The sequence below is a fragment of the Podarcis erhardii genome (genome assembly GCF_964252035.2).
Source record: "Podarcis erhardii genome assembly, chromosome: 16".
NCBI classification, from domain to species: Eukaryota; Metazoa; Chordata; class Lepidosauria; order Squamata; family Lacertidae; genus Podarcis; species Podarcis erhardii.
Genome location: NC_138514.1, coordinates 18493848 through 18740582, shown reverse-complemented (window position 1 = coordinate 18740582; position 246735 = coordinate 18493848). Strand labels below are relative to the sequence as shown.

The 246735-nt window shown below is 46.7% G+C and overlaps 1 protein-coding gene and 1 long non-coding RNA gene across 8 annotated transcripts; one reads left to right on the top strand and one right to left on the bottom strand.

Annotated features, from left to right (window-relative positions):
• The first annotated feature begins 9780 nt into the window (after positions 1 to 9780).
• Positions 9781 to 205893, top strand: NECTIN1 (nectin cell adhesion molecule 1). Of its 6 annotated transcripts, XM_081843135.1 has the most exons (12): positions 9785 to 10988; positions 112723 to 113073; positions 116115 to 116417; positions 117205 to 117322; positions 122541 to 122570; positions 125176 to 125327; positions 176582 to 176729; positions 180884 to 180974; positions 181370 to 181483; positions 189376 to 189488; positions 193119 to 193163; positions 203279 to 203464. In XM_081843135.1, exons 1-12 carry the CDS (start codon positions 10907 to 10909, stop codon positions 203325 to 203327), a joined length of 1596 nt encoding a protein of 531 aa, XP_081699261.1. In that variant the 5' UTR covers positions 9785 to 10906; the 3' UTR covers positions 203328 to 203464. The 6 variants fall into 6 exon arrangements, with proteins under 6 accessions (XP_081699263.1, XP_081699261.1, XP_081699260.1 ...); XM_081843138.1 differs by lacking the exon at positions 193119 to 193163 and having other exon boundaries at positions 9786 to 10988; XM_081843139.1 differs by lacking the exon at positions 193119 to 193163 and having other exon boundaries at positions 9787 to 10988; positions 189376 to 189564; positions 203279 to 203391.
• Positions 205894 to 225838: 19945 nt separating this feature from the next.
• Positions 225839 to 240201, bottom strand: LOC309331167. Of its 2 annotated transcripts, XR_014151744.1 has the most exons (4): positions 240119 to 240167; positions 238766 to 238901; positions 226430 to 226659; positions 225839 to 226097 (listed from the first exon to the last, which is right to left on the bottom strand). It is a non-coding gene; the product is annotated as an uncharacterized lncRNA (long non-coding RNA). The 2 variants fall into 2 exon arrangements; XR_014151743.1 differs by lacking the exon at positions 238766 to 238901 and having other exon boundaries at positions 240119 to 240201.
• Positions 240202 to 246735: the final 6534 nt, after the last annotated feature.

The window sequence follows — 246735 nt, the reverse complement described above, 5'->3', positions numbered from 1 at the left end:
ACCAGATAAAGACTTACCTTCTTTCCTAGACTTTTTAATAGACTATGATGATCCTTCCTTACCAGCATTCTGCCAAACGTTCCTGTGATGGCAATTGTTTTGCTCTGTCTTTATGGTATACAATGTATTTATATGTACGTTTTAAATATGTTGCAGGTCACTTGGAGACCTTTGGGTATCAAGCCTAAATAAATAATAAAATAGTAAAACTAATAATATCCAGTGCTTTTTTCTGTGGGTGCGCAGGGGTACGCATACCCCTAAACATTTTGTGAATCTTTGTACTTTTGTGCATTTACTGTATTTATTTTCCATAATTTGAACTATAAAATGGTGATTTTTTTGAGTCAAAATGAGAGTACCCCTAAACATTTTTCTTTTTTTGGGGGGGGGGAGGACTGATAATATCAAATCTAAAATGAAATGATAACACATAAGCAAAGACTGCTTAAAAACATACATGTTCAAACAATGTGGTGTAGTGGTTAGCGTTGGACAAGGACTGGAGTGATCCTGGTTCCAGTCCCCCATTCAACTCTGGGTGATCTTAGACTCTCTTGGCCTCACCCACCTCAAAGGGTTGTTGGGAGCAGTGCTGCTTTTTTTAGAAAAAGAGGTGCCGGAACACACCATGAACACCTTCCTAGTTCTCTTATAATGGAAATGGCGTCCACCTGAGTGGTGCTGGAACTGAGTTCCAGTTGGGGAAAAAAAGCCCCGGTCATGAGGATGTGGAGATGGGAGAAGCATGTAAACCACCCTGAGATCTCTAGCTGAAGAATAGGATAAAAAACAACAACACAACACCTTATGAATACAGTGGATGCTCGGGTTGCGAACATGATCCGTGCGGGAGGCACGTTCGCAACCTGCAGCGTTCGCAACCCGCAGTGCCGCATCTGCGCATGCGCGGGTTGCGATTCTGCGCTTCTGCGCATGCACAAAGCATGATTTAGCGCTTCTGCACATGCGCGAGTGCTGAAACCCGGAAATAACCTGTTCCGGTACTTTCGGGTTTGGGGCAGTGCGCAACCCGAAAACACACAACCAGAAGCATCTGTAACCCGAGTGATAACTGTAGATTGGAACAGAGACTCATGCAGAAGCCTTCTCCAAGGGTTGATAAGTCTGTTGCACCTGAACTGGGAGTCGGTAAATGATGCATTTGCACCTGACACATAAATGAGGTTATCTACCGTATTTTTCCCTCTATAACATGCAGATTTTTTCTCCTAAAAAGGAAGGGGAAATGTCTGTGCGTGTTATAGAGCGAATGTGTGGTCCCTGGAGCCGAAAAATCAGGCAAAAATCAAATTGCGGCGCTTCACGGAGAAGGGAAAACTGAAAAGAGGAAGCGGCTGCTTTCCTGCATTCTGCCTCAGGGTCTTACTGCCCACCCTTTTCTGTTTCGTTGCTGTGTTTGCTGAAACGGAACAAAGAGCAGGGAAAGCCCCTCCCCTCCAGGCAAGCAGAGGGGAATTCCTCCAGGCAAGCAGAGGGGAGAGGGGGGGGAGGGAGAGAGGGAGGGGGGAGGGGGAGAGAGAGGGGGGAGGGAGAGAGGGAGGGAGAGAGAGAGGGAGGGAGGGAGGGAGGGAGAGAGAGAGAGAGAGAGAGAGAGAGAGAGAGAGAGAGATAGATAGCTGGCTTGGGTGGGGGGAAACTTTTGCCTTTCTTTCCTCCCTCCCGTTAAATCCCTCTCCTGCATTCTTAGCCAGCTGCTTCTCTGCACACCCCTCTCATGTCCCTTATTTGTTTTTCCTTCGCTCCCCACTTAAAATGTGGTTACAAAGCATAGATCCACATGGATCCTCAGGATCTTTGCATTGGGTCACCCCAAATTCACCATCAGATCACATAGCATGTCCATGGCTACAGCCTGCCCCCCCCCCAAAATCATGCACCCACTGTTGCCTGGGGCTGCAATGGTGCAAAAACGTGGTTAAAAAGCATGGATCCACATGGATCCTCAGGATCTTTGCATTGGGTTACCCCAAATTCACCATCAGATCACATGTCTGTGGCCACAGCATGAAGCCCAAAAATGATACATCCACTGTTTCATTCAGAATGTTTTTTCCCTTGTTTTCCTCCTCTAAAAACGATGTGCGTGTTATGGTCAGGTGCGTGTTATAGAGCGAAAAATACGGTAAGTGGAAGGAGGAAAGCCCAGAGACTTGATTATACATAATGGGGAGCCTCCTCTGAGGATGCTGCTGCATCTCTGTTTGGGAAGTGAAGGAATAATCCAATCACACATGGCACAGAGACAGAGAATTAACTCCCCACCATCAGCTGTGGAGGCCACGAGGAGGAGTCTGGAAGGACCATAGCTCAGTGCTGGAGCACCTGCCTTGGATCAGACAGAATCTCATCCAGAGACGTGACCTGGAGTCTCCCCTACAAACGGCTTCTTCAGGCTTATCAGAGGCCTTCCTCATTCCAATTCCTTTTCTTCCTCGCGGCAAGCCGGTTCCCAAGTTGCAGCCCGCCAGCGAGCGTGGCAATGTGCGCCTTTGGGGGAACAGCTACCCCAAGATCCTCTTTCCCTCCTCTCTCCCCCATATGCCTTAGTCAGCCTGACATTTGCAGAGACGGCTTCAAAAAGGCAGAGGGGGTAGGGGCTCGAGCTGCTGCCCACCCCCACCTCACCATCCCCCCTTACCATCCCCCAACCCCTACAAATCTGGAGCTGCTGTTGCTGCTGATTGGAGCTGCAGCCGTAGGCACTAAGCAGTGCAGCTTGACAATCAGGCCGCCATTGTGTGTTCTGTAGGAACAAGGCTCATTATTTATTTATTTTGATGAACAATAAGAGATGCCCTTTCAAGCGATGGGGGAGGGAGGGAAAGAGAAGAGCAAAAAAAGAGGGGGGGAAACACCCATAACCCAGCTCCAGGCGCCCTGATAATTAATTAGACTCACAGTTGCAAATGATAGTTTTCAGAGAGTCAATAAAATAAAAAAAATAGAGGTATGATCCGATAGGCAGCTGTTTCTATTCCAAATGGCATAAAAGGTTCTTGATTTACACACAAACACCCTCCTCCAAAATACCCTAAAATAAACCACCACTAGGAGCAGTGTCAGAACCATAAATATTATATCATTACTCATATCAGTTTAAATACACGCAGTCGCAGGTATTAAAAAAACCAAACAAACCACTCACAAAAACAATGTCCTTCCTACACAATTCTGAACTCCCACATGCAACTAATTAACAGGACAAGCTGACAGAAGGAAGAGTCAAAAGTGGTAGATGCATGCCTCACTGTTTGGTTATAGCAGTGGCGGCTGGTGCCCACCGGAACCGGTAGGGTGGAAGGCAGGGAGTCGAGCAGTAGGTGGCACTAGAGAGCCAGTAAGAGGCAGAGCCAATGAATAACAGTGGTACCTCGGGTTACATATGCTTCAGGTTACATACGCTTCAGGTTACAGACTCCGCTAACCCAGAAATAGTACGTTGGGTTAAGAATTTGCTACAGGATGAGAACAGAAATCGTGCTCTGGTGGCGCGACGGCAGCGGGAGGCCCCATTAGCTAAAGTGGTGCTTCAGGTTAAGAACTGTTTCAGGTTAAGAACGGACCTCCAGAACGAATTAAGTTCTTAACCTGAGGTACCACTGTACAGTTTTTTCCCCATCCTCTTCCTTCATGCTGAGTTTTATAAGGGGCAATGCTGAGAAAAAGGAGGAGAGAAAATTGATAGGAAGTGATTTATTTAGAGGGTAATGTCCCAGCTTGCCAACTCCACCCATCCCTTTGCCAACCACCCATCACCTACACCTGACCAAACCCTCCTCCCCTCACAGCTCACCTCAAGCCCCTCCCCTCATACCTCACGCCAGCCCCCAACCCTTTTTTAAGGAAAGATGGAGGGACTTCACAACAACAACTTGTTAAATCACTGTTTGAAGCACACACACACAAACCCTGTTTAACAGCTTGCCCAGGCCAACTGACTGCCATTCTACTTGCTTGCTTGCTCACCTGCTGCCTGCCATTGTCTTGCTAGAGTTGGTATGGCCACCTGTTGGTAGCCACATGAACTGCAGTGAGATGGCACCCTTACATTTCTATGTATATAGGAAGACTATACATACACACACACATTATTTTTTTAGTGTTGTTGTTTAGTCGTTTAGTCGTGTCCGACTCTTCGTGACCCCATGAACCAGAGCACGCCAGGCACTCCTGTCTTCCACTGTCTCCCGCAATTTGATCAGACTCATGTTTCGAGAACACTGTCCAACCATCTTGTCCTCTGCTGTCCCCTTCTCCTTGTGCCCTCCATCTTTCCCAACATCAGGGTCTTTTCCAGGGAGTCTTCTCTTCTCATGAGGTGGCCAAAGTATTGGAGCCTCAGCTTCACGATCTGTCCTTCCAGTGAGCACTCAGGGCTGATTTCCTTCAGAATGGATACGTTTGATCTTCTTGCAGTCCATGGGGCTCTCAAGAGTCTCCTCCAGCACCAGAATTCAAAAGCATCAATTCTTCAGCGATCAGCCTTCTTTATGGTCCAGCTCTCACTTCCATACATCACTACTGGGAAAACCATAGCTTTTACTATACAGACCTTAGTTGGCAAGGTGATTTTTTTTAGTATAGTAAGAGGAAATTCTAATAAAGCGCTAGTTAGCCTTGGTGGGCCCACTACTTTGCTGTGGTCTCCCTCCTGTCTTGATCAGCCCCTGGGTGGGACTATGGTTACATGCAGCAGGATCAGGTGGTAGAACGGGCAAGAACCACTGCAAATGGCAGACGAGTCAGCATTCAAAAACAGTCCCTTTCTGCAAGAAGAGAATTAGCTCAGCAAGGAGGGAAGTTGTGGACTTCAGTTCCTGATGAGCTAGCTTTCTACTTATGTAGAGTGTGTTGGGAAGGGGGACAACTTATTTTCAAGGGAACATTCAGTCATGGCAGGTCCTTCCTGCCCCCCAAAGTGGTGCAGTGACCCTCCTACCTCAGGAGTCTACTGCATCCATTTCGCTACGTGAGCAGATAGCCCCAGCACAATCTTCTGTCATTTCAGCCGCAAACTTCCTTTATCTCTGCGGAGATGAACCACTGGCAAGATAAACGAAGCAAAGGCTTGCAAGGACACAGGAAGGCATCTTTTTATAGCCTTTCCCCCTCTTCCACCTTCTCCATTTTCCATTTTCCATTGTGTGTGACACCCTCCCCATCTGATTGTCTCTTTTCTTGTTTGCCAGCCATTGATTTCTTTCTGGGCTGCTTCTAATGGTGCTTGAAATCAACATGACTTTCTAGCCGGCGTGGTGACGGCGGCTGTTCTTTACGTCTTTGTGCCTCACTGTCATTGCCCAAGTTGCTACAGATTGGAGATTGAGGCTTTGTTGGGCAAGAATAAGTAACAGGCACCTTTTTTTTTTTTTTGCATTCGCAAAAAATAAAAGCCCACTAACAACTCAAGAACGAATGTGGGTGCGCTACTTCTCCTAACTGGGAAACTTTTCACAAAAGGGGAATCAGATATTTTCGTATTCCAGCTCCCATCAGCCCCAGCCAGCATGACACAATGGATGATGGGAGTTGTAGTCCATAATGCATTCTGTGTGGGGCTTTCCTTGCACTTGACCCACAAGCTGCAGTTACTGAAGAATGATGCAGCTTGGTGAGGAGTGAGACCCTGTAAGTATATGGTATATCTGCTTGGAAAATTGCACAGCATGCTAATTTGTTACCAGTTGTTACTATTGGTATATAAAGTTCTTAGTGGCTTGGGACCAGTCTGCCTGCAGTACCCTCTTACCCTATATATGCCCAACCCACCACTTCAGTCAGCACAATAGGCACGGTTACAGGTGCTGCATAATACTCATTCTACACTTGTAAGAAATTGGTCTTTTAGTGTAATGGCCCCCAAACGTTGGAACTCCCTGCCTATTGACACCAGGCAATCTCCTTTGCTGCACTCTTTTTTTGGTTCCTGCTTAACACATTTCTGTTTGTGCAAGCTGTTTGTCCAGCCACGTAGGTGTCAACGTGTTTTAATCTTCCACTGCAGATTTTAATTAAATGTGAATGTTTTAATTGTTCTTAAGTGTCTTGTTTGATAACTTCAATTATTTCTTGCAAACTGCCTGGCAGTTTTTGCTACAATCAAATGTTATATACACTTCGTTAAATACATAAAAATAGGTTTAGAGTCCAATAACACCTGGAGAGCCACAGTTTCCCTGTTCCTGCATTGTAAGGTGATACAATGCGGGGATAGGGAAAAGAGGCTCTCAGGTGCTGGAGGTGCAAAAAAAAGCTTCCTTGAGCGCCCGGTATATGATGGGAACCAATGAGGGGAGATGCAGTTCCTCTGAACACTTCCTGAGCTGTGAAGGCAGGTGACACCAGACAGCCAATGCAGTGCCACAATCCTTGGCCAGCTGTCTTCCCCTAATATTGGGAGACTGATAGCCATTAACAGCTATCAGAGGGGAGTCGAGAGTTGAGCCACGCTCCAAAATACATCCTCAGATCCAGGAAAATCAATGGATAGCCTTAGTGTGGACAGACCAGAACTTGAGAAAACTTCACTGCCCAGTAAGATGCTCCAAACTGGAGTTCCATGGGGCACCACATGGGGCAGCTACACACAAATGCTTGGTTCCAGCAGCCCTGCGTGGTCCTGACACGTTTGTTTCAGCTTAGAGAACAGGGCTTCTATTACAGCATCCTGTTCTTGCAGTGGCCAACCAAATGCCTGTGGAAAAGTGGTAAACAGGACCTGAGTGCAAGAGCCCTCCCTTCCTGTGGCTTCCAGCAACTGTTATTCAGAAGCACCACTGCCTCTGACTGCAGAGCCTAGCCATTGTGGTTAGTAGCCATCCATAGCCTTCTCCTCCATGAATTTGCCCAATCCTCTTTTAAAGCCATCCAAGTTGGTGGCGCCTACTGCCACCAGTGGGAGTTCATTCCCTAGTTTAACTATGCTCTATTGCAGAGTTTCCCAAACTTGACTCTCCAACAATACCCATCCTCCCTGACCGCTGGTTCTGCTACTGCTGGAGACCCAAGTTTGGAAAACCCTGGTCTATAGGAAGCGCTTTCTCCTGAAATCTGTCCTGAAACTTCCAACATTCGGCTTCATAGGATGTTCCTGAGTTTTGGTGTTACAAGAGACGAGGCAAAACTTTTCCTTATCTACTTTCTCCACACTATTCATTGTTGTTGTTGTTTAGTTGTTTAGTCATGTCCGACCCCATGGACCAGAGCACGCCAGGCACTCCTATCTTCCACTGCCTCCCGCAGTTTGGTCAAACTCATGCTGGTAGCTTCGAGAACACTGTCCAACCATCTCGTTCTCTGTCGCCCCCTTCTCCTTGTGCCCTCCATCTTTCCCAACATCAGGGTCTTTTCCAGGGAGTCTTCTCTTCTCATGAGGTGGCCAAAGTATTGGAGCCTCAGCTTCAGGATTTGTCCTTCCAGTGAGCCCTCAGGGCTGATTTCCTTAAGAATGGATAGCTTTGATCTTCTTGCAGTCCATGGGGCTCTCCACGTCACACAACTCTTACTCACCTTTTCTCTAAACTAGAAAGCCCCCAAGGTCTTTCCTCGTAGGCGAGCTGCTGCTCTATGCTCTATCTATATCCCCTTGATTGTTTTGACTGCCCTTTTCTGAACCTTTTGCAACGGTGCCATTTTTGAGGGGAGGAGACCAGAACTGTACAGTGGTTCCTCGGGTTACAGACTCTGCTAACCCAGAAAATAGTACCTCGGGTTAAGAACTTTGCTTCAGGATGAGAACAGAAATCGTGCTCCGGCAGTGTGGCAGCAGCAGGAGGCCCCATTAGCTAAAGTGGTGCTTCAGGTTAAGAACGGATCTCCGGAACGAATTAAGTTCTTAACCAGAGGTACCACTGTACACAAATAAGGCAGCACCACAAATTTGTATAATGGCATTATAATGTTGGCAGTTTTATTTTCCATTCCACTGACCAAATGATGCTGTGGTTTAACTCTGTGTCCACTGGCGGAAGCTGTTGTTACGGCTCTGCCCCACCTGCCCCAGCCTCTACCTGCCTGCCTTCTTTTATACAGACAGCCCCTGGGTTAGGGCTGCCTCCCAGCTTCATCTTCCTTAAATCCCATTACTGTCCTGTGGAACTCAGCAGGGAGGAAGAAGATGGGATTAAACTAGAATTAGTTGGTTCTGCTTGCTATTGGCTCTGTTTCAGCCTATGATTAGGCTCCTTGCCTTCCACCCTATTACCACCACTGAGCCCCCTCTTCAGGAAATATCCATTCACACATCCCATCTCTAACAGAGGCCCCTGGGAAGCTCACAATCACAGCAGAGGACCATAGCGAGAGCTTAGCAGTAGAACTGAGGAAGGGGTAATCCTGCAAGGATCACGCACAGTTCTCTTCCTCCTTTAAACACACCCATTTGGATCCATTCCTTCCATTTTGAGCCACCGCTGTCCCCACTCCAATGAAAGAGATCCAGGAGGGTCTCAATACAGTGCCAGAAGGGCTTCAGTTCAAAGTGTTTCACTATGGCTGGATCAGACCCAGAAGGGCAGGGGAAGAGAGGAAAAGGTCAAGAAATATAGCGGGGAGTGGGGAATGAAAGCAAAGGAAGAAATTGATAAAGGAATAAAAAAGAATGGCCGTAGCTCCGTGGTGCAGCACGCGGTCCAAATGCAAAAGGTCCCAGGTTCAGCGGCGTAGCGTGGGTTGTCAGCACCCGGGGCAAGGCAAGTAATTTGCGCCCCTAACCCCTAACCTGCCGCCGCTGCCAGCTTCTTCTTGCTGCTGCCTGGGCTGGGGTATTTACGGTAAGGTAGCCACGGCGGTGGCGGGTCCGTATTAGGTGATCTGAGGCGAGTTGACGCTGGCGCTGGTGCCCAAATGACGCCGCTTGCCCGGAGGAGGAGGGCAGAGAGGCAAGGAAAATGCAACATGGCCCAGCCGCTGCAGCAGCAGTGGCGGCGGCAGGGCTGTGAGGAGGGGCTGCCTGGCGCGCCCTCTGCAGCCCTGACGCGGCGAGCGCTGAGAGCCGCTGCCTGCCGGACGCCTTCAGCCCGGACGCGCTCACAGCTCGTCGGTTCTGCGAGACATGGGGCTCTGCTACAGCCTGCGCCCGAGGCTCTTTGGCGACTCTGGAGGCGGCGAGCGCGCCCCCCCCGATGTTGTGCCCGGTGTGGCCGGCCCCCCTGCACCCCCCACGCTACGCCACTGCCCAGGTTCAATCCCTGGCCTCTCCAGACAGACACTGGTGATGAGCCTTGAGCTGTTGCTGGACTCCAACTCCCATCAGTCCCAGCTAGCACTGCCGGAGCTCAGGAGTGATGGGAGTTGTAGTCCTGGAGCGCCACAGCTTCCCCTACTACCCTGTCTCCTGGTGGGAAATGCCGAAGACTGATCTGAAACCCGGGACCGCCGCTCGCTGCCAGCCCGTGTCGACAACACTGGGCTAGTACCCATGGACCATGCAGCAACAGCAGCAGCAGCAGCTCCTGAGCTGCAAGAGGTAAAAGACGGAGGGGAGGACTGCAGGGGCAAGGAGGAAAAGACGAACCGCGTGGGGGGGGGGCAGGAGGGGGAGTGGCGGGAAGCGTGCAGCCACCCCACCGAGCCTCTCCGACCGAACCAGACGGACGCCGGAGGAACGCGCGGCACTGCGCACGCGCCCCTTTCGCGGAGAATTAACGCCGGCGCCCCGCCTGCTGTTTTGCATGCTGTGACATCACAGCCGCGGGGGGCGGGCCCGGGGATCCAGCGGCGGGGCTCGGGTGGGAGTTGTGTGTGTGAGAGAGCGCGCGCGCTCCGTTCCTCTCCCCCTTTTTCCCCGCTCTCTCTCGCTCGCGCGCGCTTGAGGGCGAGGGTGCACGCGCAGGCGCGCCCCCGCCGCGGCTCTCCGGCTGGCCACCCTGCTCCAGCTCAGAGCAAGCCGAGGCTGCCCAGAGAAAGGGAGGCGCCTCTCGCCGGTGCTGATGTTGCAGCGAGGAGCCGCTGCTCTCCTCCTCCTCCTCCTCGTCGTCGTCCTTCTCCGCCCTCTTCGCCGCTTCAGCCTCCTCGGAGTGCTCTCGCCAGTCCCAATCGCGGAGATCCGACGCCGCCGTTGCTGCCGCCGCCTCTCCTCCTCCTTCCCGCCTGCCGTGGGGTTCGTCGAAAGCTGGGATCTGCGAGACATGGAGCTTGTTTGGAGCACTTTGCTCCGCGCCGGGGCCCTCTGATCGCCGGGCGGCGGCAACAGCAGCAATAGGAGCAACAGCAACGTGCTGGCGGGATCCGACCGCGCTCGCTCTCTTTTTCAGTCCCAGAAAAGCCCCAAAGCCACGGGGGATCCGGCTCGGTGGCTGGCGAGAGAGGAGGGGGGAGGGAAGGAAGGAAGCGAGAGAAAGGAGGGAGAGAAAGCGGGGCAAAGCCGATCCCTGGTCGGAGGCTGTGCCGCCTCGCCGCACGAGGGGTGTCCGGAGCATCGGGAGATGACTTGTCGCCAGGATCCGGTCTAAGCAGCCCCGGAGGAGGCGGTCTTCTCCTTTCTCGCCCTCCGTGCTTGCCTCCTCGTTTCTGTGCCAGCTTTGGCCCCCGATCCCAGAGGAGACGACCGGACTGGGCTGGCCTTGGAGAGCGCAGGGGGCGATTGGCAAGCGGCTGGGTCGCCAAGGACCGCCCCAGGAAAGGAGAGCTTTGAAGGCGCGATCTCGGCAAGCAACTTGAGGGGCGTGTGTGGCTTGATTTCCTCTGGTGGATATTGTACTCCCCCTTTAGCCCTTTCCAGGACCCGTAATTTTATTTTTTAAAGGGCCGCCCCCTTTTTTTGGCAGCGGATCCGATTGATGCTACTAGCGTGGGGGGTTCTTCGCTTATCGATCCGCACCTTCGGCGTCGCTTCGTCTTTGTTTGAATCGCCAACCAGGCAACCTAAGGAACTCTCTCCCCGATGGCCGGGAAACTGCAGAAGGGCTGGTTTGGGGGCTGGTGGACTACCGGAGTTTGCTTAACTGCGCTTTCCTACGTCCCAGGTGAGCGATCGTCTGAACAAGACGCTCTCTTCTTTTTCGTGCCTCTCATAAGAACGATGGTTCTCCGGTGGAGCTACCTTGGAGCGTTTGGGTCTCTGTGTGTCTCGGGATCTCTGTATAGGAGACCGAGAAAGTTGAGCTGGGCAACTGGAGGAAAGGTTTGCCTCGGTCTGCAGCAGGTGATGGTGGTGGCACGAGTATGGCGAGAGGGTGGGCAGCTGTCCTGGTGGCATGGGGAAAGAAAGGGGTATTAAAGATGCTGGGCATTGGATGCCAGCAGGTGCCAGGCTGGCTCCTGCCAGCCAGTGCCTGTTTATTTTTTAAATAAAAACCCAGTCTTGGCCACCTGAGGTACTACCAGCTCCCTTCACCTGCTGGGTTTACAGGGCACGAGTGCTACCCTGGTTTGGCCAGAGCGCAGCAGTTGGGAAGGCTAGCTTGCTCCAGCATTGTGCCCTCCAACGCCCTAGGTGTGTTCTCCTCCGGGTCCAAAGCGTCAGGTAGAGAACGCCGCTCTTCTTCCATCGCCCACCCTTGACAGAATACGTCTTGGTTCTGATAGATGCCCAGCCAGCAGGGTACAGATGCCCTAATATACACCCTTTTCCTGCAACTCTCTCCTTTATGCCTGACTCTTGGTAGGAAGCAGAAAAGGGGAAGGTGCTGTCTCTTGGTACGATCTTGTCTTTTTTTCTTTTTAATTTCCTGCGCCCAGCTGGGTAGCTGACCCAGCTTGCCCACTCTTCCCCAACTGAAAAGAGAAAAAAAAACCTCTTTGTGCTTTTGTTTGCTTTGCACGCAGTGGGTTAATCCAGTTGTGGATTGGGGTGGGGGGACACACACATCCCAAGAAGACACAAGGTGGCTGTGCAGGATGATTCCTGGGGAGGCTGGAGACAGAGGCTTGGAGAAAAAAACGGTAAGTCCAAGCCGATTGTGTGTCAGCGCCCTTAATGGAAAACCGTCTTCCAGGAGGAAATCCAAGTGTGGTTTTTGGGGGAGGTCTTGTTGGGAGGTTTAACTCTTTGGGCTGTGGAGGCAACTGGCTGCCCTGCAAGGAAGATGTGCAAGTGTGTGTATCACTGCCCCCAGGTCTGCCATGCCCAGCTTGTCTTGCAGGGGTAGGAAGGGGCTATGTGTGTGTGCTGCAGTGGGAGGGGTTGCCTTTTGGAGAGGGAGCACTGCAGCGGGCAATAAAAGGGGAAAGATGCTCTGGGAGGATACAGCTGCTGCTGCTACCACTGAGTGTTCAGTTCCAGAAATGTGCAGGGAAGTGAGTGCCCACAGTTTGCAAGGGGCCGGAGAACCCAGAGGGGTTTTCCTTCTGCAAGCAGCTGGGTCGCTGGAGGAAAGCTGTGGTGGGAGCCTGTTCCGAGTCCATGTTCACTGCTGGCTTTTTGGTGCCCGCTGGAGTGGCAGTTGGCAAAGAGGTCTATTGGCTTGGCTCTCTGTAGCGGTGTTGCTGCTGCTGGTACAGCAGGGGGCAGGCTGAACTGAGGCCTGAGGATGGGCGGAAGCTACGGGGAGGGTAGGAAGTGGGATCCAGAGTCTTCAAAGCACACAGCAGTTGGTAGTGACCCCATCCTTTCTCACCTAGGGCCAGCAAGGTGGCATAACAGTATCTCATAGGAGGCGATCCCCAGGAACGAGCTGTGTTCATGATGGAAAGGGAGTCTTTCCCTTGGAACTCCTTCCATAGAGGATTTTAAGCTGCTAGTCCCTAGTGTTCCTTGCATTGAAAGAGAGGCTGCTCTGAAAGCTGGTTTTCTTGTCCCAATCCCAGAGTTGTGGCGGGAGAAGAGGATTCGGATCATAAGTTTAAAATCTGAAGAGAGGGGTACTGGGAATGTGATGGACCTCTAAAGTGGATGTTAGTTTTCCAGAGGCAGGTGGATGATTTAGGTAGGGTTACTTTTTTAAAAAGTATTTTGAACCTCAGGACTGGAGGCCAGCAGATGAGACACTGGTGTTGTCAGAATTTGCGTTGAGGGGGCCCCTTCTAACTCCATGCTCCCCAAAACTTCAGCACATTTCTTCTGTAAACTTCGGTGAATGGAATCAAATCCATGAAGTAATCTTGAGTGGGCTCTTACTTTCCAAATATATATATCTTTATGTCTTGGTAGCTTAATAAAATACTTAACACATGCACCCACGGTTTTGAAATCTCTCTCTCTCTTTCCGTCTCTCCCCCCCCCCCCAACTTCCTTGCCAAGGAAAAAGAATCAATATTATGCAAGCATGCTTTCTGGGAATATTGTGTGTTTAAGAGCGGGGGTGTGGTGTGGGGAGTGTGTGATGTTTGTGTTCCAAAAGCTTTTAACTGTTGCTTCCTAGGCTCAAGAAATTCACTGAAATCTGCCTACTCAAACACACACGCATTGGTTTATCTATACAGTAGCTGAATGGGATATCTGGGACCAGAATGCCACTTGGAATTGAACTGCATATGTTAAATTTGAATAAAGTTCTCAGGGGTTTTCACACAGCTATTTGCAGAATCTTGAAGTGAAGAGGTTTCTGCTTGCACATATGCATTCCGAGAGTTTGATGAGACCAAAGTATTACAATGCATCTATCCCATATTTAGTCATGGATGTCACTCTTAAATTCTCTTCCCAGCACCCAAATCTCCTGCTTCTTTTTTCTTTTTTATGCATTTGGACAACACCATCCACGTACATGGTGCTGTAAGTTTTATATGAGGGAAAAGTCCTTGCCCCAAGGAGCCTACAGTCTAAATGTTGTTAGGCAAGGGTGGGGGAGAAAGAAGAGAGAAGTGGGGAGAAGCAAAGCTAACAGAGTGACTGTGAGCAAGTGTAGTTACTTAGGTGAGCAATTGTTTATACCTATGTATTAGAAAGGTGTAGTTTGTATTCTGATAGTAAAGTAAATCCCACTTCCTTAGGCTTTTGTTTCAGTTGTGGATGAGAAGGTTTACTCCAAAGGCCTCATGTGGCTGTGCTGCAGCATCATGCTAGTCCACATTGTGCCACTTTGAGCATTCATTCATTCTGGCATGTGTCTCAGAGCACCGTAGATGCTGATGTCTGTGGCAGTTTAGCTCAGAAGGGCAGTTAAGACCACATCTGGTCTCAGGAGCAGAATGATATATTTCTATGGCATTTCCTGGTTATGATATAGCAGGCTCATCTATTAGCTCCCTTCCTTGATTCTGGGGTGCGGTGGGAGGAACCCCACTTGCATTTCAAGAAAAGCCAGTGCTAGCAGCTGAGGAGAAAGAGACCTTTGCTTTGGAAACTTCCTGCAGCTGGGGTGTCCAGCAGTTAACAGTAGCAGGGAGGTGATGCTTATATGCATATGATGAAACTTGTGGTGTGGAAATCTTGCACATTAGGGAGTGGAGGGAAAGGGAGAAGAGATTTAAGAGTGCATGATTATTGTTTTCAGTTCTCTCCCAGGTCAAAAGCACACGCTTTTAATTCACCTTGCTCCCCACTCCCCCTTATTTCCTGGCCTGATGCCCTGGACAGAGTGAATCTTCCTTCTCTTACCAGGCGGGCTGCAATGGAATCATCAGGCTGTCTTTAAGTGTTTTCTCTGCAGTATCTTTCATGTTGTTCATATGCATCCCTTTAATATGGGGATATAGATATATTACTCTCACTACTTCTCGGTTTTGCCTGCCGCTCCTTATTACAATATTTGCTTTTTTCTCTTGTGCTAATAAAGGGGATCTATATATATATGCCATAAAAGTGATGGAAGATCCCCTTAAGAAAAAAAAAAAAAGCAGTACTGTATCCTGTTCCGTAAATGTGCCTTTAGTATGGTCGGCTCAAGTACCCATTGCGGATCTGCCTTCTGCAATCTATGATGCAACCTGCGTACTTTCCCTTCCCTTGCAGAGTTTATAGCAGGCTGTGGCACGTTTGGATGACTCGAGACGCAGGTCTGACTATTTAATACTCTGAAACATCCGGGAGTGGGGTGGGGGTGCAAGATGACAAACCGCTCAGGGCTGCTGGGTGCGATGCTCTTAAAAAGAAGCTTTTAAAAAAGAGGAACAATTTTGTTACTGGCCTGTCATGGAAATGGGTACAATGGGGGAAAGCACTGTTCATGGCACTCGGAGCAGACCAACAGTCTGTCTAAGAATGTGTGATGGTTTTGAAGATGACTTCTCTGTCTGTCTCGAGAGACAGTGGACTGTTCATAGACTTGCAAGACTGGGGGGCGGGCAAAGTTTCATCACTGCAACCCCCTGCAATGCAGAAATCACAGCAAAGTTCTTGCAATTAATTAAACTTACCAATCGCTTGTTACCTAAAAGATCTCCAAGTGACTTACACTGCTACTTTCTACTGTGTGTCTGCACCTCTCCATCCTACATTACAATTGGTTTTAATGGAAGTTGCTTTGGGCCACTCTGTGAAAACCATACAATATAATAATAATATCAGTGAATATCCTGGTATAGGTGATGCACTAGGAATTTAGGAACAAGCCTGCAAAAAACAAAAAGGTCCCTGTGTTTGCAGAGATTTAAAAAAGCCAGTATCATGCGCAGCAGAAAACTTCATCATCAACAGCAGTAAAATGGTAGGATGGAAGCAAAAAGCAGATTCCAGATATTTTAAAAAAGATGGGATTGGAGTTCCTGCATAGGTGTTCCACTTTGAGCCAAAAGGACCTTCTAGCTAGGATCTCCCCTGGACTGTAAGACTCAATTGAGAGCTGCATTTATTTCCTCTCTCCCCTCCTCCCTCCTTTGAAGTTGGGTTTACACATCCCTTCCAACACAAGTAGAGGCTTGTGGTGAGGCCTGGGCATGAGATGTGCTGAGTAAGGGAAACAGGCTGTCTCTGCATTGTGTGTGCACGGTTGGGGGTCCGATGGGTCCCACTGACCCAGCAAAACAGTTAGCCTTAACCCTTGGAGCTTCAGAGCTCAGATCCAGCTCCTACAAGAACTTGCAATCTTGCAGGGGAGAGTGGAATTCTTCACCCCAGTTTCCCTGGCCATCATTTTGAGGGCCTTGCAAGGAAAGGTGGCAGTTGTTTGCTGTTGCTGCAGTTGTTATAAGCAGCACAAGGGAAATTGTCACCTCCTTGGAGCCTTGGGAAAACGCTGGGCTCCAACACTAAATAAACACACTCTTTCAAGTTCCTGAACAAACCATAAGTGATTATCATCAGTAGTTAATTCAGAGAGATGCTGGAACGCAGCCCTGCCTGGAAGCAAGTGCCCTTAATTTTCAGCAAAAGAACCAGCTTTGCTTACTGGTTGTTATGCGGAAAGGCACTTTGCACATGCTCAGGGTCCATCCTGTATTATCATCATTACTTCCCATGTTCCAGGGCAGTGCTGAGGAAAGTAAAACAGGTTTGAGGGCTGATCCCCACCTCATGTTAATCCCTGATTAATATGCAGAGGTCAAAATAACACCAGGCCTTGTCAGTGACAGCGGTGGGGTGTGTTCCTGTCAGGGAGTCACTGGGAACTTTCAGCACTGAGCTCAGTTAGAAGATGATGGTTATTTATGTCATCTTGGTGCTGTGGCTTTTACAGCGTGGCATAAGCAGAAGGCAGGTCCCTGCCCCAACGAGTTTACAGTCTGGATGTTGACAGAGGAGGTGACATTTTAAAAGCCTGTTGGAGGAAGGTGCTGCTTGAGGGATTCCCACAGACGTCTGGGTGGCCACCGTGAGAACACAGCTGGACTGGATGAGCAATTGGCCTGATCCAACTGGTTATTCTTAAACAAATTATTCAGTAAGCACTGGAAGTTCAACAGGGACAGGGCCCGTCTGACCTCAACCGTTCCTGAGAACTGGGCCCACCGTGCTGCTAGATACGAGCAGTGTTTGAAATTAGCCAGGCGCCAGGTGCATTTTGCACCAGCCTTTTGACCACTTTGAGACCAAGTGAAGATGTATGGGCACCAAGATGGCACCTGACATCTCCACCATCTGGGAATCCTTGGACCTGGGCTGATTTCACACACTAGGTAAAGGTAAAGGGACCCTTGACCATTAGGTCCAGTCGTGGCCAACTCTGGGGTTGTGGCGCTCATCTTTCTTTATATTTTCTTCATATTTTCTTTATCTCTGTGACGGGGTGAGCTCCCATTGCTCGGTCCCAGCTCTTGCCAACCTAGCAGTTCGAAAGCACACCAAAGTGCAAGTAGATAAATAGGTACCACTCCAGCGGGAAGGTAAACAGCATTTCTGTGTACTGCTCTGGTTTCACCAGAAGTGGCTTAGTCATGCTGGTCACATGACTCGGAAGCTGTCTGTGGACAAACGCCGGCTCCCTCGGCCTATAGAGCGAGATGAGCACTGCAACCCCAGAGTCGTTCGCGACTGGACTTAACTGTCGGGGTCCTTTACCTTTTTTAATTAATAGAAGAACCTTGAACCCAACCTGATAGTATAATGGCAGCCAGGGCAAGCTTTTGAAAAGCAGTGTTAGGTGCTGGTGATAGTCTGTCCCCATCAATCGTCTTGTCTCAGCATGTTTGCAGGAGCTGGAGCCTCTGGGCAAAGCCCAAAGGTAATGATCTTCTGCGCTCCATTTGAATTTCATGAGGTTCTCTAAGTATGATGCAGACATGATGCTAGTCCTGCCCTGAGGACTTAAAGGTTAAGCAAGATGGACAGGGCAGAGGTGAAGGGAGGTGGGGCAAGGAACAGCAAGCCCAGGCCAGGCCAGCAAGGGAGGATGAGCCACTAATGCAGTATGTGGAATTGGTGGGGGTTGTTACAGTCTAGAGAAGAGGGTTGGGAGGACAATTTTGGAGCATGACTAGGATTCGGGTTGAGGAATGGAATTGGCAAAAACTGATGCATGGTGAGAGTGGGAAGGGATGGCAAAAGGAGCCAACAGAAGGTTGCCTCCAACCAGCCCAAATTAGGTATCCCTGGATTTGCACATAGAAATTCTCTGGTTCAATTTGTGTCTTTGCCAGGAGGGCTGCAGCTCCGCGATAGAGCTTCTGTGTTGCGTCCAGATAGTCCCAGATTCAATCACAGGCATCTCCTGGTAAGACTAGGAGAGACCCCTGCACCAGAAGCCCCAGAGAATTGCCACAAGTCATTGCCACCCATGTCGAGTGAGATGCACTCAGTGCTCTGACTGTAGTATAGAGTAGCTTCCTATGTTCTTAGGCAGGCATCCCCAAACTCAGCCCTCCAACTGTTTTGGGACTACAATTCTTATCATCCCTGACCACTGGTTCTGTTAGCTAGGGATGATGGAAGTTGTAGTCCCAAAACAGCTGGAGGGTCGAGTTTGGGGAGCCCTGTTCTTAGGTAACAGACCTGGGAAGTTTGTTGACTGCTGAAACCCTAGGAACCTCTACATCAGAGTAGGCCAGCCTTTCGCAACCTGTTGCCCCCTAGATGTTCTTAGACTACAACGTCATCATCCTTGAGTCCAACAACATTTGACAAATAGCAGGTAGAGGAAGGTTGGGGCAGCCCATGCTGAGTTGGACGGGCCAGTGTCCTGGCTCCACATAAAATGCTTTCATGTGTTTCTGCGTGTTCATTGTTAAGAGTTGTCTGGTCAGTTGGTCAGCCTCCTAGTCGGCCAGTGGATTTCAATCTGTATTCTGCTGAGCCTTGAGGTTCTTTGGAAGTTTGCCAGAGGTTTGCCTATGTAAAGATCAGTAATAGGGACCTATCTGTCCAAAATACAGCTTTTTCACTGTTATCCTTGCAGATGTAGAACACCTAGGTTTTGCTCTTGGTTTAAATAGGATGAGCTCAAGTGTAAAAGGAGATCCATGGAGCATAAAGGCTATCCTTGGGCTACTCCCCATCATGGCTTCCTGTCGCCTCAATTATCAGAGGCAGAGAGTGACGCTGCTTCACTCATATCCTGCTTGTGGACTTCTCAATGTGGTACCTGGTTGGCCACCGTGAGAACACAATGCTGGACTAGATGGGCCATTGGTCTGATCCAGCAGAGCTCATCTTAAGTTCTTATGGTGGCAGCTACTAACTTAGACTGGGGTAGATTGTAGGCCCTTTGAACAATCCCCCAGAATCCTCTGCAGTGAGCTAGAAATCTACAGTAGATTCCTTTGGAGTGCAGTACTCCTTTGGTAGATCAGTAGATGTGGAAATACTACCTTAAATATAGAAAAAACTCTGTTGATATGACAACTGTGTGGTTTTTTCCCCTTGCACACTCCAAAAATACAACTAGATGCCATTGTTTATGGGATAGCATTGAACATGTGTGTGTTTTGCTTCTCATGGGATTTGCTAGAACCCACCAGCCCTGGTGCAGCCAGAGGCAAATGTCTAGACTTGGAGGGGAGCAAGTACTGGTTGGAACCAGAACAAACCAGTGTGGTCTTGTCTCATCTTCTATAGTTGGTTCTCTGCTGTGGCTGATGGAGAAATGAGCTTGAGAACTGGACAAGCATTGAATCATTCATTTTCAAAAGCGGGCAATATTTTTAAGCGTTTGCCTAAATGAGTAGTGTATGAATGAACCCAGCAAGCGTTTGGAAACTTGTGCATCATAAAGGTATTCCCATTGGAGAGCCAGGGTTGGCCTCAGCTCTCTGCTAAGCCTAGACTGTGGCAAAGTGGCAAAGCCTGCTTTGGTACTTTGCCGTATGGGGAGAGAGAGGGAGAAGCAGAATTTGACCCAGCTGCATCTGTCAGATCCTGAGTGAAACCCACTAAATCTCATTGGAAACATGCACCATCCCATTGCATTTTTGCTTTTCTTCATCTGAGATCCCATGTGCAAGGAGACATGGCTTGGCTGGTGCTTGGAGCATGGATAGGAGATATGGGGGAAATGTTTTTTTTAGTGGGCATGAAGAAGCAGCCTTTCTTGGAACGTTGTTCCTTGGCTCAGGACCGCCAGTGACCTTGGCGAAGTCTGGAAGCTGTGTCCCAGGCTTCATTCTGCCTTCCTCACCCAGGAGCTTGCTACATGGTTATTATTTTATTTTGGCACTGCCATTAATCAGCACTGAAGGCTCCTGCGGGCATCGTCTTGCACCCAAGCTGAGTCAGAGGAGGAACCGGAAGATCTAGCTCCCGAGTGACCTGCTTTCCCAGGCCTGATCTAGCCAGTGGCACCTCGCCTCCTTCTGTCTGCTGCTTTCCCGCTCTCTTGCAGGGAAACAGGGGCTGTGTAATAAGCCAGATAGTGCCCCATGGGGTGCGGCATACAAACCTAGATAGCGAGAGGAGATAAGCAGGGAGAGGTTGCAGAGGAGGCCAGGAGGGAACAGACATTGGCTGTGCTTCAGTGAAACAGCTGTAGCCCTAGGCGAAAAGAGGTTCGGCACAACAGTGCTGTGTCATCAAGATATTCTGGCCTGCATGGGTGCGCCCCCGTGGGTGGGTTAGGCCCAAGATGAAGGGGTGGGGCAGAGAAAAGCCCCCTCTTGCTGTATATTTCAAGCAGCATGGTGCCACGGTAAACAGTCATGGCTTACCCCAAAGAATCCTGGGAACTGTGGTTTGTTACGGGTGCTGAGCATTGTTAGGGGATGCCTGTTCCCCTCCTAGAACTACAATTCCCAGAGTTCTCTGGGAAGAGGGATGGATTATTAAGGCTTTATAGGAGTTGTGGCTCTGTCGTGGGAACAGGGGTCTTCTAACAGCACTCTTAATTGAAAGTTTTTGAACTGTTCTAAACCCTATTTTAAATTATTGTAACCTTCTCTGGGACTTTAGGGTAAAGGGCTGGTTAATAATAATAATAATTATGATATTATTATTAGTAGTAGTAGTAATAACTCATTACTTTCTTTGTTATATACTGCACCATTGGTGTGAGTCTCATTTTACAGAGCACAAAAAGACAGCACCCTGCCCCTAGGACTTTGCAATCTCGATTTCAAGCGTGGGAAGCAGCCGAAGAGGAGAGAGAGAAAAGGGGGGAGGAATGAGGGATGAATGTGCTTCGGTGCAGTTGCACATTCGCAGGGCTTATTTTTTGCTTGGGATGTGCATCAGCAGATGGGATGCGTTTGCAAGTTTACAGCCCCTCCACCCGAATCCAGCGGATCCTGTTTCCTATTCTGCAGGTGCTTAGCACCTGGTGTTATGGCTTGCAGCCCCCTCCCTTAGCAATGTTTGTTTATGGGGCTGTGTGTGCGTGCATGTGTGTCTGCGTGTGTGTATACTCTTACATCTGTTTGCCATTCTGCATGAGGCAAAACAAGATCCATTAGAGAAGAGGGGAATGGAGGAAACACAGCAAGAGACGTGCTACTTTCTAATTAAATAATAGAGGAGGGGAAAACAGCTCACTTACTCAACGGCATCTGAAATTTGCCGAGCTCGGGAATCTCTTGCAGTTGTGGTGCCACCCAGGCAGCAGCTTTGCCATGGGATTTGCATTTTGTGGGCATGGGGCCAAGTGCCTCTATTCGATTCTTTAGGTAGAATTCAATGTATGTCCAGTTGGCGAAGTGTCTCCTCGTAGTATAGATGTGGGGGTGGGATTAGTTTGGATCACATTTTCATGCAAAGCTCCCTAATTAGCATTTTTTCAAACCAACGTGCCAACCCAAATGTGGCTGCTCTTCAAGATTCGCCCTTCTATGAATTTTGTGATGCAGTTCTCTAGTAGTAGTAGTAATGAATTTTGTATATGAAGGGGAAGTGTCCCCCAGTTAGGGAAAATCATGGCAGAAACGCATTACACTGGAGAAACATCTTTGCCAAAATGCACATCATATGTGAAATGCACCCACAATTAGGATTTTCCATGCAGGCTTTTGCAATGAAGTTGGTAAACAGAGGTCGAAAAGGGGGAAGCAACACTTTAGAAAACCAAGGAACTGAGAGAAATGGAAACTGACAGATTCGCTCATCGTACGTTACATCCCCCCCCCAAGTGTTAAAAGCAGAACTGTAAATAGGAGAGGAAGGAGCTGGAGAAAATATGGGTGATTACAACATACACATCAAACGCAATACAGGACTGGTGACGACAAATCCAGAGCAATTCATCCTAGGCCAATAGGCAGCCAGTCTGTAGAACTGGGCTGGGTTGGTTGTCAGTCCAGTTGAACCAGCCACAACAGTACATGGTCCGGAATAGGTGAGATCAAATGCAGGAAAAGCTACAGTGGAGGATCGAGGTGACCAAGGGCAGGTGGATATTCAAAACCAGAGACGGTCCAAGGAAACACAAACTTTGGCTAAGTCTTCACACATGAGACAAACTACACAGACCGAGGAGGAAGGCTGAGGCTGGGGGTTTATAGGGCCTAGCTGGCTGGGAACAGGGGGTGGCCAGCTGACCAGGTTCTCCAGCAGGCTGGTCCTGCAGCCTTGGTGGTGCCCTCGAAGCAAACAACCCAGTCTGCTGCCGAGTTCTTCAACTTTGTCTCCCAAGATATTGTTGGACTCCCATCTGCTTCAGCCAGCTCAGCCAATGGTCAGGAATAGTGGTAGTTGTGATATTTAGGGACCCAAGGTGGAAAAACTCTGTGTAGGAAGTAAGGCCCTGGGCATCGTAAGCTGGGGGTCCCCATTTGAGACCCGCCCGCCGGCCTCACCTCAGGGCTTCATGTATTGTGTGAAGCGGTGCTTCTATACTTCCTGCAGGAGCTGACAGCTCAGGTGTTTCCTGTCACTCGCTCTTCTGTAGCTTCTGATGCCAGCAGGTTGTTTTGTGGTAGGATGTCAAGCGTTTGAAAGGCAAGCCCCGGATTCCCCAGCTGGTAGATGTCCCCAAGCACCACTCCTCCAAAACAGCCAGCAAGTGTCTCTGAATACAATAGGAAGTCTGTTTGGGTGTGAAATTGAGGGGCTGGAGGAAAGTTATTAATGGCCACACAGTCACAAATAGCTTCCCTTCCCTGCTCAAGGCTTTAATGCATATTACATCACCAGATGTGGGGATGGACAAGTTTTGATTGGCTTTCCACTTGTGGCCTCCGTAGGCCCATCTCCTTTTTAAAATCCTGCTTCTGAATCCCAAGTTTACATGCAGAGTGGCAAGGGTCTTTCCCCCAGAGGCTGAAGATTGCCCCCAAGGCCTTCTGAATATACTCCACCAATAAGGTACAGCCTTTTCCCTGTAGAGCTCTCATTCTGACAGGTGTGGGGTTTGTCTCGGCTCAGTGTCCTCTGACCAATACAGGTCAAGTGATGGACCTCGACTGCTATTCGTATATAGGGTTAACCCTTGGGTTTTTTTCCTTCTGTTGATGTTGCATCTCAGGCAGGGCTGGCCCGAACATTAGGCAGAGTCAGGCGGCAGGTCCTGAGGGGCAGCAGTGAGACACAGCTGGGTATCCCTCTTGACCTCTGCTTCCTTAAGCTATCCTGCTGTCCTCAGATGCAGAAGAGACCAGTGCCCTCCTACCAGTGTTGCAATAAATTCAGCTGTCAGTCCAGTCAGCTTTGGTGTAGATGGAGGGGAACTACCATCCTTTCATTTGCCTCGGGCAGCAAAATGTTTTGAGCCGACCTTGATTTTGGGTGTGGCTATTTCTAAGGCTTCCACGAAGAAATATGATTGCAGGGGAGGGGAATCGAATCCTTGCTAATCCCTCCATAAACCTCTGCCGTGGCGCTAGATGAAAACTTGCCAGTCACCTACTGCTAGCTTCTGGAGTTAGCGTGGGGCCAGATGCATTCTGGGAACTCTGACGTGTTTTCATGCCAGTGCGGTTGTGCCACTTCTTGCTGTGCTTGTTTTTGAGTCCACAGGCCTCAGGCTTCCTAATCTCTCTCTTTTCTTGTGGCTGGAGCTTTGCTTCTCTCTAAAAAACAACAACAACCCATCTCTTTCCTGCCTCTTTTTTATTTCCCCCCTCTGGTGGCTTCAGTCTTCATTGCATCGCACAGATGTTGGCTTTGCCCTCTCAAAGCCGGCTGTGTCTCGTTCGGTATGTGCTGGACGCACAGCTGTCCTGCTGGGTGTTATTTATAGCTGAAGCTGCAAATGCGGTCATTTTTGGGACATCTGTACGTCGCCTTCCTCTGCCATGCCAGGTGCGGCCCATCAAGCTTCAGGCGGGGATGTGACAGGACTGCGGACGAGGGCACAGCGCCGGCTCCACGGCACGTGCGGCATGGACTAGTACCCTGCTAGCGGAGCCCAGGGTGGAGAAGTGGGAAGTGGGAGAGAGGAGCTTCAGAACACAGCGACAAAGCAATTGTTGCCCGCTAGCTGTGCATCTGCGGCTGGCAAGACCGTGTGGCTTCAGTTCAGCTCCAAAGATGACGATCTGAGTCACAGGGCAGGCTTTATCTTGGTCTCCTTCCAGAGGGGATGATCGCAGCACAGAGGGATCTTGAGGGATTGATTTTCCTGGCATTTGGGTCACTGTTAGTGTTGCTCGAGAGCCAAAGTCTCCCTGGGATGCTGGGAGTCCGTCATTTTTTATGCCATGCACGGTGGAGGTGCTGGATGGAGGGAGACGTGAATGGCACGAATCGAGAGCTGAGAGGGAACTTTAGTCCATATCTCTGCAGAAGCCAGTTCTTGAGATCCGGTGGCATGCTTCCAGCACCCTGTCACTCTCAAGTGTGAGACCAAGGCTACAATCGCATCATACATTTAAACCGCTATGATACCACTTAGAACAGCCATGGCTCCCCCCCCCCCCAAGAATGCTGGGAACTGTAGTTTGTTAAGAGTGCTTAGAGTCTTCTAAGTCTTCTAGTGCCCTCCTAGAAATATGAATTGACAAGGGAGGGGAGCCAAATGGACAACTTGCAACATAGAGTTCCAAAGTTCCAGGGCAGCCACTGAAAAGGCCCTCCTTTTTTTTGGTAGAGAACTGTCCCCAGGAGACAGAATTTGAAATGGAGCTTCATTGGTAGATCTTACGTTTTCAACTAGATTTGTAGCTGTCATTTATAGGGCAATGTAGTACAGTCCTTCCAGTTTCTGACAAGAACCTAGAAAACCAGGGTTCAAACCAAAAGCTCATTGAGTGACCTTGGGCTCATCACATTCTCTTTGCCTAACCTACCTCACAGGCTTGTTGTTTCAAATAATAATAATAATAATAATGCTGCAAAAGTGGAGCAGGAGAGAAACATGTACACTGCCTTGAGGTGCTTGAAAGAAAAGCGGGATGTAAATAGAATGACAAGAATCTTGCTATTTATTTGACACATTTCTTGAATGTTCAGATTGCTTCATCTGCATTTTCTGAGCAATCCTCAAAGTAACCCTGTGAGGTAGTCCTATGGGATTATCTTCATTTTACCAAAGGAGGGGTAGGGATGTTGTGTGAGGTCATATTTAGGGTGAAATTAGGGACTTTCCCAACTTGCTTCTTGATCTCCTAACCCCCATGCTTCATTGTCTCACCATAAGCATCCAGATATTTTAAAAAATGGATAGGGAAGAAGGAAGATGACCAGTGGCTGCATCCATTGTGGAATAGCACAGGGAAAATGTGGTCTTAAATGACAGGAAGGCTGGCTGAGGATAGGGAAACGTCCACATCCAAGCCTACTAATGAAATATGCTGCCTAGAAATGTTGGGGGTTATTTTTCCTAAAAAGACAGTCTGCACATGTTTGTCACTCCTCTGCCCAAGCAGATAAATTTCTGCTAGGCACAGATTTCATCAACCTAACATCCTAAAATGTGTCTTTTTTTTCCTAAAGGAAAAAAGAACAGCAGCACATCACTGCCAACTTTCTAGTCCTTAAGGTTATGAGGGAAGATTGGCTTGAAAAAGTCTGGACAAATGCCTTGTAAAACCTTAGAAGACAGAGGGAGGCCAACTGTCAGGTTGCGGGCCGTCAGTTCAAATCTTATCTTAGAGTGATTTTTTTAAAACTAAAGTTTATTTTAACTGCACACTTTGCAGTTGATCACACACCCTCAAGAGCCCACAACACTGAAATACAATCTCCTGTATCAACAAGAGGTTTTTTTCTGTCTTTGGTTCTCCCAAACAGAAGATTATAGGAGGGCTGATGAGTCTTCTCCAATCTGCAAAGCAAAACATAAGAATTTACAAACTTCCTTTTTTAAAATTCAAAGCAGAGATTCTCAGCTTGCTGAATTCTATACCCAATATAGATGTATTTTCTGTGTTTTGCATTTCCTTTAACCAACACAGTTTGATTCAGTTGTGGAGAAGTCTGTTAAACCTGGACTGATTTCAGACTTGTTGCTCAATCCATCCCTTAGAATTCCCTGCTTGTTAATCTGGTGCTGCACACATCATGGAATTGATTATCCCAGTGCCTGGTAACCTATACATTATATGCCTGGTGCAATTGTTACTTAATTATGGGAAGGAGGGAATCATAGCAGCTCTGACGGTGAGGTTGCAGCGAATTTGCACAGTCATGAATTTACAGTGTTACAACATCTAGAATTTACAACGTTCCCACGTTAGCTAATTCCGTGGCTCATTTGCAAGCTTCTTCCAGAGTGCAGATTTGTTTCACACACGAGGCCTCTCAAGTCACAGGGGAGTGTACCCAAAATTTTCCTGTGGCTGAAAGTGTTGGGGGTAGGGGAAATAGTTGAGAGTGGGCAAACCGAGACACAGTGTGAAAATAGCTGCTTTCAGGTCCCAGAGCATAAGCTTTGGGGGCAGAAAACACAGGCAGCCCCCCTTGTATCCAATTGACACCAGAGTTTGTGGGTTCAGTAAATAATTGTGGGACTAAGCAGAGCTTGCAAAGCAGGATATCAGATATCATAGAATCACAGTGTAGTCCCCCCCCCCTGCAACACAGGAATATGTGTCTGCCCCATACAGGAATCGAACCTTCAACCTTGGCATTATCAGCACCATGATGCCTCCAACTGAGCTATCCAAGCACAGGATGCCAGCTTTTAAGCTGCTCAGAGCTTCTCCTCAAAAGGAAGAGCTATAAGCAACTGGAAACCTTCCATTTGGCTTTGTTTAGCCTTCGACTGAGCCCAGCTGCACTGTTATCTCAGACTTTTTTAGCTGAGAGAAAAAACGAGTAAGAGATAACGTGATAGAAGTTTATAAAATTATTCACGACATGGAGAATGTGGGCAGGGGAACGTGTTGTTTCTTTCATGGACATCTAACAAAACTGAACATTGGAAGATAAAGGGCAGATGAAAGGAAGGACTTCTGCACACAGCTCATAGTTCAGCTATGGAACTCCCTCCCACAGTAGGCACCAAATTGGATGGCTTTAAAAGAGGATTAAACAGATTCATGGAGGATAACCAGTTGCTTGAAACCGCAGGAGGGGAGAGAGTTCTTGTGCTCAGGTCCTGTTTGCAGGCCTCCCACAAGCATTAGGTTGACCACTATGAAAACAGGATGCTGGAACAGATGGACCATTGGCCTGGTCCAGCAGTTTCTTCTTATGTTCCTATTTTACTGAATCCATGGTTTTTTGTTCTGGTGAACCAACTTGGTCACCTGTTTTCTGACCAGTGGCAGACTTTGCCTTCTAGTACAGCGGTACCTCAGGTTACAGACGCTTCAGGTTACAGACTCCGCTAACCCAGAAATAGTACCTCGGGTTAAGAAATTTGCTTCAGGATGAGAACAGAAAGCGTGCTCCGGCGGCGCGGCAGCAGTGGGAGGCCCCATTAGCTAAAGTGGTACCTCAGGTTAAGAACAGTTTCAGGTTAAGTGTGGACCTCCGGAACGAATTAAGTACTTAACCCGAGGTACCACTGCACCATATTTTTCACTCTATAAGACACACCAGACCATAAGACGCACCTAGTTTAGTACCTCGGGTTAAGAACTTTGCTTCAGGATGAGAACAGAAACCGTGCTCTGGCAGCGTGGCAGCATCAGGAGGCCCCATTAGCTAAAGTGGTACCTCAGGTTAAGAACAGTTTCAGGTTAAGAATAGGCCTCCAGAACGAATTAAGTTCTTAACCCGAGGTACCACTGTATACAGTATCTCAGTATAGGAAGATGTCTTACATCAAGTTGGAATATTTGTCCATTTAGCTTAGAGGTAGTCAACATGATGCCCTCAAGATGTTCTTGGAAGCACATCATCCTTGACCATTGTCTGGCCGTGGGCTGATGAGAGTTGGGAGTCAACATCCAGAGAGCACTCCACTGGCTACTGATCTAGCCCAATACATTTCTCCTGACTGACAGGAGGTCTCTCTGAAGCAGCCTTTTCAAGCTTGGATCCCCAGATGTCATTGGACTATATCTCCCAGCATCCTTGATGAGGATGATGGAATTGTAGTCCCAAGAACTTCTGGGGACTCAAGGTTGGGAAACACTGCTTTGGGAGTCTCAGATGGAAGTTTTTTCCCATCCCCTATTAAACCGGCAATGACAAAGACTGAATCTGAGATGTTCTCTGTGTGTTCTTCCATTGAGCTGTAGTCCTGGTCCATCCCAATAGGTACAGTCAAAACACGCTCTAGGAAGGGAACCATGGGAAGCTTGTATCTTCCCATGCTACCCAAGGGAGCTCCAGTTCCTGCTGTTCTGTGAAAATAGGATGCATGACCCACAAGATTCTTCCTGCTCTTCTGTTTCTTTCCTTCTCTGATGTTAAACACAGCAGGGGGCAGGTTTTATTTGTGTTTTAAATAAAAAATTGAGCCTGCAGTATAAATACCAAAAAAAGGGGGGTTATGGTCGCCCTCTCTGCCATTCAGCCTACTTTCCTGGAGTTTGGAAAATGTTGCTAGCCTGGGGAGATGCATCTTTCAGAGAGATTTATAATTGCTGCTTTCAAGTGATGTGGAAAATGAACTTTCCTCTCCCCATAGCCAGCCTGGCACTTCTCAAAAATTAATTCCTTTTTATTTTCAGGGGTCTACTAATAATTAAAAGTAGCATCTCATTCTAGGCATTCTAATTCTTTAAAGGTATAATATATATGTAGTCTCCAGGGATGCAAGTGGTCCCAGGATGCTGCTCTGTTGCCCTGCTCAGTTACTCAGCCTAGCTCTTCCTGCCTCTGGTTGACCATGACCAACAAATCACAGGCAAGTCTTGGCATCTCTTGCTCATCGTGAATCATGCAAATGAACACAGGCAGCTGCTGTGGTGAGCAGGACAGAGATTTAGGCTCTTGGCAGCTCCTTGAATCAAGATTGGCCAATACTCATTGTTTATTTCCTCTAATACAGGGGTGGGGGACCTTTATCAGTTTGAAGGTTGCATTCTCTTCTGCAAACTGCAGGGGAGGGCGGGGCTAGAGGAAAAAAGTAGGAGGAGCCACGGACATGAACATTATTTCAGTATACTAGGCTTGTTTCTGGACGCCCCTCAGCCTCCTTCCCCAGCAGGAACATGACAGTCATGATCAGTGTTCAAGGACACATTCCAGGCAAGCCAAAACACTGGAGAGGAATGTGATGCAAGGTCAGTGAGGGAAGTAGCCTGAGAAAAGGGTGCGTGGCTGTGGAGGCTGTTTGGCCTGGGAAGAATCCTAGGGGCCAGACATTTGCCCCTTCTCTAATGCAGTGTTGGAGAGCCCAGTATCACTGGATCCAGTGTCACTGGATTGCATGTCCCATCACCCCGACCATTGACCATGTGAGCTGATGGGGTATTGGAGCCTGTGAACTTCTAGAGTACCACATCCCTGCTCCACTGTATTGGGCTGCCTAAGACTGGGTGTGCCATCTATAGGGATGGATGGATAAATGCTGCCCAGGGGTGTGTGGATTGGTGCGGTTGGATGCTGTAATGCCCCTGCCCCTCGAGGCGTACTCAAACCTGAACTTAAGAGTACTGTATTTTTCGCTCTGTAAAACACACCAGACCATAAGACGCACCTAGTTTTTGGAGGAGGAAAAAAAAATATTCTGAATACCAGAAGCCAGAACAGCAAGAGGGATCTGGCTTCTCGGATAGCCTCTTGTTGTTCTAGCTTCTGAGATAGCCGCACGAAGCCTCTCCCGGGTAGCGGGATGAAGGCTCCCCCTGCCCAGAAGAGGCTGCGCACGGCTAAGCCAGAAGCCAGGACAGCACGAGGGGTCTTTGCGCAGCCCTTCTCCCTCCTCGGGGAAAAGCCCCCAAGAGCCACACACATGCTCCACGGGGCTCTTTAAAGGAAGCGCTGAGCAGAGCCTCCCGCCTGCATTCACTCCATAAGACGCACACACATTTCCCCTTACTTTTTAGGAGGGGAAAAGTGCGTCTTATAGAGTGAAAAATATGGTTTATATATTCTGCAACTCTGGATCTTGTGAAAACAGGGTTGGTTTGCTTGGGCGGCATCCCTGACCTCTGACAATGCTGTTTGCTTGTCTGGATGGAGGAATGTGTAGAAAGTGGCGTGTGTTTTTACAAAGTGAGAAGCTTGCTTTTGTTGCCCTTGTGCCTCTGGTTCTGCTGGCATGAAGTGACTTCTGGAAAGTGGTCCTGTAGGGAATGTGGCTCTCAAGCTGGAAAAAAGTTCCTTGGGCCCGCCTCCCGTTTTGAGAACTCTGCTGACTTCCAGAACCCCTGCTCTCTGTGTACCGGTGTCCTCTTGCTCTCCAGAGCAAGGAGACATCGGCTGAGATTTTCTGTGTTGATGCCACTTCAGAGGCACCACAGCATGCCTCTTGCGATTCCAATTAGTGGAGGTTGTGCGGCTGCAGCCTGACAGGTCAATCGATCCCACTTTATATGGGGAGAGCCTCCTGCACGAGGCTCCCAGGCCCCTGGGGCGCCGACAGTACGCAGCTGTGTACATAGAGGGCTTGTTTTATACCCTGAAGTGAATGATAACAGTGCTGGGTTTGAATACTATCAAAGGCAGGCCTGTGATTAGGTCAAAGTCTGTAAGTCCTGGACAGAACATTGTGTTTTATAGCAGGGAGGGGAGGGAATCTGTAGCTTTGAGGCTTTGCTAGATTATTGTACAACTCCCATCATCAATGCCCCATTGAGCAGGGATGATGGGAGTTGGAGTCCCTGGGGTTCTGGAGGACCACAAGGTTTTCCTACCTCTCTGTATAAAGTTCCATATTCACTTGGCTGTTGTTAAATGCCACACTCCTTCCTGGGAGATCAGAGCAATGCAACAGGCCTTCCCCAGTTTATCCTCTCAACACTCCTATGATGTAAGAGTTTACAGGGAAGGAGGGGAGGGGGAGAGAGAGAGAGAGAGAAGGACTCCCAGTGAGCATCATTTGTGCAAGGATTTGAATTCAGGCCTCCCGCCGGTCTAAATTCAGCACTCTATCCATCACAGTTCATTGTCTCTTAGGTTTTTATGAGCTCCATTGCATTACATACGAACTTGTCTTTTATCAGATCAGACCATTGTTGACATTATCTGCTGTTGGCTCTCCAGAGATTCAGGCAGGAGACTTTGCAAGCCTTTCTAGAGACACCAGGGATTGAGCATGGAACCTTTTGCATGCACAGTATGGGCTCTACCACTTGAACTACAGCCTTTCCCCACCGGATTACTTTCTGACGTAAATATTCCCTGTTGTGGCTGGGCTAGTATCCTTGCCCTGCTCCTAAAACAATTCAAAAATTCCTTCCCTGACTACTTTGAACTTAGGAAAGCTGTCTTATACTGAGTGAGACCTTTGGTCCATCCAGTTCCATATTATCTACCCTGACTGGCAGAAGCTCTCTAGGATTGGGGACAGGAGTCTCTTCTAGCTACACCTGGAGATGTCAGGCATTGAACCCACAATACCTACATGTGGAATAGGTGCTCTGCCACTGAGCTACTTCCCTTTCCCTTCTTAGTGTTTCTTACCTGTTTTATTTGTATATTCCTTGGGGCAGAGCCCCCCCTCCGTCCCCCCCCCACTTTTGTTTCCAGCTCCTTAGCACAACAAGTGCTTGAACTGATCTTGGGGCACATTTGTTTTAGATCTGGTCCTGGCAGGTCTGTGTTCCACTCTTTACTCTCCTGTGAAACCATGTTGGCTGCATCACAACTTTGCAGTGTCCTGCACCTATAACATGGGGTTATTGCTGATTCGTCACAGCAGGGTGGTTGTAAGGGCAGGGATGTGTACGGAATTCACTGTCAGAATATCTCAGGAAAATAATTATTCCATGCCTCTGCGATAGCTCAGTCAGTAGAATGACCCCCCGACCCCTGCAAAAGATTTCTGCATTGCAGGGGTGGAGGTCAGGCTAGATGACCCTTGTGGACCAAATTCCAGACAGGCAAAAACACTAGAGGTGCAAAGCAAGGCAAGATGTGTTGGAAAGGTTCCAAGGGCCAGATGGAAAGCCATGGAGGGCCACATCCACCCCTGCCAAACCTGAGGTTCCCTGCAGTAGATTCTCTCTGCAATGTGCTCTGTAGGAAAACTGATATTGATAACTATTTATTTAATGCTTGAGCAGGGATTTGGGGTAGAAGGTAGGAAGGGAATACTACTTTATCCAAGGGCAGAAGAAACACCAACATTTGGGTGGGGAAACAAGCCAGTTTTTATGGCTGTTCCTCTTGCTTTCTTGCTTTTTGATCATTGAGATGGCGAGGAGGCCAAACCTATTAGCTCCTGCAGCTTGGGTTCACTGCTTCTCCTGATCAGAGTGTCTCATGGGGAGCTGTGAGCGAGGCAGCCGGATCTTTCAGCAACAGCTCAGGGCAGAGGTGGAGGGAAAAGGGCAGAGGAGGATCCGTCTTATCAGTGGGTCAGGGAGACGGCGGCGGGGGGCGGACACTGGGCCATGATGGATTGATCCTTGGCTAGAGTTGGCAAGGTTGCCCGCTCCCATTAGCTCTCTCCAGGGCCATCTGTGTGTGTGCCTCCCACCTCTGCATGCTCCGCTCTCGATAAGAGCCCCGTAGGAGCCAGCTGACCTTGGTAGCCTGAAACGCAGGCAGGGGGTATGCAGGATGGCTGCTTCTTCCTCCTCAGAAGGACAAACGGAGAGGAGGGGCTGGCGTGGTTAGTAGGAGCACAATCCATCAAGAGCAGAACGGAGGCCAAGGAAGGAGGCAGGGGCCGGCCAAGAATTGTTAAGGTTGTGCAGATTGTGTGTGTGTGTTGTGCTACAGCTCCTGAGCACATTGGAAGAGCCCTGCTGGATCCGGCCACTGGCCCAACTATTCCAGCGTCCTTTTTTCATAGTGGCCAACAAGATGCTTGTGGGAAGCCTGCAAACAGGACCCCCAAGCACAAGAGCTGCCTGCTCTCCTGCGTTTTCCAGCAACTGGTATTCAGGAGCCACAGATAGCCATATCCTCCATGAATCCTCTTTTAAAGCCATCCAAGTTGGTGTCTGAATCTCTGCCTCCTGTGGGAGAGAGTTTCATAGTTCTTTCACTGCAACAGGGATGGTGAGCATGGGAAGGACCCTAGTAGGACTGGGTAATAATATGGTTTTCAACATGATGATATATCACCAGATAAATATCGCAATACACCAATAAAGCATGATGTCTGAAATAAGGGTGGAACTACGCAAAGGCGAACAGTAGGGCTGGGCGATATCTGATTTTCAACTTCATCATATATCACCAGCTAAACCTCGTGATATACTGAAATGTCACAATGAAATAAGGATGGAGCTATGGAGAGGTTTTGGCTGCCTTCATGCTTTTTCCCACATTGCAATTTTTTTTTTTTTTTTTGCATAGCACACACACACACATCATGATTCACGATATGTTGCCGGATCAAAAACTATGAAACCGATATGGACTTGAACACCCAGCCCTAGACCGTAGCTCATTGGCAGGGTGTCTGCTTTGAAAGCCTGGAGAGGCCCGGCCAGTCAGAGCAAATAATACTGAGTCAGGTGGGCCAGTGGTGTGGCTCAGTATTAGCTAGCTTCCTATGCTGCTGTCGCCTTCTAGATGTTGTTGTTGTTTAGTTATTTAGTCGTGTCCGACTCTTTGTGACCCCATGGACCAGAGCACGCCAGGCACTCCTGTCTTCCACTGCCTCCCGCAGTTTGGTCAAACTCATGCTGGTAGCTTCGAGAACACTATCCAACCATCTCGTCCTCTGTCGTCTCCTTCTCCTTGTGCCCTCCATCTTTCCCAACATCAGGGTCTCTTCCAGGGAGTCTTCTCTTCTCATGAGGTGGCCAAAGTATTGGAGCCTCAGCTTCTGCATCTGTCCTTCCAGTGAGCACTCAGGGCTGATTTCCGTAAGAATGGATAGGTTTGATCTTCTTGCAGTCCATGGGACTCTCAAGAGTCTCCTCCAGCACCATAATTCAAAAGCATCAATTTTTCGGCGATCAGCCTTCTTTATGGTCCAGCTCTCACTTCCATACATCACTACTGGGAAAAACATCGCTTTTACTATACGGACATCACTACTGGGAAAAACATCGCTTTTACTATACGGACCTTTGTTGACAAGGTGACAACTCCCATCACCTCTGAGCATTGGCCATGCTGGCTGGGGCTGATGGGAATTGGAGTCCTGCACCATCTCTAAAGGGTCTCTGGTTAGCCACTGTGTTCTTAAGGATTGTGGGGAAGCTCAAGAGCCAGTGGCCAGCAGGCTTCACATGGCTGTCCACAGTTACCTAGGGCTGGTCATCTTCTCCTGAGCAGGAGACTGAAGATAGCAAAGGTAAGAGAGTGGAGGAGAGGAGGGGGCGAGCAGTTGCGTGAGGAAGGGGTCAGCCACAGGGAGGGAGTGACCCATGGAGATGTGGTGAGGGTCTGGGTTTTTGCTGTTCAGAATATGGCAACTCACACATGCACAGAAAAATCTGTCATATGTCAAATTCTACCAGGACTCTGGATGAACTTATCTAGTGTAAGCCAAAGATTCAGAGTTCTCTCGGCAGTGATAGCCAGAAATAATCAGAAAAATAAGTGACCCTGGTATTATCTGTGCAGCTTGATAAGATGTTCTGGTGTATCTGCTGTGCAGCTGTTGCAGAACTGCTTGCTTTGAGGGTTTCCTATGCTGTGAAAGGAGACCTTCGTTGAAATACTTATTCGTTAATATTTGCATGATGAAGAATTGAAAGACACAAGGACTGAACTGTATGGCTTTGTTGTTCAGCCCTCTGCTGTGTGTCAGAAAAGACGTCTCACAGAAGCACACAACCTCTTCCATGTTAAGGGAGCAGCACACTGGAGATCCTTCAACCCCCCCCCCCCAAAAACCAACAATACTATCCTGTCAGACCCACCCCCCGCCAGGTGTCCCTAGTTTCTAGGGATGCTCCTGATTTAGAAAAACTGTCCCAGTTTCTGATTTGACCCCGGAATGTCCCGCTTTCCCTTAGAATGTCCCTATTTTCACTGGAGAAATGTTGGAGGATATGGAGTTTTGCGACCCCCAAGCCTTCTGAAAGCAATTCTGTATTGGGAAGCCTTTCTAATGTTTTATTATATTTTTATATATGCTGGAAGCTGCCCAGAGTGGCTGAGGCAACCCAGTAAGATGTGTGGGGTATAAATAGTAAAATGATCATTATGAAATTGGATGTCACTATTTTCAGCGGAAAAATGTTGGAGGGTATGTCCTGAGTGGGACGGCATCATTATTGTTGGACCTACATGCATCTCCCCGGCAGCACTCTTGGGATTTTGCAGGGAGAGAATTCCTTTGTGATGCTAGCATGTCATGCTAGCTCTAGCACACAGAGTGGACAGAATGATCAGCTAATCTAACTGGAGATTGGTGACCTGGTTTTTATCTTACGTGTATCTCCCCTCCCCCATGTCTCTTCCCAAGAAGCTGCTGGAGTGATAGGCGTCTGTTTCCCTGCAAATGCACCAATTGTGGGGCATTGTTCAGCCCTGGGAGATGAGAGGGAAGGGGGCATGGAAGATGTTAGCCCTGGGCTTTGTGTAGGGTGGAAAGACCAAGTAGTATGCACCCTGGGCTGCCTTTTTTTGCTAGAGCCGGGTGCTTTGCATCCTTCAGAAAGGGGGAGTTGAACTCTCCCTCCCCCCCCCACCCCACCACACCCCAATGTAACCCCATCAAGCAAGGGTGCACTTTTAGTTAGGTCATTTTAGACTCTGGATTTGATGGTTGTGTGTATTTGTGTATTTGTGTGCTCGCATAGGTGGGGTGGACTTTCTTTAGATGGCAGTGTGAATGGCATTGTTTATTATTATTATTATTATTATTATTATTATTATTATTATTTATATCCCGCCCTCCACAGCCGAAGCCGGACTCAGAGCTGCTAATAACAATAAAAGTAACACAGCATTCTAAAATCAATTCATTATAAAATCAATTCAAAATCAAATTAATGGCAACCATATGGCTAGAATTCTGTGAGGATTACCGAAGGAGGAGGTCAGACTGTGCCTTGGCCAAAGGCCTGGTGGAACAGCTCTGTCTTGCAGGCCCTGCGGAAAGATGTCAAGTCCCGCAGGGCCCTAGTCTCTTGTGACAGAGCATTCCACCAGATCCTTTGGGGTATCTGAGCAGTGATTTGAACTCAGCTCTCCCTGGTTCTATACCAGCATGTTAGCCACCACATGATACAGGTTCTCTGTGCACAGAACAATGGTTTGCGACAAGGCTTCTGCTATCAGCCCCAGCCAGCATGACCAGTGGTCAAAGGTGATTCGAGCTTATTTTTATTTTAATTGTCTATTGCATTTATATCCCTTCCCAACCTCGTTTAACCCCCCACAACAATCCTGTGAGGTAGGCTAGGTTGAGAGGCAGCCACTGGCCCAAGGCCACACCCAGTCAGCTCCATGGCTGAGTGGGGATTTGAACCCAGGACCTAGTATTGCACTTACCACTCTCAAACAAAGAGTCCCAAACATCTGGAGGGTGTTAGGTAGTGCCATTTATTTTACTTTAAGTTTCAATGTTGTTACGGAAGGGGGTGGCATGTCTTCTTCACCTTCTTCGCTACAATATATTTGCTCAATTTCGCTAGGACTCCATCACCCCTCCCCTGTCCTCCATCATCCCTCAAGTAAGGTGTCAAGACCCTAATCCTGTCAAATCACTCTGCCAAACCTTTCCTCCCGGCAATGCCAGGTGACAGACTATGCATACATGGACCATTGTCTTCCCATCACCGGCACTCAGGAAGCGCTTATCTGCGCATATCTCCAGCTCTGCATATTCCCCCCTCCCTCCTCCATATGTTAATCTTGTGTAACCCAACCTCTTCTTAATGTATTCATGATGTAACTGGGATGTATATTGCACTGTATTCTGGGACATGGAGGGAGTTTCAAAAACTCATGTCACCCCTTTCTCACGGTTCAATCTCGTCTTGAACCTGTTGCGCAATAAACTTGGATCTTCTGTAGTTTGCTCCTGTGCCCAGTTGAGCTCATTTTCTTCTGCAGGGACCCGCGGACACTTAGTCCGACGAGCTGGGTGGCAGAGTAGCCCCGCACCCAGATTTTAGCCGTAACAATGTTATAACCCACCCTGAGACCTTAGGGTGACGTGCTAGTAATTAAGAACAGCAGTAGCAAAAACAAGAAGAAGTGGTACCATACTTGTCTTTTCTGTCTGTCTTTAGAGTGTTGAAAGCATTTTGTGCCCATTATCTTGTCATCCTTGCAGCAACGCTGCAAAGTAGGTCAGTCTTATTAGCTCCATAATGCAGACGGGCAAGTTGAGCCTGAGAGCGGGGCGCAGCTTGCTCGAGGCCGGTGACTGAGTTCATGGCAGAGGCGAGATTCGCACCCGCAACTTCTCCACCATAGCTTGGCCTTCCAGCCACTATGTGTGCTGGCTTTGTGGTGAGCAGTCCCAAAAGCAGGAAGCCCCTCTGAGCTTGCGAGCTTCTCCTCGCCTCTGCTTTTTGACTGGTTTGTTTCACGTGCTTCCTGCAGCAGCCTTGGAAGACTGGGAAACAGCTTATTGTTTTACCACGCCAAGCTGAGATAAAGCCATTTATGGGGAAAGAGACAAATGCTCATCTGTAGCCTTCAAAGCTACAGCATGCATGACAAGCAGGCCTGATTCTTCCACCAAGGCTGCTACCTTATGCACACTTAGATAGGAAGGCTGTTGCTGTCCTGTAAGACTTCTCAGAAAACATGCATAGGAGCTGCCTGGCTCCAGGGACTGATGCTTTTGCTCCTACCTCCTCCTGCTCAATATACATTGCTAAAGGCTGTTTGCTGTATTGATTTACCCTGAAACCGCCTGCTTTCTGTTAGTAAATTGACCACAACACACACATGGGGCAGGTATCAGTGGGTAGGATTGTAGGTCTAATCATGTTATACATTTGCATCGCGTTCCATTGCATTCCACCACCCACAGTTCTGAGTGAGGCTTTTTGCATGTGGACGTATTTACTGTATTTTTATTTATTTATGGCATCGATATGCCACCTTTATCTTCCAAACAGCTCAAGGTGGTCTCCGTGGTTCCCCTCCTCCCCATTTCATCCTCACAACAATCCTGTGAGGTAGGTTAGGCTAAGAGATGGTGACTGGCCCCAAGGCACCCAGTAAGCTTAGTGGCTGAATGGGGATTCAAACCCTCGTCTCCCAGGACCTAGTCCAACACTCTAACCATTATACCACACTGCTTCTCCCTACTGCAGCCATTCCTAGTATAGTGCCCTTGATGACTGTGGGGCTGATAGGAGTTGCCCTCAGAAACCTCTGGAGGGCATCAGGTTGGGAAAAGTTGAACTTGTTGGATCGAAGCTGGATAGTAGCTCCCTTGCTGGATCAAACGTGGGTCAATTGAGTATCATTCCCCCCCCCACTGGACACTTCTGGATTCTCACAAAATTATGAATGACCTTTCTTTCTTATTTAGCCCTAGTAATTACTTGGCAATCCAAGGTATACTAACCCTGAACTTGGCGGTTCCATTTAACTATCATTGCAGACAGCTATTGATTAAACAAATTCAGCAGCATGTATTTCCTCATTCTAGAATGCAGGTAACCTAGGATAAGGATTTTGTCTTTTGTTCCCTGGCAGGGTGCTGTGTGCAACAGAAGGAGATTAAACAGGTGGAAGCTTTTTTCCCCTCCACTGCTTCATCTCTGCACTAGGGAGAGCTTCATTTATCTTAAAATTCAGCCTGTGCGGCAGTTGTTAAAACTGCCCTACCCAGGGCAGGGTGGCGGGATGGCAGTGATATTCTGGAAGAGCCATTTCACACCCCCTGGAAATGCCTTCTAGCTCTTTAGGCTAGTGGGTTGCAAACATTTGGCCTCCCGGAAGATTATGGACTCACAACTCTCAGTTCTGGCCAGCATGGTCAGGGATGATGGGAATTGTAGTGCAGCCACACCTGGAGGACCATGAGTTCTGTATCCCTGTCCTCAGCGTTTGCTTCAGGAAACAAGATTCCATGACGTCATAGTCCTAGAGTGAACCTGGGCCAGCAGCACCACTGGCTGGGCCCACAAGATGAGGGATGAATCTCACCTCCTTTTGTTTAGACTTCGGCTCAGGGAGTCATCAGTTGGTGAGAGAGAGGAAATGTCTAGTGAGCAAATGTCTGTGGGAAATCAAACCCCCAAAGATTGCTTCTTCTTTTTTCAGTTTTCGGTTTGTAAACCAGATTGCGGGGGGGGGGGGCAGGGGGATAAAGACGTGGGTTTCTGCTGGAACTGCAGGGTTTTGCTCTCGATGTGCACACCTGGACTTCCGACTGTCACTTTGCTTTCCTTCACTTCTCACACATCATCCATCTTTTTGAATGTGTACTTTAGTACTGCAAGTTTGATCTTTGCAGATCAAACGTCGCAGGGCAAGCTTTCATGTCTCTTGGTGTCTGGTGAAAATCAAGTTCCTTTTCCTCCCAGTAGAGACAGTTTGTAAGTTCAGTCGTGAATCCTTTGAGTGAGGCATATGTAAATAACACGCTCTTTGGTGGGGGTTGGACTGGGTGAATCTCCTGCAGGCTCCAGTGCCCTGTGTTTGCCAGGGACAGACCCTTTTTCCTGCCACCTCATTAATCCTTGCCCCTGTTTAGGGTTTTATTCACCCAGAGGTCATCCAGTCCAACCCCGATGCTGATGCATGTAAACCACTTCTGTAGTGGCCATCAAACTCTGCTTTAACATCTCAAGGAAGAGACCCACACCTGCTACTGTTATAAGCAGCTTTTATCCTTAGGAATTCCTTCCTAACATTGACTCAGAATCTCCCACTTTTAATTTAATGCTAAGAGTTCAAGTCCTGCTCTTTGGAGCAGCCTTCCTCAACCTGGACTCCAGCTCCCATCATCCCTGACCTTTGGCCATGCTGGCTAAGGCTGATCGGAGCTGTAGTCCAGTCATATCTGGAGGCACTACCTTTGGAAGCCTGCAATGGGAAACAGATCTGCTCCAGCACCTGTAAAACAGCTCTTTAGATACTTGGAATTGTATCTAAAGTCTAGTTGTCCCTTTTAATTGCCTTCATGACAGTTGGGCCTGGCAAACTATTAAAAGGTCCCTGGACTGCACAGCACTGCCGTTTGCGTGGAGCACCTGAGATGAGGTTGAGCTTGCACCCTTCAACGTGTCCTGTTTAAGAGGGGATCACCCAAGCTGCCTTGTGCTAGGCACCCCTAAATACCAGAACCGGCCTACAATTTACGCCATTTACCACCACTAATGTGCTCCAACACTCTGCCTTGCTGGAAGTCCATTAAATCCTTCCGTATTAAGACGTGGAGCCATTCCCTTGCTGTATGTTCCAAATCAGAATTCGTCCAGTTTTGTTATTCTCGCTCCTCTGTTTGTTTTCATTGAAAGAGTCATTTGTCAGGCCAGATTAGGCTGCAAATTTAGTTTCTCTTCAAAAGGAGCTTGTCACGAAGTCTGCCAGAGAAGAGACCAGCAAAACAGGGAAACGGTGGGGGGAGGAAAGATTTCCCCTTCCCTCCCCTTAGTGAAACGTTGTTGGGGAAAACAACCCAGCGAGAGGAACAAAAGAAAATGTATGTTTGCCTAGAGCCTTCTAGACTTAGATCTGGTGGATTTATGCAAGCTCCGGAGAAGGTGAAAATGAAAATAAGCAAAGCAGAGCAATCTCCAGTGGCAGCTCCAGATTTGCATCGATCAGTTACCTTGCCTGCTACACAGATGAGAATTTGCTGCTTTCTCATCTAGCCGATGAGCTCTGTTCAACTCAGGAGCTTGTAGACTTCATCACCGTAAGAAATTGACTCAATTAAAGATACCATGTGGTCTTCCTCTCTGGTCCAGTTCAGCAGATTGCAATTCTCTGTTGCTGCTACTGGAATAACCTCCTTCCTCTTCAACCATGAGGTCTAGAAGCCTTGTTAGCTTTTACCATGAAAGCTGGAATACAGTTCTTTACTACTAGCAAAATGCCTGCCAGGTGATGGGAATGTTCAAAGGCAGCTAGTTGCAGCCCCGTGTTCATTTATGCCACTTTGCTTCCAGGCTAGTTAAGCATGCCGTTTGTCCCTCGTGTGAGGCATGTTGGTTGCTAGGCATGCAGATAGGTATGAGGGGAAGCTGGGGATAGGTGCGGTGACTGCTGATCAGTTCAGCCCTGGAGTTCAACCCACCGCATCTACAGGTAGGATTGGGTGTTCCCCCTTGCCAGAAAACCCAGACAGCTGCTGCTAGTCAGTGCTTGACAGCACCCAGCTCAGGGAGCCATTGTCCCTCTCTTCCTATCCACTTTGCATCATTTTATAAGCCTCTTGTCTTTGCTGACCTTGAAATCTTTTATCCTGTTGTGATGCTTCATCCCTTAGGGTGTGACTTGACTCGCTCGCTTGAGTCACACGGAGTGCTTGGCGCTGCGGGTGCAGTTGCGCAACACACTTTCCCTCGTACTGTACCCTGCACTTGCCTAACTTGTCTAGGATGGACGGATGGAGCCTTCCTTGCAAAGACAGGTTAGACCAGAAGGACCACAGGCTGGTTCCTTTACAATTCCCTGATTTTGCACTGAGTCTCTCCTGTAGTTCATAGGTTAGCCTGGTACTTCACACAGTGGAGGAGTGGCTACCCCTCCTCCTCCTCCTCCTCCTCCTCCTCTATGCAGATGACGTAATGCAGCTTTCCCCAACCTGCCAGGCAGAACTGAAGATCCTGGGGCAGCCAGGCCAGGTTAGCATTGGATCATGGCTTCCTGCCCTTGCATGGTCCTCAGAGCAGCACCTTCCTATCCACTGCAATCCAGCTCCACTAGTTGCTGAACTGCAACTCCCATCATCCCTTGCCATTGGCCATGCTTGCTGGGGCTGATGGGTGCTGTGGTTCAGCAACATCTGGAGGGTTGAAGCTTCCTCACACCTGGGCTAGACCATCCAACGATTTGACTTGGAGTCAGGCCGCTTCTGATAATGCAAGAAGAGAGAGAGTCAGTGTGGTATAGTGGTTAGAGAATTGGACTAAGACCCCTGGGAGACCAGGGTGCAAATCCCACTCAGAAATGAAGCTCACTGGGTGACCTTGGGTAAGTCTGACTTACCTCACAGGTTCAGTTACAGATAGGTAGCCGTGTTGGTCTGCCATAGTCAAAACAAAATAAAAAAATTCCTTCCAGTAGCACCTTAAAGACCAACTAAGTTAGTTCTAGGTATGAGCTTTCGTGTGCATGCACACTGAAGAAGTGTGCATGTATCTGAAGAAGTGTGCATGCACACGAAAGCTCATACCTAGAACTAACTTAGTTGGTCTTTAAGGTGCTACTGGAAGGAATTTTTTTATTTTGTTTTGACTACCTCACAGGGTTGTTGTGATAATTAAAGGAAGAAGGGAAGAACCATGTTTCTCCTTGAAGAAAAGCTGGGGTATAAATATAATCAACCAAAAAGTGTCTCAACTGGACTTAATCCAACAGTGCGCCTGAGTTTTTCACCTGCTACTGTGTGTTTTCTCCTTGTTGAGTGAAAATGATAAAGTAAACCAGAGTGTCCTTCGCAAAGCTGGTTCAATATGTCACTGCGAATCCACAATAACTTCTGCTTTTACCCACTCCTGGTCTTTGTGAGCGAAGCAAACAGGAGGCCTTAAAATGCAAGGCTTCTTGATTGTTGTTATTATTATTTTTAATAATGGAATTGATTTTTATTTTTAAGTAGCTCATCAATAGGCACTTAAATGAATCAATTCCCTCCGTGGCTGAAACAACAGCAAAAAAGCAACAGCAGCAGAAGAAGGGGGACTTGGGCTCCTTATCCCCTTGAAAAGCAAAGTTCGTTAATTGGCTTTTAATCTGAGAAGCTGAGCGCTTGTTTGGAGTCTGTATTGAATAGTAATAGAGGATAATATCTTTCCTTTGAGTGATGAGTTATTTGATCTCCGTGCGGCAGGAAACTTGCCCATCTGTGTTCAAAATTCAGGTGGGGAGGGCTGGGCATTGGCTCGGAGCCTGGATGGAGAAACAGCTGCCTTCTCCCTTTCTCCCTCCCCCTGCCCCAACCCACTTCCTACCTATAATAATTAGAACCAAGGCCAGGAAGAATCAGGTTTTGTCTCTTTGTCTGGTGCATTGAAAGATGCAAGGAGAAGCTGTGGGTGTGGCTTAGAATCATAGAATCATTGAATAGTGGAGTTGGAAGGGACCCCAAGAGTCATCTAGTCCAACGCCATTGCAATGCAGGAATCTCGACTAAAGCATCCATGGCAGATGGGCATCTAACCTCTCCTTAAAAACCTCCAGTGAAGGAGAGTCCAGTACCTTCTGTCCGTTGCACTGCTGATCAGCTCTTACTGTCAGAAAGTTCTTCCTAATGTTTAGGTGGAATTGCAGTGGAAACATCAAGCCAGGAAGGATGTTGTGACACCAGCCACAGTGAGATGCCTCAGTCCTGGTGCATCCGCACTACAGCTGGGCGATATCTGGTTTTCAACATTGTGATATATCACGAGGTCTGGAATAAGGATGGAGCTATGTAGAGGCATTGGCTGGCTTCATAGTTTTTCCTGCATCGTGTTTTTTGCGTAGCACACTCTCTCTCTTACACATACACACGTGCATCATGGTTTGCAATATATTGCCAGGGCAAAAATTACATCTGAAACCAATATAATGATAGACACTTCAAACCAGTTTTTGTCCTCAATCTGAACAGACTTAGAGTCATAGAATCAAAGAATTGTAAAGCTGGAAGGGATCCCCAAAGGTTTTCTAGTCCAACCCCCTGCAATGCAGGAATTAAGACTTTGTTCTTCTTTGCCCCATACAACGATGCTGCTTTTGGCCATGGCCAAAAATGTTCATGGAAAGGACCTTTGCACACCTACCTTTCAACTTAGCTCTGCTGTACACCCACCTGTTTTGTCACTGCTGGACCACATGTTCTGTCTTGTTTCAGAACTCAAGAGCGCCATCCCTGTGGCCTCTACAGCGCTGCAAGGGACCTGGATCAATGCCTCTCTGTCCATCCTTCCTCTGCTATGATGGAAAACACACATGTGCCTGTGTGTGCAAATCCAGAGAGCGTGAGAGCTTACCTACTCCAGTTTTACAAACAGAATAGAATAAGTCAAAGTAGAGCTGGTTCAGGCAGATGTTCTCTCTTTGCATCATTTATTCCAACAGCGTGGTGTCATTTCCCCACTTTTCTGGTCACACAAAGTGTGGGGAGGTAGGCTGTTTAGGGGGAGGGAGGGAGAGAGAATACATATCTGATTAACCCTTTGCCCGCATATGAGCCCAGACTGCTCTTGTGGAGACACACAGGTACCAAGGTTGTTAAGTGAGAGGGGTCACTGCGAGCCGAGCTTGAATCAATGAGAAGCAACTGGCGTTTTCATCTGGTCTCTGCTGAGCTGTAAATATTTCATAAGGTTCCTGAAACTGGCTCGGCCGGGTGGTTGAATCTCTCTTCCCCTCCCCTCCCTATCCACTTCTTCATTGTCCTCTGTTAAAGACAGGACTGGGTTTTCATATCCTTTGAAATTGCCTTCAGTTAAATCCTCGGCTCCATCCAGAGCAAATTCAGTGGGGTTGGGAGTGGGGACTGGTGGGGTTTTTTTGGTGTGTGCTACTAGCTGTTTTTAATTGGGCCCCGGCGTCCGTTTCGGAAAGCCTAATCACCATACTGCACCATCCTGTACCATGCTGGGCTGATGCAGCTTATTCCGCTTTTCGTCCTATTGTGCCGTCTATTAAGCAAAATTGGGTTAGCTGGAGGAGAGACTTCAGGTTGTCCGTTTCACTGGTCAGATAAGAGCCAATTAGTTTTAAAGCATTAGCATTGTGAGAATGCTGAAAATGAGCATTGACAGGTGAGATGGCGGCAACATTAAATTGGATAGTCGTTGCTGCAAAACAGTAATGTTGACTTCAGAATTGATGTCAATGATTTTAAAACACTATTAATGAAATACCTATTTCACTACCTTCAGCTCTGCTCTTCCCACAAGGCCCATCCAGTCCAGCATCTTGTTCTCATAGTGGCCGTCCAACCTGCAAGCTGGACGTTGGTATAAACACCCTGGTCACCTGTGATTCCCAGCAACTTGCATTCACAGCCCTCCTAGTTTTATCTTCACAACAACCCTGAAAGTTAGGCTAGGCTGAGAGTGTGTGACCGACCCCCACAGTAATGCAAGTGCAGGGGCACCTTTGACCCTCCAAGTGTTGCTGGACTACAACTCCCATCATCCAGGAAACCAGTTTCCTCTGAGAGCGCCTGAATGTGGCCTTCAACCACCAAACTCAAGAACCTTGGCTGGTAATTACTTAAGTTTCCTGTATCTAGGGAGGGTTTCTTGAGGAGTGATTTTATCACTGCCTCTTTCAAGCAGGCAGGGACCACCCCCTCTCGAAAGGAGGCATGTATCGCCTCCCTGGCCCAGCCAGCTGTTTCCTCCCTACTAGTTTTTATCAGCCAAGACGGCCAAGGGTCCAGAGCACAAGTGGTGGCCCTGACCAATCCAAGCAGCTTGTCAACATCATTAATCCTTATAACTAAAACTCATCCAATGCAACAGGACTACACAGTGCTCTGGACACCCTTTGAGATTCATTTGCTGAGATTCATTTGGAGCCAAGATCCTGGTGGATGCAAGTGATTTTATCCCCAAAATTCTATTCAAACAACTCACAGTGAGCTATTCTTGGCTCTACCTCCTCCTTTGGGACAGACTCTAAGAGGCCCCACACTACTGGAAAAGCTCTGCCGGATGGCACAACGAGGATGCAAAAAGTATGCCTTCTTTGCTGCTTTCCTTCACCACCGCTAGGTAGGCTCAGTGACGAGTCCTCACCAGTGCTTGATTGCATTTGACCAGGGTCTTCCTCCACTCATGTTTGAGCTTGTTTTCTCACTCTAAGCTCGGGACTATACCAGGGACCCAAATGGGCTGCATGAAGTGGGAGAGGGCATCTGTGTCAGTGGCTCCAGCCATTTGGATGTTCCAGAGATTGACCACAGCAACCCCCCCTCCTTGATCCTCAAGTCTGCCCTGATGCCACACTGAGTACCCAGGTGGGCACAGCTACCGCACTCTGCTCACCCATCCAGGCGTCAGTGATACAGACCAGACTGGCCTCCTCATCCATGATCAGATCATGGGTGAGGAAGGTCTTATTCAAAGTCGACCTGACCTTCAGCAACAGCAGTCACAGACTGCTGGCTGATGGGACAACCACAATTCCCCAGGTTGAAAGAGGGGCTGGCACACAGCACAGTCACTAACTGTGTCATGTGCCCCTTACTCAACCTGCCCCACCCCATACCCCCCCTTTGCCCACAACCACTGTGATTAGGGTCACCCCAGCTCTCCCCAGCTCATCCCTTCCCAGGCACATATTATGTTCCTTGATTTTAAAAAAAAACAAAAACCCTGAATTTAAAAATACACAAGTTTAAAAGCAGTTATTTTGTTATTTTTTTAAACCCAAAACATTAGGGCAGAAATAACATCAACAGGAACTCCCCCCCCCCAATACCCATTAAGCAATACTGCAACCTAGGCAGATCTCTAGGTTGTTATTCCACAGAGTGCTCTGCTTCTGTTCCGCTTCCACAGTCCCATTCCCCGGAGGAGCAATGTCCCTGTTTGCTCTTAGATGACTCTGGCATGCTGCTGCCCACACACATCATTTTGGGCACTGCTCAGGCTTCCCTCAGTCATGGTCAGAGCTGGAAACATTCGAGTCCCATCTGTAACTGTTGGCAGTCGTCTCCTGCCTCCATTTCCATCTGGACGCCGATAAAGTTTACGGGTCCTGTGTTAATGATGAAACAGCTACGGAGGAGAAGCAAATGGACAGAGGTCTAGGATGGAGCTGGCAGAAGGTCTCAGCTCTGATCCCCAGCAGTTGATGGGAGTGAGATGTGAGGGCTAAGAAAAATGCCTCTCTGCATGAAGCCTTGTGGAACCCCTATCAGTCAGTAGTCATGATTTCGCTATCGACATCCTTCATCCTTGGATTTCCAGAGCAACAACTCCCATCACCTCTCATCATCAGCTAAGTTGGCTAGAGAATGTTTTAGTCCAGCAACATCTGGGGACTCAAGGATGAAGGGCGCTAGGATGGGCAGAACATCGGATGCTGCCTTAAACCAGCAGAGACTCTTTGCCCACCTGGTCCAGTATAGTTTCGTCTTTCAGATTCCTCTCCATTGTTTCAGGCAGAAGGTCTTTCCTGCCCTCTGCTTTCAGGGATCCTTCTAACTGAAGTTGCTGCGTATTGAGCCTGAGACCTTCTGCATTCAAAGCACATGATCTCACCACTGAGTTATGGCCCTTTGACACCACTTGGTCCCTGCAACCAACCAATACACACTCTCCAGTGCTTCAGAGATGAGAGATGAGGTTTGCTTGAAACATATCCATTCTCTTCTAGGAACAGGCCCTTATTTGATAAATTAATATAATCAACATAAAGAGTCAGACCGTAAGGTCTGGGTGGGGTGGAGGCCTCTGTTGCTGAGTAATTGCTGAATGTGACAAAAGCAATTAACAAACATAATAAATAAAATGATTTTGCTCTGCCGTGGTTTGCTAAACCATCATGAAAGCTCCCAAGGGTCAGGCACCCTGGTGTTCCTGGATTTTTGAGGATGGGGGATCAGCAGGTACCACAATCCCAGCTGGAGAAAGGAAGTTCAAAATCTTGGCCAGCATCTGAGCTTAGTGTAGCATCTGCCTTGCAAAACATTCCATGAGAGCAACTGCAGCTCTGTGGGAAAGAGGTGTGCTGATGTTTTAATGTGTGTTGCACAGAACAGATAATGGGAATTTGGGGGACCCTCAGAGAATGATGGAGGTGGAGGCTCCCACGTTTGTGTCTGATTTCACTCCTGTTCTCCCCCCCCCCTCCACTATCTAATCTGCTCAGTGTCAAAACCTTCCCTCTAGGAGCTTTTCCTTGCTTGCTAACAGGGTATGCGTGCTTTAGAGTGGCTTCTTTTATAAAAGGATTCACATAGCTTCAAGTGTTCGAAAATGCAAATCTGGACTGCTCCCATGGCAGAATGAGAACTACCCCAATTCTCAACACACACACAATAAACTTGCAAGATTGGTTTGACTGAGAGATAACAATTGAGGGTCAACCAGAGAGCTGAGTCAGGATTCGAACCTAGCTCTCCCTGATCTTAGTCTGGCATGCTGTACGTAGTACAAACCAATTCAGTATGCTAAAGATGGGAAGCAAGACTGGAGGGTGATTAAAAAATACTTTGCAGAGCCTTCAGGGATGCTGTGCAAAGTCTGACCTTGGTGTCCTCCTTCTCCCAAGTATCTCAAGCAAAAGAGCCTTTGTTCTCAGATGCCTGACGATATTGCAAAACACAACATTAAGGAATTAGCATTGCAAAATATTATGATCAAACTTTATTATGCTGTTTCCAAATCTCGACAGCTGTTCCGTTCTCCTGCTCTCTCTTTCCCTGTCTCTCCAAAGAATCACATATTTCTGTTACAAAGAGAGAGAGAGAAGAAAAGGCAAGCCGATTAATAATCATTCCCATGAGCAAATGTCGATATCATCATTTGGCAACAATTAAAAAATGGCTTTTCCCTTAACTTCTGCCGTGGCTTACACCACCTTTGAAGAGAGGTTTTGTCTAGCTGGCATGGGAAAAGCTACATAAGGGCCACAGAAATCATTTCCCAGCTGTGTGCCCAGGCACACTACACTTCTGTGTGGGGGAAACATAGTCTGCTGTGAGAAATAAGTTAGCAGAATAATTAAAGGCTCCTCTGAGCTCACAACAACCATCAACAGGAGGCTGCCTGCTATGTCCCCATGGCTTCATTGGTCTGGCCCTGCCTCCTTGCAGTCAGACTCTGCCAGGGATGGGTAATGCTACATTAGGTCTTGTGGGATCATTTAGTCAATCCCAAGGCACCCAGAAGTACAGCAGAGTCATACCCACCCAAAGGAGGGTGCCTGTTGCTTCTCTGCATGAATCACTGCTTTGTAGTAGCCATGTCGCTGAATGATGTGCTTTCCGGCTTGGGGACTGAATTAGATCTGAGGTGGATACTAGAGACCCCAAAGATCTGAACAAGGATTCACTCTGTACCCTTTCTATCCACTTCCAAATCCTTTCCTCCTCTCATCAACTTATCTTTCTTACTGCTCTGGTGGCGATGGGAGTAGAGGAAGGAAAAGAGAACTCTTTCCTTCTCTGGTGTCTGGCGTAGACTCTGGTGTAGACTCAGCCCATTTGAGATGGCAATGCTTTCATGTTGCTCTCTTCAAAATGTGGCCAAGCCAGCCTGTCCCTGTTACATTTTGGGTACTTCCTTCTCTTTCTGCAGAACAAGGACCCTGGACCTCTGTCCCCTGGCAGCTCCACCAATAGAAATCACCCATAATCTCTTGAAATCCACCTCACTCGCTTGCTGTGTGTGTGTGTTTTGATCCTTTCCCCCACCCCCTTTCTTTTGTGTGCTTGACAATTCCAGTGCCTGGGCTGCGAGAGATCTCTGAGGCCATCCATCTTCCCTCCTAAGGCTTAGGATAGACTCTGCTTCTTTGAGTGATGGGCTGGACTTTGGAGAGAGATGGGCGGGGCAGGGGAGACAGAATCCTTTTATCCTCCTGATGGCCAGCCAGCTGGGGGCAAGGAAGCATTAGCAGAGGCCACCTGCACCAATGACACAACCAGTGACAGGGATGGGGGTGGGTGGGACAAAGGGTCTGGCTTTGTTCTTTGACACCCCTTGTTTGTTCAGAGAGACTTTGCTGGATCAATGAAGAGAGGCCACATTGTTTCCCCACATTCTGGAGAAACCGTATGCACCCCTCGGGAGAGCTGGTGGCACAGTGGTTAAGGTGCTAAAAGGCGAAAGATCTGGATTCAAATCCCATGAAGTTCACTGGGTGACCTTGAGCCAGTCACCCTTGAGCTCCTTGGAGGAAAGGTGAGATATAAATTTAATCCGACTATCAGTCAATCGCTTGCAGACAGCCAGCTACACAAGGCTGAGCGCGTTTAGAAATCCACAGCAAATCTCCCTCTTGTCTTCTTATCCCCTGTGGCTAGCTTCTGGACCCTTCCTGGCCCCCTCCTCTAAATTCCCCAGCTCACCCCCCCCCCCCGTCCCCTTAATCCCCACAGCAAATCTAGGGAGGACTGCGGGATCCAAATGACAAGGTTTCCACCCCCTTGCCAACAACAACACAATTACTCTCCTTAAGTCTAGGGTATTTCCCTGGAGGGGTGCTGCTCCTCAGCCCCTCTGCCAACCCAGCAACCAACCACAGCATTTTTGGAGTCTCTGGTTGGGCTTCAGACCATCCCTAATCCTTTCCCACATATAAATACAGCTGGCGATGGGGGACGAAGGGCAGGGAGGTGCAGGACAATTTGCCTTGCATTTCTGGAGTCCAGATGATGAAAGGGGGGTGAGGACCGAGGCTGAGACTGTCTAAATCCTTTTTGTAGAGAGGGATGAGGCCTTACACTGGGGCGAGGGGCAGGCTTCTTAACCCCACAGGGTGGGTCAGCACAAAGAAGGAAAGAATGGAAACGAAAGGCAGACTACAGACCCTGAAATCTGCACAGCACAAGTGACTCTGGATGGGGAGAGAGGGAGCCTCCAAGATCCCAACCAGCAGCGGCTATGAGACGGAGCTGTGAATAGAGACAAGGCAGTGTAGCAGAGTGGCTGGAGTGTGAAGACCCACCACTAGGTCATCCTGGGTTCAAACCCATGCTAGCCAAAAAGCTCCACCTGATGTGTTGGTCGCTGGCTTTCAGCCTAACCAGCCTCACAGGTTTGTTGTGCAGATTAAATGAGCAGGAGGGGGGTGCTGTGTAAGTTGCTCTGAGCTCCTTGGTAGAAAAGTGGGGTAAAAATATAGCACAGGCTAGCATGGATGCAAACTGCTTCGGTGGGTTGACTTGAAGCAGGAAAATGGTGCAGAAGTAAGGGTTAACACACCTCTCCTGAGGTCTGGATGCCGTTTACTGTTTCCCTATGGAAAGCCAAAGGGAAACTCTGGACTTCTAGTTTGGCTTTTACTAGGAAGGCGTAAGGAGGTGGAGGGAAGGAGACCACTCATGTTCTCTAGCTGTTGGCTTTCCCATTTGCAACGTGGGGATAATGATACTGACCTATTTTGCAAAGTTCTTGGGAAGATTACTATGTTGCTGCAATGACTTTGAATAGGGCTTTTAGTCATGATGACTGTATAATGCCTCCAGCGTTAGGGGCTCTCTGCCCCAATCACTGACGGAACACAACACAGTTGTTCTTGTCAGCTTCCCAGAGGTGTCTAGGTGTTCTGGTCCAGCCCGAGCATCTCCTTGTACCCTGATCCTCAGCTCCCTCAAAGCAAAATGGCTGGACTAAGTAAACCAAGAGGTAGCCAAAATTGTGCCTTCCAGGTGGACTGCAGCTCCAGCCAGCATGGCCAATGGGCAGCGATGATGGGACTTGTAGTCCCACCACATCCTGGACAACACCACATTGCCTATGTTGGCTTTTTGTCCATGGTTCTGGCATCAGGTGTGGGCATCCTCTTCACACTATCATTTGCTTTTGGGAAATGCCCCAGGGTACCTGAGTGGAGAAGACAATGAAGTGTGTCTCGACCCATCCGAGAGCTGGTTCTCTTCTGACACCACGTTGCACACGGTGTGAGCCAACCCTCCTCTCTCTCCTGTCACAAGGAGTGGGAATTAGATACAGTGAATAAATGAAGGCACGTTTAATCATTATTATTAATGTGTCAGAACTAATTGCCATCTTCTGGACATTCATCTCTTTGCCAGGTCCCCCATGAATCAATGCAATCTATGAGAATCAAATAGAGAACGGCTCCCATTGCTCCGTGATGCAGCAGAGGTGGGAGATGGACAGGGCTTAGAGCTTTTTCTTTCTTTGTTATGCTGAGCACTAGCAGATGCAGGGTGTGACCTTCAGCAGGGTGGCAGTGAGTTCAGAGCTGGAACATTTTAAAACTCTTGACAATGTTCCATGTGATCTGGAAGAAATCTGGATATTACTGCATTTTTATCACTCTTCTCTTGTTGTGTATGCAATCATTCTTTAGCCCAGAGGTGGGGAGTGTTATTTTGATTTACTTTTTTTTTTTTTTACCCGGAGGGCCTCATTTCCTTCTGGCTTAGCTTCCCTTTGGTCAGAGTAACCAAGTGGGGCTAGTAGCAGAAGCACAACAACTGTAATATTTTACTTTGTACAGTAGGCTTGCTTCTAAACACACACACTCCTCTTTATTCTCCATCCAGGCAAACAAAAATCATTACCAGAGTTCAAGGACACATTCCAGCCAAGCAGAAGCACTTGAGTTACATAGCCAGACCAGCAAGGGGGTGTGGCCTGGGGAGAAGGGGTGTGACTTGAAGATAGTTTTGAGGGCTGCTTGGATAGCTCTGGAAGGCCACATAAGCCCCTCAAGCCTGAGGTTACCCCGCCCCTTGCTTTCGGTTAAGAGCTCAGAATCCAAAAGAGCAGATCCCTGAAACCAAAGGCAGGATCAATGGTTTAAAATAATCCATAAAATTAATATACCTTTTTTTATTAGTGAGAGGTGGGTGGAGGGAAACGCAAAAAAGTTCTGCATAGCTAAGAACTATGCAATAACGACTCCTTTAGGGAATTGAAAATAAAATTAGTCACAGCATGCTCCCTTGTGCACTTTTTGCTCACAAGTAAGTCCTATCGTTTTCAATGGGGCTAATTCTCAGGTAAGTGGATATAGAGTTGTAGCTTTCGGCTACAAACCTAAGTCGATGAAATATCCTAAGGAGTAATTCTTGCTGAACACATTTTTGAGTAAAAATGCAGTGTGAGGTTCCAAATCATGCATCCATTTGTGGGTGTGCAAATCCCACTGAAATCCCTTGCTGAGGAGCTGGGTTACTTTGTGAACCCTGAGCTTCTGGGATTGCTCACCCGGCCCAGAGCTTACCTGCAGATAAGAGCTGTTCAGCTACTGAGGGTGAGCAAAAACATCTTGCCTTCTCAATCTGACCTCAGCGCCCATATTTAATAATTGAAATGATGCAACCAGATACGACCCCCCGTTACACTGTGCTCTGCAAGATGCTTGTTCTGCCTCAGCAGCCATGTGATGACTTTCCTGCTCAGATATGGGTTCAGGTTTATAACGTGGCAATTCTAAAAAGAAAAAGAACAAATGCTCTGGTCTCGGTCAATCTTACCGCACACTTCTAGGAGTCTCCTCGCCCTCCCTCGCCATTCCCTGCGCATTGGGGCTCAAGGATTAGCTCTGATTTATTTTTTACTGGCAGGGCTTTTTGTTTTTTTACATACCACTTCCCATCTGCACCCTGAAGTGGTATAGTCTTTTCTACTTTTTCAGGACTCTACCACCACCACCTCCTTCCTACACGTCTAGACTGGGCCTCTGTTTCTTCTGAAATGGCAAGTCTGGGCTGAGATGTTGTTGTCTGCGTGGGAAAAACTCTTGACGGAAAACATATTTGTTTGCTTGTTTGTTTGGGAGAAAACTTAGCATCCCTCCCTGCTTCCTTGTGTTACCTCTTCACCGCTCAGGGTCATGTTGCCACATCAGCCTGTTGGTACTTGAAAAGGTTTTAACAAGGAATGGGAGACCCAGAATAGCAGAAACAACTAGCTCCTCTGGCGTAACATGTGATCGACCTGTGGAACTTCTAGCCGTGGGATTTTGCACCAGCCAATGATCCCACCGGGATTAATACCAATCTTTAATAGGGCAATGTCATCTATCGCCTCAACATTTATACGCATGTAGATGGTTATCTCACCCGTCCCGAAAGAATTGCAGGCAACGAGAATGCCAAGGTGCTCAAAGAGGTCTATTCAAGACACCTTTGATGTGTGGGATGGGATCACGGCTTTCGCTTGAAAATAAGCCTTATAGTGCAACCTTTTGCATGCTTGCTCCGGTGTAAGTCCTACTGCATTCAGTGGGGCTTACTCCCATGTAAGTGTGCACAGGAAAGCAGCTTGAGCTGCTGGTGGCTTTCTCCTAGGGGCACAAAGACTGAATGTGGTTAATAAGGTAATAAACAATTTATGCTGTGGAATTCTGTGTGTGCTCAGAGGCACTATCCTCTTTAATCCTGCCTTGCTTTTCAAAAATAGTAACGGAGGGGGCTACGGAAACACCAGCCTGCACCGCTTCATAAATCCTTTCCTTTAATACCCGATATGGTTGTATCTAATCTCTAGCTGGGGAAGGGGGGCAAATTCCCTGGACATGCTTAGAGGCACGCCACTTCCATCCTGCAACATTGAGTTCGGCTTGAATTAAATTCTGCACGTTCGCTGGGACCTCCTGCTAGAGAGCTGACAGTGCAGGCGCTTGGACACACCACTCCCTTGGCCACCAAATAGAATTCACTTGCTGTAGTGCCTCCTCCTACCTGTGGCATTGCTGAGAGCTTGGGTGCCGTAGTGGTGAGAGCGTTAGACTAGCACTGTGCAGACCTGGGTTCAAATCCCCACTCAGCCTCGCAGCACGTCGGGTAGCCTTGAGCCAGTCACTGTCTCTCCACTTAAGCCAGGGGTGAGGAACCTGTGGCCCACTGCATGTTGTTGAACAACAACTCCCATCGTCCCTGGGCACTTACTATCCTGGCTGATGGGAGTTGGAGCCCAACAGTACCTAACATAAGAATATATAAAAAAGCCTGCTGGATCAGGTTTTTGGCCCATCTGGTCCAGCATCCTGTTCTCCCAGGGGCTAACCAGATGATGCCCATTTTTGGAAGCCCACAAGCAGGACTGGAAGACAAGAGCATTCTCCCCTCCTGCAGTTTCCAGCAACTGGTATTCAGAAGGCATCATGGAGCATCAATAACCTACCCTACAGGGTTGTTGTGAGCTGGAACTGCCTGTGCATTCCCCCCCCCAATTTTTTTTATTCATTTTATAATGCAAATAAACAACATAAACAGAAAGACAAACAATACAAACAAATTCTTGTCTTATCCTTATTTCTTCTAAACATGGTTAGGTGAGCTTCCCCAAGGCCCCCCTATCTGATTTTCATGTTACCTCATCTTTAGCAGTTTACATATATCATAATTTTTAACCATTTTTTTTATCACACTTACTTTTGCCATAAAAATCTTCACAATTTATCCTTTACAAATAATACCATTTTAAAATACACTATCTTCTACTTCTAACCCTACAGCCTATGTCCGTTTCCAAAGCTATTCTAAGATTTACATATTAACATATTTTTTTCAAATATTCTTTAAACTTCTTCCAATCTTCTTCCACCGTCTCTTCTCTCTGGTCTTGGAGTCTCCCAGTCAGTTCGGCAAGTTCCATATATTCCATCATCTTCACCTGCCATTCTTCGATAGTTGGTAAATCTTGTATCTTCCAATTCTTCACTAGGCCTGTGCATTATTATTATTATTTTTGGCTGCCTGGGTAGTCTCTCTTCCCCTGCAACCTTGTGCACAAATATTACTCCAGGAATTGCCTCGTTTTTTGCCATCCCCTGCCTTGCAGATTTGCACAGAAGGGAGAATTTTGCCTACTGCAGCTTCCCCACCCCCCAACCCACCTGCACAACCCTCGAAAAAGTTGCAGCAATCAGTCTCCCCATCTGGACCTGGCAGCCAGGTACTCTCAGTCATCTCTGTGGTGCGCCAGGGTGTTTGAGATCCCCCACATCGAGCCGCGATAAGTACAAATTGGCATTATTACGGAGGGGCACGTCGGGGCCTGAGCCAGGGTGGGCGTTTGTCTCGGTCTCCCAGCACCTGCTTCGCCTCTGGTGCTGTCATTTATGGGACGACTCACCATCTTCACCTGCGGAGCATCTCATGCCAACTTCCACGGAGGGATAAGTAGCTCCAGCCATAATTGCGATAATGAGCCAGGCTTACCCCATCCCTCAACACAACCTCTGTGCTTGCCACTTAATTGCTGTGTATGCAGCAGTGAGACATGTTCCAGGTGTGGGTCTTTTTAACCCAAAGCACCACAGTACGCATTAGAGGGATGTTTCTTCTGCCAGGAGCGGCAGAAACCCAAACGAGCGCATGGAAAGGAGAGTCCGGCCCTGTTGCACTCTGCTGGATTCCGCCTCCCTCCTGCTGAGATCAGCTCGGCCAGTTGCAGGATTAGACCCAAGAGGGTTGTTGTGTCCTTTGGGAGCGTGGCAAGTGTTTGCAATGAACTGGGCAGGGCAGGAAGGCTTCTTGGTTTTGATTGCATTTGAAATGGCAGGAAGGTTTCACTCGCCACATAATGAGAATGTGTTGAAGAAGGGCTGTTTCTGAATTTTCATGGTAATCTTTTTTTCCCCCCTTTTGCTTTCCCCAACCCATTGAGGGCTTTCCTCTTGGGCTGAAAGAGGTTCCTACAAGGATAAAATGTCATTTTTTGGTATAGCACATATCCTTCGACATATCTCCAATGAAAATAGGGACGTCCTGTTCCATAATAATAATAATAATAATAATAATAATAATAATAATAATAATAATTATACCCCGCCCATCTGACTGGGTTGCTGCAACCACTTTTTGGTGGCTTCTAACATATATAAAAACATAATAAAACATGAAACATTTTTTTAAAAAACTTCTCCATACAGGGCTGCCTTCAGATATCTTCTAAAGGTTGTATAGTTACTTATCTCCTTGGCTCAGGGGTCACATAGCTGCCATACCTTCCAACATTTTTTTGATGAAAACAGGGGTGTCCAGTGCTATTTTTTCTAGAAAAAGAGGTGCCAGAACTCAACATAAACATCTCCTTTGTTCTCTTATAATGGCAATGGCACTCACCTGAGAGGTGCCAGAACTGAGTTCAGGTGTGTTCTGGCTGGAAAAAAGCCTGGAGACGTCCTAAGGTAAAGTGGGACATTCTGGGATCAAATAAGAAACAAGGATGCCTTCTGTAAATCCAGGACTGTCCCTGGAAAATAGGGATGGTCGTAGGATCCGATAGCATTGCAACTCATGACATGAGAAAAACAAACAGAACCCTAGTGACTAACCAATGTGCCATGAGTGAGATCTAGAGCAAGACCAGATCTTCAGCTGAGCCCACCCTAAACTGTCCAGGAAAATCATCCAGAGAGAACATAAGAAGAGCACTCTATCCCCTCCTGTGAATGAATTTGTCTATTCCTCTTTTAAAGACACCCAAGTTGTGGGAGCGAGTTCCATAGTTTAACAAGAAGTACTTTTTATCTATCCCGAATCTCCCAACATTCATTGGATGCCCATGAATTCTTGTGCTGTGAGAGGAGAATGCATAATTTTATAAACTTCCATCATGCCACCTCTTGCTCACTTGTTCTCAAAACTCAAGAGTCCCAGATGCTGCAGTCTGGAGCTACCACTAGAATCTGATCTTCCCATCCTGCTTTTAAAGCAAGAATAACCCCAAGATGCTGCCATGAATACATGAATTTTACAGCCACGGTCAGTCCACTTTTTGTGGGGGTGCCACATTTCTCTGCACATTATACCCATAGTGATTCCCAGCACTGAGGAAAAAACAAAAGCCCCATCAACATGCATGCACAACTTAGTTGAAAACAAGTTTTGCAGTAACAGAAATACCGGTACTTAAAGGTGCTTTAAAAATTCATTAAAGTAATAATTTCAGTTGAGGCAGCAGAAGTGTATGCTCCCACTGAGGATATGAAGGACATTGGCCCAAACAGCTTTGTTGACATAGTGGAAAACCATCACCTCCACATGCAAGAAGACCCAGGTCTGGTCTACCTGGCAGTGCACCAGAGATGTTGGGCAGGAAACTTTCCAAGGCTTACATTTTTCTGCGTAATTTTTTTCCATTTTACAGTTCCATTAGAAACAACGATTGGATGCCCATTGCAAATAAATATTGGCAAGATGGGCAGTTTGAATTTTTTTTAGCTTTTGTTTGCTGAACACAAGTAAAAGGAACGTGGTAAGTTAGATCACTCTCGAGGGAGATCGGAAGAATTTCCAAAGCAAACAGAACATTTCCCGATGTAAATTATCCTACTTTGAGCGGGGATTTTTTTTTTCCAGTTTTCCTTCCCAGAAAATTTTCCAATTCAATCTTTTTCAGAAAGACCACATTGCTGCTGTGCACCGTTCCCCTAAATCTGACACAGTCCTTCTCTTGCAGGAGAAACACTGCTGCAGACAAGTGTTCAGTGTCCTACCGGGGGAATTGTATAAAACTTCTTAAGTTAACACTGGTGTGGAATAGGAATTTTGTAGACCACTTTGCTGAAGCTAAGGATTCCTGTGTTTGGCCAGTGCCTGTATGAGAGCCCACTTTTACAATGCCTTTGAGTTTCATGGGGGGAAAGTAGGATGTTGGTGAAAGTATGATACTAATCATTATTCCTCACATTTGTATACTCGTCCTTTCAAGGAAAATCAGGGTGGCGCATACGAATGGGCCTTGTTACCCACACAACTCTGTGAGGTAGGCTGCAAAGAAAGCTCAACTTGCCAAAGTCAACCAGTGGATTCTTAGCCCTAGCAGGAGGGATATGGACCCAGATTTCGCTGGGCCAACACCAATGCTCTTACCCATTATCCCACATGCACAGGGAATTTGCTCCCCTTCCCCGGCTACAGATTAGATAACCATATCTGGTGTTTGCATGCACATCCACCCAGTCAAGCTCTCAGATCTGTTCACATAAACAGTAAAATGCATGCTTGTAGCATGTTAGGACAAGGATAGAATAAATCATGAAATGATAAGCCCAGACAGTGCCTTCTACCCAGCTGAAACTAGCATGAAACACACCATTACTTCTTGGTCAGGGGTCCCATTACTTCTTGGCCAGGGGTCAGCAACCTTTTTCAGCAGGGGGCCGGTCCACTGTCTCTCAGACATTGTGGGGGGCCAGACTGTATTTTGAAAAAATAATAATGAACAAATTCCTATGCCCCACAAATAACCCAGAGATGCATTTTAAATAAAAGGACACATTCTACTCATGTAAAAACACACTGATTCCTGGACTCTGTGCGGGCCAGATTTAGAAGATGATTGGGCCGGATCCGGCCCCCGGGCCTTAGTTTGCCTACCCATGTTCTTGACCTTCCACACTACTTTTCAATGGGTTCAGAGAGCCATGTTCCCCAGAGAGTGAGCATATGATCGTGGCTGTCCCTGTTTACTTCAGATCCTTTTGCGCTAGCTACGGTTGGGGCCTGGCTGCCCCTCTGTTCCATGGAGATGTATTTCTTCTTCCTCTCCTCTTCACCCTCCTAATCCCACCCACCCCTTGCCTTGAGAGCTCTCTTGCCCACTTCTGTTCCAGCTGAGAGCCTTTCCAACCCCTTCCCACATCCTTCTTTCAAACCCCTCTTGCTCCCTGCCTGTGTCTCAGGGCTCTTAATTCCTTTCTCCCCAGGCTAGAGCCATGATTTAATTCCCCACTTATCGCCCTGCAAATGAGCTGAAATTGGGTGAGCGCCTGCTCAGAGAGAGAGGGGGGGGCTGTAGAGAGTCAAGCTTGCATCCTCCCAGGAAGAAAAGAGGGCAAATATTTGCTTGTGCAGTCAGAGAGAGATGTAGCCTTGGGCCAGCCAGCTAAGAGAGAGAGAGTGCAGGGGAGAAATAATGGGGATGAAAAACTCAACAATTAAAGCTGCTATTCCTACAGAGGAAGCAAGGTGGGATCTTTCTTTGGCTTTTCACAGCACTCTTGAGGAAAGGAGACATGTCCTGAGCTCCCAAGTATTGGAAGCAATTCGATCTGCTGCTCTGCTCTTAAAATTATTAATCAGTTCTTTGAAACATCCAAATCCTGGGCCAAGAACAGCCAAATGCATCCGCACGCATCCTGCAAGTTAAATAATGTGTACAGGTTTGCTAACTTGGTGCAGCGCATTGCAATTGTAGATAACTGCACAGATCTCCTCTGAAGCCTTGTCTTCCTCTTGGGAGCTTTGCCCTTCCTCCCTTATCTTTCAGGTCTGGTTTCTTTAGAGAGTCTCCAGGAGATCTGAGGGACTAGAAGCTTGTTTTAGGGGCAGGGAGTGGAGACAGAAAGGCAGACACACAGAGAATTAGGTCCAGTGACATTAGAGGTTCCTTTGCCTTTAATGTGCAAGTTTAAGAAACAAAAGAAAATATAACTTTTATTTTTAAAAGTATGGTTCTTAACATTTTTTATTAAGGGTCTCTGAAGGTATTCACAACAAAGCATGGAAGTCTCAAATATGAAACAGCAGTACATAAATAAGGATTTTATATAAATGTTATATTTTATGTAAGTGTAAAAGAGAGAGCGAGACCAGAGCAGTATCCTCCTAAAGTTGTGTCTTTCAGATTGTGAGGAAAGCCATTACTAAGAATCTTCGGGGAAAGTGTGGTCATCTCATAAGATTTGGTTGGCATATGACAGGTTGGCTTATGAGTTTGGGCAGGAGAAAGAGGAGGAGGAGGCAGATTAGAGGCCTGACTGTTTAGCAGAAAGGTACAAATGTAGGATTTGAATGCCTTCCAAGCTTTGGGGTGATTCTTCCAGCCCCACATGCCACCCTCAGCATGTGCCTCTGCCCCCCGCTGCCCCAGCGAGGCTTCACCATGCTGCTGGAATAATGCATCACCTGATGTGATGTGGGCACCATCAATCATTCTCAATTTTCTTTGAAAGTGGGCCTAGGGATGCCTCAGGGCTCTGCTTGCAAACCTCAGAGAAGTCTCGGGTGAGATCAGTCTTGAGTCTCGAGTTCGTCATTACGGCCTTGCCTGAACCACAGAAAACCTTTGAGGCCAAACTTTCCCACAGCTCTGCGTAGCTCATCTTATGGCTCCCTTGTAGATAAAGCAGTTTTCTTGGGCCTTTCTTAAATCTGGGAGCTAGCGGCCACACTGGCTGGGGCTGATGAGAGTTGTAGCCCACAACATCCAGAACTTGAGGAAGGCTGGTCTAGATGTTACACAACACTTAGAACGGCTGTCATTTTGAATCTCTTTCTTTTTCTCCCAATGCCGGTGTCTATTATAACACATGGCGTGTGATGCGATGCCATCAGCCTGGGCATTTTCTCTTCCGCCAACAGCTGATGATGTGAGATGGGGCAGGAAGAAAAATGCATGGCGGGGTGATTTCACATCACACATCGTCTTGTCATTCTTGACAGGTCCCAGAAAGAAGGGAGGAAAGAGACACACAATGGAAAATATTCTCCTTCTCCGTTTCTTGTGTTAGCTCCGTGGTAGATCATGGAGCTAAAAATCTCCACTTAAGAACATAAGAAGGTCTCTGGCAATCTCGTTTGGGGAACCCGCAGGCAGGAGCTGAGTGCAACAGCCCTCTATCTCTTCCTGTGGCCTCCAGCAACTGGTATTCAGAAGCATCACTGCCTCAGACCATGAATGTGTGTCCACCAGGTAAAGGTAAAGGGACCCCTGACCATTAGGTCCAGTTTGGCCGACTCTGGGGTTGCAGCGCTCATCTCGCTTTATCGGCCGAGGGAGCCGGCGTACAGCTTCCGGGTCATGTGGCCAGCATGACTAAGCTGCTTCTGGCAAACCAGAGCAGTGCACGGAAACGCTGTTTACCTTCCCACTGGAGCGGTACCTATTTATCTACTTGCACTTTGACGTGCTTTCGAACTGCTAGGTTGGCAGGAGCAGGGACTGAGCAACGGGAGCTCACCCCGTCGCGGAGATTTGAACCGCCAACCTTCTGATCGGCAAGTCCTAGGTTCTGTTATTTAACCCACAGTGCCACCCATGTCCTATGTGTCCACCAGAGAGGTGGAATAATCTTTTATGGCTTGGGAGGAAAAGGAAGCTTTCCAAGGGAAATGCAGCTCCTTCATTGTGTGTGCAGACTTTGCCCCCACCCCCCAAGACCTCTTGAAAATTGTTTAGGGCTTCAGCAGACCACTTAATGGTTCTCCTGCCTGTTGTAGCATTTGTAATGTACCATGCTAGATGCTATATTTTTAATTGCATTTTTACAGACACATCACAGGCCACCTGAATGAAGCTCATGAACCACTACCGGTCCACAGACCACAATTTGGGAACCCATGGTTCGTTTCCTGTCCCACTGCTCTTCTGTTGTGGAACTCAGGCCTGAAGATACCTAAGAGATCACCTTATTCCATATGACCCACATCCTTCTCTTATGCCAGTTTCAATCTCTGCTGCACTAGATCTTTTGAGCCAGTGTGCTGTAGTGGTTAAGAGTGGTGGACTCGTAATCTGGTGAACCGGGTTCGCTTCCCCGCTCCTCCACATGCAGCTGCTGGGTGACCTTGGGCTAGTCTCTGAGATTTCTCTGAAATCTCTCAGCCTCACTCACCTCACAGAGTGTTTGTTGTGGGGGAGGAAGGGAAAGGAGAATGTTAGCCGCTTTGAGACTCCTTAGGGTAGTGATAAAGCGGGATATCAAATCCAGGCTAGATACCAATGGGAGTATGGGCAGAGGGCGCTGTGTCTTCCAGCCAAACAGCAATCGCTGAATTCCATCTTATTTTTCAAGGCAGAGAGTAATGGGCACATTCCTTTGCAAGCCAAGACAGACCCTCCTTGCCTTTGGACCCAACCCCTTCCTTGTTTACCCAGGACAGGCCCCGATCCTCTGCTACAAGAGAAGGGTTTGCATTCCTCTCCCTCTTTTCCCCCGCACTGACACTTTTGATTAAAGCTCCATTTTCGGCTGGGCAAGTTGGAGCAAGAGGCCTCATTTTCAGGTTGGGCAACCTTTGTTCCTGATCTGGGGAAAGAGAGAGAGAGAGAGGGTGTTTTCTCTTTCCTTTTTTTCTGCTGTGCAGGTCTTGGTGGGGGAGGGAGGCAAAGAGAGGTGAGTCTCCTGGCCTGGGAACGGAGGGATGCGTTGAAACCTGCAGAAACCGCCCCAGAGCCTTGAACTTTTTGAAACCTCCTTGGTTTGAAAATGGAAAGGGAAAAGGCGAGGGCTTAATTTTAAGCCAGGGCTTGGCTCCAGAATCTATACAAAAAGCCGAGGAATCACCACATTAGTGCTGAAATATAAATAAAGAAGGGCACTTTGAGCATGTGCAGAGTGAAGTTCACCCCCTCCCTTGCCACTAAGACAACACAGCTGCTCTCTGGGAGTCTGGGATCAATTCTAGGTCAAAAAGTCCTTGTGTCCATTTTACACCAAATTCTTGGGCTGATGTTGGACTCACTTGCTGAAGTGGTGGTGTCCTTTCATGGTATCAAAGCTTTCTGTTGCCCTCATCTCATCTCTTTGGCTGCAAAACTCTTCCAAAACCAGGCTTTCAGTTGAATGGAGCGTTTTATTTGCCCATTGCATTTATAGCGCACCTTTTTCTCCAAGGAGCTCAATGTGCTGTACATGGTGCTCCCCCTCCTCATTCAGTCCTCACAACAACCTTGTGAGGCATATTAGGTGGAAAGAGTCAGTTGACTGGCCCCAGGTCACTCAGTGAGCTTCATGGCAGCGTGGAGATTTGAACCCCAGTCTCCTAGGTCCTGATCCGGCACTCTAACCACTACACCACACTGGTAGGGTTGGAGTGGCTATGGCACAAAGGGAGCTTCAGTGTATATGGCAGCTTTGGAGAAGAGGCAGCCCTATAGGTGGCATTGGAACACAACTCCCATCATCCTTAGCCAGAGTGGATAAAAAAATCAATGAATTTTTTAAAAATAAAAAATTTAAAAAATTAGATTTTTAAAATTTAAATCAGTTTTTTTTAAAAAAAAAATTAAATGGGTTTTTAAAATAAAATGCTTTTGGAGGGGAAATCTTTCTAAAGATAGTTTTCTATTTATGGTAAGTTACATTATAGTCCAAAGGTTATTCATCAGGAAATAAGGATTTGTTTTAAGTTCTTCTTGTGTGCTAAAACTCAGTCTGAGGTTTTTGTTTTGTTTTGGGTTTTTTAAAAAAATCGTTTAGCCACATCAGTTAACAAACATGGATACATATGCCATAATATTACTCCAAAAATGAAACCTTCATCTGGTTGTAAATATTAAGATTATACCAGCAAGAATGAGTCTTTCTGTAAAAAAAAAAAGAGAGAGATTTAAATCAAGTCTTATTGACTATGATTTACATCAAGTCTTACTGACTAGAGATTTAAATCATGGTTTCTATTTGGTTTGAATCAAATCCACCCTGTCCTTAGCCATTGGCCGCACTGGCTGGGGGCTGATGGGAATTGGAATCCATACTGGCTATCCCTGACTTAGGATCTCCAAGCGATTATATGATCTCGGGACAGGACCTGCCCTTTGCCTTCCTCTGCTCAAAGATGGAGGTGCTTTGGGTAGAAGAGGACTTCAGGCCCCTTCTCTCTCCGCCTTCCCCACCCAGGCAGCTTTGTCCTTGCAGCCTTATCGGGTGACCGCTCAGCTCACTCCTCTGTGCTCTTTCTTCAGTGGCAAGCTAAGCCGCTTTGGCAAGGCCACCCACAGACAATATGCATGGAGGGGGAGAACTGAGGTCCTGCACCTTCTCCCCTCCCCCATCCTCCCCTCTTCCTTTGCACAGCATCCCCAGGAGGCAAAGGATAATCAATAGGAAATCCCAGCCAGTCTGCTGAAGATTTATTGTTTTTTAAAGGAGGTGGGTGGAAGGGTGAGAGATGAAGACTCTTGCCCAATCATGGGCCTCCTTAGGTTGCTAGGTTACCAGTCAGGTTCTCATGCACTTGGACCCCCTGCCCAGAGCATCCTCTCATAGGCTGCAGGGAGTCTTGTAGGCTGAGTTCAGGCATCTGGGCCCTTCTTTTTCTCCTCTCTCTTTCTCTCCCTCTCCCTCTCTCTGACTTTTTATCCTGCTGCCTGTTCCTCAAAAGGCACCTTCACTTTTCCAAGAAGTTGCGCCGGGCTCCCATCTTGTAGGTATCTCAGAGGTCAACACCACCCCTTTGTTCCCTTTCGCAGGCAGAGAGCAGGGACAGAAAAGCGGTCAGGCGAAGGAACAATTCCTGTTCTCGGAACATCTCTTTTATCCAACTGAAATACTTCAAGATCCCATTCTCTTTCTCCCACACTCCCCACGTTCGCCCCCCCCCTACAGTTCTTATTCTGCTTCCCTAAATGTCTTCCTTCCCCCACCCTGTCTTTCTTTCACACACACACACCCCATTCAAAAGCAAAAACTGTAAACTTAACAACTTTAACTTCCTGCTGCACCCCTGAAATAAATACAGTGCCCGCTTCCTCGCTGCATGTGTTCCAATTACTGGAGGATGCTGCCATTTTTAATATTAGAAATGCAACCTTCGTAATTGTATTCATGAGCTGTATGAATCGCTTTTCTGCTGAAAAGAGACATGCAGGGGGAAGAAAGCAAATGATCCTCTTTGGCTGCCTGAATACCTGTTTCCGTCTCCCTTTCTTTCGGAGTCCACCCATTTAGCAAGGACAGCTGTGGGCAGCCTGGGGGCCAACTAGCTGGGCTCCCAGTTGCCACCATCCCTAACCATTGGCCACTCAGGTTGAGGCTGGTGGGAGCTGGGGCTCTAACCACCTCTGGAGGGCTGGTCCATAGAGAAATACTGAAAATTAACATACAGTCCTGTACATGCCTGCTCAGAATTAAGTCCTGTTGAGTTCAATGGGATGTACTTTCTGGTAGGTGAGTATGGGACTGCACCTAAAGGATAACCAGTGGAAGCTACAACAAAGTGTTGCAGTGCATCATAACCTTTTAACAGGAGGGTTCTAATTTAGGGATCCAGCCAGCTAACCATCCATCTATCTTTTCCTCCAGGTTAGTCCATTCCCCCTCCGCCATTTTCCTTCTCAAACTGCCTCTTACAGTTCTGTGGCTACTGAGCATGTGCAGTCCTCACTGAATGGCATTTTACCTTTTCCGGCTTTTGTGGAAGGGGGATTTCGGTTCTCTTTGCTGTTCTCCTAACCTGCTGATGTCTCTCCTGTTTCTTAGTGGCCTGTTCCATTGGCACTCCCCACCTGCGTTCACTATTAGCAGGAGTAATTGCTGGCACTGAATGTACACAAGTGAAATGATGTGTTTTGTGGGTTATAGGGAAGAGTATTGATTCCCCCAGAATATATTTAAGGTTTCTAACAGACTTGTTTGCTGACCTCAAGATCCTGCGAAGCAGTTTGCTTGTCCCTCACTTGGTGCCCGCAAGGAGCAGCTCCTCTGCTTAATGGAAAGCAAGTGGACCTATTTTTATCGGGCAAACACAGGGAAGTATGCTGCCGTTTCCATTACAGCTACTCTCCTTTCTCCTTTTCTTGTCCTGTCTCATCAATTTCCGCTCCATCCTCCCACAGAATGCAATTACTTTAGCTGCAGGAGAAGGGGGGAGGGGGACACAAAAAATGGCCACTTCTGCTGGGTCCTTCTCCACCCCTCCCCGCTTTCCTCAATCCCCTTTTGGCAATTCCATGCAGTTCTCAAAATGATACCCCAAACATTTTCTGCTCCTGGAGGGTTCTGGTCTGGCACGGTTTAGGGAGGTGTAAACTGCAATCATAGCTGTCAAGCGTCCTTTATTTGGCGGGACAGTCCCTTATCCCAGCGCCATGTCCCGCTGCTGTCCCTTATTGATGATGTCCCTTAAATAAGCTACTGAAGGTAATGGGGACCTTTCTATGTCCAGCTGTGCTTTGTCAACAACAAATTGTTGCTGTTTTTTTTTGTGTTGAATATATGCTATATGGTAATTTATGGACCTAATGGGTATCTAAAGTCATTTGCACGCAACAAAATATGTATTTTATCAAAGTAATTGTTGATCCCTTATTTTGGCTGCTGATCCCTTATTTTCAAATCTGTAAGTTGACAGCTATGACTGCAATGCAGAAAAGGTTGATCTGCTATGGCACATATAGGCTGCTTATTTCAACCCTCTTGGAAACTGGCTCGATGGCTATGGTTCCCTCCAGTAATTCTGACTGTTGTGGCTTCACAGGAAGGCAAGTTCTTGGAATAGGCTGCCTAGATGCTGTCCCTTTAAAATGCACAAAAAGCACACTCTTCTCCAAAGCATTGTGGGAACTGCAGTTTGCTAAGAATGCTGGGGACTGTAGCTCTGTGAGGGGTAAACTACACTCCCCAGAATTCTTTGGGGGAAGCCAAGTGCTTGAAATGTAGGGTGTGGATGTGGCCACAAGATGCAGCAGGCTGGTCTGGGTGGTTGCTTTCCTCTGATCCAGCGGGGCAGTCCTATTGTTTTTACGGGCCTCCTGGCTAAACAGTGCCTGTGGTTTGAATGTGCTTCAAAGCAACCTCCAAGAACTTTGGCCCCTTCATTGACTGTAAGGTCCTTCTGCATCAGGCCAATGGCCCATCTAATCCAGCATCCTGTTCTCACAGGGGCCAGTCATATACCTGTGGGAAAACGACACTCCCTCATCTGTTTAGTTGAGGCCCATGCATGGCCCATGGTATTTAAACTAGTTGGGAAGTGATTTAAATTTGTAGTGTAGATTTTCCTTTAGATGCATCCTATTTGACATACCTTTGAAGGCATCTCCGGTGGTTTTGCTTGTTTGTTTTGTTTTTGACCCAGTGGTTTGACTCAAACAGAGGCATTTTCCGGAATATGTTCATGCCTGCATATGTGTTTGATTCCCACCCACACCAGCAAATTCCTGCCCACATCAGTTGTGGTCTAGTATTAATAGGCGTTTCAGCATGGTTTCCCCAAACAACCACAAAGTGGATGCATTTGGAATTGCAGTTTGGACCAGCAGCAACCAGCCAGGTGTAGCTAATGAAGGAGAAAGGTACATCCGTGGGCATCTTTAAATGGCTTTTGATGTAAATCTGGGGAAACCCAATCAGAATCCAGGCTTAGCTTACTGACCTAGTTGCACACAATGTTTCTACGGCCTCTTGAAAACCCAGACAGGTGCAGAGTTACAAATAACCTTACCTGTGTGGCAGGTAGAGTGACCTATCGTGTAAGGGAGGAGGCACTGGCTTATTTCTGCCTTGCATCGAGGACCTGGGTACGTACATCTTACCCAAAAGCAGGTCCAGAACTAGCTGGTGGCAGGAAGAGAATATGCTTCAGCCTGGAACTGAGGATGTCACTGTTTTCAGATAGGTACCTAGAGGACTTCTGATATACAGGGGAATTTTCTGGAAATCCTCTTAAGATTGTGGTGCTGTCTTAAACAGACTTGGAAGTAAGCCCAGTTGAATGCCAGCCGGGGTTTTATTCTGTGTCAGCGATGGGGAGCTTCAGGGCCAAGTGTCTTTCTAGCCAACCATTGAGGCTTTCCCAGGCCATGCCCCCTCCTCTTAGGCCACACCCATTTCCCTAGGCCACACCCTTCGCTGGCACTGCCCTCCTCAAATGGGGACTTTGATGCAACTGGGTGTTTCTGAATTGGAAAAGAGTGTGCTCAGTTCAAAATGCAAACTACCTTTTTCTTCTTCTTACCAGTTTGGTCGCCATCTTGGAAAAACAGCCACTCATTTTCACATGTTTGTTTACTGCGTGCAATCTTATCAAATCTATCCAGGTTTTCTTCTTTTAATAGAGGTTTTGTAGGATTTATGTGAACTTCAATTATTTTAAATCGATTCATAAACCCCCCCAAAAATGTGATGGCACAATTTTCCAAAGAAAGGGGAAGCTGGAATTGGTGCATCTGATCCAAGACTGGCCACTCTGCCTGGCTGTGGCTCCTATCACCTGCTCCTTCCAGATCCTCCATTTTTAAAAAGTGGAGATGCTGTGGATTCAACTGGCTGCCCTCCTGCATTCCTTCACCAATCCAATTACAAATAAAAGTTCACAGAAGTGCATTAAGGCAGGGATGTGCAAACCACAGGCTTGCTGACTCTACTTTGGATTGAACTAGAACGCCATGTTCGACCTAAAGACTCATTGTTAAAATTGAAGCATAGGCTGCTTCTGAGCTTAGAAATCAGTTTTCAGTACCAGAACTGTTCTGAGTTCACAGTCCTTTCAGACCAAAGTTTTCTTTCTAGAGCCTAATAAAAATAATGTTGTTGTTTGGAAGTCAGAAACCTTGACCATCTACTGCACATCACACAGAGATGTACCAGCAAAACACTGCCCACCCCAGTGTTTAAAGTATAGGGTTGTCTCCAGCTAAGTCCTACTCCGAGTAGACTCATTGAAGTGAATGAACCTAAGTTAGTCATACCCATTAGCTTCAGTGGGTCTCCTCCGAGTAGGAGACGAGCAATGGAGAATAATACCCATGGATTTTCTGCCTGCCGTGATTTGACATACGTGTCCTAGGAGAGGAAATGCTTCCCCCCACCCCACCCCAGGCTCCTGGTGGGATGCCACAGTGGCAGGTAGGTGGGTGTGTTTTACTTGGAGTGGGGGGGGGGAGTTGTTGCTGCTGCTGCTTTCGATGTGCTCCTGTTCAAAGGGAAGAGGAGGTGGCGGCTGCAGCAGGTCCCAGCATGTGCAGCAAAGTGCTTGAAAGGTTGCAAGTTGCAGCTGGAACTGGGCAGGGCGCGGCTTCCCACAGGAGCACCTCGATTTGGGGGAAGGGGGTGGCAAGGAGGTACAGCAAGAGACCCTGTGAGATCGAAACTGCACCTCTCCTAATGCCTGGAGGGGAGGCAGAGCAAGGGGGAGGCAGAGGGAAGGGGAAGATGGGATCACGTAGGCAAGGATGAGGGGGTGGCAAGAGAGTGTTTCGGGGCAAGCAGGAAGGGGGGCCCTTGTCTTTTTATAGGGGTTGCCTCATTTCAAAACAGGCCACTGTACAGTGGTACCTCGGGTTAAGTACTTAATTCGTTCCAGAGGTCCGTTCTTAACCTGAAACTGTTCTTAACCTGAAGCACCACTTTAGCTAATGGGGGCCTCCTGCTGCTGCCGTGCTGCTGGAGCACAATTTCTGTTCTCATCCTGATGCAAAGTTCTTAACCCGAGGTACTATTTCTGGGTTAGCGGAGTCTGTAACCTGAAGCGTATGTAACCTGAAGCATATGTAGCCCGAGGTACCACTGTACCAGGCACAGCTCAGCCTAGAGGCAAGAAAGGAAGAGCCAAAGGCCCTCTCTAGTCCAGTATCCTGTTTTCAGAGTGGGCAGCCAGACACCCTATTCTCTCCCTACTTGAAAAAATCATTTTTTAAAAAAGATTTAAGCTCAACAACCTTGGCCCCCAAAAGCTCAACATCATGATCTGCATCAACATCATGCATCTTGATCTGTGAAATATGGAAACCTTAACATAGCCATTGCAAACATTGGTTATCTTATCTTGCACTAAATGTCAGGGATTGGATGTGGGACTTTTGGCATTTAAAATGTGTGTTGTATCACTGAGCTGTAGCCCTTTCCCTAATGATGGCCTGAATTCGAGCACCTACACTTCCCTACACCACAACACCCCCCTTCAAAGTGCTCACAATACTTCACTGACTCAGGAATCACAACAACCTTGCATGGTAGGCCAATATTATTCCCATTTTACAGAAGGAGAAGAAAAAGAGCTGAGAGGCCGTGACTTGACAAATAGCGCCACTGAGACTGTGCCAAACAAGCTGAGATATTAATCATGTGGACCCTGGCTCGTACAGTGGTACCTCGGGTTACGTATGCTTCAGGTTACAGACTGCTAACCCAGAAATAGTACCTCGGGTTAAGAACTTTGCTTCAGGATGAGAACAAAAATCGCATGGTCGCGGCAGCAGGAGGCCCCATTAGCTAAAGTGGTGCTTCAGGTTAAGAACAGTTTCAGGTTAAGAATGGACCTCCAGAACAAATTAAGTTCTTAACCCGAGGTACCACTGTAGTGAAAGCTGTCTATGACACCGGCTCTCATTGAAACGTGAAGATGGGCCTTCATGTAGAAGTGTGATCAAATTTTTGATTTCTAACTCCATGTTAACTTCCTCCCCTTACCCATAATTTGTTTGGGGCAAAGGCAGAGCACATTCCCAAGTATAGCATGAGATTTATCTCACGAGCCAATCCAGTCCTGCTCAGCCTCTGGCTTACTTTGCAGGGATGTGATAAAAAAAAAAAAAAAAAGTGCTGAACTCACATGTGCACAAAGTGCTTGAAATGCATTATAGAAGTTGCTTCCCAATGTGGTGGTTTACAATGGAAAGCCGTGCAAAATGGCGCTTGCAGAACCAGTTCCGACAGTGTGGCGGAGGTAGCTCGGATTGGTTTTGCACACATGCCAAATGATTGAGCGTGGCCACGCACATTGGTCCTGGTGGGTCGAAAGAATTCCGATCTGAATCTGAACAGAGTGGGAAACCGTGTGGACTAGAAGCGTTTGGGGTTTTGGGTAGCTGTACAAGTGAGTGCATGTGGCCTTTATGTGTGGAGTTGCATGCCAAGAGGAACTTATGTGGGGCTTAACCTCTCTGCCAAAGCAAGTACTTGGTTGGATCCTTGGGCTTACTTCTTGGCACTAAACAGGGATTTTGAACTTTGGGAAAGAAGGTGGCAGCATAGAGTCCCTTTGATGCCCTGAGACGTTTGGAAAGATTTAATTGAAAGCTGTGGATATTGTTTTGACGATGAATTATGAGTTAGCGCCTTTGGAACACCTCGAGAGGAAAGAGCCTGTGGGGTACTGGCGGTCGGTCCCTGGGATCATCACGTGTTCCTTAGCATGACAGCTGTTCCTACATGGCTTTACAACTTCATTTATCTGAATGGCCTCTGGGAATGCCGGGGCAATCGGGAGTTTGGCTGATCCTGAGTGAGATTTCCATTGTGATGTGTTGGCTCATGGCTTGCAACCAAGTCCCAGATAATGGGTCTGCGTTAGCACCCAAAGCCTTAATTGATTGGATTGATGCAGCTCCTTAATTCATTCGATTGCTGGTTGAAATTTTTGGTTTTTAAAAATTAGGTTTTAATTATAGATGGCGCCCGCCAAAGAGTTTTCTTCTGCACTGTGCTGCTGTAAATCTCCACGCGTCTCTTCAGGCGGCATTGAAATCTGATTTACTCAACTGCCGGTGCTGTGGAAATGTTGCTTCACAGCGATTTTCCTCCATCCGTATTAATTTGGTAAGATGACCCTTCTGGAAAGGCATCGTCCATGCAGCAAAACAGCAATTTACAGTGTCCAGAAAGAAAAGGTGGGAGGGGAACAGTTAGGGGACAATTGTTCAGGACATGAGAGTTGGTATAGCAGTTAAGAGTGTGTGCTATGAACCAAGAGACCCAAATATCACATCAGCAGTGGTCTGGGGGGAAACCTGTGAACTCTCTGCCCCAGTCTGTAAAATGTAGATGATACGACTGGCCCGCCTTGCAAGGCTGTTGTAAGAACTGCTAATGTTGTTGTTGTTTAGTCGTTTAGTCGTGTCCGACTCTTTGTGACCCCATGGACCAGAGCACGCCAGGCACTCCTGTCTTCCACTGCCTCCCGCAGTTTGGTCAGACTCATGGTTGTAGCTTCGAGAACACTGTCCAACCATCTCGTCCTCTGTCGTCCCCTTCTCCTTGTACCCTCCATCTTTCCCAGCATCAGGGTTTTTTCCAGGGAGTCTTCTCTTCCCTGGAACTCCATGGACAAAGACAACAGGCATATAAAAAAACTGCTAATACCCTGCAGCATTTCAGAGAGGCAAACAGAGGCAGTTTTTTGTGTGCTGGAAATGCTCCCTTTTGAGACAAAGGACCACGACCTGAGATTTTACACACATGGGCACAGATATGCATTGCAGCACTACAACAGCCTTTTCTCACCTGCTGCCAAGATTCTCCACTGCTCTGGCTCCTTCAGCTGCAATTCTGTCTCACCGCTTAAGGTGGTAAATGGACAAGGAGTTGTGGGCTGATGTTTTGTGCCCAAGAACTTGCACCGACATGCATGGGCATGAGAGCGAGGATGCAGTTTCTCGGGAATCTTCCCCAAAGGGCAAAATGAGGATAAGCTACATTTTCTCAGGGAAAGTTGTCAGAAAGAGTTGGGACTGTTCCTTTTAAGTGCGGAGAGCTGGAATTGCATGATGGGGACATAATAAGCTCTTCTTCTACTGAGTCAGGCCCCAGATTCTGTTCGTTCTGTCTAGCAGTGTTTCTCCACGTCCTCTGGCAGAGAAGGGTCTTCTCCATTGCTTGCCCCCAGAGTTCCTTCAACTGGAGACACTGAGGACTGAATCGGTGAGGGAATAATTTCCTTCCCCTTTGGAGCTCAGAGCCCCTCTTCCCACCCCCCTCTCCAGAGCTCTCTTTGCCCCTGATTAGCTGGGTGAATTATGCCAGAGAAATATATGCAAATCTGCTAAATGCTTGCAAAAATTTCTAACACATCAGAGAATTTAGCCTTTGTGTGTGGCATAAGGCTTAGATTTTGCAAAAAAAAAAAATGCATTCTTATGTGTGACTATGTATGTGCGATAAAATATTTCCCATGCACAGAGTTGTATCCATCATCGCCGAAGCTCTAGCTGACCCCGTCAAATCCCTTCCATTCCAATGCCCACCCAGCAATTTGGAGTTTTGTAAATGGGGGATTTCTGTCCTGGCCTGAAAGTAAAGGCTTCTTTCCCCCAGCAATCCCCCAAACAGGTTTTTGCTTGCCCTTGGCTGGGCGAAGGGGCCTCCCTCCCTCTCCCCCTGTTTGCCTCTCAAAGGCTTTGTTAGATTAGTTCTCCCTGCCTTAAGCTGGAGCCTCCCTCACTCTCATGTCAGAATTTAATCAAACAGAACATCAACAAGCAGCTCTTAGTGAGATATCCCGGCCCCTTTGGGGGCGCTGGGCTTGCCTCATCCACTGCCTGTTTTTCCACTGATCCTAGGTAATTAAAATGGCTTAACAGCCCTATAAACCAAACAGCTGTCTCTCGATGAATCGCCCTGCTACGCAGGAGACCTTTGGTTCATGAAAAAGAACCAAAGAGAGGGAAAGAGAGAGAGAAAGACCTCATAATTTGAGAGATCTGAGGGTACTGGCGGGGGCAAAGCAGCGATTTGCCTTAAATGGAGAGGAATTTGGGGGCAGGAGGTGGAGGAGGGGAGATTAAAATGCCTCAGTTTCAAAGGGGAATGGGTGGAAAATGGAGAGGGGGGTAGATAAGGAAAGAAGGGGGAAAGCTGGATTCCAGGAAAAGGGTAAAGTCTGTTGACTAGATAATCCAGCCAATGATGGGAATGGGCACGCAACGGTTATTGGAACTCCTTATGGGCACGAAAAATGCAAAATATGCTGTGCACACATCTGTTCCTTTATTTATTTTAAAATTTGCTGTAGTGCCCTAAGCCGTCGGTTCCAGGGCAATGTGTAACACATCAAAACCAATAAACTGCAGCAAGAATTATAATAGCAACAGCTGATGTAAAATGATTAAAACACCAGGAAGTGAAGAGTGGAATCATTTTTGGGATTATTATCATTTGTAGTAGTAACAGTGGTCCTGTGGTCAGTTGTCCTGCACTCAGTTCTCATGTCCCTCCATTCCACCCTGAAAAACTGTATTTTTGTACAATGGCAGACCCTCCAAGTGTCCCTATTTTCCAGGAAGAGTCCTGGATTAGCAGACGCCATCCCAGTTTCTGATTTGATCCCAGATTCCTTAGGACGTCCCTATTTTCATCAGAGAAATGTCAGATGGTATGGAGTTATGTGACCCTCAAGCCAATGAGATCTGTAACTATACAACTTTTAGAAGACATCTCAATGCAGCCCTTTATAGAGAAGTTCTTTTAAAAAAATGTTTAAAGTTTTATAACATTTTAATATACCGTATTTTTCGCTCTATAAGACGCACCAGACCATAAGACGCACCTAGTTTTTGGAGGAGGAAAACAAGAAAAAAAAATATTCTGAATCTCAGAAGCCAGAACAACAAGAGGGATCGCTTCGCAGCAAAAGCCGCAATCCCTCTTGCTGTTCTGGCTTCTGGGATAGCTGTGCAGCCTGCATTAGCTCCATAAGACGCACACACATTTCCCCTTACTTTTTAGGAGGGAAAAAGTGAGTCTTATAGAGCAAAAAATACAGTATGTTGGTAGCTGCCCAGAGTGGCTGGGGGACCCAGTCAGATGGGTGGGGTATAAATAATAAAGTTCTTGCTGTTGTTGTTGTTATAATAAAGTTGTTGTTGTTGTTGTTGAACAGGGCATCCCTATTTTCATCAGAAAAATGTTGGAAGTTATAAAATTGCATCAGTTCTATCCTGAGCATACACCCTAGCTGACATTGCTCATCAAAGGGCCTGGCGAGGCAAAGGATTTGCCATGCCAGTGGCAATTGGAAGCACCGGTGTTGGTACTTGCTATCGATTCCCTCGATCCACTTCCTTCGACTTTTTTGGAAAGCAGCGGAGCCAAGCCCAGCTTGATCGCATCATGGCTGGAAGGCTGCAAACTGGTTTGGGGAGACAATCCCCTGCCGTCGGGGTTGGCTTTGTCTGAATGGGGGTTTGCAGGGGTAGTGCACACTTTCCCTGGATGGGTGTTGTTCCTCGCCAAGAGGCTGTTTCTGTGGGAGAGAGAGAGAGAGAGTGAGAGTTTGGTGGTGAATGCAGAGGAACAAACTTTTCCAGTGGGTGGGTGTGCCTTTCCCAGCATTTGCAGGCTGAGAAACTGACAACAGAAAACCTGCACATTTTGGGACTGGGGCGTTAGGCGGTCTGCAAGGAGCAGCGTCCAATTTCAGTCCTCTGTGGTGTTAAAAGAGTCCAATTTCCATGCAAAAATATGGTGGGACAATATGTCAGAGATGCCTGTGATGTTTTGCAGCACTGACTAGCTCCTCCCAAAGTTCCTCTCCTTAGAGTCTCTTCTCTTCCTGCGGAAAGTCTGAATGTCCAAACACACGGAAACTCACAGTGTTCTCAGGAACCTTTAAGTCCTCTAGACCCCCTCAGGGATAATGGGAATTTTATTAAATAATGGCATAGGTAAAGGTAAAGGGACCCCTGACCGTTAGGTCCAGTCGCGGACAACTCTGGGGTTGCAGCGCTCATCTCGCTTTATTGGCCGAGGGAGCCGGCATACAGCTTCCGGTCATGTGGCCAGCATGACAAAGCTGCTTCTGGCGAACCAGAGCAGTGCACGGAAACACTGTTTACCTTCCCGCCGGAGTGGTACCCATTTATCTACTTGCACTTTGACATGCATTCGAACTGCTAGGTTGGCAGGAGCAGGGACCAAGCAATGGGAGCTCACCCTGTCGCCGGGATTCGAACCGCCGACCTTCTGATCGGCGAGTCCTAGGCTCTGTGGTTTAACCCACAGCGTCACCCACATCCCTAAATAATGTCATAGCAAGCTCCTCTGTTGGGTACTGAGGAAAGGACTCAGTCTTTTGCATGTGCTGCAAGTGAGTGTGCACAGAGGATGGGTGTTTTATGTGTGCACAAAGTGTGCACAAAACATTTGCGGGCCCTTGAGTTTCGGCTACATCTCCCTTCCCAAAGGGCCTTCCCAGCTTACCTGTGCAGGTGAAGGAGGACATACATAAGAGTTCTGCTGCATCTTGCCAGTGGCCCATCTAGTTCAGCATTCTGAATCTTCCAACATTCAGCTTCATGGGATGTCCCTGAGTATGATGGGGAGGGAAACATTTCTCTATCCACTTTCTCCAAAACATTCCTAGTATTATAAACTCACTTTCCCTCTAAACTAAAAAGCCTCAGATGTTGTAACATTTCCTCATAGAGGAGTTAGTTGCTCTATCTCCTTAACAATCTCCAACATGGAATTCAATATTTCTCAACTGCTGTGATTTCAGACAGCATCTGGTTGGCCTCTTTGAGAACAGGATACTGAACTAGATGAGCCTTTGACCTCATCCAGCAGAACTCGCCTTATGTTCCCCAGCAACTGGTATTCAGTCGCCTGGTTCGCACTAAACTTCAGGCCATAGTTTAAAAGCAACTATGGTTCGCTGTGAATGAGTCTGCTGGTGCTTGCTGCTCTATAAAGTTTCTGGGGTGCTTTGGATGAAACAAGCCAGACTCTGGCTTGCTGCGTCGTTCAGAACTAGGCATGTGGCTGGCTTCCTTCAAACAAACCACAAATGGTAAGCAGGTTTACTCGGAGTAGTTTGGAAACACCTGTCGGGACCTTGCCAGGTGCTTTTCCGAATCCCAAACAGTGGAAGTAATACTGGCAGAGAATCTCTCTCGGGACCAATTAGCTCAGCTGCCAAAATCAATGCCTGTAAATATTTTTTGGAAAACATTTTCTCTCTGATAAAATGCTTTCGTTCTAATTAGGCAGAACTCTGCATAAACAGATGACGGGTGATGGATGGGCCCACTACTTTGCATCCGGCTGGCCAGAAGAGCTCTTTGGGGAGTAACCGCTTTCGTTCCTTTGCCGATGGGGCAGGTTACAGTTGGGGGAGCGTCCTGGGAAGTAATAATTGAGAGGGGGGAAGCATATGGTGGTACCTCACCATGAAAAGAAAATTGTAGAGTTGGGGAAAGTTCGACCAAAATGATCCAGGGGGTGGGGTGACCCTCCTATGAGTAAAAGTTGCAGCATTTGGGACCTTCTGGTTTAAAGAAAAGGGGAGTAAGAGGGAACCTCATAGAAGTTTATATAATTATGCATGGCATGGAGAAAGGGGATACAGAAAAAGCTTTTCTCCATCTCTCATAATGCTCTAAGTCATGGGCATCCAGTGAAGCTGAATGTTGAAAGATTCAGGACAAAGAAAAGGAAAGACCTCCACACATCACATAGTTAAACTATGAAACTCTCTCCCACAGGAGTCAGTGATGGCCACCAAGTTGGGTGGACAAATTGGGGGAGTGGGGATAAGACTAGCAATGGCTGTTAGCTACCATGACTGTTCTCTTCCTCCATGGTTGGAGGCAACAATGCCTCTGAATACCAGTTACTGGAAACTACAGGAAGGGACTGTGCTCTTGGGGTGGGGTACTGCTTGAGGGCTTCCATAGGCATCTGGGGATGCTGTATTAGATGGGCCATTGGCCTGATTCGGCCATTGGCCTCTTCCCATGTAGCATGGAAGAGTTGTGATGGAACAAAATGAAAAGTTGCAAGAATTGCCCTTGCACAACATGCCTTCTTGAACGCTTGCATACCCAAACATGTGTGCTGGCTTGTTCAGTGGGACCCTGATGACTAGGTGCCTTCCTGGGCTCGAGTCTCAACTGAAAGGACTCCTTTTCTTCTTGACCTTTCAAGTATGCTAAAAACTGAGATTGAGAAATCCTTCCATCCCTTCCTCATGGGGTAGTTGAAGGACGTTTCCCTCACCTAGCTTGTGAGGGACAGGTGACTTTTAAGTATGGTATCTAGTAAAAGAAAGAGAGAAGAATTGGACAAGCCACCTTCCCCTGTTCTAACCTTCCTAACCCCCGATTACTCAATAGCATTCCCTTCCCACATTACTTATACTTTGCAGATTCTCAGGTGTGAGAAGACTGGGGAGGAACTGGTTATCACATGGTCGCTGTTGCAGAGGGGAAGATCCAAAGAGCAGCAGAGCCTCATGTGGGTGTGGCTTTATAAGAGGGTGGGGCTTCATCACCTTTACCATTGCTCTGTTTTGAACATGCACAACCATTCCCAAACGGGTTCCAATTTAGAGCATTAAACGCTCCTTTGAAAAACTTCCCCGCCGACTGAAGTGCAAAGAAGATAATTTCTCTCTCTCCCTCTTTATCCCACCCTGCCAAATCATCCTTTTAAAAAAGAAGAGGGAGTTCTCCAGGGGAGATTCCCTCCCCACAAATGAATCTTCCTCCTTACTCATTTCCCTTCTGCCTGGGGAGCTGCTTGACATTTGGGAAGGAGGGGAGGGGTAAAGTTCATAATTAAAAATGCAACGCTTGCTAGAAGGATGGCATCCAAACTGCCGTGTCTACTAAAAAATGAAACAGTTTGCTTTGCTTCACATTTTTTATTTTTATTTATTTTGAAAAAGAAAAATCAACCAGCCAAAAGCACATGCAGCCACCCCCGAGAAAGCCAAACGCAGTCTCCCGTGCACCCATCAGAATGATGAAAACAGCAGAGAGCAAACTGCAAAGACTAAACGGGCGGGGGTGGGGTGGGGACAAAACCTTATTTACAGGAGGGGCAGAAAGCAGGCATGTGTATCTGGGATGGGGGAGAGCAAGCCCGCCAAAGGACGAAATAATATTTTGGAGACAGAGGCTGATTCTCCCTTTCTGTTCCCCCCGATTTCGTTTCCCTCTCTCCTTCCATCTGCCTGGATGCTGCTCATTTCCCCAGGTCAGCAACAAAGCGGTTGAGGGTGAATTTAGCTTAAATACATGCATAAGAAACATGTTCCATGCATGCAAGGTGAGGTGGCAGGTCAGGGAGATCCAGGTCTGGCCAGACTTTCTTCCTGATATGCTAGCTTTCTCTGTGCCGGGGGTTCTTCATAGTGAAGGGAGTGGGTTGGAATTTAAGCCTGAAATCTTTAAACACAAATTCTGAAGTGGTACGGTCCAACAGGAGAGCCTGCTGAAGGCAGGACCAGTCCGAGACATTTTGTTTCCTGAAGAAAAAGGAAACCCCCCGCCTCCAATCCCCCCATTCATTGTGCAGAAGCTGATTGGACCAACATTTGAATCTTACTTCAACACTGGCAGCAGGATATCAGCCTCCAGTGCACCTGAGGACAGCAGGCTGGTTTATGGAATGTAGGGACCTAGGAGGCTGCTTTAAGCTATGCCACTCTGTCTGGTTCAGTATTGTCTACATGAACTGGCTGTGGCTCTCAAGAGTTGTAGGCAGGCGTCTCTGTCAGCCCTACCTGGATATGCCGGGGATTGAATCTTCATCTTTTACTTGCAAACAGATGTCCTACCGCTGAGTTGCAGTCCTCCAGCCCATGTTGGTGCCTGAGGCTGAAGATCCGTTGAATTGCACCCCTTTGTGAATATGAAGCCAGCAAACCTGATTATTCCTTTCCATGTCTCTTACAGGCCACAGAAAGAGTTGGGAGTCTGGTTGACCCAGGTCTGTCTGTAAAGTAGTGCATGATCTGGGCAAAGCTTTGCTGGGCAAAGACCTTTGTCAGCTGGCCAAGGCTTGTACTGAAGGGAAGCTAATCTGATGTTCTGTCGATGGCCGAGAATGCTGGTGGACGTATAGCTTGAAAGAATCAGTGTAAGGATGCATTCTATATACCGTATTTTTTGCTCTATAAGACGCACCAGACCACAAGACGCACCTAGTTTTTGGAGGAGGAAAACAAGAATTTTTTCCCCCTGAATCTCAGAAGCCAGAACAGCAAGAGGGATCGCTGCACAGTGAAAGCAGCAATCCTTCTTGCTGTTCTGGCTTCTGGGATAGCTGTGCAGCCTGCATTCACTCCATAAGACACACACACATTTCCCCTTACTTTTTAGGAGGGAAAAAGTGAGTCTTATAGAGCAGAAAATACGGTATATAAAGAAGAAACCTGGGTTCTTTCTGTAAAGTAGGAAACTATACATGACATCTGCAAAAGGTCCCAGGCACAATTCGTGGCATCTCCGGGTAATGCTGGGAGATACCCCTGCCTGAAATCTTGGAGAGCAGCTGCCAGTCAGTGTCAGTAGCACTGAGCTAGATAGACCAATGGTCTGCATAAGTGGAAGGCAGCATGCGTTCTTCCCCAAAAGCCTTTGTGCTAGGTGCTGTACAGAGGCAGCTCCACCACCCACCTGACATCCCCAACAAAGCAGGAACCTAGAGACTCTCTAGTTGCAATCAGCTGCTGCAAATCAACCCTCTGTCTGTAGGAAGTGTGCTTAGCAGACAATCCTCTGTTGTGTGTCCGTGTGTGTGTGTGTGTGTGTGTGTGCGCGCGCACACACACACACACACACACACACATGTTGGCAATGGTGCCTTACCCAGGTGGTAATGTTCTTGTTGAGTCACTCTGCACAACCTGTAATTCCAGCTCCGTCTGGTCCATCCTCCACTTGTTTTTCTCACCGTTGATCTCCCGGGGCTCCGGACTGCCTGGGAGACCAAAGACAGCTGTCTCTTGGGGGGATAATGGGGCACCACAAAGCCGGAAGGATGGCTCTGATCTTGGCCCATCGTCCTCTATGTTTTTGCTGCCTTCCCGTTACTTGCTGCTGCTGGCGCAGACCCCAGGCATGCAAAATCCCATTAGGCAAACCCCAAATTACCACCATTTACCAATTTTCCTCTCTTCCAAGCGAGGGATTGCGCCCTCGGCAGGCGTCTCACAAGGGGATCAGGAACAATTAGCTGACTGGGCCAGGAGCCTGGGAAGATTGTCTGGCAAGTCACAATTCATTTGTGAGTTGGGGGAGAAGAGTACTAGCTTCACAGCATTTTTCCTGAGCAGCAGTTTGGTTGAATGGGTTCTGCGGACGTCACCAGGGTCGATGCTGAGTTTGGAGCAAGAGCTTAACTTTTCATGGCATCTTGGATGGTTGAGAGTCTTCAACTTTCTGCTTGCAGGGAAAGACTCCCAAATCAATCTGTCCGCCTCACAACCCCAGCGTAGTGCAAAGGATTCTGGGACATGATCTAGACCCAGGAGTCAGGCCAGACCTCATTCTTGCTCTTGGTGAACTGAGAGTAATAATCTGTCCAGTACTAAAAGCAAGACCAAATTTCTCAAGTATCCCCTAGGTAGGAAGGTAGGACAGGAAGACGGGAACTTGAGAAGGCAGCATCTCAGATGAGCATGTTGTGTGGGGCAGTAGGTAGACACAGAGGAGAGCTTAAGTTAAGCCTTGGCTTGGGCACAAAACCCACTTTGGTGCCAGCATTTCCGTAGAAAATAAATAAAAGCCTCCCTTGATGTCTCTAGAGAGTACATTGACCTTCAACTATAGAAGGGCACAGGTCTGACATAAGGTGAGTCTCACTAGTGGTACCATAATCCTTTCTTGATTTTTTGTTTGTTTGTTTTGTTTTCTATGAAAACTATTTATTTGAAGCTTACACCCCTGCCAAATAAACAAATCACCCAGTGATCCCTAAAAAATGCTGTTGGATCCAGATTTTTTTTTGGGGGGGGGGGTTGCTTGTAGGGGGGGAAACCCTTCATGTTATTCTGCTTCTCTATGATGCAGAGTTTTGGAACAGGAAATGGCACCTTGTCTTGACATGTTGAGCCATTCATTTGCTTTGTTCCAGATGAGGATATATCAAGGCTGGGCATCAGCACAGCCAGCCTTAAAGTCATATGGTGTTTTTTTTTTAAAAAAAGTTTGTTGAGTGGGCAGAGGAATCTGTGATATGCCCTGAATTGCTGTTTTGATCCGGGTTTGTAAATACCTGCAGCACGAATGTTCTCTCCCCTGCATTGGCCCACAGTTTCTGTTGAGGGTGGGAGGCATGTGTGATTCCCTGCATAAAAGACAGTTTTCATGGAACTGAGGAGGAGGGTTCCCTCCCAGGGCTTTCCACGTTCTGTTTAACAAGTCATTTCTCTTCCTGTGCCCTGTTGCAGTGATAAGAGGGTTGGACTGGCACCGGGCAGACTGGATTACAAATCCCTTCTCTGCCACAAAGATCACTGGAGCCAGTCACAATCTGACCTACCCCGCGGGATTGTTGTGAGCGTGAAATATGGGGAACAAGAAGAAAGCCATGCAGGGATAATTAAAATCGAAATGAATTAATGAAGTTGGACAGAGCATTCGTTCAGCTCCCTGAGAAACTCCCCTTTCCGCAACAAGAACAAAGTTTCTAGACCTCATGATTTTGGATAAATGTTTGAAAGGCAGTGGAAGTCACAGATGGGGGCCTGAATAAGATTCCAAGTGTTTAAGGACCCCCTGTATTTTACCACGGGGGAACCTCTGGTAAGGAGCCCCAAAATTGCCACGAACATAACTTGAAAGCTATTGCCCATCCTGATCCCTGGATCCAGACCTCAAAATTCATGGAGGTGGGGGGGCATTTCAGCAGCCTGCAGGGTTGTTGTTTTGGACTTTGAATCCTGGCTAACTCCTTGGGTGGCCTTGGGGGAATGATGGCTCATCTCCCTGGGTTTTAGGTTTCGGTGCCTGCTAAACAGGGATAATAGCATTTCTCCTTCTCTCTGGGGTATTGGGCGGATTAATTGCTTCACGTTTGGGGGTGGGGGATCTTTTGAAGATTCAAAGCTCTCTTTAAATACTGCATGTTTTTCTTCTGGGTGGGGCTGTAAGAGGACAAGCAAAGACTCTCTGCCAGGGGGCTTTCTCTGTGTAGGAAAGTGGAAAAGTCCATCCAGATGGGAGAAATGGTTGGCCATTTGTCACGTGGATCTGTAGAGATTGATACTTTATACCAGTCTGGCTGCAGATATCCCACTTTGCAGCTTGGGGCAGATGTTGAAACGACAGCAAATCTGGTCTATTCAGACTAGTAGGAGCAGCAAGTCCAGTGGGATGGGGGAAGGGAAAGAGGAGAGTAAGGTAAGATTGGAATAAAATCATGGATCTTGCTGCCTGACCCACCCTCCGCGCTGGTTCCTCCAGCATCACCTGTAGATCACATGTGGATAGTTGCCTAGAAGCCTACAAACACAGCCTAACATAGTGAACCCAGTTCCTCAACTTATTTGATTAAACACCAGCTCTAGTGATGGGTAAGCAAAAAAAATATATAAGCTTTTGTGTGCATGCACACTTCGTATCTGAAGAAGTGTGCATGCAAACGAAAGCTTAAACCCAGAACAAACTTAGATGGTCTCTAAGGTGCTACTGGACATCATCATCATCATCATCATCATCATCATCATCATCATCATCATTAATTATTTTGACTGTGTCAGATCAGCACGGCTACCTACCTGAATCCAAGAAATATATGTTAGGGTTAATTTTGATCCTTCCGTGTGTTTCAGGGAGAACAAACTTGTTCCCATGGGTCAGTCATCATAAATTCTGGTTGCGAAACCACAAAGATAACTAATGTTCAGGGAAGAAGAAGATGCTGCAACCAGCTTGGCCAAGGGTGTCTTTCCATTGCTCAACAGTTCATACAGTCAGGAGGGACATTTTCTCTTCCTATCACCTCTAAATCTCTCTCTCTCTCTTTTTGACTTGAACTCATTGGATGCAGTCCAGGGAATTGTTAAGTGCGCCGAAGCCCCGGCGAAATCAGTTGTGCATTACGTGCCAGAGCTGCGCACTTGTGTCACTTTGATTTCAAGGGGACGGAGCTGGATTTCAAGTGGACGCCATTTCCGCGGGATTTAATTTTTGCTAAATTGTGCGCATTGTTCCCTGTCCTTCCTTCTGTCGCTTGATAAGACCCGTTCCTCACCCACTTTCGGATGGCAGCTGTTTGAGTATTTGATAGCTGCTGTGATGTTACCCACCCACCCTCGTAATCTCCGTTTCTTAAAGTCAGGATGATCAAGGGAATGGAGTGACTCTTCTGTGATGAAAGGTTGCAGCACTCGGGTCTTTAAAGTTTAGAGAAAAGGCGAGTAAAAGGAAATGATGGGAGTATATGGCATTATGCCTGACGTGGAGAAAGTGGACGGAGAGAAGCTTTCCTCCCTCTTTCATAGCACAAGAACCTGTGGGCATCTAAGGAAGCTGAGCGTTGGGAGCTGCAGGGCAGGGGAAAGAAAGTACTGCTTCCCACAGAGCAACGCCAAACTATGGAACTTGATCCCACGGGAGGCAGTGAGGGCCACCAACTTAGATAGCTTTGAAAGAAGACTGGACAAATTCATGGAGGTGAAGGTTCTCAGTGGATGTTAGCCATGTTGCTCTGCTTCCGTAGTTGGAGGCAATAATGCTTCTGAATACCAGTTGCTGGAAACTATGATGAAGGGAGATTGTGCTCGGGTCCTGCTTATGGGTTCACTATGGTCAGAACAGGATGCTGGACTAGATGGGCCATTGGCCTAATCCAGCAGGATCTTCTTATGTTCTTAAAAGGGACCCCTGACCATTAAATCCAGTCATGACTGACTCTGGGGTTGCGGCGCTCATCTTGCTTTATTGGCCGAGGGAGCCAGCTTACAGCTTCCGGGTCATGTGGCCAGCATGACTAAGCCACTTCTGGCAAACCAGAGCAGCGCACGGAAACACCGTTTACCTTCCCGCCACAGTGTTACCTATTTATCTACTTGCACTTTGACGTGCTTTCGAACTGCTAGGTTGGCAGGAGCAGGAGCTCACACCATTATGGGGATTCGAACCGCTGACCTTCTGATCGGCAAGTCCTAGGCTCTGTGGTTTAACCCACAGCACCACCCGTGTCCCCTCTTATGTTCTTAGGAGTAAAAGGGGGAGACTGAATATGGCCCCATGAGACTTCCCACAATCCTCATTGGTGTGCACCAGTATTAGAAACTCTGATATACAAGTCTGTCTGATGTCCTGATCCCCCTTAGCAACCTTTTCGTTTCAAATAAGACTGATAATCATGTTTGAAGATGCACAGCCAAGACAGGGTGAGAGGGGTCATTTTACCCCATATATGCCCACTCAACCTCTTAAATCTGCAGAACTGGCCCTGTTACAAGTGGCACACAATACCTTGCTCTGCACTTGTAATAAATTGTCCTTTTTGTGTGACACCAGGCAGGCGCCTTTGCTGTATTGATAACTTTAGCTTTTCTTGTAAACAGATTAGAGGTTTCGTTGAAGTCATGCAGCACATAATGTTTTGGTACATGAAATGTTAGGAAAAGTAAGGAGGGACAAGAAGTGTCAATAAAGCTACCAGTTTCTACTAGCTATGCCATACCTCCACTCTCAGAGGCAATATGTGTATATCTCAAGATTTGGCTCTGTTGGTAGAGCAGGAGACTCAGGATCGTGGATTGGAGCCCCATGTTGGACCAAAGATTACTGCATTGCTAGAGGTTGCACTAGATCAGGGCATAGCTATCAACCTTCCCTTTTTTTGCGGGAAATCCCCTTATTCCAGCACCGTTTCCCGCTACTTCCTGCTGCTATCCCGGATTGTTAGATATCCCAGACTGTCCCTGGGACAGGTGAGACTGCTGATCCCTTATTTTCAAATCTGAAAGTTGACAGCTATGGATCAGGGGTCAGCAAACTTTTTCAGCTGGGGGCTGGTCCACTGTCCCTCAGATCTTGTGGGTGGCTGGACTATATTTTTGGGGGGAAATGAACAAATTCCTATGCCCCACAAATAACCCAGAGATGCATTTTAAATAAAAGCACGCATTCTACTCATGTAAAAACACACTGATTCCCGGACCGTCCGCCGGCCAAATTTAGAAGGTGATTGGGCCAGATCCAGCCCCTGGGCCTTAGTTTGCCTACCCATGCACTTGGTCCTTGTGGTCCCTTCAAACTCCACAATTCTATGACTCGATGTGTCTGGGAATCACAAGAGGGAAGGGGACTGTTGGGCTCAGGTCTTCCTTGCAGCCTTCCCATGAGCATCTGCTTGTCGGCTGTGAGAACAGGATGCTAGACCTTTGGGTCTGATCCAGCAGCCAGGCTCTTCTCATGTTCTTACACAGCTAGCTGTGCCCTGCCCCCAGGAACGCTGAGCTTCGGAGTTGAGTCAGCACAGTTTCAGCTTTTGTCATGACTCCATTGTGCTGCCAGGTGACTCATCATCTCTACCAGCCAAGTGGTGTAAGCTCCTGGCTTCCGCTTCCCTCTCTCTAATCTGCCAGCTCAGGTGTGTGTGTGCTTTGTTACCCTACTGGGTCCTTTCTCCTCCACCCACCACCCCCGCCACCGCTGAAATGGTATGGGCTCTGCTTCCTTTGTTTTGGAAACAAATTGGTCCAGCGGATTTAGAAGTATTCAGTCTTCCATTGTTCTCAGCATCTGGAAGGCTGGCATGGCGGTGATGAGAGGGGGGAGCAACATTTTGAGCCCCAGCAGAAGTGGCTCACTGGGAGGGAGGGACTCAGACCCTTGCATTCATACGCAACAGGATGGTGATGGGAATGGTTGCACAAGAATTATAAGCAAGCAATCCGCAGGGAATCAGAAGCCATCATCTTTTAAATACTGAGCTGGCCCTAGTGATGAGTGCTCTGATTTTTTATTTTTATTTTTGCAAAGCAGTTTCCTTGGGGGCAGCTTTGCAGCCTTTAAAAATTTATATACAGTACTATTGGTTTTGTAATGAAATGGCATTGCTCAACTTTAACAAAACCTGTGGAGTGTTACATGCGTACATCAGAAAGAGAATTGAGCAGGGGCACTGTCAAATGACTGAATCATTGAATGCTTTGCCAAGGCTCCAACTGCCCGTGACATAGCCTCTCCATAAGCAAACACAAGTGACTGCAGGCCTGATATTAACATCACATCTGTTTACATAGCTGATATATGGGGACCATACCTTGTCAATACGATTCTGTTAGGTTGATCTCTGACAACCCTTTTGTGTTGCATTAGATGCTCAGAAAGAGCCAGGCCCCAAACTTTCACTTGTCAGAGATGGACCTTACTGATCTTTCCAATTGGCTATCTCTAGGCAGGCAGTGGTTAAATAGCATGGCAGTTAGATCTCTATATATCTTGTCAGGGTCTAGATCTGCATCTAGTGACAGAAGGGCCAGAGCAGGGTTTGGCTTCTATGACTGACTAATAATTGCAGAAGCAACATCAAAAGTACTTTGCCAAAACCCCAGTAAGCTTATCACACTCCCACCATAAATGTAGGAGGGTCCCTCTCTTGTTACAACTCCACCAGCATTGGGAATGAACTCGCAGAGATGATGTGAGAGAGCTTGACCAGATAACAGTGCCAGCAAAATACTGCCTACAGCACTGACTTTCTGGACTCTGACCCAAAAGGTCTTTGTAGAAGGCTTCACCTCTAATTAAGTGGCCCAAGGGCATTTAAAGAGGGCTCTTCATCCTTCACAGTAAAGACTATGTTAGCAGAGAAACAGGGAGGGTTTTTTTTGGCATTCCTGTACAGTAGCAAAACTTGGAGAGGGTAAAACAGGTGGAGAAACCAGTGGCCTTCTGGACTCCAACTCCCACCAGCCCCATTTAGAGCAGCCAGTCACCATGGATTATGGGAATTGTAGTCCAGAAACATTTGGGCTAAAAGGTGAAGGAGTGGGTTCAAAAGATGGATGAATGGCAAAAAAAAAAGGGGGGGTGAGAATGAACACACTGGGCAGGGGAAGTGTGGCGGATGTGAAAACAGTGGTGTGAGCCCTGAGAGCCACAGAAGAAGGGTAATAAGTGATCATGGCAGTCAACCTGGTTCAGGAAGAGACAAGGCATGGCTCTGGCACACAGAAGGTCATAGGTTCAATCAATGGCATCTCCAGTTTTAAAAATTGGGTAAGAATTGGTGGGAAAGACCTTTGGCTGAGATTCCAGGAGCCACAGGCAGCCAGAGTAGACAGCAAACTAGATGGGCAAATAAGCCTGACCCGATCGAAGGCAGCTTCCTGCATTGGCACCTGCCAAGGTTTGGTAACTGGAGAAAGCGCTTGCTGCAAGATTTGTTCACAATAGAGGGTGACGGAGCTCCAGCCCTGGGAACCCGGCTGCAGGAGGAACCTCTCTGTTGCCGTGCTGAGCTTTTGGTATTGCCTGCATTACAACAGGGAAGCCAATCCCAGGACTGTGTCAGCACTTCAGGCAGAGTTTTCTCAGCTTCCTCTTCCTCAAGAGCCAGTTCAACCAGAACCAGGCACCTTGTATCATGCACAGGCCTCTCTCCTCACTCATAGCTCTCACTTTTGGAAACAGTGGCCGGAGCATAGCCTTGCGTAGAACTCGAACTCGGAACCCTGCAGGGAGAATGTAGATGGCACCATTGTAGGGCCACCAGACCATAAAACCTTGACATGTTTCCTGAGCAAGTGCAACTGTGCTGCTGTATTGTAGGGATGAGAAGATTTCCCTTGTTCTCCTTAACTCTCTTCTTCTTGGGGTTCAACCTGGCCTGCATTCCACTGTTCCTGAATTTTGGTTTAACAAGGAGGATTTCTGAAACACATTCTAGAACTGAAGTCCTTGCAGAGTCCCACAGATTCCACCCAGATGCATATTTCCCCTCTTCTATCTTAGACATGCACTTTAAATGTATGGCATGGTCTTTCAAATTATTGTAGAACTTCAGAGTTGGAAGGGACCCTCTAGTCGAGCCCCCTGCAATGCAGGGATATGCAGCTGTCCCACAGGGATCAAACCTTCAACCTTGGTGCCACGATCTAACCAACTAACTAGCTGGATACCATGTAGGGCTTTAAAAGCCAAAACAAGCACTTTGTCTTGCCCCCACCCCCACCAATCCACTGGAAACTGGTGCAACTGGTAGAGAGTACAGTGGTACCTCGGGTTAAGTACTTAATTCATTCTGGAGGTCCGGACTTAACCTGAAACTGTTCTTAACCTGAAGCACCACTTTAGCTAATGGGGCCTCCTGCTGCTGCCACGCCGCTGCAGCACAATTTCTGTTCTCATCCTGAAGCAAAGTTCTTAACCCGAGGTACTATTTCTGAGTTAGCGGAGTCTGTAACCTGAAGCGTATGTAACCCAAGGTTCCACTGTATTAGTGATTAGGTCAATGTGATTTCGCCATCTAGTCCCAATGAGCACCAGATCAGCTGAAGAAGAAGAAGAAGAGTTTGGATTTGATATCCCGCCTTTCACTCCCCTTCAGGAGTCTCAAAGCGGCTAACATTCTCCTTTCCCTTCCTCCCCCACAACAAACACTCTGTGAGGTGAGTGGGAGACTTCAAAGAAGGTCACCCAGCAGCTGCATGTGGAGGAGCGGAGACGCGAACCCGGTTCCCCAGATTACGAGACTACCGCTCTTAACCACTACACCACACTGGCTCCGCTCCTCTGTACAGTTGAAGTTTCCTTTTTATATATATAAAACTGTACATTCTGTACAGTTGAAGTTTCCTTTTTATATATATAAAAATATTTTTTATTAAGTTTTACATAACAAATTCCCATTAAAACCTATGAATCACCTACATTTAGGATTCTCAGAATCCCTTCACTTCCTTCTCTGGTTTCCATTTCCCATCTCTTTTTATTCAATTTATCCTCTCCCACCGCCCCATTTGATACATCTATTATTTAACTTTTCCTTTATATTTTATCCTTTACAAGTATTACTCTAATCCTGCCAAAGTTTTTAACTGTTTACAATGTTTTCTTAAATAAACTATAATTTTTCCCCATTCTTTCCTAAACTTCTTCTCATTCTGGTCTCTGATTCTCCTGATCAATTTTGCCATTTCGGCGTAGTCCATCATCACCATCTGCCATTCTTCTTTGTTTGGAACTTTGTCTACTTTCCATCTCTGGGCCAGTAATATTTTTGCTGCTGTCGTCGCGTACAAAGTCTTTTCTGCTCTTTTGGAATCTCTGTACCTATAATGCCTAGCAAAAAAACTCTCTGGTTTTTTCACAAATGTTATTTTAAACATTTGTTTTTCATCTCATTATATATCATTTCCCACAATGCTTGTGTTACCTTGCATGTCCACCACATGTGGTAAAAATTAAAATTTACAGTGTGCTCTCTGTTGAAAGAAAATGATATAAAATGATGTATAGATGGTATTTAACACCGGTGAAATTAGCAAAGATGTTGAAAATGTAAAGAAAAGGAAGGCACGTACAGTTGAAGTTTCCAGCGGCAGTCCCACATAGAGCACATTGCAGTAGTCTAGCCTGCACACCTAACTTGAAGCCAGGCCTTTCTCTCTCCCGCTGCCTGGTTTCTAATTCAACCTTTTGCCTCTGTGATTGAGTATCGGTGTCTATAATCTTTCAGCGCCTGAAGCTTGCTGGGTAAGCAGTGTTTGAGCAGGACCGGGACTTGGCTGATGAGGCAACCGTGATGAATGCCACTGATTCATTCAAGAACCTGCACTTCCTTTGGTGGGCATCCAAGCACTGACTCAGCACAGGTGTGGCAAAGGTGTCCTCTTTCAGCAAATATTGTAGGCTCCCCCCCTCTCCTTTTTTAACCCCAGCTTTTCAGGAAGTTATCGGTAAATCTACCAGCACTTTCCCCAATATACAATAAAAAGGATGTTGGTTCAGAGTCTCGGCCAGACCCCGTAGCTCTGGCAGTCGTCTCCCCCCCCCCCTCTAAAAATTCCATCGCAGTTTCGCTTGAACTCAAAAGTTCCTTCTCTGTCTCACACCGTGGGGAGTGTTTGTGTCTGATGTTAAATGCCCATCCTACCTAAAAGGCAATTGCATCACATGACTGGCTGATACGAATCCCAGTTCTCCTTCTCAAGCCATCCAAGCTGGTGGTGACATCTTGTGGCAAGGAGTTCCATAGTTTAAGTATGCTCAGGATAGAGAATCTTTTTTTTAGCCTGATGGCCACATTCCCTTGTGGGGTGGGTGGAGCCAAAGAGATCGCCTTAGCCTATATATGCCCACTTGACTGCTTTGATCTGTGGAACTAACACTGTTGCAAATGCCACATAATGGTCATTTCACATCTTTTAAGAAATTGATCTTTTTAGTGCAGCAGCACCCAAACTTTGGAACTCCCTGCCTAGTCACACCAGGCAAGCGCCTTCACTGTGCTTTTTTTTGGCACCTGCTAAAAACAATTTTCTTTAGGCCAGCCTTTCCAGGCACATAGAATATAGACATGTGGTTTTATCTGGTTTTTTAGGTTATTGTTGAATTAATTTTTTAAAAAATGATTACGTTTCTGTGTGTGTGTTTTTTACAAACCACCTGATAATTTCATTGTTTTATTCTTTTTGTTAAACCACCATGACAGCTCTTTGTTTTGTTTTTTACAATCAAGCGGCATATGAAATAATTACAAATAAATAAAAGTGGGCAGAGTGATTAATATGGATTCTACCTTTCTACAGAAGGATAGGTTTCTACACACACTCGCACACTCCTCTCCGAGCTCTCAGACACATTCCAACCAGGCAAAAACACTCAAGGTGGGAGAAAATCAGTGGCAGTGAGAAGGTGTGGCCTGGGGCAAAGTCCCAAGGGCCAGATAAGAGAGGTCTGGAGGGCCACATTTTGCTAATGGCCTAAGGATTCCCTATCTCTCACACACATGTGCTCTGTGAATAAATACATTAGACTGCAACCTTTGGGACAGAGACATTATTTCTGAATCTGTTCAGTCCTTTGGGGGGGGGGGGGAGATGGCTCCCTTCCTTCTCTCCCAGGTGGCAGATGTTGGCGACGTGATCCTCTTGTGAAATTACAGCGCTAGGAAGGGGGCTTGGAGTTTTCTCGTTTTCGGTCTTTCCCCCCAGAGCTGAGTCACAAACCCTGCCACCTTTCCGTGTCTCTAAACCCCATGACACGTCCATTAGCAAGATGTTCTCTTGCCACATCTCGCACTGCGGTGGATGCCGAGGAAATGTTCCAGTGCCTATCCAGTGCCTTAGGGGGTTGGCAGGCAGGATGAGTTATCTGGGAAGGAGAGAGAGAGAGAGAGAGAGAGAGAGAGAGAGAGAGAGAGAGGGAGATCAGCAGCAGCAGGCTGAGTCTGTGGGAAGTTGTGCAAAGCAGCCTCGAGCCCACGTGGTTCTTCTTAACAAAGAGTCATTGATTTGATGCTCGGCAGCCGAGAACATAAATCTCTCCTTCCCGGTGATTGGAGATCATCTCCCCAGCTTAGGAAGTGAGACTCTTGAGCACTTAGTTCCTGATAGAGAAGTGCAAAAGAGGCCAACTCTTTTCAGCTCAAGTAGATGGGAGCACCTGTTTGAGCACGGCAGAGACTGCCTCCAAGTTCAAACTAAAGCGAGCCATTTGCATCTCCTGGGCTCGCTGGATGAAGCAAACAGAGCGGCTTCATCCAAGCGTTTGAAGATGTAGAATGTGAATCTGTAGTGGTACTCAAGAGCCAGTGTGGTGTAGTGGATAGAGCAATAGACTAGGAACTGGGAGACCAGGATTCAAATCCCCATTCGGATATGAAGCTTCCTGGGTGAACTGGGGCCAGTCGCTGCCTCTCAGCCTAACCAACCTCACAGGGTTGTTGTGAGGATTAAAGGAGCAGGGGGAGAACCATGCACTCTACCTTGAGCTCCTTGGAGAAGAAGGTGGGATATAAATGCGATAAATAACTATAGTGAGGAAGAGATAAGGGAACAGGCTACATGGCCATGGCAATATATTGACACTTGATACAGGAAAATTCAGCCATTTAGTGGAATATTGAGTTTGTTATCAGGATTATTTTATACCCCATCATTCCATCAGATTTACAGGGTGGCTTGGTATAAAATGAATGCAATCGTTTCAGTCTATTTATTAACACAAACACAATGGTAAGATGGAGATGCAAATAACTAAAGGCAGCAAATCTGCAAAACGGTGTGCTAAAGTTTATCAGTAAGAGTTAAAAGCATGGAGAAGTCAAGAGGGCTTCACTCAGTACCCAAGTGAATCCCCCCCCCAAGATGTTAGGTAAAACGCTGGGTGTCAGTGTGTTCCGAGGCTTAGTCAGGGCAGTAAGCTAGGTGGTAAATTTGCGGCCTCTCCTTGAACCTTGGCTTTTGCAGCCTAACACAGTAAAGCACATTCCACTATGATTTCTTACTCAGTCCAGCTGCTGTTGATAGGACAGTGAGAGCCAAAAGTAGGTTTTGGTTTTGTAATGGGGGGGGGGCGGGCAGTGGGTGGTTGCACTACAGCTTCTAAAGTGACATATACAGTGGTACCTCGGTTTACAAACTTAATCCGTTCTGCAAGTCCGTCTTAAATCAAAACTGTTCTTAAACTGAGGTGCACTTTCCCCAATGAGGCCTCCCGCCACTGGTGCCCTTCTACCGTTCTGATTCCGTTCTTAGACTGAGGTAAAGTTCTCAAACCAAGACACTATTTCAGGTTTTGCGGAATTTGTAAACCAAATCGTTCTTAAACTGGACTGTTCTTAAACTGAGGTACCACTGTACAGTACTGGAACTACAAGCATGGTTAATCTGAGCAGTGAGACCTTGCCATTTGAGCAGATGGTCCCTGGTCTTAACTCAGCCCAGATTTTACCAGTCACCCCACAGCTAAGCTCAGCTCAGATCAGGCACAGATCAGGAATTGGGATGGTATAGAAATGATGAGATATAGCCACAGTCTGAACCTGTGGGCTTGTTTGTTTGTTTGTTTGTTTTTACTCTGAAAGAGGTCTGCTAATCCAGTTACAAATTGGAGCCAGGAGATTTCTGGGACCCACAGCATTGGTTAAAGGAGCATGGAGCAGTTCAGTTGCTAAGACCTGGACTTAAGCTGCGCTCAATGAATAGCTGGCTAGCTTGGTCTCATAAGTAAGGCATTCTGAGCTTCTAAGAGCAACAGCAATGTGCAAATATGACAGATTTTATCATATACACACGGGTGTATGTGTACATATATGTATGTATATGTACATGCACACAAAGGAAAGGGTTAGTTTTTTTATTAGAAGAAGAATTTCGTTTATAAAAAAAGGTGAGGGGGGAAAGAAAAACAATGTGAAAATAGAAATAAAGGAAAAATACTCTGTTGTATTTCCATAAATACAGATGTGCATATTCTTATTATCCTAGTGCATATATCTTTATCAATAACCTAATATATTCTGTGCAAAGCCATTCCAAATATCATCATATTTATCCAAAGAAAGTCTGCGTCTGATATGCAATCCGTTCATACGCAAGCAGAGAATTAGTTAACAATAATTTAGTAACACATTTGGGTTTTCAGAGGTAATTTCATTTTATGTTTTCAACCTTTCTGCAAGAGTACTGATGTGCTGTGGAGGGACATTTAACAATTCTCTTGGAAGAAAGAGAGCAAAGAGAATGCTTGAATGCGTTTCTCCGGGTAATAATGTTGCAAAGAGAGTAAAGCCACTTATTACAAGATTCTGGAGAAAGTCTCCCGAGGTGGTCATTTTCTGCTTTCAAGGTTTCCCCACAGGCATCCGGTTGACCACTATGAGAACAGGATGCTGGACTAAATGGGTTACGGGCCTGATCCTGCAGGGCTCTTCCTATGTTCTCATGCTAGTATGACAAGACCACCACCGTTTGTTAAAGTCGTGGTGGTTCATTGTTGCAACTGAAAATAATAAAATTTTGGCAAAAAAGAGAGAAAGGGGGATGTCCCTGACCTCTTTTAACCTGCACCATCCCTGGCTTCAACCCCACCTAATTCTGTCCATGACGCATAACCTTCACCACCCCTTCAAGTCCTGAGGGAATCCAGCCCTCAACAGGAGCAAAGGAAAAGTCCCCTAACCCTTCCGTTGCAGATGTTAGAAGGGAAATTTTATGTGTGGATGTTAGATACAGATATGGGAAGAATAAGGAAGTTTTGGGGGTGGGCAGGGAGAATAGGAATCTTATACAGTGGTACCTCGGGTTACATAAGCTTCATGTTACATACGCTTCAGGTTACACACTCCATTAACCCAGAAATAGTGCTTCAGGTTAAGAACTTTGCTTCAGAATGAGAACATAAATTGTGCTGCAGCGGCGTGGCAGCAGCAGGAGGCCCCATTAGCTAAAGTGGTGCTTCAGGTTAAGAACAGTTTCAGGTTAAGTACGGACCTCCGGAACAAATTAAGTACTTAACCCGAGGTACCACTGTATTTAGAAATGAGCAAACCAGTGATATTTCAGGGAGCAGGCTAGCAGGCCATTACTTACATCATAGGAGCCTTTACAACACAAAACACTGTTGCTGTATGTAGGTTTTATTTTATTAGTTTTTTATCTTATATTTTGGAAATGTACATCCAATTTTCCCCTTTAATTTTTTTTGGGGGCCCCCAAGAGAGTGGGGCCCTAAGCTATAGCTTGTTTAGCTTGTACATAAATCTGGCACTGTCTATCATCACAGCTCACAAAGTCAGTGGCCTTGCTCCCCCTTCTGCACTGCCACCGCCTTATTCTGTGGGACAGGATCAAGGGGGACTGTTGGCTCAGACCGAGCCGAACCCTCTTCAGAAGTTGGAGAAAAGAAGAAAGAAAATAAATGCACCCTGGTAGAGTCACCCCTGAGCTTAGGAAGGCCTCAGAGCCCCAGGGAAGCTTTCGCTTAGCGTCCTTGTATGCACCGCAGAGGACAGCAAAAAAATGCCAACCTGGGCAGTCTCCTTCCTTCCCCAGCAGCTTCTAGCAACCCTGCAAAAGCTCAAATGCCAGGGTGAAACTTTGAGGCAGCAAGAAGCCCGTATGCTCAATTTGTGCAGACTTTGCCTGTGATGTTGGGTGCATGGGGTTCTCCTGAGTGACGGTAGAAGTTTCCTTTTGTGGGCAAAACCAAAAACTGACAAGCAGGGGCACACAGCTTCTGTTTGCTGGGCATCACAAACAGGCCTGTTGTGCTCATGCCCCCCCAAAAAATAATAATTACATTTTCAAGTTTACAAACAGTCATCAAGCAAACAAATAAAAGAATTTTCATCAGTTCCCTTCCAACCTCCCCTTTGTGGGTCCTTATGTTAACTTTTTTCACCTGCATCTTCCCTGTTAATCCAATTCTATTAAATCTCCAATAAAACCATAGTCCAAAGCTTAACTGCAAGCGTCATTACAGTCTTATTAATAGTTTTAATTGTTTGCAATGAGTTTTTAGGTAAATTATATATTTTCCCCACTCATTGAAATTTTGGTCTTCCTGATTCCTCATTCTTCTGGTCAGTTTTGCCATCTCTGCATCAGTTTAATCAGTTTAATCTGCCATTCTTCTCTGGTAGGTACTGTGTCTTCTTTCCATCTATGGGCTAATAGTGTCTGGGCAGCAGTGGTCAGTTGGAATTTTGGCACCTACAATTCCTAGAAGAAAAGCTTCTGGGTTTTTTTTTTTTAAAAGAAAAGGCTATTTTAAACATTTTTTGGGGGGTGCTCATGTGCCCCTTGCTGGCATCCCATGAGGGCATTTGGTTGGCCGCTGTGAGAAAAGGCTGCCAGGCCTTTGGCCTGATCCAGCAGACTGATTCTCCACTGGAGAGCCAGTGTGGTGTAGTGGTTAAGAGCGGTAGTCTCGTAATCTGGGGAACCGGGTTCGCTTCCCCGCTCCTCCACATGCAGCTGCTGGGTGACCTTGGGCCAGTCACACTTCTCTGAAGTCTCTCAGCCCCACTCACCTCACAGAGTGTTTGTTGTGGGGGAGGAAGGGAAAGGAGAATGTTAGCCGCTTTGAGACTCCTTCGGGTAGAGATAAAGCGGGGTATCAAATCCAAACTCTTCTTCTGCTGCTGCTTCCATGTGTTATTGCTTCATGTTCCAAAAGCATCGTCTTACCAATATCCAGCCACCTGCTTCCTAGAATTGACAGCAGGAGAGAGTCGCCTGCCTTCTTCTGAAGGCATCTCGGAGGAGCTATGGTTGCAAGACCCAGCCAGTCTCTCCGGCTCAGGCGTGCCACACAAACCACTTCAAATGCAACAGCAGAGGAAGGAGGGCCAAGGTCTCTGCTAATGAAAGCTTGGCACCAGAGTGTCTCCAGCACTCAGCTGCTTTTTGGCCCTGAACATGAGAGCGAGAGAGAGAGAGAAAGGGGGAGAGAGGCGCTCAACCCAGCATGCTTGGATGTGCACGGCTAATTTTTGTGGAGTACTCTGCTAGCTGGTTGACCCCACTTGTGGGCAGGAGGAAAGGAGGAAACCAGTGGTGCTGGAGAGATGGAGCTTGGAAGCACATGTACCCTGGTTCACTTAGGCTGCACTCAGATGTGCACTTCACCTGAGTTCAAGCCCCAATGGACACGCTTCCAGTTAAGCATACATGGGATTTCACTGTCCACCTTGCATCTCAAAACATTCACAGTGCAAGCCCAGGTATGCTTAATCATCAGTTAAGCCCCACTGTGTTCAATGGGGATCACGTCCTGGTGGTAAGTGCCTTGTAGGGTTCCAGGCTCAAGCATGCGTGCGCGCTCTCTCTCTCTCTCTCTCTCTCTCATCCAGGATGCTGGACTAGATGGGCCATTAGCCTGATCCAGCAGCCTTTTCTTATGGTCTTATGCTCTTGAGTATTTCTGGAGAGGTAGGGATGTTGTTAGACTGCTTTGCATGCAGATGATCCCAGGTTCAATTCCTGGCAGCTCCAGATAGGGTTGGGGAGATCCCATCTGAAAGTTTAGGGAGCTGCTGCTAGTAAATTTAGACCGGGAGTTCCCTACTTACGACCAGTGAGTCACTGGTGGTCTGTGAGCTTCATTCAGGAGATCTGCCCACGACATGTCTATGGACTTTTGGTTGATGATGTGGAACAACCCATCCATCACGTTGAATATATTTCACTTTGATTTTTCTTTGGGTTTTTTCTTGCTTCTTTTATTTCTTATATTGTATTTTTGCAATTTGAATTCTTCAGAATTACAATTGCTATGACAGGCAGGAAATTCACTAAGTGGTCTGCAAGACCCTCTGCAATTTTTCAAGTAGTCTTTGGTGGGGGGGGTTGAGTTTGGGAACCTTTGCTTTAGGCACGGCTGGACTACTAGATGGACCAATATACTTACCCTCAGCCTACTGCAGCTTCCTGTGAAGTGGTTGTTGTTGTTACAATTGATTTCTTAATCCCCATCATCTCAAGGAGATTTACACATGAGAGATAAGTGGCTATTTTAAATAATAAAAATAAAAATAAAAACCAGGTACAAAAACAACAAATCTATTGACAATAAGACTGAAATCCTAGCAAGTGGGCACTCACGGTAAAGACCCAGTTATCCAGCTGGGAAAATCTGTTCCTCGTCGGTGTTACAATAAAAACTGCGGAGTCTTGTGGCACCTAACAAATTTACCATGCCTTTGTGGACCTATACATGGCAGGGAGGGGATGTTAATAGTGAGGTTGGAGGAACATGAAATGCAGAAATTACATACAGGTGACTCACACCTTAAGCACGTTTAACTTGCACATGTTCATCTTTATGCACTTAACAAAAATATTTTTCGAAATTTAAAAGGGGGAAGAAGAGGGGTGGACACCCAAGAAAAGAAACTTTGGCAATCCCACCCATCATTGAACCCAATGTGTTTTGGTTATATGGGATATATGCGCTATCCCTGGAATGAAAACCCTGCATTAAGTTGAGAGTCGCCTGTACATATAGCGACAATTTAGAGCTAAAACATATGCAGAATAAGTGCATATGCATCAGTGATATTCGGTAAATCAATGAACCACCTGATTGTAATGCTGAGTTAATTAACGCTTGTAATCTCACAAGAAGCCATTGTCTCTATTCAGACCCCAGTGAAGAGAATCAATTATTGCAATCCATACGGGAACACCCCACTTCGAAATTCCTTTGTTCAGTTATGGCCTCCTTCAGATCAACAAAAGACTCAATGGACACAAATCTGACAGCAGAGCGGGCAAGGTTCAGATACCAGTAGGAAGAAATTTCAATTTTAGTGAGCTTAAAGATAGCCATCTTTGAATAAAGGAACTTCAAAGGGAGGCTGCTGAATGAATCACAATTCTTGATGAAGTTCAAATCTTCTCAGTTCGGTCTGAATGGAGATAAAGGTTTCCTATCCCACTGATTTGATTAACTTAGCATTACAAAGCATAACTCAGCATTACAAACCTATCGCTGCTGTCATAAAGGGTCACTGTGCTTATTTTGCATAGATATCATCCCTAATGGAATTGTCACCATCTCTGCTTGCATTGCATTTTCCTTCTGACCTCGCTGCTTTACAATGCCACTGTTTGCAGTGTGTGTGCATACCTGCAAACTGAGGATCCCACTTCATTCATTAAATGAATCCTTAGCCTTATGCTGTTAGTCTTTACAGTGCTGCAAGACTCTTGGGGTTGCTGTCAGCTAATGTTTGCTCTAACCCCTATAACCAGGTAGAATCAGTGTGCTTTGAGTTTAGAGCAGGGATCTCAATGACGTCACAGTCGTCTTTTTTTTTTTTTATAAAATATTTATTTTGGTTTTATGTAATGAAACAGATATTACAATCGAACAAAACAACAGAAAAATACAATAAAAAACAACATAAAAAACAGTCGTCTTGCAGTTGCTTCTTTCATTCTCTATAAAAGGTATTAACAGTACTATTTGGGGTTCAATTCTCCCGCACCCACCCACAAATGGACCCCGGTTCCTGCGGGCCAGGAGAGCGGCTGTCCCGTTCTTTCCATTTGGATCCCTATGTGTCTTGGGTGGAAGTTTGTTTTCCGGCCTGGATGTTGCATTCTTCTTCCTTTTCCCTGCAGACTTGAACTCTGGAATGTGTTGTTTTGAGAGCAGGGGCATGCAAGAGCTTGATGCGGCCTGTTGCAAGCCCGCCTGGCAGAGATGAGCTGTTTTTCAGGGTCCATTCCTCAGCTGGCACATAGTTTGTGTTGGCAGCCTCAGAGAGGTGAGGCTTCCCTAAACCAGCTGCAAGCAAAGTATATCTCTGAAGAGCCTGGTTGCTTATGCAGGTCCATCGCCATGGGGTGGTGCTGAACGCTGTAGGTGTGCCTCGCTTCCACATGAATGCTCTCAAGTTCCCTGCTTAAGTCTTCAACTTTTTCTTTTTTAAAACACATGTCTCTATCCCTATTGTTTAACTCAGGCTTCCCCGAGCTAGTTCCCTCCAGACCTTTTGGACTACAGCTCCTATAATCTCTGGTCGGCCATGCTGGCAAAGGCTTCTGGGAGTTGTGGTCCAAAACATCTGGAGGACATCAAGCCAGCAAAATTTGATTTAAGCAGAGACAAAAGTGGGCCTAGGGAATGTGCAGCACAGTTTGCTACCTGCCCAGTTGCCAAGTAAAACATTGACACGTTCCGTTCTGTCCAGTAAGTATAAAGGCATTCGGATAACTGCCAAGTTCTTGAGGACTCCGAAAAAAATAAATCTGTGCTTTATTTAATAAATTCTTTAATAATTCTTTAATAAATGATTTGGCTGCTTCTGGATGGTTTTTGCTGTTTTGTATTGATATACTGTTTGCCAGAGCAAGTGCTGTGGCTCAGTGGCAGAACATCTGCATGCAGGCATAAGGACCCAGGTTCAATCCCAATGGCATCTCCAAGCAGGGTTGGGAAAAGACTCCTTCCTAAAACCCTAGAGCAGTGGTTCACAACCTGTGGATCCCCAGACGTTGTTGGACTACAACTCCCATCATCCCTGAGCTCTGGCCTTGCTAGCTAGGGATGGTGAGAGTTGTAGTCCAACAACATCTGGGGACCCACAGGTTGAGAACTTCTGCCCTAGAGAGACCCAATCAGTGTAGACCAGCCTTCCCTAACCATGTCAGCTGCAGGCTGATGGGAGTTGTCATCCAAAACATCTGGAGGGCATCAGGTTTGTAGGGGAGGCTGGTACAGTGGTACCTCTGGTTACAAACTTAATTAGTTCCGGAGGTCTGTTCTTAACCTGAAACCGTTCTTAACCTGAGGTACCACTTTAGCTAATGGGGCCTGCCGCGCCACCACCGTGTGATTTCTGTTCTTATCCTGAGGTAAAGTTCTTAACCCGAGGTACTACTTCCGGGTTAGCGGAGTCTGTAACCGAAGTGTTTGTAACCCGAAGTACCACTGTACTGCAAAAATATTAGGAAGCTTCCTATGGCCCCTAAATGGTTGAGATAGTTGGTAGAGTGTTAGACTCTTAATCTCAGGATTGTGGGTTTGAGCCCCACGTTGGGCAAAATATTCCTTTGGGCTAGATAACCCTTTCGATCCTTTCCAACTCTACAATTCTATGATTCTATGAGAGGGAGAGCAGTCAGCAAGTGTGTGAGTCTTTTTGTACCCCTCAGTTGCTCTCTGTCGGCCTCTTTGATGTCACCAGACTCCCCAGCCCAGGAGGATCTTAAAGTACTGTGTCACCCTTTGGGGCAGAATGAGTGGTAGTTCCCTTTCAAAATCGGCAATCTAGCAGGGTGTAAGTGTTCCAGCTGAAGCCCACAGTATACGGAAGCTGTGGCAAGGCATAGTTAACTTCAGTGAAGATTTTGTATTTCCCCTTTCATAGCTAATCCAGCATTTGGATTCCATGCTGGCCAATTGGAATGTCCACTGGAAAACCCACAAATAAGGCGTGGGGGCAAGAGCCTCATCCCCCCCTAATATTCCTTAGTAGACTGCCAATGGACATGGAAGTTCTAGCACAGCTGTAAAGCTATCCAAAGAGCCCTGCAATGGGGCTCACCTAGCCCAGTTTGCTTCTGCTTATTTGTCTGTGTGCGCACCACATAATGCGCAATTAAAGCACATGGTTTCTCCCCCAAAATGCTGGGAATTTAACCCTCAGAGAGCTACAGTTCCCAGTACCCTTACAAAACTACAGTTCCCAGGATTATTGGGGAGGGGGAGTCACATGCTTTTCAGTGGTTCTCAACCTGTGGGTCCCCAGATGTTGTTGGACTACAACTCCCATCATCCATGTGCTCTGGCCTTGCTAGCTAGGGGTGATGGGACTTGTAGTTCAACAGCATCTGGGGACCCGCAGGTTAAGAAAGGCTGCTTTAAATGTATGGCATGGACGAGAAAGTGGGCCGAGCGGACATTTTCTGGAAAGCCCCCATGTGGGAAGGTGGTCTATTTTTAAAATGTGGGCTAGGAAATTTGGCTCGCTGCGTTTGCAAGGCTGGTTTGGGTGGAAACAGAGCCATCTGGGTGCCCGTTCCCAAACCTCTGAGCTGGCTGCCCAGTTGAGTGGAGAGCCTCTCAGCAATGCCCTTTTAATGAGCAGGAGAGACAACGAGCCTCCCTGGCTGGGCTTCAAGAAACAGGGGCGGGGACCCAGCACAGCCAAGCGCCATCTCCTCAAAGCCTGGGAGTGAGTGAGGCGCAGCTCAGTGCAGGGAGACTGTTCCCAGGACCTCGGTTACGTGACGGCTCCTGCCAGCCGACAAGCTCCCACACGCTCAGGGGAGCCGTAAACACTTTGGAGCTTGGCAGCGGCTCAATCACCTTGTACAGGTGTGGGCAGTTCCAGAGTCAAAAGCTTTGCTTTCCCCGGGAAGGGCAGAGGGAGTGGGAGAGTGGCAGGCTGGAGGCGCTTGCTGTCTCGACACACTCTCTCTCTCTCTCTCTCTCTCTCTCTCTCTCTCTCTCTCTCTCTCTCTCTCTCTGCCTTTTGGTGATGCTCTCCTCTCTGTGGGGCCTGTGCATTGGCTGGAGGCCCCACGCTCTCTCTCCAGAGCTTATACACTAAGCGAAAAAGAAAAAGAAAATTCAAATCCCATCCCAGGGCAATCCAAAGGAAGCCAAATCCTGCGTAAATGATGCAAATTGGGCACATTCAGACCAATTTCTCTTGTTTGCTAATCCCCCGAGCACATACAATATTTTTTATTTTTTATTTTTTGCATAGCTTATTTTGCTTTGGCTAGTCATAGGAGGGTTGTGGCAAAGTGAAGGACTCTCTGTCTCCCCTGCTATCAGTGCCACTGCTGTAAGTCTTGCTCAGCAAACCCTTTTGCTTCTGAGATTAGAGCCCTTGTTGTCCACAGAGACATATTTTTTTAGCATTATCTTTGAGAAGGGGAAGAAAGCAATATTGTGTGAAGAATTCCGCTCTGGGGGAATGTCAGGTTGAAGAGGAAGATAGCATGAGAACTCGTGGGCATTCAGTGAAGCTGAATGTTGGAATATTCAAGACAGAGGAAAGAAAATACTTCTTCCTGCAGTGTGGTTGACCTATGGGAACTTGCTTCCACAGGAGGCAATGACAGCCACCAACTTGAATGGCTTTGAAAGAGGATTGGACCAAATCATGGAGGAGAAGGCTATCAATGGCTACTAGCCCCAATGTTTCTAGTCCTTATGAATTCAAAGGTGGACTTGAAAAAGAATAGGCAGTACCTTCTGCAGGCTTCAAAGGATGATCAAAGAAGGTTTCCCACTGGGAAGAGGAGGCCCTGCCTAGCTCATCCCACCTTTACATACTTTTGTTCCCATGACTTGCAAAAGCAGCAGAATAAATGGTGCATACTAAGCAGAAAGGTGTCTTTTCCCTCGATTTGCATCTACTTTATATTTTGGAAAGTTGTTTGCTATGCATTTGGACATCCGTTAAGAGATGACCACCAAAATTTGCATGGTGGTTCCTGAGATCAAGTAGCATGTTTGCATCTGTACAGTTGGACATAATTTTGAATCAAGATGGAGCTGCGCTGATTTTTATTCCAAAACTGCAGGGTGGTTTTTGGGGGGGACTGGGGGGGTGGTCTGGAGTTCTTAGCATTCAGGAACAACACCAGGTATGAGGCTGCTTGTGATTCATACGCAGTATCTAGCTTTCCCTTGCTACAGAATTTGGACTGTGGAATTTTAATGGTTTTTCAGTGTGGAGGATGCAAAGTCACCTGACAGCTTCCGAGGGTGAGCAGAGCTGCTTCCTAACACAACATCACACAGCTTCTGCTGTTTCTTTGATCTTCCTTTTTATTACCTTGCCCTGAATATTTGTCCCTGTCCAAAGGTGGGGGTATTAGGAGAACAAGAATCACCAATCAGCAATCTGGGAGGGAGTGGATTTTAGTTTACCTGAGACGATGCATTTGAGCTGCCATTTCCATCCTCACACTCTGCCCAGTTCTGGAATTCTTAGTCCAACTGGTGCCAGGATCAGCACATCACATCTCTTCCCCACCCCTTGGCAATATCTTTAACAATGGGGTAGCAGTTCCATTGCACCCGCATTCCCAAGCCCAGTTTTTGCTCGTACAGCTGCAGGCGGTGTGTTGAGCCAAACAGCAACCGCCAGCAGGCTCAGCGGAGAGGGCATGTGTGGCAGCTAAATGGCGGCGGTGCCACAGGCACCAGATTGCATCTGTGTGTCGCAAAGCTTTGTCTGGGCTTGCATCTGGGATCGGTCATACAGAAGTGAGGGGCGGCAGAGGAGATGGGACCTCAGAAAACGTAGTGACAGGGTTGTCAAAGCTGGATCACAAAACATGGTTAGCTGGAGATCATGGAATTGTGTAGATTGAAGGTACCACAAGGGTGTGGGGGGGGTGTACATGAGTGTTGGAGAAAGGGGTCTGCTAGTGTCTCAGGGTCTTGGGGAGGCATTCAGGGTGCATCTGTGTTAGAGGGGGGGTATTTTTCCAGAGGTCACTAACTAGCAGCCCATCCAATTCCAATGCATCTCTTTGGCCATCTGGAGGAGCAATCGGTTGGGGAAGCTCTAACCAAATTTCTTTCTTTCTCCGCCTCTTCATTTCAGCAGCCATTCAGAATGGCAAGGCTTTTGTCACAACCCTTTGCAATGTAACCCTGTGTCCTGTCAGAAATACAGTTTTTAATGCCAACCAGTATGGGTTTGGGGACAGGAATATACAGTGGTACCTCGGGTTACATACGCTTCAGGTTACAGACTCCACTAACCCAGAAATAGTGCTTCAGGTTAAGAACTTTGCTTCAGGATGAGAACAGAAATTGTGCTCTGGCGGCGCAGCAGCAGCAGGAGGCCCCATTAGCTAAAGTGGTGCTTCAGGTTAAGAACAGTTTCAGGTTAAGTATGGACCTCTGGAACGAATTAAGTACTTAAGACCACTGTACCCAGATCCAGACCTTTTAGCAACTTGGTTGACATGGCAGGCTCCAAAGCCCACTGGCGATTTCTTGGGATAGAAAGTATCCCATTCCAATGTATCCCAGCTACCATCTGGAAGAAGAAGGGTTTGCCTTGATATATTCTGATATTGTAGAACAAGCCAGGGGGTGGGGCAATCAGTGCTGGCCTACCTCACAGGGTTGTGGTAAGCTGGGAAAAATGACACCAGGCTTCACAGAACCTTGCTCACTGGAATGGGCCTATTCATTGCATCATGAAGGCAAACTACAGTTATTAAAATATGAGTTGTGTACTTTAATTTGTAATCTAAATGCCTCCCACATGCACACAAATTTTATTAAGTTGTCCACTGAGGCACCCAGCCATTTTAAATTATCTGCAAAAAAGGGAGGTAAGAAAGTTTGAGAAATGTTTGTTTAGTGCTGGTTTAATTGAAAAATTCACAGTGTCCCTGTCGCCATTTGAACAGAATACAAATGATCAACCCTTAAGCTGTTCCCAGTGTGAATCCTATGCAGAGTAGACCCATTGAAATTAATCAGCATGACGAACTTAGGCCCATTAATTACTGAAACTACTATGCCAAGTAGTATTTAGTTGGACACAGTCCCTGGTCATAAATGTCTCTCCACTGTTGCCCTGAGCTGGAAGGCCAGTTTTCCTGCAGACAGGCTGGCCTATCCCAAAATTATGAGCCAGAACTTCCTGGGCCTACCAGGGACTGTAAACTCTTTCTGAGTCACCTCTTGAACGAGAACACAAGTTGGAAGCCTCCCGACATAAGGCAGTTTCGTATCATTATCTCTGGGTGACTGAAGCCTCAAGTGATAAGTTGCATGTATGAACGAGCCATCCCAGATCTAATAGATGGAACTTTCATATTTCTTCGGAGAGCTGCCTTCACCCGGGGTGATCTGTCTGGACTGTGGGTGGGTAGATGCAGAACCAAAAATGGGTGGAGCACAATTTGATTTCTCCTCCCCTCTGCCGACTCTTTTTCTCTCTTGTCGCTCCTTTCTCCCCCCCCCACACACACTTCCTTGCTACTCACATGGAATTAGGCTGAGGGCTACATTAAATCATGCTAGGGCCACATTCAGCCATTGGACTGCAGGTTGCCCACTCCTGCTTTAAGCAGAAAGTGTTTGTGTGGGTGAAAGGTGATATCTGTACCTGCCAGTCACCAAATGTGGAGGAATTGAGAGATGTGTGTGTGCATTTGTGAATTGGTTGTGTGGGTTGGTTACCTGTACCAGTAAGTCAGGGTGTGTGCCCCAGGAAGGCACTATCATAGGGACCTATGAAACATCTGCTGAATCAGACCAGGGTCCAGCATCTTGTTCTTACAGTGGCCAACAAGAAACCTGTACGAAGCCTGCAAGCAGGACAGAAGCGTAACAGCACTCTCCGCTTCAGTTTCCAGTAAATAGTATTCAGAGTCTTTGCAGTCATGCCAAAGGATTTGTTGCATTCAAAGTTTTGGGGATGCCCTGAAAGCTCTTACCACCATGAAGAACCCCCCCCCCAAAGACCTCAGACTTATCTGGAGCCCAGCAGAGAAAGGAGGTGGGCACCCACCAGCTCTTACAGAGCATCATTCCTCCATCTTGCTCTGCTCTGCTCCAGGTCAATCACTAAACCCTTAGGGGACTGGGGCAGTAGTTGCAGCCCTTGGCATTGAAAGAGGAGTGTTCACTTTTGCAAGCACCCCTGGGCGAGGGCTTATGAAATTCCATACCAGAAAGAGGTTCCTCCAAGCCTTTGCCAGGGTGCTAGTTAAACAGTCAGTTTTGTTCTTAGCCTTTCCCCCAGAATGTTCTGGAAAACGCCAAGATTCCTCAGAAGCTTATCAGGGGTACCTTGCAGCAAGATCAGAAAGGGAGCACAAGATTTCCTGCTACCCACTACAGATCTTCTACAGCGCTCAGTCATAGGGGCGTGTTGTAAGATGAAATCTCATTTCACATGGGGTGGTGGCAATCCAGCCCAACAGGCTGGTCTGGTGTGTCACACAGATTCAACATGTGCTCAAACGCCCCAGAATCCTTTGCAACTTGGGGGGGGGGGGCCTTCTGCAGCAGGTGTGTGACAGTCTCTTTACCAAGATCCTGATGTGTTGAGAAGAGATGTAAAAAAATCACCACCTGAGAAGGCAGGGCAAAGAAAGGCGGGGACAAGGGTTTTGTTTTGTTTTGTGTTTGCTGAGCCCCACATTCGGGGTTAGCCCTACTGTTAGGTAAAGTGAGGTGGGTGCTTCAGGTGGCAGGTGCCGTACCTTGGTTGACGAAGGCCTTGCGAGTTGAACGTTTTGGCTCCCCAACGTCACAAACCCGGAAGTGAGTGTTCCGGCTTGCGAACATTTTTTGGAACCCGAATATCTGGTGCAACTTCTGATTGGCTGCAGGAAGCCACACCTTGGTTTCCAAACATTTTGGAAGTCGAATGGACTTCTGGAACGGATTCAGTTTGACTTATGTGGTAAGACTGTAGTGGAAATTATAGGTAGTCCAACAGCACCTAGAAGGCTACAGGTTCTCTGTTCCTGCTTTAACATCAGTTCTGCACATGTTCAGGACCTTGACTTGGGGCAGGAGGAGAGATGCACTTTCTGCTCTGTCCCAAGCAGCAAAATACATTGGCTCTGGCCTGCTCCTGCGAGCAAGAGCTACTGCCTTCCTCTCCTTGTGTGGAGCAATCATTCCTTTCCAGTGCCGCATTCCCACTCTGACAGCCTCTCTAGCCTTCCTTCCCATGTCCCTCGTGGAAATGACCATAGCTCAGTGATAGATGATCTGCTTCCCACACAGAAGATCCCAAGTTCAATCCCCAAAATCTCCACGGAGTGCTGGGAATGTCCCCTGTCTGAGTGCAGCATCCGGTCAGTGTGCACATTACTGAGTTGGAGAAGCTGAAGCTCTGACTCGGAACAAGGCAGATTCTTACATTCCTATTTTAAAGAAGCCTTTATTTAAAACAATGAGGACTAGAATCTTATTTGATTTGGCTCACTGGTAAAGGAACTGCTTTGTATGGAAAATGCCCCAGGTTCCATCCCTGAACTTTGCAGGTAGGGCTGGGAATGCCCCCTGCCTAAAACCCTGGAAAATAGCTGCCCGCCATGGAAGACAATTCTGAGTTAGAGGGACCAGTGCTCTGACTCAGGATATAAGGTGGCTTTCCTCTGTTCTAATCACTCTTCATTCTCTTTCATGCTTTGCATGAACCACTGTTCTTTGGCCTCCTCTCCCCAGGCTTCCCATTTCTCGAATGACCCGTTTTTCCAGTTTTCTGCTACACTTTCACCACCCGTCCTCTGCACCACTACCCTGCTCTCTTTTTTTCTTTTTTTCTTTTTTTCTTTGAATATAAATACCAGCTATATAATTATTGGAGTGTTCTCTCTAAACACAGAGATTAGGGAGAGACACAGCAGCAATTTTGCATGTGTGGGGGGGGGTGTATGTGAAGCTGGATTTAAATGTTGCTCATCTTGTAAAATACGGTACTTCCCTCTTTCTTGGTGGAAGGGAAAGGTATTACCTCAGATGGAATACAGACAATGTTTTAAAAAGCAAAGTCAGCCATTGTTGGTCTTCAATGGAAGAAATGAAACATTCAGGATGACCGAGGGAAAAGGTTGCAAAATGGTGGCAAGCTTCAGAGTTCTGCAGAAGTCTTTGCCAGGCAATGTATTACACCAGATAATCTCACAAGGCGATCTTAGGCCAGTTGCCATCTCTCAGCCTAACCAACCTCACAGGGTTGTTGTGAGGATGAAAGCGGGAGGGGGAGATCCATGTGTACCACCTTGATCTCCTTGGAGGAAAAGAGGGGTGGGTTGTGGATCTAAATGTGATAAAAGAAAATGAAGGCTGGTTAGAGAGTGGTGCTGATAACACCAAGGTTGCAGGTCCGATCCTTGTATGGAACAGCTACATGTTCCTGCATTGCAGGGGGTTGGAGTAGATGAACCACTGGGTCCCTTCCAACTCTACGATGCTATAATAACCCTGCTGCTGCACTGCTGGAGCACAATTTCTGTTCTCATCCTGAAGCAAAGTTCTTAACCTGAAGCACTATTTTTGGGTTAGCGGAGTCTGTAACCTGAAGCGTATGTAACCTGAAGTGTATGTAACCCGAGGTACCACTGTACAGTAATGCATCAAACGTTAAAAGCTTCCCTAAACAGGGCTGCCTTCAGATGTCTTCTAAAAGTCTGGTAGTTGTTGTTCTCTGACATCTGGTGGGAGGGCGTTCCACAGGGTGGGTGCCACTACCGAGAAGGCCCTCTGCCTGGTTCCCTGTAACTTGGCTTCTCCCAGTGAGGGAACCGCCAGAAGGCCCTCGGTGCTGGACCTCAGTGTCTGGGTAGAATGATGGGGGTGGAGATGCTCCTTCAGATATACTGGACCAAGGCCATTTAGGGATTTAACCCCTAGGATGGGGAACCCAATGCTCCCCAGAGGTTGTTGGACTCCAACTCCCAGTGAACCTAATGGTTAGCAGGTCATGGGGGTTGTAGTCCAGCAACACTGAAGGACCACAAGTTCTACACCTCTGTGTGGTGCAAGGAGAGAGATTAGATTATTTGAATTTGATATCCCACTTTATCACTACCCGAAGGAGTCTCAAAGTGGCTAACAATCTCCTTCCCCTTCGTCCCCCACAACAAACACTCTGTGAGGTGAAAACAAAATAAAAAAATTCCTTCCAGTAGCACCTTAAAGACCAACTAAGTTAAGTGTGCATGCACACGGAAGCTCATACCAAGAACTAACTTAGTTGGTCTTTAAGGTGCTACTGGAAGGAATTTTTTTATTTTGTTTTGACTATGGCAGACCAACACGGCTACCTATCTGTATCTGTGAGGTGAGTGAGGCTGAGAGACTTCAGAGAAGTGTGACTAGCCCAAGGTCACCCAGCAGCTGCCTGTGGAGGAGCGGGGAATCGAACCCAGTTCACCAGATTACGAGTCCACTGTTTTTTACCTCTACACCACACTGGTGGCTGCTAGCCATGATGGTTCGGCTCTCCCTTCACGGTTGGAGGCAGCAGGGCTTCTGAATGCCAGTTGCTGGAAAACACAGGAGGGGAAAGGGCTCTTGTGCTCAAATCCTGCTTCCCACAGGCACCTGGTTCACAACTGTGAGAACAGGAGGCTGGACTAGATGTCTCCTGGCCTAATCCAGCAGGTTCTTCTGAACATAACATAGATAAGGCCAACCTAAATGAAAAAAGTGCAAGGCAGCAAGCCAGCTCTTGTAGCCATGAGGCCAGCTTGTTGACTTGCTCCTCTCCAAGAGTAAATCTCTGCTAGGGGGCTGCCAATCATTCACTTGCATCCCAAGGATTAAGAAGTCACAGTCGCTCCCCATTTCTGAAAGCATGAATCCCAGCTGTTAGCCAGATCTGTCTTCATGCCTTAAGCAAAGCACACAGGCAGAGAGAAGAAACAACGAGAAACACAGCAGTCTTTATTTTTATTCCCAAAGACAGAGGTTAATTTTGGATTCGGGGAAAGGGCTTAATTATGTTGTATCACTAGTGGCTGGAGAGAATGTAACTCTCAAAAATGCAAACCTGATGCTCCCCTTTCAGTAGAGGAGTCCATGAATAAGGAACGCACTCCCACTTCCAAAATGCTATGTGCATGTGAAATTAATTGGTTAATTGACTATAAATCATGCAGTTAGTCAAAGTTCAGTTGCAATCATCAACACTAGAAAGCAAGGCCTGTCAAACACAGTGAGACTTTGGATAGCATGATCTCCACCCCCCCCCTCCACTAGTGGGTGACAGCCTCCCTATATATCTACATCTCTGTCTGCAGAGACCTAGATAGATATTCTATATGCTGTATAAATTATGCAAATCAAACACATTTGCATGATTTCCCCCACAAACACACACACATTTTGCATGATTCAATCTGCAATATTTGCTACCTTGCGTCATTCATTCTGCCGTCCTGCTAGTCGCAGGGAGGGGCAGAGAGCTGCATAGGGCACTGAATCTCTAACCCCCTGAACCCTGGGAATCTTCCAAGATCTGCCAGGCACTGCAGATGTACACACACACATGCACTTATCCTTGCAGCCTTAAGAGCCAGGAAAAGGTAGGAACACAGCCATCAGAATTAGCAGCCATTGATAGCCTTGTCCTCCATTAATTTGTCTCATCCTCTTTTCAAGCCATCGATATTTTAAAGTGGTCTGTTGTAAAGATGGTATTCCATGTGTGCTTATTCTGCACGATCTCTTGCCACTTCATTACTCAATGCAGGGGGGGGGGAATTCACATCTGCATACCCCCTCGCTTCCTTTCTCATCACCATTTTTCAACTCTCACAGCCCAACACCTGAAGCTGTGCAGTGATGTGGCTGAAAGGTGAAGAGACACTGGAGTCCTGGCGGAAGTATCAGAGCTGGGGTGGCTCATTCACACATACCAGGTGCCACTTAACGCTGCAGTCAATACGCTCTAAACATACATGTGTGGACCAGCTTATATAGATATGTTTATGCCAGGCTGGTAGAGTCACTCATCTGGTCTAGAAAGGGTGGGAAACCTCAACCCTCAAAGCCAAGTGCCATCCTCCGAGCATCTGGGACTTTCCTTGCAACACAAACCCAAGGCCACACCCCTCACACACACACACCCTGCTTTGCACACCCCCCTTGGGTCTTAGCTGGGATGTGTCCATCAGCTCTGGCAATGCCTCTTAAATGTCTGGATGGAGGATTTGGGAGTGTGTGTCGTCTACTGTATAAAGATGAAAATTGCATTTGTGGCACTGCCCACCTTTTCCTCTGTCCCCCCCCCCCCGCCAGTAGCATGTGGCCCTCTGAAGGTTGCCTAGAACGGAACATGGCCCTTCAGCCAAAAGCAGTTTCCCGTCCCCTTGAAGTATGGCCACTCAGTGGCCTTAGCCATCTCTTCCAGGCAAGCAGGAGGGCAATTTGACAGAAGTTTCCTGTCTCCCATTTTTAGGCACAAGTGAGCAGCACGGTTTTATGTACCACAGGGCAGACAAATCTGAAAGCGAAACATAGTGGGACTATTTGCGTGGCTTTCCTCTCCTCCAGCCAGCTCTGTTGCAGGCTCAGAAAACTCAAATGCACTTGTTTAACTGTTGGGAAGAGGAAATTATGTCCCGTAGTCAATTTCTCTCTCTCTCTCTCCAGTTTATCTGCGGAGCTGTGAGCCATATTTAGCTGGGCTTGCGCGAACCTGCTGCTTCCAAGCTACAAGCAGAGAGAATTAATTGGGACAAACGGTGCGCTGGAATCCCAGCAACAAGGACCATTTCTTATCACTCTGCAACTGACTCCTCTTCCCCCACCTCCCTTCTGCTCTCATTGCAGGCCTCTGGGCTCAGATGGTGCTTGTCAACGACACGGTCTCCGGGTACATTGGGACTGACGTGAACCTGCACTGCACCTTGACCAACCCCAGCCTCGGCATGAAGATCACCCAGGTCACCTGGCAGAAGGCCACCAATGGCTCCAAGCAGAACGTGGCCATCTCCAACCCCGTCATGGGCATTTCCATCCTGCCCCCGTACAAGGACCGGATGGTCTTTCGAAACTCCTCCACCAGGGATGGGACCATCCAGCTGTCACGCCTCAAGCTGGAGGATGAAGGCGTTTACATCTGCGAGTTTGCAACATTCCCCGATGGCAATCGGGAGAATCAGCTCAACCTCACTGTGTTGGGTAAGTCGGCTTTGCTGCCTTCCAAACAACTAGTGGTCCTTCTGCCCTCCTGTCTGAGCAAACAGCGTCTCAGGTTTTACATACTGGTCCCGTAACACTAATGGCTTGAGTAGGAGCAGAGGTTTGGGAGCCAGGCTCCCTAGTGAGCTTGAGAGGGAAAGCCTAGTCTATTTTGGAGAGAACTTGGAGGTCCTGCAAAATGGAGCAGTACCATTCTCCAATTCGGAGTGAGGGTAAGAGCTATTTATCTCTCCGTCTGATGTGGCTTCATATTGTCATCCCATAGCCACATCTGATTGGTTAGGTAGTGCCGTGATTTCACCGCACTGCCTATATCATCCCTTATTGGTTGAATTGTGTATTTAGCAAGAATAAAACTCCTTTTGGATAGAGATAGATAGATAGATAGATAGATAGATAGATAGATAGATAGATAGATAGATAGATGATAGATGACAGATAGATAGATGATAGATAGATAGATAGATAGATAGATAGATAGATAGATAGATAGATAGATAGAGATAGATAGATGATAGACAAAAAGTTCTACTGAAACAGCACTTGTAGAATATAGGGAATAAATTGAGAAATTATATGAAAAAGGCTAGTTTTGCAGGACCTAGTTTGGGGACCTTTGAAAATGTTGCTTTTTTGCATGAAAACTGTTGATCTTCAAAACTTTGGCTCAGCCTTTATCATAGAAGATTCTGAGTATCATATTCTGCATTTACCCAGAGTCCTGCTTTGTTCTCAGTTTAAAGCAAAGGTGAAGACCCTTTGGCCCTCCAGTTAGACTACACCTCCCATCATCCCTGACCATTGCTATGTGGGCTTGGTGCTGATGGGAGCTGGAGTACAAAATCACCTGGGGGGGCACAGGTTGCTCATTCCTGTGCTGATGAGTTAATTTTTCCTCATCCGCACCAGCAAGCCTATGCTCAGAAGCTAAGGCATGCCCTCCTTCTTGCCTTTCCCCGAGGACCCATTCCACTGGGACAGCCCCGTGCATCAGGTCAGCTTGAAACGAAATCTCCTAACCTTGTAGTACCCACAGCAGCGAGTGAAACATGGCAAACCCCCCTGCAGCTTCCTTGAACGTTTCTCTCTCCCTCTGTTGCAAACTGCTTTCAGTCCCCTTCCACTGGAACAGCATCCTTGAACCAGCGAGAACAAACTATTAGATTCTGGACTGATGCAGGGCATGGGGGGGGGAGTGGTTCTGTGTCCAGATACCAAATGTCCTGTGGGATTCTGTTCTGTGTTCTCCTTCCTGGTGATGATTGCCTTTGTGATGATAATGACAATGCCATCAGTGTACAAAGGATGCATTTTAGAGTTGCATCCTTGGCGTAGACAGGTTGCTGTCTTGCTTATTCCACTGTATTATCTTGGATAAGGATTGGTCGTAGTGACCTGTTTCTCAAGGGTGTGGCAAAGCTTTGAAAACGATGCTCCTTTGGAAGCCTTTCCCTTTGATGTCCCAAAATGGATTTCAGAAGGAAGTTGGGAAGCATCGTCTTTGGCTTCCTTTGTGTCTGAGGTGTTTTTGGAGACGATGTGGCTCTGGATTCAAGCCCTGTCACTGAGTCTTTCTCTCTCCCCTCCTGCTTCAGTGCGTTTCCATTATCAAAGCTCCAAAGATTCCAGAAGATTCCATTATCAAAGCTCCAAGTCTTATGCAGGCATAGGCAAACTCCAGCCCTCCAGACGTTTGGGACTACAATTCCCTTCATCCCTGACCACTGGTCCTGTTAGCTAGGGATGATGGGAATTGTAGTCCCAAACATCTGGAGGGCCAGAGTTTGCCTATGCCTGGTCTTATGCATGGCGAAAGGTGCAATGGGTAGTTGTCATATTACCAATTTATTGATTAAAGGAGATAAGATATCTTTATTCTTCGCATTCATCCGTATCAGTCTCTTGGCCACCATTAGAATCCATTTTTGTTATCCTGTTGTTAACTTCCATACAATAGTCATATAGTTCAGAAGAATATTCTCTGCTGAAATTTTATCATTTTCGGTACAGCCATACTTATACAGTCCAGCACAAATCTTAGGAAAGCATAGACTTTGTTTGGCTAAATATGATAACATTTAGGATGTGTTTCTACAGAATCTGGTAGGCTATTAATATCTACAGATGTATTAGGATAATAACATCAAAAATATTCATGTAATAATGTATGGGAGTATACAGTCAAACCTCAGCTCCTGAACGCCTCCGTTTTGGAATGTTTCCAGCACACTTTCGTCACAAGATTTTCACATTGCTGCATTTGTGTCCAAACCTATAAGGGGCTAGAAACTTGCTTTTTCTTTTTCTTTTTTTCTTGAGGAACAACAGGTGAAACAATAGAAGTTGGCAAAATTATGCATGGCATGGGGAAAGTGGAGAAAGAAAGATTTTTCTCCCTGTCTCTTAACGCTAGAACTCGTGGGACATCCCACGAAACTGAGCAGTGGAAGTTTCAGGGCAGATAAAAGAAAGGACGTTTTTGTGCAGGACATGGTTAAACTATGGAACTCGAGTGAGGAGGAGGAAGGGACAGCCATCAGCTGGCTACAAGCCATGATGGATATACTCTGCCTCCATGGTCCAAGGCAGTAACACTTCTGAATAGCAGTTGGTGGAAACTGCAGAAGGTCAGAGGGCTCTTATGTTTGGGTTCTGCATGAGAGTTTCCTGCAGGCCACTGTGAAATCAGGATGCCAAACTAGATGGTCCATTGGCCTCATCCAGCAGTCTCTTCTTACATTCTTACGAAAGGTGGAATTCTGATAAATATTTACATTGCTATAGAGCACAAGGCTTGTGTTCAGTGTCCACAGAATGGTGTTTGGTGTTTGCGTTTTGCAGAAGGCCAGGGAAGCTAGTGTATTCTGATGAATCAGCGAAGCCACTTTGATTTCAAACCCCTTGTATGTCTCAGCAGGAGATTAACCCCAAGGGCTGACCAAACAGCTCACAGCATGCGCTAGTAACCTCAAAGACCCTCCCCTCTCATCTAACCTTCTCCCCTCCTGCCTTCTCCTCAGCCAAACCGACAAACCGGATGCAGGCCACCACGAGCCTGCTCATTGCCAAGGCCGGCATGATGGAGAAGATTGTGGTCGCCACCTGCACCTCCTCCAACGGGAAGCCCCCCAGCACCGTGTCCTGGGAAACCAAGCTGAAAGGGGTGGCGGAATACCAAGAGATCCGCAACCCCAATGGCACCTTCACCGTGGTCAGCCAGTACCGCCTCTTGCCCAGCCGGGAGGCACATCGGCAGCAACTGACATGCGTGGTCAACTACCAGCTGGACCGCTTCACTGACAGCATGACCCTCAACGTGCTGTGTAAGTGAGAGAGGCAGGGAGGCCGGCCTGGGCGAGAGGTTCCTGCATTGACGAGGGTTGGACTAGATGACTCTCGCGGTCCCTTCCAGCTCTATAAATCTGAGATGCTGTTGTTTGTTCTCCAACAGCGGAGCTGGTGTCTTGAAGAGGCTTGTGGCCCCTGAGACTTTTGACTTTCCCTGGGCATAACAGGGGTGGATTTGGGTGTGGGGGAGCAGCTGTAGGGCATTTTCTTTTTAAAAGTCAGGGTTCCCCTGTGAGAAGGTGTAACAGCACCCCTGAACATGTGGAGGGGGCTTTTCTCCCACCCCACCCACCCCGGGTTACCATCTATAATGGAAAGAAAAGTCCAAATCTTATTTGTTTGTTGTATTCATGGCCAACCATTTCTCTCAAGGAGTTCACGGTGGTGTTCATGGTTCTCCCCCTCTTTCATTTAATCCCTACAACAACCCTGTGGGGTAGGCTAGGCTGAGAGGCAGTGACTGGCCCTAGGTCAGGGCCAAGGGGGGGATTTGAACCCTCGTTTCCCAAATCCTAGCCCAACACCTTAACCACTGCACCACACTAGATCTGCAGCATGCCCCAGAGCTATGAGACAAAGGTGAGCCAGAGTGAATATTAATGGCCTTTTGTTCCCCTCCCTCGTCCACATCTTTGTACCTCTCTTTTCATCCCTCTCTCCTTTCTTCTCTTCCGCTTTCCCTTCCTCTCCTCTCCTCTCTCACCTGCCTGCCCTTCACAACTCCCTCCCATTCTGCTGTCATTCCTGTTCCTCTCCTCACAGACGAGCCCGAAGTGAGGATTGATGGCTTTGATGGCAACTGGTACCTCAACCGGAAAGATGTGAAGCTGACGTGTATCTCTGATGCCAACCCTCCTGCCACCTCATACCAGTGGAAGCTGTAAGTAGCCACCTACAGGGTCCCTTTTGACTTGACTTCCCTCCAACTCCGAATGCAGAGCGATCCTCGATTGTGCAGGAGGGAGACTTCTTTCTGCTGAGAGCATCGCACCTTCGCACCCAAATCCTACGGAACTGGTGGGATGGTCAGTGTGGAACTAGGCAGTACCACTCCAGGTTTTGCAGATTATGAGAATGTGTTTTGTGTGTGACGCAACTGAGTTACCTCCTATACTGGCCAAATGCCTGGCATGTAGAAAGCTGTCATATCAAGAAAGAAGCAGATTAGCATAGCCTTCTCCCTGAAGTGCTGCTTTATTTTGTGTAAGCATTTTTTTGTATTCATTCATTTATATTCCTTCATATGAGTCCCTATTCCGACAATACCCCCATGAGTGCCTTGCCCATAGAAAGCTAGCATATCAAGGAGGTGGCAGTCTAGCTTAGCCTTCTCCATGATGTGCTGCTTTACTGCTTGCAAGCATTTCATTTCATTTCATTTCATTCATTCATTTATATCCCATCATGTCAGTCCCCATGTCCAGTCTGAATTAAAGCAGCCCAAACACTTCAGAGAAATCCAGGCTTGGCTGTAACGGACCATGATGATTTGACCTGTGCTAAGTCACCTCTTCCAAAATAACAACAAAAATGACATTAAACCCTTGTGGCCACAGGAAAACCCACCCAAACACACCAGATTTCAAAGCAGCAACTGCATATATACCATATGAGTGGACAGAAAGTAGATCAGGACCTACCATTCAACCACTGGATTATTTGTTGCAGATTGACACACATTTCTGACTCAAAATCACTTAACAGTAGCAATGAGAGACAACAGCACACACACACACCCAAAAAAGATTGTGAGAATCTCTGTTTCAGTAGCTCTGATGCAGATGTGTGCTTGCAGAGGCAAGTCACCCCAGCTCATGGGATGAAGTCAGTCACTGCGTCTGCTCTCAGACGCTGTTATCTGTTATGCAGCTGGGTTTGGTTGGTGTCCCCCAAAGTTCTAGTAATATGGTACATCCCACAAGCCTGTCCATGTGACATCCTCAGGTCCCCTTGCTCCCCCCCCCCCCGGCACTCTCCTCTTTATATAATGCTCCTTCATCTTTGTTCTGTAATGAGGGCTCTGCTGAGGAGGTCAGTTTCCACCTAGATGAGCATCCCTGACTGGGCATATGTGGAGAGGAAAAGGCTGCTGTGTGTGTGTGTGTGTGTGTGTGTGTGTGTGTGTGTGTGTGTGTTACAGGCAAGGCAGATTTGATCAGCAGCCGGGTGATTCACAAGCCTGATCACCTGGGATGACCCGGATGGAGCCAGGCAGGCGAGTAGATGGCCTAGTTCTCACAAACAGCAGAGGAGGAGGTAATCCTGTGTCTGGACTGTACAGATTCTAGCTGCAGCTTGCAGGACTCAATGCTCCTCCATTAAAAAAAAAAGCAAAAATCCACCATATATAAAAAGCTATCATGCCAAAGGAGAAGAGCTACAGCATAGCCTTCTCCCTGATATACCAAATTTCTATGTGCAGGGGTTGTTGTTTTGCTTGTTTGCTTCTTGTTTAAATGCAGTCATATGACCTCCCACGTGCAGTCGGAAGTGGGTACAGTCTAGGGCTGGGTCAGAAGGCAGATCAAGATCAACTGGTAGTAGAGATCTACTGACTTGCAGTAGATTAGCAAGGATTTCCTGACCCACTGTTTTCCAGTTGACTAAAAACTATTTCCACCACCCTCAGTGAGGCAGCTGAAAACAACAGTCAGAGGAAAACCAGGAGTGGATTTTTTGGCTTGGAAGGACTAGTGCTGATCATGCATTTCTGGATTGTGCATCTGCACCAGAGACAGCTCACAGCCTGTGTCCACCTGCTTGAGCCATTGTTTTACACTTAACTCCAATTGGTGGACCTTGGGGGTTCTAGTAAAAAAAATAGCCTGCTCACCCCTAATAGCCTAGGCATAGGTTGGCCATCTTCTGTTGCATAGAAACTCTCTTACAGCTCAGGTTGACATTCAGCTGCCGTTTCCCTCTTGGCCCCTACCACAAATTTATTTACATTATTTTTTAGTTATTTCATAAGATTTATATACCACTTGATTGTAGGGGAAAAACTCAAAGTGGTTTACAAAAAAGATAAAACAATAAAATCGTTGCTGAAAAAATTTACAACCATAATTTAAAACATGCAAAAAGTTAAAACCATAATAGAATAGACTCAATACCCAAGGGGTATTTGAAGGGGGAAAGACAGTGACCACCAACAAATGGGGTTCTCCTCCCCAAAGGAAAACTCCTCCACTCCCCCAAAAAAGCTAGACTGCCCTCTGCAGCCTGTGTTATTGTTGTCATTTTGAGGGGGTGAGTTTTGGCCCAGACTTGCAAATACTTTCCACCTGTGTGTTAAGTACAGCTGTGCTGGAGTGCAGAAGAAGCTGCTTTCTACTCACCAACCCAATTGGCATGTGTTTCTCTTTGCTCAGGAAAAGGATCATCAGCATTTATCCCTGTGTTCATCCTGGTCTTATGGACTCCCTTAAAAAGCATTTTTGATCGACAGAGCCTATAGGAACCACTGCCTTGACTAATAAGCAGTGCTGTTAGTTCTTCCCCTTCCAGGTTCCATTGTTTCAGTGGAATGGATTCATCCTCTTTCTGAGTTCCAGTTTTTTCACTGAATAAAATAAAAGATCAAGGCATGGACCAAAGCCACTGGGAAGAGAGAATGATCAATGCAGATAGAATGAGAGAGAGAGAGAGAGAGAGAGAGAGAGAGAGAGAGAGAGAGGGAGAGGGAGAGGGAGAGAGAGAGAAATTGCTAAAATGAGACACAGAAAATCCTGATAGTATGAGCTTTTATTCACCCAAGCTTTGCCAGTGGCGATATAGGCCTAACAATGGTGATTCTGGAATAAAAAGCTTGACTATCTAGTGTTCATCTCCCTGATCAAATCTCTCTGGCAGGGATGGGGGTACCTTATTCATCCTGAGGGCCACAGTCCTTTCTGGGAAACCTTCCAAGGGCCATATGCCAGTGATGGGTAAAGCCAGAGGTAAAAGTGGGTGGGCAAAGAATGTAATTTTTACCTTTGTACACCCTACTGGCTTCTACACACATTCCCACACACCTCTCACTCTTGCAGCCAGACAAAACAAGAGGCATTCTCAGACACCCCCCCCCCAAGGACGCATTCCAGCCAGGCAGAAACTCTTAAAAGAGTTGAACTTGAAAGAGCTGAACCAGTGTTTTCTGCCACTGACAGGTCCACTCCCCAGATCAAAATGCTTCATTTCTTTTTTGAAATAATTTTTATTTGATTTATACAAATTCATTCACACAAAGAGTATTATCACAAATATTAAACTTTACCCAAGATTCTTCTGTATCTCAAGATTCCCTCCCCTCCGTGGGTTCTTTAACTAATGTTTTAAACTGGATATTGTCAGTCTATCTAGTTTGTCATCCTCCATAGCAGGCTTCCTCAAACTTGGCCCTCCAGATGTTTTTGGCCTACAACTCCCATGATCCCTAGCTAGCAGGACCAGTGGTCAGAGATGATGGGAATTGTAGTCTCAAAACATCCGGAGGGCTGAGTTTGAGGAAGCCTGCTCCATAGTATCCAAAATCTATGCATCATTGCAAGAGTCACGTAAAGCTTGCCAAAGAGTTCAAATGTTTACAGTGGTCTTTCAAGCACATTATATATTTATCCCATTCTTTGTTGAAGTTTTGATCCTCCTGATTTCTAATTTCCCCAGTTAAACTTGCCATCTCTGCATGGTCCAATAATTTTATCTGCCAGTCCACCCTAGTAGGTATCTTGTCGTCTTTCCATCTCTGGGCAAGAAGCATCCTTCCAAAATGCTTCATTTCTACCTTAGCTGAAAGAGAAGAAAGTGGAAGAAGGTATTTGAGATGTGCATTTTACGGAGCCGGCAGAATCTGTTCTCATTTAGGCTCCAGGCCAAATTGCACCATGGTGCCAACTGAGCTACAGAGTCAGGCCACACTTAATCTTCTAGTTGTTTCCCTGTCCTCAGCTCCTCATTTTGAACTAGGAGTTTTGTGTCGCTGAGAAAGATGTGTGTCCATTGTTACAAATGTCCCTTTGAGTTAACTGGGTGTAATGTTAAATGGGTATCAAACCTCAGCTTTCTGCTCAGTGTGGAAATATTTTGAGTCTCCCAATTTTTTTTGTGTGTGGTGGTAAGTTGGGAGATATCAGGAATCTCCACCATTCAGAGTTTTCAGCCCTAGTACTCAAGCTGTGTGGAATGAAGTGTGCTAAGCATGCAGAAGGGCAATTCCTGGGTCCCTTGTTAATTTTGCTTGAAGGATCGAGTTCCCATTCAGCCGGCAAACTTGTTTTCAGTGTTGGGTGCTGCCTTGCCAAGAGGCTTTCTTATTAGAAGTGTGGAACGAGAGTTATGTGGTACCTCTAACTGTGCCAGCTCTGCAGATCGAAATGGTCACGTGGGCCAATATGAGGGTAAGGCAATCTCACAAGCAAACCACCCCCCAAGATGTTAAGGGCATTATGCACCAAGAGTAACACCTTAAATTTGCCCCAGTGGTAAAATGGCAATCGGTGTAGACCCCTGAGCAAAGCTGTTATAAATGCAGATAGGGTCTTGTTTTCTGTGCTAACTGCAATTCCCCAGTCAAGCACAGGGGAAGTCCCAAACAAAGCGCATGGCAGTAGTCAAAGCTTGAAGTAGCCAATGCACGAACTATTGTAAGATAGTTCTGAATGTTAAGTGATGGAGGAGAGGTGGCTGCAGTGCAGGAAGAGAAGTGAGAGAAAGAGAGATTAAACGTATGAGAGCTGGGGGCAGGGAGGGTGAAGGACTGTGGGACAAGCTTAGAAAGCGGGGAAAATATAGGTGTGATGGGAAACGGGGAGGGTTGAATGTCCCACAAGTGTGAATAGCTGTGAGGCATCTTCAAGGGGTGAACCTGAGAACATTCTGCTCATGGAAGGTGGTGCATTGCTTGGCTACAAATTCATTTATAAGCCAGCATGCATACTATCCCAATATGGAGATGTTAAAACTGGCAGCCAAATGGTAGAAAGTATAAGTCATGGGGGTAGGGGAAAGGTTTTGTGGCCAAAATAGGGGTGGGGTGGGCTAACTCCCTCTTTTCTCATTTGTCTGGTGCACAGTAATAATAATCAAATCTTTACCAAAGTGTTCCTTTTTTCTTTCAGGGTCCCATTGCCTAACGTAGGTAGGAATAGGTGAGCAGGCCATCACATTTCCTATGGACTAGTAACTTGTGGGCTTCTTTGCATGACTGATGCAGGGCATCTTCTGCCCTTTAGCCATTCAGAATTTGACTCTGATCTTCCCTTTCGCTCTGCACAGAAGTGTGCCCTCATCTTTCAAGAGTTGCACAACACACTTGATGGATAAGGCTGTCATGGCTTGGCTTGGGTTATAAACGCCTCTGTCATCTCTGGGTCTTTAACTATATAGAGCTTTGCTTTTATGCATGCTAACGTAGTCATAGACAAAATTCTAACCTTTCCTGTTTATATACTACTTGCGGATTGCTGTTAGTGCTTCAGAGGGGAAGGCAAGGATAGAAGAATTTCCTGTACTGTCAATAGGAATTTGCATTCTACTAAATTGCTCCATTGGTCCAAGGTTGCCTACTCTGACTGGCAGTGGTTCTTTCAGGTCTTGGGCAGAGAGAGGTGTTTGCCACCATCAACTACCTGGGATTTTTCTGGGGCTGAACCTGGGTCCTTGTACACGCAAAACATGCACTCTGCCGCTGAGCTTTTGGGTGATCCAATTACTTTAGCTAAAGTAATTGCTTTACCTTGTACCGGTAATTAAAAATGAGCAAGCTGCATTATTCTTTCCCTGCATGTTTACATGCAGTTATGGTTATGTTTGTTTGCTCCATGACTTTCCAAAACAGTTTGGGATTAATTCATCAATGAGTTGCCGGCCTTTGATTCCAGGATAACAACAACAACAACATTTCAGTCACCTTCCACAAACGTCTCTCAAACCACGTGCAATAAAAACAATTAAAAATAGACATAGAAAGCAACAGCAGATAAATTTTAAAACAATACAAAATGGACACCCGTGGCAAAGACCCATTCACCCAGCTGAGAAAACCCATCAGAACAAAAATGCCTTCAGTTGTTTCTGGAAAATGCAGAGAGTGGCCGCCTGTCGTATGTCGACAGGGATACTGTTCTACAGAACAGGGGCAAGGGAACTAAAAGCCTTGCTCTGAGTTGCCATGTTTTATTGTTTGATAGGTTGGGGAAAACCCATCAGGGTAGAGATAAGACTGATTTTGCTAGCATGGAAGTCAGGCAAATTGAAAATATTGCTACAGGGTTAAGAAATTGCCACCAGTTGCCAAATTCAGCATCTCAGTTTTTTTGTGGTTTGTTTTTTTTAATAAATCCAAGTTTCCAGCCCCTGGAAACTTTGGAGGTAGATCTAAAAGAGTGTAGCCAGTATTTCCAGCTGACGGGACAAGGCATCAGTTTCCAACTGGTAGGGCTTTAGCACCAACTTAGCTCTTTCCCGGTCTAGCAAAAGCAGAATAAATTATGCAATGACCACAGTTATAATCTGCATAAGTTATTGATGTTGCATACTTCGCAGAATTCAAGCTATTGCCCTGAGATCCCACCCCCACCCCTTCACACACACCACCCAGCTCTCTTCTGAGATGTCCATGGCTTGGGAAAAGGCGTCGGGTGGAGTATTTAGTGACACAGCATCTTTTTTTAACACAAAGAATGTCCTGGATTTGATCCCCAGCACCTCCAGTTAAATGAATAAATCATCACAATAATTTTCTTAAAACCATTGCAAAAGTACAAAGAAGAAAAAAGACAGGCAGATGGTAAGCCTGTCCGATAAAATGATCCACAGTGCCTTGACATAAATTGTCTCCCGATGCAAAGCTTCAGTTAACAGGATTGTAGGTGGCCAAACTGGGAAAGACCTCTCTCTCGCACTCTCTCTCTCTCTCTCTCTCTCTCTCTCTCTCTCTCTCTTTCAGCACAGGAAATCTTATTGAGAGTCAGAACATTGTCTGATGGGCGGGATATTATTATTATTATTATTATTATTATTATTATTATTATTATTATTATCATCATCATCATCATCATCATCATCATCATCATCATTATTAGTCCATCTAAGTCAGTGTTGTCTCCAGGGTTCCAGGTTCTGCAGATCTTACCCCATGCCCCTATTGCACCCAAAATCAAAACCCTGTTTGAAGATGAGGAGGGAGGGGTGCAGGTACAATTGTAAATTCATATTTCATTTTTATCCCACCCTTCAAGGAACTCATGGTGATGTAGATAGTTCCCTCTCACCAAGTTTATCCTCACAACAACCCTGGTAGGTAGGCTAGGCCAAGAAAGGATGGCTAGGCCAAGGTCACTCTCTGAGCTTTGTGACTCAAATCCTGCAGCTACTTGGTTGTCGTTCCACTGCACTGACCACAACCTGCTGCCATTACATCTAAGCCCTTTTCAGGTATTATCCCACACACACACACACATGTGAGGGGCAGTCAGTGAACACGAACCCACTCACTCCATGTAGTGGGCCTTATTGTATAAGGGCAGTTTTACATACCCTAAAGCAGAGAAGATGTTGGATTTGGAAGGTAGTAGGCAATGAAGGTTTTGGCAAGAAAATTGGGTTGTAGAACAGATGGACTTGAACCTCGACTAGGTGGGCTCAAACAGATGGGCTTGGATAGTCCTATAACAGCTCCAGGGAATTAGCCAGGATTCACTGGCTACAGGAAAGAACTTTCTCCCTAACCGTTTGGCTTTCCTTTTGCGACAGACTGAATGGATCGCTTCCCGACAACGTGGAGGTTCAGAACAGCACGTTGTTCTTCAAGGGGCCCGTCACCTACAGCCTGGCAGGGACGTACGTCTGCGAGGCCACCAACACCATCGGGACACGGTCTGGCCAGGTGGAAGTTAACGTGACAGGTAGGAACCCCTTGCCGGAAAGGCAGCCTCCGTTTGCTCAAAGCGCCAGCGTTGTGGGAGGGAAGTGTAAGCAAGTCGCACAGCGTTATTTTCCCCCTGCCTCGCTGTCGCTTGACAGATCTCCCACCTCCCACCCTTTCCTCTCAGGGCAGAACCAAGCTGGCGGGGGATCCCCGATGCTTCTTTCGCCATGCTCAAAGAAGTGCGTCCCAAAGGAAAGCTGTCTTGCTGGAATCACTTGTTTCATCTCCTCTCTTTGCGCTTCCCCCTCCTTTTGTTCGCTGGTACTTTGTTCCCCCTTGTTTTCCTTTCTACGTCTGGTTCAAACAAAGCACAAGAGCATCAGAGCTGTGCTCTAAAGTGAAAGAGGCACAAAAGGAGATGTCACAAAGGGCTGGCAAAAAAAGAAATGTATCCCACTGAGGTTGCACTTATTTGCAAAGGACTAAGGAACAGAGGGCATCCGCTATAGAAATTCTCTTGTTTGGTCTCGGTAGGTTTGTTTTGGGGTTATTGGCGTGTGTGTGGATTTTTTTCATTTTATTTTCAAGTTCTGAGCAAATTGTCTGTCCATGTCCCTACCCAGCCTATTTTCTACTTTGTGATTTGTCTGCACCTTTTTAAAGGAGTATTGCTCAAATGAGGTCCATGATGAGAAATCATAGAGATGAACCACTCCTCTAAGCTTCAGAAGGAAGTGGTGAGACTGGCAGGTGAGGCATTGAGGAAGTGATGTCATACAACAACGTGAGAAGTTATGAGGAGAGGGAGGAATGCTGCAGAATAAGGGAAGATGTTGGGTTGACCCAGAGGAAATGATATCTGTTCTTGTTGGTACTGCAAGGAGAGGAAATGACATCACACAGGAATAATCAACCAATGGCAGTATCTGCACCATAAAGGAATAGCTGGGTGATTGGAGAGTAAAGAAACACCATCCATTTCCAATGTCCTTCTGTTTGGTGGGAGAACAGGCTTTCAAAGGGTGAACAGAACAGTGTGGTTTCCCATCTCCAAGAAACCCCAAAGATTATCCAGATTCCAGGCTTTCCTTTTGCTTCCCAAGCAGTCTGTCCTATGGCTCATAATGATAAGCTATTATTATTATTATTATCATCATCATCATTATAAAATACTATATTGTAAGACACATAGAGATATTTTTTTGTTGGTTTTGAAGCCTCTAGCCTTGATTGGCCCTGATGTCACAGAGCAGGAAGAAGGCTACCAGGTTGTAGTTGGTTGAGCTTCCGAAATGGGCAGGCCAAGCCTATAGACAGGGCTTTTTTCAGCTGGGACTCGCTGAAACTCACTTCCAGCAACTCTCAGGTGGGTGCCATTGCTATTATAAGAGAACAAGGGAGGCATTCATGGTGAGCTCCGGCATCTCTTTTGCTAGAAAAATAGCACTGCCTATCAAACAGAAGAATTAGAGGCTTAGGAAAGGAAGGCCAGCCTGAGATGTTGAAGTCAGCCAAGAGTTGCAAGAGGGAGTTGTCCAAAACAAGTGAGAGAAAAAGGGGAGGGGGTAAGAAAGAAAACCTGAGGGGACAAGGAACAGAGAGGAGAAAGTAGTGCACAGCCAGGTGTTTGAAAGATGAGGAAGGCTGGGCTTCACCTCTTGTTTTGAAATAACCATGGGCAGTTTGCAGCAACAGGTCACTGAGCAGATAGGTCTCTGGTTTCCAATGGTCTTTGAGTCTTATCAATGCCCGGGTGCTCAGCAATAAGGGCAAATACAAATTCTTCCAAGAAGAATCTTCCCATTTGACATCCATCCAAGATAAGTATGATTGTTTTGTAGAGGCTACACGGGGGAACTCTCTGCTGATGGGCCCATGGGGCTTCTGTGAGATGGGGAATGTGGTTGGTGAGGAGAGAGAAGGCTGCTTTATTCCCCAGCAGAAATGACACAGAGCTTGCTTGACAACATACCCAAAACTTCTGGGGCTGGTGGCATGGGTGTAGCCAAGATTTTTGTTAGCAAATCAGGAAGAAGATGTTTCCTGGGGTTAGGGGAAAATTTAAGGTGGACTAGGCATCTGGGGTCAGCTCTGACAAATCCTTCCATGTAACATAAGCCAGGTTTTGGAGTCTCTCTCTGTTGCTTTTTTTAAAGTTTAGACTAGCCTTAACCAACCTAGTGGCCTCCACATCTCCTTAGACTACAGCTTCCATCATCCCTGGCCAATTGGGCATTCTGGTTGAGGCTGATGGGAGTTGTAGTCCAAAGCTTCAGGTTTTGTTTTGCTTTTCAAAGACAAGGGAGACTGTGATACAGGTTTGCAAAACGCTGAATGAATTTGCTGGGGATGGGGAGAATTATTATGCATCTATCATAACACTAGGCTATTGAGGTTGGCCAAGGAAGCAGATGGACAGTGGGCATTCTGTGTGGCGTAGGAAGTGAAAGCGCCAGGCTAGAACCTGCGAGGCATCGGTTCAGAAACCCACTCAGCCATGAAGCTCACTGGAGCCTTTATTCTAAATTCAAAATGCTGGTTCAGAACTGAGCCAGTGTGTTATTTATTATTTGCTTTCTTATATTCATATCCCCCTTTTTTTTCCTCCATGAAGCTCAAGGTGGCATATGTGACTTACCCTCCCAGCTTTCTCCTCACAACAACCCTGTGAGGTAGGTTAACTGGATCACCTATTGAGCTTCGTGGCTGAGCAGGACCACGAAATCTGACCTCCTGGGGTCCAGTTCAACACTCCAGCCACTACTCCATGTGGTCTTCTCCAGTGGTTTGAGTGTTACAATAGGACCTGAGAGCCTCAGGTTCAAGTCCCCAAATGACCATGAACTTGCTGGGTGACCTTGGGCCAATCTCATGCTCTCACCCTGACCTACCTCACAGGACTGTTGGTAGGATGAAAGTTAATGGGTGGGAGAACCATATTCACTGCCTTGAGCTTTTGGAGGAAATCTGCAACATTGGTGTAATAATTAACTCTAAGGACAGGACAAATGAAGTGTTTCATGCCCTGTTTCAGCTACATGTTCTAGATGTGCAGTGGACTTCATGGGTAGCATCTCAAAGTGGTAAGGTGGACTATACCATTTTTCAGACTTCAGGGGTACCATTCCTGAATGTTCCCTCCCATTAAAAAAAATGCCTGCAAATAAACAAGAAATCTAACAAGTCGTGGAAGTTCCTCGCTCAGCCTTCTCCCTGCGTTACTAATTTTCAAGCTGCAAATTTTGTTGTTTTGTTTTTTAACGTTGGGGAGAACTCATAAATGTGCCCTCCCCACCCCTGTCCGCAGTCAGAATGAGCACAGTCCCTTCAGGACTCTTCCACCTCATCCGTCTCCCCTCTCAGAGCAAGCCACAGATGGTTTCTAAAGAGGATTAGACAAAGTTATGGCGGATTGGTCTATCGGTGGGGAAATCTAGCGTTACCCAGGTGGACTGCTTGGCCTTTTCCAGCAGCATGTCCCTACACTTAATTGGTTTAATTGGTAGACTAATTGGCGACAGCGGATTTTTAATCCGCGGGTTGGAAGTTAAGGAGACCTCCTTACTTATTTTTATTTATTTTCCCCCGCAAAAAGGGTTGTTTTCATTCCGATGCCGGCGCAGACGGCACAAAAGTGCAGCAACTGCATACAGCAACAAATAGCAGAAACAGTTTTTGTTGTTCTTCAGTTTCAGACCTTTTAAGCGCTCCTTTCAATGGCGGGGCTTTCGCCTGTATGCAAATCCGCTGCGCGGTTTAATCGGTTGGTTAATGGATGCATCAGTTGAAAAGGCGGGTGATTAATCAATTAACGGCTCTCTTAAGCACGTTGACAGTCTTAATCGGAATAATTGTCGGTAAGGAATTGAGCAAAATGAAATGAAACAAAACGAGTAATAAGCAAAATGCCCCCCTCCCTCAGTATGGATTTTGATGCCCTGAACAGGGAGGTGGCGGGCAGGCGGGCGGGGAGAGTCCAGGTGGCAAGTAAGGCGGCTGGTCAGGAGCTCCTGCCAGGAGATACCACGTTTGCCGGGATTAGCAGCTGTCTCATTAGAACAGGATACATAAAGCAAAATCCTTGTTAATCATTCATGGCCTCGGAATATGTTTATCCGGCTCTCCCCAAGGGCCGATTAGGCTAGCGATGGAGCAGACTCAGTCAGCCTCTCTGAGGCTATTACAGGTAGATTTGTTTGGGGCTTGTGGGCAATTTAGGCATCATTGGCAGAAAACTCTTTTCTCCCCCAAGAACAGCTTGCCACACATTCAGCTCGAACCACCAAGCAGCCAGACAGTCCCCAGGGGCAGAGGTGACCCTCACAGGGTGATCTGATATCGCCATGGCTGTTCATGGCTCATGCAGTCATTATTTGCTTTTGTTCTGCTCTGATCAAAGAGGTTACGTAGGTTTTGGGAGGGCTCCAAAACCTGCGTAACCTGTTCTGCTCAGAAATTATGAAAAAGGCAGGCGGTAGAATTAATGTGCATAAGGAATAATGCAATGCCTATCACTTTGTTCCTTTACTTCCTCAGATATTCAGCCTTCCCAAATGCGCATACCGTATTTTTTGCTCTATAAGACTCACTTTTTCCCTCCTAAAAAGTAAGGGAAAACGTGTGTTTGTCTTATGGAGCAAATTCTTGTTTTCCTCCTCCAAAAACTAGGTGCATCTTCTGGTCTGGTGCGTCTTATAGAGCGAAAAATACAGTATTTGGGACAGTTGTCTGCCAAACTGATTTATTTATTTTCTTGCAAGGGATCTGAATCGTTCTCGTATCACACGCCATCATCAACATTCTGCTTTTCTATCAAAAAGTTCCCAGAGTGGGTTCTACAAGAGAAGGAAAATAGGAATTTCATAGAGAATAAACACTTAGGATTGGCTATGGAAGGTAGCAACTGAAACCATGTTTTGCAGAACTGCATGCAACCCTTAACCCGGAGGGGGGAATTGAGTGGGGCACAAGTGCTGCTCTGAATGGGGCAGACAGTCCCACCGCAAAGGCCTGTAGAAAGCTCCCCAAGTCTCCATTTACTGCTGGCCCTCCTGAAATAGGATATTCCTGGGGTGGTTTGTAGGTAGATTTGAATTTGTGGGACCCCGAGCCTCCTTGTTCCACTAAGGGGCCCTAAGATTGGGCCAAGCTGGAGCTAGCTTCATTCATTCCCCCACCACCATTCCTAATTGGTTTCAAGGAGGGGATTTAGCTGGGTTGTTCTCAAGAAATCCTTGCCCACCCTAGTTCCCCCCAGGCTCTTTGAACTACCATCAGCCCCAGCCAACACAGCCATGCCCCCCCTCAGCCCCAGACACATACATCTGGGCTGGGCAGAGGCTGATGAGAGTCATAACCTCCAACATCCAATAGCTGGTGAAGGTTACTGTAAACTGTCTATTGCAGATGTGATCCACAGTGGCACATAGCATGCACAATTGACTCGATGTTGCAAAGCCTTGCACATCAAGCCTCCGTGCTTTTTATTAACTCCGATCTGGCCATAATGTTCTGAAACCTGCTGCCTCTTTGGCAGCGTCGACAAATGTGTGTTTTTTTGAATCAAGAGCTAGAAGACATGGATCATCATGTTATTTATTACTTGGTTATTTCTTGAATTCCAAAGGAGCCCAGGGTAACAAACGTATCTGCAATAAAACACAAATAAAGGGAAAAGGAAGAAATATGTTTAAGACATTTTAAAACATCTAAAAAGGCTAAAACGCAATAAATCATGTGTCTGGATAGGACTGCTGAAACAGAAAAGTATTCAGTAAGTGTCAGAATTTCATTACTACTATTATTATTAATTTCCTATAGCGCCTTCATCTGATGATCATAGGGTAGTTTACAATGATGGTGGCTGCCTAACATCAAAAGGCAATGAGTTCCAAAGGACATGTGCTGCCACGGTAAAAGTGTGCCTCCTTACAAACTCAGAATGGGCATTGTGTGGCCCTTGCAGAAGTTCCCATTCTGTAGATCGAATTGATCAAATAGGCGTATACAGTGGTACCTTGGGTTGCAGATGCTTCAGGTTACAGACACTTCAGGTTACAGATGCTTCAGGTTACAAACTCCGCTAACCCAGTAATAGTACCTCAGGTTAAGAACTTTGCTTCAGGATGAGAACAGAAATCGTGCGGCTGCGTGGCATCAGCGGGAGGCCCCATTAGCTAAAGTGGTACCTCAGGTTAAGAACAGTTTCAGGTTAAGAACAGACCCCAGGAATGAATTAAGTTCTTAATCTGAGGTACAGATTAAGGCGGTCCCTTAAGTAAACTTGCCCCGAGCTCTTAAGGGTTTTCTGTACCAATAGTAAGACCTTGAACTCACTGTGTTTCAAACTAAAATGATATTTATTACACTGCCTTGAAATTCCCAGCAAATAGTCATCTAGGCAAAACCACAGATGATCCCAGATCGGAGAGCCCTCGGAGAAGGCTGTCTCGGGAGTTTTCGTGCTTGCAGTTGTGCATAAACAAACACAGTTTCCCACAATGCTCTTCCGCCCTGCAGAATCTCACCCGGCCTTGGGAAGGAAGGAGTGTGTGTGTCTGTTTGCCTGCCTGCCTGCCTGCCTGCCTGCCTGGGCCAACCCCCTGATGATGAGCTCCCAGCACTGGCTGCAAGCTGGCATTAAGAGTTACAGCACATTAAAAAGATGGATAAGTGGAAGTTTAATATTTTATTCCCACAATCTGTTCACGTAATAGCTTTCTTGGCGTTGCAGGACATTTGTCAGCCGAGGTGAATCCAGGCTGCAAGACGTGCAACTTCATTACGGCCGGCTTGCTTGTGTGTTTGGGGGTGCGGAACGAGGAGGCTCTCGAGGAGAGGCTTAGCGGCACCCACACGTGTCTTTGGAGGGGCTTCCCAAGGATTTGCATGTTGCCCTGCAGGGGAGCACGCTCCACCAAGCATCTGCGGGCGCAGAAGCACAGGCATGCACAGGGAAGCTTCACGCACGGGCGCACAGATGCAGAATCAGCCAGAGCCGCGCAGTTGGAAACGAGACAGGATCTTCCTCTGCTGCAGTCGCGCATGCACCCAGACATTCAGTTACTTATGTTTCCTCACAGTCCTGAGCAATAATAAGAATGGAAAACGAGCACGTTGGATCAGGCCAGCTAGTCCAGGATCCTCGTCTCACTGTGGCCAGCCAGAAGCTTGTGGAAAACCCATAGACAGGACCCGAGTGTGTGGGCACCAACTCCACCAGCTCCCTTCAGCCTCTCCCCAATAAAATATTTGAGGAGGCCTCCCCCCAGTTGATAGGCATTGCCATTTCACCCATTGTCCCAGGGCAGGTTACAACAATTAAAATGCAATATTTAAGAGCAATTGTGAACACTATGGGTCCTAAAAATATGCCCAAGTAGGCAAATGCATATTTTTGCAGCCAGCCTTCATTTATTTATTTTATTGGGGGGGGGCAACCAGATGCCCAGAAACTTGGGCTTGGGAAGAGTTGGGTTCAAGTCCCATTTTAGCTTTAAGGATTCCGAGTAGCCCTACACCAGTCTTCGTTTCTGTGGCCAGTCCACCTCATAAAGCTGTTTTGAGGGGGAAAATTGGTGTGAGAGGGGAATAAACTTTCAGCAGCCCTAGGTATCTCCATTGCTAGGATCGGGGGCAGGGCTTATCTGACACCCACACACCCAATATTTTATTAAAGTTGGCACCCATGCCTGAATGAAACAGCATTCTCCCCCGTGGCTTTTAATTGCATTTAGTTGATTGGCAGTTTAATGCTTACACACGATTTGGCTGTGGAGTTTTCTCCGAGACACTTTTGGTTCTCGTTCATTGTGCGAGGAGGAAAAGGAAAGGAAACTGCAGGAAAGCGATGGTGCAGTTTCATTCCAGTGACAAGCAAGAGGGTTTGCTTCTGAAAGCTCACAGCAGGCTTCCCCAGCCTGGTGCCCTCCAGACATTTTGGACTACAATGCCCCAACAGCTGCTCTGGAGAGTTGTAGTTCATTGTGCCTGGTTGTGAGAGGCTTCAGAAAGTTATCTCACACGAACCTGGGCAACCTCCTGACTAGGGGTTTCAGTGACACTCGCATTTGTTTTGAAATGAAAATGGATTCTTGGGTTTTTAACCAGAAATCAAACAGGGATGTGCATATCTTTAATCAGACGACAGCTTTAAAGGAGGACATGTAGGAGACAATGATTGTTGGTGATGAATTAAGCAAGCAATAAAGAATGAAAAGCGTTCCGGCATAGATGGAGACATCTCTGGATCCAAAGTCAACAACTGGGGGGAATGGGAAGAGGAGAGGGGAGATATGAGTAACTGTGAGAAGGTGCCACTTTCAAATCTCTTATTATCTGTCCCTTTGGGCCCAATTTGAAGGAAAGCAACACATTTCAAATAGGTAAATGGACAAGTAAATCGCACAGTAGCAGAGCACCATCCCAGGCACCCCCCATTCAGGAGTGAAACTCGACTGCTTTGCAACCTGGTCTCCTAGTCTGCAGGGCGGGGGGGGGGGCAGGATGCCCGCCCCCACCTCAGTCCCCCGCCAGGAAGTGCTTGATTGACAAGCAGTAGGTGACCCTGCAGAAAGATTAAATTCTAAAACCCGTCTGGCATCTGTCCCGAAACCTATCGCAGGAGCCTGGAAAGCCGACGGCAGCTGCTGAACCTCTGGGCGAGTCCCCAGTGGTTTCAGAAAGGCACACAAACCTACCCTTTCTCTCTTCTTTGGCACAATACCCTACCATAGGGTAGAAAAGGCAGTTTCCTTCTATTATCAGACGAGCCTGCTGGATCAGTCCAATTGAATTGTAGAGTTGGAAAGGACGCCCCAGGGTCATCTAGTCCAACCCCTTGCAATGCAGGAATCTCAACTAAAGCATCCATGACTGATGGCCAGCCAGCCAGCATCCTTGTTCTCACAGTGGCCAACCAGGTAGAGAACTCTTCCGCATTATTTTCTCTAAACATGGAAGCAGAGCCCAGAGCCATTGTGGCTAGTAGCCATTGAGAGCTCTCTCCTCCATAAATTTGTCTAATCCCTGCCTCCTGCGGGAGTGAGTTCCATAGTTCTTGCAGAAGACGGACTTTCGTTGTCCTGAACCTCCCAGTGGTTTGGTGTGCCAGAAGGCTGGGAAGGGGCAATAGCTGAGTGATACAGCACCTGCCTTGCCTTGCCTTGCCTTGCCTTGCCTTGCCTTGCCTTGCCTTGCCTTGCCTTGCCTTGCCTTGCCTTGCCTTGCCTTGCCTTGCCTTGCCTTGCCTTGCCTTGCCTTGCCTTGCCTTGCCTTGCCTTGCCTTGCCTGCAGAAGATCCCAGGTTGAAACCTTAATGGCATCACCACAGGGGAGATGAAAAGGATTCCCTGTCTGAAACCTCAGTAGAGTCACTTCCAGTCTGTATAGACAAAACCGAGATCAATGGTCTTGACTCAGCATAAGCCCACTGACTATGCCCCTATGGGCTGGGTAGCCACAAGCCACAAGCCACAAATCCAGTCCAGAGTTTCATTGAAGCTTGTCTCCACCCACTTTTAGAATCATATCCTGATGAGCATCATAGTGGAGAAGGGATCCATGCTTAGCCCATTCCCTAAACACTCCACTCCAGGCTTTGCAACTTGCTGCAGGAAGAGGTGGTAGAATTAAGGTAGTGTCATGTAGCTTTCCCCAACCCTCCAGAGGGTGCTGAACTACAACTCTCATCATGCCTGGCCATTGGGGAAGGCTAGAATAGCAGCTGTATGTAAAGATAAAGGTAAAGGGACCCCTGACCATTAGGTCCAGTCGCAGACGACTCTGGGGCTGCGGCGCTCATCTCGCTCTATAGGCCGAGGGAGCTGGTGTACAGCTTCTGAGTCATGTGGCCAGCATGACTAAGCCGCTTCTGGCGAACCAGAGCAGCTCATGGAAACGCCATTTACCTTCCCGCCGGAGCGGTACCTATTTATCTACTTGCACTTTTGTGCTTTTGAACTGCTAGGTGGGCAGGAGCAGGGACCGAGCAATGGGAGGTGACCCCGTCGCAGGGATTCGAACCGCCGGCTTTCTGATCTGCAAGCCCTAGGCTCTGTGGTTTAAGCCACAGCACCACCCGTGTCCCGCAGATGGATGTACTGGTAGCCAAAAGGGAACTCTGGCATTTGTATGTAATATGGTTGACAGAGAGGTGGGAGAATGAGGAGCTTTTACCATTCAAAAGCTCTCTCCTTATGCTCAGGACGTGTGACTTCAAATACGACTCTGCGAAGTTCTAATGAGAGAAGCAGCCCCTGAGATTCTGTGGCAGAAAGGGAACCTAGAAACTTGACAAATGGAAGGTCTCCCTCCAACCTCTGTTGCGTGCTGGAAAACGATGGCATGGCGTGCCTCCGCGAATAATCAGTGTGAGAGTTATTAATTTGGTGTGCTGTGTTTCCATCTTCGTGGGAAGAGAGGGGAGGCCCTCTCTGGGCATCTTTTGCTGCCATGGCCCCTCCAGCTGTCTGTCAGCAACAGGTGGGACCCACTCAGTGCCAGCCTTTCCTGGAAAGGATCCTACAAACCTCCTTGCCCAGGAGAGGAGAATCCCCGACTCCTGTGCAGGCCCCTGTTCGCACTCATCGCTCTTTCCTAAATAAGTCCCCCATTGTCTTTCCCTTTGGTGGGATCAAAGAAACGCAGCAGCCTCGGCCCCGTTCCAGAGCGAAACCCAAAGCGATCCCTCTATTCTCTTTGCTTCCAGCTGCTGCCCCAGGAGATAGAGCCATTGGCAGCAGGACAGGAAGCCTTGCCTGAATGCAACAGCTGTCAGAGCAAAACGAGGAGGGGGTGGAATCCGAGGTAGCCGCTTTTCATGCCCCTGCCCGCTGTTTTAATGGGGGGGAGGACAAAAGAGGTTTATACGCCACCAAAGGGGGAGGAGAAGTGTGATGGATTCTCTTTAAACCGCTCCCCACCCTCTGCCTGCTTCCTATGTCATGGCAGGGCTTTAATCCTCTCCAGATTGTTTTCCTCCTAATGGGGTTTTCAGATGCAGCAACAGACTCCCACCCCCAGTGCAGATTTGCAGCAAGACTGGGCCCCTTGGAGGCAATGGGTGTCCCCAGGATTTCTGAGGCTGGCACAACCGTTTTGCAAGGGCCTGTCCAAGCCATTTCGGTGCCAGAGATAGGGAGCCCCAACAGCAGACATGCACACCCATTCATTGGCATGGGGGCCCAAATCACCAGGAAGCGAATGATCCTGCAGAGTGGGCTAAAGGGCTGAATGGTCAGACAACAGTCTTGGGTAGCTTCTTAGATTTAGACATCACCAGCAGGAGAGAGCACTCAGGTCTTTTATGCAGGCTTCCCAAAGGCATCTGGTTGGAGAGCAAGATGCTGGACTCGAACATAAGAAGAGTCTTTCTGGGTCAGGCGAGTAGCCCAGCTAGTCCAGGATGTTGGGCTTTGGCCAGTTATATTCTGCAGTGGTGCCGGCATGTGGTGTGCATTTTCTGCCACTGTGCAATGTGCGAAATGAACCACACAGGACAGACGGTGCAGCCGAGACGCCTGAGTGAGGGAATTTGGAATGATCCCTGTGGAAAGGATAAGTTATTCATCAGCAGCAGAGGTCAACTTTGGGCCAGCAGAGCTGGGTGGAAAGATGACACTGATGTGGGATTGGGGGTGGGAGTGGTGGGGGAGTCAAAAGCTTGTATGCCACTGTGTTCTCTTCATAGCTGACCCACTGAAATTAATGAACCTTAGTTAGATACAACCAGGGCTTTCTTTCGGCCAGAAATCGACGAAGCTCAGTTCTGGCACCTCTGAAGTGGAGGCATTCATGGTGAGTTCCGGCAACTTTTCAATTTCACCCATCAACTTCAGTGGGTCTTCTCTGAGTAGAACTAGCATTGGATGTAACCCCGAATCTTTTGTCTTTTGGTGGGCCTGGCTGAGAAAAAGCCAGTTAGGAAGAGCTGAGGTCCCAGGTAATTTTGGAGCAAGCAAACAGAGGTCACAATCCAATGGGGTTGCAGGTGAGCATGCTCTTAATTCTAGAGTTAGATGTAATCTGGCCTTCAAGAAGAGGCAATGTTGTGTAGTGTAGCATTCAAAGTGTTGGACTATGACAGAAGTGAACCACAGGCTGTCTTCCTTGCCTCTGGATTTTTGCATGGCTGAAATGGATCCTGCTGCAGAAAGTTAAGAGTCACGGCCATAGCTCTGCCCACTTTTGGCCTTGCCTCCACACACTGTTGCCTCTCTCCTCACCTGCCGCTAGAAGGCATGCAGGCCTCAGGCTGGAAGAAGAAAAAGGCTCCCCATCACTGTTTGGCAGGGGATAAATCATTGCAATTTCATGTGTTTTCCCAACCCTGTTACAACCTGGCATCTCATTGAGGTTTCTGAACATCTCCGTGCAGTCAGAGAATGTGAAATGTTCCTAGTATGACTGGCTTGGGAGAGGGAAGGTTGGGATACAGGCTGAGGATCTTCTGAGCTTCAAAGGGAATCCCAACGGTTTGGGATGACACTGTTTGTAGAGGATCTCCCTGTCCTTAGGGGATCTCACAGGAAAAGCAACCCTGGCTTGGAGCTTGTTTCTTGGACAGAAAGGGAGGGAGGAAGGCCTCGTCCACAAAGGATGTTTGTAGAGGGCAAAGGGGCTGCAAGGAATCTCAAAATGCTCTTGAAAGTTGCCTCCCCACCAAGAATCTGGGGCACAGAGCTGGTCTCTAGCGCCACCAAGTGGCGGTGTCATGAACGTTCCTTTTCATTGTCCCTTCCATAAGATGGTCGTCCCTTTCTCTCTCAAAAAAACAAAACAAAACCCTTCCCTTCCCTTCTTTTCTACTTCTGGTTCCCCTTTTGCTCTTCCTCCTACTCTGATTGGTATTTCCCCCACAAAACTGGGTTTCCTGGGCTTGTAGTCAACCCGGTTCCGCTTGGAGAAAACCCATTGAAATGAACTACTCTAAGGTAGTCAAGGGCCCTACTCTGAGTAGGACTAGCCCTGCATTGAACCCACGGTCTCCCAAAGTCATTGAACAGTGAGCTGTGCGAGGTTGCCAAATTTCTAACCAGCCTCTGCTCCTCTGCCCCTAAGCGGACCCCTACCTGAGTGCAACACCACCCAGCCATTTAGCAGGCAAGGCTTTCTCTGCGATAGGAAAGGAATAGGAAATATCCCTGTGTGTCAAGCCTTTTGTTTTAAGCCCAGTAAAAGAGAAAAAACAACTTGGGGGCAAAGGATAAATTTTGGGGGGTGGGGAGCAGGGAAGCTTTGAGAGAAGCAGAGAGGCTGGATGCAAATGCTGGAAACTATAATCTCTCTCTCCCCGGCCTGCCCCCAACCACAATTCACCTTGCAGGCGGCATTGGGGAAGGAGAGATCTGTGGAAGTGTCATGGCAACGGGGTGTCACAGGGGCAGGCACACAAGTGCCGGGGGATTGTGTGAAAACAAACGGCATCTTGCTATTTTGCTACTGAATTGTTAATAATGGGAAGTGTGGCATGGCGGCGGGGGGTGATGGGTGAGCTTGGAGTCTGAGCCCAGAGTTGCAGTCTCCTCTGGAATTGAGAGACAGGCAGAGAAAGAGAGGGAAGATCTCCCCTCTCCCAGCTGTTTTGCTCACCCCACAGGTCGCAAGTGAAAAACCTAGGGAGCTGCCTTATACCATTCACGCCATTGGTGCATCTAGTACTGTCTACTCTGACTGGCAGAAGCTCTTCAGGGTTTCAGGCCTGGATCTTTGCCCCAGCCCTACCTGAAGATGCAAGGGATCGAACCTGGAACCTCCTGCATGCAAGGCAGACTGCTGTGCCACTAAGCTATGGTCCTTGTTCACGTTGTGCAGGTCTGCCCTGGTGGGAGATGGGCTCCTTTGCTCGGTCCCTGGCAGCACCCTCCTTACAACTGCAATGCAGAGCTTGCTCGGTCCTTTGGAGTGCTCTGTTTGGGGAGATGCACCCCCTCCCCACAAATGCTCCCTGTCGAGGGCTCTTGCTCTTGGGAGTGCAGGACTGAATTTGCTACGCCCAACTCACATGGTGCAGTAGAGAGGAGAGAGGACTTCTGAGCAGATTGCAGACTGCACCAACGAGCAATCACAGCCCCATGTGGTGGAATCTGGAGGGCAAGGTTTCTAGACTGGAACATGTAGTGAAAACAACTTGATGTTTTTTGGGGGGAGATGAGAAAATATACTGGTGGGGTTGACAGATGCAGGTGAGCCTGGGGTTTGTGGTGAGGGGGCGAGGGGGCTTTTCAGCTGTAGGATTCTGGCAAGCATCTTAAATTTGGATGCACCAAACAAGATACAATGGTCCCCCTCTCTCTGTCCTTCCTTCGTTCTTTCTTTCCTTCTTTCTCTCTCTTTCCATCCAGCATTTGCTTGGGCTAATATGCAGCAACAATAATGCCTTTGGCTCAAAGCCAGGCGTCTAACCCCAACCTCACCCCCGCCCTGTTCTGAGTTCTTGCGTGACCTTGGCTGGTCTACCTTCTCGCACTCATTTTTCCATTTCGTGGAGGAAGAAAAAAAATACTTCCTCTATTGTGAAGAGAGAGAAGATGGGATGCGAATTGGTGCTTCGGTGTGAAATGGATGACGGGGTGTGCCATGGAGGTTTGTAAGTTTCCGAGCAGTGGGAGAGGGTTGCTGGTAGGAAACCATTCCCTTCCCTCGGGGAGAACTCAGGGTCAACACAGTGAAACTGGCAGGGCATAAATTTGTGAGAAGCCCTTGCTTCTCATGAGGTGTCATTAACTTAGGGAGTTTGCTCTCCCCCACCCCAGTCCGGATGCAAAGGTGACCAGTGTCTTGGCACCAGTGGTTTTGGCCAGTCAACTCCATGGAGGGATGTAGGACTCGGCAGCAAAAAAAAATGAAGCCTCCATATACACACGCAGTCTACCCCTGAGTGCCGGATTTTACAAAATCAGTAAATAAAACATCGATAACTCAAACAGGTTGAGGGGCTTTCTCTCTGGGTGCAGATATGGGGTTAACTTGGTGCAGATTATCATTATTTAAATAAATGCAACACATCCCTGCTGAATACAGCAGGTGCCCTGATGGAACTTCCTTTCAGTGCTGGTTTAATGGATTGCATCGCATTAATATTTTCCAAATTTTTAGGACGAGCTAGGAGAGGACGTAATACCACATCCTACCACTTGGGTGTCTGGCTCACACAATCTCTCTTCCCCAATTTTCAAAGAGGAATAATGGCATGGTTTGGACATTTGTGTGGCAAAGCCACATCTAATGAAATGTTACCTTTCTGTGAAAGAATGGGGGGTCTCTTTGGGGGGAAGAGTGGTGGGAGAGGGTGCCTCTCTTTTCAGGTGTGCCTGCTGTTTATCCCTGGAAAGCTCACACACAGGGGTCTTATTCCAGGCAAGCTCAAGAGACCAGAGCTGATTCCCAAGTGGGTTGCCCATTGAGCTGAAGCAAATAGTCACAGATAGGAGTCCCCCCACCAAACTGGACAACATGTCGGAATTTGCTGTTTTGCAAATAGCTGCTCTTCTTTGAAAGATTTTTTAAAATAATAATAAAAATAAAAATACCAATAACCTTACTGTTTTATTCTCATTGTAAACTGCTTTGAGGTTTTCTTCAACCCAGCGGTATATAAATTATAAATGCATAAACTGCCTGCAAAATTGCAAACTCGAAGCAAGAATCATTCAAAGTTGCATTGCACATAGGATGCTGCGTTTTTAAGGCTCGGCGGCTTCTATCCACCTGCTTTGATTTTTCATAGGATCTTAATATCTCCAAGCGAGAAACTTTATCAGACATGTACCAAACAGCAACAGAAGCCCGATGATCACCCACTGTCAAATATTCTGCGAATATTCGGCAGATGTGCTTCAAGTGCTCAGGATAGGGGTCTAAAAAATGTGGGGTGGAACTCTGAAGGGAAATTTGAGGAGCACGGTGTCTTCAGCTCTGGTCCCCAACACCTAAAGATATTTCCCTGGGGTGGGGTGGGTGCATGCAGTTGGCATTTCAGAGCTCCTGGCTCTGACAGGAACATGGAATCGGGATGTTCCGATGCGCTGGGCTGATGCATGATGCTAACTTGCTTGCGCTGACAGAAGCGGACTTTGAGGCTTAATCCGACGCACGGAGGCTGAGCAGAGGGCCTCCATAGGTAGCCACCCCCCCTTCCCGACTTTTCCCTCCCTTTTCCCTTCTCCTCATCTCCCCACCCCCCACCCTCCCCAATATATATTTTTTTTGACTTTGGTTTCTTTAAATTCTTAAAGCATGGTGTGGCCGTTCCTCACAGACTGACGCTTGTTCCCCCTTCCATCTGTCTTTTCCTACCCAGAATTCCCCTACACCCCGTCTCCACCGGGCACATCTGTGGCGCAGTCGACCATCCCCACCGCTGTGATTGGGGGCGTGGTGGGCGGAGTCTCCCTGGTCGTGGTGCTGGCCGTGGTGGTGTTTGTCGTGCTCCGCCACCGGCGCCACACCTTCAAGGGCGACTACAGCACCAAGAAGCACGTCTACGGCAACGGCTACAGCAAAGCCGGCATCCCACAGCATCACCCACCCATGGCGCAGAACCTCCAGTACCCCGACGACTCGGACGACGAGAAGAAGGCCGGCCCGCTGGGGGGCCACAGCTACGAGGACGAGGAGGAGGATGGCGCCGGAGGGGACCGCAAGCTGGGCGGGCCCCCCCCCAGCAAATACGAAGACGACTCCAAGCGGCCTTACTTCACAGTGGACGAGGGTGAGGCCCGCTCGGAGGCCTATGACGAGAGGACACTCGGTTTCCAGTACGACCCCGAGCAGCTGGACATAGCCGATAACATGGTCTCTCAGAACGACGGGTCTTTTATTTCCAAAAAGGAGTGGTATGTTTAGCTCGCTCCGGCCAACCCCCCTTCTCTTGCCTCCTCGCACTCGCCACGCGCTGCCTCCGAGCCCCAGGGCCACGCCAGATGTCACGCACAGCCCCTGCGTGCCCTCCTCACGCACGAGCCCATGCGCACACACACACAACACACATCGACCTGGGCAGGGCGCGTAGTGTGACAGAGACTCTCTGTTTTTTTGTTTTCTTTTCCTTGAATGAACTGCTGCTGGTTCAGAGGCAACCAGGACAAGGCGAGGCAGGAGGGGGCTGGTTGTTTGTTTTATCCATTTTTGCTTTCGTTGTTGGGGGGGGGAGAGGGAGGGGTTTGGGAGAGGGGGGAACATTTCTCCTTCCCTGCCCCCCCACTCCCTTAAGTCCTCCACCAGATCTTTGTTTCCTAAAGTGTTGTTTCTGTGGCTTTGGTGTTAAGATTCCTTTCCTTTTAATGACTACTGCCCATCCTTGTATAGTATACTGAACCCTCCCCCCCCCGAAAAAACCCTTCTGTTTGTAGTCTTAAGGTGTCTCTTTGTCAATATTTGGATTTCACCTCCCGATGCCCCCCTCCCCCCCCCAACACACACAAAAAACACTGGAACTTGTATGTTGTCTTAACGCTGTACGGGGGACGGGGGCCTAAATCACACACCAATGAATTTTTTGGACTGGGAGGGGGGGCCACAAAGACAGAAAGCACAAAAAGCTCAGATGGTCTGGAGCAAAGGCATCTCCACCCTCAGCTGGGCTTGTATATCTGTATCTGTATATTCGTTTGAGCTCCTGTTGCCGTTTCCCACAAAGCACTTGTGGTGGGGAAGCGAAATCCACCAGCCTTGTGTGTGTGTGTTTTTTTAGGAAACATAACGAATGACTTGATCATCAAAAGAACAACCGTGAAAGTACAACAGGAAACTGCATGATATCCAGGAGGGCAAGTGTAGCAATTTTCCTCCTGTGTTCTCGCTTTGCTTTTTAACGATTATTGTTATTTTCAGTTGGAGGGGTGGAGCGTCCGAGGGCCGTAGCTCAATGGCAGAGCACTGCTTTGCATGCAGAAGGTCCCGAGTTCAGATCCCGATAACACCTCCCAAATAGGGCTGGGAAAGACCCTTGCCTGAAATCCCAGAGAGCTGCTGCCAATCAGTGCGGACAGTACTAAGCTAGATGGACAAACTGTGGTCTGGCTCAGTATAAGGCAAACTTCCTATCTCCCTAAGTTTCCCACGATGGGCATGTCTCATGAGGCTTTTGGTACGTGTTCAGAAAACTATGTGTGCTATGTGTGTTATCAAAATTTGCCCCCCCCCGCCCCCACACATAGATAAACAAGGAAGGGGTACCACAGAGTCAAACTGGGCCCAGCACAGAGGTTGCCAATGGGCCATTTGGTTCCCGAGGCTCTCTCTGCTAACTCCTGCCAACCTCTTGCTCCTGGTTGGCTGTGCAGAGCGATTCCCTTCCCATGTGCTCAGTGTTACTTGAAGGCTGCAGGGGACAGGCCACAGCTCGGTGCTCAAAGGTGAGCTTGCATGCAGGAGGTCCCAGCTTCAGTCCCCAATGGCATCTCCAGGTAGGGCTGGAAGAGAACCCTGCCTGAAATTCCAGAGACCCCCTGCGAGTCAGTGGAGACAGTACTGAGGAAGATGGACTCCACAGGGGATGCGGTTGGCGCTGTGGTCTAAACCACTGAGCCTCTTGGTCTTGCCAGTCAGAAGGTCGGCGGTTCGAATCCCTGCAATGAGTGAGCTCCCGTTGCTCTGCCCCAGCTCCTGCCAACCTAGCAGTTTGAAAGCACGCCAGTGCAAGTAGATAAAAAGGTACCGCTGTGGCAGAAAAAGAAACAGCGTTTCCGTGCGCTTTGGCTTCTGCCATGGTGTCCTGTTGCGCCAGAAGCAGTTTAGTCATGTTGGCCAGATGACCCGGAAAGCTGCCTGTGGACAAACGCTGGCTCCCTCAGCCTGAAAGCGAGATGAGCGCCACAACCCCATAGTTGCCTTTGACTGGACTTAACCGTCCAGGGGTCCTTTACCTTTTTTACCTTAGAGGGACTCCATATAAGGCAGCTTCCTGGCTTAGACAAAGGGCAATGTCCCGCATTCCCAAGTGTTGCTCTATGAAGGAGGAAGATATCTCCAAGGGCTGGATCAGGCAAGTTGTTGCCTCCTCCACAGGATCAGTCTTTGCTTGACCATGCATTCACACCCATCATTGCTTGCAGGGAATGGAAGTGGGCGTGTTGATAGCGTTTCTTTAAATATTGAGGACTTGGCAGGCAGCAGCCATTGCCACGAGGAGGAGGTTAACATTTTCAGTGGCTGCTCATTGTGTGCATAGCTTTCAGTCCCATGGCTCATTGATCGCTGGAGGCTTTTCTCAGACTGAGCACAGGGGACTTCTGCCATTTGACATCTTTCAGGGTAGGACAAAAGACCCCCTCCTTCTGTTGCATCTCTTGAGGGAAGGCAGAAGCAGGATGTGTATACCGCAGGGAAAATGGATTCCAAAATTTTCTGCATCCGGGAGGCCGAAATTCCGCAACCTGAATAAACGACACATTTGTTTGCATTGATATGACTAGATGTGCATCATTTTCTCCTATGTTGAGAGTTGAGTTTTCAAATAATCTGGATGGTGGGAGGGGGCGTCATTTGCTTTTTTCAATAAAGGGGTGAGGAACAGAGGAAAAACACAGAGGTGTTTTTACAGGCAGTAATGAGATCTGGAAACTTGAGCCCCTCTCAGATGTCCCATATCCATGGATACTGGATATGCATAGATCAGAGGTGGATCTTGTGCTTAGGCACCCCAACCTGTGCACATTCAGTGTCTGCAGTGTTTTCTTTTAGTGAAATCTGATACATCCAAGATCCCAAATGTCCCTCCAGATGGCTTCAAGACCATGGCCATGTGGAACGCACAGAGAGATCTGTACGTAAGCTGTTGGCTCCTTGTAAGAGTAAACGAGAAAGGTTTCGAACAAACAAAAAGCAAGTCCTGATCTAAATATTGCATCTGTGTCTTCAATAGCCACAGGGCACAGAGCAGTTTGTCAGAGGCTGTAGCAAAAACAGAGGCAGCATCTGCTGCATTCCTCTTGGAGGGATCTACTCTGCAGGCTTCAGCAGTCATCCGCTCTCCCCAGAGAGCCCTGGAAACTGTAGAGCATGTTCAACACAGTCAAAACTACAGTGCCCAGGATTCTTTGGGAGGAAGTTATGCTGGCTAAGCTGCGCTATATATATAAAGCAATACCATACCACTTTAAACAGCCATGGCCTACCCCGAACAAAGAATCATAGGATTTGAAGTTCATTAAGAATCCTGGGACTTCTCCTCGCAGAACTACAATTCCCGGAGTTCTGGAAGAGGGATCGGTTGTTAAACCCCTCTGAGAAGTGCAACTGTGGAGGAAATAGAGGTCTCTTAACAATGCTCAGCACCCTTAAATTATCTCCCACAGTGGTATGATAATGCTTTAAATGCATAATGCAGATGGGACTTTATATATGCTGTTTTGATCCTGGACACACCTGATCTATAGACATATGATGGCCAATATCACAGACAAACCTATCCTCCATTTGAAAAGCCTCTCTCCAATTGCCCATGTAATGAGTCAATTTGGAGTCCAACGCCCAAGACAGATTTCCTGTATGTACATCTATGCACTTGTTCTTCTTAATCTGCCATGGAATGGGAAGGCAAAGCAACCACCAGCCTTCGTACCGTGCCTGCTGAAGCGAGCAGGGCTCCAGGTTTGCAGCAGATACCGCTTCCATATAGACGTACGACAGCACCCAATTGGAGCTTCCAGGCCACGCTTGCAGGCGAAAAAGGCGGGCATGTTAATTTGGCATGCAGGAGAATGTGCGGGTGCCGCATCGCTGTTTGCGCAGCATCGATAATCTGTGTAGGAAATTCAGCATGTATTAAGCGGCCCTGAATTGGATGCAAGACCCCCGCGGGACCCTAATTAGCAAGGCTAAATGATTCACAGTTAATCCATAGCGTGAAATAAGATGCCTGTAAAGGCAAAAAAACAGAACAAAAAATTATGGATCAAGGCTTTTGTCAGTGCCAGGCCTCTGATAACACTAGGAGTATCCGTTGCTGCAGCTGTAGGTATCAGGAGATTCATGTTGCCATTGTCCCTGGCCAGTGGCTATGCTTTCTGGAGATGACAGGGGGTCACCCAGTGACCTTTGGGGACTCATAGTTGGGAACAACTGCAGTATAGACCCATAGATGGATAGAAGCATCAGGTGGTTTTGTCGAGATACGGGATTTCTGCTTTTCTCCACCAACACCCCACCAAGAACCAGGAACCACCAGTAATCCTAGGAAAGTTTGTGTCTCTTGAAATGCAAGCAGCTATTGAGCATGGGCTTGGTTTTCCTCACTTTCCTTGAATTTTATTTTAGGCAAAGGTTTATTAGCACCTCAGAAAGGTGGAAAGTCCATCTGAGAAGTATTCAGAAATCTTCTGAAACTGCTTCAGGCTACTTTTATCATTTCTGAGCATGTGTTGCTTGAACAGGACACAGACTGCAAACTTACTCAAATTTCTTTTCTTTTCCCCCAAAATTTGGTGGCAATGTAAATTAAAAAATTAAAATAAGTGGGAGGATGGGTTGATTCGAAAGCTAACCTGGTTAATGCATAAGGGGATGCTCTGTTAACTCTTGATTCACATCCATTACACCAAGTCCTGAAGAGCGCAGCTCATAGAGGCCTTGCCAGGAATCACCAAGACTAGAACCAGTATTATTTTTCTTGAAAAAGAGGTGCCAGAACTCACCACGAATGTCTCATTTGTTCTCTTATAATGGCAATGGCACCCATCTGAGAGGTGCCAGAACTAAGTTCCAGTTAAAAAAAATTCTTACTAGAACCGTAGGCAGTTTTGGGTTCCACTGCTTTCTCTGGTGAGCCACCTGAGGCAGAAAGAGGAAGGAAGGAAGGAAGGAAGGAAGGAAGGAAGGAAAAGGCTGAGTTAGGGCTTGAGCATAAAAGGGGAAAAAAATAACTTTAACATGACAACCATCCTGTTTTCTCTCCCAGAAGCCCCTTTAGAGTGAGGGCAAGAAGGATTGCCCACAATCTGGCTTCTGGTCGATGCCCATGGTGATATAGCATAGTTCTGAAGCCAGTTCAGAATGAGGACAATGCTTCCTTTCTTCACTATTCACTCTTAACCAACTTATGAGAGTAAAACAGTGTTGCATCCACTGCAAAGTAAGTGGCAGCAATGAAAGGAAAAGGACTTGGGGAAATGTAAAACAAAAAACCAAACCATGTTCAGCTATAGTTTTCTTCTTCTAGGTACCAGCATATCTTCACCCCCACACCTAGTGTATTGGCTGCGCATGGCCCAACATTTGGGCCACATTCTGTCCTTGTTAATAAGGATCTCCAAGCACATTCTGAGCCCCCCAATTTTCCCATTTATTGCCTCCACCTCTCTTCTCAGTCCACTTTGCTGGCTGTTTGGAGACCAGCTTGTACTGAAACTTCTGGCGTGATGGAGAGGTCCCGCAGGCCCGATAGAGAAGCCCCTTAAGCTGCAGACTCGGAGTTTCTCGCTCAGGTTGTACTTCTTAGAGTGCTACATCTTGTATCAGGCTCTCCAGCCACTGAGCCAGACTGTAGGTGTTGAGGTGGCCATTTTGTATGCTATTGAGGTGCATAACAACTTTGGCACAAGCTGCGTTACAGAAGGAAGACGCACTAGTTGCTGTTTGGTCCAGAGACTTGGAGATGACACAGTAAAGTGGTTGCGCGGAATCCTTTGACCCTCCAGATGTCGCTGAACTAAAACTCCTATCAGTGACTATCCATTGGCCATGCTTGCTGGGGCTGATGGTAGTTGTGGTTCAGCAACATCTGGAAAGCACCAAGTTGGGAGAGACTGCTAGAGCGCCAACATCCTGTTCCCAACACCAAGCAGCCAGCTGCTGCCTGAAATTGCACAGCCATGGCACAAAAGCAGCAGCCCCTATCCTGTTGTCTGCAACATCTGGTTTTCAGGGGTAGACTGCCCCTGACCTGGAGGTTCCATTTAACTTTTATGGCTAATAGTCTGTTGTTAGAACCACTCCCCATATTTTCTCAATCCCTTGCCCATTTTGATTAATGTGAGGTTGATCCCAAAGATGTGCAGTGGGGTGGTAGGAGAACAATGCTTCTGGGCACAAACTTATCTCTGTCACCCCCATTCCTGGACACCCAGCAAAAAAGGTGGGGGGAAGAAATCTGTGTTATCGGCCAAATTAAATCTGTTTGAAATAGAACATGGCAGGTGTTTTTCTGATGGGATTTATGTCTGGGATTACCCATCTCAATTTACCGTAGCAATTTGATTTCCCTTATTTAATTATGGGACCGATTTTCTTTCCTCGACTCCCTTTGAATCATTTTTATTCAGCCCATTTAAGAGAGAGAGAGAGAAAGGGAAGGTTTCCTGTAAGGGGGGGGAGGCACAAATGTTGGGGTGATCTTGATTGCAAAGCAAGATGCATACTGGGGAAGAAGACGCCATTTAGATTTTTAAGGGGGTGGTGATGCCGGAAAGCCGTTCATTATTTGGGTAGAATCGCCAGGAGATTTGGCCAAAGGGGTTTTTTCAAATCCTTAAAACGAAGGCAAATGATTGATTGAGACAAAATATTGGATGCCAGAACATGTGAATGGGCAGTTGAGGTATGCTTAGGCTCCCTGAGAATTCTGTCAGGGAAATACCAGTAGTTGGGAATCTACAGCCACATTCATATCATACATTCGAAACACTACAAAACAGCCATGGCTGACCCCACCCAAATTCTGGGAGCTGTAGTTTGTTAAGGGTGTGGAGAGTTGTTGCGAGACTCCTATTCCCCTTCCAGAGCTACAGTCCCAGAGTGGTTTAACAATCAATCCCTCTTTGTGGGGAATTCGGGGAACTGCAGCAGGTATCAGAATCCCCTAACAACTCACAGAGCCCACAATAAACTACGGCTTCCGGGCGCCATGACTGTTTAAGGTGGAATCCTAGAGCTTTGGTTTGACAGTGGCCTAAATCCAAGTTGACTACAACTATAATGGCCAGCTTGGCCCCACAACCGTGGGAGGCCAGGGCTGTGGGTGCCATGCAGTGTGCATGACCCTGGCACCGAAATTTGTGGGTGCTGGGTTCCTTCATGGGGAATTTTATGGGTGCTTGGGCACCCAGGGTCCCAGAGAGTTGGCACCTATGGTGGCCACACTCAGAGTGGCCAGCCTTTTGGGTTGTGGGGTGAGCCACTCTATCCAAATACAAAACCTTTCCAGCTCAGGTGATCCCTGAGATCAGTGTCTTTACCTGAAGTGGAGAACAGGCGAACATATCACTGGTTGACCTTACAAAGACAAAGGGCTAGGATCCTGGTATTTATTCAAATTTGGGCTAGCCAATCCTGACGCCTCATAACACTTGCCAGTCACAGGGAACCATGCTGCACAGCCTGATCCCAATGTAGTTCCATAAACCAGGCCCCGGTTTAAACCCTGGTCGTCCGTGTCACTACTGGAACCCAAGGGCGTTCCTGACTCTGGAACGATTAACCAAAAGTACAAGGGTGTGAATTTTTTGTGTTAACGTGGTGCTAAATGGGGAGGGTGGGGGTATTCTGTTTTGCTAGAACATTCCGTGGGTCCTTCTTCTCTTGAAAGCGAATGTATATGTAATGGCTCTCTAGGGTAAGATACTCAAACCAGTGTAAATAGATAACCATGGGGATTAATTGCACACCAGATGAAAACTTGGATGATTATTTTATTTTCCATTAAAAAAGAAAAAAAAATCTCCAAAGTGTTTTCATCCACTTGTGACTGTATCCACACCCTTTTCCTCCCCTCTCCTCCCATCCCACCTGCTGCTGTAATGATCATTGTGACATAAGATAAATAAATAAAAACAGCATTCGGGGGGGGGGGAAATCTACTTTTTTGGTAATCTGTGTTGTAAGTGCTTTTGTAAAAAGAGAGAGAGAGAGAAAAGAATATTATGAATAATGTAATGGACTGAAATTGCTTTTATGATTATTTTTTGTTTCTTTTATTTTATTTCTTTTTATTTTGTTTCCCCATGCTTTGTAATAATAACTTTTGTCGACGTTCTTTTTTTGTTTGGGCTGAACTGGGGGATTTTTTCATTTTGGGGGAAGCAATAATGGCTTTGCCCTCTTTTACTTGTATAAAATTTTTAAAAAAGAGAGAACTAGTGGTTCAACTGTGGAAAGAAATGTACTTTTTTATAAATAAAGAATTTTAAAACAAGGAAGCTGGAGCGCCTGGATCTGTTTCTTTTTTGGAAGCTTGCAGCGGGTCTGGTTCTTTGCCTCCTCTGGACCACCAGCAAATATATGTTGGATGGAGGGGGAACTGGCAGCAACATCAGCTACTCTCAGGCTCCCTGCGGATTCTGCTAACCTGCTGTCGGTCTGCTTGTAGTACCTGAATTATGATGCATAGAAGCCATTTTGGAAGGAAGCTGCTTGGCAGGCAGACACTTCCTTCCCTTCCCTTCCCTTCCCATCTCCTTGTCCTCTAATTCTCCCTTTTCTTCAGGGGGGAAGTGCAATGGGTTCCTCCTAAGCCATGGGTAGGCAAACTAAGGTCCGGGGGCTGGATCCAGCCCAATTGCCTTCTAAATCCGGCCCACGGACAGTCCGGGAATCAGCATATTTTTACATGAGTAGAATGTGTCCTTTTATTTAAAATGCATCTCTGGGTTATTTGTGGGGCATAGGAATTCGTTCATTTATTTTTTTCAAAAACACAGTCTGGCCCCCCCACAAGGTCTGAGGGACAGTGGACCGGCCCCCTGCTGAAACAGTTTGCTGACCCCTGTCCTAAGCCTCTTCTTCCTCTTACAGCATTTCTCCATAGCTAAGTGGCAGAGCATCACCTTTCCTTGCAGAGGGTCCCAGGTTCAGTCTCTGGCATCTCCTGGTAGGTCTGGGAGAGATCCCTGCCTGAAACCTGGAGAGCCACTGCCCATCAGTGTAGACAATAGAATTGGATGGACCAGTGGTGTGATTCGGTAGAAAGCAGCTTCCTTTATCTTAAGGGCTATAGCTCAGGGTTAGAGCATCTGCTTTGCAGACAGAAACTCCTAGGCTCAGTCCCCTAGGCTGGGATTGTCCCACTTCAGATAACCCTGAAGAGCTGGTCAGTGTAAATGATACTGAGCTAGGAGCACCAGTAGTGTGACTCAGGAGTAAGGCAGCTTCCTAGGTTCCCAAGCCCGTTCTCCACATGCCCTCCCCATCACCTTGAAAGAAGCCTACCTCCAACCAACCCCTTCTGTGTCTGCATAGCACTAGCATAGACATTGACTGCCTATGAGCCTCTTGACCCTTTCCTCCCTTCTCCACTGGGGCATGGCCTGCTCCTATGCGCAAATATACACACAAAAAGAGAGAGCATTTCAGTGCCCTGCTAGATCAGACCAAAGGGATGTCCAATCCGGAATCCTTTTCTCACAGAAGCAAACCAGATGCCTATGAGAAGCTCGCAGGTAGAGTCTAAATGCAACAATGCTCTCCACCAGGTGTGATTCCATTCAACTGGTATTCAGAGTCATGCCGTCTCTGAAAGTGGAAGCAAAGTATACCTATCATGACTAGAAGCTGTTCATGCTACTGGGTTTGTCTAAGCCCAAGTGGGGCAATAAGTCTGGTTTCACAGCTCAGCCAATCCACCAGTTGTCAGTTTCCGTGCATGGATGTAGCCATACTGTTGTTGAGGCTATAGGCAGCCCTATACCATTTGGGTGCTTCCCAATTGACCTGTGACTGCCTGCCTCATCTCTAACCATGGGGGCCCCTCTCCACACAGTTGCTTGTGTGAATAACCATCTGGGGGGGGGGCTAAGCTTTTCTTTTTAAAATGCCACCTGACATGCCCTAGCAGTTCACGGGCCACAGTCTCTGTCCCCTCTCTGCTTGTCCCTGGTCTGGGATGTGCAAACTGCCCTTCAGAACTCTTGGTAACTTATTAATGTTGGAGGCCAGGGGGGTGGGATTGCCTTCACTGAAGTTCATCAGATGTTTTCCTTACCTGAATAGGACTATCCAGATTTCATGATTAGGTAAAGCTCAGTGGCATCTTAGGAGTTTACAGAAATTCTGCCACTCAAGGAATGTCATCCGTCATACAATTTCCCACCTTCATTTGAAATGGCAGAGTTACTTCACTTTTAAGGCAGGGAATTCTGATCGCCATCTTGAAATTTCATTTTCAGTAACCTGGGGTGGAGAACCTGTGGCCCTCCAGTTGGTGTTGGACTCCCAACTCCCATTAGCCACCATGGCCAATAGTCAGAGCTGATGGGAGTTGTAGTCCAAGAATATCTGGAAAACGGCTAGCTCATCACCCCTTGTGGTAACTGCTCTGTGTTCATCAGATTCCCATGTGTCTGGCTTCTGAGCTCTCTGCCCAAGGAACCCCTGGGAAATGTGGTTCTGAGATCTGGAGGAGCATCTTTTTCCTTTCCACTGGAGCTGGCTCGGAAAGGGCCAAAGAATGAGAAATCACCCCACAATGATCTTCAACCAGGATGTGGCTGTCACTTTGGATCACAGGGATGTGTCACTAGGTCCCTGGCTGGCAGAAGAAGCCATGATGTGTCCTTCCGAGTGCCAGCTGGGAACCTGTCATTTCAGGTTGCCTTTGGGGGAAAGGGAAATAGATAGACATTGGCAGCGGTGGAGGGGACTGTCTGGATAGATGGATTTGGCTTCAAGGCTCCTTGTAGGATCTGCTCTAGAAGGGGAAGGTTTATGGTACTTCCTTTGGTCTGGTCTGGCAGCCATCTTGCTCTTCCATTGCCCTTCCTTATCAGAGCAGCATTTGGCCTAAGCCCAAGGAGCTTCGGCTTCCAATACCATCTGTCAGGCTCAGAGCTCCAGCGGAGACTACCTTGCCGCTTAGCGGATCAGTGCTGTGTATGTGTTTGAGATGCCCTTGGGTTTAGGTTTATTTGGTTTTCCCCCCTCACAGCAAATTTCAGGACAAATTTGAAGACGTGTCAGCAGAATTTCACTAGAAGCCAAAGAAAAGTGTTACTAAAATGAGTGGAATTCTAACAGTGGCACTGCACATCCATTGCTGTCTATGGGAATGAACCCACAGAGAACATTAATGTGTATGTTTAGCTGAGCTGCATTGTGGACATCACCTTTTTGCCTTTCCTTGACACTTGGGGGCCATGTTGAGAGCTGAGCACTGGTGGTTATGTTCTACCTCCACTGTCTGAGGGAGAATGCTTCTGGTCTAGCAGACTGTTTTTATGTCCTTGTGAAATGCATTGCTCAAATCGCCTAAGAGTTGCTGCCAACATTCAGGCTGTTCCTTGGTTAGATCAGCAAAGGAATCTGAAGGGAACCCAAAGAGTTTTGATAACACGCTCTTTCTTTTCTTTTTTATAACAATATTTTATTCTTTTTTTCCATATAGAAATAATTTGTTGCTCAACAGTTATATTCCAATTCAACAATTCCAATTTAACTTCCCACTCACCCAGCATCGATGTTTATAACCCAAAATACCGACAATTGAGGTTTAAGGTTCTGTCTTATCTAATTCCATCCTAACATGTTTCTTAATATATTCTCCTGTTTTCTTACACTTCAAACCCTGCTGTGGTCTTCACATACAGGGAAACAGCTTTTTAAATAGTCTAGAAAGGGTTTCCAGGATTCTCAATGCTCAGAAATGGAAGGAGGAGAGAACACCTCAAGGGATTAATGATAAGACACCCTTTCTTGATGCCCTCAGAGAGAAAGCATTACCACATACCAGGGATCGTGACTTCCAGATGTTATTGGACTTCGATTACTACCAGCCCAAATCAGCAGAGCCATTGGTCACAAATGATGGGAGTTGTAGTCATTATGTTGATTAATCCTGTCATGGATTACTAGTCCAGCTGTCCTATGGGCATCACAATCCTCAACCGTCCTGGAGACCCTGTTGGGAGTCGAGGGCTGGTGAAGAAACAGTCTTTGCATTGGCCAAAGTTGGTATGAGATGAGTGGAGAAGCTGTGGCCCTCCAGATGTGGTCAAACTCCAGCTGTCCTCAGCCCAAACCAACATGGCCAAAGGTGAGGGGTGAGGGAAGCAATAGTCCAACAGACCATTTCCCTGGAACTACTGTTTCTCATGGCTTTTTTCGAAAGGAATTTCGAGGTTCTTGCTCTGGAAAAGCACCTGAAGAATTTAGAGGAAAGTGAGTCTTGATAGGACGAATGAAAGATCTTGAGGCTTGGAGGCGGTAGGGGAAGAGGCCCCACAAATCCCTAGTATGTATAAATCTAGATTCCTAACAGCTGGTTCAACACAGCTAGCCAAGCGCAGAAAAGAGAACAAAGGCACACAGATTGGGCACTGAACTGGAAACGGGAAGAAGGGAGGGAGAGCCTGGCTGCAACGTAGCAAATGGCACTGTAGCAACAACCCAGAGGGAATTTCTGCCTTTCTTTTCCCAGGCCTGTCCCTCTCACAGCTGAGCAATGAGGGGATAAAACCATAACACAGGGCTCTCTCTTGCTCTGTTGGAGCTGCAGGGAGCCTGGAGCGGGTGCACTCCCAGTTTGGGTTTCCTTGGAACAAACGAGGAACAGGTGTGAGTCCAAAATTCCCACAGAGAGAGCAGTGCGGGGAAGGGGGAGAGTTTCTCAAATTGCCCTCGCAGCTTAGAAACAGCATTGCCAGCGCTCCTCGCAGCACAGTTCAGCTTTAGGCATAGCTACAAGGTTGTGTGCAACCACATTTCACACTGAGTAATCCCACTGCGGTGAATGAATCGTAAGTTAGTCATGCCCATTGACCTCAATGGGCCTGCTCATTGGCTGCAACAATATAAGGTTGCAGCCATCTAAACTCTATTCAGAGTAGGCCCATTGCAATGAAATTGATTTGTGGATTGAAATGAACAGAACCAAAAGTTGTATAGTGAAGGTGCCAGACTCGCCCCGGTGGGTAGGAAAATCCAGGATTTAAGGGCTACCTTAGAGAAGGTCATCTCCCAGGTAACCACCACCCCAAACTTCTGAGGAAGGTGGAACAACTAAAAGGGACCCCTCTGCTGATCACAACACCCAGGAGATTCTCAATAAAAGGAGACAGTCTCCCATATATTTGAGACCTGTCCAAGATTTTTACAATCAAGTGGTGGTATACAAATGCTATTCAGTCAGTCAGTCAGTCAGTCAGTCAATCAATCAATCAATCAATCAGGCAAGGGGTATCAGGATTGACTTAGCTTGAGAGCAGCAGACTAAGCCATGCAAGTCAGACTTCGTGGCACACACAGCTCTGTTTTCCATTTCCTCGCCATCTCTGCCCAATCCCCATCATCAGCCATCTGAGGCATCTACTCCACTCTATCCAATGTTAGGGCTGGCCCTGCATTCCCAGTCAAGCTAGTGCAGGGGGCACCAATGTAGAGCCCAAAGGGGCCACTGTGCTTGCCAGTACCTCCTATGGCACCCATGAAAGGTCTGAGCAAAATCCATCTCAGAAATCCATAGCACAATGAGATACCTTTTGCTCTTCCTGCTTAGTTCCTGTCCGCACCAGCTCAGCCTCTCGTACACTGTACATGTTCCCTGAAACATGCCCATATTCCATTGCAAGGACTGGACACCAACCCTCCTTCCCTTTCTGAACAAAGGAAAGGAACAAAAAGAAACTTCTCTTAGAATGAGAGTGGCGGTCCTGATGTAGCTGCCTTTTCACCTCCACTGGAGATGTGGAATCTAATGGGGGCCACGCCTGCCCCATATTTTGTCCCTTCTTCTGCTTTTTTAGGTATGGCAGCCATTTTATGTTATGCAGAGCAGCCATTTTGTGACTGGCACCTGCAACCCTTTTTCGAAATTCGAAATGGGCCCAGTGATCCAACATAATGGGCGACCCCTGGGCTAGAGGCTGCTTTAACGGCTGCTCAGCATTCATTATGGCCTCTTGACTGCGTCTCTCTTCCCCTGAATAATACATTGAAACAGTTGGAAAATCCGGACATTTCCTTCCCAGCAGATAGTCAAGGCTATGTCTTTAAGCCAACATTATATTGAAAGGACTCCTTTTAAAGACCAGATCACTGTCTCCACATATTTTTCTTATCCTAAAGTTAAAATACAGTGGTACCTCAGGTTACAGACGTTTCAGGTTACAGGTGCTTCAGGTTACAGACTCCGCTAACCCAGAAATAGTACCTCAGGTTAAGAACTTTGCTTCAGGATGAGAACAGAAATCATGCGGTAGCAGCGGGAGGCCCCATTAGCTAAAGTGGTACCTCAGGTTAAGAACAGTTTCAGGTTAAGAACGGACCTCCGGAACGAATTAAGTACTTAACCCGAGGTACCATTGTACTATATAGCTGTTGTGTTAAGTATGGTACGCAACCTGGGAACCTTGTGCTTGAATTCATGTTCTATTTCCTTCCATCAAGCTTTCTTCTTTCAGTTGCCACTGCCCTCAGGGGCAAGCACACAGCTTGGCCAGTAGCCAGACAGCAACTGGCAAGGAGAGACGATGTCTGAGCTGGGAGCTATGTGTCTGTTTGTGGCCTTTCTTTTCTTTCCTTTTTTTAGCAAAGGCCCTCAGATTCACCTGGGAAAAGGTGGCAGACCTACATTTTGGGTGCCCTGAAACTTGAAATGTCATGGTGGCCTCCTCACAACCAGCCACAAGGTCTGGGTAACCACTGTTATCTTCTTCCGTGGGGTTGTTTACCACAAGAATTATGTGTGTGCTACTAACTCTCAAACTTTGAAAGATACATGAAAAAATAAAATCAATCAATCAATTAATTTGAGTAGTGCAACTCAAATTGGTTTTACTGGACCCATTTTTTTTTTTAAAGCAATGGGGACCAAAGATGCTTCTGGACACGACTAAACGACTAAACAACAACCCTATGTAAAATCACATAGAAATGTTTTGGGCCCTATAGCACCATTTGGTGCTGCATGTTTATAACACATTTAAGACGCTCTTTTTTGACTAATGTAGCTGAGTCACCGAACACAGAATCTGAATCAGGCCTGGTTTACCACTGCCACTAGATGAGGACCTGGAGGCCTGAAGTGATAGAATGAGCCTGCCTTTGCCTAGCCAACCCGCTCCAGATGTAGTTGGACTCCAGGTCCCATCATCCACAGCCAACAAGGCCAGTCATCAGGAATGATCGGAGTTGTAGTCTAACAACATCTGGAGGCAACTAGGTTGGGGGACGGCCACCTTTTAGTATTAGCCAGAGCTCACATGAAGCATATGTATGAACTAAAATCAATTGAAACACACTGCATTAAATTGGGGGTGTGCTTTTGTTTTCTACTTTTTAATTACTGCAGATCATACCATTAACCCCTAAGTCATAGCATACACACACAGTCTTGTTCATCATATAAGAAGTAGTTTTAATTGGCTCCCAGTGTTCAAGGGAGAGGTACTCGTTTTAAAATCATACTAGTTTTAAAATCTTAAGGCAGAATCAAACAACAACAACAACTTATTTTTTTAAAGTGCATATGTACAGACTTTGAGAAGACAGGAGTGCCTGGCGTGCTCTGGTCCATGGGGTCACGAAGAGTCGGACACGTCTAAATGACTAAACAACAACAACAGACTTTGAACACACACACACACACACACACACACACACACACGGCTAACATTTTTATGTAGGACATAATCCCTTGTATCCCTTCTTGATTACTGAGGCTTTTGGGGAAGTCACCGCTCTTGCTGCCACCATCACTTGGGACATCACTTGGCTCATCCTCCTTCCCAAGCTCAGCACTGGCAGCACTGGCAGGGGAAACAGGGATCTTCCAGGATCAAATCAGAAGCCAGGATGGCTTTCGTAATTCTGGGACAGTCCCTGGAAAATTGTGACACTTGGAGGGTGTGTATGAGAACTGAAAGCTGTGTAACTTTCGACTGGACCCAAGTCTGCTCATCACAGGACCATATTTTCAACTGGTCTCCTACGTATAATGAAAATATTAAGGTTCTCCTTGCTTGGATAGGATGCAGGAGGAGAGTTAGAGGATGGCCTGTGGACCCCAGTCCCTGATCTTATGTGCCAGACCTCTCACACCTCCTGCCTCTTCCCCTCCCTTTAAAAACAAAACAAAAACAGCTTTGCCCACAGGGTGACTGAGCCGGAACGGGAGGTGGGGCAAAAGTCCACCTTAATTTTCCCAGGGGCATCTATCTATCATCTATCTATCTATCTATCTATCTATCTAATCTCTATCATTAAGCATATGTACATTTACATCATGGGTGCATGCCTTTAAGAGCCCAGAGATACCCTTGCCTGGATCTGTAAATCTATTCCTTTTCCATCTCACCCCAAAGATGTTTCTTGTGGTGGGTGGGCCAGTCAGTGTAGGGTTAATCATTTTCTTTGCTTCTGGTCTGTGACAGAGCTGGCTGAGTGATCTGCTCCAGCTGCCCATCTTTTCTGTTTCCATTCCCCCCTTATCTCTACGTCCCTCTCCATCTTCCCTGACTGCTGCCAGCCTGTTTATCTGGCCGTTTTGGGAAAGAAAATTGCCAACTTCACACCTGTCAGCCTGAACTGATCACCCGTCACAGAGAGACTCCAGCCGGTCCTGACCTCGCAGGCTTTGTGCTTTCTGCAGGGAAATTGCTGCGGCTCCCCGAGGAGCAGGAAACATGCGCCATTTCCCATTTATGCGGGTTGATGTGCATGACCGTTTGGACATGGCAGGACGTGGCTTCAATCAGCCTTAAGCTGGCGTTTCTGCATGTTAAAACCATTCGTCTCAGTGGTTCGCCACATGCTCCACTCATCAACTGGCCTACCATGAGCTGACCCATTTTTGCAAATTATTTTATTATTTAGCATTGCGCACTGACTAGCAACATGAATACACAATGATACAAATGGCTCCATTCACACCGCTAGCCTGGCTCAGGAGGCAAAGGCACAAGGAGGTGGTCTGCATGTTGGTCTGACCCCCCAGATGTCCCTGTGTACTCCAACCCCCAATCTTCCCATGTTGAATGCGAAGGTCTGAATGGGGGCTTTGAAGCACACCTGGGAGGAGATGCTTAGAAGCTTTCATGCATTCAGCCCCCCCCCCCCCGATAATACAGTCATGTAGAGACTTGATCTCCCATTATCAATGTCACTGTGTCTTACTGGAAAGGATGCGGGTGGCGCTGTGGTCTAAACCACAGAGCCTCTTGGCTTGCCAATCAGAAGGTCGGTGGTTTGAATCCGCAAACCACCACGGGGTGAGCTCCCATTGCTCTGTCCCAACTCCTGCCAACCTGGCAGTTTGAAAGCACACCAGTGCAAGTTGATAAATAGGTACCACTGTGACGGGAAGGTAAACAGCGTTTCCATGCACTCTGGTTTCTGTCACAGTGTCTCATTGCACCAGAAACAGTTTAGTCATGCTGGCCACATGACCCAGAAAGCTGCCTGTGGACAAACGCTGGCTCCCTTGGCCTGAAAAGCAATATGAGCACTACAACCCCACAGTAGCCTTTGATTGGACTTACCCTTCCAGGGGTCCTTTACCTTTACCCTTACTAGAAAGGAGACAGGCAAGGCAGCAGTGAGGCTGGCTACAATTCTCAGAGTGGTTTAACAATCAATCCCCCTTCCCAGGAACTTTGGGAATTGTAGTTCTGTGAAGGGAAGGGGGCAGTCTCCTAACAACTCTCAGCACCCATAACAAACTACAGCTTCCAGAGTTCTGTGGTCAAAGCCAGGACTGTTTAAAGTGGCATCACAGAGCTTTAAATTTAGGGGCTTCACCATGTATTTCCAAATGAGCGCTTAGGCTCAGAATCCACTTGGAAAAGGTGAAAACCATATATCAGTGCAGGATTATTCTGTAGTAGCCATGATATAGCAGAACACAACGATCCAGAAGTTCTCTATTGGGATGTACTCACATTAAATGCCAGAGAAGAAGCTGGTGGTGGGAATGTATGTCCCATCCAGCTGTTTGCAGCTGGACAATGCAAAGAAAAGAGAAGATGCCAAGGACCATTCGGGGAATTTAATCTCCACAGCTGTCCAAGGGCTTGAGCCACTGCCAATGCAGGGAAGCCGAGATGGAATTCCTCAGACTAGCATTGCAACTGAGTTCTGAGAAAAGAAATGATAAAGACTGGCATGTTTTAGCTTATTACAGAGGAGGGGCCTATAATTAAATAGACATTAGTTTGCTAAATGGTCACTTCCTGGGGTTGCACTGCCATCCGATTAAGTTCTATCTTTTTTCCATTTGCATTAAGTGATACATGTTTAATTGTGTTATTAATATGCTGCAGCCGGGAAGCTTGCAGGGTTTCGTAATTGGCGTTTAACTGGATAGTTCCAGCATATTAGTGGGTTTTTGGTTTTTTTTAATAGCACATGAGGAGTTCCCAATTGTCTCTGACCGATACATTTTTGGCAACGGTCTGTCTTTGAAAGTGTTACCTGAGAACAGACAGTGCTTCCCCATTTTCCCCCATTCCACATTGAAGCATCACTCATGCAGAGGAAATGTTTGTTTGCTTTTAGGGCAGTGCTTTTTTTTCCTTTAAAAAAAATGTTTAGGGGTACTCTCATTTTCCTACTCATATTGAAATACTGCCCCTCAATGAGGCCAAACTTAGATTCAGAAAATGTTTAGGGGTATGCATACACCTGCACACACCCCCCCCCCGAAAAAAAAGCACTGAGTCTGGGTGCCTCTCCAGCTCCTGGGATTCTCCAACTGCTTTTTTGGCATCTTTCCTAGAGGAGGAGGGTGGAGAGAGTAAAAGTTCTCTTTGCTCTCAGAGCCAGCCAAGGATATCGAAATCTAGACCACGAGGGAGCATAAATTCAGGGTCTCTAAACTCTGCCATTGCTGGAACCTGGACCTGTTTGCTGCCCTGCTGACCAGGCAAGGTCAAAGTTTTGAGTTATCTTAAGAGGACTTTCAACTTGAAATTGAAAATGGTGAAAGACAAATTTCCCTGCTCTAAGGAGAATTATGGGTAGGGATAGCAGCACTAACACTCATGTGAGAAAAACCTGGAAAAGGAGAACTGGCCATGAGTGGAGAGCCCCCTCTTTCTACTGGCCTGGTTTACTGCATCCAGACTGTAGCTCAGTGGCTGGGGCAATCCAGGCAGATGTATGGGCGGGGTATAAATAATAAAATTATTATTATTATTATTATTATTATTATTATTATTATTATTATTATATCTGCTTTGCACACAGAAGCTCTCAAGTTCAACCCACAGATTCTCCAGGTGGCATACATCGCAAGTGTCCTGGAAAAATCGGGACATCCCATTTTTTCCTCACTAGACAACGGCAGCCATTTTGGCCACTGGGATCTGGCATTATTTTGCACCATGACTTCTCCCTGTGTGTGTGGGGGGGTGCTTTTTCAGGGCGAGATCGCAGCACAAAATTGCACCAGATCACAGTGATCAAAATGGCTGCCATTCTGTTGCAAGAGAGAAAAAAGAGAAGAAAATGTCTGGGAAGATGGCGTCCTGGTTTTTGCTTTCAGGATGTTGGAGGGTATGAGATTAGGGTGGGTAAAGCCCCTAACTGAAACCCCAGAAAGCAACTGTCGGTCAGTGTGGGTAATATAAGGCCTCTTCCATTGTTCCTCTGACAGTCGGAAATTTAATGGGGGGGGGGGGCTTTTCTTGACAGAGCGATGAGGCCATGAAGAAAAGGTCACTTGGTTAATTTCTGTATGGCAGGCAGCTGTTAAAAACGGAGGTGCAGAGCCAGAAAAAAATGGCAACCTTAGCAACAAGGTGTAGACTGCATCAGCTGTTCATGATATGTCCTTGGACCAATGGCTTGCCAGACAGATGTCAAAGAAGCCCCTATGGGCAGACAAGAAGAGCCTCTCCTTTAACCCCTTTACCAAACATAGCTGGACTAAGCATTTTACACCCAATTTAAGAGCGGATGAAGCAATGGGAGCTGTTTCACCAAGCCTGATTTCATTCCCCCCCCTCCCCTCGCTAGTACTCCAGATTAAATTTATTCCAGGAGTGACTGAGTTAATCCTCTACTCCCGCTGTGATTTCTCAGCACCAAAATCCACTTTCTATTTTTCCTACTTCTGCTTCTGCCTGCTACCTGGAATGCACTCAAAGAGAAATTGCAGCAAAGGGTCGCAGGGGGTCAAGCTGCATTCCATAAGAGATTATTTCCCCCCATATCCAGTGACTGTTTAATGGCTGATGGCTCCTCTGCCTCACCTGCAGGAGAAGGGAGGTGAAAGGGAGCCTGCTGTGATCAAAGATACCTTAGCACACTGATGGGCATTTGCGCGGCAGGGTCACAATCTCAATCTGGAATTCCAGTCCGTATTTTATGGACCACCAACCCGGCAGAGGTGTTTTAAAAAAGGGGGGGTGTCTGAAAGTGAAATGGATGTGTGTCTCTATCTCTCAGCCTTCATTCCCCATACATTAAATGGGGATAATATGTGCACTGCTTGCTTGGTTGCAGTGAGGGTGGTGCAGGGCAGAGGTGCGCATTACAACATCAGCTGTACATTCACACACACATAATTTTTAAACAAACTTTTGAGTTTTAGTGCTTTTTTTCCTTGGAGCACATGGTTTCAGTTCTACATTCATTTTGTGGTGAAGCAGTTTGTGTAGAGATATTAGCTGTTACATGTGTTTTTTTATTATTATTGATTATTGGTTATATTGTAAACCGCCCTGTGATCTTTGGATGGAGGGCAGTGTATAATTCTAACAATTTATTATTAAACAAACAAACAAACAAACAACTGCAAACTGCCCAGAGGACATGTTCGATTCTATAAATGCCCCTAATCAACAATGAAATAAATCCATTCCCCTTAGTAACCATGGGCAAGTTCTGGGTGCCTGTAACCCAGGGGTTGCCAAATTTCCTCTTGCTGACAGGGGGGGAAAGGGGTTCTGGGGTGGCTGAGCTGCTAGGAGAGAGTCCCAGGGGTGTCAACTTGAATAAAATATGGGAGGCAGGTATAATAGATCACATGATATGGTACACACACACCATTTGAATGGCAATGCTCATCAACTTTGGGACGGGCAGCCCCCTCAAATATTTTATTGGGACCTCAGCCTCTAGGACAGGCATAGGCAAACTCTGGCCCGCCAGATGTTTGGGACTACAATTCCCATCATCCCTAGCTAACAGAACCAGTGGTCAGGGATGATGGAAATTGTAGTCCCAACCATCTGGAGGGCCGGAGTTTGCCTATGCCTGCCATAGGAGTTGGTTCCTATGGAGTCTCCCTTGGGCCATTCCGCCAATTATTTATGGGGTGGACAGGGAGGAACCTACATTTGCTGACTTCATCTGTGAACCCAGCGCTGATCTCATTTCTCTCCCATCCTTCATATTTGTCTCCAGAATCCACCTCTCCTGCATGGTCTTTGGCTTACTCCTCAAATCGTCAGTCCCAACAGTAACCAAGCTTTAAGTCAGTGGTGTGAACCTCAGGTCAGGAGCCAAAGGTGGGCCTTCAAGTTGCATCCCCTGATCCTTGGGACTCTTCCCAACTGCACTCCCTCTCCCCAGGCCACAGCCCTGACTAGCCCTGCTTCATGACCTCCTCATGGTGGTGGGCTGGACTGGAATGTGCACTTGCGTACTGATGATGCCTTTTGCTTTTCTGGATGAAGAACAGAGAAAGGGTATCCGAGTGTGCCTTAAAAGTAAAGGTAAAGGGACCCCTGACCATTAGGTCCAGTCGTGACTGACTCTGGGGTTGCGGCGCTCATCTCGCTTTATTGGCCGAGGGAGCCAGCGTACAGCTTCCGGGTCATGTGGCCAGCATGACTAAGCTGCTTCTGGCGAACCAGAGCAGCGCACGGAAACGCCATTTACCTTCCCGCCAGAGCGGTACTTATTTATCTACTTGCACCTTGATGTGCTTTTGAACTGCCAGGTTGGCAGGAGCAGGGACCAAGCAACGGGAGCTCACCCCATTGCGGGGATTCGAACTGCCGACCTCCTGATCGTAAAGTCCTAGGCTCAGTGGTTTAACCCACAGCGCCACCCACGCCCCACCTTAAAAGTAGCCTCCTGTAAGAGGAGGAGGAAATGACACCTATTGTTTTGCCCACTTTTGCTACTGGTCCCACCCACCATGGGCAGGTGGCCCCTGGAAGGTTGCCCAGGAGAGAATGTGGCCCTTGGGTTGAAAATTGCTCCCCACTCTTGATTTAGATACATGTGAGGTCATGTACCCAACTTCTCTCTCTCTCTCTCTCTCTCTCTCCTTCTGTCTCACCACTGTCTGTTTTATATTGTAAGCACCCTGAGGGAGGTGGGGAAGCCTTATCCATGTCACCTGGGTGTAACTCTGCAGGGCTCTATATAAATCAGTGGTGCAATGTGCATAGGCAAACAGGAACACAATACTGTTTCCAAGTAAGCATGTGTAGGATCTTGCTTTTGTTTGACCCTCTCGCAATTGTGTTTTTGCAAATAATAATAGCATTTTATTTTATTTATTTTTTAAAGAAAAGCTCGTTTTCTTCCTTTGAAACTGGCCGCCTTCAATTCCTCCGTATCTTTCGTCTTCAATGTTAAGAACTCTTTCTCATTCACCCCCTGGGTACCCGGCACTTGAATAACTCTGTCTGTCTTCTACCGCACCAGGAATGATGCTTCCATTGCTGTTTTATTGGACAGGACAGTAAATCTGATCCAGATCTCTGTCACTGCAAATGGAAACATCAACCCTGCAGCAGCCTTTCTACAGGAGAATTTAATAGCTAGCAGGCTACGGCAGAAGCGGGGGCGGGGGGGACAGAGAAGGGGAGAGAATGCTCCACCCTGACATGACAACTCATCCATTCTGACGGCTTCTGTGCAATGACTACGTGATCTGTTAAAGTCTCTGCAAGCTACTGGGTTAAATAAGCCACAGATTATATTCCACGGTGATTTCTGAGGACAGATACATGGAACTGTGCGTGTGTGTTGCGGGGTGGGGGGTGGGGTGTCATGTTCCAGGAACTCACAAACAGCACATAAGAAGGAAAAAGGCTAACAAATCTGCAGCTTCTAAGTTTGAAAACACAAATCCACTAAGTGGGGTGGAGAGGGATGTGACCGAGGTTTATAAAACAGTGTGTGGCATGGAGAAAGAAGACAGAGAGGAGAGGCTGTTGTTTTCACCCTCTCCCTTTCTTCTAACACTTCCAACTTGGGATCATTTGATGACAGCGACAGAGCTACTGTTAGGCTGGGTGAGGCAGCTGCCTCGGGTGGCAGATGTTGGAAGGCAGGGAACTGCAGGGTGGTCCTGGGGATGGGGCCTAGGCTCAGTGCCAGAGCATCTCAAGGTAGGAATTGGAGAGAACCCAGCTAAAACCCTGGAGAGCTGCTGCCAGCCAGTGTGTTGTTGTTTGTTTGTTTGTTTGTTTGTTTGTTTGTTTGTTTGTTTGTTTGTATAGTGGGACGCGGGTGGTGCTGTGGGTTAAACCACAGAGCCTAGGACTTGCCGATCAGAAGGTCGGCAGTTTGAATCCCCACGACGGGGTGAGCTCCCGTTGCTCGGTCCCTGCTCCTGCCAACCTAGCAGTTCGAAAGCACGTCAAAGTGCAAGTGGATAAATAGGTACCACTCCGGCAGGAAGGTAAACGGCATTTCCGTACGCTGCTCTGGTTCGCCAGAAGCGGCTTAGTCATGCTGGCCACATGACCCGGAAGCTGCACGCTGGCTCCCTCGGCCAATAAAAGCGAGATGAGCACCGCAACCCCAGAGTCGGCCACGACTGGACCTAATGGTCAGGGCCCCCTTTACCTTTACCTCGGGTTACAGACACTTCAGGTTACAGACTCCGCTAACCCAGAAGTAGTACCTCGGGTTAAGAACTTTGCTTCAGGATGAGAACAGAAATCATGCGCCGGCGGCACAGCGGCAGCAGGAGGCCCCATTAGCTAAAGTGATACCTCAGGTTAGAGTGATACCTCAGGTTAAGAACAGTTTCAGGTTAAGAACGGACCTCCAGAACCAATTAAGTTCTTAACCCGAGATACCACTGTTACTGAGCTAGATAGACCAACGATCTGACTCTGTATAATGTCCCTATGTTGATCTTGACTTATAAGGCCCTAAACAGCTGAGAAGCACACCATCTGAGAGACTACCATCTCCCATACCAAATCACCCAGATTTATTGCAATCTGATAGGGAGGCTCTGTTGACTGTACCATGGAGGTGCAGAGCAGGGTCTTTTCGGTAATGGTTCCTAACCCGTGGAATGATCCTCCGGAAGAAATCAGGCTGCTGCCTTTCAGAAACAATTAGGGGTGTTACTGTGAGTAAAAATGGCGCCCAGTACACTTCTGCTGCGCCAACCTTTCGGCCGAAGGGTTGGACTTCAAACTGAAAGGAGAGGAGGCTATATTTTTAATAACATGACAAAGGATGTGAGAGAGTTTGGCACTTTGGAGTTAGATTCAGAGACCTGGAGGGGACCATCAATGACATCTAGTCCAACTTGCTGCTTCATGGAGGAAATCCTGAGCTACAGCATCCTCCAGAAATGGCTGCCCAAGCCTTGGCTGGCAGCGAGAGCTCCATCAACCTTCCATGTAGTTGGTTCCACTGTCTGGATCTCTTATTCTTAAGAAATGTCTCCTAATGTTGACATGAAATCTGCTGTCCTGTATCTGAAGATATACTCCAGGCTTCTGGGTCAGCCAAGAGCTACAGTATGCCCACTTTTATATCTCAGTATTTAAAGAATCCTATCACATACTCAGTCTTCCCCCAAGCTAAATATATTCCCGGTGCCCTCAACCTTTAAACGGCATTTCCATGCTCTCTGGCACGCATCACAGTGTCTCGTTGCGCCAGAAGCAGTTTATTCATGATGGCCACATGACCCAGAAAGCTGCCTGTGGACAAATGTCGGCTTCCTCGGCCTGAAAGAGAGATGAGCGCCACAACCCCATAGTCACCTTTGACTGGACTTCACAATCCAGGAGTCCTTTACCCCCTTTATCTTTACTCAGAGGACTTGTGTTCCACACCTTTGGCCATCTCTGTTATTCTCCTCTGAAGCGACTCCAGTTTGGCTAAATAGATTGTTAAGGAGCAGTCGGGGGGGGGGGGGTTTGACAGGAACTGTGAAAGGATGTGGATGGTTTCTGTTTTGTTTTTTGTTTTTGTTTTTTGCTGCTGCTTTAGGGCTATGGTTTTGACTTCCTGTGTCCCTGTGGGCTTGCTTCCCATCTGCTTTACCTGTATATTTGGAAATATGCATGCGCTTCAAAAACAAAGCACCCAAGCATGCTAAGGGTGACACCCACCCATCTCCCCTCACCCCCTGGTTTGAACATTGAACCCAGGGAGGTAAAAGAGCCATTTGCACAAAGCCATTTCCGACTTAGGAGGAGAAGGGGTTGCGGACAGAACCCTCCTCCCACTCACGCGGGGGCGGGACCTTGCCCCCGCGTGAAGAGGGAATCCTCGGGCGTGCCTTCCACCCCACCCGCCAATCGGCGGGCAGGGGAGGCGTAGCCTAGCCCATTTAAGGCCAGGCACGCCCGGGGACTGCCCTCTTCCACCTTTCCCGGCCAAGCGGTTTTGCCGAGCGGTCACTGCTCACTTCACTGCACAGCCAGAGGAATTGGATCAAAAAGGCTCGAGTGGCGGTTAGGCATTGGCAGGGGTCAATTGTTATGCAAATGAATGGGGGGAAGGAAGCGCCATCACCTTCCCCAATGGACAGGGTAGTCCGGTAGAGGACTCCGGGGGGCGTTGCCTTGTCCGAAGCCTAGGGAGGTCAGGGCCCCCAGCACGCCCCCAAGCGGTGACACCCGTGTGATCCTAGTTGGCGTACTTCAACAGGACTCACACGGCTCGTGGACAACCCTTCCCGGTTTCCATGCCGGGTAGTCGATAGGAGCCAGTGCCTAAGGCCAATACCTTCCAATTCTGTAATCAATAAAGTTGTGGCCTTTTTATGCCCATTAACCTTACATAATGTGTCCAGTGTCTTCATTTCTCTTGGGGGAGGGGACTTGTCACGCAACTCTACCTCTCTTTCAAATCGGAACCAGTGAAGGCGGTGAAGGTCCTATGTGAGTGTCTGGAGGCGGTTGGAGGATGGATGGCGGCTAACAGATTGAGGTTGAATCCTGACAAGACAGAAGTACTGTTTTGGGGGGACAGGAGATGGGCGGGTGTGGAGGACTCCCTGGTCCTGAATGGGGTAACTATGCCGCTAAAGGACCAGGTGCGCAGCCTGGGAGTCATTCTGGACTCACAGCTGTCCATGGAGGCGCAGGTCAATTCTGTGTCCAGGGCAGCTGTTTATCAACTCCACCTGGTACGCAGGCTGAGACCCTACCTGCCCGCGGACTGTCTCGCCAGAGTGGTGCATGCTCTAGTTATCTCTCACTTGGACTACTGCAATGCGCTCTATGTGGGGCTACCTTTGAAGGTGACCCGGAAACTACAACTAATCCAGAATGTGGCAGCTAGACTGGTGACTGGGAACTGCCGACGAGACCATATAACACCAGTCTTGAAAGACCTACACTGGCTCCCAGTCTGTTTCCGAGCACAATTCAAAGTGTTGGTGCTGACCTTTAAAGCCCTAAACGGCCTCGGTCCAGTATACCTGAAGGACCGTCTCCACCTCCATCATTCTGCCCCAACACTGAGGTCCAGTGCCGAGGGCCTTCTGATGGTTTCCTCGCTGCGAGAAGCCAAGTTACAGGGAACCAGGCAGAGGGCCTTCTCGGTAGTGGCAACTGCCCTGTGGAACGCCCTCCCACCAGATGTCAAAGAGAAAAATAACTACTAAACTTTTAGAAGAAGGCAGCCCTGTTTAGGGAAGCTTTTGGGCAGGGTATAAACAAATTATTATTATTATTATTATTATTATTATTATTATTATTATTATTATTATTATTAATGGGATGGGGAACCCACCACCCTCGAGACATTGTTGGACTCCAGCTCCCATCAGCTCCAACCAGCATGGCCAGTGGTGAGGCATGATCATTTAGATCCTTGGCATTTCCAGTTAGGAAGGGTTTGGGAAACAGACCTGCCTGTCAGAGTAGACAACCTTAGGAAAGAGAGACAAAAAGGCTGACCTGCTCCAACAGGGTTGTGGAATCTGTGCTCCCCCAGAAGTTGCTGGACTCCAACTCCCATTGGCCCCAACCAGTGCTGGGGTCAGGCATGATGCGAGCTGAAGTTCAACAACATTTGGTGGACCACAACATTTGGTGGACCTCCATCCCTAATGCTGTGTTGTATGCTGCCTAGAGAAATTTGGAAAGGCAGGTTCAAGATATTAAAACAGGAACTTGCTTTACTGTTTGTGTCCAAACAGCCATCTAAGGTAGGGCTGTCATACGTCTGGAATTTCCCAGACAAATGGGAATTCAGTTGTTGGAAACAGTGTCCAGGCGGAAATCATTGAAATGTCTGGGGAAATCTGGACATATGGCAACTCATGTAGAAAGTGTAGATTTTGGCGAATTTCTTTCTAAAAAAAGCTTTAAAACATCTTCCTTTTTTAGTTTTTTTTTGGGGGGGGGAGCCCAACAACTTTGGGTAAAACTAAAAAAAAACCCAACGCTCAACAACATTTGTGCCTGGGTTTTCACTTTTGGAAATATGGCAGCCCTAATCCTTCCTTCTCCTTCTCATCTCTCCATCTTCCTTCTCATCCATGTGTTCCTCTCTCCACTTTTGCCAACATGCATCCCTCACTCCGGCTTGCAGCAAAAGTTCACATTGATTTCTGTATCCCATTCCCCTTCCGTCAAGACCTTTCCAATCAAAGTGCCTGATTAGATTTACAGCCTTTCCAGGGGAGCTGATGGCATCCCCCTCCCCTTGCTACCTGCTATCAGGAGGGCCATTAGGGGCCGATCCATCACAGGGAAAAATCCCCCCAGCCAAAGCTATCGTTCCCCCACCCACCCCCCAGTTTGTTGCCATCTCCTTCCCTGCCACAATCTCTAATGTAGTCAAAGGGATCATATCGCATCACTCCGGCTGTCTGCTTAGGCCTGGCAGTTAAGTGAGCTGTCTCGAAGCAGAAATATTATTTACGGGATAATGTAGTTTAGGAGAGAAAGAGAGTGACACACAGCCAGGGGAGGTAGAGGACGGGGACGGGAGGGGGAAGGAGAAGGGAGAAGATCGGCCTTGCACTACGATAACTGCCAGCAGCTCCAATTCATCTTGGTGACACCCAGGCTCATGCAGTTTAATGGAGGGCAGAGAAGGCTGGGTGTAGGACACAGGGGGAGAGGTATACCTAAAGGTATGCAAAGAGATGCGGAAAGGAGATTTTCTCCCCTTGCCACACTTCTAAGATCCACATGACCAAGAAGTCGATAGACCAGAGTCCCTTCTGTTGTGGATAATTCAGACTGAAATTCCCAGGTGTCAAAAAAAGGTTATTTATGTATGCCACTAGGGACGCAGGTGGTGCTGTGGGTTAAACCACAGATCCTAGGACTTGCCAATCAGAAGGTCAGCAGTTTGAATCCCTGTGACAGGGTGAGCTCCTGTTGCTCGGTCCCAGCTCCTGCCAACCTAGCAGTTTGAAAGCACGTCAAAGTGCAAGTAGATAAATAGGTACCGCTCCGGCGGGAAGGTAAATGGCGTTTCTGTGTGCTGCTCTGGTTCACCAGAAGCAGTTTGGTCATGCTGGCCACATGACCCAGAAGCTGTATGCTGGCTCCCTCGGCCAGTAAAGCGAGATGTCCCAACTAAAGAAGAATGGCAACTTGAGTTGACAGAATATGCACAACTCGCAGACCTAACATCTAGAATAAGAGAACAAGAAGAACATACGTTTAAAGAAGATTGGAAAACGTTTATTGGATATATGGGAAATAATTGTGTACAGCTGAAAATGCTGGCAACATTAAGATAAATTCAACTGCGTAAACAAGTTTTGATGGATGCAGTAATGGAATACTGAACGGTATAGTTTCTGTAAAATATGCAGGGATTTATGATATGTAAAATGAACCATGGGAAGAGAAGAAGGAAAGTCATTGATATCTTAAGGATGTAAAAGGAGTATTTTAAATTGTAAAACAGAAAATTTAATAAAAATTATATATATATATATGAAGTTGATAGATTAGCACCTGGTTCTGGGTATAAACTAAGGGAGTCCATTGCTCAATCAGTTGGAGGCAGTAATGCTTCTGAATGTCAGTTACTGGAAACCGCAGAAAAGGAAAGGGCTTCTGTACTCAAGTCCTGCTCAAGGACTTCCCACAGGCATCTGGTCAGCCACTGAGAACAGGATACTTGACAAGATGGGCCATTGGCCTGATCCAGCACACTCTTGTGTTCTTACTCAACAAGAGTTTCTCCCCAAATAATTTACAATGAACTGCTGTGGAAGTGGTTTGTTTTAACAGCAATTTTATCACTGTATCCCTTCATTTGCTGCCTCCTAATAATACCTACAGTGATATTGTTGGCACAGGGACCAGAGACTGGGAAGGGGAACCTGTGGCACATGTGATGCTGCTGAACTCCAGCTCTCATCAGGACCAGCCAGTGGAGAGATCCATCAGGGAGATGTATTCCAGCAACATCTAGAAACGCAGAAGTTCCCCATCCATGGGGTTGAGCAAGGGTGGAGGACCTGTGGACCTCCAGGTGTTGCTGGACTACAAATCCTATCATCCCTGACCACATAAGCTGGAGCTGATGGGAGTTGGAGTCCAAAAACAATTCCCCAGGTTTGGGCCATCAGCTGAAATTAAGACAGTGCAGCTCCTGTACCTTTAGGAATGGAACAGAAAATCTCAAATGTTTGGCAGCATTTCCATAAATGTCTTCATCCACGCAACGGTCACAAGTGGGAACAAGGCTGTCGCATTTACGGCAGCAAAATCTAGCACGGGGACCTTTCGACTTGATTGTGAAGATTTGCTTCCTTCACGGAAGGCAGGAAAGATCCCGTTTGATGGGCCGCGCTGTCAGACCTCATGAAAGCAGCTCGCTTCTTTGGCTTGCTCACACTGGCGTGTCACAAAATTCTGTTTCACATAATGTAACGCTCACATGCCTGTTTTATGTCAGCAGATGTTAGGAGGAGGATAATCTCTGTAGTGTTTCTCCACACACACACACATCCCTTAAGACATCAGGCTTGGATGTGCTTTGTTACAAGCTACGTATTCTATTCTCCTCCCTCACCCTTCCATTATTTGCAGGTGATCAGATCATTTTGCCCTCCCCCCCCCATTTTAATTTTCCCCCTCCTCTCCTGCAATTATCTTTCCCTTTCATCACCACTGGAGCTGGAAGTACAAAGTACCAATTAGCTGGTTTTCAACTTTAATTAGCTTGGAAGGTAGAGCAAATTAAATCCTTTTATCATATGTTTCAAAGCCCTTTCCCATCAAGCTCCCACCCACCCAACGCAGCCTCCCCACCCACCCCGGTTCCAACCCCCCCTCCGAATCCCCTGCCTTTGAATGTGAAGGTCATTTTCACACTCTGAGGTCAACCCCAGTCTCTGTATCCCCACCACCACCTAACTTGGATTGGGGCCTTCCAGCTCCATGGCGGGGAGGGCGTTGACTGAGACGTCTGTTCCTTTTTCATTGAGTCTTCTCTGGCTGATTTTACAGGGTGAGCCCTCTCAAACGATCTGCAAGGAAGAGAGCTGTTCAGGACTGTGTGAAATCTTTTTGGACAGGACAGGATAAGAGGGATACTGAATGCCACTATGTGAAGGCTGAGGTCATCTTTGTATCTGACATTGCAAAGAAGCACTGCTTAGTCCCTTATATCAGAGCCCAGCCACTGAGATTTTGGGGGAGTCATTACTGGTGCCCCTACTTGGCTCAGAGGCAGAGCTCCTAGCGACTAGAAGCTGCACATTCCATGTTGTGGGTCCAAGCCTCCGGGCTAAGATTGTACAGGCATCCTCTTTGCTGAACAACAACTTTCTTGCTCCAGCAGGCATTTTTAGATAATAACAGGACTCAGTTTAATTGAGGGCTGTTGTTGTTTGTTTGTTTGTTTGTTTGTTTGTTTGTTTGTTTGTTTGACTTGGTGTGGTCTTTATTTATGTACTCCGTTTAAGATATGCTAATGATTAAGCAGCATTTAAATGCCAAAAATAAGCAAATAACAATTGGAAATACAAATGTGACTTCGATTTAGGTAGAAAGGCTCCTGGAATTTGGGCTGCTCCAGAATTTCAGCAGCACCCCAAAAATTATTTGGAGGGTGCTGGATTTTGCACTTTTGTTTTCATATTTATTTATGGAGTTCCTTATAAGAAGATTTTTTTTTATCATAGAGTGGGAATGAGTAAGCCAGAAATCATCTGGCCAAACCCACCAATGAATGCAAAATGGCTCTGCAATGCACGATGTGATGGTGGCACCCATGACAGGTGTCGGCTCAACTACCACCAGGGCAGATCTGTCCCACTTCCAAACAGCTCTTGCCATTAGGAAGGTTTTCCTAACGCTCAGTTGAAACCTGCTTCCACACTGCTTCTTTTCTGCTTTTCCGGTCCAGACTAGAACCAATATACTACTTCTCTTGCCATGCAACTATCAAAGATGCGCACAGGAATATAAAACGGCTAAACCAAGCCATCCAATAAACAATACAATACAATGAAATGAAATGAAATGAAATGAGAAATGGAAATTTTAAAATGAAAGGAAGATAGAGGCAGCGGAAAATAACACAACAATTGTCACCTGGCTATAACACAGAGAGAGAAGGGAAACAAGGCCTCTCCATGGTCTCAGCTGAGAAACGAACAACATTTCTCTGTTCTTCTCCTTGAAATCTTAAGCTGGTTGTTACAAGAACTCTGTTACTTAAGATGAGTGATTGAGTTTGCCATTTTTCTCCTTCCTCCTCCTCTCTTTTCGTTTTGTCGTTTTCATTTTCATGTCTTCACTATAAGCTTGAGGACAGCGAATGTCACTCACTGCAATCTATCTCTGTGTGTGTGGTTATCAACACACACCATGGATTATTTACAGCCAAGGCTTGCTCTGTTCCAGGTGTGGGGAAGCTTTGTCTCTCCTAATGTTGCTGAACTACAACTCCCCTCATCCCTAGTTACTGACCGTGCTTGCTAGGGCTGATGGGAGTTGTAGTTCAGCAGCATCAGGAGGGCCACAGATTTCTCACACCTGCTGTAAGCATAAAGCAAAATGAAGTTGAGTCCAACATGTTAGACAGTCATGTGTGTGTGTGTGTGTGTGTGTGTGAGAGAGAGAGAGAGAGAGAGAGAGAGAGAGAGAGAGAGAGAGAGAGAATATGGAATGTCTCCTGTACAAATAAAGCTTAGACTCTCTGAATGTAGAAAAGTAGGAAAACACAGGAAAGGTTGGGCTAGAGCATTTTTCCTTGCTAGCTCTATTTATTGCATTTATTTATGCATTTCACTTATTTATTGCGTTTATGTCCCAATCCACCTATTTCTGAAAGGAGCTCAAAGTGGTTTATATGGTTCTCTGCTTCCTCCTTTAATCCCCACAATCACCTGAGGTTGGTTAGGCTGAGAGGCAGTGGCTGACCCAAGACTACCCAATGAGTTTCATGGCCAACTGAGGACTTGAACTCTGGTCTCCCAAAGTCTTAGATGGCAGAGTTTTCTAATTACATCCTTCTCTATCCCTTCCTTTCTTCTTTTTCTTTTCCCTATCCTTTCCTCTTTCCTCCCTATCCTTTCCCCCTCCCTCCCTCCTCATAAAATATAACCCACCTCCACTTCCAGTATGAAAATGTGCCATTTCCAATGTACCACCTCATTCTGTTGTCTGTGTGGAGCTGGCCTGAATGGGTGAACAGGATCTGCTGAAATAAAAGTGGGGAGGGGAGATGGCACTAAAGTTCTAGCTGCGTTTGGCTCATTCACACATGAAAGACTACACCTGAGGGTGCCATCATCAGCTGCTGAACATCCACATGCAAACTGGCCTAAGAATGGGAGTCTAACCTGGAACCAGCGGGTCCTGGGCTTTTGGTCCCGTGTCCCTCCCAACATCATTGCATCGCCTTCTACAGAAGGCACTGCCCACTCTTCCTCACCATCAAGGCATTTCCCCAACAGACCAGTAACCGCTGAAGCTCAGAAGGAACCTGTCGCTGCATGATGGAGGCCCGGCAGGATCCATTTATCACCCGGCAGGCAGCTTTATTTTTTAAAAAAGACGTGAGAGTATATCAGGGCCAGGAGAATAAAACAACTCAACAAAGACAAGCAAACACGGGAAAGATGACAGCCTGGCGAGATGAAGATGTACAACTGGTGGGATCACAGGAAGGTAGAGGCGGTATTTGTGTTTGGGGGGGTGCACATCTGCTTGCTGGGGAACCAGCTAAAGAAGCACCTTTCCTGAGCAGGTATAAACTGACTCAGTATGGGTCAGTTTCTAGGTTACGTATTGGGCTGAGACTCACAGCCAATACTGATTTTCTGCTGCAAAGAGGTAGGGAGAGGGGTGTAATTTGCACAGGGTGAAACAATGGGTTGGTACTTCTGCCTCCACCCATTCCAAGCCACTTTGCGCTCTTATTTATTTATCATTTATTTATTTAGAACATGTGTTGTTGTTGTTTACCCACCCTCCACTTTAAGGTCCCGGGGCAGGCTACAACAATTAAAATACAATATTTAAAACAGTTCAAAACAACTTATGATCACAGAAATAAAGTGGGTCCTAAAAATATTCATCATATATGTGTGTTTGTTTGTTTGTTTGTTTGTTTGTTTGTGTATACCATGCCAATCTCTAAGCAGGGAGAGCCTCCAGAGGTTCCTGCACTTACCTAGGTTTAAATTCCTTGGAATGAAGCTCAGATGGTATCTTTATGATATATGGCTTTATTTATGCATATATACAACCTGAGCATAGGAAGCAAGGGCTCGGAGTATTAACACTCCCGTAGATATTGCTCCCCCCCTTTTTTATTTATTTGTTCACATGTCTCACAGCATTTATATACCATTTAATCGAAGTCAACTTTGCTATGAGAATTAAAATGCAATCAGACAAGAGTCATAGGAGCAGACAAAGCTGCCTTATATCGAGCCACACCATCCAGCTTAGTACTACCTGCACTGACCGGCAGCAGCTCTTCAGGGTTTCAGGCAGGGGATGTTCCCAGAGCTACCTGGAGATACCAGGGATTGGATGGGGGGATCTTCTGCTTGCAGAACTGATGCTCTGCTAGTGAGCTGCAATCCTTCCCTTTGTTGCCCAACAAGGGAGTAAATGGTGTGATAAGGGCCTACCATGCAGAGTTGATGTAAGGGTAATACTCCACATTTTGTTTTGTTTTTTGCAGGCTTGGAACAGTTCTGCAAATGAGAAATGATAGAATGTTGCTTATATGATCTTAGTGCCTAAGACTACTTTTTCCTATTCATTACAGATAAGCCATTGCCCCGAGGGATACCAGGAGGCATTTTTGGAATCCTGGGCGTTGTTGCTGCTGCTGCCCTCATTATCAGTGTGGCTGTGACTGTCTTCATTGTCTACAGGCGACAGCAAAAGGGCCGCTCTGACACTGACAATGATCTGTGAGTACTACACGCCCACCACAACCCCATAGCTGTTCTCCCAAGAAGGAAAAGGAGGAGGATGAACTTTGAGATTGCATGGGCCAATAAAAGGATAGGGCACCAATTGTGGAAGATGCTATTGCATGGGCATTCCCTGGATTGAGGAACCATGTTATGCACCTCTAATAGTAGGAAAGAGCTGTCTGTCGTGTTGATCTTCCATGACACAGCTCAAGAGCAACCTGAGGCCCCCATCAATGGGATGCATTGAGATCAGATACATCCAATGGAAATCTAATGTAGAGGATTCACTTTTGCACTCTCTGGACCACCCTTTCTGCCCATTTAATTTCAACTCTAAGAGGCAAATAGCTTTAGCAAGTCCCTGTCCTGGGCTTGCAAGCCTTCATCTCATTGCTTCCCCTTTTAACGGGACCATTTTCTTAGTACTGGTAAAGAAAATACTCTTTCTTCAGAGGGCATTTGAACATACCTCCCTCTCTCCTCTGCCTTGCCTGCAGCTTCTCAAAGCATCCCTGGAGATGAATAGGGTTTCTAGGGAAAATGTTATTGTGCCAGGACAATGCATGGCCTGTCCATTTTTGTAAATGCATCTCACTCCCCACTTGAGCCCATTCCTGTATGCCAGTTATGCACCAATGGCACATCAGCCTTCACTCACTCTGTACGTGGAGCCAGTTTCATTGTGGAGACTCTGGGATTGCTTAATAATATTCTAAGTGGGGGAAACCTACATCAGCCACCACCGTGCTCACTCCTTGAGAGAAGCTCTTTGCTCCTCTCCTCTGTTCAGAACTGAAGTGGGGGAGATCCAGTCCTGGCATCCAGTGAAATATGGGCATGTCTAAGGGTGTGTATTCAATTTGTTTTTTTGGTTTTTTTTATAAATATTTATTAACAATTTTTGAATACAATACAAAAGAAAAAACAATATAACATGCATCTTAACATAATTTCTTAACTTCTTTGGACTTCCTCACATCTCCCGCTCCTGCATTCCTCACACAGAAAAAAAATTTTCTAGCAATTTATCGCCTTGTTTCCAATCTTATTATCTAATTTTCCCATATTTTTTCTCTAATTTTAGATATCCTTTGTTCAAATCCTAAAAAATTAAATGTAATCTAATAATTATCCAAAAATTTATCTTTTCTTAAGTCTCACTTATCTTCATAACACCATCTAACTTAGTGGTGCCAGATTATTTATGATCTAGCATCCTTCTTAACATTCATACAATTTACGATATTTTTGTAAGTAAATCTTGAATTTCTTCCAGTCCTCTTCAACCGTCTCTTCTCCCAGGTCTCGGATTCTGCCGGTCATCTCGGCCAGTTCCATATAGTCTATCAGTTGCATCTGCCATTCTTCCAGTGTGGGTAAATCTTGGGTTTTCCAGTGCTTAGCGATGAGTATCCTTGCTGCCGTTGTTGCATACAAAAAAAATATTCAGTCCTTCTTTAACACCCTCTGGCCGACAATACCCAAGAGGAAGGCCTCTGGTTTCTTAGGGAAGGTATACTTAAATACCTTTTTCAGCTCATTATATATCATTTCCCAGAAAGCCTTCACTCTAGGGCAGGTCCACCAGAGGTGAAAGAAAGTTCCTTCGCTTACTTTACATTTCCAACATTTATTATCGGACAAATGGTATATTTTTGCAAGTTTGACTGGGGTCATGTACCATCTGTATATCATTTTCATAACATTTTCTTTCAAAGCATTACATGCAGTGAAGTTCAGCCCAGTGGTCCACAACCTTTCCCAGTCCTCAAACATGATATTGTACCCAATGTCCTGTGCCCACTTTATCATAACCGATTTTACCGTTTCATCTTGTGTGTTCCATTTTAACAGCAAGTTATACATTCTTGAAAGTACCTTAGTCTTAGGTTCTAACAATTCCGTTTCCAGCTTCGATTTTTCCACCTGAAACCCTAACTTTTTGTCAAGTTTAAAAACTTCCTTAATCTGAGCATAGTGTAGCCAATCTCGCACTTTATCTTTCATTTTCTCCATACTCTGCAATTTCCAATTATCTCCGTCTTTTTCTAGTATTTCCCAATACTTTGGCCAATTGGCCTCCATATTAAGTCTTTTTCGGGCCTTAGCTTCCAATGGTGAAAGCCACCTTGGAGTTTTATTTTCCAGTAAGTCTTTATATTTTGTCCAGACGTTAAACACTGCTTTTCTGACAATATGGTTCTTGAAAACCTTGTTAATCTTAACCTTGTCATACCATAGATATGCATGCCAACCAAAGGTATTGTTAAAACCTTCTAAATTCAGTACATCAGTGTCTTCAAGAAGTAGCCAGTCTTTTAGCCAGCAGAAAGCTGCTGGTTCATAATACAACCTTAAGTCTGGCAGGGCAAAGCCCCCTCTTTCTTTCGCATCAGTTAATATCTTAAACTTAATTCTGGGCTTTTTGCCCTGCCAGACAAATTTGGAAATATCTCTCTGCCACTTCCAAAAGCACTCTGTTTTGTCCACAATCTGTAATGTTTGAAACAAAAACAGCATTTTTGGCAGTACATTCATCTTAATAGCAGCAATTCGGCCTAACAAGGAAAGTTTCAATCTTGTCCAACTATCTAAATCTCTCTTAATTTCTGACCAACATTTCTCATAGTTGTCCTTAAATAGACTCAAGTTTTTTGCTGTTATGTTTACCCCTAGGTATTTTACTTTTTTAACCACATTTAACTCTGTCTCTCTCTGAAACCGTTCTGACTCTGTGACTGTCAATTTTTTTTCTAATACCTTGGTTTTCTGCTTATTTAATTTAAATCCCGCCACCTGACCAAACTCTTGAATCAGTTGTAATACTCTTTTCGTACTAGGTTCTGGCTCCTGTAAGGTCAAAACTAGGTCATCTGCAAAAGCTTTAAGTTTGTACTGTTTCGCTCCAACCTGAATTCCTTCAACCAACCGGTCCCCCCTAATCATATTCAAGAGCACCTCCAGGACTGAGATGAATAACAGTGGGGAAATAGGGCAACCTTGTCGTGTTCCTTTTTCAATTTTGAACTCTTCTGTAACCACATTGTTAACTATCAATTTAGCTTTTTGTTCTGAATAGATTGCATCTATCCCATTTTCAAACCCCCGTCCCACTCCCATCCCTTCCAAATTTTTCTTCATGAATTTCCAAGAAATATTATCAAAGGCCTTCTCTGCATCTATAAAAATTAACACAGCTTTTGTATTGATATTTGTTTGCAGTAGTTCCAAAATATCAATAATGTTCCTTGTGTTGGCAAACAAGTGTCTACCTGGGAGAAAGCCTGCTTGGTCCTTGTGAATTACTTCATTTAAAACTTTTTAAAATCTGCTTGCTAAAATGTCTGCAAAATTTTGTAATCCACATTTAAAAGGGAGATGGGACGGTAGTTCTTAAGTTGTGTCTTTTCAGTTTCCAATTTAGGTATCAATGTGATAAAAGCTTCTTTCCACGATTCTGGTGCCTTCTTCCCCTCCATAATTTCATTGCCCACCTCCATCAGTGGTTGTATCAGATAGTCTTGGGTGTGTATTCAATTTGGGAGAGGCTGATCCAATGCAAACAAAGAACTCAGCAGGAGGGGAGAAGATGGTGGATTTCTACAGGGATATTTACAGAGACCTTTCACGAGCATCATAGGAGGTATCAGTGAGCACACTGGCACCCAAAAGCACCACATTAGTGACTCTGCTGTAAGATGAAGGCTAGGTAAAGGGACCCCTGACCATTAGGTCCAGTCATGGCCGACTCTAGGGTTGTGGCACCCATCTCGCTTTATTGGCCGAGGGAGCCGGCGTACAGCTTCCAGGTCATGTGGCCAGCATGACTAAGCCACTTCTGGCGAACCAGAGCAGCACACGGAAACGCCATTTACCTTTCCGCCGGAGCGGTACCTATTTATCTAATTGCATTTTGACATGCTTTCAAACTGCTAGGTTGGCAGGAGCAGGGACCGAGCAACAGGAGCTCACCCCGTCGTGGGGATTCAAACCGCCAACCTCCTGATCGGCAAGTCCTAGGCTCTGTGGTTTAAACCACAGTGCCACCCGTGTCCCTAAGATGAAGGCTGGAACCTCACAAAATAGGCTTTCTGGGATGTTCCTGTGCCCTGCATTGTGTCTATGGCTGACATTTTCTCTTCCTGCAGGATTGACCTTCCCCCCTCCCACAAACCTGCTCCCCCACCTCCCAAGCGGAAGCAGGAGATGAAAAGCCACCTAACAGCAGAGGATATCCAGGTACCTTCCCCCATTGCTGACCATCCTCACCTGAAGCAGAACGAAGCATGGTTTCTCCAGCCACTGGTCAGAGTTGCTCTGCCCAGCCTATCTGGGGAAGCCTTTTGGTGGGGAGTCCATTTGATAGGATGGGTGTGATGAGGTAGGATAGTGAGGTAGGATGTGGTGAGGTAGCCATTTCCATAGTTCCTTCAAGGGATAATGTAATTCAATCTGCAAATTTGGCAAGAAAATGAAAAGGGGTGGAATGAAATAGAATTAAGGGGGAAAGGGAGTTGGGGAGAGAGGGAAAGAAGATAATTCTAATAGGCAAATAATACGGATGGTCTATTGATAATATTTGTGAAGAGTTGCTAATCTGCTCTCTTGAATTTTACTCACTCCACCAACCACAGGTAGTGCACTTGGACAACATGAAGGAGCCAGAGGAAGAGATCCAGAAGTTGCCACCACAACCCCCCTACTATGACATGGCAGCCACCGAGCCAACCCCTCACTCTGACAAGATGGTAAGGATGGGGGCCACTGCCTGCCCACAGTCTGGACCTTTCCATGGATCAGGGATGGGGATCCTGCATTCCTCCAGGAACAGCTGGACAACAACACCCATTCTCCTTGACCATTGGTCATACTGGTTGGGGCCAATGGGAGTTGGAGTCTGACAACATCTGGTGTGCCACAGGTGTCTCCGTTCCTGATTCAAGAGGAGGCCTTCCTTGCTCTCAGGAGGGAATGTCTCATCTAAACATTTTTTTTTGTATGCAGTGTGGAATGCTGCTTCATATATCAGAGATGGGAACAGGATGCTGGACTCCCAACTCCCATAGTCCCTGACCATTGACCATGTTGGCTGCGGCTGATGGGAGTTGGAGTCCAAAAGCAATTGGAGGGCAACTGGTGCCCCATTCCTGACATACAACTTAAGCACCCTGGTAGTCAGCTGGTGGTCCAGTCTGACTCCCTCAGCTATTAGGTCTCTCCCACCCACTCATCCCCAAAAGGTAACTTCCCATCAAGAACCCCTTGTTGCATCATGATTCCTTTTCTAGGTGAGAAGCAAAAAAAAAAAAAACACAGGTGTCTCTTTGTATAATCTTAAGCCTGTCACTCATAGCAAGCAATGGCTGTTGTGGTACATCCTGCGAGCACTTCTCCAACTCTGTGAGATGGGAATTGAGAACCATTTCAGGGCCTGGGTGGATTGCCAGGGTATCAGCTTGGGAGAAAATGGTGATGGTGCAATATGAAAGGAGAGCAGTAGCCTCTTTGGGATGCTGGGCTATGCCATGGGACCAGATGAGAAAGGGGGAGAGGGCAGGTATTGGTCCAGAGTCAACGGCTTCTGCTCTTTGCTGTTGGTTCTGGTTGCATCCCTCTTGCAGGATTCAGACTGTTGAGGAGGCCAGCTTGAAAGCAACAATGATTCAGGGGGGCTGTGTGCAGGTTCCCAAGGGGGAGCTTTGCCTGTGGGGAAGCATAGGGCTTCCCACCAGCCAGCATGCCTGAGACTGGGAAGACATCCACACAGAGCATGGAGAGAGGGGGCGGGAGGGCAGGCGGATGCCACGGCAGATGGGTGATCTGCCAGCGGAGCGTGCTGGTGCTTGACTGCTAAATGAGGACAGCACCTTTTTTTTCTGAAAGCCCTTGTATTGTATGAATCTGTTTCAGCTGCAGGCAGGAAGACGGTAAATGCAAAGCAGGAGCGACAGCAGGGAGATTATTGGGGGGTCACCGAAGGCGAAGCGAGTTGAGTGGAGAGGCAGACGAGAGGCCACTTCGGAGGAGGGAGAGGAATACAGAACAGGAGGGGGAAGGTGGCTTTTTCTCCCTAGCCCATGATGGGCTTGCAACACCCATATGCAAGGGAGGCAGCCGCTTGGCGCTTCCCAAAGCTGCACATTCAAAGCCTTAGACCAGCCCAGGTGGGCCCCTTGAGGAAGGTGATGGAGGTGACGGTTCACCCCAAACTGTGTAATTCTGGCTGCTTTGCAGGTGATCCAGAGCCACAGATCAGAGGGCAGCCAATGTGGTGCCCTCCAGACGTTATTAGAACGCAACTCCCCCCATCATTGGACATGGTGGCAGGGGCTAATGGGAGTTGGAGTCTTCAAGGTGGCACATGGGCTACCCCTGCCCTAGACAACAAGCTTCAAATGGTGCAGGGAGGGCACCGATTCACATCCCAAACAACAGTGTGCACCATGCAGATCATCATGTGACTTGGTACATGAGGAGAGCAAAGAGCTGGGCTTTAAAGAGTCCTGCTGGTTCAGACCAACGGCCCATTTGCAACCTGCTTCCTAGCTTCACCAACCAGATTCTGGGAAGCAGAGCAAGATGATGATTCTCTATTGTTTCAATGCTAATGTTTCTTATTTGCGGGTACGCTGCTTCTGACCCTGGAGCTTCTGTACCGTCATTCCAGCTATCAGCCTCTGGCAAATCACTCCTCCTGTATTCATTTGGGTCATCCTCTGTAAAGCCATCTCAGCTCGCAGCCAGTGCTGCATCATGTGGCAGTGAGTTCTGTAAGCTACCTGCGCCTTTGGTGAAGAATCGCTTTGTTTTGTCAGTCCCAACCTGCTGCCCATCAGATTCATGGGATGACCCTGAGTTCTAGTGTTGTGAGTCTTCTTTTATTGCTATTGATTCTTTTCTTACTGACGAGAATTTTAGAAACCTCCATCCTGTCTTCCCTTCCTCATCTTTTTTGGCTAAACGTAAAAATCTCAAATAACTTTCCTTGTCCTTTACTGCACTTTCTCTACCTTTATGATATTTCATACAGAAACTGGCTGGGGACCAGTTTACTTGCAGTATTGCTTTACCCCACAGATACCCACTCAACCGCTTTAATCTGCAGATTTGGCACTGTTGCAAGTGCCACATAATATCTGTTCCGCAGTTGTAATAAATCGATCGTTTAACGTGGCAGCTCCCTGCTTGTTAGGACACCCCATATTCATCTCACGGAGCTACAGTTCCCAGAACTCCCTGGAAAAAGGGATTGATTGTTACACCAGCCTGAGAATTTTAGCTCTGGGGGGAGAATAGACGGTCACCTGGTAACTATCAGCCCCCTTCGAAAACTACAGTTCCAAGAATTCGCCAGGAGAAAGCCAGAACTGTTTAAAGTCGTATCACAGGCACTGTGTGGTGTGAACATGACCCGAGCTTCCTGCACCACCCTCAGATTCTGAAATTGGACTCACTTCTGTGCCTTGTGTCTGCCCTGCTCAGGCTGATGACCCTGGACATTAATGCCAGTTGCTGTTTGATGTTGTGGTCAGTTTGCCAGCTGGCTCCTTTCCTAGCAGACTCCTAAATCAGCAGGTCCTCTGAGTTGGCAGAACAGTCCCAGAGGCATGTGGCCTCCCTAGTCCCTGCCAGGCAGGGCGGTTCCAGAGTCAGGCCAGGGACTCTGAGAAAAGCAGATAAAGCACAATGGCAGCATTAGTATGGAGGCAACAGGTGCCTGTGCATTATGTGGTGATGCAGGCAGTGCCGCCACCTCCCCATATCTCCTGGGACATAACAATGGCTTTCGCCAAATGGAATAAAAGTGCATGGCAGCACTAGCAACTCAAGATGCTGATCTTTGAACAGATCAGATCCTTGGTCTGTTTAAGCCAGTTTTGTCCACTATAACTCCCAAAGTCTCAGGAAGAGGCATTTCTTTTGGGGGGTGCACAAAATGCACATTCAACATGCCATCTGCAAGAGGGAGGAGCAGCAGACATGGGGGGAAGCTCAAATTTTGTAGAAGTGCGGAGGGGAGGGGAAGTGTAAGAGGAGAAAAACCTCCAAAGGGCCCAGTGAGGACTGAGCATGCTCAGTTGGTGAATGTCGACTGATTGCTAGGGCTTAGGGAATTGGAAATCAATGAAGTGGGGAAAGGAGTAACCTGGAAGAGGGTATGGCTGGCTGACTGGCTGCCTGGCTGGCGGGAACTAAACAGGAGCACACTATGCTGCAATGTTTTGTTGCAGGCCCCTGTTGTATCACTTTAAATCCAAGCACTGAAAACAAGCCCAAAGGCTACACTCCTTGACTGACTGAGGTACAACAAGCCTCAGAATGGAACTGGGTCAACCCCATCACCGCAATCAGCACAAAGAGGTCAACTGTAAATTGGTTTTCTCTGATTGTGTTCCATTGCAATTGGGGTCAGCCTTTCCACCTGGTCTTTGGTACGGCCTGTGTAAAATCAGTTGGAGGGTTGTGGGCATCATATTCTGAACAAGGCCATCCCAAACAAGTTTTCTTAAATTATCTCCCCCTGCCCACCTTGCCTTATCATATACTTATCGGCATGGCCCTAGCTCGTTAAATGATTGCAACTGGACCGTTTGTGGTGCTGTAGTTTATTTCTTAAAACTATATCATGCCTTTCCTTCCTTGGGAGAGACCAGAGTGGCAAACACATCAAAATAAATTTCTAAAAACAGTTTAAAACATTCTGAAAACTTCTTTGTAACTGATTTAGGGAAGGCCCATCCCATTTTGCCACCTGAAGTAAAATGGGATTGTTGCCTCCTGCCCCCAACCCCCATGGCCCACCACGACTTCAACCACTGGGCAGGCATTCTGCAAAATATTGCCATTCCACTTCTCTACCCAGGGGCAGGGAAGCCGAGCAGCAACATTTTGTTTGGCAATATATGAACTCAGCATGAGAGGAAGCAATCAGTGGGCTCTTCTCTTTGTGCTACTCCACATCTTCCAGAGAGAGGGAGAGAGTTGTAGGGATGGCTGATCATACACAAAGTTCACTGAGGACTGGAAACAGTGTGGTAGTAATGCTAAGGAAGGGACGCCCTTCACTTTCCCAAAAATGAATACTGCAGTGCCACCTCATTTAAATTTATTTAGTCCAAGAATGTGTGAATGCACACCTGTCCCTTTGGGTGATGGTTGTGCAGAGCTGAAAACTTGTTTAGGTTTGGAGGTTGGAGGTGGGGACAAAATAGGGAGGGGAAGTGGTAGAGAGAGGGGAACCTGGAAAGAGTATCAGGGGAAGAAGAATAAGTGGGATGGAGGGAGAAAAGAGAGGGAGCTTCCATGGTAGAAATGAGCAATGATCTACAGTAATCTTAAAACTCTGATCAGGGGGAAGAAAATTATAATGAACAGAGGGGTTCTGGAATTCTGAGCCCATGGGATAGGTGGCATTCTTCTTTAAGACTGGGGAAGAAATTTGCTCAGGGAACCCAAACTCAGCTGTCCTTTGACATCTGTCCTTCTCCCTATATTGTGATATAGTTTTCCATTTTAAAAAAATGCATACAGAAAAAAATGTAGCTTATGGAAAAGAATGTACGAAAATGCTGTACATTGGAGAAAATTGCTTTAGAAAAATGTGTATGATACACTAGTGTGGAACTGTGTATATTAGAGTGAAATGCACACAGAAATGGAGACAGATTTTCCACAGAAATACTGCTTAAAAAATATAAATCACAAACTTGTGCAGAAGTGGACATAACTAATTTTAAGATTAGGAGAACAGGAAACAGAGAGGGACCGAAACTGACATTTTTGTCCAATGTTTATGTTCTTCCAGAATCAGGGTGGTTGCAGGGACTAGTTGCAAATTTCCATTGCATCCAATTCTAATTTGTCATTCCAGACCCTGCCCCCCAGCCAGACCCTGCCCCCGAACACTCTCATTCTGATTAGAGAAAGAATGGATGATGAATCTGGTTCTCTTGCAGAGACAGGTCCTTGCAAGTCAGTCCTCAGACCCTGGGCATGCTCAGCGATATATTTTCCTTCCGAGCTGCTTCAGGGTGGCAGGTTATTATGGTCTGTCCTTCTCTATCCCCCCCCCCCCCCGTGCTCTTCCCCCAGGGGGTACTCAAAGGTACTCTTTTTGTTGTTAAAAAGCGTGGCACTTACTGTAGCAACTTCATGGTGAGTACCAGCGCCTATTTTTCTAGAAAAAAAGTGTTGCCCCCTCCCATACAATTTTTTCCTCCTCTTGAGGCTCCTAGTGCTGATGTCAATGGGTGATGTCTTTTTATCTACTTGTATGTTGAAGATCTGCAGGTAGCCAGAAGAGAAAGCAGCTGAAGATGTGAGTGTTTTGTAGTCTCACAGAGCCAAACTAAATGTAATCCTGGCAAGAGCTGTGTGCCCAGGCTGGATTGCTGTTGAATCTCTAAGTGGAGATTTAAAGGACAGTAAAGGTGGTGGGAGCTACAGACCTTTTCCCACCACCACCTTTTATTTAAAAGAAGCAGCACAATCCAAAGTGGACCCAGGAAACACCTGCAGTCCAGCCATCGAGAGCCTCTTACTTGCCAAATTCAGAGTTGACCACAGCCCTATGTAGACGTCCTGGCAGAAAACGGCTGCTGTGCACATTACCTGTCACAAGCAGGGTTTCCAAACTCTGGTGCTTTTCTTCTGGTTCACCACAGTGGTGCCTTAAAAACATCTTCTTGATGTGAGGAAAACTCAACAGGTACAGTTTTGGACCACTGCTGCACATATACGTGGGGGAAATCTTCCCCTGTTGAATTTCTTCCTCTCAGGGACTAAGAAATATATGGCGATGGGGAAGATGGGAAGATGGACAGGAGCGTGCTATTTAATCTCTCATCAGCAAAGGCTTCCGAGTGTCTGCCATGTTAACAGAGAGCCAAGTCCGGGATATGGTACTCTGAGGCAGTCAGAGGCAATTACTCAGGAAATCAGCCCTTGTAACAACAGGCTCTAAAGTGCTTGTTATGGAGCCATAAACCTCTTTGAGTGGCTTCCCCACAGCTGGTAAATGGCTGTGAACCATTTCAGAAGGGGTGGGAGGTGCCTTGGAATGAAGCACCTTTTGCATAATATCTGTGACAAGGCAGTGCTTCATGTGGAGGGAAAAAGCTGAGAGATCATTATTGGGGGTTTGGGGGCGTAATAATGGGGAGGTTCATTAAGAGACTCCCCACCCCAATCTGAAGACTTGGCTGTATCAACAATGCTGCTTCAACTGTTAATTTCCCAGTCCTTAAAGTTGGAGAGGAAGCGCGTCCTCTGCTAACAGTCCCTCCCTTTGTATGTTAAAAATAATAATAAAATCCACCTGGTCAAGGACAAATTCAGGATGCTGCCATGTTTTCATGGCTTTAGAATGGCGTGTTTGATGTCACGGGTGTCCAAAGAGAGACAATACAGGGAAGGCTGGTCTTGGATCTGGGATTCCTGGGGGCCCAGGTCTTTGAGTATATTCCACACCACAGGTTTACACTGGTTCAAGAGTCCTCCCATCTGTCCAAAGGGGTTCTGGGAGCTGTAGTTCTTCTCTGTAGGGGGTCCACCTGTCCTTTGAAGGCCAGCAAGCGCCTTTAGGGTTTTCAAAAGTGCTGTGTGTGACAGCTGCTAAAATGGCTGCTGCGATGGAATGTGTGGCTTGACACAAAATGGCTGCCACATCTGAAAGAGCAGAATGAGAGACAGGTCCTTTTTGCAGGCACCCTAGAGGATACTGTTGGGCACATTGGTGCCCATGAGCAGCCCCCGGTATAGATATAAGGTGGGGCACTTAAAGGTGATCTCCCTCCCCACTTGAAATCTGGCAGAGGACATCTGCTATACAAGGCTGTAGCTAGGTGATCTTGTGCCCCTGGCAGAACCGTCCAGACTGGGCCCCCTAGCAGCAGACAAATTAACTCTTCTTTCCGCCTCTCCTCCCCCTCCCCCACCCCCGGCAAGGCCCTGAGGGTGAAAATGGTGCCCTAGCAGCAGTGGAACCATGCTGGAAGCAGCCTGGAGCCTCCTGCAGCACTGGGACACCAGTTTCAGGAAAAGCACCGACTTCGATTTTGTGCCCCCCTCTCGCCTGCACCCCTGGCGGCGACCCCTTTGCCACCCCCTAGATATGGCCCTGCTACTATACGGTTCTCCTGATGGTGGTCTTGAACCATAGCAGCTGACTCTGAAGGGTTGTTGTTGCAGGGAAGACACCGGTAAAGACGTCAAATTGAAACACACTATACAATTGTTAATGTGGAGTAGGCAAGCATTCAGGTCCTCAATGCGATGTACGATGCCGTTTTTTTTTTTTACTGTTCATTTTAAACCTTTTTTTATCTCTTCCCCACTGTCATTCTTTATTTTCTGCCTCACTTTGTCTTCCTGCCCCACACATGACCCACCCCATACCTCTCTTTCTTCCTTCCTTCCTGTTTCTTTCTTGGCACGATCCCATTGGTTGTGTGTTTTCATCCATGTGCATTTGTGTGCGTGCATCTTTCTCTCTCTCTCTCCTCCACACCTCTCTGCCTTCGTGTCTCTTCCTCACACAACACACTTTCCTCCGATGTCGTCACCTTGTTCCCTTCCTGTCCTCCACTGCCGCCACCACCCTCTTCCACGTCTCCATGCCTCACTGCTCTCTCGTCTCCAGAACTCTGGCAACAGCAAGGACTCCGACGTCCAATACGCAGAGTTGGACACCTCCGCTCTGGCGACGTCACCCAGCCCCAGGACTTCGATCCATGCTGGCGGAGACCTTGTCGAGTACGCAACCATCCAGGCTAACTTATGCTAGCGCATGACACTGTAGGCCTTTCCCCCCTCAGATTCTGGCCTCAAGGTACACAAAAGCAAAGCACCGTTTTTTTCAGTCCTTCCTCTCTCGGTTGATTTCTGGCTTCATGTCTGTCTCTTTCCTCCTCCTCCCCCCCTTTTTTTGTGGAATGGCTTCCCCACTCCCCTTTGCATCCTATCTTTCCCCCTCCCCTCTTTCTCCTTGCCATGGACCTGCATGCTCCTTTCCTTGCAATGGATGGTTTCCCCCTTTGGTGTTGCCTGTTCAAAGAGAACAAGAGCTGAACCCAGCTTTTTGCCTTGCGCTTTGTGCATGTAGCTCGTGGCGGCATGGCCTGCCTCCCTCTTTTGCTTTGTACAGCAGAGGGGAGGGGAGGACAGGAGGGTGGGCAGGAGCTTTGCTCTGGAGACAGGGCTTCTGTATTCTTTGGGGGGAGAGTGAGAGGAGGGTTTTGAAGTTTTCTAAGTGGATGGGTGAGGCAGAGAAGAAAGTACTTGGCTCACCACTTGAAATTGGTCTGGTGATTGCCTAGGGTGAGGTTGATTGTGAGATGGGGAGGAAAGGAGTACTTGTGTTGGGGGAGGTCACATGAGAGTTTAGAGCCAAGAGCATTCACCCACCCTCTGTCCTCAGCCAGTTCTGCCAGCTGTGGGATCTGAACAGAGCAAGAGGATACTCAAGGGAGATGGGTGAGAAGGAATCCAGCAAAGAGCTGCATTGAGAGAGGTTAGAGAGGCTTCTGAAGTTCAGGATTCCAGGTTGTACAGTTATCTAAGGTGGTTGGAAAGTCAAGAAGTTGCAAAACCAAACTCAAAGAAGAAAGGTGTGTGCAGATAAAAGCCACCACTTCTTCAGGGTCTGTCCTAACAGGCCAACCCAAGAGCGCACAGCAAGAGATTCTGGAGAGGCTCACAGTGTTGAGAAGTGGGATTTAGCTGGCCAACTCAGTGCCAATTGCCATGGCCAATGGTTGGGATGATGAAAGTTGATGTCCAACAGCATCTGAAGGACCACAGTTTAGCATCCCATGGCTTAGAAACTTTGAAGAATGGGCAACAGAGTATCAAGAAAGCCCTGCAGAGTCTCCATGGACCAAGTCTCCACCACCCAAAGCCTTTCCATCTAGAAAGAGCCAATTACTCCACCAAAGGGCACAAAAGGTGGAGCATTAATCTGACTAAATCTGTGGTGGTTGCAGAAGACCAGTGCTGAGGCAACTTGTTCCAGCCTGCAATCATATGCAGGGTTGTTGTCCATGGTCCTGAAACTGTTGTGGTTGAACTCTGAGCCAGTGCCCTGAGTCCTGTCCAGGGTGCTGGCTCTGCTCCATCACAAAGTCCACTGAGTCCACTTCCATCATTTGGACCACTGCCTTGTCATTGTGAAAGAAACTGCTATGGGTATGCACATGGTGTCCAGGCAGAGAATATCTTTCCCTTGTTGAATTTTTGTCAGCCAGGCACCTGTTAAGGACACAGGAATCCTGTCAAGAGAGGGGGGGGAGTTGCAAAGCCTGGTGCCACTTATGTGTAAAACCTAGTGAAATTTGGTGATGGAGGGCAGGGAGATAAGACTAAAGGAGTGTGGAGGATTCAGATCTCTTCACTCACTCAAGTACCCATCTTGAAATATAAAATGTATCCTACTTCTTATATCTGAATTGGACAGACACAAGGCTGCTGTCAGACCCTGGCATGCTAGGGCAGTAGCCAGGGCTCCAGCAACTCATCAGGGCCTGCTGCCAATGTCTGCAGTGAATGTCCTATAAGATATCTCTTTTTCTGCACTGGCACACTTGGCTGGGTCTAGCTGCCATGTTAACTTTTCAGAACACCATAGAATAGCAGGCCATTGGGGGTAATGGGGGGGTCAAAATGGTGGCTAGACAAAGCTATCTGGTGCATCTCAGACCACTGCTGCTCACCTCCGAGTAAGCATGGCCTACCAATGGGCAGTTGGACCAGGCTCCCTAAAACCTGGAGCCAGACCTAGACAGATGTGCAAATCACCAAACAGTACACATCACCTCTAATTTAGCCCAAAGGTGTTCAGCTTTGCATTGTAACAATGAGGGAAGCCTAAGATGAAATACTGCAAGACAGGCCGAGGCTCAGAAAATCAGCCCCTGTAACAAAAGGCACAGAAGTGTTTGTTTTGGGGGCTGTAATTTATTTATTTTTGCATTGGCTCTCCGCAGCTGTGCACTTTGCATCAATGCTGTGATTGACCAGTATTTGCCAGATATGGGGGCACAAGTTTGCAACAGAGTATAGTTGCAAATGGCAAGTCATGCTGAATGAGGTTGAGAGCAAAGACACCGAAGCAGAGGGCGAGTAAGTAAGATGGGGTTTGAAAGCACTGGATGATGGGCATTGTGATACATGGTCAGCAGCTTCTCTGTGATCTGGGGGGTGCAGAGGGTACAGCTCTTTGCACACTGCTTATTGATTCCCCTGAAGGCAGGTGCAGCTGCTGCCCTGGAAGAGATTAGGAGAAAATAATAATTCTTCTTTGAATTAGCTTACAAATGCTGTCAGATCTTGCAAAGATCATTGCAAGGGCTTGGGGGATTTTCAGGCCTTGTGATGATTGACAGGTACATGGCACCACCCACCTGTCAAATTTCACCTGGGGGAGGGGAGGTAACAAGCTGAGCCACCGGATAGATCACACACACACACACACACACACACACACACACACACACACAATTTAAATGCAAACTTATCTTATTTGCATGTCCCGAAACAGTACACTGGTGGAAATGCAGCTATGTTTTGAAATCCACACTTTGAATTTGACAACGCACTTCTCCAACCCCCAAATGTGTACAAAACTGCATATAATAGGGAATAGTGTGCATGAAAGTGCATATATTGGCAAAAAATATTCATACAGAAATGCAGCATATTAGTGGAAATGTATGCATTAGGAGGTGTCCACTAAAATGCTGGTGAATCTTTGTGAGTTTCTTTTTAAAAAGAACAGAAAAAGAAAATCTCAAAATGGTTAGCAAATGTGGCAAACTGAATTTAGACTGGGGGGAAACGAGAGACTGAAACTGACCAGTCCCTCAGTCCCTCATGTGCCAATCTCTTTGGTTCATTGCTGCTCATAAAGGTCTGCTGTCAGTCTGGGGGCAGGACTTTGATATTGACCAAGATGCCTTTTATCCCTGCTCCATGGCCACATCAGCCTGGGAAACTGCATGAGAGACCTCTTTCCTGCATTAAGTCTGGCAAACGTTTGTTTGCCAGGCAACTTAAGATGAAGGCTTTGGGGAGGCTGCTTCCAGGTGTTTTCTTGAAGGGTTGGATATATGTTGGGAAAATAGGAGCATTTGGGGTTAAAGGACCCTCTGTGAACAAGGCCAGAAAGGCGGGAGTGGATGTGGGGTGTCAATAGAGCTGGGTGGGCCTCCCTCTGCTCTTGCTGCTCCCTTTGTCTCCCTGCCATGCCATTAGCCCTGTAGAGCCTTCTGTGATTGCTGTAGAGAAAGCAACAGCAGTAGGTAAGGAACGCACTAGTTCTAGCTTAGTCAAAGAGCAGCAAAAGTAACCTCTCTGTTTTACGGTGTCTCACTCGTGTCCTGCGTTCAGAATGAGGATCAAGGTCTTCGTAGATGTAACAAGCGAGAGTGGACAGTAAGTTTTCTTCTCTTTTGCCCTTTCCTGATGGATTTGGGGGATTGGGGGGGGGGGAGCTCCTAAGACAGCCTTCCCCAAGATGGCACCTCTGAATGTTGTTGGACTACAACTCTTGTCCTCTCTGACCATTGGCCGTGGGCTACTTGGAATTGTAATCTAACAAACTCTGAAGAGCACCGAATTGGGAAATGCTGATGTTGTAGGGTTTGGCAAATACCTAGATGGTTATATCCTAAGAAGAGCCTTGGTAGACCCATCAAAGGCCCATCTGGCCTTGCATCCTGCTTCATAACAGCGGGCTGATAGATGCCTCTGGGATATTCACACCCAGAACATGAAGGCAATGGCCTGAGGAAGTAGCATTTAGTTCAGTGGCAAACTATCTCCAACGATGGAAGGGTTGTCTTCAGCTAGCTTCTTCATTTCAGAGTGGATCAGTTGCAATGAATGGACCTACATTGGCCATGTCTAATAATGTCAATGGGTTAACTTTGAATATGACTAACCCTGGGTATAATCGGAAGGTTCCATTGAGTTGTCATAGCCAACAGCTTAGATGCCTTTGCAGGAAGTAGCTGCTATATATATGTGATAAATAAGCAAACAGCTGCCGATATATCCATCACTCTTGAACATGGCCAATCCCATTTTAAAGCCATCTAACCCAGAAGCCAACCCACATCTAGTGGAAGTGAGTTCTGCTAATTATGCATTCAAGAGCTTTTCCTGTTACCTGTGCTGGATGAAAGCCACTGTCCAAGGGCTTGCACCAAGCTCTCTTTTTCTCAGTCCAAAGGGGGACATAGCCTATTGTCTGCCCTTTGAAATGTCCCAAATTATGTCCATCTCAGGGCTTCTCCAAATTTACCTTTCCTCCACTCTTTCCAGGCATGGCTCACACTTTAAAGCTCCATGTCTGAGAACCCCTTTTTTCTGTTTCAGAGCTTTCCACACAAAACCCTGCTCTTTAAAGCTGAATCAGAGCAAATGGCAGTCTGCAGAAAACCCGAATTGCCATGTGCTTCAATTGAGCCCTAAACAGGGGGTTTTCATGGGGAAAGCTCTGGTGGAAAATATAAATAGTGCTTGGACACAAAGCTTTAAAGCGCAGGCCTATGCCTGGTAAGTGTGGATAAGCCCTAAGGCACTGTGGCGAAAATAAAATGGCAGTCACCAAATACAATGGCATTCTCTGCTGGTGGCTGCCATTTCCACTCTGCAGTGCCTTGAATTCACCCAGTACCTGAGACACTGTGGTGCAAAGGAAATGGATGGTTGGTGGGACTGGCAGGGAGCCCAAATAGGAGGTGACAGGCAGAGCTAACCAATTCTAGATTTAACCCATCCTCCTCCTCTCTGCTGAGTTATACAGGGCAACACTCAGACTGAGGAAGAGGAAGCTGGCAGACAATTTCACCTCCTGGATTTCATGCCTATTTCCGTAATGTGAAAAAATATATAGGGGTCTTAGCAGACTACAATGAGTCAACAGTGAGGTGCAGCAGCAGAAAAAAACTAATGCAATTATAGACTGTATCAACAGAGGTATAGTGCCCAGATCAGTGGAAGGAATACTGCCTCTCTATTCTGTCTTGGTCAGACCCCACCTGGATTACTGTATCCATTTATGGGCACCACAACTTAAGAAGGGTACAGTGGTCCCTCTGGATGCGAACAGGATCCATTCCGGAGCCCTGTTCGCATCCTGAAGTGAACGCAACCCACGCCTGCATGTCTGCACGTGCATGGGTTGTGATTCGCCACTTCTGCGTATGCACATGATGTCATTTTGACCGTCTGCACATGCGCAAGTGGCGAAACCCGGAAGTAATGCACTCCGTTACTTCCGGGTTGCCGCACTGTGCAACCTGAAAATACTTATCCCGAAGCTACTTCAACCCGAGGTATGACTGTATTAACAAGCTGAGCGGGTGCTAAGGAGGGAGATCAAGATGGTGAAGAGTCTGGAAACCAAGCCTTATGTGGAATGGTTGAGGGAGTTAAGTATGTTTAGCCTGGAAACTAGAAGAGAAAAGAGGTGATACAAAAATCATCTTCAAATATCTGAAGGGCTGTCACATGGATGATGGAGCAGGCTTGTTTTTTCTTCAGCTCCAGAAGGTAGGACACAAACCAAGGGATTGAAAATACCATTTCTGTGGGAAGATTCAGTGAGATTTGTGCAGCAGATCTTCCCCCTAGATTAGCGGTTCTCAACCTGTGGGTCCCCAGACTACAACTCTCATCATCCCTGAGCTCTGGCCTTGCTAGCTAGGGGTGATGGGAGTTGTAGTTCAAAAACATCTGGGGACCCAGATGAGAAAGGCTGCCCTAGGTGATGCCACACTTTAATGAGTTGGGGGGGGGGAACTCTTTGGATTTTCAACTTCAGAGACAGCCCCCCAAAAAACAGCTCTTATTTTTTGTTCCCAAATGACACCCCCTCCCAATTATATATCAATAACTACAGCAACAGTCTTGAGATGGTTTTCCTCTCCCCTCTCATCACTTACCCTCCCCCCATTCTTGGCATTTCTCCCTCTGAGCTGGGAATTTGTTCCTCGTGAAACAGATGAGATGAGCGTCCGTCTCCCCCCGCCCAATCCGCCTTGGGAGGTCTCATATTTTTTGTTTCTTTATTCCAGAGGTGGATGATTTTTATTGTCAGCGAAAGGATGGTAATCCTGCAAAATCCACAGTTGGGAGCCCTCCCAGTTCTTCTGAAGTAAGAACTAAAGCCAGTCATATGGCACTTTGAAAATGTAATCTCATTGCAGCGAAATTTCCCAGCTGAGACACATTTTGTATTAAAAAAAGAAAGGGGGAAAATTCTCTCAAGGCTTCTTTGAGGGCTTCTGGTGCCTCCTTTTTCCTTTGAACTTCCCATCTCTAACCACACAGGTTACAGAAACTCTAAAACACCCAAAGATGAATGCTCAGTTTGTTGAGGACTCATGGAAGATGAAATTGGAAGAAAATGGTATTTATTTCCGCGCTGTCCAAGAGCACCATAGAGCATGTATTAATTCCCTGCTAGGTGGCCACTAGCAATCCAATCCTGTGCCACTACCTGGGCTGCTGGGCTCTTGTACCTTTAATAATTTCATGAATAGCGGAAATGGAATTACAGAGTGGGAAAAACTTCCCCTGTTGAGTTTTGGCTTACTACACATTTGGAGGCATAGGAGCATGTGGGGAGGGAATCTTGGTTTCCCATGTAGCATTTCCTAACCCATCAAATGAAGACCTTTTAAACCAGAATCTGCCAGGCTGTTAAAAAAATGCCGGGATTTTGACATTCCATTTAAAATAATAATAGAAAAGAGATAATTTAGCCTTATGTAGGAATCGCTTTGGAGATAAAGGGCGGGAGGGTGAGGGTAAAGACACGGGGATGAAAAGAGACACTGGTGCCCATTAAATTTAATTAGCTCATTACCCTTAATTTAATATCAAATTTTTCTGAAGGTAAATGAGACTCAGGGAGATTCGGGGAGTGACTGGCAGGAGCGGCAAAGGGCACTGGCTGGCAGATGCCTGAGCTAAGACTGACTCTCCTTTGCTTGCTTCTCTACCTTCAGCTCCAGAGCATCTGCTTGGCATGCAGAAGGACAATCACTAGCATTTCCAGGTAGCACTAGGGATGTCCCCTACCTGGAACTCTGAAAAGCCACTGCCAGAGAGTGTGGACAATATTGAGCTAGGTGGGACAGTTGTCTGACCTGGTAATAATATGTTCTTACGTCTGGCTGTGCGTGGAGACACATGACCTCTGGAGGCAAATTTAAAAGCTTTAGAGGCTCCAAATCTTCCAATATTTTAAGCTGAAGGGCAGGAACTAGGAGATGGTCCTTTAAAGGTAAAGGTAAAGGGACCCATGACCATTAGCTCCAGTTGTGGCCAACTCTGGGGTTGCGGCACTCATCTCACTTTACTGGCCGAGGGAGCCGGCGTACAGCTTCCGGGTCATGTGGCCAGCATGACTAAGCTGCTTCTGGTGAACCAGAGCAGCGCACGGAAACGCCGTTTACCTTCCTGCCAGAGCAGTACCTATTTATCTACTTGCACTTTAATGTGTTTTTGAACTGCTAGGTTGGCAGGAGCAGGGACCGAGCAACGGGAGCTCACCGTCGCGGGGATTCGAACCGCCAACCTTCTGATCAGCAAGACTTGGCTCTGTGGTTTAACCCACAGCTCCACCCAGTCCTTTAGCCTCTCGTAAATCAACCTGAGCTTCTGTGAAGCATGCTCTCTTTGGTCTCTCTCTCTCTAAGCTCTGCAGTATCTGGGCCTGAAGGCTTCACTGCATACAAACCTTCATGGTGTGAGGCCGCAGATGGTGAGCTTGACATGAAAAAAATATCCTGTGTCTGGACAGGCAGCTTGCTCAGTACCCTGAGGCCACCCTGGAAGCACCATCAAATGCCAGGGGGCCCGGGGCTCATTTGCATATCAATATGTAATCACAATAACAGGCATGATCACCGTAGCTATTGAGGGGCTCGCCTGTGACCTGGGCAACCCTGCGCCTCCAACGGCAAATGGCTTCTTCCAGCCAGGACCTGATTTCTGGAATCGTAAGGAATCAAATTCACTTGACAAACTTCTGCTTAGTCAAGCACTCCATCCTCATGACCAATGGGAAATTATTTGTATCTTTAACTACCAAAATATAATATATATTTTTAAGAAGAACAGTATCTGAAATTATAACAGAACCATGGCATAAACAGAGCTGTCTCATATATAAACTGACGATATGCAGTGATCCCACAAGAGCTGGGGGGTGGGGGGCACAGAATTATATATTGCACTGTTGTCAACTTTCTACTCAAAGAAGCCCCACTGAAATAAAAGGCCATTACTACTCAAGAGCCATTAATTTCCAGTCCATCCACCTTGAGTAGAACTTAGTGGACTACAACCTATTGTGTGCAGAAATCAGCCTTCTGAGAAATCCAGCCTTTCCTTTAAAACAAAACCTTATCTTTTTGATACTTTCTTTATTAAAGAATGGGGAAGCTATGTATTTCAAAAATCATTGTAAACAACTAAATACATTAGCAGGACTAATTTAAAATAAAGCAGTTAAAAGGTGATCTTGGGGGAAAAGTAGATAGAACTTTTTTAAAAAAAGATGTTGAGGGGGAGGTACAGTGTAATTAAATGAATTTATTTTGCAACCAGGGAAGGAGAGGAGGGAAGTCGAAATGGGGGGTATAAATGTAAAGGATGACTATTGTTGTTAACTCGAAAAACTGAAAACAAATATAAAACAAAGCCTTTTGGCTGCAAATAGCTTGTAATGCCAGGGAAAGTAGTGCTGGCAAAATGTTTGCTAAAATCTTGGAAGCTGGCAGCAAGTGCTCAGGAGCGGGTAGGTCTTCAGGCTCCTGCCTAGTCCCTCCTCATGATTAATCAAATTGGAATACATTATGCAGAATAAATGATAATAAGGTGACATTCTGCAAAGTTGTCCAATTTGCATAATTGCAGTTTTCAGCATTCAGCTTTTCTTGTTGCATTAAAAATAAAATAAAAAACACCGCACACAGACTGACTCTTTTCATATTGCTTTCCTGGAGGGGATGACTCCATAAGAGGAGCACAAGGCATTCCTTCTCCACCCACTACCCTGCCTTTCCACTCACCAATTCCCCCCCCCCAGTGCTTAATTTACCCCCATTGCTCCAGTCAAGGTCTAGACTTCATTCATCCACCTTCACACATTCAGCCAAGAACAGGCAGTTCTCCAGAATGCGCTCCCTGCCTCATGAATCCATTTGACTTTGCAGTTCCATCAATAAATCATTAGTGACATTTTGTTTTCAATGTGTGTGGAGGGTGGTTTCCTCTCTCACCCTTCAAAAAAACCCCAAACCCAATCATTATGAAATATTTAGCATGGAAGTTGGCAGCAGGTGGGGTTGGCAGATCTCAAGTGGGCTTGCAAGGTGTTGTTTTGTGTTCTTCCTGAGCCTTCAGGCTTTTTCTCCCAAGCAAAGACAATCCAAAAAGACCTTGATGCCAAACAAAAGCCCTTGACAGGGTTTCTAAGCAGGTCAGAGAGAAGGAGGGAGGAAAGGAGTCGGAAAGTGGAATGCAGATCAAAGGGAAAGTGTTTAGAAAGGTGATAGGAAGCCAAGACAAGGCTCTCAAAGCTTTGCATGCAGAAGGTTCCAGGTTCAATCTGCAACAGCATCTCTAAGCAGGACTGGAAGAGAACCGTGCCTAAAATCCTGGAGAGCTGCTGCCAGTCAGTGTAGACAGTACTGAGCTAATTGGCCCCAAGGAACTTGGTAAAAGGCAATTTCCTGTTAAAGATCAACCCATGTCCTGAGGCAACCTTCTCCCCAAATTCTAGATTCAGGTAGGTAGCCGTGTTGGTCTGACGCAGTGGAAATAAAAAATTAAAAAATAGTCCAGTAGCACATTAGAGACCAACTAAATTTGTTCTGTTGTCTTTGTCCATGGAGCCTGGCGTGCTCTGGTCCATGGGGTCACGAAGAATCAGACACGACTAAACGGCTAAACAACAACAAGTTTGTTCTATGTATAAACTTTTGTGTGCAGATACCTGAAGAAGTGTGCATGCACACAAAAGCTTATACCCAGAACAAACTTAGTTGGTCTCTAAGGTGCTACTGGACTATTTTAATTTTTTATTTCTTCTCCCCAAAGATCACTTTGTTGGGACAGATCTCCTGTATTCAAAAGAATATTGTGCACAGCTCTCAGTCTTCTCCAGGCTAAACAGACCCAACTCCCTCAACATCCATAGCCATATGCAACACCCGCACAGCAGGAAGTTACTTAATACTTCCTGTGAGTCCCAGGCATTGTTGAGACATTTTGCCAGTTCTATCAACCATAAAGTTGATAAAAGATATATACCCACCTTGCAGGGTCAGCATCAAGGCTTGGCATAGTTAGGTAAATGTTGAGGGCTCTAATCCCAGAAACAGGCCTGCTGTCAAGAGCCCCCCTGGACCTGCTGTTCCACTTCACCATCACAATGTGTTTGTTTTCCCATCTCTGGTCCAGATCAGTAGAGGGAAGGAACAGGGTGGGAGACACCATCTCCAGCTTCCTCATTGGCTCTCTGCCATTGTGGATCTGTTGGTGGCAACTCTGTGAGGCTTGCCTTCTCCTGCAACCCCTTCCAAGCAGAGCTGCCACAGTGTCCCTGCTAGTTGGAGACATGTGGGTGTGAATGGGGAAACAATAGCATGAGCTACACAGGCTAGGAATCCTATGAACGTTCCATGTGCAGAAGGAGGCCGGGAACCCGGAAATGTAAGACTTTGCAGGCATGCTTCTTACTTCTGTTTTGTGAGGGGTGGTGCACCTTCTCCTGAACTTCACTCCCAAAGCCAAGGTGGAAACCTCCATTGCTGATAGCACTTAGAGAAATGTTGCTGCCTCCTCCTTTCCTACGCCTCCTGCTCTTTTCTCCTAATTCGTGTCGGTTTCATTTGCCTCGGTTGTGGGGAACGAAATAGCAATGAGGAGAGGGGCGAGCATGACATTTGCATGTGCCAAACAAGCATGTTCTGCTGATACAGATTTGCCTTGTCATTGTCTCCCGCTTACCCTAGATAGCAGCACTGTCTATTCAATGGATTCCGTCAAGTGTTTTCCAGCTTCGTAGCCAAACTCTGCTTAGTACATAGAAAAGGTGGAATTGTCTGCTAAATTATACATTTCTCTCACAGCCTAGTCTCCAAAGCACTTGATAGGTCTGGGGAGCAATTTACAAAGGTGGATAACAGAAGGGTTGATACAAATGAGAGGCTATATAAAAATTATCCATTTTCTGAGCTTACATTTGGAGCATGCCCTCATTTGGAAGGGAGTGAGTTCAGTGCCACTCACCTGCCATAGAGAGACAGCAAAATGGGATGAGCAACTGACATGGCAGATTTTTCTTTGATTTTTTTCCCCTGAGAATTGTTTTTCAGAGTTGGACTCTTTTTCTTCTTTTGTTCTCTGGATCACGGTGACTGAATCGGGAAACAGAAGTCTTTGAAATGGTTTAAGCGTGATAAACATTCAGGCCCCATCCACACTATGCATTTAAAGAAGTATCATACCAATTTAAACCACCATGGCTTCCCTCAAAGAATCCTGGGAGCTGTGGTTTGTTAGGGGTGCTGAGAGTTACTTGTAGAGTCCCTATTTCCCTCACAGAACCGCAATTCCCAGAGTTCCCTGGAAAGAGGGACTGGTGGTTAAACCACGCTGTAAACTGTAGTTCTGTGAGGGGAATAGGGGTCTACTAACAACTCTCAGCACCTTTACAGTCCCCAGGAGGAAGCCATGACTGTTTAAAGTGGCATCCTAGTGCTTCAATTATAGGGTGCATATGGGGTCTCAGTTGTGTGTCTGCACATGATGTTGGGATTGGTTGTCAACTTGACCACACAAGCACTGCACCTTTTGATTGCAGTTTTTTTGGTAGCGACTAGCTAACACAAGGACTATACGTGAGGTTGTCTCACACTGACTTTTTTCATTGGATCCATCCATCCTGCAACTCCTAAGTGGTAGATAGACTTGCAAAACACTGGAAAGCAAAGCTAAGGCTTTATCATGCAAAATGGGATGAGGAACAAATTCAGTTCAGCTAGGGTTGCCATACATCCGGACGTATCCGGAATACTGGAGTTGGCAGCGCTGTCCCTATTTTCATTGTTTGAAACATGGCAACCCTAGTTCAGCTCACAGTTCAAATGCATACTTATTTAATTTTCACTTACTGAAACAGTGTGCAAACCAAAACGCAGCCATCCTTCAAACTTTTCAGTTCTTCAAAATTATGCAGTGCAGTTTTCCAATGAAATGATGTGTGCAAACATACATAGATTTGGGGGAAGTGTGCATAGAAATGTATATATTAGTGAAAATAACATATAAAGATGTATCCTATTAGGGGAAATGGTTTGCAAAAGCACATATATCCTGAGTAATGTGCACAAAAAGGGCTTATGAATTTTCATGGGGCCTTAAAAATAAAATTTGTAAACTAGTGCTACAGAAAATTGAGCTTATGATAGGTAAAAGAAGGAACCAAGTGAAACGGAAACTGACAGATCTGTGCATCACAAAACTGGCAGATTTGCGTATCCATCATGGCAGTTTAGAAAGGAAGGGGTGGGAAATCTGGAAGTGGATTCTACATAGGATGATGTCAAAAACTGCTCTGCCATCTACCGATTTACTACTTTCCCCTCGAATTTATGACTGAAACTAATTTGTTTTCTGTGTATTTATTATTCCCTCAACGCATGGCCATCTGCTCAATTCGGGATGTTAAGATACCACTGCTAAATGCGTTCTGCAAAACCAAAGGACATTGAATGTGCATCCTAACACCCAGAGAACCATTCTGATATTTCTAGCATTCTCTGAGCTACCCAGAGTTGATTTGGGTTGTTCTTCCTACAATGGAAGGGTGGAAAATAGAAATGTTCCTACATTCTTTTAAACATGAAATAAACAAATTGACAAGGCATAACTGCCTGAGATATAAAGCAATGAGAAGGCTGCTCTTTATACTGACCTCGTACCCTCCAGCTATTTCAGACTGCAACTCCCATCTGCTGGGAACTATAGGTCCAAAACAGCTGGAAGGCACCAGGTTGGCAAAAGCTGCTTTATACCATCCTCATCTTATGCTGGGCAGAATAAGGCCACATTCACAGCATACATTTAAAGCGCTATGATGCCACTTTAAACAGCCATGGCTTCCCTCAATGAATCCTGGGAACTGTAGTATTTTAAGGGTGCTGAGGAGTTGCTAGGAAGCCCCTGTTTCGCTGCAGAGAGCTACAACTCCCAAAGTTCCATGTGAAGGAGGAACCACTCTGTGATTTGTAGCTTGGGAGTGGGGGGTGGCCTCCTGACTGCTCTCAGCCTTCATAACAAACTACAGATCCCAGAATTCTTTGGGGGAAACCATGCCTGATTAAAGCAGGATCATGGTGCTTTCAGTGTATGCTGTGAATGAAGCCTTGGTAATGCAATGGCTTGTGTGCCCTGTAAGGCATTACAATGATGTTTAAACTTGTTATTTTACGGTCTGTGGCTCTCCCCCCCCCCTTTCCCCACAGAACTTTGGAAAGCGTCACACAGAGATACCGGATGCGGGTGATTACCTAAGCTGCCGTTACTCACGTGAAGACCAGTACCTGGCAAGAATACCATATGTCTATAGTCCCTTGTCATATCTCCCAGAAGACGCCTACTCATCCCGCCATTCTGAGGCTTCCTTTTGCTGCCCACCTCCCGGTTCCAGGGCTCCATACATCTGTCCCAAAGAACAGTATGTTTAAAAAGAACCCCGCAGAAAAGCAATGAAGACAGGAGGGGCAAAAGAAATAATCTCCATGTGTTTCCAGCTATCACACATCAACTACGGCCTTTGAACCCACCCACTTCCACCCCCTCCAGCTATTGGGGATTGTGTCTGGGTTGTGTGTGTGTGTGTGTGTGTGTGTGTGATGTCTGTGTGTGAGTGCCGGTTTCTCCCCATCGCTACTATCCACCGTTTCTTATTTTTACTGTTTTTGTTGAAAAGTGTCAATGCATTTGTACTTTTCGTTGTTAGGTTAAGGCTGCGGTCTTAAACACAGTTGCAAGGGAGTGAACCTCACTGAACAGAGCGGGATGTACTTCTGAATCGACATGCATTGGATTGTGCTGTAACCTCTGCCTTGTTTGTTAAGGAACATCTTCGTCTTTCCCAACCCCATCTAATTTTGACCCCTTGGGGCTTCCGTTCCATGCAGGCTTGGTGTGTCCATGCATCAGTTCATTTGCCCTGCTGCCCTCTGCTGGATGGAATGTGCCTCTTGCTCAAATGTCCACCATCCGTTTTCCATTTACACAATTTTGCACTATGGTTAAACTTCCAAGTTAACTCTACACGTACCCCCTTGCTATAACACCTGTCCTGAAGGTTGGGACTCTTGTCTTCCTTCCAAATGCAACCGGTTGCACTCCGCAAAGAACCTTCCCACTTTAAGAGCCCTGTCTGCATCCTTCCCATTCATTCATGGGTCTTGTTCCCAGAAATGTAACAAAGCATGACATGAAAGCTTGAGGCAAAGGTCATTGCAAAGAAAACTCCAGTGAATAGCCATGTGAAAGAAATGGTCCCTGTCCCTTAGCCCTCCTGCGACCTGTTTATTTCCTTTTAACCCAAGGGGCAGTCAATTCAGAGGTTCCAGAAGGAAAATGCTGGTTGGTTTTGCAAAGTGGATTTAAAGAAACACGTTCCTTTAACCTGAGACCAAAAGGAAAAGCCTTGAATTAGGAAGGGGGGGAAATGCATCTATAACTTTTAAGTTTAGTTCAGGAATCAACAGCCTCCCAGTTTTGCTATGCACAAATTTGATTGGAACTCTCAAATCAACTCAGGCAGGTGGAGATGAATGATTTCAGGTAACCTCCTTGCTTTTAACAAAGGATGAAAGCCAATGCAGGATCAGACCTTTGACGTTTTTTCCATTTTCTTTCCCTTTTTTTCTCCTCTCTGTCTCAGTTTTGTACACAGCAACAACCCAAGTTTGGGACTGTACATTTGTATCTCTCTCAGATATATAGATATGCATAGTTATATTCAAAGTGTGGGTGGGCGTGAAACCACATGTGTATTTTCCTGCATCCTCCAAGTGTTATAGATAAGGACATTCATCTCCACCTCACCTCTTTGCTCACATGCAATAGGATGGTATGAAATCCTGTGACAGGGGGTGCTGAAGAAAGGATGATGGAGGAAACAAAGTCTTGGAGAAGAGTAGGTCGCAAGGAAAAAAGAAAAATCATGAAGCACCTGGGATAGTGCCGAAGAAAATAGAAATTGATGCATTTATGAAAACAGATGTGTCAATGGTTGGGATTATCTTCTCATCCTACTTATGGGGTGAGCTATGTGTGCCCTTCTGCCAGTGACCCACAAAGACATCAGGGCAAAGGGCACACCCACCCCTAAGTGATCATTTGCTCTTATGAGCCATATTTCTGCCCTTACGGTTTTAAGGGTCTCACAACTTAGAGGAGATCTGCCAGGGGAAACAGTGCAATGGAGGCTGTCACAACCTAGCTGAGTCAACATTTATTTTTGTACCTTTGGTTGAAGAAGGCTAACATTGCTTGATGCACTTTGGATCCCCGTGTTGTTTTCCATGCACTTTAGGTCCTCACTTTGGATTTCACTTCTCCCCTGTGCCCCCTCCCCCATCCTGATGTTTAGCTTTACCGCCCCCTTCCTTTGACACACAAGCTAAACTGTGTTCACACTACCTCAGCCATTTCCTGCAAGCTTAAAAACAAAACAATGGGAAGCCAATGGTGATGAGACCAAAAGCAAGATGGCGGCACCTCCTCTTGACTCCTTGACACCACCTGTTTCCAGTTTGGAGCCATTGCCTGGAGCTGTGATGTCATTTCCTGCCTAAGGCAAGAGGCGGGTGAGCCATCTGAGGAAATGTGAATATCGGGACAAATGGTGCTGTTGGCTTCCTCCTGCCCCCTCAAGACCCTCTGCAGAGCAAAGAAAAGGGAGTGATGCACTTCCTCACCCAAAGTTGGTGGTAATATTTATTGTTGTTAGTAAGGCCTACGTTGGCCATGGCGTGGAATGTTCCTTTTTTTGGGGGGGGGGTAATGAAAATATGTTAGCACTTTAAATATGTGGCCCAAAATTAAATCCCAGCTGAATTAAGTTGTTCGGGGTATTTTGTTTGGTGGTATGTGTCTGCCTTCATTCCTTTACTTGCTCTGAGACATAGACTAGGAGTGGGAGAACTTTTTCAACCCAAGGGCTACTTTCCCATCTGGGCAATTTTCCGTGGGCCACATGCCAGTGGTGGGTGGAGCCAGAGGCAAAAGTGGGTGGAGCAACCAATGAAAATCTTACTTTTGTACCAGCAGGCTAGTTTCTACACACACACACACACACACACACCTCTCTTTATCCTCTATCCAGACAAAGGAATAGGCATTACCACAGTTCCAAGGAAATAATGATAATAATAATAATAATAATATTTAAATCCTGCCCACCTGACTCATTTATCAGTCTGATGGGTTGCCAAACCTACCCCCTAATAAACCCTGAGGCACCTTTGGAGCCATTGGCTGGCCTGCTCTGATGTCACAGTGACACTGTGCTACTCTTGCAAGGGAGCAAAGAGCTGGTAAATAGGCTTTCACAGCCTCTGTGACATCAGTGGCTCCTTTGCCTGCCATTGACTTTGCTGCTACATCACTACAGGGAACCTGGCAAGCCTCATGCTGGACAGCTAACCACCTGGGTACCCATAACTCTGAATTCTGTCAATGGAAAACTCTTGAGTTAAATGAAGCAGAAATAGTAGGTGAGTTTATTCCACCAGATTTCAAACTACACTTTGGTGCAGATTGGCTGAGAGCTTGATCCATGGAAACAAGGATGGGAAGGGCTGTCACCATTTCAGGCTAATCCATGAGAATCCACGTGTGTTCACTAATGGCATGAGAGCCTCTGGGTTTTTTAATACAGGAAGAATAGACCTGGGAACCTTTGTGCAGAGAACGTTCATCAGCAGGGCAGAATCTGTGAACTGTCATCTTGCACAGAAGAAGCTTTAACAACTGAAGTGTTCTGAAGCACAGGGAATGATCCTTTACAAAACTGGCTGTTTGCAGTCTTTTAGTTTGCAAAGATCAATGCCAGGTCAACACCAAATCTCCCATCCTGTGCAAATTTTTGATTTTCTACAGTCACTTGGTGTTCAGTTGCTGGCTATCTTGACCTCTGATTCACAACACAGCATCACAAAGCTATTCAGGGGCTTTCAGATATTCTAGTAACAACAGCAGTAATTCTCTAACTTGGGTTTCAGACTCAGATTCCATGGAAGAGAAATTTAGGTGGAAAAGCAACCTCCTCTGGATTAGGCACAGGTGTGAGAGAGAAGGAAAATGGTGGCCAAGATCCCTTCGGAGCAGAGATGGAAGACCCATGTTCCCCCAGGTGTTGCTGGACTCCAGCTCCCATCAGCCCCAGTTATCAAGGCTAATGCTAAGGGATGATGGAACTTGTAGCTTGGCTTGATCTGGAGAACCAGGGCTTCCCCATGTCTGCTGTACAATGACGGATGGGGATAGGGAAAGTTCTGAAGTCACTCTCAGGCAGGTTGATAAAGCTGCTGTTTTATTCTTATGTTCTTACACAAGAGCCTGCTGGATCAGGCCAATGACCCATTTAGTCCAGCATCATGTTCTGACAGTGGCCAGGCAAATGCCTGTGGGAAATCTGCAAGCAGGACCTGAGCACAAGATCACTCTTCCCCGTATGGTTTCCAGCAACTGCTGTTCAGAAGCATTTCCTGCCTGCAACAGAGGTAGAACATAGCCATCATGGCTAGTAACCATTGGCAGTCTTATTTCTCCAATACTCTTTTGAAGTTACCTAAGTTGGTAAAGGGATGCGGGTGGTGCTGTGGGTTAAACCACAGAGCCTAGGACTTGCCGATCAGAAGGTCGGCGGTTTGAATCCCCGCGATGGGGTGAGCTTCCATTGCTTGGTCCCTGCTCCTGCCAACCTAGCAGTTCGAAAGCACGTCAAAGTGCAAGTAGATAAATAGGTACCACTCTGGCGGGAAGATAAACGGCATTTCCGTGCATCGCTCTGGTTCGCCAGAAGCGGCTTAGTCATGCTGGCCACATGACCCAGAAGCTGTATGCCGGCTCCCTTGGCCAATAAAGGGAGATGAGTGCCGCAACCCCAGAGTTGGTCACGACTGGACCTAGTGGTCAGGGGTCCCTTTACCTTTACCTTTTTAAGTTGGTGGTCGCTACTGCCCCTTGTGGTCCATAGTTTGCACTGTGTGTAGAAGTCCTTTCTTTCATCTGTCCTGAATCTTCCAGCGTTCAGCTTCTCTGGGTGCCCACGAGTTCTAGTGATAGGAAAGAGGAAGAATCCACTCCAATACTCAAAGCCACACACCCTGCCGAGCCAGGTACATAATGCCATCATTGTTATCAGCGATCATGATGACAGAGCAGTTATAAAGAAAGCAGTTATTTCAGTCACCCTGCTGAAATGAAAAGTGATGTAAGACCTACAAGTACTTCACTGGTCTCTTTACTATAAAACAGATCAGAGGACTGGTTCAGGTGGAGGCACAGCATCAAGTACCATAGGAGCCAAATCCCAGGGGCTGAGGGGGCTTCAGCCCCACAATACAGTGGTACCTCTGGTTAAGTACTTAATTCGTTCCGGAGGTCCGTTCTTAACCTGAAACTGTTCTTAACCTGAAGCACCACTTTAGCTAATGGGGCCTCCTGCTGCCGCCGCACCGCCAGAGCACGATTTCTGTTCTCATCCTGAAGCAAAGTTCTTAACCCAAGGTACTATTTCTGGGTTAGCGGAGTCTGTAACCTGAAGCGTATGTAACCTGAAGTGTATGTAACCCGAGGTACCACTGTAATATATTTGAAGGGGCCGGGGGACCCTCCCCAAAATTGATATAAATTCCCATTCAAATGGTGTGTGTGCACTCCATCATGTGATTGATTATGTGGGGGAGGGGCTTACCTGGGTCCCCACAATATTTTATTCAAGTTGGCACCCCTGTCAAGCAGTAATGCCTCCTTGTCCCATCATTGACTGAGCACCATGGAGAGAAACGGCCTTGGTCCTGTATACCTGAAGGAGTGTCTTCACCCCCATCGTTCAACCCAGACACTGAGGTCCAGCTCCGAGGGCCTTCTGGTGGTTCCCTCACTGCAAGAAGTGAAGCTACAGGGAGCCAGGCAGAGGGCCTTCTCAGTAGTGGCACCCGCCCTATGGAACGCCCTCCCATCTGATGTCAAAGAAATAAAGAACTATATGACATTTACAGGTAGAAGACTGGACATTTACAGGTAGAAGGCAACCCTGCTTAGGGAAGTTTTTAATGATTGACGTTTTAATGTATTTTTAATCTTTTGTTGGAAACCTCCCAGAGTGACTAGGGAGACCCAGCCAGATGGGTAGGGTCGAAATAATAAATTTATTATTATTATTATTATTATTATTATTATTATTATTATTAGTCACCATCACCTTGCACATCTTCAGCCAGGTTGTGTTATGATCAACTTGGTTCCCATCCATAAATGGGAGGGATGTCAGGTAATTCCTGTGAAAATGGAAACAGGAGTAGAAACTGACAGCGCACACTTATTTGCCCCGTGCCCAGAATAAAAATCAATCCAGAGAATAAGATCGATATTCATTGCTGTTGTTGCTTTCAGTCTGCAAACTATACGTTATTGATTGTGTTTCCTTTGCATTGAAATGAATTGGTGGAATAACATAACGACAATATAATTTATGTGATTAATTAAGTAGATTGCATAAGTTACATCACTTCACCACTGCCAACAGAAAGATGAATAACATAGTTTGGGGCAAGAAGAACGATGCAGGTCTTGCTGGAAGACAAACTGCAATGGAATGGAAGCAGCGCTGCATACAAACAAATACAGGACAAAATGGAAAACGAGTCTCTTACATCCCTAATCACTAGCAATCATATCAGCCCGATTCATACATGTGCTTGACTGCTCAACAGCCACGACAGTAGATAAACTAGTGAATGAATGTGTGAACTTTCCCCACCAAAACCAAGGCAAAGAGGAAAGGGTTACATGAAAACTCTTCCTGGGCTGTTATTTCTCCAGTGGTCCATACACACTTGCAGGAGATCGAAACATGTATTTATGGATCAATCTTGAGCGTAACTCAGTTTAGAGAATGCAGATCATGCCCTTGCATGTGCGAATCAGGCTGACATGTGGAATGATTGAGTGGTAGGAAGTGATGTTCAAGAATGTGGAAACCCGCCCTTGACACACTGTTGTGGCGCCGGCCTCCTAGCTGACATCCTGCAAGGAGTTAATGCGTAAGCATGAGGGGGGACAAGCGAGAGAAAGCCTGCTTCCTGAAGTGTTAGATGTTTGGATTGATGAGCGCGTTGCACACGTCTTTGCTTCAAGGTGATGTTTGACAGGCCTTGTCTGGTGCTGACACGCTGCATGGAAAACATCAAGGAGGGGTTGAGTTGTGAAAGCCGCGGCTTCCTCCATCAATAGTGCAGGGAAGGGAGACAGTTCCCATTTAATTACATGGTCCACTAATGCCCATGAATCACTGTGGCCCAGTACTGACTCCTCTTGCCGGTGGCACCAGCGGTGATCAAACATCTCCTGGCATTGCTCTGAGCTGTGGCCAAAAGTAGTTTATGCAAAAACATCCGCCGATTAATCAAGGCTAGGGGAGAAGCAGCAGCAGATGCGTTGGAATGGGGGAAAGGACTTGGGGGGGGGGGACTTTTGAATTTTGAAGTCAGCGAAGAGGAGAAAATGGGAAAGGGGAAGAAGCAGAGGGAAAGGGATTAGGGATAGGACAGAGGGAAAAGGAAGGAAGGGAGATGGAATCAGGTCCAAGGCCAATCTAGTCCAACCTTCTGTTCTCAAGCAATAGCTCTCTCCTTGGTTGTGCATCCCAGTATCAGATATGCCGCCACATACTTTGCAACACATCAAGGTGAAAAACTGGGCCATGTGTCTCCAGGAGTCATGTGGCCCATGTGAGATTGTGACCCCGAAAAATGCAACTTGGGGAGTGGGGCTGTGCTCTTACATAAGAGCATGGTGCCCAGAAACACACATTTTGGGGTGCAGTGTGAGTTTGTCTTTGTGGCAATCACACAGGGCCCCCAGACGTTTGACCCTGTGCCAGCACTGTAATTGCTTTCTTCGCTGACACCAACCCGTTTCTCCTCGCAGGTACACACGGAGTCCAGTCAGTTGGTAACATTAACAAATAATCAAGTTTATTTTATAGGCGTGAACAAGCTTATGGTTTCAGTTAATTTTTCTTGGCAGTTTCTTAATCTTAGTTCCTTAACTGTCCTATTCATTCCTAACAACTTCAAACTGATTATCCCAACTAACTATCTGACTCCACCTAACAATTCCTCTCTTTCACCATACAACTCGACCAACCCACAGACTTATATTCTCCCTCTTCCTTCTTCAACTCCCAACTCTCAACTGACTTTCACACAACTCCACTGGCCAATCACATCACACTCATTTTAACCCTTTCCTTATGACCCACCTAGGAGGCAAACGCCACAGTCATCCCCCCAAAATATGCCTTTTTGGGGCAGGGTGAGATTTCAAAACCCAAAATGGCTGCTGAGCTCACATGTGAGAAAAGGGGATGTCCCAGTTTTACCAGGACAGTTGAGAGGTATGCCTCTAGAAGGCCCTAGCCCTAGGGTGAGCAATCTGTGGTCCATGGACTGTATGTGACCAGTGGCCAAATTTAATGTGGCCCTAATTTCATGAAATTTTCAAAACTAGCTGAGGTGATAAGGGATATGGTCTGGGGAGAGGGGGCCTGGCCAGAGAAGGGTGTGGCCTGGGGGAAGTCCTGAGTGGCAGCTAGAGAGGCTTTCAGAGCTGCATTTGGCCCCCGGGCCTGAGGTTCCCCACTCCTGGAATTGACCTCTAGGCAATTTCAGAGAACCTGTGAAGAGACAAAAGGATGTGCAGCGTGCATTTCTGGTTGGTTTACATTTCCCTGAGATCTCAGCAGGAGAAAAAATTAGCCCAGTTTTCAAACACAAGACTCGCCGCTGAACAAACCTCGATCAATATGCAATTAGAACATTTTTTCGCTCGTGCCGCTAGCTCTATGAATGAAATGCCCCCAAGAGGGGCGGATTTATTTCAAATGACAAGAGGGCAGATGCCCAGGGATTGAGAAAGCCCAGAAGAAGAAGAAGAAGAAGAAGAAGAAGAAGAAGAAGAAGAAGAAGAAGAAGAAGAAGAAGAAACATCACAAAGCTGAAACAACATATCCAGGCATCTATACATGTGGGTTCCATGAGTGATTATGGCTAGTAGCTACTGAGAGATGTAACAGCCATTGTGGGACTCTACAAATTTGTCTGATACTTCTTCAAAGCCACCTAGATTAGGGGCTGCCCCCACATGAGAACATAAGAAGAGTCCTGGTGGATTGGGCCAAAGGCCCATCTCTTGCAGCATTCACTCTGTTCTCATGTGGGAAGCCCACAAGCAGCACCTGGGTGCCACAACATTCTCCCCACTTATAATTCCCAGCAACTGGTATTTCAAGGTATGCTGTGTACAACAGGGAAGGTATAGTGTCCCAGGGACAGTCCCAGATTTTCAGAAGCTGTTCCAGTTCCCGATGTGATCCTGGAATGTCCCGCTTTTACTTAGGACAGTGGTGTCCAAACTTTTTTCAAAGAGGGCCAGATTTGATGAAGTGAACATATCTGGGGAGGCCGGAGACCTTCTTATGGTCTTTGTACTGGATCTGGAGACTCCAACAGAGAGCATTCCATGTCAAGAAGGAGGGCAAGTGGGTACCCTATCAAATGACAAGGCAGGAGCTACACGGAGCAGGGCCTTTTCACTGGTGGTGCCCATTGTATGCCTCGCTCTTCCCAGGCCTGCTCTCTTTTGGCATGTATTTTGGAACTTTATCATTTAGGAAGGCTTTGGAAGAACTGGTTGACAAGTCTTATCAGTCGCTGATGTATGAGCGGATTTTATTTGCTGCTATTCTGGGCTTCTGGTGCACCAGGGTTTACACCAGTGTAGCACAGTTGGCCAGGATGCCAGAAGGGATACAATTTATGAGCTTTCTCCATTATCTGCACAGCAGGAGGTGTTCAGTCAACAGTGCAAAGGCTGAGCTGAAGCATTCCCTGCTGGTTACCTGCTTTCAGCAATAGGGGGTCACTGTTTGGTAGTACCCAATTGGTTAGCTGTCAGATTCTAGAGCTCCCTATTGGTGGCTCTTAGGTAATTCACAAAATACAGAGTCCATTCATAAAACACCATGTTCATTCATAAAGCAGTAACATAAATCTCCATTGCTACATATTGAATGTATATTTCAGCGGTTGAACATACAGGTTTATGGCCATGCTGTAGTGTAGTGCTTATGTGACTGTGAATAAAAGGTGGCTGGGTTTATTGTCTCGGGGTTGTTGTTGTTTTGGGGGGGGAGAGGTGACAAAACTGATTTCAAATAAGTGCCCCCCTTTATTTCCATAACAAGTCCTTGAGTCTGTACTCTGAAGGTACATTCTTTCACCTTTGGTGGACATGCCCAAGGATTAAGACTTTCTGGGAAATGATCTACAATGTAATGAAAAAGGTATTTAAATATACTTTTCTGAAGAAACCAGAGGCCTTTCTCCTGGGCATGGTCGGCCAATTGGTGCCAAAGAAGGATAGAACTTTCTTTATGTATGCTACAACAGCAGCAAGAATACTTATTGCAAAGTACTGGAAGACACAAGATCTACCCACCCGGGAAGAATGGCAGATGAAGGTGATGGACTACATGGAACTGGCGGAAATGACTGGTAGAATCCGAGACCAGGGAGAAGAGTCGGTGGAAGAAGATTGGAAGAAATTTAAAGTTTATTTACAGAAACATTGTAAAATTAAGGAATGTTAGAAGGAGGCTGGAATGAAGTTATGTGGCTTTAGCAGAAATATTATAAAGGACTAAGTAAAAATAGACTGTTAATGGATGAAAGGAGGAAAGGTAAAGTTACATTATATTAAGATAAATTACAGTGGTGCCTTGCAAGATGAAAATAATCCGTTCCGCGAGTCTCTTCGTCTAGCGGTTTTTTCATCTTGCGAAGCATCCCTATTAGCGGCTTAGCGGATTAGCACTATTAGCAGTTTAGCGGTTTAGCGGCTATTAGCGGCTTAGCGGCTAAGCGGCTATTAGCGGCTTAGCGGCTTAGAAAAAGGGGGGGAAAGGGAAAAAACTCGCAAGACTCGCAAGACGTTTTCATCTTGCGAAGCAAGCCCATAGGGAAATTCGTCTTGCGAAGCGCCTCAAAAAACGAAAAACCCTTTCGTCTAGCGGGTTTTTCGTCTTGCGAGGCATTCGTCTTGCGGGGCACCACTGTATAGGATAAAAATTGGGAAGGATGGAAAGGATTTGCTGAAATAGCTAACCGAACTAGAATACAAAAAAGGGAGGTGTGAGGATGTCGCTGAAACAAGTAAAAGAAAGTTAATAACATTGAAAGTATTGGATGTGTTTTTGTTTTTGTTTTTTAATTGTTTTTGTTTTATTTTTGTTATGTATATGTAGTATTTTTGTCTTTGTATTGTATTGTATGGTTTTGTTATGTTTAATTCTTTTTCTTTTTTTTCTTCTGTAACTTTCAAAACTTTAATAAATATTATTTTAAAAAAAGAAGAAGAAGGTGCAGGCTTTACAGTACAACCCCTGCACAGTCTCATCAGGGCTGACCTTAAGGCAATTGGAGCAACTGGGCCAAATTGGGCCCCACGTGCCACTCCTAAGGGGGCCCACGCACCAATGATTTAATTTATATCTGTAAGATTTTGCAGACTTTGGCTGTGAACTGGGGCAATGCAAAAAAAAAAAAAAAAAAATCAAGTTGCGCCCCACTGCTTCAAATTGGGCCCCACTGGCTAGCCCTGAGTCTCATAGTTGCTGGGCCTGAGTTGCCCTGCCCTCACATGAAGTCTTGGGTTTGCAATTTTGGGAGAGGGGAGACTGCGGCACTGGGGACAGGGCAGGCTGGTGAGGCCCCCTAGCTTTAGAGGCCTGAAATGCCCTGCCCTCGCATGAAGTCTTGAGTATGCAATTTTGGGAGGGGGAGACTGCCCGCTGGGGAGCGGATGGGCTGGTGAGGCCCCCTAGATTTAGAGGCCCTAGGCTTCAGCCTACTTAGCCTATACATAAATCTGGCACTGGGTCAAGGTGGCGGTGGCCCCTCTGCCACCGCCATCGCTGCAGCAGCAACATCCCAATCGTGTACTGTAGTATGTATGTATGTATTTATTTAGCTAGCCGCCCCTCCCCCCGGTCGACCAGATTGGTCGACCCAAGGAGTGACACAGCCGGGGACTCGCTAATGGCAAGGGGCCTAGCCATGCCCCCGAGCAGAGGGAGAGCTTGTGATGAGACCACAAAAAGGAAATGGTTTTGGTGGGCAGGCGCTCAGGGGCCGCAAGAGATTGTTTTTTCAAAATTGCCTGGGGGGCCATTTGAAACCAGCCCGGGGGCCACAAGCCCGGGCCGGACTTTGGATACACCTGCCTTAGGACATCCCTATTTTCATGGGAGAAATGTCGGAGGGGATGTGTCTATTTTCACTGGAGAAATGTTGAAGGGTATGGAATCGCATAACCATTTTGGCTAGTAGCCACTGATAGCTTTAGCTTCCGTGAATTTGTCTAATCTGCTTTGAAAGACGTCTAAGCTGGTGGCCATAACTACCTCTTATGGGGCGGATCTACATACAGAGAAAAATGCTATAAATAAGTCAGAAAATAAATCATAACAAAAGGGGGGAACACTATGTAAAAATCGCTTAGAAATTATTTTTGCTCTGTGATGCTTTCTGGTGTTGCATGTTTATTACACATTCAAAACATTGGTTGGGTTTTTTTTACTAATGTAGCTAAGTCCCAGGAGTGTGTTCCATAGTGTTAAGAAGTCCTTTCTTCTGTCGGTCCTCAATCTCCCAATAGTCAACTTCACAGGATATCACTGAGGCCTGATGCTATGAGACAAGCTTTTCTTTACCCATGTTTCCCACACCACACATCATTTTATACACCCCTATTGTGTCCCCTCTTGCTTGCCATTTCTTGGCACCGAAAAGTGCCAAATGCTGTAGCCTTTCCTCATCTTGTGGCAGCGAATTCCCCAAGTTATTTATGTATCACCAAGACCCATGAATGACACTGCACATAAAAGGCCTGCAGTAATCTAGAGAGAAAGCCAAGTACAGCACCTCTCATAGTTCTTAGATATACGTTTGTGAAAGAAAGAAAGAAAGAAAGAAAGAAAGAAAGAAAGAAAGAAAGAAAGAAAATAATAGCCCATCTGAAGACAAAGGATGCAACAGAACCATTTGCATTATGACCCTTGCCATTCTTTCTCAACATCTTGATTGTCTGATCTATGAAACCTCAATGAAAAGAGAGAGTTTTTAAGTATCAGAATCGCTTTCAGACTTGGCACTTTCTAGCAGCGGGGGGGGGGGGGTTGGGTTTGGAGACGGCTTGAACAATTGCTCCTACTCTGTGTGTCATTTTAGCATTCTCTTCCTCCCACCCCATGACCACCAGAGCTAGAATCCGAGTCAGCACCACATATGAGCATTTCCAAGCCTATGCCAAATCTCTTTTTGGCAAGTTTAAGAATTAACCCCTGTCATGTCTCATGTCGTCTCCTACCGGGCTGTGCACTTTTAGAGATATTTCCTGTAGATTTTGCCAGTGGGCTTTGGAGGAATCTTTTGATCTGCGAACAAACAATGTTATGCCTTTTGATCAGGGCAAGAAAAGTGGACTCAGATTCAAGGGAGAAGGGGGGTAGTGAGGAAGGAGACTGCTGGATTAAAACAGTGCCCCATGCCCAACTATTTCTGACATGGCCCTAACTTTCTAAATTGATCCTACTGGTTTGCCTAATTGAAGGAGAAGGCAAAAATATGCTTTGTCAGCAGAAAATTTCAGGTTTGGTTCATGGAGTCTCCAGTTAAGTCATCATTTTTATTTTAAAAAGCATTTAGATGATAGATGGATAGGTGGATAGGTGGATAGATGATAGAAGATAGAAGATAGATGATGATAGATGATAGATAGATGATAGATAGATAGATAGATAGATAGATAGATAGATAGATAGATGATAGATAGATAGATGATAGATAGATAGATGATAGAGATAGATAGATAGATAGATAGATAGATAGATAGATAGATGATAGATAGATAGATAGATAGATAGATAGATAGATAGATAGATGATAGATAGATGATAGATAGATAGATAGATGATAGATAGATGATAGATAGATGATAGATAGATGATAGATAGATGATAGATATAGATGATAGATAGATAGATAGATAGATAGATAGATAGATAGATAGATGATAGATAGATAGATAGATAGATAGATAGATAGATAGATAGATATAGATAGATAGATAGATAGATAGATAGATAGATAGATAGATAGATAGATGATAGATAGATAGATAGATAGATGATAGATAGATAGATAGATAGATAGATAGATAGATAGATAGATGATAGATAGATAGATAGATAGATAGATAGATAGATAGATAGATAGACATAGCTGTCAACTTTTCCCTTTTCTTGCGAGGAATCCTATTCAGAATAAGGGAATTTCCCTTTTAAAAAAAGGGAAGAGTTGACAGCTATGATGATAGATATAGATAGATGATAGATAGATAGATAGATAGATAGATAGATAGATAGAGATAGATGATATAGATAGATGATAGATAGATAGAGTATAGCATGGAAACAAACACGACTAAAGCAAAAATGCAGCATATAACTAATAAAACATTGCATTAGGGATGGGGAGCCTCTGGTCTCCAGGCTGCAGGGAGCCCATAAGGCCTCTCCATCCATCCATCCATCCATCCATCCATCCATCCATCCATCCATCCTGCAGCCTCTGCTCCTTGGCCCAGCTCTACCTGCAGCAATTAGATTTTCTTAAAGCTTCTATTTGTTGACAAAGGGATCTTTATAAAGGCCTAATTGTTCTGCAAAGGTCATTGGGGGAGGTCACAGCTGGAGAGGGAAGGGTTAACACTCTCTCTCTCTCTCTCTCTCTCTCTCTCTCTCTCTCTCTCCCTCACTCACACACACACACAAACACACACACAATCTCCCTTTGACCTGCAGCATCTCTGTGGAGTCTGCTTTGGTGGTAACCAGTTGTTGTTTTTCTAGGAAAATAATATAGGAAAGTTATTTTTCTAGGAAAATAACTCACCCTCTGGCCCCACGGTCCAGACTCCAGCTAGCTACAAAAGCTGAAGTCAGTTTAAGAGGCCAGAGGCCACCTTGGCTCAGAGTCCTTCAAGACCTGCATCTTAGGAGTCTTTTCATTGGGGTGAAGATTTCATTTCAGAAACGTTAATTTTGCTGTTATTGCTATTGGGTGTGTGTGTGGGGGGTTGTATCTTTATTTTTAGAGCTCATCATGACTTGTGTGGGGGTGGTTCAATTTGGTCACGCACATTCATGTTTTCATTTCTCGCTTAGGTCCGCTTTCGTTATATTTTTGCAACTACGCAAATCTTTTTCTGCTGTGCACTGCCCTCAGCAGGGTTATTACTGTGGAGAGATTTCACAAGAGGAGCAATATCCTCCTTCCAGTGTGGTGAGAGCCAGTGTGGTGTAGTGGTTAAGAGCGGTAGTCTCGTAATCTGGGGAACCGGGTTCGCGTCTCCGCTCCTCCACATGCAGCTGCTGGGTGACCTTGGGCCAGTCACACTTCTTTGAAGTCTCTCAGCCCCACTCACCTCACAGAGTGTTTGTTGTGGGGGAGGAAGGGAAAGGAGAATGTTAGCCGCTTTGAGACTCCTTAAAGGGAGTGAAAGGCGGGATATCAAATCCAAACTCTTCTTCTTCTTCTTCCTGGCTGTTAGAACAATCCAGCCAAGGAAGGTGCCAAGAAGCCCTTGCAGGCAGAAGCAACAAAGTGTCCTGAAGACATTCTGTCCAGGCTGATCCCAGCCCTGTGCTTCTCTGGCTGATCTCCACACAGTGGGCACCATGATGTCCTCCTGTACCCTTTGAAGCTGCCTTTGAGTCTGGGAGGAGCATCTCATGCCTTTTCAAGATGAATGGAGTCTGAGACAGAGACAGGGGCAAAGGGTTCACCATACCTGGCAGCATCCAAATCACCTTTCCTCTTTTCTGCACATGCATTTGCCTTCTGTTGCTCTGTGTTCAGCTTCCCAGGCTTGGGAAGGAGGCATGAGGGTTCTCAGACCCTGCCAGAAGCTTCCTGGGCTTTGAGAAGGAGGTGCCAGGCTCTGATTTTGCAGTATGTGTGAGGTGCCGGTACTGTGAACCAGCACATACTGCCGGGGGGGGGGGATCAGTGATGATAACTCTGGGTTTGCTTACATGCAGTGGGTGAAATGACTCTGAATGGTTCCTCCTAGCTGCAGCTTGCAAGCATTGCACTCCGGCAGGGGGGCCGCCTTGCAGCCAAGGCACAGGGCAGAATGCTTTCAACTTCTCAGCAAAGCAGGGCCACTGCAGGCCAACTCACAGCAGCCTTTGAGGCTGTGGCAATGTAGGAGTTTCTGGAGCTCAGGCTGGGAGCTTTCAGGTTTGTGTGTGGCTGCCTTGTGTGGTGAGCCATTGAACTGCAAGTTGTGCACCTGCATTGTCAGTGTGATATCCTCAGGCTCTGGACTGACCAGGCCAGCCATTGGATCTGACAGGAGAGAGGCTAAAAGGAGGCTCCCGTTTTCCCATTCACCCCAATTCTTGCTTGAGTGAGTAGGGCTACATTCACACCATCCATTTAAAGTGTTATGGTACCTGGACACGTGAGAAACACCATTGATTGGACATACTCCCTCTATGTTTTCAATACATTTATGTACAGTGGTACCTTGGTTGTCGAACGGCTTGGCTCCTGAACAAATCGGCTCCCGAACGCCACAAACCCGGAAGTAAGTGTTCTGGTTTGCGAATGTTTTTTGGAAGCCGAATGACCGACGTGGCTTCCGTAGCATCTGTTTGAGTGCAGGAAGTTCTTGCAGCCAATCAGAAGGCGCACCTTGCTTTTCAAATGGTTCCAGGAGTCAAACAGACTCCCGGAATGGGTTAAATTTGACAACCAAGGTACCACTGTATTTTTATTCCTGTGTGTTACTCTTGTAAGTTGCTCCACAACATTTTCAGGAAGCAGTTCATACATTCAGTACAGCTAGGTAAAGGTAAAGGGGTAAAGGGACCCCTGACCATTAGGTCCAGTCATGGCTAACTCTGGGGTTGCAGTGCTCATCTCGCTTTATTGGCCAAGGGAGCCAGCGTACAGCTTCCGGGTCATGCGGCCAGCATGACTAAGCTGCTTCTGGCAAACCAGAGCAGCACACAAAAATGCCGTTTACCTTCCCGCTGGAGCGGTACCTATTTATCTACTTGCACTTTGACGTGCTTTCGAACTGCTAGGTTGGCAGGAGCAGGGACCGAGCAATGGGACCTCACCCTGTCACAGGGATTCAAACCACCGACCTTCTGATTGGCAAGTCCCAGGCTCTGTGGTTTAACCCACAGTGCCACCCACGTTTCTTCAGTACAGCTAGCTCTACCCAATTTGTTCTGCAGTACTCTTAACTATTGCAATGCGGTTCTTAGTGCTTTAAACCTATACTGGATTGCAGATTGCTGCTCAAATGGAAAAGAATCATGGGTGAAAATTTGCAAAAGTTACTCAGACTGAAACAAGACAGATCATCTATTCTAAATGGGATGCAGGACCAAAGAGCTCAGCTGCCTAATCCTTTTTTAATATTTGCTTTATTATCATCTGCAACATTGGTGGGGGACCTGGTGTCCTCCAGATAATGTCGGACTACAATTCCCATCACCTCTTACCATTGGCTATTCTAGCCAGGACTCGTAGCAGTTGAAGTCCAATATCTCTGGACAGGCTCATTAAGCTACTAGAACTGAATTTCAAATATTCATTGTAGGAAAACAAGACCGTACATATTCAAAGCCTATGGTGAATCAGCTGCACACATGCACCCTCCCTCATAGTTCTGACTCCAGGAACATAATTTTCATATCAGTGCTAATTATATTAATTATTCTCCACAGTAGAAAACTCATTAAGCTGGAATTTTTGGTTCATTAACTCAAATCTAAAGTGGTGTTAGCTCCTTCACTGGTGCACTGGGGGTGGGATGCATCAATTCTGCCATGGGAAGAGGACCATTAAGGGTGCACAGGTATTCAGATGCTGAACTCGGGAGAAGCGCTTCCAGCAAGTGAAGACCTCAAGGCAGATCTTCACCTTGTTGGCAGGAAATCAAAGGCAGCAGGAGCCAGGAGCCACATAGAAACATGCCAAACAGACCTAACTTGCCAGGCCATCCAGTTTCTGAGGACCAGTTTATGCACTCAGCCAAATCTCGTAGTAAAGCTGCATCAGGCATCTTGTGCTGACAGGGAAAGTGGCCATGTCAGTGACCTCTTAATGTGTCTGGCTATTGGGAAGAATCCATTTGCCACTCACAAGGCTACCTTGGCACCGCCCAGATTTTGACAGCATTCCTAATTACAGTAATTAGGGAGTCAAACAGAACGATGGTAAACTGGAGGCCAGGAACCATTAGAGTCCCATGCAAGATTAAGCAGATGATGAGACTTGCAGATGAGCTGCCTCCAGCTTTGAATTGTGGAGACCTGAGATGACAAGGGGCCTCTTTCACGATGAGTGGCGTCACCTCTCTTGTGGCTTTTGCACTACAGACCTTGTCATACAGATATATCTGGGCTGCTGCTAGACTGAAAATGGAGGAAGGCACCCGGCCTGCTTCCACATCCCTCACAGCTTCTCCATCTCAAAGAGGATCGCTCTTCATGGTTTGAAAACTGCTGGGAACAGGAACCATTCGTTAGGCGGCTAAATTCTACATAGCCCTTTTTACAGCTTCCCCCAGATGTTACAAGAGGAATGCACCCACTGGAGAAGTTTCATTCTGTGGCATCGATTCCTGAGGGCATCTATCTGCTAATTTGCAAATGTGGTGGTTCTCCACCTCAGTTCATTTGATATAAGCACACTGTCAATTTGAGAAAAAGGCCCTGGATGATTTCAGAAGAGGCCCACTTCTATGGTTTGCATTTGGTTACACTGCATTATGGACTTTGTAGTCTTAAGTCTTTCGCACATACCAGCTGGGTCAGCCTAAAACACTTTGAACAGCAAATTATGCCTTCCCACAGTTATAGTGCATAGTAGCCCTGAACATGCACAAAGCTGGCACTAAAGGAAGGATGGAGGACCAGCAACCCTTGTGATGATGCTGCACTACGATTCCCATCATCTCTGACCATTAGCCATGTTGGTTGAGGGTGATGGGAGGTGCTGTCCAACAACATCTAGAGGGCTGCAGGTTCCCCACCCCTGCTTTTAAGCTATCATTTTCTTTCCGATCAGTAAGTAGACCAAAGATAATTTACAATACAGTGGTACCTCCAGTTATGAACTTAATGCGTTCCAGAAGTCTGTTCTTACACCAAAAACATTCTTAAACTGAGTCGTGCTCTCCCCAATGAGGCTTCCCACCATCAGTGCCCTTCCATTGGTTGACTTCTGTTCGTCTTCTGGGGCAAAGTGTGCTAGCTGGAACACCTCCTTCTGGTTTTCCGGAGTGTGTTGCGAATCGTTCGTTAACAGGATTGTTCTTAGACCGAGGTACCACTGTACTATGCTGCCGGCCACATATCCCAAAGACACAGGCCACCAAAGGCAAACAAGCGATCAAGAGGTTGGAGTGACTCCCCCATGAAGAAAGCTTGCAACATTTAGAACTTCTTAGTTTAGAGAAGAGGCAAGAGGTGACATGGCAGACATATATAAAATTATGTGTGGCATGGATAAAGTAAGTGTTTATCTCTCCCTTATTTTGCTAGGACCCATGGACATCCGATTAAGCTGAATGTTGGAAGGTTCAGGACAGATAAAAGAAAGGACTACTTCTCACAGCTCATAGTTAACCTGTGGAACTCACTTCCACAGGAGGCAGTGATGGCCACCAACGTGGATGACTTCAAAAAAGGATTAGGTAAATTCAAGGAGAAGAGGGCTACCAATAGCTCTTAGCTATGATGGCTAAACTCCGCCTCCGTGGTCAGAGGCAGTAATGCTTCTGAATGCCAGTTGCTGGAAACCACAGGTAGAATGCTCTTGTGTTTAGACCCTTTTTTTGTGGGTTTTCCATAGGCATCTGGTCAACCACTGTAAGAACAAGATGCTGGACTTCATGGGCCACTGGCCTGATCCAGCAGGCTCTTCTTGTGTTCTTATGAGTCCAGAGCTGAATATGTCACAGTGTTGTAGGGAGTGGTCTAAACCACTGAGCTTCTTGGGCCTGCTGATCAGAAGGTTGGCAGTTCGAATCCCCGTGATGGTGGTGAGCTCCCGTTGCTCTGTCCCAGCTTCTGCCAACCTAGCAGTTTGAAAGCACATCAGTGCAAGTAGATAAATAGGTACCGCTGCAGTGGGAAGGTAAACGGCGTTTCCTTGCACTCTGGCTTCTGTCACAGTGTTTTCTTGCGCCAGAAGCGGTTTCATCATGCTGGACAAAATATAAAGACTTATTGGAAAATAAAACTCCAAGGTGGCTTTCACCTCTGGAAGCTAAGGCCCGAAAAAGACCCAATATGGAGGCCAAATGGCCAAAATATTGGGAAATATTAGAAAAAGATGGAGACAATTGGAAATTGCAGAGTTTGGAGAAAATGAAGGATAAGGTGCGAGACTGGTTACATTACGCTCAGATTAAAGAAGTTTTTAAAAATGACAAAAAGTTAGGGTTCCAGGTGGAGAAATCGAAGTTAGAAACAGAATTGTTAGAACCAAAGACTAAGGTACTATCTAGAATGTATAACTTGCTGTTAAAATGGAATACACAAGACGAAATGGTTAAATCGGCTATGATAAAGTGGGCGCAGGACATTGGGCATAACATTATGTTTGAGGATTGGGAAAGGTTGTGGACCACTGGGCTGAACTTCACCGCATGTAATGCTCTGAAGGAAAATGTAATGAAAATGATATATAGATGGTACATGACTCCAGTTAAACTTGCCAAAATATACCATTCGTCTGATAATAAATGTTGGAAATGTAAAGAAAATGAAGTAACATTCTTTCACCTCTGGTGGACATGCCCTAAGGTGAAGGTCTTCTGGGAAATGATATATAATGAGCTGAAAAAGGTATTTAAGTATACCTTCACTAAGAAACCAGAGGCCTTCCTTCTGGGTATTGTCGGCCAGAAGGTGCTAAAGAAGGACCGAACATTCTTTATGTATGCAACAACGGCAGCAAGGATACTCATCGCAAAAAACTGGAAAACTCAAGATCTACCCACACTGGAAGAGTGGCAGATGCAGCTGATGGACTATATGCAACTGGCCGAGATGACTGGCAGAATCCGTGATCTGGGAGAAGAGAAGATGGAGGAAGACTGGAAGAAATTTAAGATGTATCTACAAAAACATTGTAATTTGGTTGAATGTTAAGAAGGATGCTAGATTATAAAAAATTGGCCACCACTAAATTAGATTTAAATTTGATGATAAGTGAGACTAAAGAAAATATAAATTTTTTTGGAAGAATTGCTAGATTATATTTGAATGAGTGGACATTAGATTGTAAACAAGTTGATAATTTGTTTGGAAAAAACTTTTAACGATGTAAATGGGAGCGGGAGACGCGAGGGAGTCCAAAGAAGTGATGAAACTATGTTTGTGACAGAAGTAAGATTGTTTATTATTTGTGCATTTATATTTAAAAACTTTAATAAATATTTGTTAAAAAAATAATAATAATCATGCTGGCCACAGGACCCGGAAAGCTGGACAAACGCCGGCTCCCTCAGCCTGAAAGTGAGATGAGTGCCACACCCCACAGTCGCCTTTGACTGGACTTAACTGGGTCCTTTACCTTTACCTTATCTCAGTGTATCTTGGGGGTTGTGCATGCTCCCCCCTGCTTTTTGTGTGTGTGTGTGCTTGATTTACCCATGAAGAATTACTTCCACAATCTCATGTATCCATGTTGAGGAAACTGAGGGGCAATGACCAGGCAGAGGAGTTGCCACCACTGTGGCCCTGTGTGCAGGGAAAAGCTTAGCACAGCTAACAATGTCCCTGGGCCACACAAAGCCTCGCTTTATGCATTCCAAGGCCTTCTGAACACAACACCCTCCTCACGTTGCCTGGAACCTGCTAACTGCTTCCAGTGTTGGAAGACTCTCGCTTGATGTCAGTTCTCTTCACACACAAGAGTCTTGCACCTGGGCTGGAAAAGGACATGTACAATGCTACTGAAAAGCAGGTGTTGAAGCTGTTTGTTTAGGCAGTGTTACAAGAGTGGGTGAGAAGAGCAATAGCTTCTCCCCTGTTGGCAGAATCCCACTGGTGGCCCTGGTGGGGAGTCACAGCTGGAATCACAGCTAATGAATGAGCAAACAAGTGATCTGCATTGCCTTTCCAAAGAGATCACAAATGCCCAACTGAGCCTGCCCCTAAGATCTATTTCACTCCACAGTGCACCTTCTTTTTCAAATTCCACCCCCAGCACTGTGATTCAGCCGGTAATTAGTCTGTTCTGTGTCGCTTGTTCCTCCCCTGCCCACACAATTACAGTTTGCTTTTCGGACATCCTGTGGACTGAATCCTTCCAAAGGATGCCTGATATTCCTCCCAACAGAAGAGGATTTAGGGGAGTGTGACCGGCTTGGTTGCACTGGGTGCAAACCCTTAGGGGTGCCACAAGGGGCATGGGCATAGCTGGGGGGAGGAGGGCGGTTGCCCCCCGTAATTCAAGTAAATAAATAAAAATACTTAACTACAAGTAGAAATTGTAGAAAGATTTTGACAGATTTTTCTGAGCACTTGGGGTCAAAAGAAAGAATTGAAAAGAACTGCTGTTGAGACATTTCATTCTGAATCTGCTAGACAGAGCCAGGCAGAGAATGATGACAGGTGGGTGTCTTGCACTGTCCCGCCCCCCAACATAAATCCTGGCTACACCCATGCCAAAGGGTGCCACAATTCTGGTGTAGAATGGAAGGCAAGAGGGGGGTGAGAGAGAGAATTTTGGTGTTGAACATGGTGCTGCTGAAATTTGAGACCCCACGGTCTGCCACTGCATCCAAACTTGCTGATGTTCTCGATCTGAATGTGCTCTAATTGTTTGCTATCTTTCCAGGCCCAGAGATGGTCCCTGCTGCTAGTCTGGCTGTTCTCCAGTTCTGGAAATTGAAAAGCAAAACAAACAAAAGGAAATAAATGATTGTTAAGCTTTTGTTAATTTCCACCCCTTGTTTTCTCGTCAATACTTCCAGCTAGCCTGGCTCAGTCTTTTCATGCTCAAAAGAGCACGCATTTTTTTGCTTTGCAGGATGATTGTTACCAAAAGACAGGAGATCTTTCAGCTGAGTAGGAGACCACCTGCTGTGCCCACAAAAGGTCCCAAGTTCACGCCCCAACATCTACCATTAGATGAATCAAAGGGCAGCTGATATGAAATACCTCTGCCCCTGAACATATACAGAGTGCCTTTGACTTTACCCTGAATACCTACCCCAACACAGAGGAGCCATCCATTAGCACTTGATCTGCATGTAGAAAGTCCCTGGGTCTCCAGTTAAAAATATCAGGTGAAGAATCATTCTCTGTATGAGCTGCTGCCGATCAGAGTAGGCATCACTGAACATAATGGCAAATTGTGTTCCTTCTGTCCATGTAAGAGCCGGAGGTTTCTAGCACACACTCCTGTCCATCCTCCATTCAGTCATGGGAAAGGCATGTCATCTGAACACACAATATAAAGAGCTATTATGAAAAACAAGGCACTTAAATAGTACACTTTATTTGCAGGGTATACATTTTCCAGCCAGGCGAAGAATGAGAAAGACGCAGAGTAGAGCTGGTGGCCTAGGGAGAGGTTATTTGATCCAGGGGCCATAGAAATACCTGGAGGACCACATTCACCCCCTGGTCCTGATATACCCTACCCCTGATCTAAAGGGAATTTTGACTGTGCAATGAAATATCACCTTGTTCTGCATTCACACTGTTCCTGTTTGCTCCAGTAATTATCCTTTTAACTTGCTTTTCCTTAGTTTTATAGATCTGCCCCAGTTTATTTATATCCCTCCATCCATAATGATTCTGGTCCCATTACTCACGGCAAAACACCAGGAAATGTTCCGTTTCCCAATTTACGGTCGCAATTATGATATCTGACGGAAACAAATGCAGCTGCCTTCCATTTGAAGCCATATTTTGATCACAATAATTAAGAGAAAGAGAGAGCAACTTCGTGGCATGGCATGTGTTAGATGAATTAATGTAATGTTATGGCTGTATTAAAGGAGGGGGGTAGAGAGAGCATATACAAAAAAAATAATGTCTGAGATCAACAATGGGAACAAAGAAATGCATCATTTTAACCCCTTTGGGCCTCTTCTGAAATCTGCTGTTTTCATGCAAAGCCGCTATGCTGTTATAGTAACAGTTAAACTGCCCTATTGAGTCTAATATCTGTTCCACCCTCTTTCCATTTATGCTTCTCCCCCCCCCCCCGAGTCTCTTTCCACAAAATTGCTAGTTATGGAAATGTTTGTGTGCAAACAAGAATGAAGGGTTTCTGTGTGTTTTGTCACTTCATATTTCAGCCTGCCTGTCTGAATGAGCAGGGACAGCTGAAACCCAGATGATGATATTATAATCATCCTTCCAATTGCATCTTCTAAACCTGATAACAAATTGTGTCTTCTCTCTCTCTCTCTCTTTCTCTCTCTGTCTCTCTGTCTCTCCCCCTTCCCTCTTTATCTCTGCAAGGAAGACGTGCGCAGGGCGGTTTTGTATTAATGATGACAAAGGCGGCTTTGTGGGAGCTGGCACTTCTAGGAACAATCGCGAGGAACAATCACGGACCTTTCATGAATGGTGGGGATCATTCAATTAGTTTTAATTTGTTGGTGGAACGACAGAAGGCTAAAAATTTTGACTTGCTTGTCTTTGCTGCAAAGCAACGACAGGCAAAAGCCTGTGCTCTGGGCTTTGTTGTGCTCGCCACCGTGAAGTTCCTCGCTGGTTTATGAGCTGTTTTTTCTCAATACCCCATGAAGCAATGTCTCAAGAATCCTCCATCTTTCCACAAAGGGACTGGCTAATTCAATTCATTCATTCTGAGTTAACTTAATGCTAAACTGTCAGTCCCAGGAACTGGAAGTCTTGGATTGATCAAAAGTGTCACGCCGAGGGGAATAGCAACTCAGGCATTTCTCTTACTCACAACTTTACTAGATTTTGGGGCCCACTGTGGAATTCAGATTTTTATTCATAGGTAATTGTGTTCCAAGACTGTGGGAAGCTTACCAGAATCTACATTTTTTTTCCTTGGTACTTTTATTCAGCAAATACTCTCTTGTCGTTTTTTTAAAAATGATATTCTTGTGATCTCATGTGGAACAACTAGCTAAAAACTTCCTAAACCACAGAGGTATGTGGGAAAATTTCCATGCATGGAAATGCTGAGGAACTGTAACTGAACTGAGACATTGCTAAAATCAGAAGGTGTTAGGGGAGGAGTAGGACCTCTGGTGGGGGACATACATTGTGCTCCTTCTGGGGTACTTTGTCCACTTTTGTACTCAGCTCTCACTTGTGGCTCCTAGAAGCTGTCAGCATGTGACAGCAGCCACACCCTGGGAATGGCTTTGACTGGCCGGCTAAATCAAGTGAGGGTAGCTGATGGGTCTCAAACCTTCAGTGAATTAGGAGCTTCCCTTGCATGCAAAGACATGCTCTGGCGGACAAGACTAACAGTGGGTTCAACAGTCAAGGAGAAGGTTTCTGCACATGCTGGGTAGAGGGAAGTGAGGGGCAAATGGGGCTTGTCAACCTGGGAAGATAGCCCATCTAGGAGAAAGAAGGAAAAATCTGATCCTAAACTTCCATTGCCTTCTGGAGAAAAAGGCTACTGAGTAAACCCTACACAAATCCAGAGTGGAGTTACAAAGACAGTTGGGGGGAATCTTGTATGCATCCTCCTGACAATTCCTGCAGCCAAGCTGGTGCCAAACGTATTGTTCTGCTTTCCTTTGGACCACATGAGCAAGGCTGAGAGAGGGGTCTTGTCATCTGGGCAATCCAGGACCTCCATACACACTGCCCAGGCTTGCACCCCAGGGAGATCACTTGGTGCTGCTATTGCAGAGGTTTAACTCCACCCCTGGAAGTGTACTCCACTGTCTCTTGAGATGGATGGATGCCAACAACACAGGATAAAAAGTAAAGGTAAAGGGACCCCTAACCATTAGGTCCAGTCATGGCTGACTCTGGGGTTGTGGCGCTCATCTCGCTTTATTGGCCGAGGGAGCCGGCATACAGCTTCCGGGTCATGTGGCCAGCATGACTGAGCCGCTTCTGGCGAACCAGAGCAGCGCACGGAAACGCCGTTTACCTTCCTGCAGGAGCGGTACCTATTTATCTACTTGCACTTTGACGTGCTTTCAAACAGCTAGGTTGGCAGGAGCAGGGACTGAGCAACGGGAGCTCACCCCATTGTGGGGATTCGAACCGCTGACCTTCTGATCGGCAAGTCCTAGGCTCTGTGGTTTAACCCACAGCGCCACCTGCGTCCCATAACAACACAGGATAGGCACTGCTAATCTTTTTCAAACCATGTCCACATTTGGAATTTTGTGTGAAAGACATGGGTGCCCCCCTCTGTCCCCTGTGATAAGCCTCCCCTCCCCAGAGAACCTGAAAAAAGAGAAAGTGGGTGCACAGCCACTCACTTTGCATCTACAAGTGATCTCTCAATCTCTCTCTCTCTCTAGTGTGTGTGGACCAGCTCCAGTAGAATTAATCTGAGTATTGAAAAGTGCATAGATATGAAAGACAAAGTAGGAAAGAGTGTCACTCTTGGCACTTCCTCCTCTGCACACTTTTGAAGGGAGAAAAAGAAATAGCAGTGAAGGAACTCCTTCAATTCAAGCACTTCTTCCCAGGCATCTTGCATAGCCCTAGATGATGGAGTACACGCTTTATGCAACTTCAGGACGCCATCCTAATGGTAAACATACATTTCCATTGGAAGAACATGCTACATGTATCTGTTCTCAGACCCAGCTCACCAAACATCCATATTTGTTCTGTAAACCAGGGATGGAGAATGTTTGGCCCTCCAGATTTTGTTGGCCTCCCATATCCCGTCACCTCCAGCCAGAACTGCCAAAGATCAGGGATGCTATAGTCCATCAATGAATGGTCAGGGGTCATAGATACCCAATCCCTAGTGTAAGCACTCTTGCTCACCCTGTCTCTCTCCCCATCTCTCTCTCTCTGTCACACACAAACATTGTCCACCAATAGCATCAAATCCAGCTCAGACCTCTTCACTCATATAGTTTTGATTCCAAGACCAATTCCCTCCCCCTCCCTTTTTCTTTTTTACTATCCCACCTCATCTGTAGGAAATTTAAGTGTCATGAGCTCAAAGATGGAACTACTTGACTTGATGGATAGAAACGACTTGACTGAAATGAGCAGTGGGCATATTTTCAAGGGAAGCAAAGACTCTATTGATTCAAATGGGAATATTTTAGTCACCAGAGGCAGAAAGAGAGTGCTATGGAAACCCAGACAAATCAAACCGAGAGTTTTCAGATGCTGCCACTGTTTGCTTTATAGGCAAAAAGAAAAGTTCTGCCGCCCTGGGTGCCTTAATAGTTATCTCATCCATCCTCCCACTGTGTCAATAGAGTCCTGAGATGCTTTCTCAGTGTTTACTGCCCAGATTGCTCTGGCTGCCACTGCATCTATCATGACTCCCACATTCTTCACTTAGTCCCTGTGCTCTAGCTTCATTTCTTCATTATAAATATTCTAAGTGGGAGGATGGAAAAAGGTGCAGGGAGAGTTTGAGCCACTTCTGTCTGCATGTCATCGTGTCCCTATCAGTCTAGCCTCCCAATTTATATGACTGGAATCCCTCTGTGATCCTCTATCTTCTGCAAGTTGTTGTTGTTTAGTCATTTAGTCGTGTCCAACTCTTCGTGACCCCATGGACCAGAGCACGCCAGGCACTCCTGTCTTCCGCTGCCTCCCACAGTTTGGTCAAACTCATGCTGGTAGCTTCGAGAACACTATCCAACCATGTCGTCCTCTGTTGTCCCCTTCTCCTTGTGCCCTCCATCTTTCCCAACATCAGGGTCTTTTCCAGGGAGTCTTCTCCTCTCATGAGGTGGCCAAAGTATTGGAGCCTCAGCTTCAGGATGTGTCCTTCCAGTGAGCACTCAGGGCTGATTTCCTTCAGAATGGATAGGTTTGATCTTCTTGCAGTCCATGGGACTCTCAAGAGTCTCCTTCAGCACCATAATTCAAAAGCATCAATTATTCAGTGATCAGCCTTCTTTATGGTCCAGCTCTCACTTCCATACATCACTACTAGGAAAACCATAGCTATAACTATACGGATCTTTGTTGGCAAGGTGACATCTCTGCTTTTTAAGATGCTGTCTAGCTTTGTCATTGCTTTCCTCCCAAGAAGCAGGCGTCTTTTAATTTCGTGACTGCTGTCACCATCTGCAGTGATCATGGAGCCCAAGAAAGTAAAATCTCTCACTGCCTCCATTTCTTCCCCTTCTATTTGCCAGGAGGTGATGGGACCAGTGGCCATGATCTTCATTTTTTTCATGTTGAGCTTCAGACCATATTTTGCACTCTCCTCTTTCACCCTCATTAAAAGGTTTTTTAATTCTTCCTCACTTTCTGCCATCAAGGTTGTGTCATCTGCATATCTGAGGCTGTTGACGTTTCTTCCAGCAATCTTAATTCCAGCTAGGGATTCATCCAGCCCAGCCTTTTGCATGATGAATTCTGCATATAAGTTAAATAAGCAGGGAGACAATATACAGCCTTGTTGTACTCCTTTCCCAATTTTGAACCAATCAGTTGATCCATATCCAGTTCTAACTGTAGCTTCTTGTCCCACATAGAGATTTCTCTGGAGACAGATGAGGTGATCAGGCACTCCCATTTCTTTAAGAACTTGCCATAGTTTGCTGTGGTCAACACAGTCAAAGGCTTTTGCATAGTCAATGAAGCAGAAGTAGATTTCTTTCTGGAAGTCTCTAGCTTTCTCCATTATCCAGCGCATGTTTGCAATTTGGTCTCTGGTTCATCTTCTGCATAGCCATTTCTAATATGTCAATTTATTTCTATCAATCCAAACCCAACTATCTTCCATCTGTCTAGTATTTCTGCAGTGAACATGCTCATCTCTTGCTTGGGGGGATGTGTCTGTACCTTTTCCCTGTTCTGCCCACACCCTTGTTTATCCAGTTTTGGCCCCTGGTTCAGATTTGGAATGGTGAGGCCCTCTCTGCTACTTTGGTGAGTCAACTCTTGATGTATTGGATTTCCTGGGCCACGAGTGCCAGCTCTAGCTAGTAACAGTCACTTAATTAAATCCTCCAGATCTAGTTGCAAAGGAGGGGAGTAAAATGTTTTTGCCTGGTTTGTATTGGTTTGCTGGGATTTGTGTCTTCTTTCTACCAGGATAACAGCGGGTTATGAAGAGCTGTCCATCAGCACCAGTCAGAATTCTCTGATTAAAAAACAAAAGCTGTGGTAGGAGCTGTCTATCAGCACCATATTTTGAGCAGTCATGGTTTCCACTTCCACCCATCCTTAAGGAGAAAGAGAGAACAAAAGTGACTAGATCTGACACAAGTACACAATGTTCCCATTACATATCTAGCACAGATAGAAAGATAGACCAGCAATAAATTCAAGTCAGTAAAAAGAACAACCAATTAAATCTTATCAAAATGAGCAACAACGACTTCAGATAAACTCACAGGCCACAGGCCTGTCTAAATAATAATAAAAAGCACTTTTTACTTGCTGACAGATATGGCAGGAATGAGGAACTGGATCTGACCAGTAGACCAGATCCTGACCTCCAACAAGCCTTGTAAACCATTTTGACAAGTGGGCAGTCTGACGTTGCCGCGGCATCAGTTGAGACATTTTTCTTCGCTTGTGTTTCAAACTGCACGGGCACATGCACAGGTGATTTCAAGTGTTGGCGATAAGCTGATTGGTGGCACCTTTAAATAGCTCACTTCCTTTTCTCAGGTGGTTTGAAATAAAACTATACAGGCAAAGGAACAGGGTTTGTTGATGATGTGTTTGTATTCATTCATTCATTCATTCATTCATTCATTCATTCATTCATTTCCTGCCTTTCCCCGAGAACCAGGACTGGAGGTGGCTCACAAAAATTAAAGCTTGTCTAGACCTAGTTAGGCTCATAGGTTGAAAGTTCCCCACCCCTGAGAAAGAGAGATAAGAAGAGCTTCCTTGGATAATTGCTCCAGTTGTTTCAATACTTTGTCCAGGCTACTGAGAAGCACATAGGATAATTGTTGGGTGGAGAGAAGTCCCTTTCTCAAACATCTCAAATTTCTCTCAGGTTTGCACGGGAGTTGAAAATTCTTCAGGTAACCTACCCCAAAATTGTTTAAGGCTTCATAAGCCAAAACTAGCACTTTGAACTGTGACCCAAAATGAACCAGTAGCCAATGAACATTGGCTAAAACATTGTCTCATCCATATATATTTAATTTCTTACTAATTCACCAATTGGAACTCCATTACATTATATATCATAGAGGCACTATCTTTGTGGTCTCTTGAGAGACTGTTGAAGACTTTCCTCTTCCAACCAGCCTTTTAAGTGGATATATTTATCCCAGTCTTTATCTTCATTGGCCTAGGAATTGTCGTTCTAAATGCTTTCATTGTTGATGTTTCCATTGTGAAATTGCTTGGGGATGTTTTATGGAAAGTGATTTGTGAACGAAATAAAGAAATGCTGAAAGTTCTGAGCCAGCTGGAGTTTCAGAATCGTCTTCAAAGGCAAACCCATGTAGAGTAATCCAATGCATAGTCTTATGTATGTCCATGTTTGTTTTTGCAGGGATATCTGCAGCAACCCTTTAGCATGACACTTCCAGAGGCCCCTTGCATTTCCTAATGACTATCAAAGTTGAGTGTGCTTTGATGTCATCTGTGAACACATTAAATCTGCACAACTTACCATCCTTAGAATCTTGACTTTTATTTTATTTATAAAAAATGGTTTCCAACCCTAAATACTTGCAGGGAGGAATTTTAAACCACACAGATAATGCCAGATGATTCAATTAACAATTTTACTGAATGGTAGGGTCGCCATATGTCTTCTATTTCAGGACACGTCCTCATTTTCATGGGTATATAAAAATGAGAGTCGTCATAGTGATCCATAGTTAAAACTAGAAGTCGGCAAATGTGTCCCTTTTTTTGCTCTTCAAAATATGGCAACCCCACTGAATGGTCTCACTTATTTGCTTTCTGTATTTTCCCTTCCCCTCCCCAACACCTTTATTCTGAGGTCCAGTGCCAAGGGCCTTCTGGTGGTTCCCTCACTGTGAGAAGCCAAGTTACAAGGAACTATGCAGAGGGCCTTCTCAGCTGTGGCACCTGCCCTGTGAAACACCCTCTCATCAGATGTCAAGGAAATAAACAACTACCTGACTTTTAGAAGACATCTGAAAGCAGCCTTGTTTAGGGAAGTTTTTAATGACTGATGTTTTAATGTATTTTTAATCTTCTGATAGAAGCTGCTCAGAGTGGCTGGGGAAACCCAGCCATATGGGCGGGGTAGAAATTTATTATTATTATTATTATTATTATTATTATTATTATTATTATTATTATTATTATCAGCTGTTCTACTCACTTTGCTAGAGCTTTAATTTATTCTCTTTTTAAAAAATAAATGAAGAGGTTCACTGTACCCCCCAAATGTAAGTCTGAAAGGAAAGCAGCTGAATATTTTACCTGCATGAAGAATGGAGGGTCTTAAAGACAACTTTGTGAGCCATCTGAAATCACTCATAGTTACTAACCACTCTTCAGCAGACTTCAGCTCTTAAAACCCCTGATAGGGTCCTTCCAATATAGATAGATTAATACCAAGGATGGGTGTTGTTGTTTCTTCTTCTTCTTCTTCTAAATCTGCACTGGCAACTTCCCCCCCCTTGCATGAGCAAAATAAAAACAGTGACTACACCCCCCCCCCAAGATAATAAAGTCCTCCATACAATGGGAAATTACCACAATGTGTGAATATCACATCAGATTAGGTGGAGAAGAGCAAGCTGACATTAAAATAAATTAGCCAATCATATCCTTCCCCCCCCCCATTTTCCTTCGCATTTCTTCTAGCGTCTGCATTTTGATAACTCATCTGAACACAGATTTTCCAACACAGGGAGGGGTAATTTTCTATGCAGTTCATGTTCTGACAGCAAGGCAAAGGTTGTTTTTTTTTTTTTTTTTGTCTTTTTCTTTTTAAACCACTCACACATACCTCCAGCAAAAGAAGCTGAGGAGGAGACAATCTAGTTTGAAAGAGAATGAGAGATAAAGATGATTGACTCCTCTGATGGCTTCTCCATCATGATGACACCTCATTTGAGCTGGTCAATGCAAACTGATTGTTAATCTCCGCCATGTGAGGTCAACCTGGTTTAAGAGGACCACACTGCAGATGCTCTGCTCTGCTCATCATTGCTCCAAATCAGCAACCATAATCTCTCCCAGATCAGAACTTGTTTCCCATTATCTACTTGGTGTTGGCCGATGATATATGAAGCAATTTCAGCCCCGACAGTTGTGTTGGGTGCGTGCTCACAGGCTAGCCTGTGAAATCTATATACTTCCGTTTTTCCTCCTCCCCTTCCCCCCTTTTATTTTATCTAGGAGCAATATTTTTTAAGCTAAAAGGAGTTTTCAAAGAGGAGATGCCATAACTCATCTTTATAGTCCTGCACAATCCGTTCATTTAGACACTGAATTTCCTCTCCATTATGCCACCATCTGAATGCATTAATCTGCTCATTGAGTAGTGGCTGCTTGATGGGGTTGTTGGAAGGAGCAAAGCAAAGGTTGGGGATTATTTGTTTCCATGTTGTCATTCAGCAAGCCTCTAAAAGTATTTAATCCTGTCCATAAACCCAGAGAGCCTGAAGAATGCAACCACATTTGGTGTGCAGTGGCAAAAGGGAGGCAGACCCAATTTAAAGATGGAGTACCTGGTCTCTACTCCAAAATCCGTGCAGTAATCTGTCGGAGTTGGAGCCAGAGGTAGGACTTGGACAGGAGCCTATTGCAAACCAAGCAGAAGGTACTGCTCCATTGATGAGCACAGGCAGATGGTCAAGTCCATAGCATTTATGCACTAAGCTTCATTGTGCCTCTACATCACAGGGGATGATTGTCAGGGTGGAGTTATAGGCAGCTGTCAGAATGCAACCAGGAGCCAAGAATTGTGCAGAACCTTTTCCATCCTAAGGACCACATCCTATTCCAGAAGCAAAAAAATGGGTGGAGCAATTGATATAAATTTTACCTTTGCATGGTAGGCTAGTTTCTATACCTTCACATACCCCTCTCTATTCTTCCTCCAGGAAAGCAGAAGACATTATTAGGATGCAGTTCAGCCACACAAAACACATGGAGTGCAAAGCAAAGTCGGTAAGAGCTGTGGCCTTAGGACAGTTCCAAGGGCCAGATAAAGAGACCCACAGGGCCACATGTTGCCCCTGGGCCTAAGGTGTTTTTATCCCTACCCCACTTCTACTCTAGTGGAGATCAAGACAACCGATGATTCCAAGGAGCAGACCAGAACACAACAGAGCCAAGAAGCTTTGTTGCTGCCCAGTCAGAATCTCAGGCTAAACAGGAAGCCTCTTCTTGTCTAGAAGGACTCAAAGGACAGCCAGGATCACTGGCACCAACTCCTAGGGGCCCTGGGGGCCCGGGCACCCACAATTTGTGGGGGGGGGGTGCGCCCAACCTCCTCCCCCTGCTCTGGCTACCCAAAAGTTGCCAAGGTTTCTACACATATATGTGCATCTTTCCACCCAGGTGAGTAAGAGACATCAACATAGTTCCAATGACACATTCCAGTCAGGAAAAAGCACTTGAGGAGGGTGTGGAGCAAGGCAGATCAGGATTATAGCCTGGAAAGAATGAGATTCTTTCATGAGGAATTCCAGGGGTCAAACTTAGGGACATGGACATGGCTCAGTAATAGAGCATCTGCTTTGCAAGGTCCCAGTTGAATCCCTGGCATCTCCAGGTAGAAAGAAACCCCACAGGAAATCCTGGAGAAAGCCAGCCAGTCAGTATTGTCAATACTAAATTTGATGGGACAATGATCTGACTCAGTGTAAAATAGCTTCCTATGGGTTAAACCACAGAGCCTAGGGCTTGCCGATCAGAAGGTCGGCGGTTTGAATCCCTGCAACAGGGTGAGCTCCCGTTGCTCAGTCCCTGCTCCTGCCAACCTAGCAGTTCGAAAGCACATAGCTATCCAGCAAAGACACGACTTGAATGATATCCACCCAACCTCAGATTTCCGTCACCTAATTGAAAACTGGCATTTGCAGAGAGGGAACACAATATAGACAGGGCAAAATAGAAGGAAACTACTTTGCTCTATAGTTTCATAGTGCTCTGTCCTCGTCCCTTGCATTTGTTATCCTGTAAAGGTTAGGGACACGGGTGGTGCTGTGGGTTAAACCACAGAGCCTAGGACTTGCTGATCAGAAGGTCGGCGGTTCAAATCCCCACAACGGGGTGAGCTCCTGTTTCTTGGTCCCTGCTCCTGCCAACCTAGCAGTTCGAAAGCACGTCAAAGTGCAAGTAGATAAATAGGTACTGCTCCAGCAGGAAGGTAAACGGTGTTTCTGTGTGCTGCTCTGGTTCACCAGAAGCAGCTTAGTAATGCTGGCCACATGACCCGGAAGCTGTACGCTGGCTCCCTCAGCCAGTAAAGCGAGATGAGCACTGCAACCCCAGAGTCGGTCACGACTGGACCTAATGGTCAGGGGTCCCTTTACATTTACCTATGGCTTTAAGTCTTTAGGAAAAAGCTATAGTGCAGTGCTGGAGCATCTTCTATGCCTGCAAGAAGTTCCCAAGCTCAATCTCCAATGGCATCTCAGAGCTAGGAAAGACCCCTACTTGAAATCCTGGAGAGCGGCTGCTAGTCAGTGTGGACAATACTGGGCTAGATGGACCAAAGGACTGATTCAGTATAAGGCAACTGCCTACATTACTAGGTTGTGTGTGCAAAGCATACGATTTATCACTGAGCCACGGCCCTTCTTCAACCATTTGGGATGGTGCTGTGTTTTCTCTTTTAATGCATGCTGCATTTGACAGTGTGCTTTCCCTCCTCTGACTCTTTTCACAGAAACCAAAGCAAAACAAATACATTTGCATCCTTCTGGTGGTTGTCCTGATTGCTCACAGGAGAAATAATGAAACATATAATTTTTTTTTCTAAAGAGAGAAAGAGAGTTGTTCCCATCCAAAGGGTCTTAAAAATTAAACAAAGCTATGGCAGGCTTCCTCGCCCCCAAACAGCGTTTTTGTCTTTGGTGTTGATTTTCCACTGTAGCTCTTTCTCTTGTAAATACGACGGCACTGCCTTAGTGCTGTGTAAATGTCACGTTGAATAGCAAATTTATACAAAAAATTTGGAAATAGATAGCAGGATGTAAAACAGGATTACAAGCCCGTAATACAATGAGAAGAGATTAAACATTCAGGGAAGAGATCAAAGTAAATTTAGGGAGCAAATGAAACGTTTTCGGATGGGAAGTTTGCTTTTAAAAGGGGGAAGTGTATGTCAAGATCAGGTGGTGGTATTTGCAGGACAAGACATCAAACACAGGGGAGAAGGCAGGGAAATGAACAGCCTGGCATGATATCTGGTATTTATTCAACAAAATAGCCATCTAATGTCAGGCTTCTGGACAATGATCAGGAAAGGGTTATTTACCTCCTGTATCATCTGGGCTGAGAGTCAGGCATCCTTCCCCAACCTTATGTCCTCTAGATGCCTTGGACTGCGACTCCTGTCATCCCTCACAATTGGCCATACTGTCTGGGGCTGATGGGCAGTGCCGGATTAAACCCTGTGGAGCAAGAGTCCTGTCTAAGATCCCACTGATGGTTGTAGTAACATGATGCTCACCTGAAATATAAGGTGAGCAATGCACTTAGTGCCACCACACACCCCAAGTTCTTCTCCAACCCAGATTTTTAATCTGGGAGGGAGAAGACTCTGCTCCACCTACTCACCACCTTGCCTGGAACTAACCTGTGGCTCTCCAGATGTAGTCAGACTCCAGCCAGCTTAGTCAGGGGTGATGGAGTAGTAGTGACGGAGTGATGGAGTATTAATCAAAAACATCCAGAGGGAACAAGGTTGGGGAAAGCTGTTTTGGGAAACAGTCCCAAAAACAATAGGAGAGGAATGTTGATCAGGTTCATGTGGGCAAGATGAAAACACCCAAGTTGAAGACCAAGGGAGAAATGCATCTATTGGATATTTTTGAAAGTGATTTGTCTGTCTACCTGCTGTCTATAAGTTTGGCTGCCAAATTCAAAGCAAGGGTTCCCAAAGTTGGGGTGGGGCTTTAAAAATTAATGTTGGGCCACCAAGTGCCATTTGAATCAAGATGGCAGACCAAATATGAATTTGGTACGAGTTTGCCCATTTTTTGGATAGGTTTGGCCACCTCTCAAGATATTGTTGCCAAACTCAGCGCATGGATTTCCGAGATGGGGGGAAGCAGTTTTTATCAGTATGCAGATGCTGGGTGCCTTTTTGATTCAAGATAGTGGACCAAAATGTGACTTTGGCATGAATTCCCCTGATTTTGGACATGATGAGTCCAAACTCACTATCCAGTTAAAAACCACAAATTGGGACGTTTCTAAAAATTCACACACAGAGAGACACAGACAGACAGTTTGACCAAAGTCCTTGGAGGATTTTTATTTTTTTTATCAAGCACAGCTCCAGACTGAAATAATTATTATTCTAATTACACAGAAAAGGGCTCGGAGGATAATGCCATGTGTCTGTGCTTTCCTCAGTCTGATGCTCCCTCTGCCTGCCACATCCAGCCTCATGATCTAAGATGATGGATGGGGTCCCCACAGCAGCAATGGGATGAAGCCCAGAAACAAAGCCCCTTTGCCGATGTTCTTAATTAGATTTGGTGTCCTTACGGCCACCCCGATTCCACTGACATGTCTCCCCAGCTGAATTAGAATCCACAGCAGATAAAACAAGCAAGCCAAGATCAATTTTAATTTGTTCAAAGCGCGGTGCATTTTGTCTCACCTGACACAGGTTCTTCGGGAAGCCATCCTTTAATGTCATGAGGAACCTGAGGGCCAATTTGCAGGATCAATACCTGAGAGACCATTAACGTGTCAGGTTACCACATCATAGAGGTCTGTGTGACATCACTGGCTGCTCTGGTAATAGAAGGGTCGACCGATGCTTAGACCCACAAGAGTTTCATCGTATGGTAAACATTCCCCCCTATGCTCAGAACATTCACGGTTGGCAACCTATTTTAACAGGGATGATATTTGCAAGGTTTGGCACCATCAGCCACACACCCCAGAGAAGATAAAGAAAATGAAATAGAAGATCCCAGGCCAAAGGTCTCTGTAATAAAACAAAAAGTTTTCAAATGGTGGCAAAAGACTAAGGATGGAGCTAAATCAGGGTGGGAAACACTTTTCAGCCTGGAGGTCCCATTCTCTCGTGGGAAACAGATGCCGGTGGTGTGTGAAGGGGCATGGAAAAAGTGTGTAGAACAAAGCATGCAACTCTTTACTCTGTACAATATGCTGCATTTCACCTGCACAAAGTTAGAGGTTCCAATACAAACCCCTCATAAGAACGATCCATCTTGAATCAGACCATTGGTCCACCTTGAACAGTCCCATCAATACCTGCATAATAGCTCAGTCGTCAGAGCATGAGACTCTTAACCTCTGGGCTGTGGGTTTGAGGCCCCGCATTGGGCAAAGGATTCCTGCATTGCAGGGGTTGGACTAGATGACCTGTGGGGTCCCTTCCAAATCTACAATTCTGTGATTCTTTACTGCCAGGCAGCAGCAGCACTCCAGTGTTTCAGCCAGAGGCCCCTCCCGGCCCAACCTGTAGATGCCAAGGATGGAACCAGGGATCTTTGGCATGCAAAGCGTATGCTCTATGGCTGGGCTATTGTCCTTCATCAAAAAAAGGGGGGTAAGGTTCTAGTCCTCATGCTGCTGGGTAAAGGGCTGAATTGAATAGGAACATAGGAAGCTGCCTTATGCTGACCCTACAAAACAGCTGTTTGTATAGGCTGGGGAGAGCAATTTTGATGGGGAGGAATTTGTACAGGGAGAGACATCCCCATGCAATCATCTCCCCATGTTAATCAGGTTCCCCATAAAGCAGTGTGAAGGTACTCAAGGGAAAGTCACCCCCAACCACCTTTGTACCCATCTCTACTCTCCAAACAACTGTTTGGTGAGTTTGGAAGAGTGCAATGTCTCCCTGCTGGGGTAGAAGAGCATCTGTCCTCCTCTGCCCCAGCTGGAGAAATGTTTGAAAATGAAGATCCCACTAGCTGCTGCTGACATAGTAGAATTACCATAGAATAGTAGGGTTGGAAGGGACCACAATGGTCATTTGGTCCAACCCCCTGCAATGCAGGAATCTTTTTGCCCAACATGGGGTTCAAACGTACAACTCTAAGATGAAGAACCTCTTGTTCTACCAACTGAACTATCATCTTGGCTTTCAAAGTGCTCCCCCCCCATGCTGGGCTGGGGAGGGTCCTGCCCATCTTTGCCGCATGGAGGAGAGACTATGCACACATCCAGGCCATGCCCCTGGCATGAGACCAAGGAGTACTTATCCACTCTTTCTCCCTCCCTCAGGGGCAAAAAAGTTTGTTATTAGATCATACCTCTGAATGGGATCTGTTCTGGAGCCCCGTTCGCAACCTGAAAGGAATGCACCCCGCGTCTGCGTGTCTGTGCACACGCGGGTCATGATTCGCCGCTTCTGCACATGCGTGTGACGTCATTATGTGCGTTTGCACATGCGCGAGCAGTGAAACCTGGAAGTAACCTTTTCTGGTACTTCCAGGTCGCCGTGGGACGCAACCTGAAAAGACGTAACCTGAACCGAATGTAACAAGAGGTATGACTGTATTGTAAAGTTGGAAGGGACCTCAGGGGTCATCTACTCCAAACCCCTGCAATGCAGGAATCCTTTACCCAACCTGGGACTTGAACCCACAACCCTGAGATTAAGTCTCATGCTCTACCAACTGAGCAATGCCAGGGCCCTGCGCCTTGTCTACCTGTGCCTTGAAATGTAGAAATGCCCAGTCCAGTTAGTGGCTCATTCCTTGTGGACTTCGGGGTGAGTGGGGAATATAGCCATGCTGCATTATATTACAGCATGTCTTACATGGAACGGCTGAAAGAGCTGTGTGTGTTTATCCTGGAGAAGAGAAGATTAAGGGGAGGTATGTTAGCAGTCTTCCAATACCTGAAGGGCTGTCACAGCAGACTTGTTCTCTGCTCCTCCAGAGAGCAGAGGTAGAACTGATCGGTGGAAATTGCAAGAAGCCTATTTCAGCAAAACACGAGGAGAAACATCCTGGTAGGGATTATGGGGGAGAAATTTGATTCAATTTGTATTTAATGCTGAATCTATCAAAATCACACTCCTAAATAACATGAGAACCAAAGCACAGACAGCCTATGAAATTCACACTTTCCTGAATTTTGCGATGCAATTATCTAACCAGCCAATGTTGTGTGTGTGTGTGCGTGCGTGCAAAAAATGCATCTATTAGTAAAACAACCTACAAAAATTAAGCATAGAATCATAGGATTGTAGAGTTGGACTGGATCCCAAGGGTCATCGAGACCAACACCATGCAGTACAGAAATCACAGCTAAAGGACCCATGACAGATGGCCACCCAACCTCCATTTAAAAACCTGCAACAAAGGAGAGTCCACACCTTTTGAGGTAGTTTCCTCACCTGTCAAACAGCTCCTACCACAACAAAGGTCTTCCTAATGTTTAGTGGGAATCTCCTTTCTTGTAATTTGAATGCATTGGTTTGGGTCCTACCCTCTGGAGCAACAGAAAACAAACGTCCATGTGACAGACCTTCAGGTATTTGAAGATAGCTATCATATTACCTCTTCTCTTCTCCAGTCTAAACATAACCAACTCCCTCGGCCATTCCTCATAAGTCTTGGTTTTCATATCCTTAAACATCTTGGTTGCCCTCCTCTGCACAGATTCCAGTTCACTAATATCCTTTCTCAACTGTGGTGCCCAGAACTGGACACAGGACTTCCCAGGTAGGGTCTGTCCAAAACAGATCAAAGTGGTGCTCTTACTTCCTTTGATATTGACACTATACTTCTATGCACAGCGTTGGGGCAAATGGATTGCAAAAATATGTACATTGGTGAAAAGTGCATACAAAAATGTGTTTGGAGAAATTCACACTAAAATGATGATGAATTCTCATGAAGATTTCTTTTCCTTGGAAAAAAAAAAGAGCACAGATTGTTGGAGAAATGTGGAGAGCTGAATTTAAGACCAGAAAAATGAGAACTGAAAATGTTAGGTGCATCCCCTCTTTATGACTTACAAGAGTCATTTAATGGCAAGAGCCTCAGGGGCTGGTGGTATCTCCTTCAGGTAGGATATTTAGGCACAACGGGGTGATCACCTATGGGGAGTGCTCTAATGATGAGATTCCTGCATTAAGCAAGCAGCTGATGTGGACAACCTTCAAAGTCACTTTTAACTCAAGGATTCCATAATTTTATACCAGTCTACTGAGAATGCCTCAAAATCTGGGAGAAACCAGGCCACCAGAGAAGAAGGCAGCCCAGCTGCTGGGAGATAGTTTCACTTTAATGCCTGACATTCTCAGCTTTGGATGTTCTATTCAAAAAGCAGAGAATTTGTTAAGCAGATGAAGAGAATCAGCAGTGGGGAGATACAATAGCAGAGGAGGATTAGGCCTGGAGTAAGTGTCTGCGCTTGGAAGAATTAATCAGGAGGCTGTGATGGATTTTACATGGTGAAAGGGATTTGCTGAATGAACGCCTTAAGTGAAATGAAATTAGTCCCACTCCTGCTGTCACAGAAGGAGAGGACTGGAGTCCCCACTGGAAAAAGCAACATTGTCACCAGTCGGAGCCCTGATCCTTAGGCAGAGGTGCAAAAACTCAAAATGTGGCCCTCCAGACCTCCCTTTCTGGCCCTCAGGGTTCTGTCTAGCTAATGTTCTTTCTCCTCAGCCCACAGCTCTCACTGGGCCCTCTTCTTCACTGGAATATGCCTGTGAAGTGTGCTTATGCTTCTTGGCTTGCATGGATGGAGAGATGTCCATCTGGGAGGAAGATGTAGAACTGTTGGGCTTTTGCATGGCTGGAAGGTAGCTGACTTTACTGTGGCAAAGGCCATACCAGTTGCTCTGTCCACTTTTGCCTCTGGCAACTGTCAGCATCGCCCTTGAGCCAGTGCCACCAACTGGACTCTCACACTTCAGCCCCGACTGGGCCAGGCGAGCTGGGTAGCACTTCCAGAGATCACCTTCTGCACAGGAACAGGTCAAAGTGCTGTGGACTCACAGCTTAGAGTTGTGAGCACTGGATTCACTCCAACAAGAAGACAGTCGTCACACAGCAGAGTAAAGCAAAGCATAAATGACTTGGAGAGCAGCTCTGTAGAATATCTTCTTTTATTCTATCTACAACTATAATACACAACTTTGTACAGAGCTAAACGAGGTCTAAACTAAAAATGCTGAGCTGCACTGAGTGTCTGCAGCTGCTCTTAGCAGCAACCTTATCTATACACACAATCTCTCTCTAACACTCAGTCTCTCTCTCTCTCTTTGATGCGAGGCTGGAGTGAAACAAGTAGAGAGTAGAAACCGCCCCCTCCTCTCTGGAGAATCAGCAGAGAACATCAGCAGATTCTTGGATATGGGAGGGGTGAAATCTGGCCACATCCACCCCTAGCAGGAGCCCCTGCAAGTTTGCCCATAAGGGCATGTGTCCCTCAAGCTAAAAAAGCTGAGTTAGATCATTGATCCATCTAGCTCCATACTGTTTACACTGACTGGCTATAACTCCCTATGGTTTCAAGCAGGATCTTCTCCAGACCTACCTGGACATACCAGGGATTGAACCTGAGACCTTCTGCAAGCAAATCAGCTGCTCTGCCACTGAGCTACTGCCCTTTCCCTGCCTTTATCTCTTCTCATTTGGTTGTCATTTCCCACAACACCTTTCTTTGCTCCTTGTGCTACTTCCCAGCATTCTGGGTCTTTTCACCCCATTTCCTTCTGTTAAGAAGCATATAACCAACATCACAAGGAAACATGGTGGACAGAAGTGGAGTCAACAAAAGCAGCAGGCCCATGGCAAAGTTGATGCAACATCTGGTCAAGGAGGAACTTCATTATTTAATTGGGTTTCACTGCCCTGGTGCAGAAGTTTTCAAACTGTGCCCCAGAATATCTTAAGTTCCTCAACATCTCATGAAGGAGTCTTCAGTGAGACAAGCTTTCTTGCTCTACAGATTATCTCCTAAAAAATGTTGTAAGAGTGTGTATGGTGACCATGGAGCTCAAGGAGTCCTGACCAGCACCCCAAGTGAACAAATACATGCTATAAGTGCCCGTAATAGCTCACTGTAATATGCAAGATAACCAAAGCAGACACTGGAGAGTCTTGTCACTGGGAAAAGAGTTTTGATTTTAAAGATCAAATGTTTGGAAACATTTGGAAACAGCATGCTGCTGTTTCATTTCCCCTTAAAAGATAGGTTGAAAGAAGATTGCAAGCCACTCTAAAGACACGAGGGACTCAACATTCTCCCTGGCACAAGGAATCCCTCAAATTAGAAGATTAGCCTTGGATGGAGTGGTTCTGGACAGAATTTCTTGCATAAAGGACTCCAACTCAGAGGAAGCCCAAGCACCCTCAATGGAATATATGTGTATCTGAAATGACAGGGAGATTATGCTCTGAAGGTACAGCCAGATCCTCTCTTCATTGGTTTTGGAATTGGTTTGGGGCTGCAGAGGACTTTGACAGTGATGAATGGTTTGCTTCACAGACACTGTTGTGCAGACTCTTGTCCTAAGGATCTGGGGGTCTTTTTCATTATCATCATTTTATTAACTTCTAAGTGGCAACAGGGCTTCCTTGCCACATTAGATTTTTGAATTTTCAGGAACGAGTGAGTTAGAGCTTTGGGTTGAGAACACCAGGGGCGGTGCCTCTCTGGGGCCATTTTACCTGGTGCTCATACCACCATCATTTTCTTAAACACCTGTCACTTAAGCCCTGCCTACCCCCATGCGAAAGTCAAACTATTTCCCTATTACCTTGGTACTTTGGGACAGAAAAGTAGAAGTTCAATAATAGCAGGGCGGGGTGGAATTTGGAAGAAGGATTCAGCATACCAGATAAATGTTTTACAAAAGGCCTAGAGAACAAAGGTGACTCGGGGAAAAGATGATAATGAATTGTTGGCCAACCCACTGGTGCTGGACGCCTTTCATTCCCATTAATGTAACATTTTTATTCCAGAATGATAAGCAACTCATACAGGCATAATACTACAAAGCCTATGATGCAGTGCACCTTACTTTATAACCCTGCAACATTTCTGCTCCCAGCCACACCCAAAGTCTTCAATTTTCTCCAGTATATGTCTCATAAGGAAATCAGCCCTGAGTGCTCACTGGAAGGACAGATCGTGAAGCTGAGGCTCCAATACTTTGGTCACCTCATGAGAAGAGAAGACTCCTTGGAAAAGACCCTGATGTTGGGAAAGATTGAGGACACAAGGAGAAGGGGACGGCAGAGGACAAGATGGTTGGACAGTGTTCTTGAGGCT

Coding starts and splice junctions, on each gene's coding strand:
- NECTIN1 (XM_081843134.1), top strand. CDS start 10,907: ATGGCCGGGAAACTGCAGAAGGGCTGGTTTGGGGGCTGGTGGACTACC. Junction 116,418..117,204: donor CATGACCCTCAACGTGCTGT/GTAAGTGAGAGA, acceptor CTCTCCTCACAG/ACGAGCCCGAAGTGAGGATT. Junction 176,730..180,883: donor TCTGACACTGACAATGATCT/GTGAGTACTACA, acceptor CTCTTCCTGCAG/GATTGACCTTCCCCCCTCCC.